The sequence below is a fragment of the Peromyscus californicus genome, unplaced genomic scaffold (assembly GCF_007827085.1).
Source record: "Peromyscus californicus insignis strain IS unplaced genomic scaffold, ASM782708v3 Scaffold_1__1_contigs__length_55948999, whole genome shotgun sequence".
Taxonomy (NCBI): Eukaryota; Metazoa; Chordata; class Mammalia; order Rodentia; family Cricetidae; genus Peromyscus; species Peromyscus californicus.
Window position 1 is genome coordinate 7353679 of NW_026294492.1, and position 288358 is coordinate 7642036.

Genomic DNA, 288358 nt, shown 5'->3' on the forward strand with positions numbered 1-288358 from the left:
TGGAGGTCCAAGGCTGATGTCAAGTGTCTTCCTCGATTGCTCTCTACCTTATCCACTGAGGCAGGGTCTCTCGTTTAGACTGGAGATCATGGGTTCCCTAGCACAGCTAACCAGCTTGCTCCAGGGAGCCTCTGCCTCTGCTTTCCAAGGGCACGGATCTGAGGAGGGCTCCACACTTACCTGCCGTTCACAAAGGTGCTGTGGAGCTGAAGTCTGATCGTCACACTTGAATACCGACTGCTTTCCCCACCGAGTTGTCTTCCCAGCCCCCGTTTCATTGACATTCTAAATCAGCACAGGTTAGCACCCCTCAACTGTTATGTGATAGGCAACTGCCATGTGATAAGCACGCGGTAAGCATGGGGTGCTTACGAAGACATCCACGCCACCCTGATCATCCCCAGGCAGCCTCCAGAGACCTCGGCTTTCCCTGGATTTCTAACAGGGCTGGAGGTCGCGTGACTGTTCACAAAGTGTCCCCTGGGTCAATCTGACTTGAGATCGCCCTTCTCCATCATACTAGAACAGGCCATGACAGCAGGAAGGTATCTTCAGCATGCAGTGAGTTTCTTCAGATGAATTAGAACCTCCCTAGGGTACCCCAGGGCAAGGAGGCAATGGTACACAAGTGACTGACAGTTCCCATAAGAGACAAATGTCTCAGTTGGCTGCAGGGGAGGTGTCCTGGGGAGGACCAACAACCTGAAGCCAGAGACCACCAAAGGGCACTGAGTTCAGGACAGGAGACCCTCCCCCGCAGCAGACCTTCCCAGGGCTCCCAAACTGAGTCCTGGTTAGTGCCTGGGCAGGTAGCAAAGTTCCAGCAACCAGGTGCCTGCAGCCCTGGATTCTAGTCTTAGCTCAGCCCCTTACCAGCTGGTGACCTGGGCCATGCTTGTGTGTCTTTACAATAAAAACAGAGAAAGGGGTGGGATGCAAAGATCCAGGGATGGCACCCAGCGCTTCAGTGGCATTCCAGGACTGTGCCCGGGTCCCAGTGCTCCGGCCACCACTTCTGAGAGGGGCTGGAGGGACTCGGGGCATGTGCACAGTGTGCCTGCAGGAAGCTGTGAGGGCATGGTGGAAGTTAAAAGTCTAGCAGTGAGCTTGGGGGGCAGGGGTTGAGGGGAGGCTGAGGGCTATACAGAGACAAGGGAGCTGCCAGCACCTGGCCAGGGAACCACAGCCCAGGCTAGCTGGAGTCTCACCTGCTGTGGTGGTGTGAATGAGAATGGTCCCCATAGGCTCATATATTTGAATACTTGGTCTCCATTACTGGAACTGTCCCGGAAGGATTAAGAGGTGTGGCTTTGTTAGAGGAGGTGTGTCACGGCGCAGGAGGGGGTGGGGAGGAGGGGGTGCGGGGTCGGGGGGGGGGGGGGGGGGCTTTGAGGTTTCAAAAGCCCATGCCAGGCCCAATCTCACACACTCTCTGCCTGCAACTTGCAGATTAGATGTGAGCTCTCAGCTACTGCTCCAGCACCACACCTGCCCGCCTGCCTGCCTGCCTGCCATGGTTCCCTGCCATATGTTAATGGACTCACCCTCTGAAACTGTAAGCAAGCTCCCAATGAAATGCTTCCTTTTAAAAGTTTTCTTGGTCATGGTGTCTCGTCACAACAATAGAACAGTAACTATGACCTCTGCGGTCACCTGGAGCCGCAGAGTGGAAGCTGCCAGTGCACAGGCCTGGTGGCTGGCAGTATAGGAACACGAGATATTATATGATGTGTGGGCTTCCAGCCCCAGCAGCGTGTATAGCAGAATGCTGAGCCACCCCCCCCCCAAAAAAAAGATATCCACACCTCGTCCCTAGAAGCTGCGCATGTGCTCGGATGTGTGGCAAAGGAGACTGAGTTGCAGTCTAATCGCCTGACTTTAAAATAGAAGCTCGTCCAGGGCTCCATGGAGGCCAGCATCTTTAAAGGTGAGCGAGGAGGCTGTAGATCATAGCTCAGTGTGGAGAGGGAGGCTTTAATGTGCAGGAAGCCCTGGTTCGTTCCCCGGGCTGCACAAAACCTGGCAGAAGCTTAAGCTGGCCTCGGAGTCATTATGTAGCCCAGGCTGGCCTCAGACTTGCAATCTGTCTCAGCCACTTCAGTGCCCAGCGATGGACCGTTATCATGTCCTAAGAGGACGGGTCCATCAGACACCGCCTACATTTTGTAACACCACAGAGCCCTGTGTGTCAGCCCTAACGTGACACTAGCAAACACCGTTGCTCCAGGAGTGGACAGGATGCTCCAGTCAGACCACGTGAGACAACATGGTCACTACCGAGTCAACCTCGGCTCCACGGCCTTCCCCGATTTGTAAGCGAATATAAATTTTAAGCACTGGGATATGTGTAAAGAACTGAATACTCTATACGTTACTTGAAGGGCATTTCTCTAGGATGGCTCAGCCTGGAGCAGGAATAGAAGCCCTGGGCAGTGCCAACACCCGGGTGTGGCCATCGCCAACTCTGTAGAATATTTGATATCTTCAATACAATTGACACATGGTCCTGCCTGTGACCATGGCCACCCACGGCCACAACGGCAGACAGCCATCACCCCAGTGTCCTGCCCTTATTACCACTCCCCAGTCTCACCCCTGCCCGAGGCCCCCAGCCAGACTCCCCAGTCTCACCTCTACCCAGGGGTGGGGTGTGGGGGGGCCTAGGCAGTTGCTCATCTACTTTCTGTCAGATCAGCAGCTTCTTGTGAGTGACTCTGATGAGTCTCTGGGGACAGTCTGTTCCCACCCTTCTTTGTAAGGAATGGCACCACTAAGCTCTTGGGGACAAGGCAGCCTCCTCACCATGGTCAACTGTGTGTGGCTAGCCAAGCCCTAATCAAGGAACCCCCAGGAAGGTCCTTTTTCATCCCTTCTCGGTGCAACGTGCGCTAAACAGACAGGAGCAAACAGCAAGCGGCTGGGCTCCTCCAGCTGCCACTAGACGGGCATCCAATGTCCAGCCAGCGTCCACTTGATCCGCATCGCTGGCTCCGGGTTAGGTGGATAACCCTGGAGCACTAATTAAAGGCTGATACTAATCAGCCTGCCTGTGAGGCTCCGGTTTGATCTCCTGACATCCGAGACAGTGAGTAGGGGAGGGGAGCACTTCTCTAGACCTTGGAGCTGTGGCTGGGGGGACACTAAGATGTCTCGTGGGACTCCCCTGGGTCTCCTGAGCCCAGGTAAGGGTGGGCAACATGCACTCTGACCCTGGCTTGGCATCTTGAGTTTGTACTGACCATGTCTCCTTCCTCCTCCTCCTTCTGCCTTGGACACCTGCGTGGTCCCTGGCTCACCTGCTCTGCAGTCCTAGGAATCGAATGAAATAACTTGCCACCAGCATCCCATGACTGAAAGGCAAGCCGGACCGGATACTGCCCCCTCCTGAAGCGGCCACACACCACAGTCACTCCTCACTATGGGTGACTTTGTTTACATGTGTGAATGGCACTCTAGAAAATCCTCTCCTGCTTGACTCATCCCGGGTGTTGGTGAGTCACAACTGTGCAGGGACAGCGGGTGACCTGAGACCAGCATGGTGTCAGCCAGCAGGCTTGGGACAAGCCGGCTTGACCTCAACGTGAGCTGTCCTTTTGTACACATACAAAAGGAGCCTTTGTGGCCAGGAAGGAAAGACAAGCATGCATGCACATCCACACACACTCACACACTCAAACACAAACATACTCACACACACTCACACACACATACACACTCACACACATACACACAAACACACTCACATACACTCAAACACATTCATATACACAGGCACATACACATTCAAACACACATATAACACACACACAGCTCAAACACATACACACACAGCTCAAACACACTCACACACACACACACAGGCATATACACATTCAAACACACATATACCACACATACACACACACACACACACACAGGCATATACACATTCAAACACACATATACCAAACATACACACACACACACACACCTCAAACACTCGCACACACAAACAAATTGAGAGCTAAACATCATGACACATGAGTGAACTACTCACTAATGCTGGCACAGGAACAGAAAAATAGCCCAAATCTGATTTGTTTTCCCAGACTTGAGAATAAACAGTTAATAAACTGGAAAACAAACCTCGCTGCAGCAAACATCCCATCAATTAAAAGCCTGGGACTCTTTTCCTCGGTTCGAAAGCTTGGAGGCTGTCTTACGAAGGAGGGTGTTCAAATGTAATTTTTCAAGACAATTAAGTAGGAACAAAGTGATTGTTTTCCATTATTTTTTCCAAGCTTCGAGGGTTGCCAGATGGCATCTGCAACCATCCTTGACCCTTGTAAAAGAAAGTGGATTACAAGTGTCGGTGAGGATCCTGGCTCAGAAACGCCAGCTCTCCACCAGTCACGGAAACAGGTGGTGCTGGCAGAGAGAAAGGAAATGAATGAGGCAGGAAAGGACCCAGGAACAGATCTCTAGAAGACGGACTTGGCAGCTCCCAGAGACGATATTTCCAATCAATGAGGAGAAGACAGATGAACCAACAAATGGCATTGTTAGGATGCGCTGTCATGTAGAAGGAAATTAAGATGGCTCACACGACATGGATTCTGGAGGCATCCGATGTCTGAACATATGCCTCTAGATCTGAAAGGAAATCTAATGATCTTTTAAAAAGGAAAGAAACCAAACCCCAGGTGCCCACTACCGCCACGCCTGTGTCGCCTAGGTGCCTCGAGCAGTTTTCCCTTGGGCGCTCACACTTTCAAGGCAGTTAGAACATTCTGGTTCTTTCCTCATGTCCCACCTCGCAGCCACCCACACTGAGCCAAATGTCAAGACAGAGTGGGAAAACAAATGTCTGAAGCCTCTGAGCTGACCGGAAGGAAGGAGTCCTCTCTGCAACCTGTGCTTCCCCAGAGAGTCCGTGCCTGTCTGCTCTTTGAAACATCTCAATAGATTCTGGAGGAAGCAGAGTAAAGTTGACCCCAAATGAGAAAACATCCCAGACGTGTCTGAGGGGCAGCAGCTTAGGATACAGGTTAGTTAAACAGAAATAATGAAGGCCGCGGATTACAGAGGCTTCGAGGGAGACGGGATCACATCAACTGAGCAGCAAAGGACAGACAAAGAAAGGGAAACTCGCAATTGGAAGGTAGACAGAAAGGGTGTGAGGGGAGTCAAGGGCTTTTTATTGAGAGAGGGAGGAAGGGGGAGAGAGGGGAAAGAAAGAAGGGAAGGAGGGAGGGAGAGAGAGGGGGAAGGAGGGAGGGAGAAGGCAGGGAGGGAGAGAGGGAGGGAGGGAGAGAGGGAGGGAGGGGGGAGAGAGAGAGAGAGAGAGAGAGAGAGAGAGAGAGAGAGAGAGAGAGAGAGAGAGAGAGAGAGAAACAGCCTCAGTCCAGAACAAGGAAAAAAAATGGGATTCAAGAGGGCATTAAGGTCTGCCTGAGTTTCCTTTCTGTCTCTACGATGAAACACCCTGACTGGAAGTAACTTAGAGAGGAAAGGGTTTGTTTGGCTCACAGGTCCAGGTTAAGGTGCATTATCGATGGGAAATAAGGCAGGAAATTAGAAAACCGCATCCACAGTCAAGAGCAGAGAGAGATGAACACAGCCATGCTGCCTGCTTGCTCCCATCCAGCCTTCTGCCCTGTGTAGTTCAGGAAGCCCTCCCTAGGAATGGTACCCGCCATGGGCTGGGTCTTGCTACACCAGTTAACCAATAAGCCAATCTCCCACGGGCCATGCCCTTAGACCGTTGTGATCAGGACAATTACATACTTGAGGCTCTCCTCCCGGGTGGTTCTAAGTTGTGGCAAGCTGACAATAAAGACTACTGATCATGAGGAGTCTGTTTCCGTGGATGAACAAGTACTTCATGGCATCCATATGCTTCCATGCCCCGTGAGCCTCCCCAGCCTCTGTACAAACCGCTGCCTCTGCTGCCTACAGAGGGGGCCAGCCAGTGACCAAAAAGCTGAAGGGACCGACTGGTCCATGGCCCCATCGTGGACAGGTGAGCTGGGACAGACTTGAACCAGCTCCTTCTCAGTATCTCCCTGTTCAAAATTAAAACCAAGAAAAAAAGGAGTCATATCCTGGACAAAGCTGTGCCTTTGAAGAGAGGGGCCAAGAGGGACTTCAAAATTCACCCAACATTCACGGTGGTCAAACCAAACTGAGTGATGGGAAACAGGTCCTTCAAAGCAAATTACCATCGATTGGCGGGCATGCATTCTATTTTTCTGCCTCCAGAGTTGTAATTAAAGCGTGCGCCCAGTGAACTTCACGACTGTGGTCCAGCTGCCCAGGGAGCACATCCACCCACTGCTGGTCCTGCTCCCATGCCCTCCAGGGGCAGCCATGTGCCTCTCTCTCCCAAGCTAGCAACAGGATTCTAATGAGAGCCTTTCACAATCAGGAGCTTCACGTTAATTTTTAGAGGACTTAAAAACACTGTGTCCCAGGGGTCAATGGTATGGCTCAGCCAATGAAGGCTCATGTTGTTCCAGGACTGGGACCTGAGTCCAACTCCTGGAACTCACCTAATGGAGAAGGAGAGAATCATCTCCACAGTGCTGTCCCCGCACCCCGACACACATACATCATGTACACATACAACAGTGATAAATGAAAACTGTAAATGGTATTTCCCGAACTGGTTTGTTTCTTTTCTCTCCTCTCTCCCTTTAAAAAAAAAGTTTATTTTATTTACTAATTTTTTTGGAGGGTACAGCACACACAGTCACAGGTCAGAGGACAGCTTTGGGGGTCAGTTCTCTCCTCCTACCAACTGAGTTCCAGAGATCAAACTCAGATCATTAAGCTTGTGGTGAGTGCCTCTCCTCTCCAGCCTTGTCAACAGCTCCCTGTCTCCCTTTGTGAGGCACTGTCTTGCTGTGTGACCCCAAGCCAGCTTCAAAGCTTTTACGCATAAGTGATTCTCCTGCCTCAACCTCTCAAGTGTGGGGATTCCAAGAGTGTGTCACCATGCCCCACTTACTGTTTCTTCTGACACACGGCCCAAGATCACCACTGAAAATCAGGAGGACTCTGGGAGAAGCAGCTTGGCCGCCAGCCCTGCAGGGCCTAAGCCTACTTGCTAGTGGTGAGAGATGGGCCGGGTTCCATCTGCACTAGGGACAGTCCGACCGACCCCCAACCCAGTCAGCTCCTCCACCCCATACGTTGGGAAATAATATCAGCAAAGTCTGTAGCCCACAGCTAAGAAGCTGCGTGGGGTCACCACGAGGCTGCTCTGTCCACCTCACTCCCAAAAGCCTCAGGTTGGTGGGCTCGTTGGGGGAGGTCCCCCCACCTTTGAAGACTTTAATGCCCCTTGTAATGCTTTTACCGCCCAGCAAGGCTCACTCTTTGTTCATTTCTCAAATACCTACTGATCCCTTACTCTGGGGGGTCTTGGAAAGAATCGTCAACAAATGATGCTCCCCCTTCAGGCCCACAAAAGAAACAAATTCACCGCAGAAGAAGCCAGCCAGCTGCACACCATCACCTCCCCACATCAAGAGAGGGAGAAAGGGGAGCCAGGGGAATTCGTGGGAAGGTGTAGGAGAGAGAAGGGAGCATTTCTCCAAGCAGCAGGGAGAAAGACCAACGGCCACCATGTTTCTCTAGGATGGTAGCCAAGACCGATAAGCAAAAGCCCAGAATCTCCAGGAAAGACCGTCTTGCCTCAATGCGAGACATGCCACAGTGCCTCAGAGACCCGTGGCTGCTTCCCTGCCAAGCGAGCGGGGAGCTCACTGCCAACTTCTTGAGTGGTTTGTTAAGCCAGTCAGTGAACACTTTCTCTGGAGAGGAGATAGGGCCAGAAGTGGAGCCCTCGAAGGGACAGACACGTCACAGACAACCTATCACACTCCCTGCCTTCTGCCTCCCTCTTCGGAAAGGAGGCCAGGCCCATTCCTGAGGTGTAAGAATTCTGATATGGCAAAGGCTGATGGGAGGAAGGCAGGGAAGCTCAGAGAGGGGGTCCTTGCAACCCCGGCAGAAGACACAGTAGCCTACCTTCTGTGACTGGCGTAGACTCATCTTCTATGAGAGGTAACAGCTAGGCACTCTCCCTCAGGCCCCTGATGCGACCTCAGGATCTGGAGAGCCAAGGACTCTGAATCAAAGTTATCTCCAGCAAGTAAGAGGAGAGCAGGGATGGACGTGAGCAGGCTAAGGGGGCATCAGGTGAATGAGGACTGGCTTGGGCTTTGATAGAACCTATCCCAACTCAAAGGAAAGTGAGACATCTCCAAGAAATTCCCAGAATCTCTGAGAGGATGTGGCTCCAGGTAGCTGAATCTGGAAAGACCTGCAGACAGACAACGCTCCCAGCAAAAAGGCAGCTTGAGTCCGGGCATAGTTCACGCAACAGACTGGCTGAGTGCCCAGGAGGGGTTTGGTGATGGATCAACACTAGCTGCTATAGTAACGGGACTCTCAGCCTCCTCTAGGTGGAGATAACTAGAGTCCATCGGGATGGGGACAACCAGGGGTCACAATGAAAGGAGATGAGGGGTTCCAGGTATGCCAGATAGTTTTAGGTCAACAGAACTCAAACTGAAGTCATCTGAGAGGAGGGAAACAACTGAGAACATGCCTCTATGAGATCACACTGTATGCACGCCTGCCTGGCGTTTTCTTAATTAGTGATTGATGGAGGAGGGCCCAGTCCCTTGTAGGTGGTGCCATGCCTGGGCTGGTGGTCCTGGGTTCTATAAGAAAGCAGGCTGAGCAAGCCATGGGGAGCAAGCCAGTAAGCAGCACCCCTCCATGGCCTCTGCATCAGCTCCTGTCTCCAGGTTCCTGCCCTGTTTGAGTTCCTGTCCTGACTTCCTTAGATGATGAATGGTGATGTGAAGCATAAACCAAACTGTAGCTGGCCTTTCCTTTGAGGCACCGGCTCACAAATAATGAAATGGAGACTTATTATTAGTTATGAAAGCTTGGCCTTAGCTTAGGCTTGTCCCACTAGCTCTTAGAACTCAAATTAATCTACGTTCTGCCATGTGGCTTGGTCACCTCTCCCCTGTACCGTATGTCCGACTTCTTCAGTGTCTCGCTGGCGTCTCCTGCCATGCGCCAGATTCATCGCCCATTCCTCTCCCTCCACTGGAAGTCCCGCCTATTGTCTCTTGCCTAGCCATTGGCCATTCAGCTCTTTATTAAACCAAACACAGTGACCCATCTTCACACAGGGTAAATGATTACTCCACAACACCAAATAAACCCTTTCTTCCCCAAGTTGCTTTGGTCATGGTGTTTCATCACAACAAGGGTAACGCCACCTAAGACACCAGGAAACGGGACCTCTGACATGACAACAATAGAAGCAGGATGGAGCCACATATCACAAACCTATGAACGAAGCTTCTGTGAGACCTCAGCCCTCAAGCAGAGCGGTCACAGCACTGGCCAAGAGAAGCCAGGCCGCTCTGCAAACCAATGGACACAATTTTTTGTTGATTTTCCGGGGTAGGGTAAAAGTTGGTAATTTAGTATCCAAAGATGGTTTTCTTCTCTCTCAGACCTGTGGCCAACCTGTCACAGAAACCTGTGAGTTCCTCTGGTACTGGAGCCACCGTCCTGGGCAAACATCTCATGTGTGGTTCAGTATGGGCAACTTAAGGGCATTAAATGTGTGAGGTGCTTCAGGGGTAAAAGATTAAGGTACGAGGCTATTGAGGTCGTTTGCTGGGTAAAGGCATTTGCCGGTTGTATTTGTCAGGGTTCTCTAGAGTCCCAGAACTTGTGGAATGAGTCTCTCTCTCTCTCTCTCTCTCTCTCTCTCTCTCTGTGTGTGTGTGTGTGTGTGTGTGTGTGTGTGTGTGTGTGTGTGTGTGTGTGTGTGTGTGTACACAGAGAGAGAGATGGAATTTATTAGAATAAGTTGAATTTACAGGCTGCAATCCAACTAATCCAACAGTGACTAGCTATGAACAAAAAGTCCAAGAATCCAGTAGCTGCTCAGTCTCACGAGGCTGGATCTTCTGTAGATGCTGGAATTCCAAAGAACTGGGCTCCACTGCCAGTGAAGGAACGGATGTGTCAGGAAGATGAGGGCCAGCAAGGCAAAGAGCAAAAGCTCCCTTCTTCTGTACCTTATCCAGACTTCCAGTTGAAGTGTGGCCTTTATTACAGGTGTGTCTTGCTGCCTCAAGATACAGATCAAAGATGTATGTCTTCCCGCCTCAAGATCCCATCTCTAAGATCCTGACTGGAAGTGGATTCAGCCACTTCAAACCAAGCAGAGCATCTCTCTCCCACAGGTGTGCCCTCCATTTCTGGACTGCAGTTCATTCCAGATATAGTCAAGTTGACAACCAAGAATAGCCATCCCACCAGTCCAGCTACCAAGTTTGGCGGCCTGAGTTCCATCCCCGGGCCACACAAGGTGGGAGAAGAGAGCCAATGTCACAAGTCGTCATATGACTCCCATCCCCCACTCAAACACACACACACACACACACACACACACACACACACACACACACACACACACGCAAATAAATGTTTGAAAAGTAAAAGAGCACACACAGAAAGAAAACAGACATCAGCTTCAATGGGCAATCAGCGTTCTATAAGCAGGGCCCAGCAGAATCTGACCCACAGGTTAACTCAGCTAAGCAGAGTGACACAAAATGAAGGCCAAAATGCCAAGCCTGCTCCTCCATTCCAGTCACCTATGGGGCACCCGTAGGTCAAACACAGAGTCAGTGTGCACAGCCAAGTGGCCTTAGGGTCCCCAAAAGAACCCTGACAACTGCAGTCAGAACCTACCCAGCAGAAGCACACTCACAGCACAGCTAGTGGAAGACCGGATGTATTGCCCCGCGCTATGGCCTCCGAAACAGAGCCCTTTGTGTCAAACAGGGACGAGAGAAGCTGCAGGACCCTTTAGGTCCCTTTTGGTGACACAGGAGCCCAAGAGTCTGAGTTCATAGCAGACTATGGAGGCTTCAGCACAGAAGAGAGAAATGTGCAGAGAGGCGGGAAGTACTGTGAATGCCGTGGGGATTTATCACTGTTTGGCCTAGGCTTCTGCGGCTGTCATGAAACACCATGACCCAAAGGAACTTGGGGGTTCGTGGTGGGGAGTTTATTTGGCTTACATATCCCAGGTCAGAGTTCACTGAGGGAAGCCAAGGCAGGAACCTGGAGGCAGGGATTGAAGCAGGGGCCACTGAGGAGTGCTGCTTACTGGCTTGCTCCCCATGGCTTGCTCAGCCCGCTTTCCTATAGAACCCAGAACCAGCAACCCAGGGATGACACCACCCACCATGGGTTGGGCCGTCCCTCATTGATCATTATGAAAACGCCCCATCGTAGACCCATCTGGTAGAGGCATTTCCTCCGCTGACATTTCCTCTTCCCAGATGACTCCAGTTTGAGTCACATCGACAAAACACTGACACTGACACCACCACCACCACCACCACCACCACCACCACCCGCCCCCGACTCCACATTTCTCCCTTGTTGAGCCCCGGGGCAGCCTGCTCGGGCCTATGTGCTGACAGTTTGGGCAAGAGGAACGAAGCCGCTTAAATTACTGCTCCAACAGGCTGGAGGTGACAGCAAATGAATGGTCCAAAGAGGAGGAGGGGGGAGGGAGGGGACAAATGGGGTAGAAAGCAGTGGCTGCCCAAATGACAGCAAGGGTGGAGAGTGTGACACAGGGCAGCCAGTGTGCCACGAGCTTCCCATCCCTCAGCTCATCCAGCCTTCAGAGTGCCATGGTCAAGGGGCCAAGCAGGGGTGAATGTCCGCATGTGGACGGAGACTAAGACACAAGGAGGTGACTCACCAGAGCTACACAGAGCTGTGACTCAAAACACCCATCCCCTCCTCTCTGTCCTGGGCCATTCTCTGCTAATAAGTGAATGTGGCAGGCACCGGACATGTCACACCAAACGACACACGGGTCCTCGGAATCAATCAAGACGTTCCTTCCCTCGGGGAAATGGTATCTATACATTTAAATTGGTGTCTTCGTCATCAGATGAAGGGCATTTTATTTTAATGTTAACAGCTGAGAGGCAAAATCAGGTCCCGTTTCAAGTACCACTAAAATCTGCTGTGTGGGTAGCTCTCAATGTGGAAATGAGGCACCCTTAACAGCCGCCCACACAGCCGCCTAATCTTCACTCAAGAGGCGCTATTGAAAAAAAAAAAAAGGTGACTCAAAACCACCAGAAACTTTGAATTTAACTCCTAAAACCTTCAGCTGATGGGGCGGGAAAGGAGCCAAGAAAAGGAGCCAAGGCCACAACATGGTGGAACTGGACTCCAGCCTTGTCCACAAGACATCTGTCACCATGTGCAGGGACAGCCACGTGTTGAGCCCACATGAACACCTGACTCCCTCATGACAGCCTGTCACCATGCCACTCCTGGGACAGCCCGAGGGGTCCTGGAAAGGAGAAGCGATGTTCTGTGTTGTTCACAGATTGGGAGGGAGTTGATACTTGCTGCTTCTACCCCAGTACACATGTCTGTCTACCCTGTGGCCTCCTGCTGGATCACTGGGACATTTGCAGTCTAGCCTTCTGCTTCAAGATGTCCCTGCCAAACTCCACTGCCCTGGGGTATTGTAGTCTCCGGAACAAGAGTTGGGCATTGGGGGCTCCCTTTATCATAGTTCCAGGACCCTGTGGGGTGTCCTTCATGGCCTTGGTCCCTCTCCTTCCTAAGACAGCCCATCTCAGGTACCTCTGCCTCCCCTCCATAGAGGCCTCACAATATCCTGGAGAAAGACCCACGGACAGGCTCTATCAGCGTCCAAGGCTGATCTATTTGGGGAGAGGGGGGTTTGAGATAGGGTTTCTCTACGAAGCCCTGACTGTCCTGCAATTTGCTCTGTAGACCAGGCTGGCCTCAAACTCAGAGATTCACTTGCCTCTGCCTTCAGAGTGCTGGGATCAAAGGCGTGCGCCACCGTCGCCGCCGCCGCCACCACCACCACCACCAGGAAGGCTGATCTATCTTACAGCTTACGATCTGCTGAACCAGGACCACCTTCCCTGTAGCTCTGTCAATGTGTAGCCGTATTCCACATCTCCTCTGCCCTGTGAGCTGACTATGGAAAGGAAGATTCTAGAAAAGGCCACAAGGATACAGACATGCTCATGTGCAAGCCAGAGTGCCGCCCTCAAAGACATAAAACACACTCTGAGCACGGAGCCACAGAGGTAGAAGACATTTCTGGACCCAGGATTTTTCACATGAGCCGTCAACAGGGCAGAAGGGACATTCTGACACCTTCTTTGGGATCACGGAGTCATCTGAAGGGCCCTTGGCTGAAACACCTGCCATATCCCCCCTCAGCCACTCTGTTCACACATCTCCAGCTTCAAGAGGCCAGGTTTTGAGAAGGACCAGCTGCTTTTTATTTTTTAACAGTCACAAGGGGTTGACTATGTGAGGGGAAGAGGGAAGGGAGGAGAGTGGGGTGGGATGAACAGAGGGAGGGAGGGCGGGCAGATTACACATGGTTTTGAAAAGCTTCGGCAATCAAGGGTGAGATGGCATGCGTAGTCGTGTGTGGTTTGTGTGTGCACGAGCCCATGCAGGCGTGCAGACGCCGGATGTTGCTGTCCGCAGTTTTCCATTGCTCTGCACCTCCTTTGTTGTCCAGAGTTTCTCACTGAACCTGAACTTACCAGTTCAGACAGACTGGCTGGCTAGCTCCAGGGCTCTGCCAATCTCTACCTCCCAAATGCTAGGCTACAGACTTGCCCCACTCCTGGCTTTTTTGGGGGGATGGGGATACAAGCTCAGGTCCTTGTGCATACAGGACAAGCACTTTAACCACAGAACCATCCCCCCAACCCCAGAGTGGTATTTTTAGAATTCCATGTCTCTCACCTTACTCCCCTCCCCCATCCTCCAGCCGCAGGCAGTCCCCAAAGTCTGTTCCCTAGAATTGTGCCTCTACTTGGCCATTGAGCCCTAGACACCAGAAAACGGAACACCGAACTCACACCATCTCCTTTCTTTTCTTCTAAGAGCTTTTTTTTTTTAGTTACAATTGTTTGTGTTTACTTTATTTAACATCTTTGAGACCTCTTGATTCTTGCCCCCATAGACTCTGCAAAATATCTCTTTCCCATTACACAAGATAAAGGAACTCTCTCCCCACCCCTGCAAACCCCTGCCCTCTCCCCAGCCACCCCCTCTACCATGACTCTGCATTTGTCAGGACTCAGAACTCTGTTTTGCTTCCAGAACTCATGTTAATTAAATCCCAAATTAACAGCCTAATTGCCCGAAGATTAATTTTTAAAATGAAAGCCGATAGAGTTTGTAGGATCATTATGTAAGCATCTTTTCCTGTAAAGCATTGCAATTTGCTCCATGGGGAAGAACACATAATTCCATGTTATTAGCAGCTTCCCCCTAAACAAGTGGGGGACAGAGCCGGGCGGGGACTTCTGCCACCCCACATTTCAAGTTTGCGGTCTCCTAGTGCTTGTGTGGGTCTCTATCCACCTTCTGAAAAGAATCAGGGAACTTACAAGGCGGGGGGAATCTGACTTTTAAGAGCCCTTACTCTGCCATGGCAGCTGACAGTTTTGTGTTGATCTCTGAACCCTCTCAGGACTGAAAGCCACATTTCAACGTTCTGGATTTCATCGTGTGCGATGTTGGGGACAGTTTTGTGCTCTCAGGAGACCCACCTTCGGCAGCAGTTCCTCTGCTTCCTCTAACTCCTGCTTTGTGTGCGTATATACACGTTCATGTTTGGGGGGGAGGCACATGAATGTGCATGTATATGGAGGCCAGAGGTCAGCCTCGGGTGTCTCTCCTCTTCCAGCACTGTTGGGAGGGATGAAGGGCCATACTCAAGACCTAGCTTCCAGAAGTGACTCTCAGAACCACGTCGACAAGGTAGCTGTTCTAGACAACAGAGGATTCTGGGGGAGACAAACACCAGCCCTGACTCTTGGTCTCAGAGGCCATCTAGGGGCAGAGGATGCTGCCCCTCCTCTGTGGGTCACAGGTCTTGGCTATCGCATGCACAGTTTGGATGAGATGGCCCATCCCAACATTTCATATACTAGGGCCCAAACAGGTTCAGCCGCCAGTCGCCCAGAGCAAACCTTACTCAGCCACAGTTCTGTAATGGTCAGATTTGTACATTTTTTCTTTTTCCCCTCTTCTGGCAATGTTGGGAATTGAACACAGGGCCTCACAAAAACTATACAAACGATCTATCTTTACCATACACACTTAGCCATTGTTTCTTTTAGACAGGTGCCCAAAACAGCCTTGAATTTACTCTGCAGTTCAAGCTGGCCTTGAATGTGGAAATCCTCCTGCGGTAGCCTTCTGAGTAACCAGGCCAAGCAGGTTTATAACTAAAAATGACATTCTGCTGTGTGTCTTCCGTGAGTGACACACTCTTCTTCAATTTAGACCAATCCACACTCAGCTCAGTGAATTCACAGCAGGCCATGGTGCATATAGTGTCCCACTGCATAGACATGTCACCATTTATTAACCCATTCCTTCGTCAGCCAACTTGAGGTTTTTCCATGATTTTTTAAAATCACACCCTGTCGCTGTGGATATTTCCTATTTCACGGTGTTCGTGTATAAGACTTTTATCCTTTGAGGTAGAATTGCTGAATCTTCTGGACGATTAAGCAGTGTTGTTTTTCTCTAATCCAGCTGGGCCATTCTCTGTCCCCTCGGTGTCTAGACGAGTTTCCCCACCATCCACATCCTCACTAACATCACGTCTCCCCAGACTTCTTTTTTTTTTTCTTTTTTTTTTTCAAGACAGGGTCTCTCTGTAGCTTTAGAGTCTGTCCTGAAACTCTCTCTGTAGACCAGGCCGGCCTCAAACTCATAGAGATCTGCTTGTCTCTGCCTCCCGAGTGCTGGGATCAAAGGTATGCACCACCACCGCCCGGCTACTCTCCTCAGACTTCCACTTGTGGTCGGTGGGTGGAGTGTGAAGAGCTGCCCCACAAGGGACCGGGTTTGCATTGCTTTCTTTGCTAATATGGTTGCACACTTCCCTCTCCATAAATTAAAACCGTTTCTAATTTTCCTATGACTTATTTGCCTTCTGCATTTTTTATTCTGTTGGGTAGTTTATTTTTGTCCTTTCAGATTTTTTTTAAAAAAGGTATTCTAGATCTTTGTCAGCTACGTGTTTAAAATGCTTTCTGCAGTTTGTGACTTGCCTTTGTGTGCAAGTGTGCAGGTACACATCTGTGTGTCTCTGCATGTATGTGGAGGCCAGAAAATGACCTCAAGTGTCATCCCTCAGGAGTCATCCACCTGCTTTGTTTTGACAGGGTCTTTCCCTGGCCCAGGGCTGAATGACTCAGCTAGACTGGCTGGCCAGGGAACCCCGGGGAACCACCTGGCCACCTTCCCTGCCCCAGGATCACAAGCACATATCACCACACTCAACTGTTTACATGGGGGCCCGGGGATCAAACTCACATCCTCATGCTTGCATAGCAAGGACTTGATTGGCTGAGCCGTCATCTCCACGCCCTGGGCTATTCTGAGACTATGTTCTCCCATGGACTAAGCTTAGAATCATTCTGTTTAGTGGGGAAAGTAATTCCTCTGCTGTTTATAAAACTGGAATCACATGAAGCCCAGGGATCATCTGTTAGTCTGGCTGTTGTAGCTTGCTTTTTCCTTTACATAGGGTCTCATGTAGCCCAGACGGGCTTTCAGATCAATATGTACCTGAGGGTGACCTTGGATTTGTGATCCTCCTGCCTCTGCTTCCCCAGTTCAAAGATTAAAAGCATGCACCACCACACCCAGTTTTTGCAGGGCTGGGGGTTAAACCCGGGTCTCGGTGCATGTCAGGCAAGCCTCCTACCCATTGAACTCCAGCCCCACCCCCCAATGGATCACTTTTTAGGGAATCTACATCTTCATGATATTGTCTTTCTATCCATAAATGGGACATACATCTAAGGTTTTCTTTTAACGTTAATCCATAAATTTTACCATTTTCTACACTGAAGTCTTACACACATTGATTATTTCTAAGTAGCTAAGTTGTTTTTTGCTAGTTTGGTAACTGTTATACATGATAATTTTTGTTTGTTTGAAACATGGTCTCACTCTGTAGACCAGGCTAGCCTGGAACTTACAGCAACATCCCTGCCCTAGGCAAAATCTCCCAAGTGCTGTGATTATAGGCATGAGACACTATGCCTGGATGGTACGAAATTTCAAATGGCATTTCATAGTTGATGAATAGCATCCGGGAATGCGATTTTAATTTAAAAACTGGCCTCTTGCCGTGTTATCTTATTAGATAATCATTCTCCTCATCTCTTGAATTTTCTAGATATGTCATCTTATCTGAAAAAAAAAATGACACTTTTATCTCTTCTTTCTCAATCCATAAAATTTCTACTTGCTATTTTTACTCCCCTGGGTAGAACTTTTTGTTCCACGCTAAATTATATTGTGAACATGGGACCATTAACTTTTTTTTCTGGGTTTTAACAGAAATTAATTTAATCCCTTGCCATTAAGTACAATGATACCTGTAGAGGTTTTTTTTTAATATTCTTTATTACATTAAAGAAGTTTGCTTATAGTTCTGTGTTCTAAGTTTCTTTTGTAAGACATTGTTAAGTGGATTTAAACTTTAGCAAAAGCTTGGAGCATTTCCTTTGAGGCTCCTGGATTCACTCTGCTAATATGCTCGATTACATTAATAGCATTTTACCCAGGGAACAATAAATTAAAGTTTTTTTTAATTAAGATAGATATCGTCATCAGAACCCAGGCTTTGATTCCAGGGTTCACTGGCTGCCTGGATTGCTTGTCAGCCTAACAACACAAGCATCACTTGTCTCGTACCTGTCTGTTACTGTTTCCTAAACAATATAGTACAATGACTGTGTGCCCAGCATTCCCATTGGGTTGGGTGTCATAAATAATCTGGAGATGATTTAAGTACATGGGAAGACATGTTAGTTTCTGTGCAGTGCATTTCATATAGGAAGGTGAGCATCTGTAGACTTGGGTATGACCAGAGGACCCTGGAGCCAATCAATTCTCTATGGCCACTAAGGAACAACTGTCAAGAGTATGACAGTTGGGTCACATGGACAAACCCATAATAGCCTGATGGCTCCACTTCCCTGACAAAGAAAAAAAGACATTGCTCAAAATGTGTGGGTCTGGTAGGAAAGTCAGAGTCCCCAGCCCACAACAGCATATGCTGCTCAGAGGAAAATATCTCGGGCTCTTAATAAATTTTGGTCAAATTAACTATCTAAGTGATAAGTGTTGACCGCTTGGGTTGACAACAACAAATCCTTCTACGCCTTGGCCATAAGGCCTGCAAACGTCAAGAAGAGGAAATTCCAGGAGGACATCAGCAGGAATGACAGAGTCACGGCCTCAAATGTCTGCTCCTTCTTAAGGCCAATCACTCCAAAAAATTCCCTGGTATCTTAGACATCTGGAAGCTAAGCGAAGGCTTGCAAGAGTGTGGAGGGGTGGCTCAATGGTGGAAGAACTGGAAACTCAGGGGACCAGCATCTACCTCGAGACCCCGTCTGTCTACGCAGAGACCCCCGTCTGTCTGTCTACCCAGAGACCCCTGTCTGTTTGTCTACCCAGAGACCCCCCGTCTGTCTGTCTACCCAGAGACCCCCGTCTGTCTGTCTACCCAGAGACCCCTGTCTGTCTGTCTATCCAGAGACCCCTGTCTGTCTGTCTACCCAGAGACCCCTGTCTGTCTATCCAGAGACCCCTGTCTGTCTGTCTACCCAGAGACCCCTGTCTGTCTGTCTACCCAGAGTCCCCTGTCTGTCTGTCTACCCAGAGACCCCTGTCTGTAACAATCACAGCAGCAGCCTTTAACAGGAATGCCAATGGGCTCAGTAAGGAAGCAGCCAAGACACTTAAAAAGAGAAGCTGAGCAGTGTACTGGGGCTTAGGGAAACCCCATCATAGTTCTAGGAGCCTAGAACAACTCATCCATGGGGGAAACCACCTCATGCCCAGGAAAAACTTGAAGAGGTCATGAGTTCTCACCTGTGGCCAACCTTGATGATGGTCAGGGTACACAGCAAATGAAGAATGAGCGTTAGCATCTGCCTGGCTGGGGCTCGGGGATGAGAACACAAGCAACAGAATTAGACATGGGAAGCACATTGAGATGCCACCTCACACCCACTGGGATGGCCATGACGGGAAGCATTGGTAAAAACCTGCAGAAGACAGGACCCTCAGACATTGCTGGGTGGGAATGTCAATGGTCCAGCACTCCTGCTAACAGTCTGGAGGCTTCCTGAACATGTAAATGTGAACTCACCATATGACCCAACGATTCCGTCTATAAATACATGCAGGAAAACACATGCTGTATAAAAACTTACATACAAATGTTTACAGCAATTTAATTATGATAGCCAACAGAGTAAAAACTAAGTCCCATCAGCTGGCACATGAGAAAACAAAGGGTCTTACATTCATAGGATGGGATATTACTCATCCATGAAATGAAATGTGCACATTCACACTCTAGCTGGACCTTGAAAGCATGATGCCACGTAAAAATGGCTGACACGAAAGGACATGGCTGGAGGGCTCCATGTGCATGAACTGTTCAGCACAGGCTCATCCGCAGAGGCAGGAAGTAGTGAGCAGTATTCAGTGGGGGAGGGTCGACAGAAGAAAGAACGGTTGTCACAGGAGTGAAGAGTTTCTCTGAGGGTCAATGAACGTGTTTAGGTGGCGCTGTTGGTGTCCTGACACACTCACACATATTGGACACTTCAATAAATAAAGTCCCTTACCTCAGTTTATACCTCAGTAAAAAGTGGAATCACTGTTTTCAAAGTTCAGCCAGCATGTTGCCAGGGTTAGGCCAACTCAGATCATAACTTTTTGATAAACTGACATAACTGACCTAACCTACAATTTCTTCTAGAATTTTCTCCCACAGAAGAAATTGCCATGACCTGTATTCCCCCAGCAGCTGGGTTCGTTCTCTCTCTCTCTCTCTCTCTCTCTCTCTCTCTCTCTCTCTCTCTCTCTCTCCTCCTCATGACCTCTGGTTGCTCTGTCATCGCTCTGGGGTGACAGCTGTGCTTCCTTGAGAGTGATCCCTGCTTGCCTCTCTTACCTCTGTTTCTCACTGTGTGGTCATTTGCTTTCAAATGTGCAGCAAGGTCTAGTGTTTTACATTTTTAAAAGCAAGCCTCGGCTGAGTAATGTAAATCCTTGACAAGAAGTGCCTCCTCTCTCCTGTGTGTCTCTGCTTCCCGGGGTGCCCGGGGTGCCCGGGGAACTGGATGGACAAGCATTGGGCCACAGCACAGGGACGTGGTCTTTGCTCGAGTCTAGAGTGAGTAGCTGCCAGTTAGATGGCGCCCCACCCTGGGGCTTCCGAGTTCTAACAGAACTCAGAGTACCACAACTTCCTGGTGGGCTGCTCGCCTTCTCATTGGGTCAACATGGTGACTGGCATCAGTGCTGTGAGTACCTCCCACCTCCCCTTCCCTTCCCTTCCCCAGCTTTGGAAGAAAAGAAGTAACTGTGGTGATATATTGTGTACCCCAATAAACTTGCTTGAGAATCAGAGGACAGAGCCAACCACAACGTGTGGATGGCTCTCTGAAAAAAAAAAAAAAATTTAAGGACAGAACAAATGAATCAATGTTACTATTACCTTCGGATTTTAAGAGCAGATCTGAAAAAAAAAATTGACAAACACCTTCCTCTCTTTCCTTGTTTGAAAACTGAATAGGGAGTATTTTAATTATGGAAAACTGATTGTTTTCTTATCTTCATCCCACAGTGCTATCCCACAAGCTCAGCCCTGCTGAGAAATAATTGCCACAGAATCCATGCTATGTCACTCAAGCATTAACCTTGCCGGGGGACCGCATTCCCCTCTGGAGTTGGAAGCTGTTTTTCAGGCCAAGAAAAGTCTTTCAGATACCAAGTGTCCTCCTCCCAGACTGAGAAAATGAAGGCCAAGGTTCCAAGTACATAACGAGAAACGTTAAAAATGGCACCAGAAACTCCCCAGGGCTTTACTTATGCATATTAAACAAACCTGTTATGATGCTGACTTGGCCACATGGCAAACCAAACTTGCTAATTCCTACAACCACTGTATCCCCCAACTACCTGCGTTCCATGCTGGGGTGGGGGCATGTCTTCTATTTGTCTTACACTGGATGTTCTAAACAGTCTGGGCTCCACACCCAACCATGAAAGAGGAGGAAGCTCCCACACCGGTGGTCCAGCACCTCAGCTCCTAGCTCCGGCCCACCACACGGGCAGCACAATCTGCCTCAGCCACATCCACAGAAGACGCCAGGCGTGCATCAGCAATGCCGAGTCCCACATGCCGTGAGCACGGGTTCTTCTCTGCATACTAAGTCCGTCACACCCTCCCTGCCAGAGTTGCCATGCCAAGCCTGCATCTCAGGACCCTGGGAGGTGGCCCCGGCTCCCAGTTCTCTGGTCGACTGTCTACAAAGACAATCACCGAGCAGTCACTCTTTGAGATTTGAATCTGGGCATCGCTCCTTCCGCACGGCTACCTTTCCATACTCCACTCAAATGCTAGAGTCTAGCTATGTTACTGGCCATCCTTTTTCCCAAACAGGAAGTCCCGCCCTCCTGCTAGCCACATCGACCAGCAGGAATAGCTGTGGGCCTGTTGGCCACCTGCCTAGATACGCTAACAGAGTTAGCATGCCTGGCCACGCTCTTCAACAGTAGCTCGGCATTCACTCTTTCTTCGTGTGCCTGCCCCATAGCAGAGAGCTCTGAGAGCTGAGGCTTCAGAGATCTGCCCAGGGCTGGAAAGTGAGCTGAGTTTCCTAGGTGGCCTTGTTAGGATGGGTCTAGAGTCATAGTTCTCAAACTTCCTGATGCTATGAACCCAACCATAAATTCATTTCTGGTATGAGGCCCTGTGGGGGTCGAGACCCACAGGTTGAGAACCACTGGTCTGGATCGAGGGTGAGCTGTGGCTTTCTGTCCCGTTTCTGTTTGTGGATGCTGGGGAAGGGCTAAGCAAGCAGAGTCAATAGACAGCTGCCAGAAGCCAGGGCCGGACCAGCCAGCACCTTGGTCTTGGACTCCAGTCTCCAGAGCCATAGACAGCAGCCTTGTCTGCTTATGAAACCAGCAGGCAGAGCCCACACAGCTAGCCCTGTGTGTGGTCAAGGGTGATGCTGAGACTCACCCCAGAAGATCGCACCTCCTCTATGGGCCAGACATTGAGAGAGAAGGACGTAAAGGACAAAAGGCCTCTCAAGTTTGTCCTAACGGCGTGCCCTCTCCTGCCTTACAGTCTCGTGTTCCGTCAAGATTACGTTTCCATCTTAAAAAACATCATCATCCCCCAGTATTTTAACAGACCTTTAAAATGGCCAGTAGGATGGCTTGGCAGGTAAAGAGCAACCCTAATGGTCCAAGTTTGTCCCTGGACCCATGGTAGGAAGAGGGAATGGTTTCCTGAAAGTTGTCCTCCGACTTAAACACACGTGCATGACATGCATGTGCCTGTGAGGGTACATACCTGTACATATCTACACACACACACACAAATAGATTGGGGAGGCAGTGAGTAGCTGGAGGTGTGTGTTTTAGCTTGAGTACTGCTTTAGACCCAAGAGGGTCATGGGACCTGTTGACTGTTTCCCAGCCTCCGTCCCCCATAGAACCTCACCTATGACGAGGACTTCCCCAAGCAGGTCCACTGTCTGTGTTGGAATGTACCTGCTGCCCTGGGATCAATGCTATCTGTGTCCTCTGCACTTTTGTCCCCAAGGTGATTTCTGGCCTGACTTTATGGGTGTGGTTGTGTCCCGAGTCGGGTGACACCCTAAAGCATAACCAAACATAACCCAAAAGCAAAGCCCAATGCAGATGTGAGGGATTGCCAACCTGGCTTCCTGCACACATGTCCAGGAGGCAGAAGACACGCACACAGAGGGATCAGTCTCAGCCACACCTGCAGCGCAGGATGCTAAGGTCTCGGACAATCATCTTAAGTGTGAGTAAATGACACAAGGGAGGCCTGGCCCAACACAGCATGGGATGAACGAAGGGGTCCAGGCTTCTAGACCCTTCTAGGCAGGATGAACTGCAGGGAGCTGGCAGGACCATCAGCAACATCATTGTGGGTACAAGGCATGTGTCCTGGTGTGGTATAAGTATCTGGTGCCTAGATACTAACCAGGGAGAAAGAGGGGGACCCCAAGGTGACCAAATTTAAGCTCTCTGCCACTAGAGAGGGACGGCAAGTCTAAATATAAACCGAGTGACTTGCAGGCAGGCATCTGCTCCACAGGCAGGCTTTGCTCGGGTGTGACAGATTTATATGCTAAGCTGCTATTGTGCAAAGGAGAAAACTGAGGTGAAAGAGAGAGCTCTCAGCACCGGCACATGCGCACGGGTGCCTCTCCCGCCAGGAGCTGGCCCGGAACCAAGATCCTAGACTCATGAGAGGCTTCATCTCTAGAATAACCATAGAAATGTGTTCGGTGGGCGGAAGACCCACTGCCACTTCCTGGCTGCCTCCCCATGCACAGGACCCCATGTGCAGGGCCGTGGGCAGCCTTAGGATGGGCACCATGGGCACAGGACCTCCAGCAGAGTCTGCTGTCTCCATCTCCTGCCAACAAGTGCCACCCTTGCCTCCTGCCCCCCCCCCCCAAACTATCTGTTCCTGTCTCCATGGGCAGATAAGCTGTTCACACAGTTGGGCAGAAAGTCCACCTTTGCTGAATGTGATTGACATTGGAATAGGAAAGGACGCCACAGAATAGCAGGAGGTGGGGATACAAACGCTTAAAAGGAAGAGTTTGAAAACACTGTTCACTGGACACGGCGATCCATGGTCTGCCACCTCGTGAACCTGGGGATAGGGTTTTTATTGTTGCTCTCAGATTCACACCATACCCCCAGCCAAGGCGTGGTACTTGCAATCTGTAGCTGAAGCAGTACATCCAGGAAGGATTAGTGACTTTCCCAAAGCCACTCGGCTAGGAACCGAAAAGATTTGACTCCAACTCCGTCTTACTCTAAAATCTGTGCTGTCTCTCCTGATGCGCAGCCAGCTGTCCGTGAACGCTACCTGGTACCACACTGGCTCTCATCGGCTTGGCCCACGGCACGTTTGCAGAGTACCTGCCTGTGTGAGGCGGGGTGCCCGCTGCTGTGGAAAACCAGCCCGGCCCAGAGCTGACCCTCCTGAGGCAGCGGGTAGGAGCAGACAGATTCAAAGCACACATCTTAGACAAGAGGAAACTCTCAAGGAGGAGCTCATTCAATTAACGTAGAAGTCAATTAGCAATTAGCAGCTGTCCAGTCACAGCCCAGGCCCTGTTTCAACAGCCATCAAGACATTTCTTTTTTTTAATGTTTAATTCCACTTAGATTGCTCCAAATGGAAAATCCAGTTGCCCCTGCTTGGTTAGAGGTGTTTTTCAGAGAAAAGCATTAAAGGTGCCAGAGGGTGCCTTCCCCAACTCCACCACACGATGATCAAACACACCCATGGCTCCACGGGCGTGGTGGGGTGCACTCCTGTGCAAACGCATTCGGTATTTGCTGAGTTACCAGAAGAAGGCAGGCTAGCTCGCCATGTGGCTGGGGAGATTCCACAGTGTGCATTAGAGGCTTAAATGAATTAGCACAATACTCTCCCAGGCTATTAAATGATGAGCGCTTTAATTAAATACGTAATAGTGACCATCCATCACTCCTTATCAGAAAACGGCAACACACTGTCTGTAGCGTTCAACGTCTTAAAGATCTTGAAATTCCTGAACTTCAAAATGAGAACTCAAGAGGCAGGCAGTAAGTGGCACCTAGTAGGGCAAGGAAGAGGAAAGATGGAGAGGAAGTAGGAAAGAGGGGGAGGAAGAGAGGGAGGAGGAAAGAAGGGACGAGGGGGAAGATGGAGGAGAGCATCCTCTGATGGTCATTCCCGAGATCTTTCCTCTGATGCCACCCCCAGCATTCTCCTATAGTCATTCCCCCAACCCCTCTCCAATGGATGCTCCTGGGGCCCCTCTCTTTAGCGGGCGTCCCTCTCTTTAGTGCGTGTCCCTCTCTTTAGCAGGCACCCCTCTCTTTAGCGGGCGTCCCTCTCTTTAGCGGATGTCCCTCTCTTTAGTGGATGTCCCTCTCTTTAGCGGGCGTCCCTCTCTTTAGTGGATGTCCCTCTCTTTAGCGGGCGCCCCTCTCTTTAGCGGGCGCCCCTCTCTTTAGTGGGCTGTCTAGCATCCCTCTCAGGTGTATTTCTAGCACCTTCTAACAGTATACTCTCAGGACCCCTCTCTCTACTACATACATACATATATATACATACACATCACATAGACTGCGGTGATCTTTTGTTTGTGCTCTAACAAATAAAGCTTGCCTGGAGATCAGAGTGCAGAGCTAGCCACTGGTTCACCACAGAGGCCAGGCGGTGGTGGCACACGCCTTTGATCCCAGCATTAGGGAGGAGGAAACAGGAAGTGATATGGCTGGGCAGAGAAAGGACTATAAGGCAGATGGAGACAGGAGCTTGGCCCCTTTCCGTCTGAGGATTCCTAGAGGTAAGAAGTCTCTCTAGTGGCTGCTCCTTTCCTTCTCTGATCTTCCAGCATTTACCCCAATATCTGACTCCAGGTTTTTATTAAGACCAATTAGAATTCATGCTACATTAGACAGTGTGTGTAGATATAGATTCTCATTCTCTCCCCCGAACCCGTGTGTGTGTGTCTGTGTGTGTCTGTGTGTGTGTTCATGCTGGGGAACTGAACCCAGGGCCTTGTACATGCCACATGCCAGACATGGTCTGTCCCACTCAACTACATCCCAAGCTGCAGGATCTCATTTTCAGGTTCCTAGTGGCTTACCCAGCAGGTCTGCATAGAGAGGATGATTAGGACCACGGGCCTGAGTGCAGGTGCCTGGGATGGTCTGCACTTGGCTGTGCTGGGGGGAGGTCTTTTGCTCCACCCCTTGGCATTTCTATAACTACCTTAGGGCAGAGACAGTCAGGGCTTGTTGAAATAGGTTCCAGGCCCTCTCAAGGCTATCCTGTATTTTTTATCTGTTTATCTCCACGATCTAAATCCTTCTATCTCATATTTCCTGCTGCTCGCACTCAAGGAAACTCTGGGGAACTGTGGGGTTGGTGGGTAAACGCCCTGCACCAAGCCCCAGGATCCCTGTATCTGATGACATATCCCCAGGACCCTCCTCTGTGTGTTCCCAACCTCTCCCGCTCTGATAGGCATCTTCCAGACCCCTCTGTCTGATGAGTCATCCCAGGATTCTCTCTTTTAATGTCACGTCCCGGCATCTCCTCCTGTCCGTTTCCAGTGTCCCCCCCCCCATGCTGCCATCCCTGTGTGTACCCCATCTCCTCCTGTCTCTGTTTCCAGTGTCCCCCCCATGCTGCCATCCCTGTGTGTACCCCATCTCCTCCTGTCTCTGTTTCCAGTGTCCCCCCCATGCTGCCATCCCTGTGTGTACCCCATTTCCTCCTGGTGACTATCCTCTTCCCCACGGTGAGTACAGGGAAAAGATAGACACAGAAAGATGCACGCATTCCTGTAAAACAGAGAAAGAGTCCGTGGTGTCCCCAGAGCAAGCTTTTGGCCATCACGTCTGTCGATACGCATTAATTTGTTAAAGTCCTGCTCCTCTGCCTGACAGTTTCCCTCTACCTGCTTCTTCCCAGAGGCTCCGGACACCTCATTCAAGCAAGTGAAGGGTATCTTGCTCCATTCATCCTTTCCAACAGAGGAGACCTGGGAAAAGAGGCAGCCCAGGGACAGAGATGTCCCTCCTGTGATGAATTCCATAGCATACCTACCTATCTCCTCCTCAGGTTTCAGATAACCTATCCAAGAACAAAGCCAGCCACATACTCTGCCCACGCAGAGAATACACAGACCCATTCCAGAGCTCTGACACCTCCCCTCCCCCCGACAGAACCCTGACTGATGTCCACGTGCTTTTGTTAAGGCCAAAACACTGAGTGAAGGAAGACAGAAGAAATGTGAGTTTAAAACATACAAAATCCTTGGTATTTCAGACCAAAGTCCCCGCTAGCACCACGGCACCCTTTCAAGGCCTTGATTCATCTGTGAAATTAAAATACAAGCCCATGTCTGGCAAGTGGGCTAGATTACAGCAGAATCCCCTCACTACTCCAGTCACTTACTCAAAGCCCATTGACTGAGCCCTCATCACACAGCAACGCCTGGGCAAGGGCCCTTAGCACAGGATTCTGACAGACCCAGGTACTCAGTGACAAACACAAATGTGATTTTACAAACTGGGATGAACTCAGTGAGGAAAAAGACCAGGGTGGGTCTATGATAGGGTGGGGCTGGTGTGGGGGCTTCACAGCCCCTGGCCCTGGATTTTGCCTGTTATAAATTCCCAATAAATTGTTAAACAGCTGGATTTCATTCTGAGCTCTGAAACATGGGGGAACTAACCAGAGTAGTGTGGAGGAAACAGGGAGAAGAGAGGGCCAGGGAAAGACCACGTCCCCCACAGCTGTCCTGAGGTGGGAGACTATTCAAGACTGAGAAAGATGGGTGGTGGGCAGAGAGCCAGAGCAGACAGCAGCGGGCCACAGTGAGGAGCCACGATGGCCACAAGACTTACTCTTGCTTCCAGAACCAAGCACTGGTCACGAACGCTTACAGTTCACCTCACATTGGTCAACTCCAATAACACGTCTTTAACCCTCAAACAGGTGCCGGATACTGAGAAATCCCAGAGCCAGACCTGCCTCAAGGTTTTATCTCCTTACAAAATGCAGCCTTCTTCAAAATGGGTGGTGAGTAGAAAGTACGCAGTGTTTGCTACCTCTCACCAGGTTGTCACTAAATTATACTGTGACAAGAAGTGACTTCAGGAAGGAAAGATCGGTTTGGGATCACGGTTTTAAGACAGGATGGAACCAGCTTGGACTGTATGGTGGGACGCTGCACAGCTTACTCACATCTCCACAGACCAGGACCTCTCTCTCCACAGAGGAGGATCTGGACCGGGAGTGGGTCTAAGCCACGACCTTCTAGCCTCATCGCTATGGCCCTTGTCTACCACTAAGACCTCATATCAAAAACATGTCACAACCTTCCAAAACAGTGCCAGCAGATTTGGAGAGGGGGGGGACATTAAAAGCTATCAACTTGTGGGGGACATTTCTCATTGAGACTGTGACATGAGGTCCCAGTGAGGGTGACTATTGCTGTGACGAAATGCCACGGCCAAAGCAACTTGGGGAGGAAACAGTTTATTTGGCTTACACTTCCATATCGCTATTCATCACTGAAGTCAGTCAGGACAGGAACTCAAGCAGGGTAGGAACCTGGAGGCAGGAGCTGATGCAGAGGCCATGGAGGGGTGCTGCTTACTAGCTTGCTCCTTATGGTGCTCAACCTGCTTTCTTAGAGAACCCAGGACCACCAGACCAAGGGTGGTACCACTCATAATGGGCTAATTAATCACTAATTAAGAAAATGTCCTATAGGCTTGTATACAGCCAGATCTTATGGAAGCATTTTTTCAATTGAGGCTCCCTCCTCTCAGGTGACTTTAGCTTGTGTCCAGTTGACATAAACCCAGGGAGCACAACTGACCCCTTGTCGACTTGACACACATCATTGTCAAGACACAACTTTTCCTTTCTTCTTTATCCCCAATGTCACACATTAATATCAACATCAAAATATAAAACATTTTACAAATTTAAAAAAGTTCCACAGTCTTTACAAATTCAAACACCTTAAAACCCAGTCTCTTTAGAAATTCAAAGTCCCCTTTAAAATCCAGACTCTCTTTAAAAATCCAAAGTCTCTCAACCAGGGACTCCTGTAAAATCAGAAATACTTTCTTACTTCGAGAGGGAAGAACCGGGACATGATCACAATCTGAACAAGGCAAAACCACACTCCACCAGTGTCAATAACTCAATAGCCAATGTCTGGGATTCACTCACCGTCTTCCGGGCTCCTGCAAGGGCTCGGGTCACTTCTCCAGCTCCACCCTCTGCAGCACACACAGCTTGTCTTCGAGGCTCCAGCTGGCTCTGCTCCACAGCTGCTGCTGCTCTTGGTGGTCATCCCATGGTCCTGCCATCTCCAAAATGCTGGGGTCAACTAGGCCGGACTTTCACCAATAGCCTTTCTTGGCTCTCTCCATGGTGCCAAGCCTCAACTCTGCATGACCCCTTCAGTCCTGGGCCTTCAACTGCTACTGAGGCTGCACCTTCACCAATGGCCTCTCCTGGCCTCTCACAGTGCCAAGCCTCAGCTGCTCTCCATGATGCCTTCATGCCTCCAAAACCAGTACCACCTGGGTGACTCTTACACTACCAAGTTCAGCTGCCAGCACGAGGTACAACCTTGGCCGCCTCTGAAACACACCTTCTGTGTGCTGACCCTGAGGAAACACTTCCCGGAAGATTTCACCTCAGTGATGCTGGTCTCTTTCTTATCACCGATAATCTCTCAGCTCCGGCTGACCAGCATCCATTGTAAAGCAAAGGTTTTACTTTAGTGTTTCTAGTATCTTGTTAATCACAGCTGATTCTTCAGCCCCAGTTAACCGGCACAGATTCTCAACTCAAAATAGTAAACAGCCCTGAAAGAGTCTTTAAGTGTCTTTCAAACTTCCTTCTGGAACTTCACAAGCCAGGCCTCCACCATCTACATTCTTATCTTCCAACTTCTTACAGAATAGCTCACCAAGCTTCGAACACTCAATGGCTTTTACAGTCCAAAGTTCCAAAGTCCTTCCGCAATCTTCCCGAAAACAACATGGTCAGGTCTGTCACAGCAATACCCCATGATCCTGGTACCAATTTCTGTCCTAATTGGGGTTACTATTTCTGTGAAGAAACACCATGACCAAGGCAACTTGTGGAGGAAAGGACTTGTTTGGCTCACACTTACTGTCCATCACTGAAGGAAGTCAGGACAGGAACTCACACAGGGCAGGAACCTGGAGGCAGGAGCTGATGCAGAGGCCATGGAGGGGCGCAGCTTACTGGCTTGCTCCCCATGGCTTTGTTCAATCTGCTTTCTTACAGAACCCAGGATGGCACCAGCCCAGGGATGGCCCCACCCACAATGGGCTGGGCCCTCCCCCATCAGTCACTAATTTAGAAAATGCCCTACAGATGCATATGGCCAGATCTTACGGAGACATTTTCTCAGCTGAGGCTCCCTCCTCTCAGATGACTTTAGTTTGAGTCATGTTGACATAAAACTATGCAGCACACCTGTGTGTACCTCAGGGGCACTGCTATACTACATGCCCAAACACCACCCATGGGACTCAGACCCCACTCTGCATGCACCTGTGGTTTCCATGGTGATTTCATGGCTGCGGTTCCATGGATCCCCACACACTTTTCAGCCCTGCAGAGTTCCTCCCGTGAACACTACCTTAAGCTCCTAAATGACAGAGATTAAAATGAAGGGTTAGCCCAGGTCCAAGGGGGCTACGCCAGCCCCCTCCATTGGCGCAGAAATAAGAGAAAAATCCTGTCTCCCTGGGACAGATGGCAGGCAATGCAGATGTCATCCAGGTTGGCAGAGGTGGAGTGAAGGGTTCTAGGGCCACCAACTGGAAGAGTCAAGGATAATGCCAGGCCAACCTCAGTGTCTACAAAAAGGAAAAAATAAATGAGGCCCAAAGGCCATCACACGTCCTTCACCAGCTCACTCGGTGTCACAGAACACAGAGTTCCATGGTTGGACTCCTGAGCCCAGGGCTCTGACTGACTCTACTGTGAAGAGCATCTGTGTGGACAGAGCCTCAGTGCATCAGGCTAGAGACTGAGATCACTCAGGTGCCCTCATTTCTCCACAACCTGATGGTATTGCTGTGTGCACAAATATCCAAGAAGAGAGATGAGGAAGGTTTAGAGAACATCATGTCCCTCTCGGGAGAAGGACAATGTCAGTGTGGGGAAGGAAAACGTGCCACTTGCTCCATAAAAACTTCCAGGATAAGATGGATCTAGGACCCACTAACCCAGTGACATAGCGACATCTTCCAGGACCTTGATTCTCCCACTTGTTTTCCTTGGTCCTCTCAGCAGTTAGGACCTGGCATTAGGCCAGCTCACTTCATGACTGCAGTGTGGCTGGAGGTCTCCTGACCAAGTTGTTCTCATACTGAATCTAAACCAATCAAGTTAAAGAGGGTGAAGCCAGAGTGACTTCATAGACCACTCCTGAGCCCTGGGGGTGCTGGGGGGTGGGGGTGGGGGTGCTTCCAGATGACGTCAGCCAGGAGGAAGGATCCACAGACTTGGAATTAAGGAGCTGACCACTGGCTTGTTCCTAAGCATTTCTCCTTTTCTTAAGTTTATTTTTATTTGTGTGTGTGTGTATGTGTTCTTACTGTGTGGGCAGTGTACGTGTGTGTGTGTGTGTGTGTGTGTGTGTGTGTATGTATGTCTGTGTGTATGTCTGTGTGTCTGTGTGTGTCTCTGTGTGTGTCTCTCTGTGTGTGTGTGTGTGTGTGTGTGTGTATGCACATGGGTAAATGTGTGTGTGTATGTGTGTCTGTGTGTGTCTGTGTGCATGTGGAAGCCCGAAGTCAGCCTCAGCTGTGATTCCTCAGCAGTGTCCACCTTGTTGTTTTTTGTTGGTGGTGGGTTTTTTTGTTGTTTTGAGACAGAGCTTCTCATGGGCTCAGTTTACCCCCAATCCATCCAGACAGTCTGGCTGTGAGCCCCCAGGATCGCCTGTCTCTCCCTCCCCAGTTCTGGGGTTATGAGCGTGCACCACCGCGCCCGGTGTTTAAAGGTGGGTTCTGGGGATCGAACGCAGGTCCTTGTGCTAGGCAAGTCCTTTACCGACTAAGCTGTCTCCCCAACCCCAGGCATCCCTTGTCACCCTACTACACCGTTTCGTTTTCCATCGCTGGAAATGAGGACTTGAATGCAAACAGCAACGGTCGTCCCAGAAGGCAGTCGGCCCCTCCATGACTACACAACTGGCCTGTCCTGTGCAGCGGATTACGCCACAGTGAAATCCCACTTTGTTTCATTTGGTGGAAAAATCATATTCAAAACTTCATTACGCTCTCCCCCACCCCCGGGGGGCTATGCTGTTCTGATTCATCTCACAACGGGCCCTCCGATGAGCTTGTCACACAGCATAAATGAAAAGGAGACGGGGGAAGATTGCTATTTGTTCTTCGTACCCTGGGGCAGAACCTGGATTGACTTATCCAGAACAACATCACGGCTTGCAAAGCCTGACAGAAGCTCCGGGTGCTATTAAAAAAAAAAAAAAAAAAAAAAAAAACAGCGAATAAACTGAACTCTTGAAAAACAGAATTCCACAGAGACTGGAGATTTCTTTGCTTGCCCTCTACAAATAAAATTAAATGTGAGGGTTCTAACTTGCAGGGGAGGGATGGGTTCTGTCTCTGTGCCATGGAGTAGGATCCTGTCTCCGGAACCTTGCATGTAAAAATGTCACTAGGGAACAACACTTTATATGTACATGAACATGTGCCCCAACCAAGGACACTGGCCACTCGTATTTGGTCCGAGTCTTTTAATCTGTGGGAAAAGCTTCCAGTTCCGATCCCTGAAGATCACAAAGCACAGATACCATTTCTGGCTTCCAGAGTTCTCATCCTTCCTCAGCCTCATCCTACCCACATCTGGCGGTCCAGCTGTGCTCCGCTGTCTCCGTGCTCTGGTCCTCCTCTGCATCCTAAATGGTCACTCTCGTCATGACCACGCCCCTCTGCCTGGTCCACTCCATTTCTCCCTGAAGCCCTCCTCCAAACACAGATGATTATCTGTAGAATCCATAACCCTCGGCCCAACTACCTTTGCCTGTATGAAGAAGCCTGTGAGGGGACCCCATGCCATGGGTGACCTCTCAGTGTGCCCACACTACCATATAGTCAGCTTTGCCCTTACATGCTTCCCTGGGCCCCAGATCACATCCCTTATAGCTGGGGTGGGGGTAGGGGAAGTGAACACATGTCTAGGAGACCTGCCCAGGCCCCAGCCCTTTCTGGACCACACCTCAGGTTGCCACTTAGTATCTTCAGTCAGCTGTAGGTGCTGTGCGCTAGGGTCCACCCCCAACTCTACCTCTTAAAAGGGACATAGGCCGGTATGTGTCCAAGGAGGCACATGTGAGCGCTCTCCCCAGCAGGTACAGGGCTCTCATTCTGTCAGAAGAGCACCAAGCAGGCCCAGGTTCCAGTGGCAGGGACCTGCAGGCATGGCGTGGCCACCTTTCCCCTGGGTTCCGGGGGAGGTAGGGACCTGCAAGCATGCCATGGCCACCTTTCCCCTGGGTTCCAGTGGAGGCAGGGATCTGCAGGCATGGCGTGGCTACCTTTCCCCTGGGTTCCAGTGGAGGCAGGGATCTGCAGGCATGGCGTGGCTACCTTTCCCCTGGGTCCCAGGGGAGGCAGGGACCTGCAGGCATGGCATAGCCGCCTTTCCACAGAAAGCCCCAGAGTCTCTGAGAATCCTGAATCTGAGCCTGGTCCCCAGGGCCACCTGCTCAGGCAGAAGGGACATGAATGGGTTAGCAGTTTGTGGGTTTGGCTAGAACCCTTCTGCATGTAGGCAGACGGTCATGTGCCTGCTTGTGGCACATCCCACTCACGCTAGGCCGGCGCATTGGTGTGACATCTGTCCTGTGATGCTCCATCTGAACTTAGATCCCTGAGAGGGTATAGTGTGGGTCATGGAGACATTTCCCTGGGATAGACACTCCCTCTACAGAGCGGTTGGTAGCGATCTTACAGGGCTGCCTGCCAGTCCAGCTGCTTTTTGACATAGCTGCTGTATTATTATTATTTTTCCCTCAGCTCTTTGACAAGAGTCTCCGCCATGTAGCTCAAGCTGGCTTTGAACTTGCAATCCTGCTATTTGCCTGCCTGCTAAATGCTGGAATTACAGGCATGTGCTGCCACACCTGGCTATATAAACAAGTTCTGTTAGAAAATCAGCTCTTCAAAATACTGGTATTTCTCTTTTCCAAATGGTAATCAGATGCTTGTTAATAAGATCCAGGAGCACTTCCTCACAGTGCTGTGGGGACAGGGCGGGACTGGCCATCTTTACTGAGTGCACATCCTGAGCATCGGCTCTGTGCCAGTTAGAATGCCACGCTGCCGTTGCTCTCGACGACGCTAAGAGGCAGCGGGAACCACTGTGGAGGGGGCAGGGTATTATCCCAAACCACAGATGGGCACAGATTTCAATTCAGTAGACAATCACCACGCGCCAAGCTCTGTGCCGAGGGCTTTTACATGCGGCTGTGTCTGCCACCCGGCTGGCTGTGTTGTGAGACAGGAACGTGTCCTCTTCTTCCCAGTAGATGAGAACGTTGGGCACAAGGAGGTGGGTGATTTGCTCAAGTGCCCAGGGTAAGCTGAGGGGGGACCTGAATCGAGGGCATCTGACTTTAAGCCTCTGGGAGCCCTTGCCAGGCTGGCCGGAGCCACGGTTCTAAGCTCAGAGGGCTTGGCTCGGCCTCCTCGGAGCACTCAGTGTGCCCGGGGTCAGTGGAGTGGCTGTGCATTTACCACAGTCCCTAAAAACGCTGATGAGTGTGCAGATAGACTCAGGTGTCCCATCAGCCACGGGATTGGGGCTGGCGGAGAGAGCCCAAGGCATTTCTAAAGATGTTAGTCTCTAAGTAATAATAGGCAATTATCAGAGGGGGGAAAAAAACCCGCTCCCGCTCCATTAACTGCGGTGCTGCTTAACGCAGGGTCATAAAAAGCTTTTACAGCTTCAGAGAGAACACACAAGTTTTCCCTTTGAAGAAAGAATCCCCCACCAAGTGTTCAGCTCTCAGAACAGTCCCCAAAGATTTTTTTTAACCATTAATGCTTTAGATATAAATGCATCTGCTTGTTTTCCGTAGTTTCTTCAAGAAAACTGGTACATGAAGACCGTCTGTTCAAAGACAACTTTAGAAATGAAATCTGCCGTGGGGATTGCTTAGCTCCACCCCTCTAAATGGCCTCTGTTTCTGGTGGAAAGAACTCAGAGGTGCCCACCTTCCTTCTTGTCTCATCTGCTCCCAAGTGCTAAAACTTCAGGAGACCCGGGGTCCTGCCTGGCTGGGGGTGGGGGCAAGAACACCCCAGTCTGCAAATCTTTTTCACTCTGCCTGCTCAACACCTAAAACAGCTCTCCATCCCTAACTAAAATGAAGTGGGGGATGGAAGCAAATAGGAACAGAGAAAAATGGCGTATATGTATGAAAATGCCATAATGAAATCCAGTATTTTATATACTAACTTAAGATGGTTTTAAAAAGAAAAAGATTAGCTGGGGCCGGGGAGGGGGAGGGAGAGGGAGGGGGACTCCATGGATAAAGGCACTTGCCGCCAAGCCTGCCAACCTAAGTTCGATTCCCCAAACCTGCATGATGGAAATCGAGAAACTTCTCTTGTAAATTGTCCTCTGAGCTCCACACTCACATTATGCATGAACACACATGCATGCATCCACAGCTAGCTCTGCTGCCAGCTGCATGCATCCACTGCTAGCTCTGCCAAGCTACCAGCTGCATGCATCCACGGCTAACTAACTCTGCTGCCAGCTGCATGCATCCATGGCTAACTCTGCTACCAGCTGCATGCATCCATGGCTAGCTCTGCTGCCAGCTGCATGCATCCACAGCTACCTCTGCTGCCAGCTGCATGCATCCACAGCTACCTCTGCTGCCAGCTGCATGCATCCACAGCTACCTCTGCTGCCAGCTGCCAGCCAGTACCTCCTTCCTTTGTTTTCTCTTGGTTGGTTGAATGGCTTTCTTAACAATGCCTCCAAATCCTGCCACGTGGGGTATGCATACCCGTAATCCCAGCACTTGAGAGGCTGAGGCAGAGTGCTGCAGAGTCAAGGCTAGCCTGGGCTACATAGTGAGAGCCTGTCCAGAAGCCAATCACAAAAAGCCAACTGTATTGTTACTTTAGGACATGACCGGGCAACTTAGGCAAGAGGGAGTTTATTTTGGTTTGTAGGGCCAGAGGGTAAGAGTCCACCGTGGTGAGGAGGGCTGGCAGTTAGCACCGGACACGGCACCGGGAAACCGAAGCTGACAGATCCCGTCTTCAATCACAAACACAAACCAGAGAGAGCGAACTGAAAGTGACGTGAGATTTAAGTCTCAAAGCCTGTCCCCTAGTGATGTCCCCTAGTGATCATGTCCCCTAGTGATGTCCACTAGTGATCATGTCCCCTAGTGATGGTGTTCCCTAGTGATGGTGTCCCTTAATGATCATGTCCCCTAGTGATCATGTCCCCTAGTGATGACGTCCCTAGTGATCATGTCCCCTAGTGATGACGTCCCCCCTCTGGCAAGGCTGCGCTGCCCAAACCTCCCCAAACAGCATCACCAACTTGGGACCAAGCGTTCAAATAGCTGAGCCTGTGGGAACATTTCTCACTCAAACCACCGCACAAACAACAAGAACGTAATAGCTCAAAGTCCAGAAGCAACAAAGAAAGTGACGGAAGAGTAATTCCAGTGCATAAAAAGTTAAAGCTTTTACACATGAAAAAAAATTAAAAAATCAGCTGGCTCAGGCCTGTGATCCTCGTACCCGGCAGGCGGAGGTAGGAGGAACAGGAGTTCAAAGTCAGCCTCATCTATAGAAAGTTCAAAGCCAGCCTGGGTTTCTTGAAAGCCTGTCTAAAGTAAATAAGTAAACACACACACATAAACAAATAAATAAATCTGAGGGATAGGTTCTCCCTCAAAGGCAAGACAGACACCCAACATCATCACTATTGTGCTGTCACAGTAGGAGACTGGAAGAGACTCAAACTCTGATTGAATGAAATGTGTGGCCCGTATGCATGCATATCCCACAGACTGCTGCCCAGCTGCGACACGCAATAGCATGACCTCTGCACCCTACCTGTGGGCAATTGCAGCAGCTGCTGTTAATAAGCAAGGTAACCATTAAGAGAGGAAAGTGGGTGTGTATTTAATCATGCATATGTGTGCACGTGTCTGTGACTCTGCGTGTATTGATGTGTGTGCGTGCGCGTGTGTGTGTGTGTGTGTGCGTGTGTGTGTGTGTGTGTGTGTGTGTGTGTGTGCCCAAGCCCAATCCCTTGGAGCTTGAGTTACAGATGTTTGTGAGTCACCTGATATGAGTGCTGGCATCCAAACTCCAGTCCACAGGATTTAGCAGCAAGCTTTCGTAACCGCAGCCATCCCTCCAGCCCCCTGTACTTACGTTGGTTTTTTCAAACTAAAGGATAAGTAATAAAATATTGACTATTGTTACTTACAGGAGAACTGTGGAGGCGAGAACAAGGTATATATTTGTATAAATATTTTACATACTTTAAAGTAACAGAAGACTTCACAAAGAGCATTCCCCTCAAATCGAAAGCAAAATGAAACCCACAAATCTCACTGTGTCCCGGGGTGTGGCTTCTCCTGAGGCCAGGCAGTAATCCACCCGGCTTTAAAGAGCAGTCCTTGGGTCTTGGCTACCCACCTAGCAGGGTGGAACCTCTGAACAAAGGAGCCAGCTGCTCCTCTGAACAAAAAAGTCTGAATCTGCTTTGGCTTTCCATACTGTTGGCAGTAAGTACGCGGCGTTATTACAGAACCACTGTGCGGGGGTTTGCAGGATAAGGGGTGAGTATGATTAAGATGGAGTTAGTGAGACTGGAATTCTCCAGAACAGACTGAGGAGGGGCAGGTGTGAGATCCACGAGCTCAACAAAAACCGTGCGGGTCTGTAATTTGCCAGCTCTCCCCACTGAACGCCCCTGAAAATAATGACTAATCCTGAACTAATAAGTATCCCAACACAAAATTGTGGGCCTAAGTACTAATTCCCTTCGAAGTGAGTCAGGGCCCCTCAGAGAATGCTTCCCAGTCAGGAAGCGATAGGGAAGCCTGGAGCATCTCGCCATGCCAGAGGCCAGGAAGCTATCAGGGAAACTTGGGGCCAGGGGGGAGAAGAGCCGTGGAGCGAGCCTGAAGAGACGCCTATTGGCCAATGATGAGCTTGAACATCCATGTGATTCCTAATTTCAAAGGCTTAAAGCACATCAGATAGGTTTGAGTCAGTAGATTATAATGGTGCTAAGAGGAAAAAAAAAACAAAAAACATTGGAACCTGTCCCAACCTACACAGTGATCAATCACTCCAGCAATCTGTCCCACAAAGTTGAGCTTTTAGGGGAAGGCTGGGAAGGTAAGTGTAGTGAATGATAATCAAGTTCAGTTCTTAGCTCAAAACAACCATCTGTCTACCACGCAGGTAAGTGAGGACATACCCCCGGAGTGCCTTGTACACCACCTGCAGAGCCGGGGTAGACAGAGGGACCCGGTCCTATGAAGAGAAGAATCCGATCCTTAGCACAGAGACAGAACAGTAAAAGCGAGCCTGTGGGGCTGGAGGGATGGCTCGGCAGCTAAGAGTACTGGCTGCTCCTTGAAGGGGACCCAAGTTCGGTTCCCAGTACCCACAGAGTGGCTTACAACCACCTGTCACCCTCGCTCCAAGGGACTTGTTATCTCCGGCCTCTGAGGGCACAGGCACTCACATGTACATACCCACACGTATGCACACTTTGGTTTTTATTTTTTTATTATTGATTGGTTGGTTGGTTGATTGGTTTTTCAAGACAGGGTTTCTCTCTGTGTAGCCCTGGCTGTCCTAGAACTCTCTTTTTAGACCAGGCTGGCCTCTTTGTAGACTCAGAAATTTGCTTGCCTCTGCCTCCCAAGTGCTGGAATTAAAGATGTGTGCCACCACCATCCATCTTGGTTTTTGATTTTTAACTAACCTCCTAGGAAGGAGAGAATATGACCTCTAGAATTGTCACCCATTATAAGACTCAAATACCCAGTCTATAACCAAAACCATCACAAGACATACAGAGAAATAAGAGTATGACATATTCAAAGGACACAGATAAATAGAAACGGCCTCTGAAGAAGACCTGATGGCCCCTTGAAACTCAGGGAATATGATGGGAGAGAGCATGGGAAGAGCGTAGGAGCTGGAGGGTGGGGAGGAGGGCTTGGGAAAGCTAGGGACACCCATGACCACCACACTCACGAGCTCACAGCAGCTGCGGCTTCCTGTACAAGACCCACACAAGATCGAGCTCGTCAGAACTCCAGTAGACAGGGGAGTGGCTCACGAGGCCCTCCTCCCGCAAGGAGCTAGTGGCTGATGATGGCTGCTAGAGCCATTTTTCCTCAACTGGTAAGTTACCCAAACGCCAAGAGCTAGCCCTATATGCATACACATATACAAGCGGCCATCATTCAACTAAGTGGGTCAGTAAAAATTAAAAAAAGAAGACATGGAAAACAGCAGGGGGTGTGTGGAGAAGAGGGGGATTAGAGGGTTGAAAATGAACAAGCACGTGACATATACGTGTGAAACTGCCAAGGAATAAGTATTTTTTAAGTTATTATTTCGCACAGGGAAAAATAAAGTTAAAAACTGTTTCCAGGACTGGAGAAGCGGTTCAGAGGGTAAAGAGGGCAGCTGCCACACACGACGACCTGAGGTGGGGGGCTCATGAGTGGCATCCAACGTGGTGGCAAGAGTTTCCACCTAAAACCTGAGTACAAAGATTCTAAAAAGGAGCTAAAAACAGTTCCTAGTTGTCTCTTTCAAGCTAGTGGCAGCCTGTATGTTTGAGCTACTATGGCGGGTTCCTGGCGTGCATGCTCGACCTGCAGTATGGCGGGAATGAGGCCTCTGCAAGTAGCACATTAAGCTGTGTGGTGGATTTAGCCTTTGCTAGTACAAAACAAAAAAAAGTTTTATGGGCTACACGCTGCTTTGATAGAAGCATAGACCCACTATTTCTGAGAGTTGATGGCTCCCAGAGCTGGCGGAAAACGTACCACCGCATGTTGGGAAGCTGAAGTGGGCAGAGCCAGCAGCCACAGCACCAGCGCCGTTTCAGGCTTAGAAGGCTGCAGTTTAAAGCAATAGGCTCAAGCTAATATAAAAAAATAAGCCACGTAAAGATGCCTACCACACAGAGAATCTGGATTATGTTCTCTTTGATATTCATAACTGAAGAAAAACATTTGATTGCAAAAGCTGTTAAGTTATGCCAAAACGTATATTTTAAAGGTACCTTGACTTCAAAATTTGGATGTAAGGATATGTTGCTTTGGAAAGGAGGCTCTGCTTTTGTTTCCACAGAAAGCAAGAGGCTATGGATTTGTACCAGATTAAGATACATCAGGTTTGACCAGCCAAGACCACCTGAAAGGTCTCCAATGACACCATGGCCCAGATGATCCAACATCCAGAACCGTTTCAAGGCAACTGGCTCAAACGATACACCCTCATGGACTACTCCATAATCCTAAAATATTCTTTGTGTCCCCAGAAGATACAGCGCCCCCGTCCAGCAGGAAGTAGTAAGAGAAGCTACGCCCAAATTCCCAAATATACCAAGCTGACTTTGGAGATGTGTAAAGGTTAAAACCTTCCTTTTTGAAAAAAAAAAGGGGGGGGGAGGGCTGTGGGATGTTCTGTATGGCAAATGTGTTGCTGATTAGTCAATAAATAAAACACTGATTGGCCATTGGCTAGGCAGGAAGTATAGGCAGGACAAGGAGGAGAAGAATTCTGGGAAGTGGAAGGCTGAGAGGGGGACACTGGCAGCCGCCATGATCACAAACAGCATGTGAAGATGCCGGTAAGCCACGAGCCATGTGGCAAGGTATAGATTTATAGAAATGGATTAATTTAAACTGTAAGAACAGTTAGCAAGAAGCCTGCCATGGCCATACAGTTTGTAACCAATATAAGTCTCTGTGTTTACTTGGTTGGGTCTGAGTAGCTGTGGGACTGGCAGGTGAGAGAGATTTGTCCTGACTATGGGCCAGGCAGAAAAACTCCAGCAACACATGAGCCCTTAGCCTTTCACCGTTCAGTGGGACTTTAAGATACTTCTCTGGAATGCCTTATCTAGGGACATTTATCTACATATCTACAAGCACCCCGTCAAACAATTATTTAATCTTGTAAATTCTTTTGAGATCAGCTTTGTCTCCTTGAGTCTATTAGTGTGGTAAATTACACTAATTTATTCCAAATGTCCAGTCAGCTTTACATTCCTGGGATAAATTGCATGTAACCACGCTGCATTATTCTATTAATGTATCACCGGATTCAATTTGCTAATATCTCGTTGATGGTTTTGTTATGTTGGTAATGGAAGGTGTTCATTGCCAGTGTTATATCATTTAATGACTTTGTCATAACGGTAAAGGTGGCCAAATAAAACAAGTGGAAGATGTTCCTTCCTTATACATGTCTGTAAGAGATAAATAGAATTGACTTCATGACACTTCAAATGTTGGCTAGAATTTGTCAATAAAACCATGTGATCCTTTAACTATAACTTTACCTTTAAGTTTCTTTAATAAATGTAGGTTCTTAGAGTATATGAAAGTAGCATATTTCTTCTCGAATACTTTTTTCAAATTTATCTATTTTATGTGTATGGGGGTTTTGCCTGCATGTATGTCTTTGCATCATGTGTGTGTAGTACCCACAGAGACTGGAAGAGGACGCTGGATCCCCTGGAACTGGAGTTACAGATGTTATTCGACACCATTTGGGTTCTGGAAATCCATCCCAGGTCCTCTGGAAGAGCAGCCAGTGTTCTTAGCCACTGAGCCATCTCTATGGACCTCTCGAATGACTTTTGATAGATTTTGTCTTCCAAAGAACTGGTCAATTTTATGTAAGTTATCAAAGTCACCCCGCAGACTTGACATCGGAATCCCTAAATGTCTATAGGGTCTGCAGTTATGCCTTTTGTCTTCATTACTGGTTTTAGAAGTTTGCATAATTTAAAAGATTTCTTTAACTGATAAAAATAAAGCATTTATGGTATTCAGTGTTTTGCCATGTGGAATTGTCTAAAACCACTAAACCAAGGTGAGTAGCATATTTATTGTTTCATGTGCTTTTCTCTTTCTCAGGGAAAACATTGAGAATATATATTCTGAGCGAGCTCATTGACTCTTAATTGCTACGTGAAACTGTACATCTCTTTTGTTTCCAGCTTGGTGAGCATGGCTAGAGGCTTATCCGTATTACCCATCCTTCCAACATCAGGCGTCACTGGTTATGCGCCACCATTTTTCATCTTTGTTTTCATTGATTTGTCCTGGTTTGTCCTGGTGTCTTTACTTGTTCTATCCATCTGCTTTGATTTACTCTGCTCTTTCCCTAATCCCTAAGGCTTAGACTGTTGCTTCAAGCCAATTTCTCTTTTCTAATACGAGCCTACAATGCCATAAAATGCTTCTTACGCCTTATGCCTCACTTTAACCTCAGCCCAGAAACTTAGTTTTAGCTTCCTTTCCCAACCTGCCTGGTAGGTTTTAACTGTTCAGGCTGTGGAGAATATGGAGTGAGGTGAAGATCACCCTAGGCAGTTTAGTAAGACGATGTCTCACAATAAAAGGTAAAAAGAGGAATGGGCTGTAAGTCAGTGGTGGAAGGTCTCCTAGCATGTGCAACGTCTCAGGTTCATCCCCAGCACTGCAGGAAAAAATATCAATAGCAACTAAGAGGTGGCCACATCACCAGAGGAAAGGACTCCATTATCAAGTATTATCCCCTCTGTCCTGTCCTTCCCGAGGGGCTGGCAGCCATTCACACAGGTGACCGCACACCGGGCAAAGGACAATGAGCAGACATCCCCAGGGCTCTGGACATGGGATCTGTGTTGGCTCTGGTTATCAGCAGTGCCTCTGCTGGAGCGGGGTGTGTTGTAGTTTGAATGTGAAATGTCCCTCACAGGCTCATGTGTTTGGACATGTGGTCTCCAGCTGGTGGCGCTGTTTGAGAAAGTGGTGTGACTTTCAGGAGATGGAGTCACTGGAGGAAGCTGGTCACTGTATGGGACTTGGGGTTTTTTCATCACATGCCACTGCCTGCTTCTCTCTCTCTCTCTGTCTCTCTCTCTCTCTCGCTCTCTCTCTCTCCTGACTATGAGTACATTGTGACCACCTACAGCACCTCTTGCCACACCATCCCTGCTAAGATGAGCTGTGTCCCCTGAAACTTCAAGCCAAAGCAATTCCTTTGTTCTCTAAGTCACTCGTGGTCAGGCACTTTGGTCACAGCTAAGAGATACATCACTAACACAGGACCCTGAGTCCTGACAAGTCTGTGTTCAGTCCTCCCGGGGCCCCAAGTTCACCTGATGTTTCTCTGTGTGTACAGTTGGAACTGACAGCTGCTACCTCTGCCTTCCGAGCGCTGAGATTAAAGCGAGTGCCAGTACACCCGGCCAGCAACATCCTGAGGTTTGGAAATGGGTGGTAACAATGTGTATCAGTGAACAGTCATGTTTGTGTCCAGAAGGGGCTGTGGGGGGGGGGGGATGGGACGGGGGGGGGGGGAGGTAAAGCTTTTTTTTTTTTTTGGTATTGCACCAAAAGCCCGGAGGCAGTTTCAGGGATGAGTGTGACAGAAGACGGAGACAGTGGAGTCTGGTTTTGTGGCACTGCTGGTGCCAAGTGCCACTCTGCTCTTCAACCCCACCCCCCTCACTTTCCTCAAGCAGGAAGAACACAGGAGATGCAGAGCAGAAAAGGCACTGGTCACCCACGCACAGATGTGGCGGGTCCCTTTGTGTTTTTTGGACTTTGCAGGGGCTCACGCTTATGGCTGTCCTGCCTGCTCTGATCAGGGGCCAGCTCTCCCTCCCCCTCCACCAGGGCCAGTGCAGATAAAACCCCACGTGGCCCTAAGAATGAATGGGTGTCGGTGGCCAGGGAGATGGTTCTGCTGGCTCAGCCCAGCGTCCAAGGGCAGGGTTTAGTCTGCGGGGGTCAGGGAGTCCTACCCTGTCTCTAAATACCCCTCACCAGTCTGACGTCTGCAGCCCACAGCCACAGTGTGGCCACTCTGTCTACATCTCCTGAGACCCACAATTTGAGTCCTCTGCTGGAGATATGGCAAGTGGTCTCTCTTCCTCCTGTGTCCTCCACCCAGGGACCCACCTGTGAGGCCACAAAAGGCTGTCTCCTTGCTTAGTGGGTACTGGGGCTTTGGGGAGAGGCAAGAACCTTGGTCTTGCTTTTATCTCTGGCCCCTAGTCTCCCTCACCCCCAAACACTCACAGATTCAGCCCATGCACCTCTCAAGAACCCCCAACTCATGTTCAGCATCCACAGCCCAACCAAAGAACACCGTGTTATCCTGACATACACGTAGGCAGGACCTCCACGCCCCTCTGGATATGGCCACACGCAGACAGAAGATGCTTCGAAAGGCTGTAGCATGAGTGGTGTGTCTAAGAAAACAGGAGCAGCTCTGGACTGGGGGCGACAGCTCAACTGATAAAATGTGCATCCAGTGAACACGAAGACCCGAGTTCAAGCCCCAGAACCCACGCAAAGAAGCCAGGCGTGGTGGCACACGCTTTCAATTCCTGCACAGGGGAGGTAGAGATAGGGGCTCACTGGCCAGCTAGTCCAGCCTAATATGTGCACCCCAAGCCAGTGAGAGATCTGATCTCAAGGTAACCGTGGACAACATCTGAGGATTAATACCTAAAGTTGACCTCCAGCTTTTATATGCATGCACACACACACACACACACCACGGTCTCACTATGCCCCCTCATCGTGGGGGCCCTTCCCACACCCCACTCAGGGACTTTTCAATTCAGACATAGTATCTGCCGTTCTTTGAGGGTGGAAGAACCCAGAAGGCAGGGGGAAAGGATCAGTAACCAACAACCAAGCACATCCACTGCTCCCGGAGCCTCAGTTCCCTCATTTGTCAAGACAAGGAGCCTTTGGTCCTTCTCAGGGTCAGTGTTGAGTGACTGCCTGGACCCGACTGAAGCGGCCAGCGCCAGGATCAGTCACCTGTCACTCAGCACGAAAAGCTGAAGTTCGCAGAGGGAAGCGAGCACTCAGTGGTGATTCTCAGCCCTGCATGTCGCTGGGGATCTTGATTAGCTGAACCATTGTCGGCTCCGCTGTCCCCATGGCAACAGACTTAGGTGCTCCTCTGAAAGTAACAGCAGCCTTTGCCGAATCTGAATCTCGTCAGCATCTTGGGTCTTGCCTGGCACGTCTCCAACACAGGGCCAGCTTGCTCTTGCTTCCTGCCCCTCGTCTTGCCCAGAGCCTTGTCCTGCCAGTCTCTCGGCATCCCCTGGGCTGACAGAGATGGGGTCAAAGTGGACAGAGAGCAATGAAACCTCCTACCCAGAGACGCTCCTGTACCAGAGACCTCAGCTTCCACCAGCCCTGAGGTTACAGCCAACAGTGGCTGCCTGGTGTCTCTAAACCCAGCTTGGTGGAATGTATGTGCCATGAAATATCACACCGTTAGGGGGAAAAAAAGAACACAATTTTAATATATGACGGACCTTGGAACTACAACTGTTTGTGAAGCAAGTACTTGACAGATGCCAAGGGCTTCCAAGGACATGACATAGGGAAGTCAGGGGAGTCCGTCAAGGCAGAAAGGAAAATGGCAGATCCCAGCTGGGGGAATTACTGTGGAATGAGTGTAGAGTTAATGTTGGAAATGGTGGAGCATTCTCGGGTCCAGGCAGGAAGGACTGTTATGTGACACTGAGAATGTCCTTAGTGGCACTGAAGTTGATACTCATGAGGGATTACAATGATAAATATTACTATCTTTTCCTGGGGAGACATCACCCTAGACACTGATAATGAGCAAAAAAATAAATAAATAAAATATTCTACCCAGATCCAGCTGGGTAGGTGAATGGGTTTGTTGGGCTCACTTATAGGACTGTGGATGTCTTAGTGCTCTGATGCTGTGAAGAGACACCATGACCACGGCAACTCTTAGAAAGGAAAACATTTAGTTGGGGGCTGGCTTACAGTTCAGAGGCTTAGTCCATTATCATCATGGCAGGAAGCATGGTGGCATGCAGGCAGACATGGTGCTGGAGAAGGAGATGAGAGTTCTACATCTAGATTGGCAAGCAGCAGGAAGAGAGAGAGACACTGGGCCTGGTTTGAGCTCCTGAAACCTCAAAGCCTGCCCCTAGTGACACACTTCCTTCAACAAGACCACCTCTACTCCAACAAGGCCACACTTCTTAATTGCACCGTTCCCTAGGAGCCTATAGAGAACATTTTCATTCAAACCACCACCGTGGGTGACCCTGAACAGGTTCATCACCGAAAACTTGCACCCTAGCATGGATGGTGACCTCCCTGAAGCTGCAGAAATGGAGCACCCCCACTTTACCTAGCCTTCTACTTTCTACATACTCTAGCACCCTGCCAAACCATGGGCAGCCTGGGAAGAAATGGATGCAGGTGGGGTTGTGGGCAGGGAGAGCAAGTGACTGGAATCTCAGGCCGCCTGCTGACGTTCCCCTAATCCTTCCACCAGGGACCATTAATGGGCCCGATCTTGCAAGGGTCTTCCACAGGTAATCATAGCTCCTCTAACGTCAAGACGGCCAGAACTGTGTCATACCTAAAGACAACATCCCCCAACAATTACGTTATATTTTCATTATAGTTTTGTGCGTGCCTGTGTGTATGCATGTGTGGGATGCACACATGCCACAACATGCCCATGGAAGTCGGACGACAGCACGGGGGAGTCAGTTCTCTCCTTCCACCACGTGGGTCCCGGCGATCAAACTCTGGTTCTCAGGTTTGGCAGCAAGCACCTCTATCTGCTGAGCCATCTCACCAGCCCACAGTCTCTCTCTATTTTAATCCCTAAATAAAAACAACAGCCCATAGCCTAGGAGGCCACACAAGAAGTGACTGGCTGATCACATTCCACCAGAAATGAAAAGATCTCGGGGGCGGGGGTTTGAGGACACTCGGAGAAGCCACCCCACTGGGATCTGCTGTCTACCAACCCTGACCTCAGGGGGTCCCCGGCTCCCCTGATGGAGCCGTCTTCAGCTGAGCAGGCAGATGAATGGCCCCAGCCTGCTCCTCCGCCACTAGTAGAGATAGATGACTGTTATTAAGAAGGAAGGCATGGTCCATTTGTCATCTTGGACATCTTCAGTACAGTGTGTCTTGGTGACCACAGAGCTCCCTCCCCATGGGAGGTGACAGGCTGCTTAGAAAGCCACCACAGGACCTCTTACTGTCACTCCATTTACATGGAGCAAGCACAGCTTGGGGCAGTGAAGCCATACCATTTCAACCCTTAATGACTTGGCTTCCTCGTTGACAAGACAGCTGTGGCGGATGCAATCTGTCACCTCATTAGGCAATCAATACTGGCAGGGGGCACACAGCTCAGCTCCACCTGCAGCTTCCTACAGACTGGCTGGCGCAGCAGGCAGCACACACAGCGGAACCCCTCCCTGTCCTCTGCAGTCACACAAAGCCACATGTTCCTGTTGCACTGGCCACTATACCATCTCTGACGCAGAGATACACCAGACATGCCCATGGACTGCCATGCCCAACTCCAACTTGTAGGTGGGGAGATACTCAGTTGATGGATCGCTTCCTCACCGTGTGTCTCAATCCGGGTTGTTATTGTTGTGATGAAACACCATGACCAAAAGCAACCAGCGGGTGTCATTGGGCTTACATTTCCACACTAGTCCATCATCAAAGGAAATCAGGACGGGAGCTCAAACAGGGCAGGATCCTGGAGGCAGGAGCTGATGCAGAGGCCATGGAGGGGTGCTGCTCACTGGCTTGCTCCCCATGGCTTGCTCAGCCTGCTTTCTCATAGAACCCAGGACCACCAGCCCAGGGATGGCACCACCCACAATGTGAAGCAATACAGTTTTAACAATCTTTAATTAAGCAATCAATCTCTAATTAACAAAATGCCCTACAAGCTTTCCTACAGCTGGATCATATGGAGACATTTTCTCATTTGGGGTTCCCTCCTCTCAGATGACTCTGGCTTATGTCAAGTTGAGATAAAACTAACCAGCACACCTTAGAAGCATGAGTTGCTGTGTTTGAGCCTTCAAACCTCCATTTAAAAAAAAAAAAAAAAAAAAAAGCCGGGCATGGTGGCATGTGCTTGTAATCCCAGCACTAGGGAGGCAGGCTTAAGCAGATCTCGGAGGCTCACCCACCAGAACCTACTTGGCAGTCTCCAGGCCAGTGAAAGACCCTGTCTCCAAAAACAAAGTGAATGGCACCCGAGGAACGGCATGCAAGACTGACCTCTGGCATACACACGTCTGTAAACTTGCACACATGAGCGCGTGCGCGCGCACACACACACACACACACACACACACACACACACACACACACACACACACACACGACCTTTAGCATCTTTCCTAAAGATAACATGAAATGCCTCTGACAGGGGCTCTAAAGGTCCAGCCTGCTCTGATTCCTGAAGACCTGCTGGGTCCTCTCCTCCTTCTGCCCCAGGATCCCTTTGGCAGGGCACACCACACCCTCGCCTCCTGTGCCCTTGCCTTGGTCTCTTCTCACAGAGCTGGTCATCCACCTCTGCCCTCCCTGCATCCCAACAGTGGTACCAAGCAGAACAGGAAGCATGGATTTCTCCAGTGGGCTCCATGGTATCCGGAGCCAGCTCTCCAACTCAATGAAACCCAAAGATGTGACCTAGACACTTCTACATCAAACTGACCATCAAAATCAGTCACCACAGACAGACCCAAATGATGACATCTTCTGAGGAAACTCAGACGTTGTCTAATCGAGAATCCTCTTATTCCGTGTAGTCTCTGCCTGCCATTTCATTCAAGCCATTCTGTAGTTCTGCGGGGCATACACAATGCCAACAGTACAAACAGACCTGGCCCACAGATGTGCAAACGAAACCTCCCAGGCCGAAGGACAGTTCATTCCCTTCCTCTCTTCCCCTGTGAAAAGATAAACAAGTTACAAGGAGATCAAGCTTATTTATTCATTTATTTCTTGAAACAATCTCGCCTAGCCCAAGCTGGCCTCAAACCCACTATACAGCTATGCATGTACTTTCAATATCTGAACCCTTTGCCTCTATCTCCTGAGTTTTGTGCCACTCTGCCCAGTTTTATAAAGTACTGGGGATCGAACCCAGGGCCTCGGGCATGTTAGGCAATCACTCTGCCGGCTGAGCTACATCCCCAGCCGGTACCTTCTCTGGTCGCCTTCTTTATTTCCCTGTGTGTGCTTGGTTCTGGGTTCTCCCTCTCACTGTTCTTAACTCTCACCAGTTCCCTGATTGTTTGACGAGTTAAGTAAGATCTCTGACATATGTTCACTCTATATTTCCGTGACAGTTCACATCACAAGCGCTTTAGAACACACACCAGGAAGTTTTGACTCAATTGCTGAAAGCTCTGACTCAAACGGTTCCAGGGGGAGCAGGATTTATTACCCAGCATTATCAATCAGCGCAAAGGAGGCTGCTCTGGGCACCTAAGGCGTGGAGAGCCAAGGTTCAGCCTGTACCCTGTCCCTTGCTCGGAGTGGCTCGGAGTGTGGGCGTGGCCTGGTTCACAGTGTGGGCGTGGCCTGGTTCACAGTGTGGGCGTGGCTTCTCCCTGGAGATTAGGCCACTGCTGCAGCCTGACAGCTTAAATAGGGATGAAGTCAAGGGCAAGGGCAAGAAAAGCCTGTCTTCTCAGGTGTCTTCGTTCCTTTTTATTGCCGTGATAAGACATCGCGGCCAAGGCAACAAATAAGAGAAAGTGCTTCATTTGGGGGCTTACAGTTTCACAGCGTTAGAGTTCATGACCATCATGGCGGGAAGCATGGTGGCAGGCAGGCATGGTGCTGGCGCTTACATTTAGATTTTTTTTTTTTTTTTTTTTTTGAGACAGGGTTTCTCTGTGTAGCTTTGCGCCTTTCCTGGAACTCACTTGGTAGTCCAGGCTGGCCTCGAACTCACAGAGATCCGCCTGGCTCTGCCTCCCGAGTGCTGGGATTAAAGGCGACATCTAGATTTGTAAGCACGAGGCAGAGAGAACTAACTGGGAACAGCATGGGCTTTTGAAACCTCAAAACCCACCCCCTGGTGACACACTTCCTTCAACAAAGCCACACCTCTTAATCCTTCCCAAACAGTTCCATGAACTGAAGACCAAGCATTCCAATATATGAATGAGCCTATAGGGCTATCTCATTCAAACCCCCCACCACACACACATACCAGGCATCTCTCTTTATGGACAATATCTCCCTCGCCCCTCCTTGACAACTGCCATGAGGGGTCTGACTCAACTCACTGCTCTTAGGGGCTGACATTGGAATAGCAGGTTCAGTAAGGCACATGGCTGTGCCACAAAGAGGGTCAGCCTGCACAAACCATGCATTGGTCGGAGAGCACAGTTAGTAGTCACTCACAATTCTGGAAATAGCTCTTCTTCGGCCCTTCACCTTCAAACACAGGCCCTGGACCAGGTCAGGTGCCCTCCTATCTCAGATCTCTCCTCCTTTTCCCATGGGGCATAGGCCCTTCCTATGACCTAGTAACACACAGAGCCACCGTCTACACACCAGTCTGTGCATACAGCTTTAGAGGCTCCTGAGAGAGGCCTGTGGGTACTGAGGAGGCGGAGAAGGACGCAAGAGTGGGCGGTGCTCAGTTTGGGGAACACCTGCTCTTTTGTACCCATTTCACTTCGGTGGGCCAGAACCTCCCTTCCCCTGCCTGACACCCGGTCCCAGGCAGGCTACCTCCTGCCTTCTCACGCCTCTGGCTCTATCTGTCCCCAGGCTGCCCTTCGCCCACTCACCTCACCAGAGAAGCTGGCTTGTCTCTTTCATCTAGGCATCCCCACAGCAGGGGGCAGAGGTCTGACAGATGTGGGACTTTCCAGATGGGAGGCTGGGGTGCAGCTACTGAGAACAGGCAAGGCATCATCTCTCCCCTGCTTCAGCACATACACAAACCAGCAGGGCATGGACCAGCTTTCGAGCGGGATTGAGAGAGTAACTTAAAAGCACATATCACAAAGCAGTGCAGCCAGTGACGCCTGGTGGGAAGCTCCTGGGTGGAGGACAGACGGGCATCTTACCGACCAAGGCAAACTTGATTCACAGAGCAGGGTCCAGGGGCTCCGGGTCAGGCAGCTCTCGGAAGAGCCCAGCTCCGTGTCGAGTGAGTTACAAACCCATCCGCACACTTGAACGCTGGTTTTCCACAGAAGCCGAGAGCCGGACATCAACACTCTGCCAACAGCTTTCCAGTCAAGCGGCCTGTGTGTCAGCCTGACTCTGCGTCTACAGCAGCTCCAGGGACAGGAGCAAAAAGACACAAGGGAAGAAGGACTACCCAGCCCGTTCCTCACGGGAGTGGGGAGAGCAGGAGGTGGAGCTCTCCAGAAGCTGCATTCCCCCCTCCAGACTCTGCAAGGCCGGGAAGTTGCTTGCACAGCAATGCGTCAGTCAGTAACCTCTGACTTCAGTTCTTCCAAACCAGTCGTCTGCAGAAAGTTGGACACATTCAAGAACTCCTCCTCCTCCTCCTCCTCATCCTCATCACCATCATCAGGCTTCTTAAATAGCTCCAGCATGCATGCATACTCTATATTATCAGTCTTCAACCGCTTTAAAACAATGATGCATGGGGGTTGCCTGCAATGTGTGTCTGGGTATCTCATGACAGCCTGGTGCCTACAGAGGACAGAAAAGGACATCAGATCCTCTGCATCCTCAAGAAGTAATAACACACTTCGAACTGTGTGTATGTATGGATACATGTCCGTGTGTGTACACATGCATAGATGTGCATATGGAAGCCAGAGGCTAACCCCAGGTGTCATCCCCAATCATCCTCCATCCTATTCCTTGAGACAGGGTCTCTCACTGATTCAACAACCTGGACAGCAGACCCCCGTGAGCTTCCTGTCTCTGCCCTGCTCCCAAGCACGGGCTGTTGCATCCATTTTGTTTGTTTGTTTGGTTTGGTTTGGTTTTTCGAGACAGGGTTTCTCTGTGTAGCTTTGGTGCCTGTCCTGGATCTCGCTCTGTAGACCAGGCTGGCCTCAAAATCACAGAGATCTGCTTGGCTCTGCCTCCCAAGTGCTGGGATTAAAGGTGTGTGCCACCACCACCTGGCTGCATCCATTTTTTATATGGGTGCTGGAGATGGAAACCAGGTCCTCACACTTGTTTAGAAAATACATTATTGACTGAGCCACCTTTTTGTCTTGTTTTTTTAAGACAGGGTATCTCTGTGTAGCCCTGGCTGTCTTGGAACTCATTTTGTAGACCAGGCTGGCCTTGAACCCAGAGATTCACTTGCCTCTGCCTCCCAAGTACTGGGATTAAAGGCTTGATGGACCCATTTTGCTAAATAATATAGCTAATAAAAATATTGGCCAATATTTTGGTTAAGAAGGAAACAGATGCCAGGCGTGGTGGCGCACACCTTTAATCCCAGTACTTGGGAGGCAGAGGCATGCAGATCTCTATGAGTTCGAGGCCAGGCTGGTGTACAAAGTGAGTTCTGGGACAGCCAGGGTTGTTACACAGAGAAACCCTGTCTTGAAAATCTTGAAAAACCTAAAAGGAGGAGGAGGAGGAGGAAACAGACTCAGAAGTCTGTAAAGTAATCGCCTGAGAGTCTACAGCTGGTGACGGGCAAAGTTTACCTTTAAGCACATGGGATTGTGAAATCAGGCTCCTCCAGCACCTCCAGGCTGCCATCCCCTCAAAACCTCCCATCACCAGGCCTTACAGTGCATGCCTGTGGCTCAAGAGAATGCGGCAGGGAGGTCAGTTGACACCGTGCATTTGAGACCAGCCTAGGCCGTGGGATAGACTCCCCTCCACCCTAGTTTTGCTTCTGATACTGCGATAAAAAAATACCCTGATAAGAATTGCATCTCAGAGAAATGGTTTATTTTCATTTAAAATTCCAGGTTACAGTCCATCACCACATGACGTCATAGCAACAGGCGCTTGAAGCAGCTGGTCACATCACACCCATCGTCAAGAGCAGAGAGAAACGAATGGATGATGCTAATTCACTTGCATGTGCTCAGCCCAATGTTTCCTCTCTTTACACAGCTCTGGAACCCCCATGGGCAGGGTCCTTTCTACCTCAACTAACTTAGTAAGTTCATCCCCTACAGACATGCCCACAGGCCAATACAAGGGGACAATTCCTTGCTGAGACTCTCTTCCTCAGTTCTAGGTTGTATCAAACTGACAATTGAAGATGAGCATCAGGGGCTAGACGGATGGCTCTGTGGGTAAAGGCGTGCATTGCCCTTCCAGAAGACTTGAGTTCGGTTCCCAGCACCCATGGATGGAGTTCTGTATCTCCAGGGGATCAAACACCCTCTTCTGTGGGTACATACACAGAGACACACACATAGACACATGGACACATAAATAAAAATAAATATTAAATAAGTAAAAATAAAGCTGACTATCACACCTTCTCGAAACACAAACGAAACTTCCCATCACCCTCCCTGGACTTTCTCTGACCCTGTCCACATTTCAAAGGACAAATCTGAGTGTTTACAGAAGTGCAGAACAACACCCAGAATAAAGTACTGCACTGACTCACCCTCACTAGTTAGCAGTTCCCAGAATTCCTGAGACATCACATTTTCTGATGAAAAAGCACAAGCAGCTTTTGGATTAATCACTCTTCTGCCTGATTCAAAATTTCACTTAATTGGTCGCTGCTGTGACAAGCGGTACTCTTATGTACCTGCCTGGACACCACCCACGTGTGTATTCCTTGCTTCTCTCACTGCTGTAGCCAAATTCCCCACAAGAGGCAACTGAAGGAAGTGGGAGGGGCTTGTTTGGGCTCACAGTTCGAAGGAAGACAGTTCATCACGGTGCAGAAAGTATGGAGGCAGGGGCGTGTGGGGGCTGGTCACATGACATCTGTAGTCAGGAAGCCGAGAGAAGGCAGGGCATGGGGCTAGGCTGAGAAACCTCGAGAGCCAGCCCCAGTGATCCACTCCTTCCAGCTCGGTCCCACTTCAAGTCACACTGTTCACTGGAGATCAAATGGTCCCTCCCCGTCTCTCCCTCCCCTTCTCTCCCTCTCTCCCCCTCTCCCCCTCTCCCACTCTCCTTTTTGTGCGTGAAATGTGATCAGATGCTTTCTGACTTCCAGGCTGGAGCCAAAGTAAAATCTCTTTTTGTAGAATCTTTTACTGCATCAGTGGAAAGGTAACTAATACAGGTGTCCATCAAAACAACACAGTGGCGACATGTTAAGAAGGGAGAGAGGTACATTTTCGGAAGAGCTGTGGATCTAGATTTTTCTGTGGCTGACCGTTGAGATGTCCCGGGTGTGGCTGGAGATGGCTGTGTCTTGTCTGTGGGTGTCCACACTTACCACGATCAACGTTGGGGGGCTCTTGGATGGTCTTGGCTAAGCATGCACTCTCAGATGGAAGTTGGAGCGTGCTTTAATCCCAAAGCATTTCCCCCAAGGAATCCCAGCTCTGCTGAGGCACGCCTAGCCCGAGAACATTGTCTAAATGCAGCTTGAAATGCATTTTCTCAAGATACTCTTCAGCTCTCCTAATGAAGTCACAAAAATCTTAACCTTGATTGCAGTTAGCCTGCTCAAAACCCAGAACTTCGTACAGAAGAAAGTGCTCAGTGACCAAGAGGAAGAGGAAGAATATTGAGTGTGAATTAAGGCTACCGCCTGCTCTGTGCAACTTCCATAAAGTATTCAAAGGACGGGAAGGGTTGCGGTGAAGATTTCTATTTTTTCCCGATTACTCTAAAGAAGTTATAGATTCTGTGATCTTTGGGGATCACATTTATTTCATTTATTTATTTACTTGTGTGTGTGTGTTTGTTCATCCATGTGTGTGGAGGTGCAGGTGCGCCACGCTGCAGGTGTGACAGTCACAGGGCAACTCTATGGAGTCTCTGCTTCCACATTCACGTGGATCCTGGGGGCTCAGTTCAGGCTGCCAGTCTTACAGGAGTCTTTACCTGTTGGGCCATCTCACCAACCTTTTGTTAGCTGTTTGAAAGGTTCTCACACTGGTACCTCAGGCTAGCCTACAGCTTACTTAATGTAATCCAGGCTAGCCTTGAACTCATTTGATTTCCCCCACGGCCTTAGACTGCCCAGGGCTGGAATTACAGGCATGAGTCACCATGCTAGGCTCCACAATCTTAAAATCTGTACCTCTCTACATCATGGGCCCCCAGAATGGGATGCGTAGAAGCAGCCGTGAGGCTGATGTAGAAGCAGCCGTGAGGCTGGTGTAGAAGCAGCCGTGAGGCTGGTGTAGAAGCAGCCGTGAGGCTGGTGTAGAAGCAGCCGTGAGGCTGGTGTAGAAGCAGCCGTGAGGCTGATGTAGAAGCAGCCGTGAGGCTGATGTAGAAGCAGCCGTGAGGCTGGTGTAGAAGCAGCCGTGAGGCTGGTGCTCCCACAGGGGTTAATTTGGTTCTCTTGTGTTATCTCTCCAGCTCTCCTCTGGATCATTAAAACTGACTGACCTCACCCAGCACATCTCTCATCATTACCCCAGCACAATTTCTTTTTAAACAAACTGTCCAGACAAGGAAGAAACCCTCAGACGGGTAATGAAGGAAATTAAAAACATGTATTTTTTCTTTCAGTAATAGACTTCCACATCTGCGGGAGGATAAGGCAATCACTATAATATGTTCAACATTCCCAGGGCATCATTTCAACCATTAGCACAAAAATGAATCCAATTTTCAAACACTCTCCCCGGAGCTGGGCGGGAGGGAGGGGTGCTGCTGCCCAAACCCTGCCCCCCCCCCAAGCATCTCCGGCACAGCTGGGCATGCTACAGAGAGTGAGATGCTGTTTTTAGGGAAGCAAGATAGAATTATTCTGCGATAACCGGCTTGAACGGACCATCCTCCATACCCTGTGCCAGGACTTCTCGCTGAGGAAAAAAATGCAGTGCTGTCCCCGACAACTAAGCCAGAGAGCATCTTCACGTTAGAAACCACCAGAAAGCAAGATTTCAGCATGACTCCCTTCCTACCTCTCCCCAGATAAAATTAGTAATTGTCTGGCCCAATTAAAACAAAATAGATAATCCTGTAAATTCCATCTCGTTCAATATCACAGGCAAGGATTCGTCTTGCCTGGCTGGTAGAAAGCCAGCTTTTTGCCAGTCTTGTGGTGTGTGTGTATGTCTGTCTGTGGAATACCCGTGTGTGTACATATGAGTGTGAGTATACATGCATGCACGAGTGTTTGTGTGTGTGCACACGCATGTTCAAGTGTGGAGGCCAGAGGTTGATGCCTCAGATGCATTTCTCTATCACTCTCCACCTTATTTTTTGAGACTGGGTCTCGCCCTGACCCCAGAGCTCACCAATTCACCTAGACTCATTGGCCAGTAAACCTGGAACATCTTTCCATCTCTGTCTCCCCAGTGCGGGGATTACGGGTTGCATCACCATGCCCGGTATTTTACGTGGATGCTCAGATCTTCGTGTTGACCTGGGAAGCACTTTCCTGGCTGAACCCTTACCAGTCTTTTTGAATTTTAGGTCCCTGATCACAAAGGTCTACATCATGCTAATCCATGTTACATTTATTCATAAATTCATGTGTCCTGGTACATGTTTGTCTCTTAATATGTTGGAAAATTAAAATGTGAATTTCCTGCTAGGTAGATGTGATGCATAGCTTGGTGCATGCAAATCAAGCTTATTAGTATGCCAATCAACGTTTCTGGTATCAGTGATGCTCAGTCTCGATTTTCAACTTGATGGGACTTAGAATCACCTAGGAGACACACCTCTGGATGTGTCTGTGAGCATGCTTCCAAAGAGGCTCAACAGAGAAAGGATGGCCTGCCCTAAGCGTGGGTACTACCATCCCACAGGCTGAGGGCCCAGATTGAAGAGCTGGTTAAAAGGTGCAGGGGGCCGGAGAGATGGCTCAGGGGATAAGAGCACCAGCTCCTCTTCCAGAGGACCTACGTTTGATTCCCAGCACCCACATGACAGCTCGGAACTGTTTGCAACTGCAACCTCCTGAGGCCCCAGGCATGCATATGGCGCACAGACATATGTGCAGGCAAAATACCCATACTCATAAAAATAAACGAATTTTTTAAATAGGAAGCCTTGGAAACACCACCTGTCTTCATTTCTGGCTGCTAGTTGTTCGGCCAAGACGGGAGAAAGTAGCCTCCCATTGCTATCCCTTCCCTGCGGTGATGGACTGTGTCCTTTCCAGCTCCTCTCCAGTTCTTCCTGTCGAGTATTACATCCCAGCCATGAGAAAAGTAACTAACACGGGACACTGATACCAAGAAGTGGGATCGTTGCTATGGGAAACCTGCCCATGTGAGTTTAAGCTTTTGAAACTAGTTTGCAGAAGGAATGAGGAAGAGTTTAGAGCTCCAGGCCAGGGAAACCCTAGACTGGTGTAAACAGAGCTTGACAAGGCATTCTCAAACCACAAACATTGCGTCATCACAGGGCCAACGATTCTACCCTCCAAAATTAAACTTAGGTCTGAGAAGGGCAAGGTAGCACATGCCTGGAATCCCAAGACTTGAGAAGGGCAAGCAGAAGGATCAGAAGCTCAAGGTCATCCTCCACTACACAATGAGCTCATTAGCTCGGGGGGTTTCTTCTGCTCTGAAGTTAAACAGTGGTGCCAACCACGGTCTTTGTGAATCTCCCACCAGCCACTGAGTCGGACACTTCAAATGGATGGGTTTGTGGCTCATATTATTATGGCTCCTTTTCCCCTGGAAGCCAATATTAGTGCCCTCCATCAGCCCCATGCCTATGTGCATAGACTGGGCATCTCCCACAGTGAGTATAGCCCAGAAAAAGGAGAATTCAGATGTGATGGACCACGAGCTGCAGGCAGACAAGAACCAGCATCTCCAATCCCTGTCTGGGAGAAAGGATGAAGAGCAGGGAGAGGACAGCACCCGGTAGCAACCCCAGCAGGTGGCAATGTGTCTCGCGAGTCCGAGAGAGGACAGAGAGAGCGCACAGCACCCACCCAGCAGCGCCCAGGGAAACTGCCAGGCATGTCCAGGTGGTGTACCATACCCTGTGCAATGAGAGATCTCCTGCCCGCCTCCCCCCAAAGAATCCACAATTCAACTGCATCCTGCTTGGGATGAGCTCAGAAGAGCCCACTCCTAAAAGGAAGCCTGCAGTGGAGGACCGTTCCAAAATCAGTCATCCTGGGTTTGTTTTTTTTTTTTTTTTTTTTTTTTCATTATCCTAGTGTTTTTTAGTCCACTCACCGCTTCCTGGTTTAGTCATCTGAATCAATTAGCAGTTGGTAATGGTGTGCTGAGTGCCAGACACCACATCGCCTCATCCATCCACTCAATATTCCTCTCCCTAGGGTCCAATAAGGAGGCCTTCCACGGGCTGGGGTACACAGGAATTCCAAGCAGGCAAATACAGGCCCCAAAGTATGTAGGTCACTGTCGAGGGTTTACTCTTTCCCTCAGGAGTGATGTTTCAATTCCCCTCTCCCATCACACACCAAGACGGAAAAGACAGGTATATTTTGTCCTTGTCATGGCCAATCTGGTCCCTGAGTGAGGAATGCCAGCCCCCTCCAGAAGGCATGGGTGGGTTGGATCAGATGTCAAATCAGGGATAAAGCCAACCCTTTGGGACTCTCACCGAGGACCAATGGGCCATGCTGGAGTCTGTGGCCAAGCTTCTCTGGCTTTGTGCTCTAAGATATGGTTCCAAAAGCTCCCCAGACGGCACAGAGGGAGACTCAGTCCCCCAGAGCACATGCACCTTACCTCCCGTACCAAGCAAACCTCTAGGCACGAGCACCAGCAGAGTCTCAGCCAAGGAACAGGATGCATGCAGGAAGCTTGAGGGTGAGGACAGTTTGTTCCTGAGTGACAGGACATCAGGGTGTGGGGCTGGGAACAGGTCCTGGCTCCAGGAGTCGGGACTTTAGATTTTTCCCAGCGTGGCATCCATCAGCTGGTCATCTCTGGGTGTAGCCCTGGCTTTGGCAGATCCTTATCACCATCTGGGACTCAGCCACAGCCACTTCACGAAGAGCACAAGCAAGGTGCTGCTGGCCCGTAATCCCAGCACTTGGGAGGTAGAGTCAGGAAGCATTAAGTTCAAGGGCATCTTCAGCTACCTGGAGAGTTCAAGGCCAGCCTGGGCTATGTGAGATTCAGTTTCAAACAAAAATTTTAAAGCCCATTTCTCTCCTCTCGTGCGGTTTCTGTTGAAGACGGTCTTGGATAGCAAAGATGGGATTCTTCAGATAGTTCTAAGCTCTTAGTGTGAGCAATCTTCTTAGTGGAAATGGGACAGACTACCTCATGCCTGTGAGTTCAATACTGCATCCCCCAGATGCTGACTGTGGCCACCCCGCCTGGGATGAGGCCACGGTAGTCCCTGTTTTAAGACTCTGGTGGCCACTGAGGCATGAGAACACTGGCCTTACTCCCTCACTCATGGGGTTCTGGAGCTGAACAAGCTGAATACGGCTCCATGAGGGGGCTGCTCCCAATGTGACTATTACTACCAAGCACTTACTGATGTCTGGGGACACAGAAGTCAGGAGACAGGATGTGGCTCCATGTGGCTCCATGCTGGGGATCCTCCAGATTGCCTGTCCGCTCACCTCAAATCCCTCTGTTGGATTAGCCACAGAGATGGAGTCCCAACACCCCTTGAGTTGAGGAGTTTGGGCCCATATGGCCTATTCTCTTTCAGCAATGCCAGTTTCTCCCATTCAGTAATCAAGAAAGCACAAAATCCATGGGCTGGCTAGCCATGCCAAGTCAGAGCAGGGCAGTGTTTTGGGATTGTTCCCAGCACTGAGCTTAAGGAGATAGCAGATAAAACATGCTTCTAAGTGTGAATTTCAAAGACAGAGAGTGAAATGCGCTTACTAACCTCTCTGGAAACAAGAGTCATGCCTGCACTAATTATGTATTGAGTGGATAGGTTCACCCAGTCCATGGGTGCCAGGGGATGATACCAGCCTCTCTTACAGTTGGGAGAGATCATTTGGCTCTGGGAAGTAGGGGACACCCTAGGCTATCATCCAAGGGCATCACAGCTCCCTTTGAACCCTACCTACACCAAGGATCTTAAGACTCTGCCTGTCCCTCGGTCCCTCACAGGTTAAGCCTTGAGAACTGTTCCCTAGCAGCGACTTAACGTTGAGGCAGAGGTCTAGAATTAAAACGCCTCTCGCTTTCTTTAGCCACATGGGAACGCTAATTATAGCACTCAGCCTCCAATGCATATTTATTTTGTTCATCGCTAGCCTCGGCTTGTAATGAAGAGTTGTTACGTCCAAGTTATTCCAGGGTGTTCTGGGGCTGTCGCTGATGAGGGCAGGTGGCTGGGGAAATGAAAGGTATCCTCTGTTTCTATAATTATGTCATCATGTTACAGTTAATGTGCATAGCCAGGAACCATGGAACTCACACAGAACACAGTCCAGACCCTAGGGGGAAGGTTCTTGTACAAAAGTATGTGGTGTAGTATATAGCACAGAAGGGGAGCAGCCCTAGCCAGATGTTGACCCCAGGTAAGCCACTTCACTTGTGGCTGGGTGGGGGCACGGTGGCTCATTGTACCTCTTTTGGGGGGGGGGGGTGTTGAGACAGGGTTTCTCCATGCAGTTTTGGTTCCTGTCCTGGATCTCACTCTGTATACCAGACTGGCCTCGAACTCACAGAGATCCGCCTGGCTCTGCCTCCCGAGTGCTGGGATTAAAGGCGTGCGCCACCACTGCCCGGCTCATGGTACCTCTTTTGTGAGCTGTTATCAGCCCTTCCAGCTTGGCAGCACTTGCCAAGTGAACGAAGTGTGCAGGGTAGATGAGTGGATGAAGACACCTGGGTCCACTTCTGAGTTGTCTTTCCTAATAGCCTTGGGCTTACGGTAATAACATACCATAATAACAGGGTGCTCACATCCCGGGTGGAGAGGCCAAGGACTTGAATTTCTCTGCCTTCATCGGAGGTCCAGCTGTAGGGCCTGAAGCAAGCTGGCCTCCGTTGGCCTCCCTGTCAAATGCCATGTGATAACGCCCACTGTCTGTGACCACTGTGGGATCAGAGATGTAACCGGCAAAGATCGTGTGTTTTGGGTTTCTCCAACACCCTTCCCATTCTGCATCCAACCAATCAGACACAGGGTCTTTTCAAAGCCATGAACACCAACACTGGTGTTGGCCCTTTCTGCTACTTCAAGGCACATAGAGACCGGCTTGCCACTGTCTTAACATATCGGCTTTATTTCTTCTCCAGGAATATCTACTGCTCCTCAACTAATACTTGGTCAGGAATGGCAATAGCTCCATTGGTCCAGTGCCCCATAATGGCAGCTTTGTACTGAGCCTTCTCCCATCCTGCCCCTTCTCTCCACGTGCTCAGTGACAGCCCTCCTTTACAGGGCTCTGAGGGAAAATCCAGAAAACCCTCATCTAAGGTGGAGGAGAATCTCTCCAGGCACCAGGAAAGCCCAGAACGACTCAAAATCATGTGTCTCTCTTTTGCAAGGCACAGAGGTCCTCTCTGTGATGGTCCTGAAGCCAGTGGTCCTCACAGGACACCTTCCCACGTGCAGATACAGTGCTGGGCATTCATTGTTCTCTGCCGCCCTTGAGAAGAGCCCCCGGGGCTCAGGGGGATGGGATAGACCTTCCCATGTACCATCCTGGAAGCTCGAAAGACTGGAGTCTTTACCTTTCCACTCCCTCCCTCTAACCATAATCTCACTCACACGTAGGGTTCTTCCAAAGAATGCCTCGCCCTGCCCCGACACCAGCATCTGTAGGCAAAAATGACTATGGGAGTGAAGAACGTTCTGGCCAGATGCCCAGATTCCATCTCCACCTGAGTTTTACACCCAAATTATCTGGCCTGTCACACTCATGACAATAACAGCATCGGGGATGTGCTCGCCTGCCTGTCCATAGCCATGGCGAAACAACCAAGGGAAACAAACTGAAATAGGAAGAATGGTGTAGTGGAGCTGCAGTTTCAGGGGTGTCAATCAGCGGTCACTTGGCTCTGCTGTTTCTATGGAGAGGTAGATGGTAGACCATCATGACAGGAATGGGGGATGGAACAAAATCCCAGAAGGCAGGGGGAGGACAGGAAGGACTCGGGGACAAGAGATACCCTCTAAGGGCATGTCCCCAAGGACCCACTTTCTCCAACCCTGCCCCAGGTCTCTCTGTAGCCCATGAAGTATGAACTCATGAATGGACTGATTGCAGGACTCAGAGCCCCCTGGATTCTATCACCTCTCAATAGCGCCACCTACTGGGTAGGAAGCCCTTGACACAAGAGCTTTTGTTAGGGGAGACTTGAAGGCGATAACTAAAGTCATTTGGAGTGTCACAAAAATATCTAGAACAGTGTTTCTCGATGTGCTTCCCAAGGCTCCCATAGGTGGCATGTTGGTGTACCTAGAATTCTCTGGGAGAGCATCAAAATGTGTTTTCGTTTGAGGCTGGAAATACCAGCGCATACAGACAGCCTCTGGGTTACCCAGTGACCTGAAGGCGGCTTCCATTTTCATACCTGTGCTTCCTAGATGAACTCCCTGGTACCAAGGGTAGATCAACAGACAGCAGGCTGTGGCCTCAAGGAATTCCTGGCCTTGGGGATACAGAAATAATGATGGAAGATCGTAAAGTCATCACTGGTGGTAGGGCTGGGTGAAATCCAGCCTTAAAGGGGGGAAGCTTAGGAGAGAGATTCTCTACAGCAGAAGAAAGCCATGAACCTTCTGGTCATATGGCTGGTGAGGAAAGGAGAGGAGAGAGGCAGGTGGTACATGTAGGGAGCTATGGCAACCACCTCCTTCCAAGTCCGCAGAGCTTAGAAAGTTGAAAGCAGAGGCGAGAACCTGTCGTGAATCTTATTTCAGACTCTTGAAAAGGCCACCTGCCCTTCCCACCTCTGGTTCCCACACCCCATATCCTGGCTCTCCATCACCACTAGGACCCTGGCATTCAGGAAACATGGTAGGTTGGTGATTGCTCCTTGGACAAAAATGATGGGCTCCTCAGGACATGGAGGTACCCCTAGGTAGAGCCAGGAATGAGAACCAGTGGAGAGCTTAACATGGGTCCCTACTAAAGAAAGCCATATTCAGCCGGGCAGTGGCAGCACACACCTTTAATCCCAGCACTCGGGAGGCAGAGGCAGGCGGATGTCTGTGAGTTCGAGGCCAGCCTGGTCCACAGAGTGAGATCCAGGACAGGCACTAAAACTACACAGAGAAACCCTGTCTCGAAAAACCAAAAAAAAGGAAAGTCATTTTCCAAGAACACCATCCACGAGGCCTTTGGAGTGAGGGACCAATAGAAGTACCATCTGGACCTCAGGGCATCTACATGGCAGCCAAGACACCAGCCAAAATGGATGGCTGGACTCACAAACTCCGGATACCCGAGACAAGAAAAAAACAGACCAACCACCTCAACCGCTAGCATCTAGGACCGCCAAGGGCGTGGAGACTAGAGTCCTTCCCCTGTCATTCCCCATCTATGCCAGAGAATGGGTGACACTGACTTCACACAGTATCATCAAGAGACTGTGCCATCCAAGATAGGGGTGGCAATGGGCACCTCTAATTCCAACACTCAAAAGGCAGAGTTAGGTGGGTGTCTGTGAGGTCGAGGCCAGTTTATTTTCCATAGAGAGTTCCAGAACAGCCGGGGTTACATAGGCCCTTTTGGTCGGGGGAGATCCATCCGAAGAAACATCGGGAAGACAGAGGCTCGTGAAGAAATTTAAGTGACATGCAGGAACAATGTGAAAGTTGTGGCCTCAGACCATGAGCAGACACTCAAATGAGATGAAGAATCCAAAAGATTGGCACCATAGGTCAGTTATGCCCTCTCCCTACATCAAAATCCATCTCTGACTCCAGAGTCTGTAGAAGAAAGGAGCAGAAAGAACATGCTCTCTGGAGTCCTTTGCATAGGGAAAAAAAACTCTAGGGACCAAGGATGGGACATATCTGTGAGCAGGAGATGCTGAGGAGGGTGGGTCAGATGAAGGAGCGAGGGTGTGATTGGTTAATGTTGACTGTCAACTTGACAGGGTGTACAATGTCATAGCAGCAAGCCTCTAGCTATCTCTGTCAAGGATTGTCTACACTGTGTTCACTGAAGTGGGAAGATCCAGACTAACTGGGGAGTACCATTTCATGCCACGGAGAGCACAGGCTGGGGCAGAGGCCACCTTGCCATGTCTATGTCATCCTGTACCTGGCAGGGGATATGGGGTCCCAGCAGACACCAGTGTGTGGTCCTATAATGACCCGTTTTAATTCAGTGAATGCCTCACATCCCTTCTGACACAAACCATCTGACTCCTCAGTGTCATCTGATGGTATCTGAAGGACCCACAAGTAAGTGGCTATGTGTCAATGAGTTTTGATAGGAGATTTTCGCTCAGACGACCTAGAGCCATATACTTCTTCCACGGTGTCTCTTCAGGCCCGTGGGAAGCTACAGCTCTGGAAAGCAATAGCCACTCCTGCAGAAACATGATCTAAGTGTTGGTGTCTGCTACAGCTTCTTTCACCTTCACAGATACCAGGTCAAGACAGAGGGTTGGAGAGATGGCTCAGTGGTTAAGAGCACTGGCTGCTCTTCCAGAGGACCTGGGTTCAATTCCCAGCACCCACATGTCAGATAATCATCCATAACCCCAGTTCCAGGGGATCTTGCACCCTCTTCTGGCCTCTGTGGGCACTGCACACATGTGGTGCACATGCTTACATGCACACAAATGCTCATACACATAAAAACTAAGCTAAAAGACTTGAATACATCTTTTTACAGGGATATAATCTAACCTCTAACTATCCCCCTTCCTGAGTTAGCCCCGCATCCAATGACATTGTGTTAGTCTTCTCTTTCCTGTGACAAAATTCTAAAGGAAACGAGGATTGGGCAAGTGAGACAGTTCTACAGGTAAAGTGATTGCTGTGCAAACCTAGCAACCTGAGTTCAACCCCCAGAACCCTCACATGTCAGTGTGAGAGAGAGGACTGCCTCAAACCAAGATGGTGGGCAGGAGAACGCTGCAGCTGCAGCATCAGCGAAGGAGGAAGCTTCCAGAAGAGCACACGGCAGCTGCTCCTGGTGACTTGCAATGGACAGAAAGATCTGTGCAGCTGGGGCAAAGGGGAGACAGAGTGGCATGTTAGTCTCTTTTCTGGGAAACATTTAAACAATCATGTTTACTGGGCTGGCAGCTGTGGAGGTCACGAAGGTCAGGGTGGGGACATAGCTTCTTGTCACCTCTATAATGTAGTGGGAGGCAAGAGAACACACAAGAGAACAGGACCGAGGCAGACTCACTCCATGACAAGTCCACTCTCAGAATAATGCTGCCGATCGATTCCTGAGGACACAGGCCTGCTGACTGAACCCCCGATTCCAGCTCCCACACCAAGGAGCTAGCCTAGGAAAAGTAAAGCCAATTTCCTACCCAGCGCCAGCTACAGACTGTCAATCACGTCCCTCACACTTGGAATTCGGCACCAGAGCCTCTCACAGTTGTCTACATTCCCAACCAACACACGAGAAGAAACGTTTGTGTGCTTTGGTCTCTGTACGGCCAGCATTTGTGACTGTCACCCGAGCTCCCTGGCAAACGAACCCAGGGGACGAATGGGACTGGCTGGGTGTGGGGTGAGGCAGGGGGGTTGGAGAAACGTCTCTGCAGCCTCCACAGCCAGCAGTGACAATCCATGGGAGGCAAGAAGATGACTTGGTTCAACATGACCAAGTAGCTGGTGTGGGTTCAAACTTGGGAAGTCTGACCCCCGAGGAGTTTATTTTCGGCATGTTTAAGCACAGCACCACGATTGGGTGAAAACTTATTCTGGTGATAATTACCTCAGTCCTGCGTGCACAATTAAGGCATACATAAACCTCTTCCAGAGACAAAGTAAGCTAAATAAAGATCGGACGTGACTACAGCGAAACTCTTTGTAAAGTACATATGACACCTTCCACAAAAATGGGTCCTATATAGATTGACTGACAAAAATAAGCTTATGGTGAAGGTCTGGGGGAGGGTCCAGTGTGGTCTCCAGCCACAGACGCCACACAGGTCACCGGGCTAGAATGCACATCTGCTCCCAGCCTTCTAGGGAGATAGCAGGGGTCGCATTCCTTCCCTTGAAAAAACAACATTGTGTGCTAACATTCTAGGTTCCCCTAGTGCTCATCCGTGGGCACACGGACCTCCGTGCCTCCCACGGAAAGGGCAGCCCTCCTGGTTTTCCATAGCAGCAGCTGCTTCATTAGTCGGTCCAGCTGTCCCTGCCCTCCGTACTCAGTGTTATAAAATCACTCTTAGGCTAAACCTGAAAAAGTGGGAAAGAGGCTTAACTCTGAGACTGCAGTGGGGACCATCAGGAACCACCCTCAGCTACCTCTAAGGAGACCTCACTTGGAGACGAGTCAGATCTCTGGCTGACTGACCTTGGCCCTTCATATGTAGCCTTGAGTGTTGCCTGTTTTCATTGCAGGAATGATAATAACTCAGAATGACTGGACTCCAGGAGCAAATTGCATTCACATGTATACATACACACAAACACATCATAGAAAAATAATCAAAAATAAACCTTTTTCAGGGTCAGGAGAGGTGGCTCAGCAGTTAAGAGCACTGGCTGTTCTTCCAGAGGACCCAGTTCAATTCCCAGCACCCACATGGCAGCTCACAACTGCCTGTAACTCCAGTTCCAGGGGATCTGACATCCTCACACAGACATACGTGCAGGCAAAACACCAATGTACATAAAATAAAAATAAATAAATCATTTAAAAAAATAAACCTTTTTTAAAAGTTTGATGCTTGCATACACAAATATCAAATGAATTATAATTAAAATCTACAAGTTACAAGACTATTTGGAGACTTCTGTCCCCTCCCTTATAGGCCATAGGCCAATGTTTGATTCTGTGGGTGGCTGAGGAGTTAAATCGCTTTCAGAACCCCTTCCCCCACCATGGAGACTCCGCCTGACTCTACATAACTCCACACAGAAGGCTTATTTTTGGAATTAGATCATTTCTTTACCTTCAGCAGCTGATCAGCACTGCTGATATTGCTTCTGGGAGCTATAAATTGTCCAGTCAGGTCTCACATCACAGGAACTGAAACCCCCTAACAAGAGAAGGGTGAGACCTTCCGGGATACTTCCTGTAATTTTACATTTTCAGAGCCAAACAACTCCGAGTGTGAGGGAAACCAAGGGGCATTGCTGCTTGCCAAAAGCAAGACCACAGAGGGGCTGGAGAGGTGGCTGAAGGGTTGAGAGCATGGAGAAGACCAGAGTTCAGTTCCCAGAACCCAGGCCGGGCAGCACACAATCCCCGTAACTCCAGCCCCGGGAGATACACCACCTCTGGTCCCCGAGGGCACCTACGGTTCTGTGCGTACACCCTCCCACACATGCGTGTGCACGCGCGCACACACACTCCACCCACCCACACATATAATTAAAAATAAAAATAGGTCTTTAAAAAGAGGAACACAGAAGACGTGAAGATATCTGAAAAGGCTAGTTAAATATGAAGACAGGAAATGGTGCTCCTATTCCCAAGAGGAGGGGAAAGGTAAATTCTAGAAACAAACTGCCGAGACTTGACCCATTTCGGGGAAAATGCCAGCATGGAATGTTTGTTTTTGTTGTTGTTTAAGATTGTTTTTTCTTATGCTTATGGATATTTTGCTTGCATGTATGTCTGTGCATCACGTGCATGGCTGGTGGCCCTGGAGGCCAGACGAGGGCACGGGATCCCCCGAGACTGAAGTTACAGATGCTGGTGAGCCACCATAGTTCCAAGCTAGCCAGAGCTACAAAGAGAGACTTTGTCTCGAAACAAAAGTACATTTAAAAAGCTTCTGTAGCCGGGCGGTGGTGGCGCACGCCTTTAATCCCAGCACTCGGGAGGCAGAGCCAGGCGGATCTCTGTGAGTTTGAGGCCAGCCTGGGCTACCAAGTGAGTTCCAGGAAAGGCGCAAAGCTACACAGAGAAACCCTGTCTCGAAAAACCAAAAAATAAAATAAAATAAAATAAAAAGCTTCTGTAAAGGTTAGGAGTTACACTAATTTTTCCTACACGATAAAAAAGATTTTAAAAAGTAATGATAATACGGCTGGAGAGATGGCTCAGCCACTCCTTTGCCAGTATTTGCCTTGTTTCGATTACATCAAGGGTCGATAGCTGTTTTTCCTCAGACACGTTGGTTCTACAAACCGGTAGGCAATCTGTCAATCAGGAGGGGTCCCCACATACTCCACCAATCAGCCTTGCTCGGAGAGGTGCTCTTGCAGAGGACCCACACTCCATTCCCAGCACACGTAACAGGCAACTGACAACCGCCTGTAACTCCACTTCCGGGATCCAACACCTCCTAGACTGTCAGCACCTGCACTCACACGGGATTTTTTTTTTAATCTTCTTAAATAATAATAAATGATGCCCCAGGCTCTGACAGCCATGGTGGTTTGAGTGTAAAATGTTGCCCACGGGCTCATGTGTTTAGACACTTGGTCCGCAGTTGGCAGTGCTGTTTGGGGAGGTCGTGGGACTTTTAGAGGTGGAGCCTGGGGACCGGCTGTGAGGTCTAGAGCCTAGCTTGCTTCCCATGCTTGTTGACCACGACCAAAACCACAGTGTGACCAGCTGCTTCATACACCACGTCTTCTCCGTGCTGGACTGTGGCCCTCCGAACTGTAAGCCCAAAATACACCCTTCCTCCCCTAAACTGCTTCTTGTTAACCAAGAAAGTAACTAACACCACAGCTAAGATCTGTGGGGAGCTGAGAAAGTCGCCATTAGCCTCGCTGCCGGCCAAGAGACAGCAAGGTTTCCTGTGGAACATGCAGACAATGCAACAGTGGAGCACAGAATCCACAGAAGCCTACACTGGAGCCACAGACATGACGGAGACTCCCTCTTGAGATTCACTCACTCCAGGCCACCTCTGGCCTGAAGGTCCTGGGGAGGTACCTTCTTTCCAGTAGCAGAGACCAAGTATCCCCACTGCTAGGGGCTGCTGTGTGCCTGGGACCATCTGTTAGGGGCTGCTGTGTGCCTGGGACCACCATCTGCTAGGGACTGTTGTGTGCCTGAGACCATCTATTAGGGGATGCTCTGTTCCTGGGGCCATCATCTGCTAGGGGCTGCTGTGTGCCTGGGGCCACCATCTGTTAGGGGATGCTGTGTGCCTGGGGTCATCTGTTAGGGACTGCTGTGTACCTGGGGCCATCATCTGTTAGGGGATGCTGTGTGCCTGGGGCCACCATCTGCTAGGGGCTGCTGTGTGCCTGGTGTCATCTGTTAGGGATGCTGTGTGCCTGGGGCCATCATCTGCTAGGGGCTGCTGTGTGCCTGGAGCCATCATCTGCTATGGGCTGCTGTGTGCCTGGGGCCATCATCTGCTAGGGGCTGCTGTGTGCCTGAGTTCATGTGTTAGGGGTTGGATTTCCATTCTCACCACAGACTGAGCCAGGGTTAGTCCTGTGAGATGGCACACACTGTACGAAGAATATCACACATAATCTAACATGGCCACATTTTGGCCACAAACCTTTTGGGGGTAACTGCTAATGTCCACCTCTTCTTGAGGTACTAGGCTCTACAAGAACCAGATCCACTCCACAGTGACGCTGGGACCCCCAGGCTGCCCACACTCCTGCAGAACCCAGGTATAGTGCTTGTCCGGCCTGAAAAACTACCTTCTGTGTTTTGGGTATTCATGCCTGACCTCCCTCCCACCCCCACACTGCTTGTTCTTAGACACTGGATTTTCTCTGCGGAGCTCATCCTAAGGGAATTTAAGCCCCCAACCACAGAATACACAAAGAATATTCCCAGGAGAATGGCTGGGATTCCCCTAAATACAAACACGTGCTCATTCCCACTGAGCAAAACAACCGTTGTGGGAGCAGGGACTCATAATTAAAAGATGATTAGCCGAGAATTCTAGGGCAAAGCTCTTCCCTCCGCTGAGCACCTGCACCCCAAGAGCAGGGCTGGTTTTGTTTGTGGAGTCTCAGGGGATCCCTTCCTGATTGACAAGATTCCCCACCAGTTTGTAGAACCAACAAATATCTGAAGAAGCCGCAATCAACGCCCCTCACAGTCATCAAAACAAGGCAAATACTGGCAACGTAATGAGCGCGACTGTGAGTGTTCCATCAGCAGATGAAGGATTTCCTCAGCCAACGTGGGCTTGCAGCCCCCAGGCTCTCTTGTATCCCCGGCCATTTGTTCCCAAACCCACTTCCTCCTCCAAATCGGTGTCTTGGTTAGAGTTACTAATGCTGTGAGGAAACACCATAAGCAAACATTCTTATCTCCCGGGCTCCTTACAAAACAGTCCACTGAGCTCTCAACACTCCGTGGCTTTTCTAGCTCAAATTTCCAAAGCTCTTCCCCAATCCCCACAAAAACAACATGGTCAAGTCTGTCACAGCAAAACCCCAGTAGCCTGCTACCAACTTGTCATAGTTAGCATTACGGTTACTATGACCATGACCAAAACTACTTGGGGAGGAAAGGGTTTATTTTACTCACCGTTTCATATCACAGCTCATCATCAAAAGCAGTCAGGACAGGAACTCAAGCAGGGCAGGAACCTGGAGGCAGGAGCTGATGCAGAGGCCGTGGAGGGGAGCTGCTTACTGGCTTGCTCCCCATGGCTTGCTCAGCCTGCTTTCTTATAGAACCCAGGACCACCAGCCCAGGGATGGCACCACCCACCGTGGGCTGGGCCCTTCCCCAACAATCACTAATTGAGAAAATGGCCTACAGCTGGACTTGTGGAGACATTTTTTTCTCAACTGAGGTTCCCTCCTTTCAGATAACTCTAGCTTGTGTCAAGTTGACATAAAACTAGCCAGCCCAGCAAGGCTTCCTGCCTCCTGTGGTTAGGAAAGAAGAGAAACTCCGCCTTCTGAAAGAGAGCAAAGGGTGGGAGAAGAGACATCAGCCCTTGAGCCCTGAAGCCAGCTTGACTCCAAGCAGCACAACTTTCTAGCCAAGGCTGTAGACTTGGTGCTTCTGCTGAGCCCTTTTTCTCCATCTGTAAACTGGGGTGTGATAGCGTGTACCCCACAGGTTTACAGTGAAGTCCAGCGGGCCTCAGCATGCAGGCTGGAAAGGGCCTTGACCAGCACAGGCCTTAGGCTCCAGCCTCCCTGTCCCCTGAACCTTGAGAAAGTGAGCTTGTGTTCCCAAAACTATGGCAACTCTGAAAACCAAGTGTGCCCCCTTTTCTGAGCTCTTCCTCCCCCAGTTCCCCGTCACCATCCTTGAAAGTGACATCGTTCATGGTGGCTTTTCGGCACTGGCTCCTCTTGATTCTGAAAGAGCAGAGCTTAGCAGTTCACTGGGAGATGACCATGGCAGAGAGCTACCCCAGACCTGCCAGAGGACAGAATGTTTTCCCAGCACGGAGGATTCCCTGGGCTCAGGATGGTGGGGTGGGGGGCGGGGGGGCAATAAGGAATTGGCTCAAGCGATCATGGAGACTGAGAAACCCTCGCCCCAGATCCAAGGCCAGCAATCCCGAGGCCCGAGAAGGTCGGCGTGCCGCTCTAGTCTGAGTCATGGCAAGCTCAGTGTGGATGTGAACTGTGGGACGGCCCCATCTCCGCCTGTCCTACCGGAAGACCCAGGCAGGACCCTCGCATTACGCCCGCTAGCTCTCCCAGGGGTTAGCTCATCCCATGCTGGGGGCAAACCGGAATGGATCGGTCCTGAGAATTGGGCAGGGGCTCATTCATTCCCTTGGCCTGGAGCCAAAGTCACACACTCTCATCAGCAATCCCATGAGCCACCGGGAACCAGAATGTGCACTAGAAGGAATCCTGCCAGCACCCAGTGCAGGCACCCACAGCCCTCACCCAGGCGTTTGGCCTCTAAGTATCAGTTCGGGTGTTAAAATCTTGACACCCCTCCATGCCAACTGATGAACAGCTGCCACCCAGCCCGGCCCCTCGAGCCCTCCTCACTCAGCACGTGACGCTCCGACATCCATCCCTTCAGGGTGGTAGCTGGGCCTACCTGCTGGCAAGTGTTTAGAATGCCTACTGATGCCCTGACAGCGAGGGCAATCTGTGACCCCCTGTACCCTCAGGTTCACCGCTGGCTCCATGTCCCCAGCCCTTCCCAGACACCTTCTCTGAACATTAAACCTGTTTTCTGTCTTGGATCAGAAAAGGCCACAGTGGAATGAGAGAAAACAGTAATTGCTCAAGGCCCCAGGGAGAATACAAAGCCACCGGGCGCCCCCTGCTGCCCAAGGGATGAATTGCAACCACTGCCTACTCAGCCATTCCCACTACCCCTCTGAAGGTCAGAAACGTAATTTTGGGGAAATTAAAGAATAAAGGAAATGATGATGGTGATGATCGAGATTTTTTTCCCAATGCGTAAAATGCCCTCAGTTCTTACTAATAAAGTAAAACTGCGGGTGCTCTTTCTCATCCGAGACAGGGACAAAGACGTGTGGATCTTGGCGACATCTTCCTTACCTGGGGTACCAAGTTAGCGTGTGGTCTTCTGACCCCCAATGTCGACCCCTAAATGCCTATGTAACCAGCTGAACTTCACAAAGCAGTTAGCACACTTTAGTGAGAAACACTAGTGAACACTTCCAACCTAGAGTATATTAAAACTGTTTTTTGTTTTGTTGTTTGTTTTGTTTTTGGGGGACAGGGTTTCTCTGTGTAGCACTGACTATGCTGGAACTCGTTCTGTAGACCAGGCTGGGATTCTCCTGCCTCTGCCTCCCGAGTGCTGGGATTAAAGGCCTGCGCCACCACCGTCCAGCAACCCTGAACTTCTGATCCTCAGTCTCTGCCTCCCACGTGCTAAGTTTGCTGAATCGGGCCACCATACACAGTTTATACAATGGGGACAGACCCTGGACTTCATCCACAGCTCTACCAACTGAGCTGTAGGCCCAGCTTGCAACTGTTATTTTAACGTCAATAGCTGTCGGTGAATTTTTTTAACCATCTCCCAGAAGTTTAATTGGAATGAACTTGTACAATGTCCACTTGCTAAGTATGATCTGGGAGGTTCCTGGGGGACATGGGGAGCAGGGGAGTGTCAGCCAGCCGTACCCCAACCCTGCAGCCTGAAAGAAGCGGAGGCCTTCTGAGTCAGTGAGAGTGGGTAGGTGAGCTCTTCTTAGGTCTATCCCTCACCACCTACACCTGGGACAAGCCACTCGCAGTGATGTTTCTTCCTCCTCCTTGAAGGCTGAAGCTGACACACGTCAAATGCCTGGGCACCGTGGGAGCTGGTGACGAGATGGTTTTGGTTTAGTTTGTTTTGATTTTGAGATGGTAGCCATCGATAGTCCAAGCGGGCTTAGAATCCACAATCCTCCTTCCTCAGCCTCTCCTAGGGACTGGGATGAAATCTGAATCATAGCAGAGTAAGAGATGGTCAGATTTATAACGGATCTCAGAAGTCTGACCTGGAAAGCAGGACAGCGCGTGGGATTCTGTTACAGCAGGCTAGCAAATGGATTCATAATCCAAGAGAGATTTTAAGGGGCTCTGTCTGCTATCCAGTAGTCCTTCACAACGGGCCTGACGGTTGTAGCCAAACCTAGGCTAACCCAACTTTATGGACTCACAATACCATGCTCTCTCTTCTACCCATGAGGACCATTTTTTAGAAGTTAATTAAGATCCTCATGAAGAGTTTAGCTTTAACTCATATAGAGAAAAAGACATCACAGTAGTTGGGTGAGAGGATTCATGCATGGGGGAGGGGTGTGCTGAGGCAGGGGGATCATGAATTGGAGGCCATCCTGAGGTGTATAGCAAAAGCCTAAAAGAATAACATTAAAACTTGATTAAAATGTGTTGCTCCAAATCAGTTGTACTGGGAAGGAAAAACACAAGAGCGTATTTTGAATTATTAAATAATGTATGTTTTGAAAAAATATTTGCATGCCTCACAGAAATAGTGAAGGAATTGAGAGTTCTCCCACAATCCCAGTCCCTAGGGATACTCTCCAGACAAAGGCGGTCACAGATAAAGGCGGTCATCGCTCCCTGTACACTCAACACACATGTAACAGAAACAAGCACACATGTCAACAGAGACAGAGACACGGGAGCTGAAGAGGACCATTTTAATAAGTGAATGGAGCGTGTGGGTTGATTTTCTTTCTTACGATGTTTTCATGTGCATGCGTGAGTGCCTAAATGAGTTTATGCATACCACGTGTGTGTACAGGTACCCCAGGGGACCAAAAGAAGGTTCAGATACCCCGGAACTGGAGCTACAGGGTCTGTGGGTTGCCTGATGTAAGTCTTGGGGACCAAACCTGAATCCTCTACAAGAACAGCAAACGCTCTTGACTGCTAAGCTGCCTCTCTGGCCCCTGCTTCCTTTTCTGGATTACTAATACAAATAATGTTGCATAGAATGGTCGAAATAGCTGCACATCTGAATGAGTTTTTCTACAGAATGAATGCTTGAAAATACTAACAGAGACAGCATCACTTGCCTGTGCTGGTTTTAAGGTATGTCTACAACTTACTTCACACTTGTCCCATCACAGGTGGATTGTCAACATTATTAACTCTTCCTTGAATATTATGGTGGTTTGAATGAAAATGGTCCCCACATGCACATAAGGAGTGGAACTATTAGAAGGCATGGCCTTACTGCAGGATGTGGGTCACTGGGGGGTGGGCTTGGACGTTTCAGAAGCTCAAGCCAGGCCCACTGGCTCACAGTCTCTTCCTGCTGCCTACAGATACAGATGCAGAACTCTCAACTCCTTCTCCAGCACCACATCTGCCCGCATGCTGCCATGTCCCACCATGATGATAATGGACTAAACCTCTGAAACTGTAAGCCAGCCTCAATTAAATGTTTTCCTTTATGAGAGTAGCTGTGGTCATGGAGTCTCTTCACAGAAATAGAAACCCTACCTGAGACAATTATGGTCAAGAGTACTGGTTTCCAAGGTATACAAGATGGTAGAAATGACCCACGATGGCTTTTGTAGTTTAGTTAGAAAGGGTATATGTCTCCAGCTTGGCTCTTTCCTCCTCAAGTACTTGATGTCTTAATTATCAACTTGACAGGTTCTGAGGTCACCCAGGAGAGACACCTCTGGCATTGTTTGTGAGGGCATTTCCCGAGAGGTTCTGGAGGGCAATGAGGAAGACACTGGTGTACTGAGCACAGCTCCCAGCAGCATGCTTAGTGCTGGCCTCCTCAGAACTCCATGAGTTCCCTTCAATCACTGCACTTGGGAGGCACAGGCAGGGAATCCCTGTGAGTTCCAGGCCAGCCTGGTCTACAGAGGGAGCGCCAGGATAGCCAGGATTGTTACACAGAGAAAACCTGTCTCAAAACAAACAAACAACTCCCTGATTTGTTATTTACAAATGACATGGATGGAACCGGAAGACACCCTGCTCAATGAGAGATGCCAGGCATAAGAGACTGACACCACAGGATTTCACTTGTTTGTGGCACCTAAACCAATGGAATTCAGAGAAGCAGAGAGCAAGAGTTGCCAGAGGCTCAGGATGGGGAAAGTTGGGTGACATCAAAGGTGCCGAGGTTATTAGACAAAAAGAATTAGTGTTGTTTGTGCGATCTATTACGTAACACGGGAAATAGCAAAATGTGGACTGTACATTTCAGAGTTGCAAACGAAGTAATTTCCAATGGTCTCACCACCAAAAAAACGATGTGCTTGAAGCTCTGCTATGATTCCTCATACCGACTGTGGCATGTGCGTGCTTACATCCCAAACAAATAAATAATAAAGAAATATAAACTTAACAAAGAGCACCACTTGAGAACAGACATGTTAATGTGTTCCCCATCCATGTAGAAGGCTTCAAGCCAGCTCTGGCCTGGCCCCGGCCCAGGCTCCCAGGAAGCTGTGGGTGTTTGCTCAGAGCTAATAAGCGTACATCTGGGAACTCTTCCAATAGACTTTAGAAACAGCTAAAACTCCCAAGTTGGGTTCGTTCTGTGTGTCTTAGAGGAGACTCTAGTGAGCCCTCTTCACCTGGCCTTTGACTCTTACTAACATGACCCTAGGATGAATTTTCCACAGCTGGCACTGGGCATCTCAGGGCAAGTGGCCTCCCGACTCCTCAGATCTTACCATGTCCAGAGCTAATCACAGAAGACACAGTGCCCTTGGGTTCCATGGGGCCACAATCAGCCATCAGGAAGCCAGGAACACAGCAATTCCACTCAAAAAGCAATCATGTTGAAAGCAAAGGAATTGAACAGTAAAACAGCTGGTGTCTCACTTCACACCTCAGTGATCAGCTCAGAGGAGAACCCATTAGCTGGCTTAAGAGTGTATTCCTTGCCAGGCGGTGGTGGCGCACACCTTTAATCCCAGCACTGGGGAGGCAGAGGCAGGCAGATCTCTGTGAGTTCGAGGCCAGCCTGGTTTCCAAAGCAAGTTCCAGGAAAGGCGCAAAGCTACACAGAGAAACCCTGTCTCGAAAAACCAAAAAAAAAAGTGTATTCCTTGGCTTTAAACGCTATCTTTAAACAACCAACTTCCATGGAAATATTCAGCCTCCATACTCACTAGCAACCTGGCCGTGAGAGCGAGTCTAAATGTCTGACCAGCCACTTTAGTGTGAACTGCTGCACTTCCTGTCACTAGAGAACATGGCGAAGGGACCAGGGCTGAAGCATCCGAGCAAATTCGCTGCCCTAACTGCTGAGTGCCATGGCCCACGTCAGCCTAAGGACTTCCCTCCGCACACAGAGAGGACCTTCTGGGGAGCAACAGCTTCCATTCTCTCCAAGAAAGAAAAAAAATCCTCTGTCTCCGAGTTTGAGGCCAGCCTGGGATACAGAAGAAGTTCCAGGACAGCCAGGGCTACGCAGAAAAACCTTGTCTCCAAAGAAAGAATGAAAGAAAGAAAGGAAGGAAGAAAGAAGCTCCCGGGCTGCAAGGAAGTCGAGCCGCTGTGGAACATGCGGTTCCCAGATGCACTCTGACATCTAACATGGTGAGGACCCATCCTCACAACACTATGTAAGGACACAGCTGCCACCCTAGACTCAAAGCATCCACGGAAACCTGTGCAGTTACTGGAGCAAAGACAAACGGCAGGAGGAAGTGTCACAACTCATCACTCCACTTTTTTTTTTAAGATGTATTTATTATCTATACAGTGTTCTGCCTGCACATATCCCTGCAGGCCAGAAGAGGGCACCAGATCTCATTACAGATGGTTGTGAGCCACCATGTGGTTGCTGGGAATTGAACTCAGGACCTCTGGAAAAACAGCCAGTGCTCTTAACCTCTGAGCCATCTCTCCAGCCCCCACATCACTCCATTTAAACTCATGTGTAAACGTCACAACTCTGAGAGGAAAGGGATCCTGGCGGTCCGGAGCCAAGAAATACCACAAAGCCACACCGCACAACAAACCTCACACAAGGTTTATTGGGAAAAACACCGGGCGGTGGGGGGTGGAGGTGGCTGCCTCTGCTCAGGAGAGAAGCAGTAGAGAACTGAGTGGGAGGCAGGTTTATACAGGGTTTCTTCAGGGAGAATTTTTTCCAGGGTGGAGATTTCCAGGGTAGGAATTGGTAGGATTTCAAATCCTGAGCTTGAGGTGAGTTAGGGGATTGGTTGGATTTTGAGCTCAGGAATTGGTGGGATTTCAAGCCCCAGAACTGAGCTCAGGCTTTTTACCCTACACCGTGCTCCCCAGAACACCACACTCACCTCAGTCCCTTCCTCATGCCAACACCAAAAGATGATGTGTAAGATCCTTCCCGAAAGGAAAAGTACAACCCAGGACCCCCAAGACCACATTCTCAGCACAAAGATTTATTTGCCCCAAAGGGACAGAGGGCAGGGATAAGGGACAGAGACAAGAGATAGAGGATGAGGGCAAACAGAAAGGGAACAAGGGACAGTGGGGAGGGATATTTGTCCCGGTGGGACAAAGGACTGCCTCTGGATAGAGAGGAGACAGATGTGGCCCGTAGGAAAATGGCAGTTGATAAGGGGGAAGGGGACATCCAGTGTTAGGATGAGGTGTCCAATTTTAATTGAGCGTGTTAGTTAGGTGAGCCAACGGAGAGCTTCTGATTGCTGGACCTCAATAGTCTGACAGCTGACGTTGATAGTCAGCCCCAGGAGGAAGCAGCCAAACAGGGAATCTAAGAGATTTTAGCAAGGCAGAGGGTATCGGGGAGAAGGACAAGGCCTGCCAGAGCCATGTTTGCCTGGCCCCGGTTGGCTGGAGTCCTTCACTTCCTGCCCTGGCCCACTGGGCCTCCCCTACATTGATCTCAGCCAGAGCCCACCACGGCTTCAGCGCCACCCTTCCGAGGGGTCACAGCGATGACAGCCTCACTTGTCTCTTGTCCCTGTCCTGGCGGTTCCAACTCTGCATTCACTTTGATGCTTACAACTCATCAGCACCCCCTCTGTGCAGAATAAACTCCAAAACATCCCTGTATGTGGCTGGATCCGCATCCGACCTCCAGGTCCGGACTGTGCCTCCTCCTCTCTCTTCTCTCGCTTGTCTCTAAGATTTTACACTCCCCAGTTTGGTTATGGGCAAAATTCTTCTCATCTGTGAAGACCAAACCCTAGCTACCTCTTTCATAACGAACTTTTCCCGGGGAGATGCAACACACTTGTCTTAGGGTTTCTAGTGCTGTGAAGAGACACCATGACCACAGCAACTCTTCCAAAGGAAAACATTTAATTGGGTGACTTACAGTTTCAGAGGTTCCATCCATTATCATCATGGTGGGACATGGCAGCGTGCAGGCAGACGTGGTGCTGGAGAAGGAGCTGAGAGTCCTAGGTCCTGCAGGCAACAGGAAGCAGACTGTGACACTGGGCATAGCTTGAGCATAGGAGACCTCAGAGCCCACCCCCACCACAACCAACCTCCTCCAACAAGGCCACGCCTCCTAATAGCACCACTCCCTATGCGTTTACGGTGGCCGATGACATTCAAACTACCGCAACACGTCTGTTCACCCCAGACTGGAAGCCCACAACAGACCAAAGTATGGATACCATTAAAAGCCTAACTAGGTGAACCGCTGAGTTTTAGTGGGGTTATTTAAGGGGACATGGGTGAGGGGTTACTCACAGAGAGAGTGATTCAAAGACAGCTGCATCACCGAAGCCCACCCCAGCACAAATGACAGCTCGCAAAAGCTGGGAGCCTGCAGCCCACCGCACAGCCTGCAGGCAGCTCAGCAGGTTGGAGAGTGTGTATTCCAGGTGGCTCGGTTGGTCCGTGCCTCTTTCAGGCAGCTCTGGTGGCCTCTGGTTCCTTCCAGGCCACTTGACTGGTCTCAGAGTCTCCTTTGCAGCTTGGCTCCTCTGAGAGTGGATCCTCTCAGCACCCGCTACTGTTTACTGTTGGGAAAGGCGGAGCCTAGTGAATCTGGTCAGTCTCAGGGACTTCCTGGAGCTATTTTGAGTTGTTTACTTTCTGTCTTAAGGAGCTTGCCGACCCTAGAAGAAGCTGCTCCACAGCATCCGAGCTGAAGCTAGGAGAGTCATCCAGGCGCCACCTCTTGGCTGAGCCCCAGGCACCAAAGCATCCCTCCACTTCGGCACCTCTGTTTACACTTGGTTGTTTCTGTTCTCTCCAGGCGGTGCAAGGAAGGAGCACCTTGCCTAGCAGGAGTCAGGCACGGAGTATCAGGGAAGGAATGAGGGGTCTATCAACAAACCCTTCCAGGAAGCACCATGGCGGTGAGGAAGAAGGGCACCATGCCTGGACCAGAAGTGATGGAAGTGTCTGAGTGTGGCTGAGTTGGAAAAAAAAGCTACTGATGCCACTGAGGAAGCTGGACTTCTTGGGGTAAGAGGAGAAACTGAAGCGGGATCCACACCAGGACTCCTACCCTTAAGTCCTCAGTGTTCCTTTTATGACGAGCTAAACTCAAGGCCACCTGGACCATCGCTGTTGGATTCTTACCTGCAGACTGGGCTTTGGAAAGCCTTCCTTCTGGACTGGAGTGTGACTCAGTGGTAGAGCATATGCCTACAAATGCTGCCCCAGGGTGGTTGGCCAGATCAATGACAGGGCTCTGTGGGCTCTCTGGGCTTTCAGGAGGAACATACACTGGTGTCCTGGCTAGTTTTATGTCAATTTGACACAAGCTAGAGTCATCTGAAAGGAGGGAACCTCTAATGAGAAAAATGCCTCCATAAGATCCAGCTGTAGGGCATTTTCTTAATCAGTGATTGATGAGGGAGGGCCCAGCCCATGGTGGGTGGTGCCAGCCCTGGGCTGCTGGTCCTGGGTTCTATAAGAAAGAAGGCTGAGCAAGCCCCTCTCCATGGCCTCTGCATCAGCTCCTATCCTGACTTCCTTCAGTGATGGACTAGAATGTGGACGTGTAAGCCAAATAAACCCTTTCCTCCTCAAGTTACTTTGGATATGGTGTTTAATCGCAGCAATAGAAATCCTAACTAAGACAATTGATAAGATGTCTCCCTGCCCCCTCGCCTCACCTCCCTTGGCCTGTCAGTCAAGGGGCCGCCTCCCCTGGGAGCCTGCGGTGTCCACCAGGAGGCAGCACAGGATCGTGCTCCCGCTCACCTGCCCACGCAGCTCTCCGGAGCACTGCCTACTGGGGACCCAGCGACACTGTCCCGCCCTCCGGTTCAGGGGAGGAGCTTGGCAAAGCACAAGACAGTCAACACCCCACCGAGGGGCTCAGATGTCCTCAGCAAGCACTCAGCGGGGTCCGCCCCTTCCCGTGTGCACTCGGGAGCCGCCTGTTCCCTGGGCGACAGTCAACAACAGGCAGGACCGGAAAACACAGCTGGGCGCAGATGCTGCCCCAGCCTGGAGAGTTTCTGTCCCTTCAGTCACTCTGAGCTCTGGATCCGGTCGGGGACGATGTAGAGGGACCTTGTGCAGGCTTTCCTGGGTTAAGACGAGAGTCTCCATCAGTCTCTCTCTTTTCTCTCTTCTTTCCCTCTCCTGCCCTTTCCAGTCCCCCATGGACAGCCAACACGCTGGGCTCCCCAAAACCACATCATCCGGGTACCGATTGCCCCCTACCAGGCCTCTTACCTCAGTTTCCAGGGCCCAAGATGGCCTCGCAGCAAGCAGGGGTCTTGCTGGTGGTTGCCAGGGTACCGCAGTCCTGGGTGTGCAGCAGGACCAACTGTGGAGGGAGCTTGTGGAAGCTGAGGAGCGAGGCCAGCGGCGTTGGTGAGTGTCCTGCCCCTGCCTCCCTTCTCCCCTAGGCTTCCCACACCCCCCACCTGCCTTGGAGTCTGGGAAGGTGCTGGGCAAAGGGAGAATCAGGCCCAGACTGGGTCTGAAGCAGCTACATGACCCCAGGGCCTCAGTCCCAGCAGGGGGCTGGGAATATAGACAGAGAGAGGGCTCTGGTCCCACCTCCCATCAATCTCTCCAGCTGGACGTGGCAGGCTAGATGGAAGAGATGCTGGCCTGGGGGTGGGGGTGGGGAGGCCTCCTTCATGCCTTCATTCAAGAAAGGATACCCATGAGCCTTTGTGGGCTGCCAGGGGAAGCTGGGTAGGTTTGGCCAGGGTTCAAGGGGGCCTCCTTTCCAGGACTCCAAGAGAAGCAGGTAAGCTACGCAAGGACAGCCTCTGAGCTGTATGCCCAGTGTGAGTTTGTAAGACAAAACGGAGGTATGCGGAGTGGCTGGAGCACAGAAGGGAGGAAGATGGCTGAGAACGAGCACCCGAGCAGCTGTGAAAGTCTAGATGAAGGTTTTCCAAAGGCACGCGCTGTCCTGAGCTTTGCACAGGGTCGCTCTCCAGTTTCTCTTCTCCCCTCTTTTAGTCTCGCCGGCAAACTCAAGGCTTTGTATAGGATGCAGGCACTCCGCCGCAGAATTCGTCCACATAAGCAAATGTCAGAATTCCCTTCTTCGAGGCAGAGCCATATTCTATTGCATGGATATACCACATTTTTAAAAATCCATTTCACCTCTCACCGTTTCCACATTTTGACTGCTGTTACGTGCGTCACAGCGAACACGGGAGAGCAGATTTCTCTTCAAGATCTGACTTCCCACCTTTCAGATAAATATTCAGAAGTGGAATCAGAAACCAGCTCTATTTTTGTCTATAGGGACTATCACACTGTTTTTCATAATGGCGGCACCACTTTGCATTTCCATTAACAGTGTGCCAGGATTCCAGGTTCTCCACAGCCCTGCTGATGCTCCTTGGTTGTTTTTGGTGCCTCCCTGCACCCCCCATTGGGTGGTCAGAAGCACAAGCCTAGGCTGGCAACTGGCAATAGTATTGGAGTAGCACCCCCAAACTGTACAATCTGCCGCTGTCTCTAGGGAGATAGAAATGGGGTTGGAGCGTGCTCAACTGTGCCTGACGTTATAGAGTTATAGAATTGCTTTCAGGCTACCGGGGGTTTCCCTGTGACTACCTGACATCACCTGTCTTCTGCATTGGTTGTGGTGTGGGAGCAGAGAAGAAGCACAGATACAGACCATTCACCTCCCCACCCCCCCTCAACATGGCTGGAAAACAGGAAGTGGGGTAAAAGTCTGCATGGAGCAGGCAACTTGGAAAAAAAAACACTCCCCACCCCTCTGAACCCCCCAAAAATGGCTTCATTAAAATATGTGTAGACTTAGCTGGGCAGTGTGATGCACAACTTTAATCCCAGAACTCGGGAGGCAGAGGCAAGCAGATCTCTGAGTTCAAAGACAGCCTGGTCTACAGAGCATGTTCCAGGACAGCCAGGGCCACACAGAGAAACCCTGTCTTGAAAAACCAAAAATGAATAAATAAAAAGAAAAGAAAGAAAAACAAAAATAAAAAAAAAATTAAAACAAAAGACGAAAGTAAACTTGATACTGCAGAGATGCCTCAGTGGTTAGGATCACTTGTTCTTCTTGCAGAAGACCCAGGTTCAGTTCCCTAGCACCCCACCTAGCATCTCACAACTGCCTGTAACTCCAGTTCTAAGGAATCTGGCGCCCTCCTCTGACCTCTGTAGGTACTGCACACATACATGTTACACATACAGACAATGGTACACATTACACATAAATTCTTTACAAACTCTTAATATGTAAAATTGAGGCCTAGCACAGTGTTTTAGTTACCTTTCTATTGCTGTGATAAAACACCATGACTGTGGCTGGAGAGATGGCTCAGTGGTGAAGAGCACTGACTGCTCTTCCAGAGGTCCTGAGTTCAATTCCTGGGACCCACGTGGTGACTCACAACAACCTGTAATGAGCTCTGGTGCCCTCTTCTGGCCTGCAAGGACACGTGCAGGCAGAACACTGTATACCCAATAAATAAATCAATCTTTAAAAACAAAACAAAACGCCATGACTAAGGCAGCTTATAAAAGAGTGTTTGATTTGGGGCTCTTGGCTCCAGAGGGCTAGAGTCTGTGACCATCCTAACAGAGAGCATGGCACCAGGCAGGCAGACATGGCATTGGAGCAGTAGCTGAGAGCTTCACATCCGTATTCAAAAGCCAACTGGGAATGGCATGGGCTTTTTAAGCCTCAAAGCCTGACCCACTGACACACCTCCTCCAACCAGTCCATATGTCCTAATCCTTTCTAAACAGTTCTACCAACTAGGAATCAGGTATTCAAATACATAGACCCGTAGGGCCATCCTCATTCAGACCATCACAAATGGTGATGGCTCAAGCCTGTAATCCCAGCGTTGGCAAGGTAGAGACAGGAGGATCAGAAGTTCAAGGTTGCCAAGGGTGGCAGTGTGCAGCTTTAATCCCAGCACTCAGAGGCAAAGGCAGGCAGATCTCTGTGAGTTCAAAGCCAGCCTGGTCTACATAGAAAGTTCCAGGCCAAGGCAAGGTCATCCTCAGCTACATAATGAGTTCTAAACTAACCTGGACTAAAACAGACGAATGAATAAATAAACTGTAACCTTGAAGTGTTACACACATTTACGGTAAGAAGAATTTGTGGAAATTACAAGAACAAGATAGAAAAATCCACTGGTCGCTCTGTGGGCTGCTCCATAAATACAGCATGGGCACTTGGCATTTATCATGGTTACACAGCATTTGAACTCCTCCATGGCGATATAAAGACTTAAAGATATGGTGAAAGTCAATCTTCAGAATATTCCAGAAAAAAAAAAAGAAAAAAAACTCACTCACATTCCTATGTTTTCCTTTCCAGGGCTGAGAACTGGGGTTTCCTGAAAGACTACGACCCTTTGGTAAGGCAGCATCCGCCCTCCAGAAAACTGCTTGCAGCATGAATATCCGGTCTTTCTTCATTTAACTGAATTTATTGAGTACCTACTCTTTGCTCTGTGCTGGAGTGAGGAATAGAACAGTATTGTTTAAGTAATTCAAGGTCTAATGGAAAAGAAAATATTTATATAGAACATTAAGAAAATATTTATATAGAACATTTAGAAAAAAATTACCCAGTTGGTGGATTTTATTAAAGATATCACACACACACTCACACACACACACACACACACACACACACACACACACACACACACACACACACTTTTTTGGTATGTCTGTGTGAGTGTATTTCTGTGTGTGTGTTTGTATATGCAGTTGTAGGAGAGAAAGGGGAAGCTGGGGGGATGATTGTTCATGATGTGGGTGCTGAGAACTGAACGCTTGATGTTTAGAGGCTAAGCCACCTCTCCAGCCCTCCGAGTTTCACTGAAAATAAACCAGGAGCCGGTACCTGCACACATGTACTCCCAGCACTCTGGAGTATTGTCCGGACCAGCCTGCTCCTTACAGCAGGTAGTAGGCCAGCCAGGGCTGCCGAGTGAGGCCTTGTCTCAAAAACAAAACAACAAACCAAGTGGCTCATTTGCCGCTGAGACTTCTTGCCTAGTTGAGTCTGCTCAACTCGGAGGAATGTGTGCCGCAAGTCCCCTAAGGAGAATGGACTTGAGTAAACGCTCTGAGTCTGCATCTCCAGTCGACCCTCCACCCTGCCCGAAGTGGATGTTGTCAAGACCCTTTCTAGCTCCCATTCTGGGTTCCAGCTCCAAACCTGGATGTGAGCATCCAAAGAACACCTCAAACATAGTGCACAGGTTCTTCATTTTCCCACAGCGCCCATGACCTGAAATGTCTCCTCTCCTTAGGGAAATAAGAAGGAGCCTAAGGAGCTGCCTGCCCATGTGCCCTTCTTCTCAGACACACTCCCCAGCTCCACGAGCCGGGAGGTGGGCAGCAGGGTGGACACGCCCCTGGGGAGAGCCCTCACGCACATGGACTTCTTCTTCATGGAAGGCACGCGGAAGAAGAAGCCGGAGGATGAACTGCAGCCCATGTAGAGATCTCAGGGTGGACCGCAGCAGGTGGGTATGGACTGGACCAAGCCCAGGCAGCCCTTGGAGCGTGGGTACTCTTGGCTCAGTCCCACATGGCACAGGAGGAGGATTCCAGAAACATTCCAGGACCACAGAACCTCAGCCCTTCCAGCTCAGGACCCAGGGATTCTGGAAAGAGAACCCAGTATTAAGGCCAGAGCATGTCTGACGGGTTCCATCTAACCTTATAACCATGAGGTTGCTCACAGCTTCTGCCCCTGTCATCTGTCTGTCTGTCTGTCTGGGGCATCTCGGCCTGACTTCATGCATTGGGAGGAAGCAAGGTGAGCTGGTAGCACCCAGCCTTGGGATCTGACCGGAAGGCTACAGCCTTCTTTCTGGGAGTCTAAGGTCAAAGCGGGGTGTCCTGACCAATCCGAGATCACAGAGCTAGGCGCAAAGGTCACCAGTGAGTGCAGTCAGGCGTCAAGGTCATACTGTGGCCGTATCGCATGACCTTGAGTTGGACGGGTAGAGAAGGAACTATTAGGGGCTCAGTACAGGTGCAGCCTGTGTTTCTGGTGTGAGCATGCTATATGTCACTCTACCCATCACCACCACCACCTCCAGAGAGCTATTTCTGTCCGAGTGAGAGTCTAGGAGCGAGAAAGAGAAGTCAAGACTCGGGCTGGAGAGATGGCTCAGCCGCTAAAAGCACTCGCAGAGGACTTAGGTTCCACGCCCAGCACCCACGTGGCCACCTGGAACTCTAGCTCCAAGGAATCCAATGCCCTCTCTGGTCTCCTGAATGCACCTGAATGCACAGATATCTATGCAGACACATACACATAATTAAAACTAAAAAAACCAAAAACTAAGACCAAGTAGAGCTGCAGGTGGCTTCACTTGTGCACACTGGAGAGACTCATAAGACTTCTGTAACCGGTCTCCTGGGACATGGGACCGGGGGGCCCTGAACTGGTCCCCAAGCCTACAAGCACAGCCACTTATGGACGGTGCAGCGTTGAAGCCCATCTCACCCTGTTCGTGGGTATTTTCCTCGCTATCCAAGAAGCCTGAATGCCAAGGCAAACAGTTGGGGTAGCCTGGTCAATTCCCTGTGATGTCTGGCTCAGGGCAGCGATACCTCTCCAGGCCTCCATCTCCACAGTTAGAGGATGGTCAGGAAAGGGGAGGAGACAGATCTCAAGGCTATCATGGGGGGGGGGGGGCTGTTCTCCAGAGCGCATTGATCAGCAGGGACCATAAAGTACCAGAGTGCATTGGTCAGCAGGGACTATACAATACACCTCACCGACTCCTTTCCCATCCACAGACCTTGGCTGGAACACCACACTGGGAAAAGATCTTGTCTGCATATCTCTCAGTTTTTTTTTTTGTTTTGTTTTTTTTTTTTTTTTTTTTTTTTTGGTTCTTGGAGACAGGGTTTCTCTGTGTAGCTTTGCGCCTTTTCCTGGAACTCACTTGGTAGCCCAGGCTGGCCTCGAACTCACAGAGATCCACCTGGCTCTGCCTCCCGAGTGCTGGGATTAAAGGCGTGCGCCACCACCGCCCGGCCTCAGTTTTTTTTTTTTTTGGACCAACAGGTTCCCGGGCCACAGGGTTCCCTCTGCTCGTCTCCAGAGTGCCAAGGCCAGCTGAACCAAGAAAGCCTGAAGGAGAGTATGGCATGCCACGTCTGCACGATTCTGAAGGTCACAGCCAGTCCCTCGTACCCTCCACCCCACATACCACTCCTCCGTCCCGGTCACATCTTCAGGCTCTTTAGGAAGGTCCCTGCTTTGGACCATCACCGTCTCCCCCACGGGCTGAGGAAATGGAGATGGAGGATCCAGCCACCAGCGTCTTCTCTCTTTGGGACCGGAACATAGAAGGCTGGATGAGCCAGGCAGCCTCCAGACCTAGGCATGGAGCCGTGGCACCACTCCATGGCATCACCAGAACACCTTAGGGAGCTTTGTCTAGACAGTCAACCCGGGCAGCTCAGAGCCTAGAGTCATCTGGGCAGCACCAGGGGTCCAGAAGGGACGAGGCTGGGGAGCTGAGGACCACAGAAGGGCAGAAGGAGCCCTTCACCCCCGACCACTGCATCTCTGAGCGTCTCTGCCTCCATCTGCTCCGTGGTAGAAGCCACCTCTGCTTCCAGTGACAAGAATGACCGCCAGCCGTGGAGGCACGGAGTGACCATTGGGCATCTTCCTATACTAGGCATGATGAGGTCATGTACAGGGGACACATGAGCCAGCCTGAGAGGTGCCAGTCCACCAAACAATGTGGACACCAAAATGAAGGAGAACAGAAGGCCAACCCCGGCTACACCCCTGACTCACATGCACACACACACACACACACACACACACACACACACGCATTATTAAAAATAATTACATTTTTTTAAAGTACTGAACTCTTGAGGATTGTAGAATAAAGAACAGAAATATTGTCATTTTAGGCCTAACACTCATAGCTAATTTAGGTGTGAATTAATAAAGGCCATAGAAACCTTTAGTTAGAGATTCATAGTGAGCCTCATCAGTAGAAGGGCTGCTGACATGATGCACCTCCCAAAATGACAGTCTGGAGACACGAGCTGTGTCACCAAGGACAGAGACACATTCTTGTCACTCTATGAAAGACAAAGGGAGCTGAGGCCGGGACCCAGGTTAAAGGCAGTACAGTCCAAAACCTCGGCCCATTCCTGGGTCTATAGGGGACACTATGGGGAGTAAACGCAGATGACAGACGGACAGGGAGCTGCATTGGTGTCATAACCTGTCAATCACACTGTGCTGGCGTAGAACCCAGCTTCTGAAACTGAGCTGGGGTCAGGTAACTGCGTGAGGGGGGGTCTGCAAAAACTTGGTCACAGTAAGTGTTTTGGACATGCGGGGACCAAAAATTAATTCAAAGTCCAACACATAATGGACTCCAGATGTTCCTGGCAGTGCTGGCCAGTTGTTGTATCATGTGACTTCACCATGGCTGTGGCTCTGAACATACAGTGTGTGTGATTTGTACTGAGCAGGCTGTCACACCACACGACTTTAAGAGACCCACGGGCCCATGCACACATGTGTGCACACACATGCACACACACACAAACACACACACACACACACACACAATTGCTGCTCTATTGACTCAAGTTTCATTAAAAAAAAAAAGGTGCCGGGCGGTGGTGGCGCACGCCTTTAATCCCAGCACTCGGGAGGCAGAGCCAGGCGGATCTCTGTGAGTTCGAGGCCAGCCTGGTCTCCAAAGCGAGTTCCAGGAAAGGCGCAAAGCTACACAGAGAAACCCTGTCTCGAAAAACCAAAAAAAAAAAAAAAAAAAAAAAAAGGTATTTGGCTTATGGTTAGAAAGTTTCCAACAATTTCTAAAATAGCCTTAAACAGACTGTGCCGTTTGGTGTTAGTTATTTCTGTAAAGGGCAGTCTCTGTTTTGGCAGTTATAAAATCAAAGTACCAGAGGGCTGCAGGGAGGGCTGAGAGGTAAAGGGTACTGGTTGCTCTCCCAAAGGACGGGGGTTTGCTCCCTGGCACTCACATGGCAGCTCCTGATTGTAATTCCAGTTCCAGGGGATCCAACGTCCTCTTCTGGCCTCCCGGGCATCAGGCATGTTTGTGGTACACAGACATACATGCAGGCAAAATACACACATAAAATAAAAGTAGAATTTTTTTAAAAATTTAAAAATTAAATAAAAATATCAGTCAACTCTGAAAAATGTTGAAAATGTTCTACTTTCTGTCCTGTCAAATATTCAGCCAAGATTTAATTCTTTGTATAAAAATAAACACAACCACCTCAGTATGTGAATTGACTTTCATTTTTTTTTTTTTTTTTTTTTTTTTTTTTTTGGTTTTTCGAGACAGGGTTTCTCTGTGTAGCTTTGCGCCTCTCCTGGAACTCACTTGGTAGCCCAGGCTGGTCTCGAACTCACAGAGATCCGCCTGGCTCTGCCTCCCGAGTGCTGGGATTAAAGGCGTGCGCCACCACCGCCCGGCGACTTTCATTTTTAATAAATTCTAAAATTATGTGTAAACCAAAGAATTGTTTTAAAATAAATTTATTTGATTTGCAATCAGCTGGTGTTCGATTTATAGTTTTTTTTTTTAAGTTCAAGGATGTTTTTTATTAGAGTTTGAGAAAAGCAGAGAACAGGCAAACTGTAAATCTTGGAAAAAAGGAACCATGTCCTTTATTTAGTAAGTAGCCGCTTGGCTGCCAAGCAGCCAGTGTGGTGCAAAAAGTGGGGGAGGGGAGTGTCTGGGAAAGGGAGGGAACCAGTGTCTGGGGAAGCTGCTTCAGAAGGAGACAGAGGAGGAGACCCCAGTGTCTGGGAAAGCATGCGTCAGAAGTCAGAGGAGGAGAACCCAGTGTCTGGGAAAGTGTTCTTCAGAAGGAGACAGAGGAGGAGAAGACAAAGGGAAGCTGCCCAGGCTAGCTCTGCATGTGAACGCGGCTGCCTGATCACACACTGTATGTACATCCTCATCCAGGGTCACAGAGAGCTAGCTGTCTCAGGTGAGAGGGGGCGGGAGTGGAAGGAATTTAAGAAGCCCTGATGTAGACACTTCTGTTCCCAGGATCCACGCTGACCGGCTTAGCCATGTGGCATGATGTCCACAGCACACTGGCCACATTATGTGTAGGACATAAATAAGCCACATGCAGATGGAAATGTCAGCTATTCCTTAGCCTATGGGACACCCCTGCAAGCTTAGGCGGTTGTTTACCTGTATGGCATTTGGAGTCCTTTTGTCTTAGAGTTCACGCTCAAAATGGAACAAACTGCTACTTTGTAAAATGGAGTTACTCAGGGTAAGGTCGAGCTAGGAGGCTGTTTGCTTTACACAATATGGAGTAACTCAGAGAAGAGCTGGCTGGATCGGATCTCCATCCTCCACTACTTTTCTTAGGAGCAGAGTTGTCTACTGATCAGCAACATAGTGGACACACGGACACACACACACACACACACACACACACACACACACACACACACACACACACACCCTTCAAAGATCTCTCTCTTGGGAGAGAAGCCAGAGAGCTTTTTGGCTTCTTACACTGGAAGGGTGAGGGTTTGGGTGAGGACTGAGGCAAGGCAGGTGTGCTGGTGTGTGGCTTACAGCACAGAATTACCATGGACTGGCTGTGTGTGTGCACATGTGTGTGAGTGTGTGTGTTCACTATTATAGCCTAGCAATCTCCAGAGGAGGGAAAATGATCCCCTCTTCCAATCGTGTACCTAAAGGGCAGTATCCAGGTTTCCTCCCGTTATGTTTCCTCCTGTTATATACAGGGAGGCACCAACTCACCTCAGGCAGGGCTCTGACAGAGTAGAAATCTACCCCATCCAGGTCCACCCTGGTCAGCCAGTGAGTTTACTGGGATTGCTTACAGGAGCATAACTGAGGCGGGCACCACCTGCCCCAGTAACATGGGTCCTCCACACAACACAAGACAACTGCATCACTCGCTGGACTCAGGTTGTCCCTGCTCCCCCCATGAAACTTAGAGACAGCTACTGTTTACAGTTTATAAACACTGGAGAGGAGGGGGTCCTTGTAACACCTCCCAAGGGACATCTCCAGCAGGTGATCTCAGTAGCCCTCACTCCAGAGAGCAGGGATCCAGTCTGGAGGAAACAGCATGCACCACAACACCCCACTTCTCAATGGTTACCTATTAACTCTTTGGAGGACCCAAGTTAGATCCCAGAACCCACCTAAATAAGTTGGCCATGTGTGTTTGCATTCTCAGCGGTGGGGAGGCTGGAAAAAAAGAGGATTCTCTGGGGTCTCCTGGCCAGTTGGCCTAGCCTGTTTGGTGAGTTCCAAGCCAGTGAGGGTGGACAGTACCCGAGGACTGACAGGTGAGGCTGTCCATTGGGCTTGGTTGCCCAAGCGCAGGTTCAAGCGCGTGCTCACGCGCACACAACGACAACAAAGCCCTAAGAATAAAAATAAAAATAGGAGGGAAGGAAGGAAAGAGCGGGCTCTCAGATGGAACAAGCTTGTAATCCCATCGTTCGCCAAAAGGCGGAGAAAACAAAACGAAACGAGAAGTTCAAAGCCAGTCTAGGTCACGTGACCCCGCCACAACCCACACACTATTAAGTCCTGGTGCAGAGGCACACACTTGCAATCCTAGCCCTTGGAAAGCGGAAGCCGGAGGATCCGAAGTTGAAAGCTGGCTTAGGCTACACACTGAGTTCAAGACCAGTCAGTCAGCATTGTATAAGACCTTGTTTCAACAAAACAAAACAGGAAAACCAGCCTCCGGGTTTAGGGAGCAAGCTCACTAAAGAGATTAGCCTCCGCTGTGGATGTCTTTCGCCAACAGAAGGCTGGCTTCGTGTGGCTGGGTTTCAGGGGCCTCAGCGTTCTCTGGCTTCTTCAGGCCTGTAAGACGGGGAGGATGCTGACGGGGTTGGACCAAAGGCTTTAAAAGTTTTCATCGCTGAGAGGTTCAGAGCAAAGAGATAACTTGTGGAGAGTGGAAAACACACAGAATGGCCTATGGCCTGAGAAGTAGTCCCTGTGCCCACCCAACCCCTGGGGAGGCTGGTTTGTCCGGGCGTTTGCATTCCGCTAGGAAGAGCATCGGTGGGTGGAACCCGGAGAGTGAATCAGCAGCTGGCAGAACCCAGCAGGGCAGGGCAGAGCCACCACCCCGGGGACGGGAGCACCCGGAGCAGAGCAGACACGGGGCAGGGTGCACCCAGAGTGGAGCAGACACCGGGCGGGGAGCATCCTGAGCCGGGGCGGGCAACGGGCGGAGTGCACCCGGAGTGGAGCAGACTCAGGGCAGGGTGCACCCGGATGGGAGCAGACCCGGGGCGGGAGTGTTTCCAGAGCTTAGCAAACCAAGGGCCGGGCGGGGCACACCCAGAGCAGAGCCGACTCTGGGCGGGGAGCATCCTGAGTCCAGCCGACATGGGCGGGGCGCCCTCGAGCGCAGCAGCTCGGGGCGTGGTCGGGGCGTGGCCCGGCCGGCGGGAAGGCGGAAGGACTCTTTGGATCGTAAGCTCCTGGTTCTCACCTACAAGATCTCTCAATCCCCTGAACCCCGGTACACCCCGGGACTGCAGCATGGAGGCCGGGCTGCTGTGGTTCTGCAACTGGAGCACGCTGGCCGTGTGCGCCGCACTCAAGCTGCCGCAGATCTACGCGCAGCTGGCGGCGCGCAGCGCGCGAGGCATCAGCCTCCCTAGTTTACTTTTGGAGCTGGCGGGGTAAGGCCCCGGGAGGCCTGCGAGTCCGGGAGGCCAAGGGTTAACTCGGGGGACGCGGGGCTGGGAGGCGCTTTCCCGGGCGCTCCCACACACCTCCCTTGCTTCTTCTCCCCAAATCCCGGGAGATACGAATTGCATGTGCACGCCCATCTTAGAGATGCAGCGGAGCCACCCCGTCTTTATAGACAACCTTCAGGGCGCGGGCAAAGCGATTTGCACCTGCAGCCCCTTAATGTCCCTAACATCACCCGGCACACCCCCCCTTTTTTTTTCCAGCCCCGAGACCCCTGCCAGTAAACCAGTGGTTGGGCTGAGATCTGAGTTACAAGATTTGATGATTCCATGTGGGGGAGGAGGAGGGGGAACTTGGGTCCGCGCTTGAAAGTTGGGCTGGGGTCCAGCACGCAGGATTGGGAAGCGACTGTTGCAGGAGCCAAGTTCTCGGTGCCCTTGGCTAAGTAGTTAAGAGTCAGAGGTAAAGTTGTGAAACTTCGGTTGGGGAAAACAAATTAAATGGGGAACACGTCCCTGAGTCGCGCGATCTTGCGCCAGGCAGAGCCCTCTCGGTTTGTCACCAGCCCCACCCCGCTGGCACCCTCCGGGAGGAGCGCGCCCATCTGATGGGAGTGGGCTTCAAGGTGCACCTTTCCAGAGAGGCTCGGTGGGGCGGGCGGGCGGGAGGGTCCCTGGTCCGATGGCCGCATAGAAACTAGAGTATGTGTATTTCAGAGAGGGAGAGAGAGGCTGGCAGGGTGAGGGGTGAGGCATGAGACAGAAGGATGCCAACAGAAATGACAACCTGGCTGCGGCCGAGGATGATGCGGGTGTTTGAAGTCAGGAGAGCAATTTTGGCCTCTCCGGCTTGCGAAGTCCTTCGCGAGCATGGGGCGGAGGCTTCAGGGTGCAGACTGAAGAGCAAGCTCACGGACGCCTACAGAGCGCCAAGCCACATTTCCTAACCTGCCTGTAGCTCCCTCTTTGCAGCCCGGCTTTGAACACGCAAACCCAATCAGGAATCTTCTCAACCCCAACAGCTGACTCCAGCAAAACACAGCTCTCTCCGGTCATGGAATGTTCCCGGGGACCCGGATGGGTCTTGCAGTCTTATCGCGATACAGATAAAGTAGGCTCTTTCTGGAAGTCTCAACCGCCTCTCTCCCTTCGGGGCAGTGGGCGGGCAGCCACGGCAGGTTTCTGGAATTAGGTTTGGCGGGGTTAAGACCAGCTCTGAGGCCAGAAGGCGCGGGTATGCTCCACCACTGAAATCCAATAGTTATTTATCCCTACTTCCTCCAGCCAGCAGCTGATTACAATAGTTCCCAGTTCGTGAGAACTTTCCGAAGGTCCTCCCGGGGCCCTACACGCATTGCTTCTTTAATCCTCACTGCAGCTTTAGGTGGGAGTTGTTTTAATCCTGAGGTAGGAACAATAGGAATAGGAGAGCAACCCTGCCTGATCCCCGCTGTTTACATTCTGGCTCCTCCCCCCGCCCTCCTCCCGCTCCCTTCTCCCTCCTCCCCCCGGCATGGATAGGGTGGTCACTCCAATTCTGCTTCCCTCTGGGCCTTGCCTGGCTGCCTGCCTGACCCTCACCAGTCAGATAAGCTCTGAGGTATCAGGAAGACCCTAAAGGCTGCCACCCTCAGGCAGCCTGCATGCTCCAGGGACTGGACTCCTGCCTTGGAGGCATGGACCCTCCTTGGCTTTCGATCTGAGAGCTCAAACTCTAAAATTCTGGCGTGAGGGAATTGGATCTTGGCCAGAGCCTATTTTAATGACACCAGAGATTCCATGCCTGGTTGATGACTGCTGTATACAGAATCCTGAGGCAGAGCCAGGAGGATCTCTCTGTGAGTTCGAGGCCAGCCTGGTCTACAGAGCAAGATCCAAGACAGGCACCAAAATTACAGAGAAACCCTGTCTCGGAAAACAAAAACAAAAAAGAAAGAAAGAAAAAGAAAAGAAAAAAGAAAAGCACTCACGCATCATCCTCATGGCACAGGATGTGTGGGATGTTTGGGTCCCCCTAAAATCATAGAAGCCAGAGCTAGGGCAACACCTCAGGGTGAGACCCTCCCTCTTATCCTTGAGTTCTCACGGGGGTCTTGTCTTCTTTGGATCTTAGTTACCCCGAGTGACCTTTACGATGTGACAGGCAGTGTAGGTGACCCCTGAGGGTGTTTAGCAAAGTGCTGACGCTCAGGGTCTCTTGGACCTGCCACACGGGTCTCTGACAACATTCCTGAAGGTCTGTCCTCAGGTCCGTCACGAGTATGGTGAAGACCCCATGCTCTAGTGTTGGGTACATGTATCTGGGGTCTGGCGGGTCGCAGGGTGGGTTGTGAATATCTACATGTCCTTTCTCCAGGTTCCTGGTCTTCTTCCGCTACCAGTGTTACTATGGGAACCCACTGCTCACGTACCTGGAATACCCCATTCTCATCGCACAAGGTAACCGACACCCCCCTCCCCCCACCCCATCCCCAGCCTGCCTCCCTACTGCCCTGCCCATCTCAGACTCTCCTTTCAGACATCCTCCTCCTGTTATTCGTCTTTCACTTCAATGGGAACGTGAAGCAGGCCTTGCCCTACGCCGCCGTGTATCCTTCCTGCATCTGAGCTGGAGATGGAGGTAGAGGGGCCAAGGAAGGGGTGCTCGCTCGGTGGTGGCATGCAAGACGCTCTGGACTGCCCTCAGCACCAAAAAGGGGGTGGGGGTGGGGTCTGGGGTGTTATTTGCCAATATTATGCCTTGTGAAGCAGGGTCATATTTTTTATTTTTACCTAAACAAGGATCATAAAGTGCATAAATACATAAAATACACAAATCATAGGTTAGTGGCTGCGGCCAGTGGCATCCCTGTAACAGGGTGCCCCACTGACCTCCAAGACCACGCGGGGTATAGATTGGCTGTGCCCCCGCCGAACGTGTGAGGTGTGCAGTCACCCTGCTAAGAACAACACGCTCCCCCTGGGCTTATCTCAGGCTCTCCTTCCTTCCTTCCGTGAGCATGTCCCCAGAGGATTAATAACATGAGAGTGGCTGGCACCAAGTCCCAGGCAGGATGCACCTGGCAGGTGCCTGGCTGTAGGCATGGGCCGGATGGGGGCAGTTTTCCGCTAATCACACCCCTATGCAAAACTGTAATTTAGAGGCTGAGCCTTGACTAGGTGGCAGAGGTGGTTTGGAGGCTTAAGGTGCAGAATGGTCTGTAGTGGTATTTGCTCCGCTCATGACCTTGGGCTATATGGCCCCAAAGGAGGTGGTGCTTCCTGCCATTGTGTGTGACCTCTTTTATAAGGAAAGGGAGAGAAGGGTCACGTGACCCTTCTCCCTGCTCCTGCCTTCAAGGTGGATTCGCCCCCAGTCAGATCAGAGGACAACTTCAGCTGTCTACTCTGTTCTGTAATCGCGAGTGTATTTCCTCAATTTATATCTTAATAAATCCTGTTACCCATTTAATAGACTCACGTGGATTGATTGTAATAATGGTCAGCCCTCAGACTGCTCCATTCGGTGGCATCTTCTATGCAGAGGGTGAGGTTTCACGGCAGCCTTTTCCCTACGGTCTCGGTGTCCCTTTTCTTAAACTTCATGTGTCTTAAAAGGCCAAGAGAGTGTTTGCACGGAGGTAGCAGTCAGTTAATCCTGCTGCCTCCGTGACATGGCCACACACCCTTTTTACAGTGAGAGGCCCAAGGGTTTGGGTAAGTCTGGACCACACCGTCTCCGATTGCTGTTAGCATCCTGGCTCAGGTTCCCCTCTCCATAGGAAGAGGGAGAGCATAGCTGTGTTGGCCTTCACCTCCCCGTGTAGCCGAGGATGACTTGAACTTCGGACCCTCCGGCCTCCACCTCCCAAATGCCAAGATGGCAGGCATGCAACACTACACTTGGCGTAGAGAACGCTTTAGTAACAGTTTGGTGCAGCTGGATGCCAGCCATGGCTGTGGCCCACACTGTGTTCGGTTCTGCAGCCTCCTGGCATGGGCCATCTCTAGTTTAATCCCTTCACCTAGTTAACGTAACCATTGTTTTCGGCCAGCTTCGGGGTTCTTCTGTATGCTGGTAGCATGTGGGAGGTAGACAGAGCAGGGAAATGGCACCCAAGGCAAAGCAGTGGGAAGTGACTTGTTCCTGCCAGCCGCTCCCACCCTGACTATGGCTCCCCTCGGCCCTCATGGCTTGATCTTTCTGCCCTGGTTGGGCTCTTTCATTTCAAGTAGTCAGTCACTGAGCCCCTGAGTCCCTGCACAAGATAGATGGAAAATGGTTCCTCCTTGCCTATCATCGCACACCCCAACTACTGTGCTTTTACAACAGAATTAGGGGAAAGGGATGTGGATTCTAAAAAGTTCACACACAGCACACGAGTCTTGCAGAGCATCTCTCCTTGAACCTTTCTTGTAAGTGCTTAATTTTTGATGCATTAGAGATGTCTGCTTGGGTCAGGAAAGCAGCATGTAGCTACAGCTGTATGACTATCCCCAGCCTCAGGTTACAGTCCGGGAACACGGATCTGTACGCTTTCTTCCACAATTTGCTTCCGTTCTTCTGAGCTCAGAGCAGATATTCATTCACACGCAATCCCTAGCATCTTTTCCAAGCTGGACGTTGTCCAGAACAGTCCCCCCTTCCACTGTGGCTTCTGTGTCACCCTCTGAGGTCTGGCTTGGTTTGCACAGAACAAGAAGGGAGGGGTGGGTGGGGCTGCCAGTGACTCACTGCCGAGTCCCTTAGCACGCGTCCAGATTTGTGTCTTCTTGGTTCATCCTCAGCCTGCAGAAATGGATCATCGACCTGGCCATGGTGAGTGGTGCCCCTAATGGAGAGAGACTGAAAAAATGGATACCTTCCTTTTGTGCCTACATCGCTTTAGAGCAGTGATTTTTCAACCTTCCTAACGCTGCGACCCTTTAACAGTTCCTCACGTTGTGGTGACCTTCAATCATAAAATTATTTTCATTGCTACTTCGTAACTGTCACTTTGCTACTATTACGAATTGTAAACATCTGTATTTTCTGATGGTCTTAGGTGACCCCTGTGAAAGGGTCACTAGACACCCCCAAAGGGGTCTAGACCCACAGGCTGAGAACCGCTGCTTTAGAGCATGGGGTTTCATCCACCCTTTGCAGCCGTACTGAGGATGAAAAGGCAATACAGGCCAAATATCAAGACGTTATTCTTGAAAGGTTTGGGGCTCAAAGGGAACACGAAGATGGACTCCCCCTCTTCTGTGTATGGGGGCGGGGAATCCACACAGGGACTTGTGATAGTCATCTCCTTCCATCTTGTGGGTTTCAGGGATTGAACTCGGGTCATCAGACCCCCAGCAATCTTCCCCACCCGGCGATCCCTTGCCATCCCCCACCTTGCCATCCCCCACAGTGTAACTTTTCTTTTTTTTTTTTTTTTTTTTTTTTTTTGGTTTTTCGAGACAGGGATACTTTTCAAATGTTAACTTTCCCGTTTCCCTCCCACTCTGCGTCTCCTCCTCAGTCTCCCTACAAGCGCTCACTGTGCACCTGCTCTCTGGCAGACTTGGGGACGGACTGGTACTTTTCATGCCCACATTCAGCTCCTTCACATCTCTGCTTGCCAGTCCCCTGCCTGCACTGGACCGTTTCGTGAGCTAACAGGATGCTCTCCCTTGAGTGTGTGTTGACACTACTGGAGTTCTCTAATGGCCTGGTCCCAGACTACCCCTTGATCTCAAAGTTGGCTTTTTCTGGAAAAGGAAACACGCTAGTAACTTGTCCGCTTGGGCTATGCTGTAACCCACTTTTGGCGTTTCCCCCCCCCCCTTTTGGGCCCCTCCCCACCACACTAAGCTGACCCTGCCACCTTCCTTTGCTTTATCCAGCGCCCCAATTTCTCAAGAGCTTCTTTTCCCACCGGTTTCCTTGCTTGGGCTCAGCCTTCCTACAGGCCATCTGTGCTTGACTTTTGTCTGTTTAAGCCATGGCACTGCTCCGTCCTCTGCCCAGACACACTCCCCGACACCCCTCTCTCCAGGACTCTTCCCTGTGGAGCCCCATCTCTCACCCACAAGGACTTCTGGTGGCCAGCCAGGTGCCCATGCCAGCCAGGTCCTGTTGCTGCAGCAGGAAGCAGAGCTTGTCAAGGGCCCCGTGACTGTCACTGATTGGAAAGCCAGCTGTCAGTCCCCATGCCACTCATCTCTGAAGTTTCACTATAGATCAGGATCTCGGTACCACACACTTGCTTCCCAAGCCTGACTTCCAAACACACCACTCTCTGTGGTCCTTTCTAACTTCATCTCCCCGACCATGCCCTCCTGCTCAGCCTAGCTGACTGTAGTAGTCTCCCTCTGGTCTGAGCTTAGCAGCCGCTGGGGAGATAGAGCCTGACGGGTTGATAGCCAATTTGCAAGGCTTTCTTGTCTGAGAGATAAGAGAGGACAGTGCTCAGGATGAGGAATAGTTTGGAAGTTGATCAATTTAGTGACAGGCCAGGATACACCGTCCCTATTCTGGGGAGAGAGCAGAACACAGGGTGGGTCTGCAGCCAGGCCCTGGACTAGGTCTGTCTGGCCAGTTCACTCTCTACCACAGAGGCAGCCGAGGGTCATTCTTCACCAAACTGAAGTTTCAAACCTTGGCAGGTTGGAGACTGTTAAGACTTGGAACATTTGGCTTAAAAAGCACCGAATCTGGGCTGACGCAACGACTCAGTGGTTAATGGTGCTGGCTGCCCAGCCTGATGGCCTGAGTTCAACCCCAGAACCACACAGTAGAAGGAGAACTAGCTCTCACAGTTGTGCGAGCTCTCCAGAGAATAAAACAGACAAGAAAAAAAAAGCTCTGTCTCCAGTCCTCTGTCTTTTCAGACTGACTCTCTTTTTCCACCCCAGAACTTGTGCACCGTGATCAGTGCAGCCAGTAAGTTCGCCCAGCTCCAGTATCTGTGGAAGCTAAAGGACTCGGAAGCCGTGAGCGCACTGACCTGGGGCCTCTCTGCCTACACCTGTGCAAGTAAGGCCACCTCGCTCCAGGGACCGGGTTCCATCAATGTCAGGGTCTTCTCTTGCACACTACTACGTTTGTAATGAACTGCTCAACAGAACCTGCTAAGGGAGGGAACCCCTGTGTACGAGGGGTTGTAATGCAGACTGTGGCTTCAGCTGTTGCCCGGGGTCCTTTCACTACAGAGGGCTGTTAACTGAGAAAGGGGCTAAACAACAGAACTAACTCTAGTTAGACAGGAAGAGCGTGTCTTCTCCTTGCCAGTGTGGTGGCGCACGCCTTTGATCCCAGTGCTCAGTAAACAGAGGCAGGTGGATCGCTGGGATTTCAAGGTCAGCTAGTGATACACAGTAAGACCCTGCCTCAAAAACATGTAATTTTTAAAACATGATTTTTGTTTAATTTTATGTATATGGGTATCTTACCTAAATTTATGTATGTGCACCGCATGCATGCCTGGTGCCCTCAGATGCCAAAAGAGGGGTCAGACTCTCTGGGACTAGAGTTATATGCTCCCAAACAGGTGCTGGGAAGTGATCCCAGGTCCTTGGAAGAGCAGCCAGGGCTCTTAACCACTGAACCATCTCTCTAGTCTGTCTACACCCACCCACACACACACACACACACACACACATTTTAATTAGTGGGAGCCTTTCTTCAACTAAAATATCTGGAAGCTCAATATGCAAATGAGACTTAGGATTTTTGTTTTTAAGGGTGAGCACAGGGAGGGATGGAAGCCCTCCCCGGCAGTGCTGAGCTACTGTTAGAAATCACTTTTGCTTTCTTGAGCAGCTCCTGCATGACTGGGCCAGGGTCAGGGTGCATGACTGCTCATTCGATGGTTACACACTACAGTATTAACAAAGGTCCCCTATCAAGGTCATCCAGGAAGTTAGCATATATTACTACAGTAAAATGGAAAGGCATGAGCTAAATCGAAGTATCAAAAAAATGTGTGAGAAGTTATTTATTCTATGAATTTTCTTTTCCAGCAAGGATAATAACAACTCTAATGACCACCAATGATCTGACAAGTAAGCAAAAACTTCTTTTTGACTTCCTGTGTGTGGGTTTGTTTTCTGTTGTTTGTTTGTTTTTGTGGGACTTGGGTCTAACATGGAACCCATCATAAGGCTTAACAGATTCATTTAGTTCGATTGGGCTACGGATTCACAGGACAAAAGAATGTAATTTAGTCTTCAACAGTGACAATCTCTATTTAGCATCCACTCCCTGCAGTCCATGGGGAGAAATATGCCCAAGGGAGCCCATTCTCACCCTGGAGTCCCTGCGTCAACAAGGAGATTGGACAGGAATGCCACTATTTACTGTTGAAATGTGCCGTGAGATGGGTTTTCAGTGCAGGGCAGCAGGGTGTGGTAGCAGGCACCTATAATCCCGTATACTTAAGCAGTTAAGGCAAAAGAACCAGTACAGTCTGGGAGACCAGCAGGGTGGGTAGCTGAGGAACCCTGCCTACTCTGTGGGAGCGGAGAGAGTAATCTGCAAAGTGAGGTCTTAAAAGCTGAGTAAAGATTTGATCAGAGGAGCAACCCACATGACCAGGAGCAAAGGCGGCACCAGGACTGGCCACACTGAGGAGTGCAGGTCACTGGAGGCAGGAGGCTGGGGGAGAGGGAAGTGGAGGAGGGAAGTGAGGCCGGCAGGGACCAGAAGCCAGAACTGTAGACATGTCTTTGAGTACAAAGACATCTCCAACTGTGTTTTAAAGCACGGGCTCAGGTAGCGCCATCTGCTACATGCTCACACCGGAAGGTAGGCAGGGTGTGTGTGTGTAGCGCACATGAAGCTGAGAGAAGAAAATACTTTGGTCGACTGAACGAGAATTCATCCCTTACACTGCTTTCAACACAGCATCTTTGGTTTTTTTTTTTTGGTTTTTCGAGACAGGGTTTCTCTGTGTAGCTTTGCGCCTTTCCTGGAACTCACTTGGTAGTCCAGGCTGGCCTCGAACTCACAGAGATCCGCCTGGCTCTGCCTCCCGAGTGCTGGGATTAAAGGCGTGCGCCACCACCGCCCGGCAACACAGCATCTTTGGAAAGTGAAGAAACAGAAACCTATCCAATGACAATTAGCACACGTCCTCAACACTAGACCTTCCACTGAGAAAGCAAGCTTCAGGAGAGTCAAGTCCCTTTCGGGAGGTTGTATTTTTGTCAGCTCTGACTTTAGTGATGGGATGGAAAAGGAGACAGACCTAGCTCTCCTCCCTGGGAGTTGCGTTCACAGGAGGGAAAGGAATGTAATTAAACAGCAAAGAGCCCACATACAAAAAGCTTGTATTTAAAAGATCAAAACTGTTCCTATTGCAGGGTTTCTTCTCTGTCACCACTGCTGTGAGTGACTGACTAGCTTTTAAAAACAGTGTGCCCAGCCAGGTGTGGTGGCGCACGCCTGTAATCCCAGCACTCAAGAGGCAGAGGCAGGCGGATCTCTGTGAGTCTGAGGCCAGCCTGATTACACAAAAAGTTCCAGGTCAGCCAAAGCTACATAAAGAGGAGAACCTGTCCAAAATGAAGTGTGGGTAGTATGCTGGAGGTGTTTGACCACCACAAAGACATCTCAGAAGTCAGGTGGGACTGCAGTTCATGTGGTAAAGTGGCTTACCATGCATGTGAGGAGAGCTGGCTGTAAGCCTCAACACTCCCGAAACTGTAATCCCAGCACTTCGGAGGCCGAAGCAGGAGCATCAGGAGTTTAAAGTCACCCTCAGCTACACCGAGTGGGCCAGTGAGACCCTGTCATAAAATGAGCCTTCATGTCTTAAAGGGCAAGTTAGGCTGCTGTTCTCCTGGCCTACCGGTCACATCTTTTCATGGTCACTTTATGATACAACACGTACTGACACAGGGCTGATTGCTCAGAAATACTTTGGTGGGATGTGGAGTCTCTGCTGTGCCGCCCAGGTTGGCTTTTCCCTTGGGCCTCAAGCAGTCCTCCTGCCTCAGCCTTTCTCATGGGTCCACAGGCAGAGTCCACCACACTTGACCACAAGTCTTCATAGAAAGCAGCATTCTGAGACACCCAGGTCCTGAGACGTAAGCGGAAGGGTCTTAGCTGCACCTCTTAGCCAGAGCCACGTCACTTCAGTGATGCTTGAGGATGCATGGCCAAGCTTCTACAGGGAAGTCCTTTCCCAGGAAATGTCTGAAAGCAAGGCTGCTCTGGGTCTCATGATCTTGTTTTGTTTGGAGCTGGAGGTGAAATCTCACGTAGGCTTCTACTAAAAGCAGGATAGTGTCCAGCTTTTTAATGTTGGAACTTTGTTTATTTCAGTTCTTACCCGTTTTGTGATCATGCTGGCTTTAAATATATGGGTAACAGCAACAGTCCTGCACTACCGGAAGCCTGCCACCAAAGCGGAATGATGGATGTTATTCTTTCTACACACAGTGAACTTCAAATGATGGAACCAGGGGATGCACCATTGCTTCCCATTGCTACATTTAAAGTCTTTTCCTAGTCAATCATTTCAGAAACTACAGATCAGGTTTGTTAGACTTGAAAAGCCTCTTAGCTGGATATGGAGGTGCAAACCTACACCTCCAGCACTTGGGAGTCTGAGGTAGCCTGGGCTACACAGCCGACTCAGAGAAGGAAAAAGCCACTTGTTTAAAATTGCCCACTTCCTTCCCCCACTCCCATAGGTTGTGGTAGGGCCTTATACACTAGGGGTTTTTTGGTGTGTGTGTGTGTGTGTGTGTGTGTGTGTGTGTGTGTGTGTGAGAGAGAGAGAGAGAGAGAGAGAGAGAGAGAGAGAGAGACAGACAGAGACAGAGACAGAGAGAGAGAGAGAGAGAGTCTCACTATGCAGCCCAAGCTATCCTTCTGCTTGTGGTCCTCCTTCCTCAGCCTTCTGGACACTGGGAGTGCTGGACTAGAGCACACCACCACACCAGCCTTGACTCCTGCAACAATGGGAGCTGCCCAAGGAACCATTTGACCCTTCAAGTCAGACTGCGTCCTCTCTGAAGGGCCAGCTGTGTCTATACTGCAGCTTTCAGAACCTTTAGTAGTCTTCCCACCAGGAGTGGGTGGGGTCTGCTCAGTCACGCCCCGGGCAGGTTAACCCTTCCATGACCAAGGGCTTGTATGTCACGGTGCAGCACAGCATCTGCTCAGGGCTGTCAGGAGTGCACACAGACGCTGCTGGGTCTACAACACAGTAAGCAGTGCTCCAACCCTTCACAGTATGCCTTACGGAGTTCCTAACTGAACCCTCCTCTGTTTAGATGAGGGATTACCAACAGCCTTCCCAACTGAAGCACAACGCAGACTTTTTAAAAAAGGGCCGTACCTCAGTTACGCTGCTGGGACTCAGTGTAGGTTTTAGCTGCTGGAAGGTGTGCAGTCAAGAGTATTGCTAAGTCCCACCCAACTCCTGGGGGTTTTAGTCTTACTAAGTAACACATCCTAAGCATTGTCCACAGTACTTCCTCTGATGTTTTACAACCCTAACACTTCAAAGCACACTTGCTTCTTCTATGTGCATGCTATTATTCTGACATATTGTAAGGAATAAATGATGTTTACTGGAAAATGTTTAGTTTCCTATGTAAAATAAACTGTCGTTTGCTGAACTCCACTGGGTCTTAACTGTCATGGATTTTCAGTTATGTAAGTACAGCTCCTTAGCAAGCTAGCTAATCTTGTCAGGATTGCCCTGGACCCAGAGGAGAGAAATGCTCCATCTAAACATAACCCATTCTATGGTTATTTTAACCAGTGCCAGAAAACAAAACCCAAGTTCATCTTTCCTCACGTACACTGACAACCAGACCATTAGTTTAATATAAGTTGTGCTCTTTTTCCCAACAAGTGTTTTAGATATATTCCATCAGGACTTTTATTTTACCACTGCTTAGAGCGCTTCTTTGAGATAGAAAACTTCCCCTTTTGTAGCCCAAGCTGGCCTCAAACTCCTCCTCTGCCTCCACCTCTTCAGCCAGTTCTACCAGCATGCCTCACCACAACCGGCCATTCCCCCTTCTGGAGGGAACATCTGGGTTACTGCCGCCACCACACATGCACTACCCAATTTAAAACAACAGTCCCTGAAAGGCAGACACAGTCTCTACTTTACAGATGAATGTATTCAGAGAATACACCAACCCAAGACCAGAGGATGGCCACTGCTTACCAGGAAAGCACCTTCCAGAAGATGCCCATCACACTGTTTTTCAGACAGAAAGGCACTCTGTCCTCTACCCTGCCCACCTGGAACCAGATGTGTAAGTCTGCAAGCCCCGAGTGACTTGGAGGCAGACTCCAGAAGCTAAGGCACAAGGGTCTCTCTGTGATGACGTCACCCCACCTTCTACCCGCACCCTTTAGGGAGACGGGTCAAGAAGCCGCAGCACTGCACAAGTACTTCACGGGAAAAGATGCCGACAGCTTAGGTTCTTTTATTTCTTTTTCTTAGACAAAAAGCAGGCATAAAAATACAATTACATTACTACAAAGATGCAACAAAATAAAAATCAATCAAGAGGGTATGATTTCTTTTGTTCAGGGGGACAGCTGATCCAGGATGACTCTCTAAATCATGCAGTTTATAACTTATTACGTTTCCAAACAAAAGTCACCACAAGGGAGGGAACAAGGCGAGGCCCCAGGGCACAACCCTCAACACTGTCACACAGTGCTGTCAAAGTGCTTTAATGTGGCTGTGGCACCTCCACAGCCAGGGGAGCTGAAGCCACCTTCAGGCGGGACAGGAGAATCAGTAGCAGTCAAAGGGCCTGAGAAGCTCGGAAGCTACTTGCTCTACTTGGGGTTTCAGCATGCTGCTCAAAGCGCCTCTGTAAGGTTAATTAGTGTCTGGGTTTCTCCACGTCACCCTGGGAACCCTAACAGACTGACAGCAGCAGCATGGACATGAGCACTGTAGATCTACACAGGAGCTGATGCAAAGCCTCCTCTAGGGTCCATGGCCTCTCAAAGGCTGGCCAGAAACACCAGCCTTTCCTGGGGATTACTAGCTCACTTATCCTTTAGCTAGCTAGGGCATGTGAAACTTTCAACTCAACTTTTTTTAAATCTTGCTTTTCTAAAAGCAACACTTAAAAGTTAATTTTACATTAACTTTCATCAGAATACCGGAACTTAGTTTTTCTTTTACTTCTGTCTTTTTTATTTCCACAAAGCAAAAGTATCCAACTAAGGAAACCCGGCATTCCTTTCTTTTAGGTCCCAATTGGAGGTATTTATGGCTCTGGGACAAACTGAATAAAGGAAGCAACATTTGCTCTGATAATCATTTCTCGGAAGGTTGGGGGTGAGAAAAGGTGAAACTGGCGCAGATCAGGTTGCTCTTGTGACGACTGCTGGGTGGGAAGTGACGGCAGGTGTGTGCATCACGGACAAGCAGATGACGGGAGAAGCAAATACTTCCCTAAGGTCACAGTTTTCTACTCGAAATTCTGTTAGTTGGACAAATGACCTTATAAATCCCTGTTAAACCGTATGTGAAGAAGCTCCATGAGAGATTTTTCACCCCTCAGAATGTTTTATTCCCCTGAATCCTTCACATTAGTTGCCTCGTACAGTTGCAACACACCATGATTCTCCAAACTCTAATACATATATACACGCACAGCATCCAAAATTTAAACTTTTGCCTTTTTTACTCAAATACTTCAATTATTCATGTGTAAACTTGACATTATTTCACCTTAATAAAATTTATTAAAAATATATATATATATATACTCTCCAATTCAGAATAGGATAGAACCTTCCATAGTGTAACAAAATCTTTATATAAAATATTAATTCAGTCTCCTTTTAAACAACTCTAATGAATGGAAATAGTTCTTCTATATAAATTTTATATATTTTCATTTTTAAATCTGAAGGAAGGAAGGAGGGAGGGAAGGAAGGAAGGAAGCAAGCTGTGTTCTGAAGCAGAGCTACACAGCACAGCTGCTTCCAGGGAAATGGCATGCACATCTAGTCTTAACAGACGAAATGAAAGATGCAGCCAGGCCATCTGAAGGTCATAGGATTGGGACTTAGTATACCAGTAGGCCAAAGGCCACTATTTCCACAATAGAATCTCTAATGAGGATCAAACTTTGTACAACATCTCTACACTGACCCCAGAGGGAAGCAATGAAAAACGTCTCCTGGCTTCACTGAAATACTAGGCAAACACTTCAGCATCATATTAAACTTTGCATATGTACAGAGCCTGATGCTGCCCACTGCTGCACTCCACTGTGGGGTAGAACACACTTACCCAGGCCGAAGCATGACAGGATAGGTCCCGCCCATTCTCTAACCTCGGCAGCATTTAACAATGAGAATCAAAGTAAGCGCTTTTGAGGCTGCCTCTTCCCAGATATCAAAGCTGATATACCACCATACAGTTGTTTGTTTCAGGATCACATTTAAATATTAAAATATATCTACAGTACGTTAGTTTTCTTTATATTTGAGACAATTTTTTAATCTTGAATGAAAAATGTGAAAAATTGCCTTTATCATAAATAAAAACACACCTAGGGTAACCAGCAAGTTCAAAGCAAAGGAAACGTTTTGTAGTTACAGACCAGCTGACGTCTGTAAAAAGGGCTGAAAAACTAACAGATGTCCATCACACACACTGGCTTCAATACAATCGTTACTGTTCGATGGACCAATACATTACAGCCGTCCTACACCAGACAGGCTATCACTGACCCATGCTGCAGGTCAAGAGCACACTACTTTCCCACAAAGCGAGCTGCATCCTAAGAGCTGGTAAACACTTGCTCTTTCTCTTCTTAAATACAGAAAAGGGTTGAGATTTGGGGGGAAAGAAAATTAAATTAAGGCATTCAAAATGGGTAAAGTTGTCTACCACAAGCATTGGGAACTGGAATAATTAACTGCAAACTTCTTGTTACAGTTCCTGTTTACACAAACATGCATCTCCTATCAGGTACATGAATGAAGGATATAAGCGCCAACACATGGCTTTATACAAGTGCATAGTTGCAACTGAAGTAATGATATCTGATTCATGTGTATAAAAATAAAACGGTAAGTTAAAAATACCTTCTTGCAGTATTACAGTACACTGTGTTCTTATGTGTGGTGTGTGTGTATATATATGAGGCTCAACTCCTATGTACAGACATACATGGATACAACATCATGGTCACTTTTAAAGATGTAGTCAGCATCACTGCAGTGGAACCCACTCCCCGTTCTTCTGGCTAATGTGCAGGTAGAAACCCACTGTTGAAACCCAAATGTGATCTCTTTAAACTCTTCTCAGTCCTTCTGGTCAATGTAGTGTGACCGCCAAGGGCTCTAGGAAGGAAGTCTTGAAGAGTCGTACGACACCTTTACTCACCGATCACCGCTGTCCAACTTGTTTCAAAGCAGCCCAGAAAAATTCTCCATGATTTAAAATTATTTCAGGGGAAAGGAAACGTGTGTGTGTGTATGTGTATCAGTCTCTCAGTAGAATACAGCTTTTTAGTTAAGTTTTGAAACATCATATTTCAGTCTTGTGGCTGAAGAATAACTGCTTTCACAGAAGGCAGTTAGCTAAAAAGGAAGGAGAATAATGTTAGTCGATACAGTCAAGTAAGAGACTGTTATATTCCCTGAAAAAGCATTTTACTTACTTTTATCATTAAACTACATTTCCTCTGTATTTCTAGCACTCAGTTCATGCATTAACATACTCAATTGTATTACTTTTCTTAGTTTTAGGTACATGCAATTACATTCTTTCTAAATACAACAATGGACTTTCTAAGTCCCAGACTGGCCAAAAACATTTAACGCAGTTAATCAGCTATATTAGGGTTAAATGATGTGGTAAAGCAGTGGTTCTCAACCTGTGGGTAATGACCCCTTTGGTAAACCTCTATCTCCAAAAATATTTACATTACTATTCATAACAGTAGCAAAACTACAGTTATGAAGTAGCCAGGAAAAGAACTTTATGGTTGGGGTCACCACAGCATGAGGAACTATATTAAGGGCTGCATCATGAGAAGGTTGAGAACCACTGGGCTACAGGGGCTTTCTTGAGCACTAATCTACTAGCTGCCTTATGTAGCCAAAACAGCAGGATTAGTGGCCAGGCTTTATGTAGCCATAGGACCTCAAGCCACGTTTTTCATATCTATAAAATAGGAATAAAAGACTAGACTCTAGCCACTAGAGTATAGCTCAAGGCCCTGGGTTCCATCCTCCCTTACCATAAAACAAGACAAAGACACTAAAAGAGAAATAAACACGTTGTAGCGCACATATATATATGTAAAGACAGTCACAGCCTGTATAGAGGTCACGGTGTCACATGATACAAGTGCACGATGTCACAACATGCTCAGTTGATACAGATTACTTAAGTGTCTCCATGAAGATTTAAAGTTGTGAGGCTTAACTGTCATTCAATCTTGTTACTAAGCAAACCATACTACACTCTTTTCTGTCCTCTGAGGCAGGGGTCTCACTACCCAGTCTGCACTGGTATGGACCTCACAAGCCTTGTCTCAGCCTGTTGAGTGGGAACTGTAGCCTTGCATGTTGCAATGAAAAGGTCTCATGTAGCCTAGACTAGCCTCAAATTCACTATGGAGCTGGAAGATGACCTTGAACTCTCCATTTCTCTATGCCTTCCACCTCTCAAGTCCTGGGATTACAAGTATGCCACAAAGCCTGGCTTTACATTTCTTAAAAGCACAGAACTGTTCATAGCATGTCACTCATATTCTTTCTAGCAAGGGTAGCATTAAATTATTGCAAAATTTCACCGCATCACAGAAACAAATCAGAAAGATACTTCACTTAACTTAATAGATTTATAAAGTTTTTATGGCTTTAATTCTTGCAAGTTAGAAAGAAGGAAGGACAAAGAATAGAGGGAGAAAGAAATCCATGCTATGTTCACAAACTAGTCTGAGACTGAAAACGCTTAAGTTTTAATTCTCTGTATACAGCTTCTCTGGAATGGATCAAAAGTACCAGAGTTTTTTCCTTTTCTTACTTCTACATGTTTAATTTCTAAGATAAAATATTTTAATTTCAACAACACTTAAAATTGATAGCCAATAAAGAATCTGAACATAGCATTTTACTTTTACATTTGCCACGGAAATTCTAGTTAGAAGTATTCTGAAAACTACTCTTTAAACACGTCCTATTAAAAACATTATAAAATTTCAAAACTAGTCCAAAAAAGAGAAAAGAAAGTCCAAGTGCAAACCACATGCACTACATGGAAGAACTAAAAACTCATTCATTTTTTGATTTACCCATTTATTTCTTCAGAAATCAAAAACATCGTCATCATCATCACCATCAACATCATCAAATGACCAATCCCAGTCTTTAAAAGCCAAATCAAGCAATCTGTAACAGGAGGTTGGCAAGTTTATATGCTCTGTTCTTTATAGACTGCAGAATGTAGAGACAGCACTGTGGCTGGAATGTGCTGAGTGCTGTTACCCTTGATCCCAGCACTTGAGAGGCAGAGGCAGGTGGATCTCTGTGAGTTCGAGACCAGCTTAGTCTATAGAGTGAGTTCCAGGACAGCCAGGGCTACACAGGGAAACCCTGTCTCGGGTGGGGATGGAGTGGGGGTTCCCTTCAGGAGCAGCAACAGAAGCACCCAGTGAAGTTTCTCGGGTATGTGCAGGTGTGACCACGCTGGCTGGATACAATGCAGAAGGGCTCTCTGGGGAACCCAAGACAGATGCTATCTGGGCTAGGAACATCATTTGCTCCTCACACTCATTCCTACTGTCCAGATAAAGATTTACCTACCCTGATTTTCAGTTTGAGAAGTACAAAAAGAACTACAGTATCAGTTTACAATTGTTTGTTGTTGTTGTTAATAAATAACACCATAAAAGATACACTTTGAAGGAAGCAACAAGAGGAACCCAGATTTCTTAGTTTTTTTTTTTAGCATGAGACTCTTTTTTTTAAATTTATTTATTATTCTTTTATATACATTGGTGTTTTCCCTGCATGTATGTCTGTGTTAGGGTGTCAGATCTTAGAATTACAGACAGTTGTTGGCTGCCATGTGGGTGCTGGGAATTGAACTCAGGACCCCTGAAGAGCAGCTAGTGTTTAGTGCTCTTAACCACTGAGTCATCTCTCCAGCCCCGATTTCTCAGTTCTTGAATGACCGGCTCGATAACAGCTATGTTCTAACATGGGAACTAGGTACAAGAGAAAGCATAGACGAGCGAGGCGTTGTCAATTTAACTGTCTAAATGAACTGAACATAAAACTGGAGGATGAATTACTTTTGTTCATTAACAATTTTAATTAATACACTAGAGTCTCTTCAGATTGTATAAACCTTTGGCTTTTTTAACATTACAGTCATTTATTTATTGCATGTGTGCACACACACGTGACATGGAAGCTGCCTGAAGGTCAGAGGACAAGTGTGGCAGTAATTCCTCTCCTTCCACCACGTGAGTCCGAGGGATGGTGCCTTTACACACTATCTCACCACCCCGATCTGTTCCTTCCTATTAAACAACCTATATTGTAACACTGCAATCACCTTTAGAAAGGGAGGGAGCCTTTAATTATTCACAACTGTGATGCTCATGAATTTCTGCCACGGAACTTCATGGTCCCCAAGGTTGTAACTGTGAATACCATGTCAGTGGCTTTGAACTTTCGTGTGTACAATTTACCTAGTAAAGTACCTCAGACCTCAATCTGAGATCTGGATATGACTGGCCAAAGTAGGAAGGTCCCATTATTTGCATGTTTAAGTAACCTGAAAATTTATTTGAAATAATTTATTTATTTTTATTTTATTTGCATTGGTGCTTTTGCCTGCATGTATGTCTATGTGAAGGTGTCAGATCTTGGAGTTACAGACAGTTGTCAGCTGCCATGTGGGTGCTGGGAATTGAACCCGTGTCCTCTGGAAGAGCAGTCAGTGCTCTTAACTGCTGAGCCATCTCTCCAGCCCCGAATAATTATTTATTTTGTTTTTGTTTTTCAGACAAAGTCTTACATAGCTTAGGCTGGCATCAAGCTTACTGTCACAGACCAGGGTGAGCCTTGAACTCCGGATCCTCTTGCCTCTGCTTCACAAGTCCTAGGATTATGGGCACGCACCACCATACCCAGTTTTACTTGGTACTCACGCTTGTACAAGTGCTCTTACCCACTGGGCCATTTCCCTAGTCCCCCAGTGTGGCAAACTTCTATTTAAAACTATAGACACTAGGTTATTAATGCAAATATTCAAGACTTCCCTTCCCTTAAAATGTCTCCCTCATCCTCTTCCATTCAGTCACCTAATTCTAGTTATTTCAACTTAAAAAAATCTTTCTGAATTAAGTTTTTTTCTTCTCCACATTGTTTACTGTCAGTACTCAGTTTATACGTTGGTAAGTCATTGAGAAACTGGAATCAAAGTTCTTTATAACATCTACCTATTCTTAGTTGGCTTCAGGCTTCCTCTCCAGCACCACATTGCCATTGTCTACTAGCTGTCACTCTGCCTCTCCCAGTCTCAGCACAGCCCAACACCACACATGCAAAGTGCACCTTTAATGTAACTTCCATTAAACTCAGTAAGGCCAAGCCTTTGTTTGTTTGTTTGTTTGTTTGATAAAGACAGAGTCTCACTATGCAGCCCTCAAACTTAAGAGATCTGCCTGCCTCTGCCTCCCAAGTGCTGGAATTAAAAATGTGTGCCTCCTGACCAGGAAAACACTCTAAAAGCAGCACTTCCAAACCCATCTTTAAACTGTCAATTTCTGCTTACATCATTGTCAAACAGTGGAATTTACAGCTAAGAGTGCAGATCCCGAAACTAGATCACTTGGACCTAAACACCTGGTCCTCTGTGCACTTAGGAGGCAGAAACAAGCAGATCTCTCTCTGGATCTGACCCCTAGATTTACTTGTTAGAAATCGAACCCCAGGTGGCAATGTTGAAGACCCTCAGGAGATAATTTCAGTCATTTCAGAGATGAGTGAGTTCCTTGGGGGTAGTTCTATATACAAGCAAGCTTTCTTGGGCAAGCTTACTGTGTCTTAGCACAGAAAGCCTTCTGCCAAGGTATGGTGCAAGAAGCCTTCACTGGATGCTAGTGCCATGCTGTTTAGATGTCCTAGCCTCAAAGGCCAGGTGGTGGTGGTGGTGCATGCTTTTAATGCCAGAACTTGGGAGGCAGAGGCAGGTAGATCTCTGTGAGTTCGAGGCCAGCCTGGTCTACAGAGTGAGTTCTGGGACAGTGAAGGCTGTAACACAGAGAAACCCTGTCTCAATAATAAAAAAAAAAAAGCTCCAAACACATAGATGTCCTAGCTTCCAGAACCATGAACTAAATAAACCTATACTTTTTAGTGATACCTAATCTGAGGTACAGACTATGAGCCACAGAAGACAGAGATCAAGTATTGAAACAGCATTTATGCATTAACAGTTGTACAATATTGATAATAGAAACTTAATTTTCAGACAATTTGCACAAGGCACACACAAAATGGCCTTCGGTGTTTGTCTCTCAATTAAGACTTTTTAAAAGATTCATTTATTATTTTTAAATGTGTGTGTGTGTATGTATTTTGTACATGTGAGTGCAGTTGTGCAAGTCCAGAAGAGGGTGTTGGATACCCTGGGCTAAGGTTACATGCAGTTGTAAGCCATCTGAAGCAGGTGCTACAGACTGACTTCATCCTCTCCAAGAGGAGTAGTCGTAGTTGGTTTCAATGCTGAGCAACCTCTCCACCCTCCTTCGAAGACATTTTTTGGCCTCTTGTAATTGTTGTTACCTAACCTCCCCAACTCTGTGTCTGTATTCATATTCCTAATTCCAACCTGCTCAGTACATACCTTTTGAGAGCCTTTAGCTTAATTATTATCATGTAGTCACTATTTTACATTAATTTTACTATATTTCTTTTGTTTTGAGACAAGATCTCACTATATAGCTCTGGCTGTCCTGGAACTCACTATATAGATTAGGCTGGCCTCGAACTCAGAGATCTGCCTGCCTCTGCCTCCCTAGTGCTGGGATTAAAGGCATGCACCACCACACCCGGCTACTTTTATCATATTTTGCACACATAAAATATCCAACTATTTTGGTACTAAAACACCAAGTCTACCTTTGTCATTTTAAATTATTTCCTGAGATATTACTTCCAGAAAGTTTCATATGATAAGTTTGTTGTCTGGTAACACAGGCAAAGCAGATTATCACTCTGGCCTAACCATCAGCTAACCAAACCTTCACATTCAATGAAAAACAATGTTTATAAGTGTCTAGCACTTACTAAGCCAAGAAATGGCTCTTCGGAATCCAAATATATAATGAAATGATGTCACTGAAGCCAAATGACATGGCTTCAGCATTTCTCTCTATCAAGATCACGCCTGACACTTCAATTCCAAGCAACGCTCACGTCACTCAGCATGTTCACCTCAAGCTGAACTGTACTGCTCTTTCAATCACAAACAATGTTTTGCACTTATCGATGTAAATGAAAACTGAAGTTGCTTTCAGTTCTGCCTCTCAGATCACCTAACTAAAAGAAGTTTGCAACATGTGTTTGCACTTGACACGTGAACATCTGTGTGTAATCTTAATGCCACCATCTTTCAAATCACTAATTAGTCCATGTGCTTATTAAAGATGAAAATAGTATGACTATATACAAAAGTAATAAAATAATATCACTTTTAAATTTGGGTTGAATTTCGTATCTGTAACTTCTAAAATGTATTTTTTTACCCACACCAGAGAGTAAGACTTGCATACTGTAAGTTCAAAATATTCGGTTTCCAATGACTCATTAAAATATCAAGCAAAGGAAAATTATAATTATCCAAGTTTTTAGTCTAAATATAAAGCAACTTTTAAGAAAGCAGCTTCAGTTTTTTTTGTTTGTTTACCATATTTTATTTATTACCTTGGTTTGTTTGGAGCAAGCTGTCTACTGGGCCGCCGGATGGACTGGTTTTGTTGTATTTTCATTGAGGTCCTAGGAGATGATCGGGCAAAAGGGTCCGGAGCTGGAGGCTTCTTAGGTATCTTTTTCACCAACCTACTAACCCACTTCTGCTGTTCTTCTGTTGAATTTGCTAATAACAATAGATTCTTTGCCGATGATATATCATAATAAACTACAAAAAGAATGATTTGAAATGAATTAACGTGCTTAAAATGCCCAAGCCCAAGTAACAGCACAGCGAGCACGAGCACTTCTCTACTCACCTTTGCAAGGTGCTATGATCTCTTCCTTCTTGTCCATGTGATCTTTATGACACTTAATGTGGCACCGACGACACTCTAGAGCAGGAGGAGGTTTAAACATGTGCCACAATGGCTTCATACAGGCCTCACAGTTAGTTGGGAAGTGATAGAGAGTAGGAATAAACTCATGTCCTTTGTGGCAAATATAATTAGATTTTTCTCCCACAGGCTCCACCGGAAATTCTGGTTCCTTCTTACTTTCTCCTTCATTGGCATACAGAATCTATAAACACCAAGAGGACAGGAGTGAATGCTGCACACTTTTTAAGGATTTATTTTATGAATATTTTGCCTACATGTATGTATGTGCACTGTATGCATGCCTGGTACTTTCAGAGGTCAGAAGACGGCATCAAATCCCCTAGAACTGGAATACAGATGGTTGTGAGCACCGCGTGGGTGCTGGGAACTAAACCCAGGTCTTGTTCTTAACTTTTGACTCATTTCTCCAAGTCCTGCATTATGCTATTTTTATATAGAAACACTTCTGGTAAATTACTCTTGCTTCACACTAAAAAGAACTGATCTGTTTAAACAGGACCTCCTTATTTTTGCTTTAGTATCTTATTTTGCTATAGCAAAACTAACATAACAGACCAACAAAAGGCAAATTTACACTTCATTAGGTGGGTTTTTTCCTTTCCTCTTCTGGGAGGGACATTTAGGGCTAAGAAGTACAGTTCAGTGGAAGCTCAAAGCTCTGCGTTCAGTCTCCAGTGTCCCTCCTACCCAAACAACGGAAGTCCAATATGACACCTACAGTAATTGCTTACATTTCTCAATAATACGAAAGTGGGTGAACTATATGCACATTTTCATTTTGAAAAGATATTTGGAGAGCTGAGGGATAAAAGAAAAGATATGCAAATAAATGCCCAAATAAAACAGCATAAGCCCTCAGGGAAAAAAACAAAACAAAACAAAATTCCCCTACAGTGGATCAGGCACAATGGTTTTTATAGAGAGCTTTAACACTTTTTTTTAAAGGTGAGTGTGTGTTTGTGTGTGTGTACATGCGCCCACATCAGAGGGGGGCAGTGGGTCCCATGGGGCTGGGGTAACAGGTGTCTGTGAGCTGTCTGCTGTGAATGCTGTCCTCTGATGGAGCTGTAAGAGTTCTGAACCACCAAGCCATCTCTCCAGTCACCCCTTACAGTTTAAAAGCTTTTCAAATGGAAGCAGTAAAAGTAATGCTTGCCTTTATTTTAAATAAAAATGTCAAAGTGCTACAGCTTTCAACTTGATAGTGACTTTGTAAGTTCACGCTCTAAAAGACAAGCACCACCACTGATTTGTCTTTCGATAGGGCCAACAAAGCCCAGCAGCATAGCAGCCATCAACAAACACAACCCCAGGGCGGAGCTGCCCTTAAACAGAACCAGCACACTGTAAGAGCCAACTGTCTCCACCGCAGCAGAGACACAAGGCGAGCGTGAAGCAGTCCTAGGCCAGGGAAGAAAGGGATCTAAAACATCATGTCACAAAAAGAACCTCTAAGGGTAGAAAACAAACATTATGCTTACCTGGAATATCCTTGGAATTTCTTTAGCATCTGCTCTGTATACATCTGTCTGGGTAACAGGTCGGACATGAAACAGCTTGCTATAGAAGATTTTTAAATAAAAGAATAAATAAAATATTACCCGAGGGTTATATTACATTGGTCATCTTATACCAGGAGTTAAAAATCAAGCTATTTTATTGGCTCATGTTAGAAGCTCATAGACTAGCTTGGTTTTTGGTGGTGGTGGTGGCTTGTTTTCGTTTTATTGAGACATGGTCAGTCTCCCCATGGCTGTCCTGAACTCACTACTGTAGACCAGGCTGCCCTCGGAGATCCTCCTGCCTCTGCCCTTCAGGTGCCAGGAGTAAAGGTGTGCCCCTAGTTGACTAGTTTGTTTTATTGTTTCAACAATTTTTAAGATAGAGAAATTCCCAAGTTAAACTTTCTTCAGAAAACAGTGTATTAAGGAGCCATGAAACACAGATGTCTTCCACAGCACACACTGCCAACTTTCATTTCTAGGAAGGAAATCGGAGGGAAGTTGTTACACTGGGGAGAGTGCTCCACTGTGGCTGGTGTGAGGGACAAGTCCTATTGCTCTCCTCAGACTTCAGCGTCAGACACTTACTCTATATCGAGAACCATGTAAGGGTTAGACTGCTCTTTATCTTGTTCGCTGTCGTAGAAGAGGATCTTCTTACTGCTTACAATCACATACTGTCAAAAATAGGAAAGGAAGAAACTGATCAAATTACTATGCACTAAATTTTCTTTTATAAGAAATTCTGTATTTATGATAGCTATATGCTATGAAAGTAAATAAAAAGCAGTAATGCAGCATTAGGGATGTTTTCCATAAGGTAACAACAGATCTCCCCATAGATTTTTTTTTTTTTTTTTGGTTTTTCGAGACAGGCTTTCTCTGTGTAGCTTTGCGCCTCTCCTAGAACTCACTTGGTAGCCCAGGCTGGCCTCGAACTCACAGAGATCCGCCTGCCTCTGCCTCCCGAGTGCTGGGATTAAAGGCATGCGCCACCACCGCCCGGCCCCCCATAGATTTTTATTTTTCTGTTTGTAGATATTTTAACTAAGTAAATGAGGGGAAGAAACAAATGAAACTGAAAGCAGATCTATTTTAGACTTTGGATCTACACACAGAATAAACGTGCATCACCATGATCAAAATCAACAGCCATGGTAACACAAGTGTCAAGGGTCTTCTGTCACATCTGGAGTACACAAACACAGGACACAAACACACCGGAGGAGCAGGCCTCTACTTAATGACCTCAGAACCCGTTTTAGTAACGACCAGAGGGTAAAAATCTTCCACACAGATAACAAGTCATATCAGTCCACTACCCAGAAAGCATAAGCAGGTTTTATGTGTCCACACGTGCAGGCATGCCCACCCTACAACTCCAGAATGAAAATGGCTACAGTTAAACCACATTCAAAAGCACTTATTACCTTTTTAACCCATCCAAACTTTTTAGTGTTGTTCCGCACAGGCAACGACAACCATCCTTCCAATCTTGATTCTGTAAGTAATCATAATATATGCATATAAATAAAATAATTCTCCCCCGACCACAGAGAATTTAATGTGGAAGTCACAAACCAATCAAATCTGCCCTTTAGAATTTAGACCATCCAGTACCTGGGCTACTAAAATAATACATAATCAGTAGAAGCACATTCCACAATGCAAAATAAAAATCAAGTTCACATCACATCAGAAATAAATACTCCAAATTATAATACCCCATTGATTAAATTCATGCACTGGCAAAATTCAGGAGAAAGCCACACCAGAGCCCCTGAGCTCTTTCCACGGCACGTCTACATCAAGCCTTCCTTCTTCCTGTGGAGAGTGAGCTGACTAGAGGTGTGATGTGCACTGGTGAGTAGAAAGCACTTTAGATGAGTATGTGTTCAGAAAACAGAGACTTTGAGAACGGCTATTCTGTGTACAATAAGATCAAACCTGTCTACCATGCAACAATATAATCAGGATTTCTAGGCTCTAAAATATTAAAATCAATGAAACAATCAACAAAGTATCTTAAGCCCTTGGACTCTTCTTATAAATTTGGTCAGATTTTTCAAATGAAATTAGCAAGGGGGATGGCATTCTAAGGGAATATTCCAATAATACAAGTTGTGACAGATTTTAACTATTACGCACCAACTGTAGAGGCTTCTAGTACATAAGTTCTCTATCTCCTCACTATTCCACATAACAGAACTCTATCCCTCATGTAGATAAGGAGACTGGAGTCTAGAGAAATCAGTGAGAACTTCTGTGAGTTTAAAAGATGCTCCTGGATTCTTCATTTCACCTGTGAGGCTTTTCAGCGTAAGACCAAGGCCAGATTGTTTCATGTGCTCTTTTAAGGCTTAGCACACTATGAACATGTATGTACTAGGTGCAAACCTGAACACAGTCTCTGAAACAGGTCTCGTGATTCTGTTCTTTTCTGTACTGTCACTCTTGATACAGAACTACAGAAAAGTCTGAAAACAGATGAAGCCATGCACTTTCAAGGATATAGAACACACTCTTCTGTTTCCAGAAAGTTGGCAAAAGTCAAACGATCTAGCAAACACAATCACAAGCTATTTGAAAAATGCCTTAAAATCGAGTTATAGTTCATGCAGCAATTCATTTCTTACTGCATCTACACAGCATGTTGGAGTGAGTGGATGTTAGTTAATGTTATAAAAAGTTTTTTTCAAAAGGTAAAATTAAGTAGCTGGGAAAACCCCAAAGACAAAGATTTTCAGGATGTCACCTGCACCATTAGGGTCCGACGAAAGGGGTAAGTAAGGCAAAGAATCATCTTCAGAATCAGAGTCAAGAAGCGTGTGAGAACTGGAGGGCTTAGTGGCAATATTGAGAGAAGTAGAGGAGCGCTGGTAGGTGAAGGACATGGACTCCAGAGTGTGTGACTGGGTGATATGGACTAAAGGCCCACAAGTCAGGAGCAAGGCAGAGTGGAAAGAGAAAAAGGAAAGCTTAAAAGACAGACAGCTACTATACAACATAAGAGTTCAACACTTAAACATTTAGAATTTATGTGTCTGTTTTTAATGAAACAAGTCCAAAATGTCATGTGAATCTCCACTCCAAAAAGTAGGCTTTCCCTCAAAGAAATGCCCAATATTTTTCTCAAGAGCAAAGTCAGTCATGGACCTGAAAGCACGCAGCTGACTGACATTTCAGGCAAATAAATACAAGGTTGACCAAAAATGTGTACCTGGATAACCATCGTCGGGCTCAACTTCTCCTGGTCCACTGCCTATACTGGAACTGTCCATACCAATATGTAGGGCCTGGAGCTGGGACCGCAGCTGCTCAATGTCACTGTCTTTACTGTCCAGGGTCATCTGGAGTTCAATTCGAATCTGGCTCTCTTCGGCTATTTGCTGTAGGAGAACATATTAACAGATGAGTTGGACACTGTAACTGCGAGTCGTGGTTCAGTAATAATTAGAATAGAAATCTGCAACAACACAGACAAGGAAATAATTCTGTTTTTAAGAAAGGTTTTCAGTGTAAAAGAGTATTCTTACAGCCTGCATTTCATTCAGTTCTTTCTGGTACTTGATCATCTGCTGCGTCAACTTTTCACGTTCAGACTTAAGCTCCATATGGAGTTTCCTGTTCTCCTTCTCTTTCCTTCGTACATCTGTGTCACTGCCACGCTTGACAGGTTCTTTGCGATTCATGATCTCCGCCAACTTATTCACAGCCTTAAAAAATAAGCATATAATAAATAATTATGTTGATGTCTTCTCCTCAGAAACTCACCTATTACAAGCTCCATGATCACCAGCAATTCCTCTCCTACAGACAGGGCTAAGAAGACACTCTTTGGAGCTTGGGCAGAGGCTAAGTCAGCAAAGTGTCCACTGTACAAGCAGAGGGACCTGAGTTCAGATCCTGACACCCATGTGTAAAGCCAGGCACAGTGGTGCTTGCTCTAACCGCAGTGCTGGGGAGGTAGAGACAGAAGGATCCCTCAGATTCAGCTAGTCCTGCCCAATCTGTGAGCTCCAGACTTGGGGGGAGATCTTGTCTCAAAATATACAGTGGAAAGGGGCTGGAGAGACGGCTCAATGGTTCAAATGCTGTCCAGTTTCCGGTGGGACTGAGTTCAGTTCCCAGCACCCACGTCAGGCACTTACAACCACTTATAACTCCAGCTCCACTGGACCCAACACCCTCTTCTGCTTCCATGGGCACAAGCACATAAACAAATGAAGGTAAGTCCTTTTTTTTAAAGGGGGTGGGGGGAAGCAGATAGTAATAGAGGAAGACACCAGAAGCAGTATCTGGTCTCCACATGCCACACACATATGCACACACTTCACATGTACACACATATGCACGTGCACACACCTATACAAGCACACACAAAACTTTTACTTTAAATAATGCACTTCTTTTTACTAATATTCATCCTGTATTCTAAATAGTTTTTTATTCTCATGATTTTTGAGAATGATAATTTAACGTGTTTGAAGGGCTGTGAGTATAGGTTGGGTAGAATGCTTGCCTAGCGTACGCCAGGCCCTGGATGTGTTCCCCACTAAATTACACGCTTGATCTGGTGTCATTTTCTACTAATTCAACTTTTATTATAAGAGAGATTTTAATAGGCAATTGTCCTCTTCCTCCCACAACAGAGAACAGCACTAGCATCCACATGTGCTGGTACAAATCCAGCTGTAGGAGCTGGCAGAGGGTGTCAATAGTCACATATGCCCTTTCAGAGCACCTGACTCTTCTCAGGCTATTAGCATATACGAAAAAGCTGCAAGAGAATGTGGGCCATACGAAGTTTCTTCTAACTGGACAGAAGTAAACCAGGAAACTGTCTAAACACTGGTATTGCAATGAGCACAGCTACTGCCCTGGAGAGCCAGAGGTGACAGGTGACAGTGATGAGAACAAAGTTCAAAGGTGCATTTGCCCTCTGGTGCCGAACCTGGGTCTTGAGTGTTCTCTCGGTCAACAGCTGCTTCTCAAACTGAGCTTTAATCGATGCTGCGCTGATCTCTTCATCTTTCAACTTGGAGAGTTCTGAAAAGAGAGAGACCAATTACACCAACAGCTCCAGCCCCAGGTGTGTTCACAGCAAGCCCCTCCTGCTCATACGCACGCTCTTGAGTGTCTTTCAGCTTGTTGTTCAGCTCTTCCTTCTCGTTTGCAAGATTCGCAACATCACTAGTTAGTGTCCTATTGGTTTCTTCGAGCTAAGAAACAAGGGGGGGGACGACCATGTATCAAATTACACAACTTTAGCTGTCAAACAGTAATCCAAATTGAGACCCCCCAGAACACTTCTCACCTCCTCACTTGCCCTTGTGTTACCACACAGACTTGCCCTTGATAAAACTGCTGCTCCCTCAAAACTTCTTACATATTTCAAAAAGCAAAAACTTTGCCCTTGTTTCACAACTCCTTAGCATTTTTTAAATGAGAAAACTATTCAATAAATCAAGAAAAGGGAAAACAAAGGATGGTGTTCCAATCATGCAGATTAAGTTTAAAAACTGTACTATTTCCCTCACAATGTTACTTTAAAATGAAAAATTAGATTTTACTGAAAAAGCTGACATCCTTTTTCTATATTTCTTTGAGATTATATTCCTATCCTTCCTTCCTCAAGTTTTATTATAATTTATACATTCAACTTTCCCACCAAATACTTCAAATTTCCATTATGAACACATGAAATAATATATGTGATTTTTAAAATTATGACTCACTTAATACATTATGGTAGGGCACACTCTTCACCCTAGCACTCAGTGAACAAATGCAGGAGGATGCCTATGAATTCAAGGCCAGTCCGGCCTACAGAGTGAGGCCCAGGCAGCCAGAGATAGTGAGAATTAAGATACTATGTGGGAATGGCAGATAACTTTTCTAATCCCAGCACTTAGGAGGGTGAGGCAGGAAGAGGATTGTGAATTCTGGGCCATCTTGAGATCAAAATAAAGAACAACAAAATGTATTACTCCAACTTCTGTTCACTTCCATTTTCTACCATACTTAATGTACCTCCCTCAGTTTTGTTTGCTGAGACAGGGGTGCATGTACTCTAGTCCTCCATCTTGCTGTATGACCAAGGGTGTTCTTCAACTTCTGGCCCTCTTGCCTTCACATCCCAAATGTTGGGATTACAGCCATGTACTACCACATCTGTTACTTTTAATTTTAATTTAATGTATATAAGTCTTTTGCCTGAATGTATGCTTCTGTAGCATGTGTATGCAGTGCCCTCAGAGGCCAGAAAGGGGTGTCAGACACCCTGGAACTAGAGAGCTGTTATGACAAGTGTGAGCTGCCATGTGGGTGATGGGAATCCAATCCTGGTGGGTCCTCTGGAAAAGTAGCCAGTGCTTTTAAGCACTGAGTCCTCTCTCTGGCCTCCACACCTCCACTCTCCTTACCTGTTTACCGATAGAGATGTGAGGGTTTGCTATTATAAGCATTTATGTGGCTCTAAGCACTGTGCTAGTTTCTTGAGAATAGATATCTTAGTGTGGACTTTTCTTGGGTGTTACCATACACCTAAAATTTACTAGAATATGTCATATTATATTAACTAAATTACAGGTATTATATTGAACTGAACTCTCCATGTATTGTAAAGTAAAATGCCATTTTCCAGACCCTTGAAGGTGTCAGCTTATCTCAGTCATGTAAAGGTGTGCAATGGTTTCAACCGACAGCATTCATCGACCTGCTGGAGAATAGTATCCACTTATGTATATCTGAGCTGTCTCTTTTGGCCAATTTTCTTCTAAATTGTTTCATCTACTTTATTAAATTATAGGAGTTACGTAAGTATTCTAAAGAGTAATCCTGTTTAATATACACAAGCATCTTTTCTTTTCTTTGTTATTTAGGCTGTCTTCTATCACATACATGTTTTAGGTTCTAATTGCTTAAAATTTTTATTTTTCACATTTGGTCCTTAAGCTAGGTACAATTTACTTAGTAAGGATCTAACTTTATTCCTTTCACACAAAAATCCATCATTCCAAAACCACTGATTGACCGAGTCCCTTCCTGCTGGCTTTATTACTATTTGCACAAACATCAAGGTCTCGTGTATGCACCTCCCTCTGTCGGCTATCCACTCCCCTTCCTGTGGCATTTAGTCGGTCCAAAAACTCTGAGGTGTTCCTTTAGTTAGACTCAGTCACACCTGACACAGCCCCAGATGTTTCTGAGACTTGCTGACACAACCATGGAACTACAAACCCAGAGCACACGACTTACAGACGCAATTGTGGCATCCTTCTCAGTGAGTTCTTGTTTGTGTCTAGCCATCATTTCTTTTATCTCCAGCTCTTTCATGATCTTCTCTTTTTCCAAATCAGAATACTGTTCCTCAGCAATGGAACGAGCCAGCTGCTCAGAATCTGCTTTGGTCAGGGTGATCTCCAGCTGGGCAGCCAAAGAGTCTCTGTATTTGAGAGATATGTCATAAAAATGGAAGCATACCGTAATGGGATTGAACCCAAGGCCTCATGTATTCTAAGCACACGGTCTACCTAAGCTGAGTCCCAGATCCCTTGGAGATGGCTTTTTTTAAAAAAAAAAAAAAAAAAAAAAAAAGATTTATTTATTATGTATACAGAAGAGGGTGCCAGGTCTCATTACAGATGGTTGTGAGCCACCATGTGGGTGCTGGGAATTGAACTCAGGACCTCCGGAAGAGCAGTCGGTGCTCTTAACCTCTGAGCCATCTCCCCAGCCCTTTTTTGTTTTTGTTTTTTAAGACAAGGTTTCTCTGTTTAGCTTTGGTGCCTGTCCTGGAACTCACTCTGTAGACCAAGCTGGCCTCAAACTCACAGAGATCCACCGGCCTCTGCTTCCCGAGTGCTGGGATTAAAGGCCTGAGCCACCACCACCCGTGGAGATGGCTTTTTAATGATCAATTTTCATTAGGAAGTCAAAAGTCTTTTTCCACTTGATTCCCCATCAGATTTTTTACTTGGTGGAAAGGAGGCTGAGAACAGGGCACGTGGCACGTATCCATGGACAAGGGACCAGGTCCCGCCCTTACCTTTCATCCTGTAAATCCTGCTTCTTCTGCTGTAATTCTTTACAAAGCTTAGTCTTCTCTTCACTTTCTTCCTTAAGTTCTCTAACTTGTGTCTTATAGAGGGTCTAAGCAGCAAAACAGAAATGTGTCCATTATCACGAAGAATATGACTTACATTCAAAACCTAGCCAGACAAAAACCTCAATATATACGAATATTTACTTAATGTTGAGTAATTTGGGGCTCCTGAGATATCAACAGTTTTGTGGGTTTTCCCATTTTCCAGTCACCAATTAATAAACAAATATTTGGCTAGTAGCCAAAGTGCACTGTAGATTATGTATCCTATATTCAGTTCCTAGCATACTCAACCCCTAAAAAAGCCAGTGAACAATGTATATAGTATGACTTTCAACTGAATATTACAGCAATAATTCCAATTAAATGTACAGGCTGGCAGTATAAATGAAGAGGTAATGAAAACCATATTGCTAGGCAGTGGTGGCGGACACCTTTAATTCTGGCACGGCAGAGGCAGAGGCAGAGGCAGATGGATCTCTGAGATCGAGGCCAGCCTGGTCTACCGAATGAGTTCCAGGACAGCCAGGGCTACACAGAGAAACCCTGTCTGGAAAAACCGAAAAAGCAGAAAGGGAGGGAGGGGAAATACTTCGTATTTTTAAAGTGGTCTCAAAAAACCCCACAAACATCAAAATGACAATTTTATTCCTTTCATTACAAAAGCATAATTCCCAAAAGGTGATGCTTTTAAGCAGCTTCACAGATTGGCAATAGTTTATGCCTAGGATTATGTTCTAGTAACAACAGCCGATTTGTTGTTTTAAGACAGCTGTCTTCCCTTCGGTTGCCCAGATTGGCTTCAACGTTGTGGGATCAAGTAATCTTCCCACCTCAGCCTGCCTGGTAGTTGCAACTGTAGTCATATACCAACAAGGCAGTCTGATAAAGGATTCCTGGAAAACAAGCCATAGTCTTTTGCCCAGCACTTTTTTTTTCTTTTTTGTGATATAGTGGGTATTGAACTCAGGACCTCCTCCATGCTAGGCAAGTATTTTACCACTGTGCGACATCCCCAATCCCTGTCTGTTTTTTATGAGTTGTGTAAGACTCCACCCAAATCGCTGTCTGGTATGATGGTAAACTACTATAATCCCAGTACTCAGGAGGTGAAACTCTGCACATTGGAGCCCAGCCTGGGATATACAGCAGGACTGTTTAAAAAACTAAAACCGAAGTAAGCCAAGGCAAAGAAACCAACGTTGTGTTTCTACCCTCTTCTGACCTCCCAGGGTACCAGGCATGCACACAGTACACATGCATGCCTACACCCAAAATACAGAAACACATCAAGTGAAACAAATATGTGTTTCAATCAAGAGACAATCATTCTCTGGTTGTGCAGGAAGTGCCTTACTGAGAAATACTGCTCCGCTTCAAGCTGGTCTTGCAACTCCTTCATCTGCCCGTCTGCATCCTGCCGCTCTCTGTGAACAAGAAGAGACCAAGTCTTTAGTAAGGTATACACATTTAAACTCAGCTACCCTGCAAAGAATCCCTGCAATCAAGTCACTTTCATGCTAGCACCAACTTCACCACTGCCTCCTTCCAAACTCTCGTCCCTGCAGGCCTGGTGGCAGGGTCTGTAATTCCAGCAACTGGGAGGCTGCGGCAGGAAGGACTGTGAGTTCAAAGCCAGCCTGGAGAATTTCATGAGACCATGTATCAAAAAACAAAACAAGAATCCAAACAACTGAAAGTCAGATGTGGTGACTGGTATGTGGAGTCCTAGTACTCTGGAGGCCGGGGAAGGAAAATCCCTGGGAGGCTGTGGCCAGCCAGGGCTACACAGTGAGACTATAAAAACAGTTACAACAACAAAACACCAAAAACAACCCAAGAAACCACACACACAAAAAGAAAACCAATTCCTTCAGTACTGTGCACAGGCTTTTCCTGAGACTATACGTCATATCATGATGTCATTAATCCCACAGCTAATGCCTGCATTTCAAGTTTTATTTTACTTTCATATTTCTATATAAGTTGGCTCTGGAATTCCAATCTGTTTCATACTCGCAAGTGTTGGGATTATAGAAATTATCACCTCTGGTTTTCATTTTAAATAAATACCATTATATATGTAACACACAAAACCTCTCAGAAGTCATCAATCAAACTGTCTGAACCAATTAACTTACTTTCGAAGTTCAGCATTTTGCTTTTCCAAGTTCATTTTCATTTCCATGAGATGATTATTTTCCTGCTTTATCTGCTTTTCTGACATTTTTAGGGTGTTGACTTGCTGGGTCTGCATCTTCAGGTCATTTTGCATAAGGCAACGCTTCTGAGTTTCCTGCTCTATTTTTAATGTCAAATTTCTAACCTAAAAAGGTAAATTGTATACTCTGTATTTAAGTAAATTATTTTGATTTTTCTCAAGAATAATGCTTTTCTTACTCATATCACATTAAAATATAGATAATATTTCTAATATTTTTAAAGAAAATATAATCTTTAAGGTATAAGTAACTTAAAATTATTCAGTTATGACTGACTTACTCTATCACCAAAATCCATTCAACCCAACAGATTCTACAGACTATTACAAGAAGTTTAATAATGCCGTCACCATTCGATGTCCCCAATAAAGCCAGTTTCTTATTGGCTCATTAACTTTCACTTAGTATAATTCACACTCACATCCTCACTTAGCACATCTTTCTGCTCCAGCAGCTCGCTGAGTTTCTGCTGTGACTGTTTGAGATCACAGTCCAATAGAGAGCATCTTTTCTCAGCTTCCAGAAGCAGGTTCTCCACCTTCTGCTTTAAAGACCTTTCTTCCAACAGCTTCTTCTCCATTTCTAGTACAATGAAAGTGGACACAACTATGAGTCTGAAATGGAAGTATTTTAATTAAGAGCAAGTGGTACTGTCCTATATTGTTACTTGTTTCTAATTGAACATTTTTTTTATCACTTCAAATATATTTGGAATATTGTGAATTTTAGGCTACTTGTGATACTACATCTATTCTAGTGGAAAAAAGATAACCCTGTCTTTGTGCTTCTGTAAGACACTGGCATCTTTCAATAAAACAGTGTGACTATTTTTACCCGAAAGCATTCCAGGCAGATTCTATCACTTCTCTTTCCATAGTAATATATTATTACATAGGGGCTGAAATTATGTTTGGGGAGACAGACTCAGGAACCAAACTTTCTGACCTTAAATCTTGGCTCTGCTGCTTACTAATTATTTGAGTAGGTAAATTAACTTCTTTGGCCTTAACTTCCTCCCATCTAGGAGGGTAATGGTATTTAATCTCCAGCATATGGCAAGGAAATTTTTAGGTTAATACACATATGTGACTTAAAATACTGTCAGGCATATGGCAGGCATTAGCAAATAAATGTTCATAAACACTTATAATGTGTTTTTTTTTTTAAATTAGTAAAATGGTAGGAGAAAATGGAGTAAATCTACGAAGTATTATGCTTACTTAGTAGGAATGCAGGTAATCTTTGCTTTTTTAAGCTATACTTTCCTTCATTTTTCTAAATGATTTGCAATAAACCTAACATCAATCAGAAAAACAATCCTTTAAAAGCATTTTTTTCATCTTAAGGTGATCAGCGAAGTGTATCCCTAACCAAGTAAGTTCAATTTTAAACCTAAGTTTTAGTTAATCTTTTGATTAGTATTTCAGTTCATTTCCAAGGTGGATTCCTCTGCCCTCTCATACCTAATGTTTAACATCCAACCATCATTTACAAAGTTCCATTAGGTAAGAATGAACTACATTAATTTTCAGGTCTTTTTCAAGTGTACATGTGTTCACATGTATATAGAGGCTTAAAGCTGATGTCTGTATTTTCCTTGTTTGCTCTCCACTATATACTGTGGCAGGGCCTCTTGGTGAGTGAACATGGAAGCTACTAATTCTGGCTTCTCTAGCTAGTGAGCTTGCCCCAGGGATATCATCCTCCCCCCAACCCCCCATTTCCTGAGTGCTAGGATTCCAGGTGGCTGCTATGCCTGCCTGGATTTTGTAAGTGTCCATCCATGTACAACAAGTACTTTATCCATCAAACCATCTCCCTCCCTGACCAGAACTGAAAATATTTAATGAAGGGTCTTCAAAACTGTGCAGATAGATGAAACATTCTCTACATGCTACCAAGTAGAAAGTATTTCTAATTATTTTGTATGTACAATTGCATTTGATTTTCACAACCTAACAACACCACATTATCCCTTTTACTGAGAACTAGACACAGTCATACTGGCAATAGTTACTTGTTCAAGCCAAATTCTTAATCTATGGAGGGGATAACGTGAAGAACAAAGAGCAAGAATTTAGATCTAGGCTTGAAAGATATCTATAGTATTTACTGTCTGCCTATGCGTAAAATATAAGGAAGCCATCACATATCACGTATTAGTGTTCCAAGTAACTACTGGAAACAATTAAAAGTTATACTGAATTATTTCACTTTTGTCAGTTTGGAAAATAATCAAAAAATAAATGCATTTGTTTACGCAATAAATAAATTAAAGTATTTATTTAAAAAACCACATCATATTGGTGTAGAGAACAGAAAGAACCACAAGAAAACTTCCTGAGGTGGTAGACATATTCTACAAACTTGCTTTGGTGATAGCTATATGATTGTAACACAAACATCGAAACTATTCAGCTTTACTGCATATAAATTATACCTCAAAACAACTTAACTCTCTTCTAGGCCACAGACAAGGAAATACACAGTCCATTAACTTCATCTCTTCAGATTAGACCTTTCTAACTAAAGTACCTGCTTCAGTTCTCTCTCTCTCTCTCCCCCTCTCCCTCTCTCCCTCTCTCTTTTTGAGACAGGGTCTCACTGTGTAGCCCCAGCTGAGACCTACCTGCTTCGTCCTCCTCTGTGCTGGGATTAAAGGCATGTGCCATCATTCATGACTTGTCATGAATGACATCATTTCTTATCACCCTGAATTACTGCTTTAAACTAAGTTGGCTGTGATAAGAAAATCTAAATGTTAATTATATTTAAAGAGTGAAAGGCTACTTCTTCTAAGCTATTCATAATAGTCTGCCTCAATAAGTAGTGAAATTTCTGACCCAGAGTTTTAAGACTTGGACAAAAATATTTTTAAGTACTGATTATTTCTGAAATTTCAAGTCTATTTTAATAAGAAATCAGAAACAAACTATGCTAAGATAACTCTAATGCAAAGATTGGTGGTCTGTGGAAGCTAACTTTGAGATATATTAGTATGATATGGCTTTAATAAAATCTGACTGGCATCTTTAGTATGTCAGAGTCCAAAATACTCAGTGAGCTGAATAGTTGAGCTCACTGGTTCTCAATCTGAGGGTCATGACACTTTGGGATCAAATAACCCTTTCACATGGGTCACCTAAGACCATAGGAAAACAGATATTTACATTATGATTCACCATAGTAGCAAAATTACAGTTATGAAGTAGCAATGAAAATAATGTTATGGTTGGGGTCACCACAACCTGAGGGACTGTATTAAAGGGTCACAGCATCAGGAAGTTTGAGAACTACTGCTCTAGCTGGACTAACTATTATGCAAGTTTGGGTCTTACATAACTATTAATACTTTTGTAACACAGCTAGGGAAATCTCAAAGTACAGTAAATATTATGTCAAAGGATGTATTTCCCAAATATCAGTACAGAGCACCACATTATACACCTTATGCCATCGATGCCACTGATGGATGGGAAATAATTTTGTATTCGGGCTTTAGTTTCTTAGAAACTGTTGTAATGATACAAAGGTTTTTAAAATATATCAAGTTTCCCTGGTACTTTTTTTCCTTTTAGCTCTCAATACTTGGCAATATAAATACATATTTTATTTTGTAAAAGCAAAGACTGACTCTAGAATCAACTCTTGGACAATGTTGCTAGGAGCACACCTCACAATGCATACCTTTCATGGAGAGTGTTGCTGACAGCACACCTCACAGTGCATACCTTTCATGGAGAGTGTTGCTGGGAGCACACCTCACAGTGCATACCTTTCATGGTGAGTGTTACTGGGAGCACACCTCACAGTGCATACCTTTCAAGGACAGTGTTGCTGGGATCACACCTCACAATGCATACCTTTTATGGAGAGTGTTACTGGGAGCACACCTCACAATGCATACCTTTCATGGTGAGTGTTGCTGGGAGCACACCTCACAATGCATACCTTTCATGGTGAGTGTTGCTGGGAGCACACCTCACAGTGCATACCTTTCATGGAGAATATTACTGGGAGCACACCTTACAATGCATACCTTTCATGGACAGTGTGACTGACAGCACACCTCACAGTGCATACCTTTCATGGAGAGTATTACTGGGAGCACACCTCACAGTGAATACCTTTCATGGTGAGTGTTACTGGGAGCACACCTCACAGTGCATACCTTTCAAGGACAGTGTTGCTGGGAGCACACCTCACAATGCATACCTTTCATGGACAGTGTTACTGGGAGCACACCTCACAGTGCATACCTTTCATGGACAGTGTTACTGGGAGCACACCTCACAATGCATACCTTTCATGGCTTCTGATTTAGCTTCTTCAATGGATTCATAGATCTTGTTTTTATCCGCTAGACGTGCTTTTGTGGTCTTGTGTTCAGCTTCTTCTTGCTCTAAACTCTGCTGTATCACTTTCAGTTGATAGGTCATATCTATTTCCATGTTGCTCTTTTCCTATGAAACATCATCAATGGTGATTATTAACAGAATTTCAAAAACTTTTAAAATGACTTTTAAAGCAGTCTCAGTAAGAATGTTCAGTATCTTCCTTCCCTTCTTCATCTAAGTTTCTTGGGACATAATGACTGGCCTCTGCCACTCATCCACTGTTCTGAGACTGGAACTGAGCCTGTCTGAAGTGACTAGAGTGCCATTCTCACCATACAATACTACTGGGCTCTGCTGGTCTGTTTCTCTACCTGCAGCCCTGACACTGCCCACTGATGACAGTGTATACCCTGGCTCTCCCGAACCAGCTCTCACATTTCCTGTGACTCTGAAGGTTCCCCAGCTGCCTCTCAAATGCTAGTTTTATTTTTTTACAATTATCTATTTTATTTTAAATGTGTGTGTGCATGCTTTGCTTCTGTATATGTATGTTTACCACACGTGTGCCTGGTGCCCATGTAAGTCAGAAGAAGGTGACAGATCCCCTAGAATTGGAATTACAGATAGTTATGAGCCACCTTGTGAGTGCTGGGAACCAAACTTGGGTCCTCTGCAAAAAGAACAAGTGCTCTTAACTGCTGAACCATCTCTCCAGCTGCAGGACTCTGGTATTCTTTAGATACAAGGTCTCTCTTCCTAAAGCACTATTTTTCAAACTTCAAAGATGTTATCTAGGAGCCACGCATGGTGGTCAGACCTTTAATCCCAGCACTCGGGAGATTAAGGCAGGCAGATCTTTCAAGTTTGAAGCCAGCCTGGTCTACATAGTGAGACTCTGTCTCAAACAAACAAAAGAAGCTATGTTTGCTGGTTGCGGGTGGTGGCACACACCTTTGATCCCAGCACTCAGGAGGGAGAGGCAGGTGGATCTCTGTGAGTTTGAGACCAGCCTGGTCTACAGAGTGAGTTCCAAACAGTTCCAGGTTTCTCAGTTACACAGAGAAACCCTGTCTCAGAATAATAAAAAACAAAAGCACAGACATGTTCTAAGTTTGAAAGTCTTGAATAATAGAAGTCAGTCTACTTTCTACATATGCCCCGGGATTTGCAACACAGAGTATATGGCCAACACAATCTGAAGTATGCTGTGGGATGTTCTGTATGGCAAATGTGTTGCTGATTAGTCAATAAATAAAACACTGATTGGCCATTGGCTAGGCAGGAAGTGTAGGCGGGACAAGGAGGAGAATAAAGCTGGGAAGTGGAAGGCTGAGTCAGAGAGACACTGCCAGCCGCCATGATGACAAGCCGCATGTGAAGATGCCGGTAAGCCACAAGCCATGTGGCAAGGTATAGATTAATGGAAATGGATTAATTTAAGCTGTAAGAACAGTTAGCAAGAAGTCTGCCACGGCCATACAGTTTGCAACCAATATAAGTCTCTGTGTTTACTTGGTCGGGTCTGATGGCTGTGGGACTGGCAGGTGAGAGAGATTTGTCCTGACTGTGGGCCAGGCAGGAAATCTCTAGCTACAGAAGTATATACTATCTTACCCTTAAAGGATGAGCTTGATGACTGACAGTCATGATGACATGACTCCAGAAATACCGACTAACCAAGCAAACCATACCGTAAGTTACTTTACCCTATCCTATCTATCCTACAGCTAGAGTCTGCCTCTTTACCTGCCCAGCTCTGACACAGCATGTCAGGGCTCATTTTCTACACCCGAAAGGCATACTACGTCCAAACAGCTAGCATTTTGTTTGCATACAAAGCATTAGAATTATCTAGGGTTCTCAACCTTCCTAATGCTGTGACCCTTTAGTACAGTTCCTCATGATGTGGTGACCCCCAACCATACAATTATTTTCACTGCTACTTCCTAACTGTAATTTTGCCACTCTTATGAATCATAATGTAAATATCTGTGTTTCAGATGGTCTTAGGTATGTGAAAATGTCATCTGACCTCCCAAATGGGTTGTAACAAACAGATTGAGAACCACTGACTTAGGGGCTTTATTACTACTTTTATTTATTTATTTGGAGCCTGGGACTCACCAGGTAGCCTTGAGCTCAAAGAGATCCACCTGCCTCTGTTTCCCCAGGGCTGGTATCAAAGGTTTGTATCATCATGACCAGCTTATTATCACTTTTAAAATTATCTATCAAACTGTGATATAATTAAAAGCAACACTGCATCTTAATCTTTCCTAAAGAAAACATTAAATACTCAGATCAATGAATAAACAAATGAAAATAAAATATTAACTAGAAATAATCTCTGGCTCCATAGTATTTTTTTTTTTCCCAAGAATCTCTGAAGTCAGAAGTCATATATTTCCCCTTGGGCTTTTCAGAACAGGGTTTCTCTGTTTAACAGTCCTGGCTGACCTGAAACTCGCTTCGTAGACCAGGCTGGCCTTAACTCAAGAGATCTACCTGCCCCTGCCTCCCATGTGCTGGAATTAAAGGTGTGTGCCACCACTGTCCAGCACAAGTCATATTTTAATTTTGTTATTATATTAATTTTAATATATCCCAGTCAAAATTTGAATGTTCCTACATTGTATGAGATTCTCAAAGATTAAAATATTTATCTTAAAAAGTCTGAATTTCCGGGGCTGGAGAGATAGCTCAGGAGTTAAGAGCATTGGCTGCTCTTTAGAGGACCTGAGTTCAATTCCCAGCACCCACAGAGTAGCTCACAACCACGTATAAGAGGATCTGATGCCCTCTTCTGGCATGTAGGTATACATGCAGAACACTTATGCATAAAATATAATAGATAAAAAATTTTAAAAAGTCTGAATTTCCTGTGGGTCTCTAAAAGAATCATCATTATATACACTGAGTCCCTTCCTTCATATAATCTGGCATACCAAGGGCTGCCTGTATGGTATTAAAGCTACAGTCCTTGCTCACACAGTCACGTCCAAATAGAAAAGTGCATGCATATGTGACAATACTCTACCTACCACCTAGTGACTAATGACTCATGACTCCTCATTTTGGTCCTTTTCCTTAGTAAAATCACACTGTCCTTGTCTCACACAAAGGGCAGTGTGCCATGGTTACCTTCTCCAAGTCAGTGAGCTTCTCCTGCAGCTGTCTCTTCTCCAGCTCTACCTTTGCCAGTAAGACTTTCCCAGTCTTCAAGTCTTCTTCCAGCCCAGATAGTCTACCTGAGGATTGAAACATTGTTTAAAACAACATACTCTGCATGCATTCAATTAAGAATTATCTACCTCAAATTTTGGAGTCGTTATTTGTGAGCAAGAGTTTTATAACTTGTCAGAAGAGTACTTTAAAAGTTAATTTAGCTAGAACTCAATTGACCACCTAAACCTAATAAGTAAATACTGTTTGAAAGTCTATCTTTTATTCACAAATTCTTTATCAATGTACTTGTAATGTTGTAGTTTTATTTTGTGATTTTTATTTTAATGATGTGTATGTGTGTTTGTGTCTGAGGATGGGTTTGTGCATATGAGTGCAGTGTCCAAAGAGGCCAGAAGAGGGCACTGGAATCCCTGAAGCGGGAGTTGGAGCTAGTTGTGAGCCTCCTGGTAGAAGTGCTAAGAACTGAACTTCAAGCAATATGTACTCTCAAAGAGCTAAGCGGTCTCTCTAGGCCCAGGCTCTAACTTTACTAACAGAATACTATGTTAAAAAATGAAACAAACTGGGAGTAATGGCCCACGTCTTTAACCCCAGGTAGAGGCATGCAGATCTCTGAGTTCAAGGGCAGCCTGGTCTACATAACAAGTTCTAGGACATCTGGGTCTACACAGAGAAATTCTGTCTTGAAAAACAAACAATAAGACAAACAAACAAACAAAAAAACCCAGGTTACTGTAAAGCATTATTGTTATTTCAAAATCATGAATTATCAAAAATCAAATCAAATGCAACCATTTTTATACCTTGTAAATCATGAATTATCTCTGATCCATGAGTCCGGTCCCTCCTTTCAGATTCTAGAGCTGATTGAAGATTGATAAATTCCTTTTCAAGCTTTAACTTGGCAGTCTCAAGTAGGCAGTTCTTATCTTGTAGATCTCTATTGTTAGATTCCAGCTGCTGAATCTGTTTGGAACTTTCTGCCTGTGTTTTTCTTAACCGTGCTGCAGTATCAGACTCTGTTCGCAGCAAAGCATTAGCTTCATCCAGCTGTTACCCAAGCAAGCAGATAACCACAGATGTAACAGGATGAATAACACAGTACATCAATCTATTATCTTGTTACAAAGTACTTAAATAAAAAACTCAAGGTATCATCCCCTTGAGTATTAGAACCAAGGGCTTAGCAACACTGCAATCAGCAGGAACAGGCATGGATAAACTCAGCACTTTACACACAGATCAACCTACTTGTTTCTGGAGCTGATTGACCTTCTCAGTGGATATCTGAGAGCTCTGGTTCCTCTTCTTCAAATCTTCAAGTTGATCTTTTAAGCTGTTAACTACGAAACAAAGCATTTTAGCAGTAGGCTTCAATACAACACACACATTCAAAGTTTTTCTTAAACGTGTATTGTTTTCTATCACAAACCATCATTTTCTAGATTCCGTTTCTTGTCAGCTTCATGATCAGCTTTCCGTTGATACTCTGCATTTTTGTGCTGAAGAAGGGCCTTTTCTCTTTCCAACTGTCTCAGTGCTGATTCCACATTTTTCCTAAAAGTAATCTGAAATAACAATTAACATTATCAAAAGGAAATCGGCAGAGAAATCAGATCCAAACCCATAAGTAATCTCAAACACATTAAAAAGAGACCTAAAAAGCTATTGTTTTGTTAAAATGATAATGCTCCCCATGTCTGCAAAGCAGCACACTACAATGAAATAATCAAGACCTGTGTACTGGCTGGTTTTGTGTCAACTCGACACAAGCTAGAGTCATCAGAGGAAGGAGCCTGAGTTGAGGAAACACCTCAGTGTGCTCCAGCTGTAAGGCATTTTCTCAAGTATTGATCAATGGGGGAGAGCTTAGTCCACTGTGGGTGGAGCCATCCTAGGCTGCTGGTTCTGGGTTCTGTAAGAAAGTGGGCTGAGCAAGCCAGGAGGAACAAGCCAGTAACCAGCACCCCTCCATGGCTGGCCTCTGCATCAGCTCCTGCTTCCGGAACTACTCTGAGTTCCTGTCCTGACTTCCTTCAGTGATGAGCAGCAATGCTGAAGAGTAACCCTTTCTTCCGCAACTTGCTTTCTGGTAGTGATGTTTTCATCACAGCAATAGAAACCCTAAGATAACCCTGAATATTTAATTTATTATACTATTAGCAGTCAAGCTCTCTGAAACTTTCTACAACTAATGAACCATCACTATTTAATCCCATGGACCTAAAATGTTACTAATATCAACACTTTTTTTTTTTTTTTTTTTTCAAGACAGGGTTTCTCTGTGTAGCTTTGTGCCTTTCCTGGAACTCACTTGGTAGCCCAGGCTGGCCTCGAACTCACAGAGATCCACCTGCCTCTGCCTCCCGAGTGCTGGGATTAAAGGCGTGCGCCACCACCGCCCGGCTAATATCAACACTTTTTAAAAATGAATTACATCCTGTTTTTAAAGCATACCAGCCATTTTAATAGTCATATAAAAGCAAGTTTCTTAAATTAATTAATTTAGTATACAAAGTAATAGTTTCATTATGACAATTACATACATATATACTATCATACTTTTTTAAAAAAATTTGAAATGCCTACACAGGATTAACTCAAATTGGCAAGGCAAGCCTAGGTAATAGAAGTCACCCTGAAGTGATTTCCATCTTATTCATTATGACACAGGTAGGCTTTACTAATCTGTATTGCATGGCACTCTAAGAACTCTGTAGCTAAGAGGTATCAAAGATTTCTAGTCACAGAAATGTTAATAAAGCATAGGAAATGTTTACCTCTTCTTCTAGCTCCTTTGCCGTTTTCTCTAGGCGAGTGTTGATAGATCTAAGGGTTGTAGAAAGACACAGTACATGAAGTAACTCTAGTTTACAGCACAAGCACAGTCTGTCCACGAGAAAGCAAGCACGTATGTAAAGCTCCAATGGAAATGCACTGCCCGGCACATACTTGCACTTCTGCTCCAGCTCCTCCTTGGCCTGCAGCTCACTGCTCAGGTGTTCTTCTAGTGCAGATATCTTTTTCTGAATCTGCCAAAAAATTATAGGAAATTATCAGTTTGGGTCACAGAGATGAGCGAGCAGCATAAGACAACAATGGTCCCTATTTGGCCTTCCCTTACAGACCCTCTGTTGGAGTACAGGATTGGCACTGCTCATGGGGCTGACTTAGAGGGAAAGGGCCCTCGCCTCCTGCTCTCTCCTACAGCACACATACAGGCGTGAACACATTTACGAGAATAAATAAACTCTTCTGTCATCCTACACAGTGAGAGGAACACCACTATGAAGAAGGATTTAATCAATCTTGAGTAAATGATAGCTAATTCTACTTCAAATCCTCTTGTTTTTATTAGTTGTTTTAAAGCAAGTTAAAATGATAAAAAAAAAACTAAATAGCACATTTGAAATAATCCTTTAAAATATTTACTATTATTATCTTTTTACATATATGCGTGCGCCTACATGAATTTAAGTGTACCACATCTGTGCAAGAGCTCTTGGGAGGCCAGAAGAGGGCATCGCATCCCTTCCAACTGAAGCCACCATGTGGGTGCTGGGAATGGAACAAAGGTCCTCTATAAGAGCAATAAGCACTCTTAACTAACGAGTCATCTTCTAGCTCCAAAGAGTTTTTTTCTTCATTTTTGTGAGACAGGATCTCACTGTATAGCCCTGAGTAGCCTGGAACTGCTATGCAGCCAACCTGGCCTTCAACTCACAGATCCACCTGCTTCTGCTTCTGAGTGATAGAATTAAAGGTATGTCCATCCATGTCTTCCTTCTGTTTTTTGTTTTGTTTACAGGACTTAACTTTTTGAGATCCTATGGTGCCTTGGGTGCAATATCAGGCACTTTATAAGTGTTGTCTCATTAACAGGAACAAAATACATACGACAATGTCTCCCCAAGTGTGGTGGCACATGTCTTTAAACTACTTAGGAGGCAAAGGAAGGAGCACTTCTGAGAGTTCAAGGCTAGCCTACTCTACATACTGAGTTCCAGGCCTCAAAATAACAACAACAATGGTAGTGGTATTATATCCACTTGATTAACTGAAATTTAAAAAAGGTGAATACTCAGGCCAAGGCAGAAATGATACGCCTAAGCCAAGGTTCTAATGAGTATGTTCCCTGGAGGTTTCTCAAATATTCCATTCATCTTAAAAACAACAACAAACAATCAAGCAACTCCTCTATTGTACCCAAACAAGTGCAGGCTAAGAGCTGGGGAGCTGGCTCAGCCAGTAAGGTGCTTATTGCACAAGCATGAGGATCTGAGTCTGGATCTCTACCATACACATCAAAGTCAAGGCATGTTAGTCCCAGCACTGGAGAGGTTGAGGCAGGCACAGGCCAACCTGGTCTAGAGGGTGAGCTCCAGGTCAGCCAAGGCTACAAAGTGAGACTCATTTCCAAAACAAAACAATAACAAAATCAAGTCATGGAGGCTTGAGTCTCTAACTCCGGTACTGAAGGAGGAGGAGTTTGGGAAACTGTGACGGGACAGGCAGGTCTCTGGGGTTTGCTGGCCAGTCTGGCTTAATCTCTGAGCTCGAGGAAAGCTGAGACCCTCTTATAAACAAACAAACAAACAAACAAACAAACAAATAAATAGAAATAAAAAGTGTGGAGACTATTGAGGAAGAAACTGACTACTGGCCTCCACACAAGTGTATACATATAAACACATCCAATCATGTTCACACACACTAAGCATGTAAGTAAAGTCAACTATCTTTATCCTCTTCAGTACATATACACCAAACCACTTTCCAAACAACTTTTTTTTTTTTTTTTAAAGAAAATACAGCTAATGATTGAGTCAAGATAAGTACTTTTGGCTGCTGTAATACTCTAAACATACTATTACATGTCCTTGATAAATAAAAACAAAAAATTATATAACTCATTTTAAACAAAGATTTGTAAGAAAAATAATAAAAGGGTACTTGGTAGAAAAAAGGATGGGAAGCCTCTTGGGTAGATGCAGTACTCCAAATGGGAAGCAGACTATGACTAGAGTAAAACATGTATTTTTCTCCTTTTCAGAGTATTGGACAACGTACCTCCTGACTTTCCTATTCAGAAAAAAAAAAGAGAGAAAGAAAACATTCAGTGCTTGTTATATTTTATAAAAGTCCTACAATGTATATCATTCCAAAATTATCCCACAGGCTTTTCTACCTTTCATTAAGTTTGAAGAAAAAATAGCATTGTAACTTGTATTTGTATGATTTAGTTTTGTATCCAGTTACACATTAATAAACAGGAAGTCAGAATCTGAATCACTCCCTTACCTCTATACCCCACTGTATGTATGTATACTCTTTCACAGTACTAAGAGCATAACATCTTCTAACTGTATTAGAGCTATTTATAAATCTATCACTCTTGCTACTGAATGAAGCTGAAAGCAGATTCACATTAATGAATTACTTCAAAGTTGTGCTGCATACAGCACTTTACAAAGAATGGTATCTCATGATTCATAACAGAATAGCAAGTGAACTTTAAAAAATCAGTGGTATGATGGGGCTAGAGAGATGGTCTACTAGAGTACTAGCTACTCTGCAGAGGATCTGAATTCAGAACCCACTTGTTAGAACTCTAACTCCAATCTTAGGGGCTCCAACCCCCTCTTCTGGTCTCCACTAACATTGTATACATGTAGTGAACAGACATAAACAGGCAAAACACTCATATACAAAAAACAGAAATAAATGTTTTTAAAAAAATCAGTGGTATGAGTATTTGAACCTAACTTAAGTAAATAGGACAGTAAAAATGAACACATACTTCACTTTTCCTTGTTTGTATTGCATCATTTTCTCTACAAGATGGAGAGTCACTTAATAACCTGGAAAGACAGAAGACAAGGTTTTTTGCATTCCACCTGAATCCATTTTGTCTTCTACAGTCAGATCTCACTTGAACATTCTAGGTGAAGCACTTATTCCACTTCTGGGCAGTCACGCCTCTCTACTCTGTATGACTTTGTTAGGACTAGAGGCACAACACGGACCTCTTCACCCCACTTGCATTTCTACAATGATTATATTCTATCTCTTCTTTTAGAAAGCAACATCTCTTCTTTTTTGCAAAGATAACAGAAGTGCTTCATGTTGTAACTTACACATCATCTTTTAAAAAACAACTTGTCACACTCATTTATTGTGTGTGTTCATGTACACAAATGCCAGGAAACGCACTGGGAGGTCAGAGGACAGTTTGTGGGAGTCGGTTCTCTCTCCACCGAGGGGTGTCGTCAGGCTTGGCAGCACGTCTCGCCTACTGAGCCCTCATCGTTCAGTTGTGTCCTTCCCACCACCTCTAAACATGGCTAAGTCTCTGGTATCCCGGACACTCTTTTTTTAAAACATGTCTTCTTTAATTCTGTGTGTAAGTGTTTTGCCTGAATGTTTGTCTGTGTACCACACGTGTGCCTGGTGCCCACAGAGGCCAGAGGAGGGCATTGGATCCCCTGGAACTGTAATTACAGATGGTGGTGAGCTGCCCTGTGGATACTCAGAATCAAACCCAGGTCCTCTGGAAGAGCAGTCAGTGCTCTTAACTACTGAGCCATCCCTCCAGTCCAACACCCTTATTTTGTTCAGAACTTTAAAAAGTTTTAAAACATTACCAGGAAGGTGACCGACTCATCTTCCCTGGCCTGAGCTTTTCCTAGCTTTGTTATTTCATCCTAGGAAACACCTCGAACTTGAGCAAACTGTGACAGCTGTCACTCTCCTCATTACATGTGGGGGTATCAAGAAGTCTTTCAAACACTTTTAACATTTGATTCCAGTTTTCAGTGACTCCTCCTTGCTTACCAGTCAAAAATTCCTCAGCAGAACATCCACTGGGATAATGTTTTTAAAGGTAAATATCACATTCTACCTTTCTTTACAATTCTGTGATTCTCATATCCTTCATGAGAAAATAAACTCCATCAAAATCAAGTATTTGTTCTTACTGCATATCTTCAAAAGAATATAGGATAGTGCCTTTCAATCATTTATAAATGAATAAAATGTAACATTCAAACATCAAATGATGAAATAAAGTTAAAAATAGTTTAGACAGTCCATTAGGCAAAAGCCTGACAGCTAGGCTATGATAATAAATTTTAATAAATAAATCACATACAAATTTTCTCTAAAGTAGGTAAATCCTATAAAAGGCAGCTGATTTCCCACAAAAGCTTTAGGGATGGGGAAGGTCTCTACATCTCCTTTGTCGTCCTCAATGTCATCAAAGTTGCTGCTGTCTATGTCACTGCTGAGCTCAGGCACCACTGGAGCTGCCGCTGGGGGGAAAGAAAATATTATTTCACTCACAGCCAAAAGGGAAGATCAACTAATTTTTTATAATAGATATTTTATACAAAAATCTAGCAATATATCTTCCATCTGACATTTCATAGAAGTAACACACTGTAAGTAATTTATTACTCTATTAGATCAGCTGTAAATATAGTCTAATACATCAAACAAGGAAAGTCTATTATATTATTCTAGGAGCTAAAAATTACAAGTAGCAATAACATAAATATACTGTAGAGGATCCTCAGTTTCCATGAATTTACCAACATAAGTACTCAAGTTAAAGGATACACCCATGACTGAGATCCACAAAACTGCCAAATTAGGAAATGTTATAGTGTTTATTACAAAAAGAACTGGGAAATGTCGCTTAAAAAAAAGCACACTAGTTTACTAGAAGAGTGAGGAACTATTTAGTTACAAATTTTGCCACAGAAAAAGATGATCTCTCAATTTAAAACTGAGTTATCACACACTCTATCAAACATGTGCTATTTCAGAAGAGGAAATCAATTCATAAGATTCAAACTGTGATAAAATGGAAGACATGGATTGACTGACTTACTCTCTCTTATATTTTCCCAATTCCACTGATCATTCTTAAAGAAAGGATGCTGTTTGATTTCTTCTACCCCATTTCTTCCAAGTCGTACCTCCCTAAACAATGCAGTTAAAGATCATATTATGAAAAATAAGAATATTAATTTTTTACATTTTCACCAAAGGGTCATAAATTGAAATATTTTTACTAAGTTTGAGCTTAAATGCTTCCCAAAAATAAGCTATGTGTCTGCTCTGGACAGTTAAAGAGGCATAATGATGAGTAGCGCACAGTCAACTCTACGGGAAATCAACTCCAACTCCACTAGCAGTCTGCTGTAAGTCAAAAGTACATAAAAACAGTTAAAAATTCCCTCTGCACATGCCGAACAGCTCATGACGACTTTGGGCACAGCATTACTCCAGGCTGCTCTCAGAGAAGCAGCAAGCTTTCCTCTTAAAAAGAACTATCCATAATTACTACTAGAAGCACTCCCTCTCCATCACTATTAAAATCATCATTCTGAATAAAATCGAAAAGGTTGTTAAGAATTTCTTTAACTCCCTTGAAGCATTCCTGAAAACTGGATGGAAAGAGAAATCATCAAATGTGAGTGTGTTTCCAGTGAATGTCCAGTTTGCACCCCATGTCATAATGAAATCCTTCCCAACCCCAGCAAACATTATTCAGGTTATATTTTATTTTATCAACATTGGTTGTTCATCAATCATATAACTAACAAAACCTATAGTTCTTTTCAACAAATGATTAGAGAGACCAAGGGAAAATCAAAAAGCTTCCTCACTCTTTCTAAGGAAGCTTTCACATCTTTGTTCATCTATTTGTTTTTTTTTAATCATAGAATTTCCAGCACAGATTTGGTCATATACAAATGCCAACTAAAGAGTCGGAAGGAAGCACTTCCATACTAAACAAACAGTTCTTTTTGTGGATGGGAGAGATACAGGGTCTCACTATGCAGCCCTGGCTGTTCTGAAACTCACTATGTAGACCATTATGGCCTTGAACTCAGAGATCTGCCTGCCTGTGAATGCTGGGATTAAAGGCATGCACAACCACAACTACCTTTAAACAAACAGTTCTTAAGATTATATACTACCAAATATTTATCTATAGAAACGGCTATCCTCTCAAAGTTATACAATCAAGAGTAATACGGATTACTACATAAGAGGGTAAAATGTGAATGACAAATTGTATTCATTTACTAAATCATTTATGCATCTTTATAGACACAAGGATTAAGATATAAATTAAACAATAACTAGGTTGTATTAACAAAATGATGAAGGTAACCCAACACTAGGCGTAAGGTGGGGGTGTGTGTGTGCTAAACTGGAATGAAATGCAACCAGGGTAACAACAACAGAGGCTGACTTCAAAAGTATAGAAAGCAAGCACACTTTCACTTCTGCAAATTGTAAAAGTAAAATGGTTTCTATACAAAGAAATACTGCATATATTACCTGTCTGTTAAGAAGGCACAGATGAGATTCTTTGCATGTTTAGAAATTTCTGTATCTTCAGGGAAACACAGTGAATTTTTATGATCCATAATTTTGCTGTAGGTTCCTACAAGTGAATCTGCATAAAATGGAGTGTCCCCTAATTTTTAAAGAAAGACAGCAATGAATGGAATAAAGAATTCAGGTTAAATACTTTTCATTTAATATGTAAGGAGCTTAAGTTTAAGTCCATCTTCTTGTATGGAAGAACAAATGGCCTATATGCCAAGAATCACAATGGAAATGAACAGACATATACAAATACATTTAAAATGTAACCATACCAATGACCTTCTACCCTTGAAAAAAATAAATTTGCCCCTGAGTTTCCTCTAATTGAAATACTATATCTTGAGATCAGGCATAGTGGCACACACCTTTATTCCTGGCACTTGGGAGGCAGAAGCAGGCAGATCTCTGTGAGTTTCAGGACAGCCAGGGCTACATAGTAGACCCTGTCTAAAAAAAACAAACAAAACCAAAACAAACAAAAAAAATTATATATTAACAACCTAACTGAAAATAATTTTGTAATTCATCACACTGTGATAAATTAATCACATAGTGATTACAGACACCTTTAATCCCAGCACTCCAGAGGAAGAGGCAGGTGGATGGATCTTTTATGAATTCCAGACCAGCCTGGTCTACATGAAAGTGTGTCTCAAAAGAGAAAAGAAGAAGGAAGAGAAGGAAGAGGAGGAAGAAGAGGAGGAAGGAGAGGAGAAAGAAGAAGAATATGTATTTGTTTATGTACTGAGTTCCAGGGCAGCCAAAGCTACATAGAGAGATGGTTTCTCTAACAAACAAAAACCTGAAAACTTATACAAATAGTAAATAAAATACATTTTGCTATTCAATGTCATAACAAGATTACATGAACTAAAGAATGCTTTTAGTTCTCTGTAACTATTGGAACAAATACTAAAATTTAAACATTTAAAATACTTATAACAAAAGGATTAGTAAGACATCTTAGGGCTAGCAAGATGGCTTAAGTGGTTAAGAGCATGCAATGCTCTTGCAAAAGGCCCAAATTCAGTTCCCAGCCAACTCAATGCCCTTTTGTGTTCTCTTTAACCATTTGTGACACACACACACACACACACACACACACACACACACACACACACACACACACACACGGTAAATAAATCTTCACAAACAACATCCCTGTAAACTACTGGGGTTGGAGCCATGGCATGGCAGTTAAGAGCATTTGCTTGCTGCTAACTCTTTCCCGAGTTTGGTTCCCAGCACGCACACCACAGTTGCCCAGAACCCCAGCTCCAGGGGATGCGATTAAAAGACTAGTGGAGGCAGGCCTACAAAAGCTGTAAATTTGTTCTTGCTCTAATATGCTTTAATTTAAATAAGATCTAGTAATGTGTTGTGGCTCATCTGTAATTCCAGCATACAAGAGACTGAGGCAGCAGATTTTGAGTTTGAGGTCAGCATCAGCTACGCAAAAAGACTTTACAAAAATACAAAAAAAGGATCTGCTGGAGAAACCTTCCTACCAACATACAGCATACTTCTAATGCCTTTCCACAGTGGACTTTTTTTCAATCACTCTGCCAATCCTGTATCAGAGTCTACTTCCTTTACTTATTTACTGGCATGTGCACAAGTAAGCATGCGCATATATGAACACATCATTCACAGGTACTGGTTCTCTTCTACCCAACCTGAGTCCTAGAGATTACACGCAGATCGGCAGGCTCAGCAGCCCGTGATTTTACCCCTTAAGCCATCCCACCTGCTCTACATCAGGTTGTAATTCAGGTTTCAGAAATTCTAATCCCTTCCTTGAGCAACACACTTCCTTTACATTCTCCAATTCTTGACTGAACTATAAGGTGTTAATATTGACTTACCCACTAGCATCTCAAAAAGGAAAACACCTACAGACCACCAATCACACTCTCGTCCATAGTATCCATCACCACCTTGTGATTTCAGAACCTCAGGTGATATGTAATCAGGAGTTCCAACTGCTGTATCGCAATGCACCATGCCTGTCTGGGTAAATAGCACAATTAAAACAGAAAGCTAGACAACCAGCTAAAGATGAATACACACAGACAACTGATTTATTATCAGACAGTGACACTTATCACTTCCAACAGAACATCACTGTGGACCTGGCTTCAGGACTCAGGAGATAAATACACCACCTAATACATAGAAATGTCTCGATGAGGGAGACCAGAGATGAGTTTTCATACATAGAAAAAGGGAAAGGCAGTGGGCTCTCAAAACGATAGAAACCGACAATTTTGGTTTTTTATTACATTAAAGTAGGGGGTGCAACATGTGATCTTAATGACACAACCTGGGGAAAACAAAGAATCATTAGGAAAAAAGCAGCTAAGCCCTTATGATGGCAAAGCGCCTCTCAGGTTGGACGTGGGGTTAAGAGGTGGTTCACAGTTATCAAGAGCAGACTGAAGAAACATATTAAACATTTAAACTAAAAGACCATAAAGGTTTGGTGATTCTTAGCTTTATTTCTAACTGTGTAGCTGTGTCATCAACATATTTGGCAAATTGATTTAACACCTTTACCTGTGTTTGTTTTGTTGGCAGTAAGATACTTTTGGTTGAGTGCCTTCTTTTTTGTGCATGTATATAATGTGTACATGCTCATATTTGTGTGCTTGTGTGTGTGGAAGCCAGAGGCCAATGCTGGGCACCTTCCTCTGTCATCCTTATTGAGAGTCTCCCACTGAACCTTAGTCGCTGGCTAGACTAGAGCCAGCAGAGTCGGGGATCCTTCTACCTCTGGGCCTCCAGCACTGGTGCTATAGGTATGTGCCACCACGTTTGGCCTTTTGTGGGAGCTGGGGATCTGAACTCAGATCCTCATGCTTGAGAAGTGAGTATCTTATCCACTGTGCCATCTCCCTAGTTGCTCAGGCATTTTTTTTTTTGACAAAGATAAGAATCATAAGGGAGAGTTGAGTTTGAATCTCAGCGACTCCTTACAAAATAAATACTTTTGTGGGACTATGATGAATGGCATTCTCCCTTTGAAAATCATGGCTCTTATCCACAATTTTTGGCTGGCATACTGTTTTCTTTAAAAATAAACATTTGAAAAGGGTACTTAGTATTTTTAAACTGTCTGATGGAGAAGTATTCAATTAAGTGGATATAGAACCAACATTTATAACAAGTCTCTGGCTTTGTTTAAAGAACTACTAAAAGGTAAATTAGAAATCAAAAAAATTGACTCACCTTTAGGGAGAAATGGGAAGAGGGTGATAGGGATAGGAAGCAAGCTACCCTGCCTTGACCATACACTTCACATAGTTAGAGCTCTTAAAAGCAGAAAACTTCACATACAAAAAAGTGAAAAATTGACTCCCCCACTCTACAACCACAGTGAAATTAGTCCAAGGAGCTTTGGAAAACTAGTTATCTTAGCAGGAATCTTCAAGTCAAAAAGCAATGTTAGCAAATCTATTCATTTCCGTAGTGGGGTCTAGCAAAACCATTTTAAATGTACGCTAGGGTTAAACAAGTAAAAAAAAAAAAAAAAAACAAAAAGCCTCTAACTACTAGTAAGAGCCAGAGTTTTACAAGGGAAGAGGGAGACTATCGCTGTGGTGTTAGACTTCAAGCAGATATCAATGTGGCACTTGATATACTATCTATACAACAGAGACAGAGATTCAGTTGTAAACATGTGGCTTAATGCTGGGTGTCTATGACCCTAACCCTCCCAGCCCTCCACGAAAGCCATGACACTTCAAGAGCAATGAGTCCATCTAGCACCCACAGGTAAGTACCACTCTCTAATAAAAGGAATCAGAGCTTCTTGGAGTGGCTCTGGGGCTAAGGGGAAAAAAAAATCTAAACCAAACAAACCCCAAACCAAACAAACAAAAACCAGGCAAGTTTTTAATAGTCTGTATGTCAAAATCAAAGCAAGTAAACCAAAAGGGGGCTGCTGAAAGGATATGGAGCCAACCTCAGGAGCCTTCATAAAGTAGCCATCTTTGAGCCAAGTTTCCATGTGTAAACAGAAAATGGCCTGGGTCCAGCATATATAAAGCACATGAATCATTAAATAACATAAAAACCACACAACTTTGGAGTTCCAAAGAACTGACAGGTGACACAAGAAGAGTGTCTTAAGAGGTTTCGTATCACAAGCTAAGGAGCTTGAACTTCAGCCAATCTGCTGCATTTACTGAAGAGGTCTGGGTTGGAGAACAAGGTTACCAGGCATTCATTTTCAAAAGGTTACTCAAAAGTACTCTGATTGGGGGCTGGGGAGGTGGGTAAAAGTGATTGGTGTGCATAAGTGAAGACCTGGATTTGGATTCCTAGCAACCAAGTCAAAAGCCAGGCACAGCAGTACAAGCCTGAAAGGCCATACTGAAGGAGGGAAGTAGAGTGGAGGAGACAGGAAGACCCCAGGGACTTACTGGCCAGCCAGTCTTTCCAAAAACAGTGAGCACCAAGTATAGTGAGAGACCCTGTTCCAAAAACTGAAACAACATGGAAGGCTAGGGAGACAGCTCCATGGGTAGGAGTACTTGTTGAGCAAGTATAATGACCTAAGTTCAAATCTTCAACATTAACCAAAAAAACAAACAAACAAAAAAACAACAACAACAACAACAACCGGCTAGGTATGGCTATATATGCTTACAATCTCAGCAACTGGGGGTGGGGGCAGATCCTGGGAGCTCACTGGCCAACCAACCTAGCTGAAATGATAAACTTCCAGTTTAGTGAGAGACCCTGTCTCAAGATAATAAAGTAGTGAGTGAGAGAAGACACCTGACCTCCACCACTGGGCTCCTCACACAAGTGCACAGGTGTGCACACACATAGATGCATACACACATAGATGCATACACACTTAGATGCATACACACATATGCGCGCACGTGCACACACACACACACACACACACACACACACACACACACACACACACATCTAAATAAAATAAAATAGTGCAGAGAGATAGAGGAAGACACCTGACATCCACCTCCAGCTTCCACACGCCCTCATGGGCAAGTATACTGCACACACATGCATATGCCACACATACACGCAAAAGTTACTTAAATGTATTAAATTAGCCGGGCGGTGGTGGCGCACGCCTTTAATCCCAGCACTCGGGAGGCAGAGCCAGGCGGATCTCTGTGAGTTCGAGGCCAGCCTGGGCTACCAAGTGAGTTCCAGGAAAGGCGCAAAGCTACACAGAGAAACCCTGTCTCAAAAAACCAAAAAAAAAAAAAAAAAAAAATGTATTAAATTAAATATTTTCTAAATATATTTGATGTTTTGTCACTGACAAAATAAAGATCAAGAGAGTTTACTGAAAACTTAAAATTGATCAATCAGAAGTCTTGGGGTTGGTCTTTTATTCAGAATGCCTCTTATGAAGGTAGAAAACATTTAAACAAAACTCTTCAATTTTAACAGTATTAAAGGCCCTAGACTGACTTAAATAGGCAGCAGGCCTTCCAGTCCCTTTTGAGAATTTCACTGAGCACCGTGCCCCTGCAAAGGGGCACCTACCTTTCCTGAGGCTCTTGGCCAGCACTGCACAGGTGTTACCCCATCCCTGTGTTCCCACTACACAGTCCACGTGTTCAGACTCAAGCCTTCGTCTGCCCCTAACTGCACAAACCTGTCTGGCTGGATTCCCTTAGTTATCCCTTAGGAACTACCTATTTCCTAATAGTTACATAGGTTCTTTCTCTCTGTCACCTTTATTATTGACTAACTGACTGATGAGGGGGTGGGAGGTACACACACAAGCAGACAACTTGCAGGAGTTGGTTTTCTCCTTTCACCATGTGAGTCTCAAGTAATGACCTCAGGTGCCTTCTTCACCCACCGAGCCATCCCACTGGCCCACGCTATGCAGGTTCTTAACGACACACTGGCATTGCTCCTAGAATGCAGCAGGTAACACCATTTTCATTTTTAAATGGACAATTGTGAGAAAAAGAGATCTTTTAAAAAAACACACACGGGCTGCAGAGATGGCTCAGCGGTTAAGAGCACTGTCTGCTCTTCCGCAGGTCCTGAGTTCAGTTCCCAGCAACCACATGGTGGCTCACAAACATCCATAATTCAATCCGGTGCCCTCTTCTGGCCTGTAAGCATACATGCAGACAGAATACTGTATACACAATAAATAAATAAATATTACACACACACACACACACACACACACACACACACACACACACACACACACACACACACACACACACACACACACACACACACGAAGAAACATCAGATAATAACAATGGAAGCCAGCTCTTCCAGAGGGTTCCATTTCCAGCACCCACATGATGGATCACAACCATTTTCCACCTTGAGAGGATTCAGTGCCTTCTTCTGGCCTCTGCAGGCACCTGACTTTCTCTCATAAATGTCAATGATTTTAGCATCTCTGTCTATACTGTTGACAGACTATAAGAACATGAAGGGGTACACAGTCTTAAACAATCTCTGAAATAAAAGTCACTCTTTCAGATGCACACCACCAAGCCAGAAGCTAGATCTGGCCACTGAGCTCTATTCTGTCTCCAATGGAGGAAAAATAACAAAGGAAAGGCCAATGTGATGGAACTCAAACCTGCAGCCCATTATTTATCTAACAATGACTAAGACATTAAAAGTTCTGTGTAATTAAAAAAACGTGTGCCTGAGGACACAGAAGTGTCTGCGTGCACGCAAGGTGGTGGTGCCTGAGGACACATGAGTGTTTGCGTTCGTGCATGGAGGTGGTGATGGTAGGCATTCTGGAAGGTCATGAAAACCTTATCAAAGGTGTGAGTCATTCTCCTAGAAGAACAGATTGTATAAATAGCTTGTAAATACAAGCCATCTTCTAGACAACCCTGCTCCATCAGGAATTAACAGTACAGACAGGGAAGGACAAAATGTAAAATTACATAATCAAAACAAACTGGTATCATAATGAACTATGAAGTTAATGTTACTAAGTCAATTAATTATAAACTATCTAACAGTAAAATACCACATTAAATGATGACTCCCTATTTACCCTATATAGAAGAGGTAGGTGGGAAGCAGTGACTCATTTTTTTCCTTATTTTATATCACCTCCTTTCTCAAAAGAAAAAATACAGAAATAATGATGGTAGAAATACCCCTGAATTTTGTGACCCAATTCTACACACTTACACCATTACTAATTGGCTTTGATTCGTAACAGACTCTTGTCAACATTCTATGAAGAAGATAAATGAACTGAGGAATGATTTTCTCAAGCATTCAGCCAGCCACTAATAAAGTATTTTACACCTAAAGAATGATTTTGTCTTGAAGTTGTTACACCATTATCAAAACTAAATTTATTTTTACTCAAAACCCCAAAATCCTGATTTGCATTTATTTGTTTCTTAAACACACGGGTGGGGGTGTGTGTGGACAGACAGAGACAGAGACAGAGAGACAAGAGAGAGAGCCAAAAACAGGAAGGCTCACCAGGTAAAGGTGCTTGCTGCACAAGCCTGGTGATGTGAGCTCATCTCCAGAAGCCATGTAATGGTGGAAGGAGAGAACTGACTCCACAGGTACACCATTGCATGTGCATGCACATTCTCTCTCTTTCATACACACAAATACAATAAATATGAAAAAAATTTAAAAACTAGCATTTTGTTTCCTGGCTTACTTACTTCATCCATTTTCATACATGTGCCAAAATCTGCTAATTTTAGATGTCCATGTTTATCCAAGAGCATGTTATCAGGCTTCACGTCCCTGTGTATTAAGCCCATGGAGTGTATTGCATCCAGTGCAAGTACTACTTCAGCAGTATAAAACTTGGCCCATTTTTCAGGCACATCGTAATTACTCATAAGGTTCACAAGGTCTCCACCTGGCATGTACTCCATCACCATGTACAGGTACCTGTCATCTTGAAAGGCACAAAAGAGCTGGAAAGGGGAAGGAATAAAATTACACTACAAACAAAGCCACGAACAAAACAAAACCCCCAAATTATTCTGACTATTTTATAACTAAAACAGAGTTAAAATTTATGACATCTTTTACTTCTGGGTCAGGCCCATTTAATGAGAAAACAGCCACAGACCAATATGACATGGGTACTTTTCTAGGCATACTATAAAATACGCATAAATGAACGTTTTCCTCTCATGGAAAACAGAATGTAAGAAACTAAAAAAACATTTTTTTTAAAGACATAAATAATAAGAACAAAGAAGATAATAGCTCCCTGAAATCTAAACAAACTATGTCTCATCCCTGACACAGAAGAGAGCTGGAGGTAGGGGCAGCTTAGAAACATCTAACAGATACCAATTTAATAGACAGAGAAGAAATAAGGTCCATTTCAATGAAATGATGAGTTAATCAGTAGCCACACTTGGAAGAGAACTAAGTCCTCTTTTCTAGTCTCCATCCTCTTGTTCACGATAAGCAGCAAATTGCATTGTCATCTGCTCCCAGGCTACAGTGTGTTGGTTCTAGAACCCAGAAAGATAGCATAACACAACTACCAAGAAAGGGTGTCTGTACAGCAGCACCTCCCCGGAAGAAAGCAAACAGAAAAAGCAGCATCCAGAGATTATTTCAATAATCAAGAGCTCCTTTCTTCCTCAGGAAGAATCTGCTCGGCAGAATTAGAGATCCAAAGATACCAACAGACGGAACGGTTAACTAGAAAATGGCAATGAACACACTAACAGGGAAGCAATTTAGATTTAAAGGTGACAATGGGACACTTCAGTGCTTTCCTCTTTTCCCTTCTGTTTGAGACAAGGTTTCCTTATGTAGATCAAATAGAACTCAAACTTAGAAAGAATCTTCTTGTGCAGCCTCCCAAGTGCTGGGATAACAGCTGAGTCCACCACAACAGCATTACTATCATTCTTTACTCAAGCAAATTATCAAGGCTCAAAATTAAACAAAAAAAAACCCCACACTGCCTCTTTCAAGCAAGGTATGAAACTGCAGCTCATTTAAGCTCTTTAGAGCACACACTGGTATGTGGGTAATCTTACTCATCATCCTTGCTCAAAATCGTTTGTAGATTTGAATGCTGGAGTTCAACATAACAAAAAAGGAAGCAAATATCAAGTCAATTCTCTAATCCATAGTTCTGAGGTGGAATCAGAAGTACTAATACCATTGTGTATTACAGAAAAATAGATAAAGGACTGTGAAATGTTTAAGATGTTTACTGTAGAAAGCTTTTCTCTCATTTAAGATAGGCTGAGAATGTCATGTGAGGTCTAACTAACTTCAGTATGTACAAACCCATCCAATGGCAGGATGCATTATGCTCCTATTGTGTGAATCTCAAGGAAAGGGTAGTAGAGACCGCCATATTGGCTGATCAAGTCAAATCTTCATATCAAGCAATTAAGAAGAAAATAGTTTCCAGTAATAGTTTTGATAACCAACTTAAGTAATCACTGCATGACACTACTCTGCAGATACACCACCAATGAACATTCAACAAGCATACTCAACAAGATCTAATAAAAAATTATTGCATTTTTACTATGTGAACAAAGCACAAGATGTTTAACACACAAAACACTCTTCTGAATAGACAGTAAAAAGAAAAAGTTAGCATGCTTACCTGAACCACCCAGGGACTATTTGCAAAAGCCATAATATCTCTTTCTTCCCAGAAAAAAGCAGAGTCTGATCGTTTTATCATTTCAAACTTACTAAGAAGCTTCATTGCATAAACCTTCTGTGATGCCTTATGACGAACCTGTGGATTTTATAAAGCCGAAAATGAGCAATATTTTAATTGATAATGTTAACATTGACTAGCTGCAGAACAAACTAACCCGTAGCCAAGTAAATGCATGTAAACCCTGTCTCAAAAACCAGTCCCGATAGCCGGGCGGTGGTGGCGCACGCCTTTAATCCCAGCACTCGGGAGGCAGAGCCAGGCGGATCTCTGTGAGTTCGAGGCCAGCCTGGACTACCAAGTGAGTTCCAGGAAAGGCGCAAAGCTACACAGAGAAACCCTGTCTCGAAAAACCAAAAAAAAAAAAAAAACAAAAAAAAACAAAAAAAACAAAAAAAACAACCAGTCCCAAGCCAGGCGGTGGTGGCGCACGCCTTTAATCCCAGCACTCGGGAGGCAGAGCCAGGCGGATCTCTGTGAGTTCGAGGCCAGCCTGGGCTACCAAGTGAGTCCCAGGAAAGGCGCAAAGCTACACAGAGAAACCCTGTCTCGAAAAACCAAAAAAAAAAAAAAAAAAAAAAAAAAAAAAACCAGTCCCGAAAGCAGAAGTGTAACACTTATGAGCAAGAACATTTATAAGAGCCAAATATTTCAGGAAATATACGTTTTAAATCTAGTCAATTAAGCAACTATTTCATTTCAGCTAAATAATGCTTAATCCATAAAGCTCCATTCCCTCAGATTAATTAACTTAACCATTAAAAAAAAAAGATACTATTTAACAGGTAGTTTCCAAGAAATGTTTACTGAAGGGAAAAATATTTCTTTTAGTCTGAAACATCAGAGAGAGAGAGAGAGAGAGAGAGAGAGAGAGAGAGAGAGAGAGAGAGAGAGAGTGTATGTCGTGCACATACACATCACTCATTAACTGAACATTAATAATCTATTAGATTAGTTTGTAACCTGATTTTAAGAACTCATTCTCATTTTTTCTAAGTATCCTATTTAAGATTAATTTCCAAGAAAAAAAGCAACCAACAATATAGTTATTTAATCAATTCCCATTTTGCTTAATAAATTTCTTCAGAGTAAGAATGGCATTTATTTATAACCACTATTAATTCTCAGAACATATAAAGTATCACAAAGCCAAGCAATACACAGTCCAAAATGTAAGAGCTAACACATAACTAGAAAATAACATAACTAGAAAATAACGTCTATAAAACTGAAATGCCCAAGGTTTATTCTTCTATCTATGTCTTTCCTACTGCAGTTCTCAAGTTGGTAAATGGCTGTTCCATCATTGAAGCTGCTGAGGCTAACAATCCCTTTGTCAGAAAATCACACAGTGCTGCCTCTCTCTAACCTGTCTCTCCATCCAGCCATGTCTACTTACTCCCTTAATGGCTACCAAGTCCAGCGTCTTTTACTTCAATTGCCAGCAAAATCTCAGCAAGCTTTTCTCTTCTCCATTCACTCAGTCTAACAAGTCACATAAACCAATTCTGGTCACTCCTCAGCTTGTCTCTTCTGTATGTGTTACTCTCTGGAAAGTCCTTTCCCCTGAGTTCAGTTCCTGACTTCCTTCAGACTCCAGGTCAAACACCGCCTTCTCAGCAACACCTACTCTGACCAACGTGCTTTAACTCTGCCTCCCTCTCCGCTAGGATGTCCCTAATTCACTCTCTCTTCCTCGCTTTTGCTAATCTTACATCTGTTAAAAAACATAACTTGCCAGGAGGTGGTGGCGCACACCTTTAATCCCAGAACTCGGGAGGCAGAGGCAGGCAGATTTCTGTGAGTTCAAGGCCACTCTGGTCTACAGAGAGAGTTCCCAAACAGCCAGGGCTGTTACACAGAGAAACTATGTCTCAAAGAAGAAAAGCAAAAAGACACTATTTGCCGGGCGGTGGTGGCGCACGCCTTTAATCCCAGCACTCGGGAGGCAGAGGCAGGCGGATCTCTGTGAGTTCGAGGCCAGCCTGGGCTACCAAGTGAGTTCCAGGAGAGGCGCAAAGCTACACAGAGAAACCCTGTCTCGAAAAACCAAAAAAAAAAAAAAAAAAAAAAAAAAAAGACACTATTTGTCCTCTATCTCTCAGCACCAGAGTTTAATCCAATAAAGATACTATTACAGAGTATGTGCCATGCAGTCTGTACTTTGATACATTACCTTAATCTTTGCTAAGGTCCTAGTGGGACATCCTTTCTGTGTCGGAATGACAACTATAAGGCAGAGGATTCAACCTGCCTGCGGACTACAGAGACGGCAAGTGGAGACTGAATGCACCCTGCTTCCCGCGTCTACACGGTTTACACCTGCAGTCCTGCCTGCGGACTACAGAGACGGCAAGTGGAGACTGAATGCACCCTGCTTCCCGCGTCTACACGGTTTACACCTGCAGTCCTGCCTGCGGACTACACAGACAGCAAGTGGAGACTGAATGCACCCTGCTTCCCACGTCTACACGGTTTACACCTGCAGTCCTGCCTGCGGACTACACAGACAGCAAGTGGAGACTGAATGCACCCTGCTTCCCGCGTCTACACGGTTTACCTCTGCAAACCTGCAGTTGGCATCACCCACTTCAAAGAGGTGGCTTCAAGACTTCACGCCCCCAGCACCCCAGTCCGCCTGCAGTTCTTTCCCTCGGAAGCTCACCAGCTTCCGTCTTAGGGCTGGAGGAAGACGCTAAGCAGAGATGAAGCTCTTGACCATAGTGCTGACGAGCCTGGGGCATCTTTACAATTCAAACCTTGTCCTTTGTTCTTGTTCATTCTTTAAGCACAATCATCGTCTTTTAGTTCCTCTAATAGAACAATCAACCTTTCTTCTTTATGTATTTTCATTAGAAAACCCATCACAGTCCCTGACTCCACCACTCACCCAAGGACACTAGCTTCTTTTCCACTCAGCTGAAACAGCAAACTCCTCAAAGAGGGCTCTCTCTGACGACCCAATCAAATTAAGATCCTTGACGAAGGTCGGTAGTAAGTATTTTCTTAAAAACTGTAAAGGACCTGCGTGCTTCCTCACACCTCCATGTGCTCTCTTCCTACAATCTGGGATTGTGGATGTCTGTCCTTACTGCCAGCTCCCAGAGGACAACGGAAACTCAGTAGGATAGAGATTCTTCTGCCTGTTTTGTCCCCTTCTAGTCCCCAGGGACAAGTTCAGTGCCAGTGCTGGCAAAAATAAAACAGATATTCATCAGATACCTGAGGAGTGGATATATAAAAACTAACTTTAGGACTGACTGACTGAATTTTCAGGATTTTTTTGAGACAAAGTCTCACTATACAGCCCTGGCTGGCCTGGTACTTGCTATGTAGACCAGGCTAATCTTGGACTTGGAGATCCGCCTGCCTCTGCCTCATGGAGTGCTGGGATTAAAGGTGGGGCCACCACATTTGCCAGCTGAATTTCCACTTTTAAGAAAGATTCAATAGCAATATTCTAGTTAACTCTTACCAAATATTATCTACATCTAAAATCATACTTTTATTGATTAAAAATAAAGTAAATCCAAAAAATGCTCACATCTTTCCCAGAGGAAACTGGGAAGGAAAGAGAATAATTTGTAATAAATACTATATAAATATAATAAAAATTTAGAAATCATAAAAATGTTCTATTTAATACAGCAGGTTTTTCTCCTAACAAAACCAAGTAATTTTGAGTGATTTTAACAAATCTCTCATAAAAAACAGACAATTCCTAGCACAATCAATATAAATCATCATCATCACTTAGAATCCTATCCTTCTAGTTCTGATGGCACAACAGGAACCAGCTAGCCCTGCCACTGTAAACACCATCAAACAGTATAAAGCGACCATTCCCACAGAAGCTCTACAGAGTGAGGAGCACATGACTAACTCATCAGCTGACTCCATAAGGGCCTAAAACAGTCTACAAACATCTCAAGCGGTGCCCAGCAGGACTTTCCTAAGCAGGGCACAGTGATACTGCTGAAAGGGGGGGGTGGCGTGCGGGTTGGGGGGCACCGCACCAAGATTAGAATTCAGAAGAAATGAGGTATGGGTTCTGCTGCACAGGTAAACTACAGAAGTCACCTGAGAGAAATACTCCAGGCTTACTGGAGCAACTATGCCAGGGTGGACAGCAGGACAGAAGCACTGAAGGACAGACACCTTGCCGATTTCCAGGGCACGCAGCTGACACATCTTAGAGGACAAAATAACACAGTGGTTCTCAACCTTCCTAATGCTGTGACCTTTAATATAGCCCCCACATTGTGGTGACCCCCAAGTGTAACGTTATTGTCGTTACTACTTCGTAACGGTAATTTCTGCTCCTGTTAGGAGTCACAATGTAAATATGTGCTATGTGATCCCTGTGAGAGGGTTGTCCAACTCCCAAAGGGTCGCAACCTACAGGTTGAGAACTACTAGTCTACAGGCCTGCTCTACTACTACTTAACAAAACCTAAGTGCAAACTAACTGTCAAAAGGAGCAGTTTAGCTACAGGCTGAGCCCTCCGAAGGTAAAGGACTTGATGGCAATACTTGCTCTTTGCACACACACTCTGACAAAGTGTAAAACAGCCTACACAAATTAAGGATTACCAACCAGTAAGTCACTCAACAGACCATCAGAATGAAGACCAACATTCTTCAAAAAGAAACTCGACTCCATATCCATAAGATCTGGCCAAACACTTAAAACTTACTGAAGAAGTAAAAAGGAAACCAGGACTTATCATTAAGGAAAGAGTAGCCAAAAGAAATGACTCCCAAAGGTGTTAGGTTTAGCCTTAAGTTTTTCTGACAAATAAGTAAAAAAAAAAAAATAAAGTAAAAATAGCTTTTAGAAGTATGTTTAAATAAAAGAACACATGCAATGGCAGTAAAAATCAATTAGAAATTCTATAACTGAAAAATAAATACAGTAACAAATGAAAATTCAGAAGAGTTTAACAGAACACTGATTTAAAAATGATAAATTCAAGCCAGGCAGTGGTGGCACACTTGAGATCCCAAAACTTGAGAAGCAGAGGCAAGCAGATCTTTGTGAGTTTAAGCCTAGCCTGGTCTACAGATTGAGATCCAGGACAGTCAGGGCTTCACAGAGAAACCCTGTCTCAAAAAATTAGAAAGAGAGAAAAAGGAGAGAAGGGGAGAGAGGAAGAGGGGGAGAGAGAGGGGGAGGGAGGGAGGGGGGAGAGAGAGAGAGAGAGAGGGAGGGAAGGAGGGAGGGAGGGAGGGAGGGAGGGAGGGAGGGAGGGAGGGAGGGAGAGAGAGAGAAATTGAGTGTTTCTGAACACAAATGAATTTGAAAAATAAAGACAAAATAAAAGACATCAGACTTAGTGGCCTCCAAGGTAATTTCAAGCTGTCTAAAATATGTGTAAATATAAAGGACTAAATATACCCATTAATGAATTACCAAACAATTAAAAAGCAAGACATACACTGATGTGGTTTAGCTATAAATCAGACAGGCTGAAGAGTAAAGGAAAGGCAAACATAGGTGCCCTGGAAAACAGCAAGGGTCAAGTTATAACAGGAATGTAAAGAGTAAAACAGACTTACAGCAAAGATAGTCTTTTGTCTGAATAAAAGCGACAACACATCAGGGCACAAGAGAGCCAGGAGGAGTAGCAGGATGCACCTTTAAGCCCCAGCACTCTAGAAGCAGAGTGATCTTTATGAGTTGCAGGTCGCCCTGCACTACATACATTGAGTCCTACACTATTGGAAGGAGAGGGACATAATTCTAAATATGTGCATCTTAAATAAATGAATTTGAAAATTCAAGAAGTAAACACTAACAGAATTAGAGAAAGAAAACTACAAATCTCTATTTTCAGCTGAAAAACTTAATAATACTCCATGTCAGTAATTTGATAGAATACATAAAATATTACTATATCATTTCTCCTTTTATAATGTTTTGAAATTTGAAGTATTTTGAAATGTTGTAACATTAAATAAAAAATGGTAACTGCAAAGAGCCAAGTATGTGATAACAAGAACTGTAGCTTATATCCATCTTCCGTATCACATTTCTAGGCTGTAATAATAATTCCTTACTAAATCTGCATAGTCTTATAAAATTTACAGAACACTGAAAATAAATGCACCAGAAAGAACTATGAAAACACAGGGCAGAAGTCAGGGATAACGAATGACAGCTGTAAAGCTAGAAAACTCTACCACAGCAGACATAGCTTTTTAACTGGCCTGTGTTCACTAACCAGATTATCTCAAGTAAATAAGCATAAAAGCTAGGAACAAGACACTCTCTGCCATGCACACTTACACCATTCTTCACGCTTTCACTTCCTCTAAAAACAAACTGAATTTTGAATGTTCTCTAAACTTCATTAGAGAAAGCAGCACACAGAACATTAAGAGTCAATTAATTTGCTATTATTTTTATTATTTATACTTAAGACCATGACACAGACAGTTCACTGTATAGCGGAGCTAAGAACGGAGGTTAAAAGGTATCGACTGGTGGAAAGCCGATAATCATTCATCTGAATAACAAGTATACACTGTAGCCCTAAGATGACTTCTGAACGGGAAAATGTTGACTGACTTCACCTTTGATGGTGCAGCTGCTCTCCAGTCTATAGTCCCATGTGCTCTGATGCTCTCACAGATGTGCTGCTTGCTCCTTTCAACAGAATCATGATTACACTGTGAGCTGCCCACTGCATGGCACAATGCTAAACTATCTAATTCAACAAATTCAACACATTGCTATCGCTATCCATGCAGTATCTACAAGACGTTGAATGAACACATTAAGAATATTTTGGAGACAAGCCGGGCGGTGGTGGCGCACGCCTTTAATCCCAGCACTCGGGAGGCAGAGCCAGGCGGATCTCTGTGAGTTCGAGGCCAGCCTGGTCTCCAAAGCGAGTTCCAGGAAAGGCGCAAAGCTACACAGAGAAACCCTGTCTCAAAAAAACAAAAACAAACAAACAAACAAAAAAAAGAATATTTTAGTGATAAAGCTGAATTTCATTTAAACTCTTGAGTAGGACAGTTGCTGGCTCACAGCACAAGATGGGAACCACTAGCTTCTCGTGGTTTTCTGATATAACTCACAGACATTAGTCTTATTCATGCCAAATGTCTACAGCATACCTTTACAATTCATTAGCAGTCATGTGACCAAGTCGCACCCTAAAGTGCGGCTACTTTAAGAAAGCTGGTTCCACTCATCTTCCCCTGAGGCTGTCTCTGAGTTACTCTACCATAGTCTCCCTCAGCATCTCTGGGGTCCCTTATTCTCCAGCTCCTTCTCCTCTAGTCAACACAGATGGACAGACAGACACAGTGAACAGTCAGACACAGTGAACAGAGGGATGTTTAAAAACATGGATTAAAAAAATATGGCCGGGCGGTGGTGGCGCACGCCTTTAATCCCAGCACTCGGGAGGCAGAGCCAGGCGGATCTCTGTGAGTTCGAGGCCAACCTGGGCTACCAAGTGAGTCCCAGGAAAGGCGCAAAGCTACACAGAGAAACCCTGTCTCGAAAAACCAAAAAAAAAAAAAAAAATATGAACTAGATGGCCAATTTACTCATTTCCTCTCAATTTCAAAGCAAAGACAAAATGAAAGATAATGACTATGAATTTAACATACACAATACAGTCAATAAAAGCATTAGTTAACTCTACCACAGACCAATGGAATAAAGCTCATCCTACCTTGAAGTGATCCATGTGTCCCATTACTAGTCTTAGTACTTAAAGGACAAAAATCATGTCTAACAGTTCTATTTGTTACAGAAAAGACTGTCAAATTCCTCATTTTTAATTTTAAAAATACTTGAGTACAAAACACCATCCAACTGAGTGCATATGTATGCAGGAGGAACAAACACACACACACACACACACACACACACACACACACACACACACACACACACACACACACTCCAAAACAAGAAAGGGAGGGAGGGCCCAAACACTAACCATGGTTATACCCTAGCTGATGGAATTTTAGAAATCCCTTCTTTCCTCCCCTCTTATACTTTCTATAGTTAAGATATATTTCTTTTTAAGTGAGAAAGACAGACTTAAATGCTTGAGACATTCCTAAACAAAGCATGCTTAGGATATTCTTGGAACCCTGTGAACAACTTTGAAAATCATTCTACCTAGGACATATCATTTGAGGCTTTCAAATTTATTTTTTACAAATAAAATCATATTGTGATTATGTGTATATCAGACTAATCTGGAGTAATGTCTGGTGTTAATGAAGCCTCCACTAAGGTCTAAGCTAAGTAAAACAATGTCCTCATGCTTTCTGTTACAGCAGTCAAGACTGAATAACAGACACAAGAATTATGAAAACATCAGAGGGAGAGACATAATTTTTGCAGCTCAGAAATAACCTTATAAACAGTAAAGATCTAACTTTACATTAAAAGAAAATCAAGAATCTCAGTTTACATAAACAGTATTAGAAAATCAGACACACACACATACTTGTGGATTATTACTTTAAGGTGTGCTACATTTTATGCTGTGGAACATTTCGTTAATGATGCAAAGATGTGTTGCATTCTTTTATGTTACATTAGTTTAACTCTGTGAAGCTGTGTTACTTTGCCTGTCTACAACACCTGATGGTCTAATAAAGAACTGAATGGCCCATAACAAGGCAGGAGAAAGGATAGGCAGGGCTGGTAGGCAGAGAGAATAAATAGAAGGAGAAAAAGAGGGATCAGGAAGCAAGAGAAGATCAAGGAGCAAGAAAAGAAGGGGCCAGCCACCCAGCCACACAACCAGACACGGAATAAGAAGCAAAGAAAAGATATAATAGAGAAAGGTAAAAGGCCAGAGGCAAAATATAGACAGGATAGTTAAACTGGCTAGAAATTAGACAAGTTAAGGCTGGGCATACATAAGAAAGAATAAGGCTCCATGAATATTTATTTGGGAGCTGGGTGGCGGGCCCTCAAAGAAACAAGAGTAGAAACAACCAACAGCACATACCCACACACACAATGCAAGAATGAACTGACAAGGGCTATATGGTAAGGGTTGTTCTGTTCTCTCTGCTTCTCTTCTCTGTCTTCCTAGGCTGTGTACTTTACTAAAGAAGTCAATATCCCCAGCTGTGGATGAATATTTTGAGATGAAGAGCTATCAATTACTGGCAAGAAGGTCAAAATATTTGAAAGGCATAGTTCTTAAATAAATAAATAAATAAATAAATAAATAAATAAATAAATAAATAAATAAATAAATGAATGAATGAATGAATGAATGAATGAATGAATGAATGAATGAATGAATGATATACTGTAAGGAATCAAAATATCAACATACCAACTACAACCTAAGATATAATATGATAAATAAAGCAACATCAATTAAAGACACAGAGGAGAAATTTCACCCTGATAGAAGGTTAAAACAAAAGAAATGGTAACTACCTAAGTTCTCTTTTAAAAAAGTGAGCACTGAGACACAGAGTCAAACTGCAGGACTAAAAGGCATACAGGAAAACAGAGCATGCTCTGAGCAGCTGGCCTAGAATGAACAGCTAAGAAAGGAGGCATTTAAAGGAGCTTCTTTTTCCTGATCTCTGTGTATAAAGAGGGGTGGATGTGACTGCAGTGCCTCCAGAGGTCAGAAGAGAGCATCTTGGAGCTGGAGTGACAGGTGCTTGTGAGTCAACAGGCATCCTCAACTTCACACATTCCACACTCTTACCTGCTAAGCCATCTCTCCAGCCCCATGAAAGCCGACATTTCAAGAGATCCCAGCAGGCCACAATAAAGGAGTCATACTAATTTAGTCAACTAAGCAGTGAGGGGCCCATTTAGAAGCATCTGTATTAGTTATATCAGATCTAAAATTGTCTTTCCTCAACACAGGGAGAGGCAGAAATAATGCAAACCAAACTTGTAAGATATAAAAGCCCCTAAGCTTACTCAACGTGCCCACATCAGGAGTGGAAGTAGACGTGGTACTTGAGAATATAAGGATATAAAAGTATGAGGATGTCCGCCAAAAAGTAACATCAATCCAGTTGAGCATGCACAGAAGGAATAAACAGAGCATTTACTAAGCATAGTCTTGATGTCTCTCCATGAGCACTTCACAACTTGAGACCATTACTTCAGTGAAACACTGAGCAGAAGTGGAATAGACAGCAGTTATTCATATATGACTAAGTCGTGGAAAAGCAACTTCAATGAAAGTAAAGGCAATGAACACTGGAAAAAGAAAAAAATGTACAGACTAAAGTGATATGAAGGCAGAAACTGTACGAACTTCTCAAGAAATTAAACATAAAGGATGAACGAAAAGAGACGTTAATTATGACTCTGTGTCTTGAGAAACCTGGGACGAAGGGAAACAAGTGCCATCTCTCCGGTCACTATTTTGTTTTAAATATTATTACTCAGTGTGTGTGCATGCACACATGATGTGTATGGGGAGTGTGCCAGAGCACACATGCAGAGATAAGAAGGCAACTTTATGGAGTAGCCTCTGTTTCCACCTTTATGCAAGTTCAAAGGACTGAATTTAGGTTACCAGCTTTACCTACTGAGCCATCTTGCAAGCCAGGGAAGTTTTGTTTTGTTTTGTCGAGACAGTTTCTCTGTGTAGCCTTGGCTGTCCTGGACATAATCTATAAACCAGACTGGCCTCGAACTCAAGAAATCTGCTTGCCTCTGCCTCCCAAGAGATGAGATTAAAGGTGTGTACCACAACTGCCAGGAAGATTTTTAACTGACACTTTTGCAATAGTGTTTTTAATCATCAAAATAAAAAGGAAACCAATAAACTGGTTCCCAAACTTCACAAGAACTGGTTGGTATGAAAAGAAATTTCTGTTGTTTTTTTCATGAAGCCTGGTATTGCCATGGTGGCCCCATACAAGTAACATACCTATGCACATCTATGGTGATATTTTTTTTGTGCTGAAATGTGATTTTATTTGTAGAGTTGCCTGGGGATCAGAGCTAATAGCAAGCCATTTAGCAGAAGTCTGGCAGTGGTAGCACACGCCCTTAATCCGATCACATGGCAGGCAGAGTCTGTGTGTTCAAGGACATAGCCAGCTTGGTGACACATGCCTTTAATCCAAGTACCAATCATAGAGACCTGGAGGTCTGTATACACAGGCAGTGACAAAGAAGTTAAAATACAGACAGACACACAGGAAGTAGGTCTCTTTCTCAGGGGAAGGACGGCAGCGGCTGGTAAGCTAAAGGCTATTCGCTAGTGCTCTGACCTCTTGGGCTTTTAACTCTTTGGCTCTGTGTTTCTTATTTAATAAGACTGTTTAGAATCACATCTACACACATCTAAAAATCAGATAAGACCTGATTATTCCAAAGTAAAACCCACTTAAATACCTGACAAGAAACCTGGCAATCATCCCACTACTCAGAACCAGAACCACACTAAGAGACAGATATGTGCCATCCAAGTTAGTACTCACAAAAATGTTCTAAAGTTAAGTTGTTACTAATGCTACTCCACGATAAGCGAGCTTTAGCCTGGGTGACAGGAAACCAATGTCTTGTAGGCTAGACACAGAAGCAGTCAACACTGATTCTTCTTCCACACTATCAGAAATTATACACAAAAAAATGTCTATTAAAGTTTTATTACTGAGGTCAAAGGTCTTAGTGCAGAAGCTACTGCTTTTTACTGTTTATTCTTTTTTAACTATAATGATTAAATTTTTATGTGTATGAGTGTTTTGCCTGCATGTATGTCTGTGTATCACATGCATTCAGTGCCCACAGAAGCCAGAAAAGAGTGTCAGATCCCTAGAAACTAGAGTTACGGACAGTGTGAGCCACCTTAAGTGTTGGGAATCAAACCTGTGTCCTCTGGAAGAGCAGCCAATGCTCTTACTCACTGAGCTATTTCTCCAGCCTCCCCTCCCCTCCCCCAATGTTTTTTAAAATTGACTTTTATCTATTTTACATATATGAGTGTTTTGCCTGCATGTATGTAATGTGAACCATGTGTATGCAATGCCTGTGGAGGGCAGAAGAGGGCACTGGATTCCCTGGAACTGAAGTTACAGACAGTCATCACACACACACACACCCATGCAATGCTGGAAAGTGAACCTGAGAGCTCTGGAAGAGCAGCAAGTGATCCTAACTACTGAGCCATCTCTCCAGCCCCACAATGCTGCTGACTCCAGAACCAATGCTCTTATATGCTATGGCATATCAGTGATATACCAAAGTTACCCTTAGAATGAAACTTTATTTGTAGAAATTGGTTAACATTGTCCTTTGTGGTAACCTAACCTCTACTTTCAACTTAACCACAAAAAGATTTCATATGGAAAGAAAATATTGTGCTATTATTAAACTTCCTTCAATTAACTTGGAAAAACAAAATATCATAAAGATGTGTTAAATTGGAATATTCTCCCCCTATACTCACCATACTACTTTAGTATACACAAATCAATCTTCAAAACAGATGGAAGAAACACATGGATGTTTCCTTTACAATCCTTTCCTTTTAAAGAACCCCTGTCTAAGGTAATAGAGGAAAAGCCAAAGCAAGTAAGACACACGCTCTTATGTCAGGCACCAGATTCAAAGAATGTTAAGATGTTTTTCATTTTTTAAAATACATGATTTTGGTTAACAGCAACAACAAAAATAAAATTTTATACCTACATATTTTCTTCCATTCCTCTGACATACTTCACTATAATGACCACATTAGCAGGGAACAGTAACTACTCTGACATTAAAACATGGAAAGCTGGGTTAAGGCATGGTGCCACAGACCCTTTAATCCCATTACTCAGGAGTCACAGGCAGGCAGATCTCTTTGAGTTGGGAGGCCAGCCTAGTCTACACAGGGACACCCTGTCTCAAAACAAAACAAAACACGACCAGTTTGACTGGGCTGTAGCTCAGCTGGTAAGTGTGCTTGCCTAGCATATGTGAAGAAGCTCTGGGCTAGGTCCCCAACAGAGCATGAGGAAGAATGCCTGTAATTCCAGCACTTGGGAAGTGGAAGCAAGAGGATCATAAATTCAAGGTCATCCTCAACTACATACTGAATTCCAGGCCAGCCTAGAATGTAGGAGTTTCTGTCTTTAAAAAAAAAAAAAAGAAACCAAAAAGCAAACAACTAAAAAAAAAAAAAACAAGGATAAGTCAAGATCTATTCAAAATCCAACTCCAAATTCTAGTATCTCTTCAATAATTAGAATAAATCATAAGTATGCAGAAAACAATATATTTGTATGAAATGTGTGATTTGGCTCTATATATCAAATAAGCAGTAAAAATAATGAACCAGTTAACCCTTAGGGAGTACTCTAACTAGCATGACTTATCTTATTAATCCACTTACGCATCATCCTCCACAGTGACCCTCACAAAGCACTGTCTCTATTCTTCAGGTCAGAACTTGGAGAAGAATTTACACTTAAAGTGATCACTGTTTCTCACTGTCATCAAGAGGACAAATCACTGTAGACTCAAAGAACAGAACTGGATTCTAAGAACAAATATTGGTGCCTCATGCTTAGGTATTAAAAACAGGAAAACCATAATAATGCCTCATTTAAAATATATACAATTTAATGTTAAGTTAAAATATTTACACTTTCACCTGCAAAGATAAAAGTTTTTTCATTGTGATATATGTGTGTGTGTGTGTGTGTGTGTGTGTGTGTATATGATATACAAGTGTGTGTACACATACAAAGACACACACACACACACACACACACACATACATCATAACTCACAAATCAGAGATTGGCCTGCCTTAATATCCTGAATGCTGGAATTAAAGGTATTTGACATCATGCCCAGCTTCAGTCTGATCTTTCTTAATGAAAATCCAGCTCTCATACAGTGTAATGCCAGAGTATAATATTGTATTAACTTCTAGCCAAATCACATGTAAAACCAAACTGGCATTATTCCAAATCACTGTTTTAAAGCTGGAATACTATTAGTGACAGGTTACCCCTTTTTAAAGATGGGAACACTGAGGCTCTCAGAGATAGAATGACTTCATCAAAGACATAAAACCAACTCCTCGAATGACTGAGAACAGAATTTAGAACTATTCAGCTGCTATGAAGAAAAAAAAAAGGTAGTAAGAACCAAACAAATCCTTTCTTACCAACTGAACTTCACCAAAAGCACCTCTTCCAATAACTTTTACAACATCGTAGTCTTCTGCTTTCATCTGTAAACCTCTAATTTTTTTCACAATTTTCTCATCTATAATAAAAAGATTACCATACTTTTAATAGCAATCATATATTAGAAATATTAAAAAATAGTCACCATATTTGTAAAAATTTTTAAATTCCTCTTAATCTTTAAAGGATCCTATTTTAAAACTTTAAAATGTGGGAATGGGTATAGTACAGTGACAGACTGCTTACTTAACACGAGAGGTCCTAGATTCCAGCCCCAGCACCGAAATAAACAAACACTCTAAGATACAGGGTATCTTCGCATCAAGGAACCAAAGCTGTCATTCGGTGGCACATGTCCCCGAAGATCACTAACTGCCAAAGCAGTGTCAAAGCATTCTCACTCCTCCCTGTGCAAGTGACATCAACGACCCAGGCAACCCTGATGCTTTATCAATCATGGCAGAAAGCAGTCACAAAGCTAGCTGTGTAACCAGGACCAGTAGGCTAAACACAAGGACTATACATTTTAAGCCAGCATTACATCATTAGGCCATATTGCTAGACGTTATCTCAAAAGAGAAGAGGAAGAGATGAAATTACTTGTAATTCCAAATTTAGTAACGAAGCTTAACCTACTTCTTTAAAGGCAGCAATCACATTTTAAATATATCAACTACTATAGTAATTATTAAAGGAAAAATACCCTAGCACTGACAATTCCAAAATAAAGGATTTGGCTGTGGGGATAAAGAGGATGCATTAATCATTCTGAAACTTCCTTTCCCCCTTTTGTAAGACATTTTTAGAATTTTAAGTTTTCTGTATTATGTGTTTTAAGAGTGTGGGTTTGTGTGAGTGTGGTGCCCTCAGAAACCAGATGAGGGCATCAGATTTCCCAGGAGTTAGTAACAGGTGGCTGTGAGCTGCCTCACATGGGTGCTGGGAACTGAACTCAGGTCCTCTGCAAGAACAGTATGTGTTCTTAACAGCTGAGTCACCTCTAGGTCCCTGGGATTAACTTTTCTTTTTCTATTTTTGGAGATTGTCTTGCTTTGTAGCCCAGGCTAGCCTTAAATCTGTAATAGTCCTCCTGCCTCAGCCTCCTGGATTGCTACATACAAGCACAATTCACCATGCCCAACTCACTTTGAGAATATATTTTCAGAATCCACTTACTCCAACATAATGCTGACAAACATTAAGGATAATCATAGACACAGTATTAACTGCTATCAGATCATTTTTCCTTAACAAGACAATGTACATAAATTACTGAAACAAAGCTTATTAAAGTCTACTGGGTAAATAAAAGCAAAGTCATAGAGTTACAATATTAACTTAAAATTTTGCTTAGATCAGCCATAACAAGAGTTATATGGTCTTAATTCATATACATTTTATCTACTTTACATAGTCTAACTTAGTTCAGCAAAGTTATTTTGAAAATACAAACTGTTTTTAAATGAAACAAATAGCACACACTAAGAGCAAGTTTAATAAATTAATAGGTTGTGGTGGTCTAAGTAAGAACGGTCCCATAGCTCATATATTTGAATGCTTAGTCACCAGGGAGTGACGTTATTTGAAAGGATTAGAGGGATTGGGAGGTGTGGCCTTGCTGGAGGAAGTACATCACTCTGGGAGGTGGGCTTTGGGTTTCAAAAGCCCATGCCAAGCCCACCGTCCCTCTTTTGACCCGCAGGCAGATCAGGATGTCGCTCTCAGCCACTACTCCAGCATCAGGTGTGTCACCTTGCCTCCTGCCATGATGACAATGGACTAAAAAATCTCTGAAACTGTAATCAAGAGTCCTCTTGGTCACAGTGTCTCTTCACAGCAGTAGAACAGTGGCTAGGTCATAGGTTAACAAAGCTAACAGATTTAAGTACCAAAAAGTTAGCCAAACACATCTCATTTAAAGCGCAGCTATGTGTCCAAACATGAATAGTAAAAATAAATATACTTACATCTATTTAAGAAATTATCTATATTTTTATTTTTCCTCAAAGCAGGAAAATCCAAGTCAAGGACCAAGGAATTTAAGCCATCCTGTTAAAAAAAATAAAGAATAAAAAGCAAGTTTGTAAAATTCTGAAGCCTTCAAAAATCTTTAAATATTATATATGCTGTTCCCACTGAGTAACTACGAACCCACATTGATATATTGTGGAGACTCTCCAGGCCCAACAGCTTGAACAAGTTTCCTAACCTGAGAATGTTAGCTGAGAAGCTGAGAGTATACACAAGGCCAGAGTTTGGTACCCAGGAAAACAAAGAAAGACAAATGCAGCTTACAAGTTTTCATTCATTTAAAAATCATTAATTTTGTGTCTATGCATATGGAAGAAGGGAGGGAAGTACCAAACGTAAGTTACATGACATTCTTCTCCAGGTAAATGGATAGAACCAAAAAGAATCATACTGAGTAAGGTAATCCAGACCCAGGCTGACCAACACTACATGTTCTCTCATTGGCAGCTGCTAGCCCCAAATCTTCAGATGTGAGCACATATCCTGGAACAAATACAGATGATTTAAGAGGCCAGCCTAGGCTTATATTGTCTCAAAAAAGGTGTCTTCTATTTCACCCAGGAAAATCATGTTAACTGACCTGTTATCCTTTATCACTAAGAGCCGAACATAAGCTATTTACAATACTGTATGGTTTGTAGGTACTGGAAGATTTTTAAACCCAATTATATGACAGACTAACTTTATCCCCTCTTCAACAACAAGAGTTTTATTACCTAGTAAAAGAGATGTTTGCCTGAAGAAGACAAGATTGACCAAGGAATATAAGAAATAAGAATAAATTAAAAGTTTACCAGCTGGGGCTGCTGGAATGGCTCAGCAGGTAAAGCACTCACCAGCCTGATGACCTCAACTTGACGCCAGAACCTACCCAGGGTAAAAAGCCTGACAGAGAAGAAATTTCCTGGAATCCCTAGCCTGTGTACTTAAAACAGAGGAAACAAGAGATCTTGCCTCAACAAGGTGGAAGGGGAGAACCAACTCCGGAAAGGTGTATGACCTCTACACAAACACCGTGGTACACATATGCCTGCACTCACACACATACATCATCTAAACCTACTAATAATAATAGGTAAATAAAATAAACAACTTTAAGGTGAAAATGAATCATATATTTTGCCACATGGATTAACGTGATAAAAGCCTGAGGCACTGACTCAACAGAGCATAAAAACAGCCTTCCTATTTCCTCTTATGAACTCTTACCTACAACTACAGAAAAACCATCTCTTGAGATCCCCCAAAGATGCCTTTAATCCTGGAACTCAGGACGTAGAGGCAGGTGGATCTTTAAGAGTTCAAAGCCACCCTAGTCTACATAGTGAGTTCCAGATAAACTAGAGCTATATAGAGAGACCCTGTATTGGGGTGGGGGGGGGGATATTCCCTGATGCCTTAGAATGCAAGGAGTACACTGAGGAAATAGTAGGTATCTTCCACACTTAGGGCACTGAAAGAGTGATCGATTGTATGCACTCTCAACTGTGAGGAGGTATAGGCTCCTGAGTGAGGAACACACATCCAGCTGGTCTCAATGTTGTGCCCTTCATCTGCTCTTCTCTGGAAGGAGGCACTCTTCCTCTCATCTGTCTGGACCTTATTTAGTTTCCACACAGGCTTTAGAGACCTTTCTCAGTTCTTGGACTACAAGTCTCTTTTCTGAACTACCCCAGAAAAGTATTTTCATTTTCCCCTACATAGGGTTTCTCTGTGTAGCTCTGGCTGTTCTGGAACTTGCTCTGTAGAAAAGGCAGGCCTCGAACTCAAGAGTCCCACCTGCCTCTGGAGTCCTGGGACTAAAGGCATGCGCCACCATGCCTGGATTCTGTACAGTTTTATATCCATTTTTAATATTACATTAAAAATACTTACTTTCATTACTGTGGGGTGTGGATACCTTCTTAAATTTTGTGCCTAGTGCCAAATGCCTCAATGGCTCTACCCCAGCTCTGGCCCTGAGAGACTGACTGCTGTTGTATATTTTGTTTGTGATATAACGAATAAAGCTTGCCTGGAGATCAGAGGGCGGAGCTAGCCACTAGTCAACCATAGAGGCCAGGCAGTGGTGGTACACACCTTTAATCCCAGCACTCAGAAGGCAGAGGCAGATCTCTGAGTTCAAGGCCAGTATGATCTATGAAGTAAGTTCTGGGTCAGCCAGGGCTAACCATCAAGACCTTTATTTTTCCTTTTTCTATCTTACATAAAAAGTCACAGAAGGAGGTTGGAGAGATGGCCAAGTAAATACTTTGAGGGTCAAATAAATCAAATATATGCCTTATCTTCTTTTAATACATGTGGATTTGTACACGTGAGTATAGTACCCTCAGTGTGTCAGATCTCCAGAACCTGAGAGCTAGAGATGGTTATGAATAACCTGCTGGAACCAAACCTGGGTCCTCTACAATACCAATATGTGCTCTTAACCACTGAGCCATCTCTCCAGCTCCAAGTCACTTTTCAATTTAATTTTTTTTGTTTTGTTTTGTTTTTCGAGACAGGGTTTCTCTGTGTAGCTTTGCGCCTTTCCTGGAACTCACTTGGTAGTCCAGGCTGACCTCGAACTCACAGAGATCCGCCTGCCTCTGCCTCCCGAGTGCTGGGATTAAAGGCGTGCGCCACCACCGCCCGGCTAATTTTTATTAAAAGAAAAAACAAAAACAAAAACAGAAACACCCCACCCTGGAAAAGGAATAACTGAAACAAGCAGCGTTCTCTGTCTCGGGATATCAGAAAGCAGCTGGCAGCAGCTGCTCTAAAACATGAGCTTTTTTTTTTTGGTCTTTTCTCCTTCTAATTTTGTATGTAAATATGAGCTACAACAGCCTGCCTCATTTTAATGAAAAAGTAAAAACATACTTTCTTTTTAAAGATTACTTCCATTCTTTTAAATTATGTGTATGCATGTGTCTACATGTGGCTATGAGCATTTGAGCACAGGTGTCCCCAGAACTCAGAAGAGAAGAGCAGATCCCCTGGAGTTAGAGAAAGTTAAGGTGGTTTGAGCCACTTCATGTGGGTGCTGGGAACTGAACTCAGGCCATCGGGAAGAGCAGTAGACAGACATTCCTAACTTTCTTTGGCCACTAAACCATCTCGCCAGGCCCCCAAATCTTCTCAACAGAAGCTTCAGACGCAAAAGCAACACAAAAGCCAATTACTATGTACAAATGTAGCTTTTAAAGTACAGTTTGTAGCCATTACCACCTAGAACTCCTGTTTCCTGTTCCTTCATTTCTGGCACTACCTTGAGCAGGACTAAGAATTTCTTGTCCATCAAGTACATATTAGCAACTCCTTAAACAAAACAGAACTATTCCTGCCAGGCAGCAGTGGCAACACCTTTAATCCCAACATTTGGGAGGCAGAGGCAGGACAATCTCTTTGACTTCCAGGCCAGTCTGCTCTATAGAGTGAGTTTCAGGACAGCCAGAGCTCCACAGAGAAATCCTGTCTCAAAACACCAAAACCAAGACTAAAATAAAAACAAATAAAAAAAACAAACTATTCAAAAGACATTGAACCTCAATTTTCCTTTAATTTTAACCCACAAATAGCCACAATCTTTCTTTCATTTCACAATCATTCATTTCATTTCATTTAAATCTTTCAACAAAATACATGCGTGAATGAACTTTGTCTCTGAATTATCTTCTAGGCTTGAAAAATGATTTCTGTAAGTCACACTGCAGCCCAGATTTATTTCCAGGCATTCACCAGATGGCCAACAGCCCCGACAATCTCCTAAATTGGAAACATGCACTCCATAGGATGTACAAAATGATCTGCTGAGCCATAGGAATGAGAGGTTTGGTTGTTACAGTGTTACTGTTGTAGCTGCTAGTGATAAAGCGTAGGGCCACCGTAAGCTCAGGTAAGTGCTCTGTCACAGAGCTACAGCCACACAAGGTAAAATTTAACACAATAGTCTTCAGGAAAGTTTCATTCTTGGCAACATTTAACTAACTGCGATATAATGCAATATACATGTTTTTATCATGATTATTCTTGAATTTTGTCTACTAATTTTTAAACTCCTTACCTAACCTCAGATTACAATTGCGTCATTTTAGAGAACAGACATGTCAAAATGTAGTAAACTACAAAATTTCAATATACATAGTGGCCTTTATACTGAAACTATTTAAAAATTGATGTACAAGCCGGGCGGTGGTGGCGCACGCCTTTAATCCCAGCACTCGGGAGGCAGAGCCAGGCGGATCTCTGTGAGTTCGAGGCCAGCCTGGGCTACCAAGTGAGTCCCAGGAAAGGCGCAAAGCTGCACAGAGAAACCCTGTCTCGAAAAACCAAAAAAAAAAAAAAAAAAAAAAAAAAAAAAAAAAAAAAATAAAAATTGATGTACACATCACAGGTGTAAATTAAAACGAAATGCAAGTAGTAACAGCAAAAAGGAAAATGGCACAGTTGGCCTTCACCTCTTCCACATATTAAGCTCTTATAACAAAAAATATGAGGCAAAAAAGAACGAGGCTGTAGTAACATTGACCCTCAATAACGCTCAAGATCACCGAGAGCCTATCTGAAACAGAGACTGAGTTCACAATTTCTAACGATGAAACCTTCAATAAAGGAAGGAACTAACAATTAAGTGAACATAATTTCCTCTAGTATGTTGATGTTTTTAAATGATGATGAGCAAGTTTTCTCAAATTAAAGAGAAAGTTTTACTGATATTATACAGAGCATTAAGGAAAAAGCCAGAAGCCAGGCAGAAATACCTTCCTAAAGCACAGAGACTCCTAGGCCCTCTACTACTGCTCCTGTTCAAGACATCACACTGTCTCCAAGAAAAAAAAACTCAAGCCTTAGAGATTTAACCAAGGCTACAGGTGCAGACATGTCTGTCTGTGATGTTGGGCACAACTACCAAGAGACTTACAATGATCACAATTTTATTTTAATCACTACAAATTTTCTTACTCTTTTGGTTAAAAGTCTGATCCTATTCTAATTTCTCTAATATTCAAGAACACATACTTGGGGGCTGGCAGGACAGCCAGACGGGTAAAGGTATCTACCAGCAAGCCTCACAACCTGGTTCAATCTCTAAGCCCCACTTGGTAGGAGCGAGAATTTCCAAGTTGTTCTCTGACTTCCTCTTGTGCACCCACATTAAAAACAGATCATCCTCCAAGAAGCCGTTTAAGACCGAGACAACGATATTACTGTCCTGAACTGAATCAAGCACTGAACTAATTAAATATAGTTATAATGATTTGGAAAATCTCTTTAGCTTTTCTGTTTTGTTCCAGTTCGTTCGTTCGTTCTTTCTTTCTCTCTTTCTCTCTTTCTCTCTCTCTTTCTTTCTTTCTTTCTTTCTTTCTTTCTTTCTTTCTCTCTTTCTCTCTCTCTTTCTTTCTTTTTTTTGTTCCATTTCTTTAATATCAAAGGATCTACTCTAAAAATCCTGACACTATCAGGAAACATTAGTTCTCCCTGTATTTTGCTTTGTTGTGACTGACATATACCAGAAACAATTGGTGAAAATGCAGTTTTCTTGACAGCATATGCCTTGGAAGGCATTGAAGAATAAGAAACAAATCAGAGAAGTGTAAGGAAGCTGTGCAGTGAGAGACTTACTGGACCCCTGGAAAGACGTAGTCCCATGTTCTAATTTATCTGTTAAGTACATGCTGGACACTGCTGTAACAGAAACAACCTAAGAAGACAAATGTATCCTCAGTATCAAATTACTTCAACACTAATGCTAAAGAAAGCTTTTCTGACGGTCACCAGGGGCAGAGGTGACGCTATGGCTGAAACACAAAACTCTTGAACTCCACATACTTTTAAGATCTGTCCTCTATCAGAGAACACAGAAACTTACAGACGGTGTTACACACATTCAAAGAGCAAGCTTTTACAACTAAGGGCACAGAGCACTGTAAGACATCATCTCGCCAACATTAAATTTTGTAAAAATAAGAGTGTGAAAGTTTAAGAAAATATTTTCAATCCTTTGTGGTGAGATGAAAAACTACCATGAAAGCTTCTAGTTTTATACAAAAGTTTTCTGGGTAATCTTTCACAACATACATTTCAAAAAGTCATTGAGCTTACAGATGAATTATATATTCGTCTATAAAAAGCTAAATTGCTCTAAACTTACTGGTTTTTTTTTTTTTTTTTTTTTTTTTTTTGGTTTTTCGAGACAGGGTTTCTCTGTGTAGCTTTGCGCCTTTCCTGGAACTCACTCTGTAGCCCAGGCTGGCCTCGAACTCACAGAGATCTGCCTGGCTCTGCCTCCCGAGTGCTGGGATTAAAGGCGTGCGCCACCACCGCCCGGCTAAACTTACTGTTTTTGCCTCACTATAGCAAGTTATTAACAACAGTATCCTGGTGAATACTTTAGGAAAAAGCCTAAGTAAGGACAATAGTAAATGACAAAAAACAATGTTTAATGTTTTGAAAGAAATTATTGCTATAGAAGAAATATTTTGAAAAGAGATGTCTGGAAATGTCACCAGGCATATGTGAGTACTACTGAGTAACATGCTTTGCATCTTGGGATGAATAAACTATGTTAACTTGCATGCTTAAAACCTTTGAACTAAGCCGGGCGGTGGTGGCGCACGCCTTTAATCCCAGCACTCGGGAGGCAGAGCCAGGCGGATCTCTGTGAGTTCGAGGCCAGCCTGGGCTATCAAATGAGTTCTAGGAAAGGCGCAAAGCTACACAGAGAAACCCTGTCTCGAAAAACCAAAAAAAAAAAAAAAAAAAAAAAAAAAAACCTTTGAACTATATTCTGAGGCTGAGAGATGGCTCAGCAGCTGAGAGCACTGGCTACTCTTCCAGAGGACCCGGGTTCAATTCCCAGCACCCACACAGCAGCACACAGCTGTCTGTAGCTCCTGTTCCAGGGGATCTGATGACCTAACACAGACATACATGGAGGCAAAACACCAATGCATATGAAATAAAAATTAAAATTAAAAAAAACCCTTCAAACTATATGCTAAGCCAGCTAAGACTAAAAGTAGTTGCATGTGTTTCTGCTACTCTACTCTGCCAAATCACTGCTGCTGCTTACTGTTAGGTCCACGTACATGAACTACGGCTAAACCGCTTCAGAGCTCTAAGTGGCACCTTCATGTAGTAATGTCTCTCTTTATCTCTGATGGGAACGTTCTGCTGTGCACTGTGCCTAATGTTAATAAAGCCCCTCTAGTCTTTTACAGAACATACATATGCACAAAGACACCTCACCTTGAGGTCAAAGAGTACCAGCTAGCTCCCTAGCTCCATAACTAATCATTCTTTCTCCTCCCTTCCTGAGAACTCAGCTTTGCATCAGATCACCTGTGACTCACTACCACTTCTTAAGTCACCTGCTACCCCCTAGGCTCACTAATCTCAGTCTCTATAAGGCCTTGGCTCATTGTACACTGTTACACTCTCCAAGACTAATCTCACCAAAATTAAACACTCATGCCTGTGGTAACATCACCAATAACTGCAACACCTCCATAATTTCAATTTTAAATACTTTGTACTTTAAGCACCATCTTATCTTTCCAGCTTACTCTAATGCAACGGTTCTCAACATGTGGGTCGCAACTCCTTTCAAGGTTGAATGACCCTTTCATAAGGGTCACATATCAGATACCCTGCATATCAGATATTTACATTATGACTCATAACAGTAGTAAAATTACAGTTATGAAGTAGCAATAAAAAAATTTATAGTTTGGGGTCAGCACACATGAGGAACCGTATTAAAAGGTCACAGCCTTAATTGAGAACAACTGCTCTAATGCCTCTGACTTAGTTAGGGTTTCTATTGTTGTGAAGAGATACCATGACCATGGTAACTCTTATAAGGAAAACACTGGGGTGGCTGGCTGGCTTACAGTTTCAGAAGTTCAGTCCATTATCATAATGGTGGGAAGCATGGCGGTGTGCAGGCAGACATGGTGCTGGCTACATCTTGATCAGGCCACAGGAAATGACTGTGACACTGAGTGAAGCTTAAGCAAAAGAGACCTCAAAGCCTGTCCCCACAGTGACACACTTCCTTCAACAAGGCCACATCGACTTCAACAAGGTCACAATTCCAATATTCCTTTGATCCAACAGCAACCTTCAATCCAGATTCTATCTTTTCCCACTCTGCTTCATCTCCTTCCTTCCCATACTCTTCATAGAACTTAAATTCCACAGTCAGTCACCACAATCACACCCTTCCACTTATGTCCAGCTGGTCCCCCAATCCTACTGCTCTGACTGACAACCTTGATAGCCCTATTCTTTCTCTACTCAACTCTCATTCCCATTCATTCATACACTTATTCTCTCTCTCTTTTGCCCCTCTCTTTATTATTAAAATACATTATTCCTTTTACAGTAGGTAAACAAAGGCTCTTGAAACCACTTCCCACACAGTCATCATTCCCTTTTATAAGAAAATTCTTTGAAAAAATATTTATAATACCTGTCTAATAGTTTTGGTGCTCCCATTAATGTTAGACCTCAATCCAATGAGTTCTACCACCACCTCCTACAATAACAAAATAGTTCAAGCTCATCAATGACCTACACATCATCCAATGACCAAATCTGTTCCCACTGGGGACGTCTTTCTGTATGCTGTGAATGTGTTACTCTGATTGATTGATAAATAAAACACTGATTGGCCAGTAGCCAGGGAGGAAGTATAGTATAGGCGGGATAAACAGAGGGGAGAATTCTGGGAAGTGGAAGGCTGAGTCAGGAGACGCTGCCAGTCACCGCCATGAGAAGCAAAATGTACAGATACCGGTAAGCCATGAACCACCTGGCAAGGTATAGATTTATAAATATGGGTTAATTTAATATATGAAAACTAGATAGCAAGAGGCCTGCCACGGCCATACAGTTTATAAGTAATATTAAGTCTCTGTGTGTTTACTTGGGTCACAGTGGCAGCGGGACAGAGCGGGATGGAGCGGGACTAAAGAAAACTCCAACTACAGTTCCCATCTGTGGGCAGTCTCTATATATATTCTTGATTCTCTCTAAAGATTCTTGAGAATCTTTCTTCAGTTGGCTTTGGTGAATATATATGGTTTTCCAGTATCTTCCTGAGTGTCTCATCTGTCTCCTTCACTGGCTATTTCCTGTGTTGGCCTCTTGCATTTTAAACTCACTTGCTCTATAGGATTCATTCTGTTTCATGTCTGTAAATGCCATCTGTGTGCTGATGGGTTCTACATTCATTATGTCTTTCCCAACAACAGCAACAATAAAAAACAAGCCTCAAATCCAAGACAAGTCTCTCAAACAACATCCAAAGCTGTGCCCTATCCCTTCTCACTACAACCACATCTACTTCAGTCTTCCACATCTCAGTTAATAGCAATCCCACCCTTCCCAATACTCAGACCAATCATTTGGGTATCCAGCTGGACCTCTCTCTTAAGCTCAAATTCAACACACACAAATCCTGTTTGCATGGCTTTCAAAGTGAATCTAGAGTCCCTGAGTTTTCCCACCCCTACAAGTCACCATCACTTTGCAAGCTTGAGTTTCTGTAAATGCCTACTACCAGGTTTTCTTGTTTGTGGTCTTACCCTCCCCTTCCTTTCAGATTACTTAACAGAATGCCAAGGATGCTTCTGTTACTCTGCTACTCAGAATATCCAATAGCTTCCTATTTCATTGAGAGTAAAACACAAACTCCCAGTTATGAATTAACTTCATCTCCTATTACTTTGACTCATTCTGCTGCAGCCACACTTGACCTGTTTAAAGTTTTAAAGTCACCAAAGGAGCCTCGTACATGGGGTGAGTAAAACTGGAATAGGTAGGTAGGTAGGTAGGTAGGTCAGACAGACAGACATACGTATCAATAGCAACTAGGGCCTTAACAAGAAGGGACATCTGAGCAGCACCCACAGCCCTGTGGGGTTAGGAGACTGGCCCCACAGAGAGAAACCAGACAAATTAGTTAACCATAAAATAACAGGAGTCTACCTCACGTCATCAGCAGAAGCACAAACTCGGAAGAAGGAGCTGGAATAAAGAACAGTGCTGGAGTGAAACAGGGAATCAATGTGATTAATTTAGATCTCAAGATCTAAAGACAGACATGGAAATATGAACCCAGTTGTTTGTGGAGGCCTGCCTCCTCTCTCCCTCCTCATCCCCCGGATCTATATCCTTTCCCTGGATTTGGCTTTTTGAAGCAAATGTTCTCAACCTGTGGGTCGCAACCCTTTGGAGGTTGAACAACCAACCGTTCCACAGCAGTCACCTAACACCATTTGGCATCTCAGATGCTTACAATGTGATTCATAACAGTATCAAAATTGAAGTTATGAAGTACCAACAAAAAATAATTTTATATCTGGGGGGTCACCACAAGAACTGTATTAAAAGGTCACAGCATTAGGAAGGTTGACAACCACTGGTTTAAAGGGTGTTGGTACAGAGATACTCCAAAAGTCACGTGCCCACTTAGCACCCATCTTGGCTTTGAAATACTACTCCCAACAAGAAGGAGAAAGTCCTTAGGGAAAAGGCTGATTCCAAGGCTGAAGCAAGAAAATGACAAGATGATCCCATGGAATCTTACCAAAAAGAAAAGTCTCTTATACTTTTTTTAATATGTCATAAAATGGCATTATCTACTCACATGCGCTGTATCATAGTCCTGCTTTTAAAATCCAATATAGTTATATAAAATTAAGGGCATTCGAGTGAAGAACACATAAGACCCTTCCTTACTATTTCTGTAAGCTGAGACTTCAAAATTATTTGAAGTTTTTTTTTGGGGGGAGCGGCGGGGAGACAGAGTTTCGCTATTGTAAGAGCCCTCCCTAGCTGTCTTGGAAATCATGCTGTAAACCATGCTGGCCTCAAACTCACAGAGATCTGCCTGCCTCTGCTTCCCAAATGCCAGGATTAAAGGCATGAGCCATCACCGCCCAGCTTACGTGAAGCATTTTTGAAAATGTTTTTAATTTAAATAAAATGACATCACTTTCTTCTCTCTAGCCCCTCCAGTTAGCTCTCCCAGCCAGATTTCTACTTTTCAAGAAGACTTTACTCTCTAAACTTTAAACACTGTGGTTCTTGTCCTTTTTCTTCTTTCCTCTTACTTTATATACTAACTACTATCATATGGCTCCCACTAAAATGTAAATTGGCATGAAGGGAATGCTGATGTTTTGGTCACTGCTACATCTCCAAGACCTAATTCTACAGCTAAGCTGGGGTTAGAAGGAATAAATAGGAACTCATATTCTTGGGATATAAAATTAACACACAATCGCCGGGCGGTGGTGGCGCACGCCTTTAATCCCAGCACTCGGGAGGCAGAGGCAGGCGGATCTCTGTGAGTTCGAGGCCAGCCTGGGCTACAGCGCAAGATCCAGGAAAGGCGCAAAGCTACACAGAGAAACCCTGTCTCGAAAAACCAAAAAAAAAAAAAAAAAAATTAACACACAATCACAAAAATAGGCTCACTTTCTCAATAAATGTAATGAAATATGAAACAGGTAAACTAAACCCACTGACACTCAGAGATCTTCAGAAGGGGATGAATGACCTAATAATATTCTCACTCCAAGGAGCTTAGTGAGCAAACCTACTTCCATCTGAAAGCTAGTACTGAAACCAGCTAACACAGCAAGAGAATATCAGTATCACGTGAACGCTCAGTATTAAAACACTAGGCATGGTAGTTAGTACATTCCAACTACAAGTAGGTTGAGGGAAAAATTAATGAGCTCTTGAATGAAAATAAAGTTTTAAAAAGGAAACAGGGTATGGTAGTACACCCTGTAATACTGGAAGTAGAGGCCAGAGTATTCAGGGTCAGCCTAGGCTACATAGGGAGTTTCAAGGCTGGACTGGGCTACATGAAAGCCTATCCAAAAACAAATGAGTAGCGCAGAGAATGTAGCTCTGTGGCTTGGCTGGCATGTATGAATCCCTGGGTTCAATTCCCAGCACTAAAAAAAATAAAATAAACAAGAATTAATTACATCAGACTTGATTAGAAAATACAAGTACAAGCAGGTAGAAATTCCTCGACAGAGAACAGGATGACATGAAATCTGCTATGATATGAAACTGGTGTGAACCAAGAAATACTTAGAAATAAGATTTTTACATTTCATTATCATATTACCTGGAAAAGCTACCAAGGTTAATTTAAATAACCACAATGGTTTCCATTAGTTTTAGTATTATAACTAAACAATCTGCATTTAACGGGGAGTGGATCCAAAAATGGGAAAATGCTATGGCTTCTAAACAAAAGTAAAGTGTTCAAATCAATAGCACTTCGTTTCACAAATGCTCATTTCTCATGATCTGCCAGGTAATAATGTGTGCCTTCATTTGCACAACTGTCAGAATCATAATAGAAAAAAAATATATAAGTCAGGTAAGGTGGTGCACACCTGTAGACCTAGTCACCCAAAAATCTGAGACAGAAGAATCCATTTAGCACATGAGTTCAAGGCCAGCTTGGGCAGCAGCACAATAAAATGGGGATGCAGGGATAACAACACTAAAGCAAAACAACTTTTTAAAATACAAAAGCTCTGTACTTTTAAAAGTATAAGAATCTGAAAACCAAATAACACGTCTAGAGGAGTCAGTAAAATAAAAAAGATGTATAATAAGCAAAACCATAGCGGGATAAAAATAATCATAAATAAATACTCCCAAGCACAATAACGAAAGAAATTCTCTCTCTCTCTCTCTCTCTCTCTCTCTCACACACACACACACACACACACACACACACACACACACCACAGAACCAACTTTTAAAAAGTAAATTCTAAAATGTTAAGTTAAAACCCCAATAATTAGATGTGTTATGAATAGAAAAAGTAACCAGTTAAAATAAGAGCAAACATCAAACAAAGCAAACTTTAAGGAAATGAATAAAAGAAAATCACAATACAATGACTCTACATTTGAAGATGCTAAATACAGCTCCTTAATACACACAAGCAGAACTGACAGAAGCAAAGAGAAACAAACTAACAAAAAAAAACACCTAAGGAATGACAGACAAACATAATAAGCCTTTCCTGGCCAAAGAAACAGTAGACTAAAGGAGCAAAGAAAGACAAGTAAAAATCATCAAGACCAGGTGGTGGTGTCGCACGCCTTTAATCCCAGCATTCAGGAGGCAGAGGCAGGCAGATCTCTGGGAGTTCTAGGCCCGCCTGGGCTATAGAGTAAGTTCCAGGAAAGGTGCAAAGCTACACAGAGAAACCGTCTGGAAAAACAAAACAAAACAAAACAAAATTCATCAACAATCTGATGAGACTTGATCTGACTGAGACAACGGTGCTACAAAAACTGTTAAACATATTTTAAGATTTATTTTTATTTTCTTATTTACGAGTGTGTATGCTTGTGTATGCTGGGTACATGGCACCTGTGTGGGGGTGCCTACAAAAAGGCCAGAGGGCGGCATGGGAGCCCCTGAAGCACATTACAGGTGGTTGTGAGACCCTCACATTGGTGCTAGGATCTGAAAAGTGCTCTTAACCAATGAACCATCTCTCCAGACAAAATGTATTGGTTTTCGTTGTTGTTGTTGTTTTGTTTTTTGAGACAGTCTCACTATTTAGCCATGGCCTGTAGACCAGAGTGGCCTTATCCTCAGAGATCTGTCTGTCTCTACCTCTGTACAGGGAGTAAAAGTACTGAGATTACTGAGCAACAGCCACCATACCTATGCCTTCCAGGCATATCTTTTTTTTTTTAAAGATTTCACAGAACATGTACAAAATTGACTGGAGAAATGGCTCAGTGGTTAACAGAACTTGCTGCTCTTGCAGAGGACCTGATTTCGGTTCTCAGCCTCTGTGTCCGCCAGTTTCATAACCCCCTGTAACTCCAGCTCCAAGGGATCCCACATGCTCCTCTAGTGTCAGAGGGTATGCGTATGTGTACACACACACACACACACACACACACACACACACACACAAACACATACACACACACAAACACACAGAGAGATAATCTTTTTTTTTAAAGAAAGAACATGTACAGAAAATGATCATATACGGAGCCATAAGTTTCAAATTTTAAAGGACTAGACACATGAGTTTCCTTATAAAAGCAAAATGGAGCAAAAACAGTAGTGAAGAGCTGACTTTCTTACCTACTCCATGTACTTTTACAAACAGCACAACCCCAAGTTCAATGCTCTGTAACACAACGCATTCATCTGCATTATTCTTTTAACACACTGGGAACCAATGACAGGCAGTTTTGGCTGCTACTGTCCCCAAGGTTAATAACACCATGTCTTCTGCAGAATTGATAAAATACTTCACTTACTTCTTATCCCCTGCACAAGTCTGACAAACAAATCCAACAATATGAATCAATTGTAAAAAAAAAAAAATATATATGCAAAATAAGATACACAAAAATATACGCTTTTATAATACAGGATTTATTTCTTTAATCCTAAGAAATTCTAGAAGAAAACACTTTACTACGACAGAAAAGACTAAGCTGTCAGAGGACATGGGAGGCTGGACTGATAGTAAAAGAAAATCAGGAAAACTTTAGAGTGAGACAAGCATTGCATATCGTGGTTGTGATGGTTAACTGATACATTAATTAATAGAAAAATGGTAGATTGTTGAATGAATAAAGCATTATGACACATACACCAACAAAAATGGCCATAAAAGCCTTTGCATTTCACAACAGTGAATGTCTCTCATTTGATATCTCCTTACAGTAACTGTGAATAATCTACACGCTGTCTACATGTCCTATAAAGAAGGTGATTCCAACTTTGCATGTACTACCTTTCCCGTTAGCATTATTCACTCATTTTTTATTATTCACTCAAACATAATACTTATTAAATGCACTGAAAATACCATTATGAATGGTTTAAATTTTCATATACTGGAAATTACACTTGTGGGAACCAACACATTATAACTTCCAACATACCACATACCATACTTAAATGTGTAAGTGAAGTCTAATATCTACCATACTTTACATATCATCAAATTTAGTAAGTTTAGAAAAAAATTCAAGCTGTAAATATCATTCATTTTTCCTTCCAAGGCTCCTAATAACAAATCACTGCTGAAATAAGCAGAATTCAGTCAACCCATAAACATCACTGTGAGCCAAGGAGTGGGAAATGAACACACACTGAACAGAGTGGTCCAGGATGAAAGTGGTGGGGAAATAAGACAGCACAAACAATGATTAAGGACAGTAAAGGTATAGCTGTATTCCTTACATACAGGGGATACGGAACAAGAAGAGGAACCCAAGTGGTGGTGCACACCCTTAACCCCAGCACTCGGGAGACAGAAGCAGGCGACGCTCTGAGTTCGAGGCCAGTCTGTTCTACAGAGAGTTCCAGGACAGCCAGGGCTGTTACACAGAGAAACCCTGTCTCAAGAAACAAACAAAAAGAGTAATATAAATGGATATAATACTCGAAATAAACTAGACACAAAGGCAAACACTGAATGATTCCATGGGAACAATTTGCAGAGAAGTATAGCAAAGGTTACAGTGCAGACAGGGAACTGTTGCTCAAGAGGTATTTATTTCTATTTTAGGTAATGAAGTTTTAAAAATAGATCATGCTGATGGTTGCAGATACTATGAATGTGTGTTGTGCCACTGAATTGCACATTTAAAATGACAAAAATGGAGGCCGGGCGGTGGTGGCGCACGCCTTTAATCCCAGCACTCGGGAGGCAGAGCCAGGCGGATCTCTGTGAGTTCGAGGCCAGCCTGGACTACCAAGTGAGTTCCAGGAAAGGCGCAAAGCTACACAGAGAAACCCTGTCTCGAAAAACCAAAAAAAAAAAAAAAAAAAAAAAGACAAAAATGGAAAATTCTGTTATGTGTATCAACCACAATACTTTTTTTTTTAAGTTCAAGAAACACTTAGAATGTTCAATAGAAACATGTAATACAGGGTAGAGGGCACAGATAAAAATTTTAGAGAAAAACACCATGTGTGAGACACACGGTACACTAGAGGTGACTAATAGAAGACTAGAGACTGGAGAAGACAACAAGGGAACCTGACACAGAGCAACAAACACCATGAAACAGAGCGGAAGCACCATCTTTCAGGAATATGCCAATCTGATCACCACAAAGGAAGAGAGTGGCATCTGCTGCTTGTTCTCCACACCTTTTAGAAAAGGTAATTTTCTTTTGGTACACTCACACAAATCTACAAAAGGGGGAGGGGGGCACTGGAGACCCAAGAATAGGCATTGTTCAAAAAAGAATGCTGAAAAATGGTATGGCAAAACCAGAAATTACTTGCATGCTTATGCGAACCTAACAAGCTTAGGGAATACCCTTTCCAAGAAAAGTAATGTTCACATCAAGCATAGTAAGCCCTCCAAGAGCTGACAGCTAAGTATGAAGGAAAATGATTAGAAAAGAGAAGAAGCAAGATACAGGAACCACGCTGGGCGGTGGTGGCACATGCCTTTAATCCCAGCACTCCAGGATTAACCCCGTCACAAACAAACAAACACAATACAAGAACCTGGATCTACTTGAAGTGCCAGCCTGCTCTGGCCAAAGAAACACACTTAACTTTCCCTAAATGAGTGGGATGGGAAATTCATCATTTAAGTATTTTAGGTTAAGACTTGCATTTTAGAACAAGTACTTTATCTGGTGAATAGAAAACTGAAGGACTATAAACATTGGAGAAAAGACCACTGGAGAAGAAAATGCCGTGCTGACACAGAAATAAGAGGATGGTCATTTGAGTAGGAGAGGAGCAAGCAGGGCAGCAGGAGAGAGAGACAGACGACTAGGCTTAGGAGGTGCACTAGCAGGACTGGCCCAGGGGAAATGAGAGGGGAGATAATCACTGAGTCTAAGACTAAAGCGAAGCAGATTTGCAAGTGGAGGGGAAGGAATACTTCTGTGATCTCATCTCTGGGAGACTCTAGTGGACCAAGTAGAAATGCCGACAGATAAATGCATCTCAGTCTAAAGCACCAACACAAATGTGCAGGTGGATAAAACAGAAGTCATCAACACATAGATGCTCCTGGAAATACACAGATCTGAAAGACAAGCTATAGCAGTAATTGAGATTTCTTTCTAAGGGCATTTGGTTACTTATTTTGTTTGTGAGACATTTGGACATCATTGGCGAAATCAGAAACAAGAATTAAGAGAAATTAAAGTCAATGAGTTTATTAGCTAGAAAGAAAGAGAAATCCAAAGCACAGCTGAGGAATCTTTCTGATAAGCAGAGCATCGGGCAAAACAGAAGGAAAGGAAGAACGAACAGTACTAAGATTAACCGGTGTGTCAAGTGACAGGAAATTTAAGGGCTCTCCTTTTCGATGACTTCTATTTTCCAGGAAACAGGAACACCATCTGTGGAGGAGACTTTGTTTCTAAGTCTAAAGAAATGAAAGCCCTAAGGAGAAGGAAAGAATTACCCTACAGCCTTGACAGTCTCAGGGACTGGAGTCCAGGAGTCTCAGTGTTGCTAATCCAGTTAGTTGCCTCACTGTCCTCCATCACTACTCAACAAACACCTTTTGTGTACACCTGAGAGACAAACCAAGCTGGAACCTAGACTGTGCCAGATACATCTAGTAGAGATTCAATGGTGCAAGGAAACAAGAGTTGTAGCAAGAGATTTGAATTGACTGACACTGCACTCTTGCCTTCTAGCGAAGGAAGCATTAGGGATGCTCAGCGCCTTACATCTCAGAAGTCGAGTGAAAGAAGAAGCTTAGAGCAGGACCAGGAGCGTGATCTAAAGAGCAAAGTGGATCTCAGGTAATGGTGAGATCCAGAAAGTTCCATGGGATTCAGTGTGTGGTGATGGAAATTAGGAGACAAAACTAAGTACTCTGTCCACATAAACAGTAAAGAGCAGTGCCAAACTTGTGGAAAAGCCTGTGGGCCAGATGCCTAAACCTTCAACAAATAAAATACAGACAAGAAGGTCACCAACAAGTGATAAACATGAGGAGAGGTACCAGATGTATGACCCAGGTACATGAGACCAAGTAGGAATTCTAAGAGAATGGTACCACGGCTACTGCAATGAAACACGGAAAGAAGGACCTATACACACACTGGGAGCAGGAGCTGAAGTTCTGCAAGAGGGCTCTCCCCTAAGAGAAACAGAGGTGCTTATAGCAATGGGAACGGTAATATTTGGGAAAGAATCTGAAGATGAAAGCAAGTATGTCAACCCCAGAGAAAAGGAGAAAAGGAAGGGAAGTAGAAAGAAGAACAGCAAGGGAAAAGCCTGACCACAGAAGTGTCCTACTGTCAGACAGAAAGAGGCAGCTAGGAAATGAGGCTGGTGGTTCAGACAACAGGTCCCAAGAGCTCTCTGGAAGAGAAGATACCAGGCATCTCAGCAATCAGCCAGTGCCTCGAACAATTGCAATTAGGAAAGAGTCTGTCTGTTTCTAGTGTGAAAAGAAAAGGAAAAAAAAATCAGGCCTCTCTGTAAAGAGTCAAATTAAATTTGGATGAATTCCGTTGGCTAATGAATATGTGCTGGCAGGGATGGAGAGATGGCTCAATGGTTGCTCTTCCAGAGGATCAGGATTAGATTCCCAGAACCCACACAGTGGCTCACAACCATCTGTAACTCCAGTACCAAAGGACCCAATGCTTTCTTCTGGCCTTCATGGGCACCAGGTAGGCACAAGATTCAGACATACATAAAAGCAAAACATCTACACATATAAAATAAAGGCAGAAATAAAAAGAGGCCAACAAGTTCAGAGTCAATTCCCACACTTCCTTCCTATCCAGAGGGCCCCAGACTTTAACTGTGTAAACTAGAGTGTTTCAAATATTAATAAATTTACACAATAAATGGCGATTTTAAAGAGGCTGTTCTGAGGCTGGTGGGATGGCTCAGAAAGTAACAGTCCTTGTGCCACACAAAGCCTGACAACCCCAGTTCAACCCAGAGGGTGGAAAGAAAAACGGACTCTCACAAGTTGTTCTCTGGACTTCAAACACATGCTATAGCTCATGTGAACCTTCAAGCATACACGTGCACACACACACAAACACACCAAGTTAATAAACGCTCTTAAAAAAAAAACTACATGCTGAGACTATCTGGGAAAGCAATCATCATTTTATATGCATGAGATCAAAAGGAAAATAATGCCTTATGCTATTAAATGCAAACAGCAAGAGGGATGGGCTGGCATCACAGGTTGTTGCCTCATTAACACAGGCCAAAGAGAAAAGACTGGGGGCTTATATAGTACATCACTTATAATTTTTAAAATACGCATTGTGGGAGTTTGAATGTAATTGGCCCCCATAATCCCAAAGGTAGTGGCACTATTAGAAGGTGTGGCCTTGAGGAATAGGTGTGGTCTTGTTGGAGAAAGTGTGTCACTGTGGAGGTGGGTTTTGAGGTCTTATATATGCTCAAGATACTGCCCAGTCTTACAGGCCACTTCCTGTTGCCTTCTGATCAAGATGTAACCAGTACTATGTCTGCCTCCATGCCACCATGCTCCCGCCATGATGACAATAGTCAAATCTCTGAACTGTCAGCCTCCACCTCAATTAAATGTTTTCCTTCATAAGAGCTGCCATGGTCATGGTGGTGTGTCTCCACAGCAACAGAAACCCTAATTAAGACTGGCATGTACTACTTTTGTGATTTTTTTAAAATGTTATTTATATTGCTTTTGAGGTTGTGCTGAATCAAACTGAATAAGTCTGTCCCTAAGAACATTAGAACACTGTGCCAAGGGGCTGGCATACAGCATCTCAGCATCTTGAGAGACAAAACTTCCAACAACTCTTCCCCCCGCACCTCCCACTCAAAAAAGAGGTAATTTCTTAAAATTATAATATTCTATAACTTTTCTCAGAAAAAAAGACTATCATAAATCAATTTTGAGCTGGTTTTTCTTAGCTCTAAATTTGGTTTTATTTTTATTATCTGCTCTCCTATTATGGAAATGTCTTAAATATGGAAAACAACTTGTTTTCCAGAAGTCTCCAAACTTCATGGCTTTACAGTCTTTTTTTTTTAAATCATATTTTTCTTTATTCTATTTTATTTTATTAATTTACTTTTGAGACAGGTCTTACTATGTAGTCCTAGCTAACCTAAAACTCTATAGACCAGGCTATAAAAATGAAAGAAATAGTTAAATATTTAGGGCTTTATTACTTGTTTTGTCTTTTGAGACAGCATCTCATACAGTCCAATCTGACCTCAAACTTGCTACACAGCCAAGAATAACTTTGAACTTCTCATCTTCCTACCTCTGCTGAGGTTTACCACCCTCTGCTGATTTTATGTGGTGTGGGGGTTTAAGCCCAGGGCATGCTACACAAACACTCTACCAAGTCAGCTGCATCCTCTGCACCAACCGTTAGGACTCTAAAGATTCCTTTACTATGCCACCTCAGCATTTCATAAATACTAATTACACACTAAAAACAGCAGTGTTTGCAGTTTTATTCGCCATGATAACTCAAATATTAAAGAAAAAATCATGCTGCAATTCTACAACTTATATAATTAGTATCTCAAAAATCAATAAACACAGGCTGGAGATGGCTCAACTATTAAGAGTACTGACTATTCTTTCATAGGACCCAGGTTTGATGTCCAGAACCTACATGGTAGCTCAGAGCCACCTGTAACTCTTGTTCCAGGGGATGCTATATCCTCTACTGAACTCCAAGGGCAGCAGGCACACAAATGATACACAGACATATTTGCATACAAAACACTCATACACATGTGAAAAAAATCAATAAACACAATTTTACAAATTTCTATAATTTTTCAAATTTCTGCAAGACAATATATACACATTCCTTAATAACCAAAAACTATAGAATCACCCAGCAAAAAACCTGATATTAGAAGCACTTTGAAGAGCTAGATGGTGGTGGTGCACGCTTTTAATCCCAGCACTCGGGAAGCAGAGGCAGGCAGATCTCTGGGAGTTCGAGGCCAGCTTGGTCTATAGAGTCAGTTCCAGGACAGCCATGACTGTTACAGAGAATCTCTGTCTCAAAAAACTACACACATACAAAAAGTACTTGAAAGAATAGAAAACATGGGCTTCAGATCAGCTACTGATGAACTGTTTATTTTCTATGGAGAAAATCATTTATTTGTTTGTTTGTTTGTTTGTTTATTTATTTATTTATTTGGGGTTTTGGTTTGGGGGATAGGGCTTCTCTGTACAGCCCTGGCTGTCCTAGAACTTGCTTTGTAGATGGAGATAGCCTCCAACTCATAGAGAGCTGCTTGCCTCTGCCTCCCAAGTGCTGGGATTAAAGACATGAGCCACTATGCCTGGCTGAGAAAATAATTTCAAACATACATTTAAAATTCTAAAGAGTACTCTCAATATTGCTTGTCATAACCAATAACTTGAAAGCTGCTTTGTATGTAAATTTTCAAAATTGTTTTAAAAATAAGGATTGTATTTACACTTTATTTTTGTTTTCTTTTTGTTGTTGTTTTTTGGTTTTTTTTGGGTTTTTTTGAGACAGGTTTTCTTTGTGTAGTCCTGGCTCTCCTGGAACATGCTCTGTAGATCAGGCTGGCCTGAATTCAGAGATCTGCCTGCCTCTGTGCCACCACAAAAGAATGTTTGAATGCTTCTGCTTTTTAAACACAGGCATGATCACAGGATAGACACAGAACACCTTGCATCAGGAGCTATAATCTGAAGGAACATACATTCAACTTTAATTTTCTAGTTAAGTTTTTTCCTCATGAATTAAGCTGACTCCAAAACTGTGACTACCACTATTTTTCACTTTCCTATTCATTAAATGTGAAATGTCAAAATTACGTATTTTGGGCTGAGACTGTGTGGTCCAGTTAGTAGAACACTCGCTTCACAAACACAGAGCCCTAGCTTCAATCTCTAGGACTGCATATATGGGGCACGATGGCACAGGTCTATAACCCCAAGGCCTGAGGAAGGCAGAGGTGAGAAGAACAAAAGTTCAAGGTCACCCTTTGCTACACTGCAAGTTTAGGCTAGCCTGGGGTATATGAAATTTTGTCTCAAAAGGAAAAAATATAATGTTTAAAAAAAAAAACCTTCAAGGCCATTCTCTATCACAAAGCCAAATTATACATTTGAGGCCAGTGAGCTGGTTTATCCAGTGAAGGCACTGGCCACCAACCTGAAGACCTGAGTTCCATCCCTGGGACTCACACAGTGGAAAGAAGACAACCAACTCCCAAAAGTTGTGCTCTGACTTCCACAAATGCACTGTGGCATGTATGTACCTACACAGGTGTATACACACACACACACACACACACACACACACACACACACACACACACTAATGTAAGTTTCTACCTTACTACAAATAAGTTGTTATACACGCTATCTTTAACCTAGGGTAAGGTGCAATGTTAATTTTTTTCATGTATACTTTATCATAATATATTTCTTTTTCTTTTTACATGTACTCTCCCTTTAGGAGTGCAGCAAATTAAGGGAGAGAAGGAGACATAGAGAAGGCAGAGAAGCTGGCTAGCCTTAATTAATCCAATTTGTATGGAGTCCTCAAAGAGAAAATGTGACGGTCCTGGCATCCTTAGATATGTCAGCCTTTTCTACCTACATACACAATTCTGTTTTCTGAAAAAATCTTAAGCATCTGGGTCTGATTTTTTCACTTAGTGCAAGAAAAAATATATCCACAGTGCCTCTCATCTTCTTCCTGAAGACTACTTGCATCACTATTTCAGAAATGCTCCTTTAATGCAAAGCCCTGGCTACCTCAGTCCACCTACTTGAGGAGACCTGACAGGGGAATCTCTACAGGAGGATCTCCACAGAAGGATCCCCAACAGGGGGATATTCACAGAACGATTCCTACAAGAGTATCACCTCAATTAATACTTTAAGAGCTTTTGTAAGAATTTCAACATACGTAAGGTGGTATCTCAGAGTTGTTTTGATTTGCATTTCCCTGATAATTAGGGAAAACAATGACATCATGAGGTTTGCAGGCAAATGGATGGATCTATTTGCCATCCGAAAAAATCATCCTGAGTGAGGTAACCCAGACTCAGGAAGACAAACATGGTATGTACTCACTCATAGGAGGATACTAGATGTGGAACAAGGATGACTGGACTGCTACTCACATCACCAGGGAGGCTACCTGGAAAACAGGACCCCAAGAAAGACACGGGGATCACCCAATGATGGAGAAATGGATGAGATCTTCATGAACGGCCTGGACATAAGTGGGGGTAATGAAGGGCGAAGGTCGAGGGAAAGAGAGCTTGGGGGAGCGGGAGATCCCAGCTGGATCAACAACAGAGAGGGAGAACAAGGAATAGGAGACCATGGTAAATGAAGACCACATGAGAATAGGAAGAAGCAAAGTGCTAGAGAGGCCCACAGAAATCCACAAAGATACCCACACAACAGACTGCTGGCAGTGGTCGAGAGACAGCCCGAACTGACCTACTCTGGTGATGGGATGGCCAAACACCCTAATTGTCGTGCTAGAAACCTCATCCAATGACTGAGGGATCTGGATGCAGAGATCCACGGCTAGGCCCCGGGTGGAGCTCCGGGAGTCCAATTAGCGAGAAAGAGGAGGGTTTATATGAGCGAGAATTGTTGAGACCAAGGTTGGATAAAGCACAGGGACAGCCGGGCGGTGGTGGCGCACGCCTTTAATCCCAGCACTCGGGAGGCAGAGCCAGGCGGATCTCTGTGAGTTCGAGGTCAGCCTGGTCTCCAAAGCGAGTTCCAGGAAAGGCGCAAAGCTACACAGAGAAACCCTGTCTCAAAAAAACCATAAAAAAAAAAAAGAAAAAAAAAAAAAAAAGCACAGGGACAAACAGCCAAACGAATGGAAACACATGAACTATGAACCAATGGCTGAGGGGCCCCCAACTGGATCAGGCCCTCTGAATAGGTGAGACAGTTGATTGGCTTGATCTGTTTGGGAGGCATCCAGGCAGTGGGACCCGGTCCTGTGCTCATTGCATGAGTTGGCTGTTTGAAACCTGGGGCCTATGCAGGGTCGCTTGGCTCGGCCCGGGAGGAGGGGACTGGACCTACCTGGACTGAGTCTACCTGGTTGATCTCAGTCCTCGGGGGAGGCTTTGCCCTGGAGGAGGTGGGAATGGAGGGTGGGCTGGGGGGAAGGGGAGGAGGGCGGGAGGGGGGAGAACAAGGGAATCCGTGGCTGATATGTAGAACTGAATTGTATTGTAAAATAAAAAAATAAAAAAAAAGAATTTCAACATACCAAAATTCATTTTCAGTAGCTCTTGAAAGAATTAGTTTGCCGGGCAGTGGTGGCGCATGCCTTTAATCCCAGCACTTGGGAGGCAAAGGCAGGAGGATCTCCATGAGTTTGAGGCCAGCCTGGGCTACAGAGTGAGTTTCAGGAAAGGCGCAAAGCTACACAGAGAAACCCTGTCTCGAAAAAAACAAAAAAAAAAAAAAGAATTAGTTCAAGACAACTATGCTTATAAGACAAATCGCTAAACGGTCTTATTAATTTAAAAAAACCTGGAGCCAAATATTGGGGTAAAAACCAAGAGATCAGAAAAGCAGAAAGAAGCCAGCCATGTTCTTATCACTTGGAAATCCTCAGCCAAGGAAAACTACTTCCTGTATATCCACGCCCATATACCTTTCTGTTCTGCATCTCACTTCCTCTCTCCGCCCAGCTATATCACTTCCTGTCTGTCTGTACAGACCTCCAGATCTCTATGGTTAGTGATGGGATTAAAGAAATGTGTCACCATGCCTGGCTCTGTTCCTGGTGTGGCCTTGAACTCACAGAAATCTAGATGGATCTCTACCTCCTGAATGCTAGGATTAAAGGCATGTGCTACCATTGCCTGACTTCTATGATTAATATAGTGTCTGGCTTTTTCCTCTGATCTTCAGATAAGTTTTATTAGGGTGCACAATATATTGGGAACACAATATATCACCACGTATGCTACTGTATTTTATATATTTAAGATATTATACCTCCCACACGCACACACACAAACCAAGGTAGTATAATGGCACAGTCCTTTAAATACAGCACTTGGGAGGCAGAGGATATCTGAGTAGTAGTCGTCTCCCAAAAAAAAAAAAAAAAAAAAAAAAAAAACTACAACCAAAAATAATTTTAATTTATCTTTAACATAAATTTAACATGAAAGAAAAATCTAAATAAAGAATTCTTTGCTAAAATTTCCCTCTGGTTCTTAAAAAAGCCAAGGGTTATATTTAATGAAAACGTGAAACAATTACAATCATCTAAGCTAAAGCTAAAAGGGTAAACTGGAATTTCAATAAATGCTAAGTGTGGCTTCTAGATAAGAAATGCTTAATACTAATGCAAAATACTAATGTCCTATGCAGATAGAGAATCCTCAAATAAGGCAGTATCTGAGAAAAACCCTCTATCCTGAAAAGACCCCAAAATGTGCAGATGCTATAACCCCACAAATCAGCATACAATGCCACCTGCAAACAAGAAGAACTGTGTAATCTGTAGACTAATTTGCACAGTCTTCAATGATAAAGACAAAGACAATGAACAGTTACGTCCCGGCAGGTGCCATTCTACAGGAGACTAGTTACTAAAGTAACACAAGAATTGTTTCGATCTTTACGTAGAAAACAAAGGTACGGCACTCTACCTGGGTCAATACGACAGAATGTGTATCGTCTTATTCCTAACACAGTTTAAATAAAATTAAAAAGTGAACCCGAAACAGAATCAAATGAGTGGAAAGGTCATGCTTATCCCAAGTTCTCAACATGTGTTGTTTAAAAATAACTAAATAAACTATGTTGGTACGGGCCTGTAATCCTAGCCCAGGGGAGGCTAAGGCAGAAGGAAAGACAATTTGGGGCAAGCCTGGGCTACAACATGAAACCCTGTCTCAAAAAAGAGAGAGAGAAAGAGAGAAGAGAATGGGAAAGAGTCCAACCAGTTGGGTCTACCTTTTGAGTACTTGAATTTACACAGTTCAAAAAGACTTGTTCATTACTCGGAAGTAAAAAGTTCTATAACAAAGTTGATTAAAAACAAAAAAAACGGACTGGAGAGGTGGCTCAGGGGTTAAGAGCACTGACTGCTCTTCCAGAGGACCCGAGTTCAATTCCCAGCACCCACATGGCAGCTCATACCTGTCTGTAACTTCAGATTCAGAGGACACCAATAAAAAAAATGGAAAAAAAAAAAACTTTCTTCATTATTTGATTAGCATCTCCTTCCATAAAAACAACTTAAATATATTGATTCAAACTAGACCACATTCACAGCACACTAGTAAAATTCAGAAGAAAAAGCAAGCGAGACATGGTAGAGCATGCCTGTTGTCCTGGCTGTACCGGGGCTGAGGCCAGAGGATAACTTGAGCCCAGGAGTTCATAGGCAACAGAGTAAGAAACTTTTTTTCTTTTTAAAGAAAGAACACAACTGAAATTCACTTGTTACTAGTAAAGTGTACTGCAAGTACTATCATTTACTGATGGAAAGAATGTGAAATTGCATAGCCATTCTAGAAAATACTGGCAGTTTCTCAAAATTAAGCATAAGCTACCACATGACTCTACAATCTCACTCTTTGGAATCTATCCAAGAGAAATAAAAACATGTCCTCACATATTATAAATCCATAAACAAAATGTAATATATAGTTCATGCAATAACATTCAGCAATAATAAAGAACAAAATACTAACACATGCTACAATACAAATGAACCTCATAACATTATGCTGGGGAAAGAAGCCAGATGCAATGACAGCATATGTGTGCAGTGGTTTAAAAGAGAAGTGTCCCTCACAAGTGTGGGTATTTGTACAACCCCAGGTGGTAGTGCTGTTTGGGGAAGCTGTAAACCTTTAGGAGGTGCAGCCTTGCTGGAGGAAGTATGTTACTGGAGTAGGCTTTGAGAGTAAAAGGCATCCCTCACTTCCAGTTTGCTGATACTACCTGCTTGCGGTTGAGGAGATGAGCTCTCTCGCCTTCCTGTCTCTGCTTCCACTCCTGCCGCTTACTGCTACACACCTCGCCATGATGGGCTCTTATTCCCTGGGACTGTAAGCCAAAATAAACTTTCTTCTACAAGGTGCCTTGGCTGTAGCGTTTTATCACGGCGACAGAAAAGTAACTAATAGACTATATGATACCATTTATGTAGAACTTACAAAAAAGATAAACTTATAGAAGCAGATCTGGAGATGGGACTGGAGTCAGGAGTGACTGAGAACCTACACAATACAGTTTTACGGGTAATGAGAACATGCTGTGGTGACAGTTTAATTAAATTACAAACTTAAAATGTATTAATTTATAGGATATAAAGTATACCTCAATGAAGCTGATGAGCCAGGTGTAGTAACATACTCTTTTATTCCCAGCACTCAGGAGGCACAGGCAGGTGGGTTGAGTTCAAGGCCAGTCTGGTCTATATAGCAAGTGCCAGGACAGCCAGAGTTACATAATAGAGACCCTGTCCCAAACAAAACAAAACAAAAAAGCTTGATGAAAATAAAAAGCTAGTAAACAATCAGCCAGAGTCTGGTTTCAGACCTAGTCTAAGAACAGTAAGACATAGAAGCATGCACACTGTCTATACCTGCAAATTATATTTATATATCTAACCAATTATTAGGAAGGATTTATAAGCAAATACAGTATATCATTCCCTTTCTCTAACTGCACACCACCAGTACATATATAATAACTCCAACTCAAAATTTATTTCTGTAACTACTGTAAATACAGCATACGCATTTACATTTATTAGAAAAAGAAATATTATAAACATTAGTTAAAAGCCAAATAAAAACGTTAGTAATCATGGAGTTGGCAAAATGGTTCAGTATGTGAAAGTACTGCTGCCATGTCTGATACCCTGAGTTGAATCCCTTAGGAGGAGGAGAGACTCCCACAAATTGTCCTCTGACTTCCTAATGGCATGTACATACCCACAAACACACACACATACACACAAATAAATGTAACATGTAATAAAAGTTGTTCTAAAATAATAATAAACAGATTGCTGTCTTAAAGTTTTTATTGTAAGGACATCTGAATTTTTTTTTCCCCGTTTTTTTCAAGATAAGTCCTCTCTGTGTAGCCCTAGCTACAGAGATCTGTCTCTCTACCTCCCGAGTGCTGGGAGACATCTGGTTTCTTGATCAAAATCTTTCATGCCCTTTGAGACTTTTTTTTTCAATTTTGTTAATAAGCAAATATCGCTTTATTACTAAGAGCCAATATGCTCTTTAAAGGGTTAACCTGAAAGACACCACCAGCATCTCACCTGTTCTTAAACATGAACGCTGACTTAACCCAGGAATCACCTGACTCCACAGGGAACTAGATGTGATTAACTAGAAGCTAGTGCAGGGAACAGATGACAAATGATTCAAGGCTGTTCAGACCACATGGTGTCTTTACTTCACGTAGAACACAGAATAGGATTAGTTTTTATTTCTCTAGACACAGTTTCAGTACAACCTAGAAAATGCCTACATGACTATTTTCCTACAAGACCAACAGTTCCACCTGACCAAACCTGGATCCTCTCAGCATACAGATGTTTGCCTACCTTCCTTCTTATGGATAGACCAGAGCCAAATGACAGGAACATATCAAAATGTTTACTTGGGGTCACTTCTAGAGGGAATACACCTCTAAAGACATCACTTCTATTACTTAAAACTGAATTACTGTTTAATTCAACAAATAGCTAAAGAACATAACAGGAAGACAAAAGCATCTATATACCCTAATAGTTTACATTCTATGCATTAAATAAAAATAAACTCACAAGCAAAGTGTCATCCCCTATGCCCATAGCCCCAAGCACTCAAGAGGCTGAGGCAGGAGGTTCATGAGTTCAGGGACAGCCTGGGCTAAAAAGGGAGTTCTAGACTAGTCAGCTACATGGTGAGCTCTTGTGTTCAACAACAACAATAATAACTACAAAGGCCAGGAAGTATAAAAAAAACACTTTAATACTGTAAGAATTCCTCAGCAAAATGACCCAAGCATTAAAGTACGCTTGCTTCTATCAAAAGAAGATAATAAACCTCAATAATGAAGTATTAGAAACTAGTTCCCAATTTATAATCCCTTAAATTTTCTATCACTTATATTGTAACTAAAACTGCTCAAAAATCTTTTGCAAAATAAAGTAAACTAGGGTATTAAATATAAAATGATCAATTGTAAAGCACTTCTGGTACCTGGAAAACAAGCCATAAAGTCCCCTTGAACTTAGAAATATTCTTCAAGAGTTAACACCAAGGAACCAAAAAGCAATCCTAACATCCCAGAGAAAGAAAAAGAGAATAAATATGAGAATGGGAAGAACAGAACATTTTCCAAAAAGGTAAATGAAGGTCATTTATAACAAGCCAACTGCAGACCTGCCCAAGAACATCTACATAATGCAATCATACCTTGAAGAAGCTGGAAAGCACAGCAAGGAGAGCAGCTCCCAGCAAGGGTACAGGATAAAGACAGGCAGCCACCGTGACTCGATTCTAATTTGCATATTAAGCTCCATATAATAAACAAGCTCAGTAATGGTAAGTGTCCTTTTGCGGATTGTGGGTTTTGTTTTTTTACACTTACTGTATATATGCCACAGTGCACAGGTAGAGATCAGAAGACAACTTGTGGGAGTCGATTCCTTTTTGTCTACCATGTGGGTTCCAGTGATCAAACTCAAGGTCACCAGGCTTGGCAGCAAGGACCAACTGAGGCACCCCATCAACCCTCTGGATTTTCCATGACATGTCATCCTAGGCCAACAACTTGATCTTCCCCAATAAACCTCATCACAAACAGCAAGTACAGAATAATTTTAAGTATAAGATGCTTCCTGTCTTACCAGCCATTTCCAGAGAAAAACTAAAAAGAAACGCGTTTTAAACAAAGCATGGTTAAACAACATAACCATGACTAAGGACTTGAAGATGATTATTAAGAAAACACAAAAGTCTATTAGTAAACTGATTTTTAGCAAAGATGATAAAGCAACTCAGCAAAAAAGGAAAAACAATTTTCTCAAAAAAAAATGCTGAGTAGTCTGAGGTAACTAGATAGTTCTGTGAAGGAAAAGAAAATCAGCTTCAATTCCTAACGTGCACCACACACTAAACATGGTGAAATGTACCATAGGCCTATATATAAATGTTAAATCATACAGTTTCTAGAATAAAAACAAAAGAGTATTTCCATGCCATAAGGCTAGGTAACAATTACTTGGACAGAAAAAGCAGTAACCTTTTTGAACTGGTTAAAAACATACATACCACAGACTGAGAAAAAAACATTCACAAAACAAATTTCACAGCATTCCCTTTATACACAAAATCATTTCTATGTCTAGCACATAAAAATGTGTATGATGACAGCCCAACTTTTCAAAAGGGCAGATGATACACACACACACACACACACACACAAATAGCCAGCATGTATGGTAGTCATCAGGGATATGCACATTACGATACAATGAGCTACCACTACCCACCAAAGGATTTTTTTTTTTTTTTTTGGTTTTTTTTTTTTTTTGAGACAGGGTTTCTCTGTGCAGCTTTGCGCCTTTCCTGGGACTCACTTGGTAGCCCAGGCTGGCCTCGAACTCACAGAGATCCGCCTGGCTCTGCCTCCCGAGTGCTGGGATTAAAGGCGTGCGCCACCACCGCCCGGCTGGGATTTTTTTTTTTAATGTTAGGGAATATGCAGAACAACTGGAATCCTCCCTCGTATGTTGTTGGCACAAGTGTAAAATAATGTAACCATTTAAAAAAAATCTGGCCATTTCCTAAATAGCAAATATACATATACCCTGAGACACAGCAATTCTACCTCAATATCAACCCAAGAGAAATAAAAAATAAACCTTACAAAGGCTTAGCACTAATCGAAATTTTTATTTTATTTTATTATTACTACTTTGTTTTGTTTTGTTTTTCAAGACAGGGTCTCTCTGTGTAACAGTCCTGGCTGTCCTGTAACTCACTCTGTAGACCAGGCTGGCCTTGAACTCACAGATTTCCACCTGTCTCTGCCCCCCCCCCCCCAGTGCTGGGATTAAAGGTGTGTGCCACTACCACCCGGCCTCACAATTTTTTTTAAAAGGCAGGCTCTCACTATGTAGCTGTGGTTTGCCTGGAACTCAATGTTTAGACCAGGCTGGCCTCGAACTCACAGAGATCTCCCAGCCTCTACCTCCCGAGTGCTGGGATTAAAGGCATGCACCACCATGCCCCAGCTTATAACATTTATTAAATTCTTTTAGAATATATTATAAATTCATAATATTTATATCACAATATTATTAAATTTAAAATCTGTTTTAATGTTTGTATTATTGACTATTATAATATATTAATAAATTTTAATGTTATATAAATCTTATAAATGTAAATTTACAATATTATGTTTATGTAATATATATAAATTTATAATATTTATTAAAAACCAAACTAGAAGTAGACATGGTAGACCATACTTGTAACCCTAGCATTCAGGTAGCCGAGGCAGGAGAATCACAAATTTGAGCCCTGCCTAGGCTAATTAGCTAGACTCTTTCTCAACAAAACTAACAGCCCTATTAGTTAACAAAAAATAGCTGAATGATTGTGATTTATATATATAACAAATTTTAATCTGCAATAAAGAGATATCGTGCTAGTACACAAAATACCATGCATTAATCTCAAAACATCTGCTAAGGTAAAGAAGCCAGATAAAGCCAGGAAAGCATGTACTATACAATCTCATTTGTATCAAGTACTAGAAAAGATAAAAGTAACATTTAGTTCAAAAACAAAATATATCACGTTCAAGAACAAAAGATATTACACAAACAGAGGGAGGGGATGGATGTGAAGTTGGTTGAAAAGGTACTTGGGTTGGTAATAATGCTCTGTATTTTTAAAGATTTGAATCACAGTACATTTTTTTCAAAATCATTTATGTATATTTAAGACTTGTGCATTTCACTTTGTGCAAATTTAATCTTTTTTTTCCTCCTTATTTTGGTTTTGTAGGTAGCTCAGGCTGGCCCTTCTCACCATGTAGCTGTTGTCAGCCTTGAACTCATAACAGTCCTCCTGCTTCATCCTCTGACCAGCTGAATTCTGACCTAACAAAATACATGCTGAAATATAAGGACCTACATTAAGCCTCTAACTTAAAGTGGACCAAAACCAAGAGCTGTAGTGGTAAATGGGTAAAGAGATAATTGAGAAGATTTGGTAAAGGAGGAATTGAGAAGATTCGGGAAAGTGGTACATGGCTGTCCATTGTCAATGTTTACAACTCCATTCCCAATACAAGTTTGTGGAAACTCTTCGAATGAGTTCCAGGAACCCATAACAGCAAAACATACAAAACTACCCAAATATCCTTCAAATAGGGTGGTGCTGTGGAACAATCTTTGTACACTGTAAATATGTATTACTCTCATTGGTTAATAAAAGAGCTGACTGGCCTATAGCTGGGCAGGAAGAGATTAGGCAGGAGAGCCAGACTAGGTGGATGCTGGGAAGAAGGGCAGAGTCTCCAGAGTCTAGAGCAAGAGGCAGAGGAAGCAAGAGATGTACATGATGTACTGAGATAAGGTACCAGGCCATGTGGTAGAACACAGATTAAAAATAAGGATTAATTTAAGTTGTAAGATCTGGTTAGTAACAAGACTAAGCTATTGGCTGATCATTTATAATTAATATTAAGTGTCTGTGTGGTTATTTGGGAGTGACTTGCAGTCCCAATGGAAAAACTCCATCTACAGAGTGGAGCTACACTTTAACTTATTATGGCAATGAAAATGAATTAAACCACAGGTGAGACAGCTCTCAGAATCACACAACTGAAAACCAGAGTCAGAATGAGAACATACAGGCTGAGGATAGCTCAGTGTAGACACCTTGCCCAGCATGTGTGATGTCCTAACTTCAACCCCCAACACTCACCATAAAGCAAAAATGAAAATATAGAAATGGTAACATAAGTTTAGAAGACAGGCAAAACTAAGCAGTATTATTTAGAGATACCCATAAAGTAGTAATCTAAAAGGTGGAGCACGGAACAATCAAGCTCAAGAACTGTGGAAAAGAAGAAACAAGGGCTGAATCCACCAACAACACTGCTGGAAGTGACTATGATGTAAGATGCTTCAAAATTCACATTTTCATGCTATATTTTTTAATATTGACCAATTCAATAGGGAAAGTAACATTCAGCAAGAATAAAATATTCAGGCCTTAACAATGATCGTTCTTTTGTATTTGTTTGTGTCAGGGTCATAACATGTATACCTAGCTGACCTGGCACTTGTTATATAACCCAGGCTGGCCTCAAACTCACTACAATCCTCCTGCCCTCAGCCACCAGAATGCTGGGATTTCAAGCATGCACCATCTCATCCAGGTTTGCACTATTCTTTGGAACTATTGAAGGGCACACACACGTACGCAGTTACGTTTCCTTAGTTTGTGTACACTACTAGCCTTACTCTGGGGCCAAGATTCTTCAAACTACAGATTTTTTTTTTTTTTAACTTTAAATGGTAATACAGTACACATGCTGTAAATTCCCTAGAACCTTCTTGGGGATATGACAGCATCCTGAAACCAAGGTACTAATAGTTCTCCAGTGAAATCCATCATTATTTACAAAAGAGCAGTGCACAGACTGCAAACCCTCTAAAAAAGGATCGGCTCAGAAGCTGCTGCCATTAAATAAGTAAGTTTTAGTAAGAATTTATTTTCAGAGCTGTTTATGTACCAAAATTATAGTTAAAGGATTATGGACCTAATCCTAAAAAGAGGTTCAACTTGGTTTAAACAGTAAATTTCACATACCACTAAAAGCCAGTTCATTTTCTCGACGGTTTGCAAGTTTTAGACAGTGAAATGGCCCAGTAAGCAGGAAAAATCACACTGCCTAGCCTAACAAACCTGAGTTAGATCTCAACACTCAAACAGTAGGAGAGAACCAACTCCTCAAGAGTTTTCCTCAGTTCTCCACACTACTCACCAAAAAAATAAATAAATGTTAAAAACAACAAAAATGTAAGTTTTAAATTAATCTGTATATTCTAAATGTCCACCTCTACTTCATAAATGAACATGTACAAAATAATTTTTCATCTTTTATTCTATTTAATTTTTAATCACATCTTTAAAATAGTTTCAGTCATTACTTGTAGGGAGGGGTGAACACATGTAATTGTATTTTAATTGTGTGAAGGGCCAGCACTAAATGGAATGATCCTAAGCACTGTGATACGTATTTTCATGGAGCTGGAGCCATAGTCCAGAGGCAGACACTCACCTAGCATGTGTAAGGCTTTGAGGTCAATACTCAGAACTACCAAAAATAAAATTTCGGTACAGTAGCATTTTCATATCGTTGGCAGGTACCAGTTCTAATTAGGTGTTTGGGGCCAGCCAGATGGCTCAGCAGTTACAGGCACTTGCTGCCAAGCCTGACAGTTTTAGTTTGATTACTGGAATCCCCATGGTGGCAGGAGAGAACTGACTCCTACAAACCGTCCTCTGACCTCCATACCTGTGCCATGACACACAACACCCCACCCAAAAAACACAATCAATAAATAAAATGTAAAGTTAAACAGTTTCAATGGGTATTTTGTTTTTCAACCCACTGCAATTGTAAATAAATATCTGATCACCTTTACCCATTCACAAAAACCTAGGTACTACAGGTTACTATGACTTCATACTCTGAAAGAACAAAATAAAATCCCAAAGCACAAACCTTAAGACCTTTCTCCAGTACATCTGTTAGTTAACTAAAACACAGCTGGAAAGTGAGGATTCCCGACAGCACAACACACATATTCTCCCAAAGGTTTCAAACACTACAAAAGGGTTATCACCTAAGGTCCTCCCTTAAAAATATTTCAACACTGACCTTCAAAAGAGGCTCCATGAATAAAGGTACTCCCCATCAAGCCTGACAATCCCATAACCTGAGTTTGGTCCCTAGAACCCACATGATAGGAAGTGAGAACTGACTCCAACAAGTTGTCCTCTGACCTCCACACGGGTGCCATGGCAGGGCACACACCCTCAAACACACACAAAATAAATGTTTTGTTTTTTAAATTACAGAAGCAAATCTCTCTAAAAACTATTTTTATATAATACCAAGCAGCTCACAATCTGCAGCTTCAAAAGAGCTGCTGATTTTAGAGCCAAATAAAGCAACTAGCCTCTGAAAGAAACAAGATAATTTAGTCTGTACCCTGATAGTGTCCCGGAATCCAGCCCTATAGATGCACAGCAGTGATTAGTACTCATGATGTCAAACTCAAAATGATAATGGCAGGCAACTGGAACATTACAAAAAATTCTAGTATACTTTATCATCTCTTGCCATTTTTAGCAATATAAAGCTTTCAATGGTACTTTCTAGGGTTCTGAATATAGTAACCAAATTCCATACTGTGTTTGTATCAGACTATTAAAAATATTTTTTCTAGGCTGGGCAGTGGTGGCGCCTGCCTTTAACCCCAGCACATGGGAGGCAGAGTCAGGCCTATCTCTGTGAGTTCAAAACCAGCCTGGTGTACTGAGCAAGTTCCAGGACACCAAAGCTACACAACAAAAGCCTGTCTCAAAACACACACACACAAAGATATATTTTCTAGAATAAAACCAAAAGAAAAGCAATGTTAAGAAAAGCAATGATTAATTGTGAAATAAAGCTCATAGTACTATTTCAAATCTTCAAAGCGGTAACAGCTATTATTTCATGAGCATTTTTTTATAATACTGGCTTAAAGACTAATTTACAGAGGTACAATGTGGAGGGATGAAAAGGCTGTGAGGACGAACGAAAGTGATGGCTGGCACAAGTGAATGTACTTAACATCACCCAACTGTGTACCTAAACATGGTTTAAGTAGCAAATTTTATGTATACTGCTACCACAATTAAAACGTTACTTTGTCTTAGTCAGAGTTACCACTGCTGTGATGAAACACCATGATGATAGCAACTTGGGAAGGAAAGGGTTTATTTGGCTTACACTTCCATACACTGTTCATCATCAAAGGAAGTCAGGACAGGAACTCACACAGGGCAGGAGCTGATGCAGAGGCCGTGGAGGGGTGCTGCTTACTGGCTTGCTCCCCATGGCTTGTTCAGCCTGCTTTCTTATACAACCCAGGACCACCAGCCCAGGGATGGCACCACCTACAATGGGCTGGGCCTCCCCCATCAGTCACTAACTAAGAAAATGCCTTACAGCTGGATCTTATGGTGACATTTTTCTCAGTTGAGGTTCCCTCCTTTCAGATGACTCTAGCTTGTGCCAAGATGACATAAAACTAGGCAGCACATAACTCACTCTGGTATTTCATGATAAAATATATGTAACAGATACAATTACTGTAACTTTAATGATGTTTCAGACTTCTATGAGTGTACAAGAGAGGCACCAGGAACCTCACTCCTAAGGTATAAAGGGCACATTTTGACTTAGTAACATTTGCTGCACTCCAGAGTCATACCTGTACTGATTCTCAATGACATGTCATCAACTAAAAGCAGCAGTGAGCTTGCTGTCACATCAGCACCTGGTGTCAACCCTCCTAACAGTGGTATGTCACCTTAACAAATGTGGTCTTGACTGCATTAAACACTCAAGGAAGGAACTAAACTGTTCCTGACCACGTGCAACAATTCAGGAAATATTTTAATAAAACAATATGGTCATGTCAACAGGTATAAACAGCTTAGTTCCAAGCTCAGAATAACTCTTATAATAATGAGTAACATCACTAACAAGAAACGAATGTGAAATGTGAAACATTTCTATGTGGGATTGAGGATGAACCTGGTGAATCCTTGAGACTTACAGACACTATTTTTAATCGAACTTTCTGGCCTAGGATCAAAGTTTTGCTAGCAAAATACCCAAGTGAAAATGCTGGCAGTGATGCCCGAGAAGCTTTGCTTTATCTACGGAAAGGCTATGACCTCCAGGCAATTAATCCTACTCTGAACTAAAGAATTCCAAAAACTGTCCCACAAGAACACACGAACCCACTACCAAGCAAAAAAAAAAAAAAATACCCCCTAGAGCCAAAATCTCTACACTCTACATATCTGATAGAAAGATATCCATCCACTCTCTAGTCGGTTCCTGCACTGTGGCCAAACAGGACTGAGTCACTGCAAATGATTCCAGAAACCTCAAAGGACAACCAACGGCCTCAGAAAAGTTAGTCAGTGGAAAGGGAGGAGGCAGTTTTTCTCAGAGTCAATAGGCTTCTCCTAGCAGGGCCCAGAACTGGCACGCTTTTTGGCACAGAATGCCTGATCACCCACCCTAAATCTAGCCCTCCAGAGCTAATAGCCAGAGTATCATCTTCGACTTCTCCTCCTCAGGATACATGTCCACACCACTTTTTTCCCATAAATGCATCTCTAGCTGCACACTAACCAAATGTGTTTGCCAAACATAATTGCTTCCCCCAAGACCAGAAATATGCCAGCGTTCTATGAGGCGTTTATTGTAAAACATGTTCTTTTCTTAATCAAGCTCCGGTCTTAACCAATCTAGCAGCCTTCCCGAGACTGTTAGTTTAGATGTTGGAATGCTATGGGAAAGACAAGATGAAGGGGAGAGATTTATCCCATTCTACAATTCAGACTCGTTTCTTGGCTTCGGAGCAACAATCTCCGGAAATTTAATTTACATAAATTCAAATGCACTAAATAGCTACTATGGAATGTCCAAGAGCAACTGGAAACAGCAAACTTGAGCTGTGCCTTCCCAGATTCCTGACGAGGAGGACCGAGGGCGGGCAGCTCTTTGTCATGGACCCCAGGTGGCAACTCCCAACAGGGAGAGCATCGGGTTTCTTTCTCCCTCGATTTCACCCTAGCTCCCACGCCGCGTGACACTCTCCAACGGGCTAGTCTGGGGGGTAGGAAGCACAGCCAACCCTCCACCTTTCCGCCCTAAACCGACCGGGTAGGCGGGAAGGAGCCCAGGGGTGTTTCCTCCCGGCGCGCTCCAAGAAAGGGGGCGGCCGGGATGACACCCGCTCCCGTGGGAGGTGGACCGGAGGAATCCCAGGTGGGGTCTCCACTCCGGAACCTGACGCTCCAGCCCCCCGAGCAGCCGGAAGCTGGGCGGGTGGGCCAAGGGAGAGGGGGGCGGGGGACCAGGCAGGGCGGGGAGCTCCCTCCTTAGCCGGCACCTACCAGCAAGCTCTCCACGTTGATGGGCGAGCGAGGGTCTCGGATGAGCGCCTCCAGCTTCCTCTGGCGGCTCGCGCCCGCCCCGTCCCCCGGCGCGGCCTCAGGGGCGCCGGGCATTTTCCCCGTCGGCGGGGGCCGGCTCATGCCTCTTCGCGGGGCCTAGCGCCGCCCGCGGAAACCTTCCGCCCGGGGCCCGCCGCCCGCCGCGCGCCGCTGTCTACCAGGAGCCGCCCGGCCCGGCCCGGCCCGGCCCGGCGGGGAGCAGCGAGAGGCACACGGCGTCCCCGCCCCTCCGCCGCACGCGCGCCGCCCGGCCCGTCGCGAGCTCGCCAGGACCCGGCGGGCGGGCGGGAGCGGGGAAGGGGCGCCCGCGCCGCGCCGCGCCGCGCTGCCCCGCCCTCGGGGCTCGGGCCGCTAGGGCCGCCGCCCGGCCGCCCGCATGTCGCCGCCGGCCGCCTCGCGCGCCCACAAGCCCGCTCCCCCTCACACACACACACGGTCCGCGCCGCGGCCCTCCTCGGCCGCGCGCCGCCGCTACCCACAAGCCCCTCCGCCCGCGGCGCGCCGCGCGCGCGCGCGTCCACCCCTCCGCCCCGCCCACCCCGGCGCGTCCCCGCGGCTCGCCCCGCCCACCCTGGCCTCCCGCCCCGCCCCTCCCGCCCCTCCCTCCCTCCGCCGAGCTGAGCTGCGCTGCGGTGCAGAGAGCTTCGTTTCCGCTCCCCCTCGCCCCGGCCGGTCTCGTTTCCTCGTCTGCCCCGTTTCCCCGGGCCGTGAGGCGGGACCGGTCGCAGCGCCTTCCGACCCCCGACCCCCGTAGTCCCCGCCGCGTATCCCGCGTCTCCCGGCCGGACCCCGCGGCCTAGCTGACGTCCTCGCCCCCCGCCCGCCGGGTCCCGCTGACTCAGCGCGCAGCTATGCAAGCCGCGCCGAACTCCAGCGCCCCGGGGCCGTGGCCTGGGGCTTCAGGGGGCGGAGAGGCCGCGCCCCTAGCCTGAGTTTAGTGTCTGGGTCTCGCTCGTATCTGAGTCCCCCCCGGGCAGGGAGACCTGGAGGAGTTGCTCCCGCCTCCGGGGCACTAATCCTGGGCTCTCCGAAACCTTTTGAGTCCTTCCCTGACCGCGGTGTCCGCCTGGCCTTAGACCTTAGACACTGGCCGGGCGGAGGGAACGGGAGGGCAATGGGGAAGCGCTTCTGCATTCATGGGGGCCTTGCTTTGGGAGTGAAAGAGGGGCTGCTGCTTCTCCGCATTCCTGCCTTCTCGCTGCCCCCGAGCCATTGGTCAGATCCTCTCAGGGCGCAATCTGAAAACTATGTGCCAAGAGCCATAAAACTGTTCACCGAGCCCCTTTGACCCAGTAAGCCCATTTAAGGAAGTCCAAGTGTAAGGAAATGATCCAAAGAGGGGAGGACTTTGCGTGAAGATGTTTACAGCTGGGCTATTCAAAATGTCCGTAATGACCAAAGTCCTGGGAGTGGACTCAGTCGTCCTGCAACTAAATAATCCAAACAAGCTCTGTCACATTCAGGGAAGAGTCCTGAAGGTATTGCAGGCCGGTTAAGAAGATGGGAAAATGCAAAGGGGATGGTGAATACTCTGAAATGAGCAGCTAAACAAATGAAAATGCACTTGTTCTTCAGTGGGATTTTTTTTCCCTTTCTAAAGATGCTAAGGAGGGCGGTGGTGGCGCACGCCTTTAATCCCAGCACTCAGGGGGCAGAGGCGAGCGGATCTCTTGAGTTCGAGGCCAGCTTGGTCTACAGAACAAGTTCCAGGACAGCCAGGGTCACATAGAGAAACCCTGTCTCGAAAAAAAAAAACCAAAAAGATGTTAAGAAGCGTATTGAATTTCAAAACTTGAAAAACTATACTTATTGATGGGTCGCTCTAAGAGAAGCTCCAAGTGGAATACCCCTAAATAGTGAGACTGCCAGGCTCTAGTGGGTGTCAATGCTCTGTTTGCAGATAGGCTCCAGCCCTGGCGTTGTCAAAACCGCACCTCACCCAGCATGCGTTCTAGGAACGTCTCTCCACTGTTTGTAAAGTCACTCTGACTTGGACTAAGGCAGGAAGAGGCCCTGGATGACTCAAGAGAGCCCTTTCTATTGCAGATAATAGAACTGCCCTCTGGTCAAAAGAGTAGAACTTCAAGCCTGTAGGTGAATTTACTCCTTTGTACCTCCACAGACCCAAAGCAGGGAGGGTAGAGCCGGCTAGCCACTCCTCCCACTAATGCACCGGAGCAAAATAATTAGATATGCATGATTACAGATCTTATAGGTCCTTTTCCTGGTGATGATAGTATCGTAGGCTCCCAAAAGGAACGCTGTGATCTTTAGGTTACAGATTAATTTTTGAAATGACCGGCTGTATGTTTTTATGGACTCTGGTGGAGTGGCCATGGTCGCCAGCCTTGGGAACCTTGTTTTAAGAGAACAGCAGTCCCCAGACGTGGTGGTGCACATCTGTAATCCCAGCACTCAGGAGGTAAAGGCAAGAGGATCAGGAGGTAAAGGCTATCTTTAGCTACACATCAAGTCCGAGGTCATCTGGGACTACGGGAGATCCTATCTCAAACAAAACAAAATAAACCTAAAATAGGAAGCTGAGGCAATGGCTCGATGAGTAAAGGGCTTATCTCGCGAGCTTGAGGACCTGAGTTCAAGCCCCAGACCCCTGTAAAAAGTCTGCCGCATAGCCATAGTCTCAGTTCTGGGAAGGTAGACACAGCAAGATCCCTGAGGCTTGCTGCCCCGCCAGCCTAGCCAAGTGAGAGACCCTGTCTCAGATAAATGAATAAATAAGGTGTAAAGCAATTAAGAAAGACACACAATGTCAATCTCTGACCTCCACACGTACCAGCACACACACACACACACACACACACACTCATATATGTGCACCTGAATATATGCACACACACGAAACACAAAAAAGTAGAGAAACAAAGGAACACCAGTGATCAACAAGATGAGCGTGCTTTTATGGACAGTCATTCGGTTTAGAAGGCTTGGGGGCCGTTGTGATGTCTCAGCAGGTAAAGATGCTTACCGCGCCAGCCTAGTGATTTGAGTTCCATCTCAGGAACCCACTTAAAGGTGGAAGGGGGGAACCAGCCCCACAAAGTTGTCCTCTGACTTCTACACACGCACCCACACCCAGATACCATGCACAGACACACACAATTTATTTAAAGATATTTACACAAGACCCACACCGCTGCCCGCCTGGAAGAAAAGACTTGTCTCATGATTAAGTATTAAAAAACCACCCTCCTCTGTCTGTTTCTCTTCCAATTCATTTTTGGTCAGCAGGATCATTCCTATTCACAAAAGGAATGCACGCATGAATTCTAGTTGAAAGTTCAAACAAGCCAGAAGTATATAGAAGATAGCCTGAAATTGTCTTTCAGTGCTTACCCTCACACTCCTTTACATTTTTATTTTATTTTATTTATTTATTTTTAGACAGGATGTCACTTAGAAATCCAGGCTGTCGAGGAACTTACTATGTAGTCCAGGATAGCCTCTAACTCATGGCCATTCCCTACCTAACATCTACCACCCAGGAGTGCCTTCTAGACCTTCTGACACTTTGTGGTACAAATTAAGGGTCCAGGGGTCCCCTTTTTTTTAATCTATTGGAGAACATGTCCTCATTTCCAGTTGTTTTATTTTTTATTTTAAAAAAATTGATACAATATATTTTGATTATGTTTTTCCTTTCCCCTCGTTTCTAGTTTTTAACCTGAAGGATGTCTCTCCCCCAGGAATAAATCCTCCTGCCTCAGCCTCCCAAATGCTGGTTTTACAGATGTGAACCATATGTCTGGTGCTGGCTCTTCTTTCACATGCATTATTTTATCACTCAAGGTTGTTAGACATTCTCATAGATAATTATCTGCATGTATATCCTACATATACATAGAATGGTACCATATCATAGTATTCTGCAACTTTATAATCCATACCCCATTATTGTGTCCTGGAATATGCCCACGTGTGTAGACAGAGAAATCTTCATTTTCTTTTTTTTTTTTTTTTTTTTTTTTGGTTTTTCGAGAGTTTCTCTGTGTAGCTTTGCGCCTTTTCCTGGAACTCACTTGGTAGCCCAGGCTGGCCTCGAACTCACAGAGATCCGCCTGGCTCTGCCTCCCGAGTGCTGGGATTAAAGGCGTGCGCCACCACCGCCCGGCAGAAATCTTCATTTTCTAACTGCTGTACTCTAGCCTACAATATGAGAATACCATACTAGATTTACTGTGTTCAGTAACGTAACAGTCGAGGACGGACCGTGGGGGACAACTGCCTGAGCTACCTGCCACTATGTATGACATGCTCTCCTTTGCACCTGCTCCTCTCTAGGGGACTCTGCTTCCTGTTGTACCCCAACTGCTCCACCCTGACCCCTTTTTAAGACCGAGTTCCGGGTGTCCTGACAAAGATACTTGTTCTCAGGAAGAACAATGGGGAAATAAAGACAGGCCTGGAGTGGCTAGGGCTTTATAATTCACTCCTCCAAGACATTAAAGCCCCACCCCAATTCTGTCCTCTGTCTCCCCCATTTCTGCCCACTTTAAGTGGTCTGTGCCAATTTAATTATCCTGCCAATCTTTCTGACATTTTATGCTCTAAAGTGAGCATCTAGGACTCTCCTCTTGTTTACTGAAGGGCCATGTCCTTGTTTTTTAATTTGAAAGATCTGTCTATGCCCCAGGAATTAACTCCCTTTCAACTGCAACTTTGCCTTGTCCATCCTACAAAGGGCTGTTCAAGGACTCATTTGTGTGTGTGTGTGTTGATATGTCTCTTGTAATTACTTGTTTAATGATAATAATTACCTAAAGGGTTTACCATGTGTTAGACAGTGTGCTTCATAGAAATTATCTTAATTTCCAGAACAGCCTTTGCCAATGGTAATATCACTCTGCCTGTTTTACAGGTGATGTCATAGAGACTGAGATGTGTGTTACTGGAATGAGCTACCGAGTGATGGATGGATGGGTAGGTAGATGAAAACAATGAACTATGAGTGGTCCAGGCATTGCCCATAAAACACACAACTTTTCCCATCTTGCTTCATAGGGAAGGCTTCAAGCTGGACGGTTGTACTGAGGTGGGGATGCTTATGACCCTCCTAAGCCAGACTTAATAACAGAACAAAGGCGTGAGCTCTCAGTGCAAAGGGGTCATTATTTTTGTAAACTCCACTACTATAAAGGGTACAGGTTTAAAGGTTTATGAAGTCCAGTTTCACCCTGAGTCTCATTCATGGTTCTGGTAATAACTCCCATCATGAATGAGAAAATCGCCAGAGCCCTGTGTGAGTCAGTGTCCTCATCCACGAAGCCGGGATAATGAAGCATGGCTGTTATTAAGGCTCCTTAAGATCTCTAGATGAAAGACACAGTGCTCATCCAAGACAGCTTCTTCCCCAGTGGACTGTGAAATCACTCCCAGGGGAGAAGGGTCTGCTCCGGGCTCACATCTATCCTTCAAGGGAAATGGCAGGTCACTCTGAAAACACAGACCTGTAGTGTTTGAGAATTAATCATGGTGTCAAGGAGTGGCTGGGGTCCTGGGATGCTCAGCTTGCTGAAGAGTCCAGCCTTGCCTGATTGGCAGCAGATCTTGATGTCATTGCTGACAATCCCTTTGTCCCCATTAGTGAGATAGCCAGGGGTCCAGGATGTTTCGAGTGAGTTCACTGCCCCCAACCTAATGTTGGGTTGGCTGGGATCACAGAGGAAATCTTCAGCCTGGACTTGGTGCTTCCTGCCAGGAGTCACGACCTTTCACGTTTCCCCTAGTCTCCTTAGTTTTTCCTCAAAATGGAACATATTTGCTTCTTCCCTCTCTGGTGAAGCTGATTCCCATAGACAACAGAGGGCAGCTCCTTCTGTTCTTGTGTCACCTGTCAAGCCCTTAGGGCCCCTCCCCACACACACGCCAAACTCCCCCCTCCCCACCTGGCCCCGGCTCCTCCTCCACTAACACCTCCTGTTCTTCAGATGAAGGACTTGGCTTTACTGGGTCCTCAAGTTCTCATCCCCCTGTAGCTTTTAAGAGGATACTCAAGCAGGTGCTCGGGTTCACATGTGAGTCCACAGAGTGCCCTTTCGTCTAAGCAGATGCCAGAGTGTCCTGGGTATCTACCGGGATTTCCAGGGTCTTGTGCCCCAGAACAAGAAATTAGATTGGGAAACCTGAATAATAAAAGAAGCAGGGACATTTTTTGTCTGTTTGTTTTGGTTTTGGTTTTTTGAGACAGGGTTTCTCTGTGTAGCCCTGGCTGTCCTGGAACTCCCTCTGTAGACCAGGCTGGTCTCAAACTCACAGAGATCCCATCTGTCTCTGCCTCCTGAAAGTGCTGGGATTAAAGGCGTGGGCCACCACCACTTGACTTCAGGGACAGTTTCTTAAGGAGTGCACTGCCAAGGGGAAAGATGATCAATGACACCTGTGCAGGCCCTGTGGCGTGGGACACACGGGTCACTTGTACAGCATGTACTTTTTCTGCTTGTGTTCTTACATGACGGTCGTGGGGAGGAGTTCAGGGTATGAGGGGGAGACTTGGGGAGTGCTCTAATCTTTATCTCTTCAAACTGGGTCTTTCATATGCTAATTTAAAAAAAACCAATATTTCTGTGTGTCTGAGTGTTTAGCCTAAACACATCTGTGTGTCGTGTGTGTGCAGTGCTCTTAGAGGCCAGAAGAGGGCGTTAGATTCCCCTGAAACTGGTGCCGCAGACAGTTGTGAGCCACCATGTAGGTGCTGGGAATGGAACCCTGGTTCTCTAGAAGAGCAGCCCGTGCTCTTACCTGTGGAACCATTGCTCCAGCCTTCATGTGCCCAGTTTGACCTGACCTTCTACCCTGTTCTCTAGTCTCACCTGTTTGCAGCTTTGCTGATGCTGTTCTTCCTGTGTTCCCTCTCCAGCCAGGTCCTTCCCAGGCTTCAGGATAGAGATGGGAAAGTAGGAAGTGAATAAAAGGAAACATAATATAATTTTTATTTAAAAAAAAAAAATTCAGCCGGGCAGTGGTGGCACACGCCTTTAATCCCAGCACTCCGGAGGCAGAGGCAGGCGGATCTCTGTGAGTTCAAGGCCAGCCTGGGCTACAGAGTGAGTTCCAGGAAAGGCGCAAAGCTACACAGAGAAACCCTGTCTCGAAAAACCAAAATATATATAATAAAGGTAATGACTAGTGAGAGCAGTTTGCTATTGGTTAGAGGGTAAATGGAAAGGAGTCCAAAAACATCTTGAAGCTGTCTTGGGGTCAGGGAAGTCCTACTGATGCCATGCAGATCTCTCCGGCTACACCTCCCACTGACCCTTACCTCTGTCTGCAGGAAGAGTCCTGGACATGACTGGATATACAACGTGGGAATGGATCCTCAGAAGTAGGGCGTCAGGGCAAGGCGGAAGGAGTCAGTTAAGGAAGAGTTTACTAATACACAGACTACCGTTCACAGTGAAGTGGTTTGGAGCGTGATCAATTAAAAGCCTACAAAGCATGCAAAGGGGGGAAGGCCCGGTCGGTGAAGTAGAGGCTCCTGATTGACTACACAGGGATGTACACAGGAAAGCCTGTCCTGTTATGCAACAAGGAGCCACTTCATACTTCTGATCTTCAGAGCGACACTTTGATGGCCGAGGCTGCCCTTGTGATAGTCCATCGACTGCTTTGGCCTCCGAGGAGTGAGCATTGAAGAAGCCAGGCTGCTGGTAACCCAGCCCTGCTGGTGAGGGCATGGCCAGGCCACTTCTCTAGCAGGAGGGGTGAAGGTCCTTTCGGTAGAATCACAGAAACTTCCTTTCAGACTCCGCTTGGGCCCTTGCTGCCTGTGTCAGCTGACCCACTTCTGTGATCTCTCTCTCTCTCTCTCTCTCTCTCTCTCTCTCTCTCCCTCTGCCGCCCCCCCCCCAAGGATGTTCGTGGAGGACACACAGGAGAAAGTTCATACGACATTCAGTGTGCTGAGTCCAAGCTCAGTGAAGACAAGCTCGTACCTCGCAAAAATATTGCAAAAATATAAATCCAAAAAAATTTAGTTGTTATTTCATTTTTAGTGTGTTGGATTTTTTTTTTCCAACTTGACACAAGCTAGAGTTATCTGTGAGGAAGAACTGCAATTGAGAAAATGCCTCCGTGCCTGGCATGGTGGCACATGCGTTGAATCCTAGTACTTGAGGGGCAGAGATAGGTGGATGTTTGTGAGTTTGAGGCCAGCCTGGTCTACATAGTGAGTTCCAGGACAGCCAGGGCTACATAGCTACATAGTGAGATTCTGTCTCAAAAGAGAGGATGAAGAAAGAAAGAGAGAAAACACCTCTCTGCCAGATCGTCAGCAAGTCTGTAGTGCATTTTTTTGTTTGGTTTTTCAAGACAGGGTTTCTCTGTGTAGTTTTGGTGCCTGTCCTGGATCTCGCTCTGTAGAACAGGCTGGCCTCGAACTCAGAGAGATCCCCTGCCTCTGCCTTTCAAGTACTAGGATCAAAGGCGTGAGCCACTCCGCCTGGCAGTAGTGCACTTTTTGGATTGATGAGTGATATGGTTGGCCCTAACCCACAGGTTAGTGCCATTTCTGTTCAGGTGGTCATGAGGTTTATAAGAAAGCATACTGAGCAAGTCATGGGGAGCAAGCCAGCAAGCAGCCCCCCAGGTTCCTCCCTTGAGTTCCTGCCCTGACTTCCCTTGGTGAGAGAGTGTGACCTGAGAGTTGTAAGCTGAAACAAACCCTTTCCTCTCCAAGTTGCTTTTGGTCATGGTGTATATTACAGCAATGGAAACCCTAACCAGGACATAGTATGTATGTGTAGACTGGGGAGGAGGCGTGATGCATGCCACAGTGCACATGAAGAGGTCAGGTGACAACTGGTAGGAGTTAGTTCTCTCCTTCAACCATGTGGGACCTGGAGACTGAACTCAGGTCATTAGATTTGGCAAGTGCCCTTCTCCACTGAACCATCTCACCAGAAAATGTGTTAATTGGCCTTGAACAAGAACAATAATTCTGGTGGGTCTCAGGCCGGGAAGTCAGAAGCACAGAGATAAAGAGGTAAAACATTAATGGTAAGAATAGCAAAGCAGGGCTGGAGAGACGGCTCAGCGGTTAAGAGGTGGCTGCTCTTCCGGAAGACCCGGGTTCAATTCTCAGCATCCACATGGTAGCTCACAACTGTCTGTAACTCCAGTTCCAGGGGATCCAACTGCTGTGGAATAATACTTTTGTACACTGGTTTACTAAAACGCTGATTGGCCAGTAGCCAGGCAGGAAGTATAGGCGGGATAAGCAAACAAGGAGAATTCTGGGAAAAGGAAGGCTGAGTCAGGAGACGCCAGCTTGCCATCCAGGGAGCAGCATGTAATGGCACACAGGTAAAGGCACAGAATACATGGTGACATATAGATTAACAAAAATGGGCTGAGTTTAAATGTAAGAGCTAGTCAGAGGTAGGCCTGAGCTAACGGCTGAACAGTTTTAATTAATATAAACCTCTGTGTGTTTACTTGGGTCCAAGCAGCTGTGGGACTGGTGGGTGAGAGAGATTCATCCTGATTGTGGGCCAGGCTGGGACACAGGAAAACTTTCAGCAACATCTGACACCCTCACACAGACACACTTGCACACAAAACACATAAAATAATAAAAATAAAATCATTAGGGGGGAAAAAAAAGAATAGCAATGCAAACCACTGTGAGATCCACAGAGTTATTTGACAGAGATGTAGCTCATAATGTGAGCTTAGCCATGACCCTTCTTAGGCCTCAGTTTCCTCGTATGTCAAATAATGGAGTCAGTCCATTCAGTGGCCTTCCAGGACCACAGCGCCTGTTTCACAGCTCCTCACCCTTGTTGAGAACAACATTCCTGAGAGGCCACAGGGAACTTGACCTCTTTGGGTTTGGCTCCTTTGATCTCTGTCCCCCAGTCAGGCTTCTTGGAGTCCAGAGAGGCTGGGGAACTGAGGCAGCTGCTCCAAGCTGGCACTTTGACTGCCTTTGGCCTGAGATGAAAGACCCAGTGCCCGCTGTAAGCTGTACTGTGGCAGGCCTCCTGGTTAGAGGTCGTTTGAGCCTGTGCCAGCCTTGAATTGTCACTCTGATGGACAGGACCTGAGGGAGTGGACCTGTCCTCCAGCCCTGAAACGCTACTGTATACCACATCCTGTCCCTCAGAAATGCTGTTCTCAGAGACACTCAAACTCTGAGCTCCTCCTCGAACAAAAGGATGGCCACTTGAACTCTGGAGAAAGCAACTCCTGTCCCAGTACCGGCTTGTGTCCCAGAGCACCAAGAAACCCTGCAGTAGAAAAGCCTTCAGGGTTTTGCTCAGGCATTTTTCTTTTGAACCCACTTCTCACAAACCGGTAATACATTAGGAAGAGCCATGGAAAGTACGGAGTCATGAGCAGGGCAACCACCAGAGACCACAGGAGGCCGAACCAAAGCAAAAACAAACAAACAAACAAACAAACAAACCAACAAGCAAACCAAAACGCTCACAGGAGAGCATTGAGTGAAGGGGCCACAGTCCTCTGAGCTACCCCCATCTCAACTCCTGAAGACATTGCTCCATTGTGGTCCAGCATGGGTATGCAAAAATGTCCCCAGACTTCAGAAAATGTTTACTTTCTGCCATATATCCATCTTCGAAACAACCCAGTGCACAGCAGTTCTTTGGGAGGACTTGTTTTTTAAAACTGAGTGATCACAAGGTTCAAATGGCCCAGAACATACATCTTCATGATCAATGTCTCTTGTTGGAAAGTCTAGGCTCAAATGCCAACTTAAATCACAGCACCCCCATACTGCCAGCACCCTATGGTGCCCTTCTTATGGTATTTTTTGTGTGTGTGCCTCACCAATTGTCACCTGATATATTATTTAGTGTTTGATTTTTTGTCCATGTCTCCGCTGCTCAAAAATGTAAACTTTATGAGGGGAAGGTTTTGTCTGTGTATTTTATTCACTGATACGTGGTTGGGAATCTATGCTCTGGGCACTTGTAAACTTTTATTATTAAGTGATGGGATTGATGAAAACATTTAGTTATGAGCAAGACACGTAAGCTTTTAAAGTCAGCCTATGGAAATACTGACTACATGATGAAAACCCAGGATTGTTGTTGTCTAGTGTTGGGGATCAAACGCATGTTCTTAGGCATGGTAGGCACTCACCGGATCACTGAACTAAATTCTCAGCCCAAAAAGACCTGTATGAGAAATCTTTGGTTGGCGCTTTCGTTTTGTTTTGTTTGAGATAGGGTTTCACATAGCTCAGGCTGATGGCCAAGGGTGACCTTGGACTTCTCTTTCTTCTGCCTCTGCTGCCTAAGTGCTAGGATTATCAACATGCACCAGCAGCAGTACGAAAATATTTTCATAAGCCATACCAATTTATTAGCAAATATCTACCAAGGTCATAGTCTGTTCAGAGACTGTTTGGGGGGATTTGCTAATTTTGTTCACATTTGCAGAGTGTGTGTGTGTGTGTGTGTGTGTGTGTGTGTGTGTGTGTGTGTGTGTGTATGAGTGTGTGAGTGTGTGTGTGTGTGTGTGTGTGTGTGTGTGTGTGTGTGTGCCACTACACAGATATGGAGGTCAGAGAATGATCCTGGGAGTCAGTCCTCACTGACCATCGTGTGTGTGTGTGTGTGTGTGTGTGTGTGTGTGTGTGTGTGTGTGTGTATGTGTGTGTGTGTGTTTGCTGTATAATCATCTCTATGCACATATGCACGTGTGTATGCAAGTGCACACACAGAGTGTACCCTGTCTTATCACTCTCTGACTTAACTCTTAAAGCAGAGTCTCTCCCTGCACCCAGAGCTTGCCTTCTTTCTCAGCTAAGGTGGCTGGCTATGAAGATCCGGGGATCCTCCTGTCTCCCCTGCTCCAGACTCTCCTGGAGTTAGAGATGTGTAGGCACTCCCAACTCTTTACACGAATGCTGGGGATCCGAACTCGTGTCTTCCAGTGCCTACAAAGCCATCTCCCCATCCCCACGCTCAAAGTTTTTGAAAGCCCTGAAGCACCAAGTATTTCATGTGCAGTTGCAGACACACCTTACATGCGCACACTCAGACATGACGTTCAGGTTCCTCCTCGTAATCTGTTTCGGATCTTATCAGCTCTCTTACGTAAAGGTTTGACAAGTCTGGTCTACTCCTCTTTCAGAAAGTTCTTAGAAGTAGGAAACGATGATGCTGATTAGAAATGCTAAGTGTTTTTCCACGAGTGAGCCTAGAATCGATATTTAACCACCGTTCATTGTGATACCAGAGGCAGATATTGCATCCTGGAAAGTGTGAGAGATGCCAAGCCAGAAAGCATGAATCCTACCGGAACCTAGGGACTCTGATATGTGACACCACAAGTAGCTAGTTTGGACGTCTTTTTTTTTTTTCAAAATGCTGTCAACTCTAAACCGCTACATTTTTCATTTTTTGTTTTCCTTGTTTGTTTATTTGTTTCCTTGCCATGCTTAGGAACGGAACCCAGGGTCTTACGCCTGCTGTCATTGAACCAACTCTCCAGGCCAATGCTTTACAGTTTTAAATCGCCAACCTTATTTTGTTGAGAAACAAAAAGTACATTATGTCACACCAGGAATAGGAACGAGATCTTGATGACTCACAGCTCTCGAAAGGCACGAGTATCAATCTTGATAGCTCAGCTCTACTGTTATGTAACTGACTGTGTGACCTTCTCAAGGGGGACCTCAGTTTCATCTCATACAAAAACCAAAACCAAACAAACAAACAAAAAAGCCCTCCCTTGTTCTGGTGTGCTGAGATGATTTTTCTGACTGTGATCCAGACTTCCAGGGTCTGTGGGTCTGTAGCAGTCAATCAGGACAGGCGGCAATCCGTCTTGAAGCCTTACCAAGTATGTCTCTAAGTGTGGAAATGTAACTGTCCATGCGTACATTTATTCATTAAATACAGGGAAGGGACAGAGGGCAGACTGCAGACAGGGTTCGCACATGGAAGAAAACACGGTCTCAGGACCACCAGCGATAAGGTGCAGGGGCTCCCTGGAGGGAAGCCTGCCTCTGTCTAGGAGAGACACGCTCAGCTTCATCGAGATAACTAACTTTTCAGAAGGACTTTGGGGCGAGGTTGAAGAAACCAGGCAGGGACAGGAGCCAGGTATGAGATGAAGGATAGAAAGGATGTGGGAAGGCTTGGAACCATTTTCCCTTGGCCAGAGTGTAAGCAGGTTTTTTGTTTGTTTGTTTGGTTGGTTGGTTTTGTGCAACTATTATGGGCTAGACATTGCAGGTGAAAAGGTGTGCCCATTCAATGGGTAGAATCCAATAGGGAGATGTTGGTGAGGGTTAATTACACGCACTGGGATGCAGTGGTCTGAATTCTGTTGTGTGAGCATCAACAATAGTTAAAGGCAGAGGCATGTGGAACTGTGGCATGACCCCTCTGTATAAAATTATATACCCTCAGCCTGGTGGTGGCGGCCCTCGCCTTTAATCCCAGCACTCAGGAGGCAGAGGCAGGCGGATCTCTGTGAGCTCTTTGTAGGCCAACCTGGGCTACAGAGTGAGTTCCAGGACAGCCAGGCTGTTACACAGAGAAACCCTGTCTTGACAAACTAAAGAGAAAGCTAGACCTTCACCGTTCAGACAGCTGACAAATAGTGATGAGTGCTAATGTACACTAACCACTGGGATAGAGTGCCCTCTGGGGAGGGCCCTGTCCCTGAGCAAAACATGCCAGCGATGCAGAGCAAAGGCTGTGATTCCAGAGTCCCGAGGAGAAGAAACTGAATCTGGGGGTAGGGTGCTCAAAGGAAAGCTTCCCAGGCAAGGGACATTATAAGCTGATTCTGGCATCCATAGGAGCTGCCCAGGTGCCTGGGACATGAACTACTTTAAGCAAAAGCACCTGTGAAGACCTGGAAGGCTTCCATGCCACTGTGGTGTGGTGCGTAAGAGAATAAAGGAGGATATGGACAGAGCTCTTCAGGTCTGAGCCTGTGGGAAAGGGCTTGGGATTCATCTCAAGGGACCGCACTGGTGAGTTATACAGGGAGTCAAGAAGAGTAACTTGGTACTTTTTTATATACATACACCTCACACACACACACACACACACACACACACACACACCCCTAACTTTTTCAGCTACTCTTCCTTAACACTCATATCATAGCCCAGGAGCCCCCCACCCACCCACCCAGGGTAGAAGAGTTCATCTGACGCTGAAGTATATAGCTTAGAGTGACAGCACGAGGTCCTAGGTTCAACTCCCGGTACTGATGTGTGGAGGTCCTGGTCTGCAAATCAGCAATGGGTGTCCTTGCTGCCACCTCTAAACACCATGAGCTTGGCTGTGCCCTTTGCAGCCGGCCTCCTGCATAGACAGCCAGCTTCTGCTAGCTCTTTCCAGGACGGTGGCAGCATTGCTGGTCCTAGGGCCGGGGCAGAGACGATCTGGGCAGAGAGAAGAAACACCGAGTTTCTTCTTTCTAAATCATGAAAGCATCTCAGGGACCCTCTAGCTGCCTCACAGTTGCTAGGACAGGCCTATAACACCATTGTCATCTCAAAGGAAGAGTGAGGTGCCTCCATCCTGAGCCACCTTCCGATGAAGATCTCCTGCAGCCATGAGGCTACAACCGTGGCAGCTAGTGGCCACCCTTCAGTCACACAGAAGCGGTGGGTGTTTATCAAAACATACAGCTAAGACGTTGTGTGGTCACCACAGGCACTCTACGGTCGGCCACAGACTCTGCCCGGCAGTCTCCTCTGACCTCTGTGTGGAGACGTGCCCTCCACTTGTTCAGGGCCAGTCTTTTGTTGTTGTTGTTGTTGTTTTGTTTGTTTTTCGAGGCAGGGTTTTTCTATGTAGCTTTGCACCTTGCCTGGATCTCGCTCTGTAGACTAGGCTGGCCTCGAACTCACAGAGATCCGCCTGGCTCTGCCTCCCGAGTGCTGGGATTAAAGGCGTGCGCCACCACTGCCCGGCTCAGGGCCAGTCTTAATTCTTTCACAGTTGTCCCAGGGGCTCACTGTTTCAGAGGCTAGTGGTCACTGTAAACACTCATGCCTCATCATTGCATTGTGGTGAGCCGATGGTCTCAGTGGTTCCCTCCACAAGAACCACACTGCTCTGCACGAGGCAGGTGCTGGATCCGCCTCTTCCTCCCTAAGACCAACCTTATTTCCTGTCTAGGATCTTTCACCTTTTAGAAGAAGCAGGATGGAAACATGGCTTCCTTTAAGGGTGCAGGCCCCCCCCCCACAAACCTCAACAGCAGAATGATATTGCCACAGGGTAAGTGGGTACGCACACACAGAGGAAGGTCTGTGGGACCGTTTGCCCCGGTTTTAACAGCAGCCTCTCTGGTACTCGGGGATTAGATCTTCACCACTGAACTTTAGTATAGTATCTGGGGCTTTATTTTGTTTCCTTTTCTCACCGTGACTGTGTGCTGTGCGTCAGGAAAAGAATTTAAACCCTGGAATCAGACAGCCTTGACTTGTCACACAGCCTTTATGAACCAAATTATCAATACACTTGTTTATAAAAGCAGGGAGAAGGGGATAGTTCACAAGGGTGTTGAGAAGTATCCAAAACCATTGCTTTTTTCTAGGATTTTCATTACTAGTAACTGACATAATTTCTCACACACATACACAGTATGTCTTGTGTGGCCCTTTGTGTGAGAGCCCTTTTTCCTCTGCCTCTGTTTTGACCCCTCTCCCTCAGTCTGGCCTTCTGACAGCACAGCTTCCTGCCAGAACCAGACAAACAATGTGTCTCAGACAGCCACAGCGGCAACTAGACTGTAACATCCACACTTTCCGCAACAGCAACACAACCAGAGAAGCGAACTGGTGTGGATCTTTAAGCGCAGACTCGTAGATACATGGAGACTGCCAGTCATTTTAAAAAGTGGTTTTTTTTAATGCATTCTGGATTGGTGGGTTTTTGCTATTATTTGGAAAGCGGCTATTCTCACTACTGTACTACCACGGCTGTATCTATTATTTTGTTGTTTGCTTGTTTGTTTTTTGAGACAGGGTCTCTTTCTACACAGCTCCGACTGTCCTGGAACTCACTATACAGAAAGAACCGCACCTGCCTCCACCTCCCAAATGTCAGGAGTAAAGACGTGTGCCACCACGCCTGGCCGGCTGCACCAATGGCTGTTGTTTGGTTTGGGGGTTTGTTTGCTTGTTTGTCGTCTGTTGTTTTTGAGACAGAGTCTCGTGAGGCTGGCTTCCAACCTGAACTTCTGGTCTTCCTGCCTACAGCTCCAGAGCACTGAGGCGTGTGCCACCATGCCCAGTTTAGGCAGAGCTGGAGGCCAAACCGAGGGCCTGGTGCGTGATAAACACTCTGCCAGCTGAACTACATCCTTAGCCCCATCCTGACTTTCTTAACAATTTTGAACCCCATCCCAGTCCCCTAACAAGCTTGATTTTCATGACTACATAATATTTCAGAATTGGGAAATAATGTGATATATTCATCTGCTCCCACATGTATTCTAGGTTTTTTGCCCATGGTGACAAATACCAGAAATAATATGGAATGCACACACACGCACACAACCCCTTGGTCATACTGGTGATTGTCTTTGCAACAGATCTTCTGAAGCGGGACGTGAGTGTGGGACAGGTACAGGCGGTTAGCAATGTGCCTTTTCTTCACCCACTGCGTGCTGAACTACCTTGCAGTCTTTCTGATGTGTGCTGAGTGCTTGGCGTCTGCTGTGTGACAGCTGCTCAGTAAAGCGTTATCTGCTATCATCCTCATTACCAGCCAGGGAGCAATATTTGGGGAACACTGGGTGGTTTATTAGAGACCTATTTAGATAAGCTAATGTACCCTAAGGACCCAGGTTATCTGCAATAACAGGACAGCGACTGTCCTCTCCCTGTGTATACAAAGTCAGAAGGAAACGGACTTCAGAGGAAAATGAAAATAGACACAGAAGTCAGCATCCTCACTTCCTCCTCGCCCTTGTAAATCCATTTCCTCTCCTAAGCAGGGACTCACCAGCCAAAGGCTTTGCCGGTACCACCAAAGTTTGTTTTGTGTCTTAAACATTGTTATCAGCTTCTTTGCATATCTGATTTGAAAACCCAAACGCTCATTAAAGACGTTTTCTGTCGTGGAGAAGGAGCCCTTTGCAGCCTTTCTAGAGAGGGGCTCCTGTGTCCGCATCCGCCCTGTCTGGGATGAAGCTTCTCCTTGTTTTCCTCGGTGACTCTCAGTGACAGATGCTGAAGTTGTAGCTTATGCAGAAAGGGCTGTTTTGCAAAACGCAGCCTCGGCAGATTGTGGACACGATCTGAGCAGTTTGACCCAAACGTCAAAGCCTGAGGAAAGTCTAACCCCTGAGGGAACTGGAATCTTGCGAGTTGGCCAGGGCTCAGATGCTGGACGCTGCCATGAACCCCAAATGGGAAGGGTGTTTGGAGGGAAAAGACACTCCACACACATAATGGTGAGGAAACAGGAAATCGAAATCTCACAGCCGATTCTTCTTCTCTTGTCTTGTCACCAGTGAGCTCGGGCAAACCGGGGACGTCTAAGGCGGGTCATTCCCTCCAAGAGCTCTCAGTATGAATACTGCATTAGTGAGGCCCATGTCAGGCTGCCCAGACATTCCTGGCTGCCCTTACGGTTCCTCCTGCTCTCTGTCCCCTGAGAATCTCAGAGAAGGTCTAACTCTCACCTTCTGGCTCCAACGCTCTGGGTGCCCTAAGACCCTTAGACAGGGTTCTGCTTTCCAGTTTGACCTTTGACCCATATTACCCCTAATCCAGCCTTTGTTTACATGCTGGGGATTTTCCCATTGTGACCAACTCCAGTCCTGCCCACACGGGCTCAGGCCATGCTCTGGGTAGGGAATGCAGTACTGTAGTGGCTGGGCCCAGGCTTGGTCTACAAGGTAAAGTCCTATAGAGAACTCAGTTCAGAGTCAAGCTGATTCACATTTTAGTGCTGTTTTTTTTTTTTTTTTTTTTCTTGGCTTGCTCTATATCATGGGTTCTCTACTTGTGGGTTGCAACCCGTTGGTGGTCGAATGGCCCTTTCACAGGGGTCGTATATCATATATCCTTCCTATTAGATAATAAGACTATCGGAAAACACAGGTGCTTACATTATGATTCATAACAGCAGCAAAATTACAGTTATGAAGTAGCAACAAAAATAATTGTATGATTGGGGTCACCACAACATGAGGGACTGTACAAAGGGTTGCAGCATTAGGAAGGTTGAGAACCACTGCTCTATATCCATTGCATCTTGTCTTCAAGAAGTTCTATCAGGCATGTCAATCTACATGGACCTCGTGTAGCCAAGGAGACCTATGAATGCAGCCCAACACAAAACCATAAACTTCCTGAAAATGTTACAAGTTTCTTTTGTGAGTCTTTCCTGGTTGTTCTCATGCATGAACTTTGTAGATGACAACATGGTGTCCTGTTGTCAAAGGGTTAGACACGTACCTGTGAGCATGATCATTGTTGATAGAAGATCTGCTATAATGAATGCCACAGCTAGAGTTCCCCGTGGTAGAGGGTAAGAATGGCATGACCTTGGGGCATTAGGTAGAATCCACATCTCCTAGGAGCCCTACGTCTGGATTTGGATACCCAGGAGCTCTAAGTTTGGATTTGGATACCCATATGTTCAGGAGAGAAATGTTTCCTTTCAACATTTGCTGGGCTAGTGCCCAAAGCAGGGAAGGAGGACAGGATCTAAGAATTCAGCAGAAGGGGACCTCCATCCCAAAGCTTGACTCGGAGAGGATGTTTGATTCTGGCACACCTAAGAGAGACAGGAAACAAAGGGAGCAACTGTGACCACGTCCCTACCGTGTGTCAGTGTTAGTAGATAAGTCCTCACTCATTGCCCAGGGTGACTGTTAGGACTAGGGTGGGAAAAGAGAAGGAAAGGGTGTGGTCTGAAGGTTTTTCTCCAGTGGGTACCACTTGTAGTCAGAAGTTTTCCTGTGTCCCACCCAGTCCCGCAGCTGCTCAGACCCAAGTAAACACACAAAAGCTTATATTATTTACAAACTGGATGGTCTATGGCTCAAGCTTCTTGCTAGCTAAGCTCTTATATCTTAAATTAACCCATTTCTATTAACCTATGTTTTGCCACATGTTCCATGGCATTACTGGTCTGCTGGCATGTTGTTCCTTGGGCAGCAGGCTGGCGTCTCTCCTGCCTCTCCTTTCTTCTTTCTGTCTCTCTCCCTCTCTAGGATTTCCTGCCTGGCTATAACCTGACTCGCCACAGGCCAGAGCAGCTTCTTTATTAACCAATCATAGCAACACATATTCATAGCATACAGAAAGATAGCCCACAGCAAAAGGGAGCATGTAGAGCAGAGAAGTGGTATATTTATAGTATTTACGTGATTGGTAGAATCTGAATTGTGGCTGCATCTATTCAAGTTGGAGGCTTGTGAGCCAAGCATGGTGGTGCATACCTGTAATACTAGTACTTGTTAGATAGAGGCAGGAGGATCAGAAACAGGGACCAACCTCAACGATATAGTGAATTTAAGGCTGACCAAGGATACATGAGACTCTCTTTATTTAAAAAAAAAATTAGATGCCTGTGTAGACAAAATACATTTTTCTCCACAAAGGAACAGATATGATATGTGTGTCTTGTACAACTAAGGAACAGGCTTAGAGGGCTTTCTCCCCAGCTACAACGAGCCCTCTTCAAACACCTGACAGGCTGAGAGTACTTTGAAAGTTACGCAGTAGGAAGTTTGCCAATCTCACTTCCTAGCCACAGGCTTGAGATCGTGGGTGATTCTGCGGCTCATTGAAAAGTCTCATTTTTCATCCTGTGTCTAAGAGGAGTGACAAGTTATGGCAGGGGAGAATGCTTTTCCTTCGCTTTTCTCTCTTTCAATCTGTGTGTATGTGCATATGATGTGTGTGTGTGTGTGTGTGTGTGTGTGTGTGTGTGTGTGTGTGTGTGTTTCTCTCAGGCCATGGCATATATGTGAAGATTAGAGGACCACAAAAAACGTCATGCCAAGTAAAAGACGAAGGAGGTGCCGGGCTAGAAACAGCACCCAGAAGGCCTGGTTGAAAGGTGATGGTTTAGGGGAGACCTAAGCAGTGAGAGGGCCTGCACTGGCACCATGGGCACAAGGGTACATCACGAGGCCCATCAGAACTTGTGTAACGAAGATAAGAGAATGCCCCAGTCCCAGGGTTGTCCTGGAGCTGAATTGTTTAACGTATGTAAGTCATCTGGCTCAGTGCCTGGTGCAGAGTAGAGACACTAAACAAATGTTCACTTAGTCTCATCGTGGGACCCTCCCAGTCCTGCGTCCCAGATTTCCGCCTTTCTCTGACTTTGACCCCAGGGAACTCCACCCTGGCAGGGAGTGCCAACTGTGGCTTCTCTGGCTCCCTGGACAAGCAGACAGTTGAGAGCAGGGACCTTCCTGACTCTCCTAAGACATGCTGTGGTGGTGCCTGCAGCCTGGCGTCATTGTCTCAGGAGTGACAGGAACAGCTTTCCTGAGCTGGAGACATTGGGCCTCTGGGATCCCTGAAACCCGTGGTGCTCAACCTGTGCGCTGTGACCCCTTTGGGGGTCACACGACCCTTTCACGGGGGTTGCCTAAGACCCTCGGAAAACACAGAAACTTACATTACGATTCCTAACAGCCGCAGAATTGGTTATGAAGTAGCGATGAAAATAATTTCATGGTTGGGAGTCACCACAACCTGAGGGACAGCGTTAAGGAGTTGCAGCGTTAGGAAGGTTGAGAACCACTGCCTTAAACAGAGCATACAGACTCACAGCTGTGCGTTTTCTTCCCACCCACCAAACCTCGTGACCCACAGGGACAGGTACCAAACCACTTGATGGCCATCCAGCTGGGACTGTGCACGCAGAAGGTCACATCACAGGCATGGTTTTCTTCTCCTCACGATGTACCGTGTGCTCCAGAGAGGGCAGAGGATGCATGTGGATAGGGCTCTCTCTCTCTCTCTCTCTCTCTCTCTCTCTCTCTCTCTCTCTCTCTCTCTCTCTCTCTCTGTGTGTGTGTGTGTGTGTGTGTGTGTGTGTGTGTGTCTGTCTCTGTCTGTGTGTGTGTGTGTGTTTTCACTTTCAAGGGTGAATTTCACTTGGTATGTGTCGTCCTCTGCCAACGACTGCGCTGAGCCCGGGAGGCAACACTCCACTGGCCTCTTCTAAGGCCCCCAGAGGCAGAGAGATGTCACAGGAGAGCTCGGGTGTTCCTGGCCACAGAGTCTGAGTCTGGGCATTCCTGGCTCCAGAGGCAGTGCCAGGAATGAGGTCATACAGTTAATCTTTGGAACATAATCTGATCCACTACCTGCCAGTCTGCCAAGGGGACAGCCGAACCAGAGGCTCAGCTTCCTCCTTTTTTTTGGCCCAAAGGTGCACACAAGAGATAGAAGCGAGCTGGCACCAAGCCTGTCATAGTGGAGCCATTCCTGTGCGTTCTCTCTCTCTCTCTCTCTCTCTCTCTCTCTCCCTCCCCCCCTCTCTCTCCTCTCTCTTCTTTTCTGCTGTCATCTCTGGGGCATTTCTTACTTTTCCTCTTCTGTGCCTAGCTAAGTGCTGAGTATGTGTCACCTGCAGAAAGAAGGTTCCAAAAGGCTACTGCTTGGTACGCTGTGCCAATGCCAGCCCCTGTAGCCACAGGCTTCTGGAAACTTCAGCTCCCACAGTTCAGCGAAGTGTCCCTGGATCTTCCAAGCACCCCTCTCTTTGCTGGTGGTTCTTCCTCCTCTGGCCAAGCTGAGTTCTCTATTCGGCCTCCCGGTCCCGCTGGGCTACCGCGGCCTCCCTTCCTGTCCTCCGTATCCCCTGTGTTCTTGTCATTGGCACTGGCTCCTAGTACCATATGGAACCACGTAAGAAGCTCTCCTTCATCTGTTTCCCCGTGGAACCATGTCATACTCTCCACTGTAGCCGCAGCCTGGAGCCCAGTGCTTGCATGGAGTAGGTCCTCACTGATACTTCACTGGTGAACAAGAGTGTGTGAGATTGCCCTCCCATACCTGCAGACACACCTTCACGCAGACCTCTGTGAACCCCGTACCTCACTGCAAGGCTCTGCAGGAATCCTCAGTTCACACCTCCTTCGACTTCTCCATGTCCACTTTCTGTCCCGGGCACGGCTGATACTTCAACTTCAGTGATGTGTTCTTCCCGGGTCCTGCTCCTCGACTCCATCTCTGTCTTCGTGTGATGACCGCGATGTGGGTCAGATGTCTGGACCTGCGAGACATTGACTCGCGGTTGGGGTGACCTCCCAAGTGCCGGTGGGGATTTGCCGACAGCTATCTACACACCTTCCCGTTCTTGGAGAATTTCAAAGGCAAAAGCATCAGTCCTTATCGTCCCGAGTGCAGCTCCAGGGTCTGGAAAACACAACCGGTACAAAAGACAATTCAAGAATGACTTCCAGGGGCCTGAGAGATGGCTCAGAAGGTAAGGGCACTTCCTGACAAGCCTGGTGATATGAGTGAGCTTGATTCTCAGGACCCGCGTTGTGGAAGGAGAGAGACATTCCTAGAAGTTGTCCTCTGACCTCCACACAGGCGCTGTGGCGGAAACATGTCCATACTTGTGGGTGGACACACACACACAGACACACACAGACACACACAGACACGCACAAACACAGAAATGGGATAATAATGGTTAAAAGAATGAACTCCAGCAGCAGTGCATACCTTTACTAAATATCTCCTACACACGTACTCGGTGCTCATTGGTCACCATCTTCCATTTGATAGTGACCTTGTAGTGTGTGAACCTTTGAATCGTCTTATAGACTGTGAAATTAAAACAAATGAGCTGTCCTATACATGAGAGAATAGAGAGTTCTAATATGGGGCTTTGTCTCATATGGGGCTCAGCCTCACTGAAGTTAGCCTTGAACTCCTGATCCTCCTGCCTCTACTCCCCAAGAGCTGGGATTCTAGGCATGCATCACCAGACCTGGCTTGGGATCAGAATTTGAAACTGGACTTTACCACAGAATGTCTACACCTTTGTCTTTACCGTGATGTCGGTTGGGAGCTGCCATCCTAAGTATCTGTGTTCTTTTCCTCCTGGTGCTGACTTCTCTAGTGCCCCCAGACAGTGGATCCAGTGGCACAGGCCCCTCAGTGACATTACTCCGCAGTGAGGGTTGCTGAGAATTTAAACGTTGACGCAGATGTCCCATCCCTGAAATAGGTGACATAGGCCCACACAAGCTCCCTTCTTGGACCTCCTGACAGATGCCTAAATTCATTGTCTGTGATTGACAGGACACAAAGCAACTGTAATAATGGGAAGCGCTCTCTCCCACCTCAGCCTCATGCCCAAAGGACATCAGCCCCCACAAACCAGCACGGAGATTAAGTGAAAAATACAATTTACTGAGACTAAGTGAAAGGGCAGCCCGTGCGTGTGTGCGTGAGTGCTTACGTTATCCAAACCGGGGCGAGCTTACCTGAGGAGATGTCCTTCGGCTTTCTCAAACCAAAAGAGGTCTCATAGAAATGCTAGTCAGGGGTCAAGTGTGTGTCCACTGGTTTGATCCCCAGCATTACAAAATGTAAAACAAAGTGGCGTGGGCTTTCTGTTCTTTTCTATTTATTCATTGTGTGTATGCACATGTGGACGTCAGAGAACAGTTTTTGGAATTGGTTTTCTCCCTCTATTCTGTGGGGCCCAGGGATTGAACTCAGGTTGTCTGGCTTCGTGGAAAACAACCGTACCCACTGAGCCATCCTGCCTACCCATGATTCCTCTGTATTCGTGTGTGTGTGTGTGTGTGTGTGTGTGTGTGTGTGTGTGTGCGCGTGCGCGTGCGCACGCACGCGCATGTGTTTATGCACAAGTGCAGGTATATACAGATTCTTCAGGGACTATCCACCTTATCTTTTTTGAGGCAAAGTCTCTCATTGTCCTGAAGATCTCCAATTAGGTTGACTCTGTGTCTCCATCTCCCCAGTGCTGGATTCCAAGATACACCACCAAGTGTGGCTTTTTTTTTTTTTTTTATGTGGGTTCTATGGGATCAAAGTCGTTCCTCACGATTGCAAAGCAAACACTTGACCAATGAGCTATCCCTGCAGCGTGAATAGCAGAGGCGTTCTGTGTGACCAGTGACAGCCCCGAACTCGGGACTGGGAAGGTAGCTGGAAGGCGAGGACTCACACAGCATATGTGAGGCTCTGGGTTCTGCCCCCAACTCCACCATTTGAAAACAAAGGATGTCAGTCCGTCTGGAGATCAATGGCTGTACCCCCAGTGGACTCCCCTACAGCTGCAAGCCTGCAAAGGGCGTCTTTCCCCACTGAGTAAACAAGCAGGACTCCACTCTTGATAGAACTGGGTGGAGAATGTTTGAAAATGATTTGGTTTAAAGTTAATCCCGCCACTTCCTCCCCGCGCCCCTCCCCGCCCCGGGATCTTTGACCAACACAAAGTCTGTTGGAGTTCACTCAGATGCCATAGTGTGGTAACATTCCACCAATTTCAACCGAAGAAGATGCCATGGAGTGGAAAACTGGCCTGGGTGAGAAGCCAGCCCTGCCCTGCGCCACCCCACCCCACCCCACCCCCAGGGGTCCTCTGAGAACAAGGCCTGGCCCTCCCCTCACCCTGGTGGCCCCTGGCCCTGGGGCCTGGGCCCCTTCCTGCAGATCTCTCGCTGAAGTGCTTCCTCTAGCAGACAGGCTGAGGGCTCTGTGGCATTTCTGGAATGTCCTTCCTCCCTGCTCTGCTCTGCTCTCTCTCTAACAGGAAGGCTGGGAAATAAAGAGGCCCATTTAAACCTCCCAGGGCCAAGAGAGCACATCTCATAGCTGAGTATTTATGACTGTTACTGTTGCAGAGACGGGACCTGTGAATTGCCTGGCACCCCTCCATGGTGTGGAAGTGGAGTTGGCACCCTCTGCACTTGGCTGGAGGGCACGGAGCTGCCCTGGGCAAGGCTGTGCAGAGCTCATATCTCCTCCTGCAGCTATTGGGGCTTCTGAGGGGGCTCCAGAGGTAATCAGCCCTCAAGATCCCCAGGGGGTCCGAGTGCAACTAGTCTTTTCTGGAACAGAGAGGTGGGTGTTACTATGGGAATGCCAAAGCACAGCCACAGCTTGTGTGGAAGGCGGCAGACCTTTCTAGACAACAGGGGCTCGTCCGCCTCCCTGCCCCATTGCCCTCACTTTTGTGTGTATGCATTTGTCCACAGGTAGAGGCCAGAGGACAACCTCAGCTCTTGTTTCTCAAGCACTGTCCACCTTTTTGTTTGTCTGTATCAGACAGGCTCTCATCGGCCTGGAGCTTGCCAAGTAGGCTAGGCTTACCAGCCAGCCCACAGACTCTGGGAGCCTTCCTGTCTCTGCCTCTCCAGAATTGTGATTACAAGCATGCCATGCCCTGCCTACATGATTATTTGTTTATTTTACTATTTATTTATTGTAGATTCTGGGGTATTGAACTCAGGCCTTCATGCTTGTATGGCAAGTACATTACCAGCTGAGCTATCTATCTTCCCAGCCCCTATCCCCTTTATTCAAAACTAGCTCCATCCACAGCTCAGGCCTGCCGCGGGACTCCCCCTCCCCCACTTGAGCAAACTGGACCAGAGAGGGAGCCATGCTCACTAATCAGACACTTGTGACTGACTTTTGACATGTGTTTTGTCTCTCTACTTCTTCCAGGCCCCCTGAGAGGAGAAGCTGGTCAAGCCAGACAGGGCCAGCTGAGTCGGCCAGATGTTGACCAAGGCCCAGAAGCCTGTCTGCAGAGCACACAATGACCGCCTCCCCTATCCGCCCCCCTCCCCAAGATCCCAGAGAAGTTCTGACAGCTTCTCTGTTTCTTGTTCTAGTCACTCTTGAGGCCCTTGGGTCCCTGATATGTGTTCTGCTATCTTTTTGAAACAGAATGTTCTCTTGGGGCCTAAATTTATGTAACATCATAATACCCTATTAGAATTCTAAAAAGGAAAAAAAAAAACTAATGGGAATTTCTAGCAACAGCTGTGTGGAGAAACAAAGAAAGGTCACTGTGGGCCAGACCCTGAGTAGCCTCACTGTGACAGTGAACACAAGCAAACCTTGACTTGTCCAGCCAACCTCCACCTCCACCCCTGGTGGTCTGCAGAGCTTTGGGAATAGACAGTCCATTTGCAGAGTGGCCCAAAGATCTCTGAGAGGGAAGGGTTCCCTATTGCAGCCCACCCCCACCCCCTAATATTAAGAGCCAGGAACAGCTATTGAGGACCAACTTGCCCAAACCAATGTCAGAGAAAGCCAGGCAGGACAGTTGTATCCCACAGAGAGACAGTGGACTAGCGATGATGCTTCATGCGAGCTTCTAGGAGCTTCCAGGAACACTGTGGGTATCTGTATATGTAGGTGAGGACAGTGAGCTGAACGTCTCTTCTGCCCATACCAGCACACACAGCTTTTGGGACTAGAAGAGGAAACCGCTCCTTTCCACAAAGCAGACTTTGCCTCCCAGGATCTGCCTTCAAGCTCTAAAGTGAACTCCCCAGTTCCACTCCCAGCAGTAACCCCCTTGTTTGCTTAAACTACTGCCTCCCTGCCCTGTTCCCTTCAATGTGAGGCATTGTGGCTGTGACCAAGGGAACTGTGTTGAAAATGCTGGGGCATGCCGAGTCTGCGTTCAGAACTGTCTCACTCAAAATACACCGAGTGCAGAGGACATTCAACTTTCTGCCCACTCCTACAGACCTGCCTTTAAGGAGACAGCTCGCCAGGACTGGGAATGGCATAGCCCCGTCCTCCCCCCACCCCCGCCCCCGGGATCTGGCATCAATATCCAGGGAGTGTGGAAGAAAAAGCGATCCCTGTTGGAATTCTGAATCTGCTCCACTGTGAGAGTTCCCTGGCACCTTTGAGACCCCACCCCCCAGCCCCCAAAAATCTCCGCAGCTGTGGCCCCGACTGGCTGAAAACTCTCTGTGTAGCTGAGGACCGAAAGGGTAAAAAAAGAAAGGCCAAGTGGGTACCTTTCGGACTCGGCCAAGGCATGCCACTCAGCAAACACGCCACGCGCAACAGAGCTCGTGCAAGAGGTTTATTCGGAGTGGGGACAGACAGACAGAGATGCAGGTGGACAGACAGATAGACAGAGAGGCAGGGAGAACAGGGACAAGAGGAAGAAGAGAGGCAAGAGCAGTAAGAGAGCGAGCTGTGCCTGGCGGACACTTTTAAGGGGTGCCCATGTCACATAGCGGACACTGGAAAGGCACCTGGCGACAGGTGATGGCATAACCACCTCAGCCGGCAGCTGAGGCAGGCTGCTGCCACGGCAGGAACTGACATTCCTCCCTTTTGTTTGTTATAACAAAAGGTGGCAGCGCCCGCACGCCTTTCATCCCAGCACTCCGGAGGCAGAGGCAGGCGGATCTCTGTGAGTTCGAGGCCAGCCTGGTCTACAGAGCAAGATCCAGGACAGGCTCCAAAACTACACAGAGAAACCCTGTCTTGAAAACAACAACAAACCCAAACAAACAAGCAAAAAGGTGAGAGAATAGGAAGGAGTAGCTGGTAATGCAGGAACGGGGGCCTCCAGGAATGGAGTGTCTTATTCTCTAGACTGCTTCCTGTTGTCTGGGGCTGTCGGCATCTTTGGGGGGGGACCTGAGAAAGTTGGGATGCTGGCTGTTTCGCTCGCTGTCTTGAATTTCTGATCCTCCTGCCTCCATCTCCCAAATGCTAGGGTTATAGGCCCTCCGTCAAGCCAGGTTTGTAAGGCGCTGGGCTTTGCCAAAGCTCGGCAGGTGCTTTTCCAGCTCCATTATACAGAGCCTCCGCAGCGGTGGCACTTTAAAGCAGACACCCACGTCCTTGCCACCAGCTGCTGATGGGGACCTTGGCCCCTGTCTTTATAAAACAGGAAACCTTCCTAGTGCTGACCTGCCGCGGAATCAGCTGTTTCCGTCTGAGAGATGGTTCGGGAAGGGGTGTGGTGGCGAGGGACTGCTGAATAGGTATGGGATTTCTTTATAGGGTAATGAAAATATTCTGGCATTATGGGCTGGGCAGATGACTCAGTGGGCAATGTGCTTGCTGTACAAGAAATGAGGACCCAGTTTGGATCCCCAGGACCCACATAAAAGGTGGGTGTGACGGTGTGCACTGAGGGAATCAGGGTAGAGAGGCAGATCCCAGAGGGCTGGCTGGCCTGGACCCTGTCTAAACTAAAACTAGGGTGGAGAGCAATAGAAGATGCCTGAAGTTGACCTCTGACCTCCACACACGACAGCTCAGGTGAGCACACGAGCATGTAGGTGCATACACGCACAGACACACACACATCACCACCACCACCACCACCACCACCACCACACTCTGGCATTAAACAGGTAGTTAAACTCTGTGACTACCTGCACACCACTCAACTGAACACCTGAAGAGGGTAGACCTTATCCTACGTGTGTTTCATTTTGCATATTACTTATGAAAAAAAGAAAAAACTAGACAAACAACCGTGCCGAAATGGAAAAGGAAAACCAGCAGACCTCAGTAGAATGTGCTTTATCTCAGAAACTCGGGCTCTGGGCAGGAAGAAGGCTTTCCTTTGTCCTGAATCTCAGGGTCTCTCCATTCAAGGGCCTCAGGAAGCTGGGAAGGCTGTGAGTCGGAAGTGATTTGCAAAGGAAAGGAAAGATCAAAGCAGGTACCGATGTCAGAGACAGAGATGGGGGGATGCGGGGGGGGGGGGGGGGGGGGTGGAGGGGGTGGGAGGGGGGGTGGGCAGGGGTGAGGTGGGGAGTGGGGATGAGGGGGTGTTTGCTCTTGCCTCCATCTGTGGGACCCCCCAATCCATAGGACTCCCCCCCCATTCCTGCCGTCCTTACTTTGAGCTACCTTACAATTTCCTCAGGAGCGAGGTCACTGAGGAGAATCAGGACCTTGCATGTCTCTAGAGTGCCAACTGTAGTTGGCTGCTCATGGCAGGTCATTGATCTTAGAAGGTCATGTTTTTAAAAAACCCTTTGGAAAAATAGTCCCATCTCTGAGACTTTATATTCCCAACAACTGGCATAGCACCCTGGGATGGGAGGTGGCGGGGGTTGGGGGGCGATTGACAGCTTCAGAGCCTCACCTGATCCAGGAATTCCTTCTGACATTTCAGGCTTTCCTCTCTCCTTGATCCCTTTGGCCAAAGCTCTGTAATAGTCTTTGAATGTGCCATTTTTGCCCACACTTTGAATTGTTAGTGACCGGGAGAACACCGAAGGAAATGAGAGCATTTGGTGAGGTATGAAAACTGCAGCCCTGTTGAAAGGCACATTCATTTTCTGGTGGGTGAGGCGCCTCACCACCAACCGCCCTGGAGAACTGTATGTACCCCTGCTCTGCTGCTGCGTCACCAACATGACCCATTTAAACTGTGCTCAGGGTCGGAAGCCAGAGAGGCTTTCTGCCTGTGTAGGAGTCATCTCCGGGGTCAGGGGTTGGATGTGTCATGTGCTGAAATGTCCCCCACCCTCCCCCTTATTATCATTATTTTGCCTGTTAAATGGACAGAATTCATCAAAGAGCAAAACTCTGCAGGAGTTTCTGGGTCTGGTGATAAAACACAAATATTTCTCTTTCCAACACCTCCTGAACTCTCGGTCATATATCTATGGCTGTCATTCTACTCACAAAAATAAACCCGAGCTGTGTTAGGCTGCCCTTCTTCCCTTGGCTTGTTCAAGTCTGTGTCTGAAATAGCTGTGTTTGTTGTGGCAGCACGTGGTTACGTTGTCTGCTGTGACAGATGGGCCCCTTCCCCCCAAAACGGCCACTGCACCTTGTGAGAATGTCATCCTCAGTCCCCTAATGGGGAAGAGTCTCTGTGGCCTAGGAGAGGGGGGTCCAGGCTATTCTGAACAATAGGACTGGGGGAAGGTTGTAAAATCTGACTGACTTCAATAGATCTACCTGTTAGCCACCCAGCCCTGGGCGAGCTGTGTATCTCTTGGCTTAAGTTTTTGGGATGAAGACTAAGATGATATATGATCGGCCCTTTAATTAATGGTGACTCATTGTTATAAGCCTCTTTGTCTTGGCAGGCAGCTACGTGGTTCTTGCCTACGCTCAAGGCCTGCTCTCTCTCACCTGCCGCTACCTCCTGCCATGACCTCATAGATGGGCTTGCAGACGGAAGTCCAGGGTGGTGGACCCATCCCATATCCCTCCTGAGTATACTTCCTGAACCAGGTCCGTGGACTCCTCCTATCACCCTCTGTTCAATAAATGGTGCATAAGTCCGTGCTCAGCCACAGGGCTTCGTGACACTGTGGGAATATGAAAACAAAAAGACACACCAGGGCTGCGGAAATGCTCTGCCAGTATAGGAGATGCTCAGTCAGTCAGGGCTTTTCGTGTAAGCTTGAGGACCCGAGTTCGGATTCTAAGGACCCATGTAAGAAAGCTGGATGCCTTAGCGTGCACCTAGAATCTCAGAACTGGGATAACTAAAAGGCAAGAGGATCCCTGAGCCTCTCTGGCCGGCCAGCCTAGCACAGTGGGCTCCAGGTTCAGTGAGAGACCATACCTCAAAAAATAATGTGTAGAGTGGTTGAAGAAGTGTTGACTGTGTTGACCTCTGGCCTCTATACGCAATCAATCGTGTACACATGTACTCCCTAACCCCAAAGACATATTCTTTGTCTTCATATACATAATCTCCACAGGATGTGAGACCCGACAGATCTATGTATTCTATGAGTTTCATAATACCATGGATTAGAGGGAATGTCTGAAAAAGTTCTACATGAGGGAAGTTCTCTAGAGGTAGACCAGTTGTCTACATGGATGGCCAGTTTTCACCATGCTGGAGGCTAACTGGGACTGGCCTCTGTGAGAGAAGAGAGGCACAAGATGGAGGCTGGAAGATGCCCTCCTAAGGTGGAGTCCCTAGGCTGTGAGGATTTAGGGACTGTCACGAGAAGAGCACCATGTGTAGAGAACAACAAAAAGACCAAGTGGGAAATGACATCTGCTTCCCAGGCAGCTATGCTGTAGGTTGGGAAGCTCCAACTTCGTTCCTATTTTGGTCTACGCTGGTACCAGGTAGCACAAGCCTAAGGTTACACGGTGGAATGGACAGGAGAGTCACAGCAGCCACAATGCAGAGGGAGACCCTTGGGAATCGACTGAGAGAGGCCTTTCCAAGGAAGCAGGAAGAGTGAACACCTGAGAAAGCCAGCTTTGATTTCTCCATAGGTATAGACGAGGGTCATGTGCTCTGAGAAGGGCCTTTGACTCTGACATTTTAGAGCCCTGTTATCCTAGCAAGTGATTATTCTAAAGAGATCTCAAGTTTGGGTCTGCATTTCCTGGCAGCTAAGAAGAAGAGAGGGACACATTGAGTTACATACTTTTCTCTTTTTTTTTTTCTGACGAAAGAATGCATACAAATGGATTCACAAGAGCTCTGGCATTTTCCTGGAATGAGGCTCCTGCCAAAGCTTCCTCTGAGTGTCCCTGTAAAAAGGACACTGGGTAACGGAACGGCCCGTGGCTTCCATCACAGGATTGCAAAAGAGTCACAGACGCGCACTGTCCAAATAGGCGATGCTGTTTGGCATTTGCAAAGAGGCAGAGGCCACTGGGAAGATCGCAACTCAAGAGCAGCGTTCCTGCTTGTGTTTTCACTGGACGGTGAAAACAAGCACAGAAGAGACCAGACAAAGCACGGCTCCGCCCACACGGCGGGACCTCAGCAGAGTCCATCAATGACCCGACGATGGCTTGTGTTTTATTTTAAGAAGACAATCAACTATACATATGTATATACCTATACATATAAATATATATATATATATGCACATGCATACGGGTTTATGTGCTGTATATGGACATACGCATATATTTGGGTTCCAGGGGTTGAACTCAGGTGGGCAGACTTATGTGGCACGAACTTTTACCCACTGAGCCATCTTGCTGGCCAATTTTTATTTTATTTTTATTTTTATTTATTTATTTGTTTGTTTGTTTTTCGAGACAGGGTTTCTCTGTGTAGTTTTGGTGCCTGTCCTGGATCTCGCTCTGTAGACCAGGCTGGCCTTGAACTCACAGAGATCCGCCTGCTTCTGCCTCTGGAGTGCTGGGATTAAAGGCATGCGCCACCACCGCCTGGCTCTGGCCAATTTTTATGACTAAAGCAGTTCAGTGTTGTAGAAAATCTGAAGTACAGAATAATTGGGGGGGGTGCGGATGAAGACTCATGGGGGGGGGTGATACACCCGAATACGAGCAGCAGCATCTCGTGGGCCAGGGCCCAGATGGAGAAAAAGGGAAGAGAGAAGGCCAGGCAGCATCTGCATCCCCCTTTCTCTGATTCCTATCCCCTTGTGATGTCATTGGAACTTCTCTGCTGTGTTTTCCCAGCGCAGTGAGCTGAAGTCTCTGAAACGTGAGCCAAAATAGCTTTTCCTCCTTTAAAGGCTTCTGTCAGTGTTGTGGTCACAGCCATGGGAAAGGAATAGATACAATGTGATATTTTTACAGTAAAAGGAATGGATATAATGTGATATTTTTACAGTAAAAGGAATGGATACAATGTGATGTTTTTACATTTATATATTTGAGTGTGTCCATACATTCATTTTCTATCTTCCTTCTCTACCTGCCCTTTCTCTCTTTCTTTTTGTTTTGTGTGTGTGTGTGTGTGTGTGTGTGTGTGTGTGTGTGTGATGATCAGACAACTTTATGGGAGTGTGTTCTCACCTTCCCCCTTGTTGGAGAAAGGTCCCTCCTCCTGGCTCTCAGAAGGAGCCAACCTGCTGGTACTGAGGATCACTGTAGACTTTCTGCCCCCATAAGGAAGGACATTTCTGGTTTTGTATGTGTTTGTTTCGTGTTTTGTTTTTCTGGGAGAGGTTCTCATGTATCCTAGGTCAGCCCTATAGCTGAGAATGCCCCGGAACATCTGGTCCTCCTGCTTCTACCTCCTGAATGCAGGGATGGCAGATGTATATTGCTATATCCAGTTTATGAGGTGCTGGTGACGGAGCCCAGAGTTTCACGGATGCTAGACAAGCATTCTACCAATGAGCTGCAGCCGCAGTTTATAAACCTTCTGTCATGAAAACACCCCAATTTGTGGGATTTGGGTAAAAGCAGACTTCATTACCTCCACTCTGCTTTTTCACTTAAAAATGTAAAGTAAGATTTATTTTACTTTTATTCATGTATATTCTTTGTATCTGCCACGTGTGTGCAATTGCCCTGGGAGGCCATGATAGGACATGGGAGCCTCTGGAGTTGGAGTTGTAAGTTGCTATCAGCTGCTTGACATGGGTGCTGGGAACTGAACATGGGTCCTTTGCAAGAAAAGCTAATGCTCTCAACCAATGAGCTATCTGCCCAGGCCCCAAAATGTATTTTATAACTCTGTGTGTGTGTGTGTGTGTGTGTGTGTGTGTGTGTGTGTGTGTGCGTGCGTGCGCATGCCTGCCTGCCTGCCTGCCTGTCTGTGTGCCTATGGAGGGCAAAAAAAAGGCATCCACTATTTTGGAGCTGGAAATGCAGGCAATTGTGAGCCACCCAACTTGAGTGTGGGTGCTGGGAACCAAACATGGATATGTACTGGGTACTGAACCCAGATTCTTTGGAAGAGCAGCATGTGCTCTTAACTGCTGATCTCTCTCTCCAGCCCCTGCCTTTTCACTTTTGATCCCCCATCCCCCATACATCTCTCCTCATCATGTGGAAATCTGTAAGAGCCTGGGTCAGTGAGGTAGAACACACGCTTGCTGTTTGAGCTGGCGCTGCTTGTGAGCACGGCCAACTGTGTTCTTCCAGCTCGCAGTTTAAAAAGAGTTCAGGCCGGTGAGGCTGGACGTGGTGGCTCTTGCCTGTATTCCCAATCCTGAGGAGGCAAGTGCAGGACAATCAGAAGACTGAGGGCTTGGGCTACCCAGGGAGCTCCAGGCTAGCCTAGGCTATAAGACTGTCTCTCACAAACCACCAGGGACAAAGAGATGGCTCATCAGACACAGACATCTGCTGCCAAGCCTGATGACCTGAGTTTGATCACCAAATCCCACATGGTGGAAGGAGAGAACCAACTCCTGCAAGCTGTCCTCTAACCAGGGACATGACTGTCCAGCATCTCCAGAGAGCTGAGATCACAGGCAAGAACCACCACGTCCACCTTCACTGTTCTGAAGTCTTTTAAAACAGCGAGCTAGAAGAAAAAACACACACACACACACACACACACACACACACACACACACACACACACACAAATGCTTTTAAAAAAGAAGAGAAGCCGGGCGGTGGTGGCGCACGCCTTTAATCCCAGCACTCAGGAGGCAGAGCCAGGCGGATCTCTGTGAGTTCGAGGCTAGCCTGGTCTCCAAAGCGAGTTCCAGGAAAGGCGCAAAGCTACACAGAGAAACCCTGTCTCGAAAAACCAAAAAATAAAAAATAAAAAAAAAAGAAGAGAAAAAGCCCTCCTCCTAACACAAACAAATGAGCAAACAAAAACCTTGAAAAAGCAAAAAAAAAAAAAAAAAAAGCACTAATTAGCAATAATTAAATAAATAAAACAAAACAAATTAGTGCTGTGGGCTGAGTCCTCAATCATCCACAGATGGTCTGTGCAGCCTTGACAAGCTATAGACCCTCTCTGGCCTGCAGTTTCCTGCCTGAGCTGTGGAACAGGACTGTGGCTTGGAATCTTCCAGCAATTCTGTTTATAACAGCGTTTTTAGGTTACCAGGAATAAAAATATTCTGTTTCCTCCCACTTTCGGCAAACTTGGGTGGCAAAGATGACTTTAATTCTCCCAATTATGAGAGCTGCTAGGGGCTGGTCTTGCCCTCAAGATGGCTTTGATTGTGTTTCTCTCTGTCTGTCTCTGTCTCTGTCTCTGTCTCTGTCTCTGTCTCTCTCTCTCTCTCACACACACACACACACACACACACACACACACACACACACACACACACTGTATGTATGTGTGTGTACATGTGTGGCCAGGATCATTTGGAATGACTGAGTCTAGACAGACCTTAGCAAGATCTGAACTAGAGCCCATTATAGTGTATTCCCATCTTCCTACCAAGAGACCAAGACCCACTGCACATGGAGCTCCTGCGGTTCTGGGCTTGGTGTCTGGCCTTTTTAGGCCATAACAGAGTTAATGGCCCTCTGGTCAGAACAATAACTTTTACAGAATCCACTGTGTTGACATTCTCTGAATCCTGCTTCTCGGTCAAGGACAGTGCTAGTTATGTGTTAACTTTTCAGGGCCTCTCGATGTAGCTCTGGCTGTCCTAGAACTCACTATGTAGACCAGGCTGGCCTCAAACTCACAGAGATCCACCTGCCTCTGCCTCCTGAGTTAAAGGCGCGTGCACCACCACCACCTAGCTAGGCTTTTTAATGTCTAGACTAGCATTCTTGCTTGAGTTTCTGTTTTGGTTTATTTACTTTGCTTCAATGTCACCAAGGCAATTTCAGAGACCGTCTTACCCTGAACTCTTAGTTCTCTGAACGCTGGATCACCCCGCCCTTGCACAAAAGAGCAGGACCTGCCCCTGTGTCCAAATGCCAGATCACCTGAGGACAGGCTTGGCAGCTGGGCAAAGAGCTTAATGCCACACTGGGCTCAGAGCATTAAAAGACAAATGTGGGCACCTCGAACGTTTAAAGACTTTATGAGAGCCTTCAGTCATCTGCACATGGCGGCAGCGCCCAGCGGCAGGTGCTCCGCCCAGGGGTGTGGGCAAAACTTTTTATAAGTTATTTGCAAAAGCAAGACAAAGCGGAGATATGATTGGTTCAGCTGAGAAGGGGAGGTTGGCTGGTGCTCTCTGATTGGTGGGGCTTAAGTGACATTATTATCCTCTGCTTGGAGCTGGGTTTCTTTGTTTCCATGGGAATGAGTCCCCGCGGCCGCCTCAGCCTGATGAACTCCCATCTATGATTTTTAACAAGAGGGCGAGTGGCCGAGTTCCAGCACTGACTACTCTGCTCAGCCTTCGGCTTCCTGCTGCTCCCTGTGACTGACTTGTGCTCTGCTTTCTTAGGGGGAACCTTGGGGGACGTTCTTGCTTCCCAAGCTACTGAGAGGTCTGTTGACCCTTTCAGGGTTTGCTTCAGAGGCAACTAGCTTGCTAGTCCAAAGCCATAATGTCTTGGGGGTAACCGGCACTCACGATGGGGAAGGTTAAATGGTGTGTGGCCAGCGGACTAAACAATGTGAAGGTCATCTCAGCTCCTGGCCACCTCTTGTTGGGTCTCAATGTGCTCGGTCTTGCTTCCACCATGCTACTCCCCAAGGTAGTTCCCTGGCTCTAATAAGCATCTTGTCTGTTAACTAACAGTAGGAGCATCCATCTCCTCCTCCCCCACCCCCACACCCCCAGGATACAGCCCTTTAGAGTCTGGAAAAGTGGCCTTGCACCCCTAGGCTCTCTCATCCGCAAGCCACTCCGCCGTTGGCGTGGCTCTGGCTTTTGAGTGTACTGCTACCTTGGTCCTCCTTCTTTCTCCCTATGGCTTCTGAATCACAGCCCTGGGGCTGGTGAGGATGGACGATTGGTGCTGATGGATGGGCCATCACGTTGATGCTTCGGACTGTCCATCAAGCAGCTCCCAGCACTTAAAGGATGCACAGGAACTTCTTCGATCTAAAAACCTCACCACATAGGCAGTATGATGAGTTCATGGCTCTAGCTTCCCAAGGGTAGCTTGCACCTGAAGCGAGTGGATGGAGTCCTGAGTGAATGAGTATTGGTGACATGGCTTAGGGGTTGACCAAACTGGAGTGGTGACGACGTGAAAGGCACACACACAGAAAAGTTGGCTTTGGATGGGCCATGGTCTTGGATGGAGACACATCGTCAGTAGCCTGGAAACTGAGGAACCTCAGCACGTTTTTGTATACATCTGAATCTGAATTGAGGAGGAGGGACATTGTATATAGCTGAACAAGGAGGCAGGCCTGACTAATCTCATTGTGTGTGTGTGTGTGTGTGTGTGTGTGTGTGTGTGTGTGTGTGTGTGTGTAGGGATGCCTTTGCAGGGGAGCAAAGCCAGGTTGTAGTTATCCAAGAGGAGGAAGCTGCGGTCTTTAGCTTTGTACACACTGTCAATATCCACATATGGACCAGGGGAGGGCTTCGCCATTTTCATGGATCCGAGCCACTGGGATCCTTGACACGACCATGCCCGTATGGACAATACGCATTCACTCAGAACTTCATCTGCTCACCACACGTGCCTCAAGGGGTGTGAGCTCACCTGGCATCACAGCTCAGGACAAACTAGACGTAGTTGTTGGGATTCCTGAAAACTGGTCTTGTCTGCCTTAGCGGAAGTGCTTCTGTTGAGGAGACCTGAGAAGAGGTAAGGTCCTGCTGATGCTTTTGCTCAGCTGTGGGGAGTGGCTATGTAAACTGCACTTCTTCAAGGGAGCCCAGCATTTTTCCTGCCCTGGCTCTGCCTCTGGGCTGAAAGGAAGTACATCTCGGTTAGGACTCTAACGGGTCTCTGTCCTGCTATTTATTTATTTAATACCTGGTGTCCTGTAGCCTAGGCTGGTTTTGAATTCACGATGTAGCCGAGGATGACCCTGAAGACCCTGAGTTCATGATCTTGCTTCTTTCACTTCTCAAGCACGGGTATTATAGGTGTCAAGCATCTTGTCTGAGAATGGGATACCGGAGATCAAACAGGGTTTTGTGCACATTCCTCAATCGTTCTACGGACTGATCTATACGCCTCTGTCCTGGAATTCTGCATCTGGGTATCATCAGTGAGCACGTCTATGTGTGCTCTGGTCTTATTCTGCTTCTGTGACAAACACCAGGACCAAAAGCAACCTGGGAAGGGACAGGTTTTTTTCCACTTACAACTCCAGGTCACAGTCCATGATTGAAGGATGTTAGGCCAGGAGCTCAGGCAGAAACTTGAAGCAGAAACCACGGAAGAAGGCTGCTTACTGACTCACTCAGTCACAGGCTCATGCTTAGTTTGCTGGCTTTTTTTTTAAAAAAGATTTATTTATTTATTATATATATATAATTAGTATTCTATCTGCATGCATGCCTACATGCCAGAGAGGGCATCAGATCTCATTACAGATGGTTGTGAGCCACTATGTGGTTGCTGGGAATTGAACTCAGGACCTCTGAAAGAACAGGTAGTGCTCTTAACCTCTGAGCCATCTATCCACCCACCCCCCCTTCTAAAAAATATATAGCCTAGGATCATTCTGCATCAATTAATAATCAAGATAATCCCCCATAGACAATGCCCACAGACTGGCTTTAACCTCACAGAGGTCTTCCTACCTCTGCTTCTGGATTGCTAGGACTAAAGATGATGTAGAAATACATACATATATATTATCATATGTATTATATGTTATCATACCATCATATCAATAACATATAATATTATCATAATAATATATTATCAGCCATCTATATTATCTCTTATATGCACAAATCTGTGGAGAAATAGTATCATAAGAAATTTATTTATCGGGCTGGGTGGTGGTGGCTCACATCTTTAATCCCAGTACTTGGGAGACAAGACAGGTGGATCTCTGAGTTTGAGACCAGTCTGGTCTACAGAGCGAGTTCCAGGACAGTCAGTGTTACACAGGGAAACCTTGTCTCAAAAGAAACAAAAAACAACAACAAAAAGAAATGTATATATCAGAGAAGTAAAGCCCGCTGCTGGAACACAGCAGAATTTAGGACTGGATTCTAAGCTTTCATCTGAAAGCCGCTTGTCTTCTCAGGGTAAAAGCTGCTTGTCTTTTCAGGGTGACGCCTTACTTTCTAAGCAACATAGATGGTAGAACAAAGCTATAATGATTCATATATGGTAGGATCTAGGAAGGCCATGAGAGGCTCATAACGGCCAAGTCACTCAGGAACAAAGGCAGCCCAGATTGTGGCCCAAACTGATAATCAGTAGTTGATGGGTTGGGAGACATCACCGGATAAATTCACTCCCCCGTTACTGTACTTACTTACCTCATGAATGGCTACTCCTGTGAACCTGAGGCTTAGGGTGCAAACCACAGGTAGTGTGGGGGAAGGAGCAGGTGTAGAAGCTCTGCTTTGGGGTCTCTGAGGGTTAAGGTACGGAAACAAAGGCATCCCAGTCAGGTGGGCAAAACCACAGCGTGAGGATCATGGGTGTGTTGCAAGAAGAACGTCGAGAGCCTGAGAGGTGGCTCAGTGGTTAAGAGCACTAGCTGCTCTTCCGGAGGACCCAAGTCAGATTTCCAGCACCTACATGGTGGCTCACAACTGTTTGTAACTCCAGTTCCTAGGGACTGGCATACATGTGGTAAACAGACATTCATGCAGGCGAAACATTCATACATATAAAATTAAATTAATTTTAAAAAGGAGGGGGAGGAGAAGGAGGAGGAGAAGAGGAAGAGAAGGACGAGGAAGACCAAGAAGATTGGATTTTCAGTCCCAGGGCTTGGCTTCCAGGCCCGACACCAGATCTGGACCAGCAAGACTCGGGAAGATCCACTTGGCCCCTGCCCCCCAGCCTCCTTGTGTCTTGCATGGTTTCATAAAATCTGATTTGTTCCCCTCCATGTCGCAACAGTAATAGAAATTGTCGTGTGATAGTCATAGGGACTGAGCAATAACAACGCTCTACCGTGGCTGCCACATACCCAATTTTGTGGTGACATTTCTCACAATCCAACCCAACTGCTTCCATTACTAGGCCCGTTGTATAGATGAGAAACCAAAGACTGAAATAATGTGCCCCGAATAGTCTTTCTGATCCCAGAGCCCAGACAGAACAGAACGCTGTCCCTCTATCCCAGGAGCATGTGTCTTGACTGCCACATGGTCTTCGTGGTGAAGGAGCTGGGATGGGGGAGGGAATCTCCTGAGCCCAGCTGCTTCTACCTTCCCACTGTTGCCAAGGAAACCACCACTCCTGTGTAGTTGCCATGGAAATGATCCAACCTCTCTCTTCTTCTCACCTTCACCATGGAGACAGCCAACCTGGAAACCCAGTCCTTGAGTGGGAGGAGGCGGAGCCTCCTAGGCCTCCTGGGTGCTGGAAATTCCCACCCGGCAGAGGAATGCAGCCCCATTCCTGGGGCCGCTCAGAAGTGCCTTGTCAAAGGCAGGATGTCCCCAGGAATGCAGGTTGGAATTATTTTCAGAATCCATCCTTAAAGTCAGCCATTGTCTACACCAAGGGAAATCCCCAGATGCCCTGTGTCTCACAAACGCTGAAGGTGCAGCAGGCGGGGCTTCTTTTCATGGGGCACTGTGTCCAGCTGGCCGGGATGACAATGGGTTACCCCTCCCCTCTCCCCCTTAAGCATCCCCTACTTTGAATGGGCTGCCCAAGCGGCTCTCAGGCCTCCAGGCGTCACAGCTACTGAAGTCTGTGAAGAAAACATTGGGTTCTATCTATCTTATTTATTCTTCTTTAAGACAGGGTCTCACGTAGCCCAAGCTGGCCTTGAACTCACCATGAAGCAAAAGGCCTTGAACTTGCGATCCTTCTGCCCTTATTTCCTGAATGCTGGGATCACAGCCTGCGCCATCATGCCTGGTGTTTGCAGTGCTCGGGGTGGAACCCAGAGCATACGCGGCAAGCCCTTCAGCTCCATCTCCAGCCCCGCCTCACCCCCACTTTTAGTCTACCGCAGCAGGATGACGGGATGGTGAAGAGCATGCCTGATGAAATCAGGCTGGCTGGGTTCAAGTCCTGACTCAGGACACGAGACTATGGGGACAGGGGCATACTGGCTATCCATCCCTAAGCCAGATCTTTCAGAAGCAAAATTGGGTTAACGATAGTGTCTATCTCTTAAGGTTCTTACAGCGCTTAAATGAGAAACACTGCACCGTGCCCATCCAGCACATGGCAACACCCAAGAACTGTGGGCCACTATGATCACGGTCTTCATGATTTCCTGAAAGAGGGAGATTTTAACAACATCAGCGAAACCAGATACAACCTTAGCCAAGATGGCAACTCCCAGGTTGTATACACTTCACTTGTGGGAAAAAAAGCTGCTTTAATATCCCCATTGACATGCTTTTTAAATTCTTCTTTTTATTTAACCTGTCTGTATATTTAATTATTTTCACTTTATTTTATGTGTATGGGTGTTTTGCCTACACGTATGTCTGTACACCTTGTATACGCCATGGAGGCCAGGAGAGGACTTCGGATCCCCTGGAACTGGAGTTACAGGTGGTTGACTGTGAATCCGCATCGTTGGTCTTCTGGAAGAGCAACATGTACTCTTAACCACGGAGCCATCTTTCCAGCCCCTTGTCCACATTTTCTTATCTTTTTTCTTTTCTTTTCTTTTTTTTTTTTTTTTTTTTTGGTTTTTCGAGACTGGTTTTCTCTGTGTAGTTTTGCGCCTTTCCTGGATCTCGCTCTGTAGCCCAGGCTGGCCTCGAACTCACAGAGATCCACCTGCCTCTGCCTCCCAAGTGCTGGGATTAAAGGTATGTGCCACCACCGCCCGGCCCCTTGTCCACGTTTTCACGTTTTTTGTCCTTGTCAATACTTTACCAGAGTCAACCTTTAAGAGTCACACCCTCCAGTGACATTTAGGTCCTCCTTGCTCTCAGATGATTTTACTTTCATACTTTAAAAATATATTTTGTGTGGTGGATTAGGGACTGAATCTGTGGGCTTGCACAGGAAAGGCAACGCCTCTGTGATTCTCAAGAGCCCCGATTAGCAAAAGGAGTGTCCATAGGCCCAAGGCCAAAGATGAGTGGTCAGTCAGGCCCCTTGGCAGCAACCCTGAACCTGGGTGTGGTCCTGGCTATACACAGCTCAGCCATTTCTTTGCAAAGCTGGGCTGTTCCAGGAGCCCGGAAGTACAGACACGAAATCCTTCCGCAGTCTGCCCTTGCTCCTCTCGATCGTGTGGAAGCCACATCAGCGTCTCGAGGAGGTCCAGGGTCCTGGCCTGGGATGCAGCAGCCCTGGCCGCACCTGTCTCGCACTCTTGAGGAAGCTGGCTGTTTGCGTCACTTGGTTCCAGCTTGCATTTCTCTATCCCCACCTCCCTGTGTGGGCTGTAGCCGAGCTGGGTGCTCTTGGCAGAGGCCCACTCAGCGAGGCCTCTTTCTCGCGAGATCCCTTTTGGCTTTCTTTCCCTGTGGGAACTTGTGGAGTGGGAGTGAAAATCCAGAGACAATCCACTCTGCCTTCCAAAATCAGGAGCAGATCCAGGTTTAGTGGGGCCTGGAAGTTTAGTCACTACGGAGGCCCTTTAAGAGAAAGAAGAGACACCTTTTTTTTTTTTTTTTTTGGTTTTTGGTTTTTCAAGACAGAGTTTCTCTGTGTAACAGCTTTGGGAGTCCTGGAACTCTCCCTGAGCCACACTGGCCTGGAACTCACAGAGATCCGCCTGCCTCTGCCTCCCAAGTGCTGTCATCAAAGGTGTGCGCCACCACCGCCTAGCTTGGAAGAGACATATTTGTAATAGATTAAAGGAATTTGGTTGGGGGTGGAGTTGGGGGTGGAGAAATGGCTCGGCTTTTAAGAGCACTGGCTGCTCTTTCAGAGGACCCAGGTTCATTTCCCAGCACCCACATGGCAGCTCACAACTGTCTGTAACTCCAGTTCCAGTGGATCCGATTCCCTCACACAGATATGCAGGTCAAACACCAATGCACATAAAAATTAAAAAATGCTGGGCGGTGGTGGTGGTGGTGGTGGTGGTGGTGGTGGTGGCGGCGGCGGCGGCGGCGGCGGCGGCGCACGCTTTTAATCCCAGCACTTGGTAGGCAGAGGCTGGTGGATCTCTGTGAGTTCGAGGCCAGCCTGGTCAACAGAGAGAGCTCCAGGACAGGCATCAAAACTACACAGAGAAACCCTGTCTCGAAAAAAACAAAAAAATTTTAAAAAAATTAAAATTAAAAAATAATTTTAAAAAAGCCCATTAAAAACAGTGATTTGGTATTCTACCACTAGGCTACATAGCAATCCTGAAAGGAGTATTTACTTAGAGAATTCAACAACAAACTACAGTTACATCACAAAGAGAAAATCTGGGATCAGTGAGATGGCTCAGCAGGCAAGCCTGAGGACCTGAGTTCTATCCCAGGACCCCACAGAAAGTCAGATGCGGTGGCTCATGTCTATAATCTCTGCACTCCTATTGTGAGATTGGAAGAGCAGGCAGGAGAATCTCTTGGAAGCTCTCAGGTCAGCTATCCTGGATGACCCAGAGCGGCAGAAAGACTACTCAGAGAGATCCTCCCTCAGAAACAAAGTGCGAGGCGAGAACTGATTCCAGAAGGTTGATATCTGACCTCCATGAGCACTCTAATCTGACCTCTCTCACACAATAGTAAACACAAAATAATAAAAACAAAAAGCATTAAAAAATACTACAAATATCACAAAAATCTAAAATAAGCCGTGTTTATAGCCATCTTGCATGATTATTTTTTAAAATAACTTTCAGGTGATGATGATGATTATTATTGCTATTATTGAGATAAGATGTTATTATATAACCCTGACTAGTCTCAAATTTGCTATGTAGACTAGCCACAAACTCACAGAGATCCCCCTGATGCTGCCTCCTGAGTGCTGGGATCAAAGGTGTGTGCCAGGTTGTTATTATTATTATTATTATTTATTATTATTATTTTTTTTTTTTTTTTTTTTTTTTTTTTTTTTTTTTTTTTTTTTTTTTAAGATTTTTATTTATTATTTATACAATGTTCTGCTTGCATGTATGCCTGAAAGCCAGAAGAAGGCACCAGATCTCATTACAGGTGGTTGTGAGCCACCATGTGGTTGCTTGGAATTGAACTCAGGACCTCTGGAAGAGCAGCCAGTGCTCTTAACCTCTGAGCCATCTCTCCAGCCCTATTATTTATTATTTTTAGTGTGTGTATGCTCACTGTGTTTCAGTGCCTACAGAGGCCAGAAGAAGACACTAGATCCGCTGGAGCTGGCCTTACAGGCAGTCGTGAACCGCCCTGTGTGGGTGCCAGGAATTGAACCTGTGTCCTCTGAAAATGCAGCATGTAATTTTAACCTCTGAACCGTCTCTCCAGCGTCCTCACATTTTTGGTCGGATGCTCGTAACTGATAGGCTCTTCAAATGACAACGATAGGGTAAAATGTAGTTAAATTTTAGGTTAATTCAGTCTCTTCTTCAGTAAGGTTAGTTGAAATTTGTTTTTTTATTATCAATAGTGATGAGGGTTTTGGCTTGCTTGTGTGTTTATTTACTTACGTATTTAGAGACAAGGTCTCATGTATACTAGGCTGGCCTCAAAACCTTTAACCCTGAATCCACCTCATAAATCGTGGGATTACCGGCGCACACCGCCCTGCTCAGTTTATAACGTACTAGGAATTGAACCCAGGGCTTCATGCATGTTAGGCAAGCACTCTACCAGCTGAGCTCCATCCCAGACCTAGGGGCTTATGATTGTTTCCTTTGGTCTTGTTTTTGATTTTTATTTTTTTCCTGAGATAGGGTTTCCTTGTGTAGCCTTGGCTGTCCTGGAACTCTCTCTGTAAACCAGGCTGGCCTCAAACTCATGGAGATCCCCCTGTCTCTGCCTCCCGAGTGCTGGGATTAAAGGTGTGCACCACCACTGCTCAGCTTTCTTTTTGTTTTGGAGATATGGCTTTGGCTGGTTTGGCAAGTTGGTGGCTTTTTGTTTGTTTGTTTGTTTGTGTGTTGGTGCTGGAGATGGGAACCAGGGACCTGAAGATGCCAGGTATTCTGCCATTGAACCCCACGCCGCCCCCCATAGCTCTGAGAGTTTTCATTATGTGCATGAGAAACAAATTTCTCTGCATACAGTTTCAATCTGTCTTCATCATGGGAAGACTCTTTCCTGAACATCTGCCTTGTTGCTTCACTTTAGATCCCAATTTTGCCATTTCAGTGTGACGTTTAAGTCCTATGCTGTCCGTATGCCTGGCGAGAGGGTGTTTTAATCTGTGTATATATGTGTAAGTGTGCACAGGTGCTTGTGTAAGCCAACAGTGTCAGATCCCCCGGGAGCTGAGTTCCAAGCAGTTGCAAGCTGCCTGATGTGGGTGCTGGGAATGGAACTCAGGTTCTCTGGAAGAGCAGTAACGTGCTCTTAACCACTGAGCCATCCCTCCAGCCCGCGTTTCAGTCTTTAAAATAAACACTTGAAAGTCATCAGTCAAGTGAAGACACTGTTACATAATGTCCCATCCACCTACCTTGACACCCTGAAAGGCCAGATTCAAATTTAGAATTCTCGGAATCCTCAGAATTTCCTGCGAGGATGTGTCAGATGAGCGAGCCGGCTTCTCGCTGGGGCTGTCTGCTGCCTCCCTCTCTTGGCGCCCATACACTCTGGGTCTGAGATCTCGCCACAGTTCGCTCTCCAGCCCCGTTGTCGGGTCAAGGGGTTTGCACACCAGAATGTGAGCTAGTCTCTGGGACAAGATTGAGCAATGGCTCCCGTGGAACCTGTGAACAGCTGGCACTATTGATGTCACTGCTCAGGAATCCCAGGTCACGTGGACCGTGGTATCGTGTCATGGCCTTTGAGAAGCAGATGCTCAAGCAGAGGGAGGGCTGCAAGGGGGTTGGTTCCCTGGGGAGTAATATTTGTCAAGGGTGAAGAGGTCAGTAAAAGTCTCCACACAGCCAAGCTGCTGTGACACCTGCCAAGGGCCAAAGGCAGAGCGCAGAAATGGACGCAACAGTTCCCCATTGGGCAGGTCCTGTGAACTAACTCATGGTCAGCCCCGCGGGCAGTTGCAGAGCACAGACTGCCTGTCCGAAGAGTCCTGCAGGAGCAGAAGTGTCTCTCGGGCTCAGTCACTGCTGGACCGCTTGGACGCGGCTGCAGGGAACATCAGGGATCTCAGCTTCAGGCTCCCGACTGCTCCTTGTAGCAGAGCAGCAAGCTCTCAGTCCACCACGGTGGCATGAGCTTGGTGAGTGGAGGCGATGTGGTTCAGCCACCTCAGCTTCTGCTGCTGCAGCCACTGATTTGTGTGTTTGGTGCCGGATTGATTCCGGGCTCATTCCGCAGTTTACCTCCTTGGTTATTTAATAGCCTTTCATGATTAATGCTTCCTGCTTATTAACACAGGATACAAACACCTAGGTTCTCCGTGCCCATTTGCATAGACGTCAGCTAGGACTATGTCCCTTTCCCAGATCCACTTCCCACATCCTTCTGTCTTCTAGGCTGGCCAGTCTGCCAGGATATTTGCCACTACCATGTAGATATAATCTTCTCACTTCTGGTAAATGATTCCCTCTACACACACACACACACACACACACACACACACACACACACACACACACAGAGTACATGCCTAGGGACACTGCTTGAATGCCCACCAATTGGAGGACTTCTTACCAGGGTCATCAATGGCCCATCCAGGGGTGTTACTGTAAGGCAACTATCCTGCAGCTTCAGCTTGCAGCCACAGGCAAAGCTAACCCATTTGCCAATCAAATGCAGGTCCTTCCTCAGCCTTCAGCCAGTCAGTCTTCTGTGACTCCCCGCTCTTCTCCCGACTAATGGCTGGCCACAGAAACGCTGCCAGGGAGGCGTGCTGGCACAGCTGTGAGCATGTCGTGTCCTGTCGGTGACTTTGATCATGGTGGTAATAAAATACCCAAGACAGGCAATTTAAGGAAGGAAGGGTTTTCTTGGACGCACAGTTGGAGGATGTAGTCCATCATGGTGGGGAAGGCAACTGGTCACACTGCATCCTCCACAGTCAGGAAGCAGAGAGAGATGAATGATGTGCCAGCTCACTCTCTTCCTTTTATGCAGTCCGGGGCCCTCGCTCATAAAATGCTTCTGTCTACAATAGGTCTGCTCACCACAGCTGATGGAGTCCCCAAACCCCTTCATACACATGCCCAGAGGTTTTTTTTTTTTTTTTTAAATAATTTGTTTTATGTGCATTGGTGTTTTGCCTGCATGTATGTCTGTGTGAGGGTGCCAGACGCCCTGGAACTGGAGTTACAGACAGCTATGAGGTGCCCTGTGGGTGCTGGGAATTGAACCTGGGTCCTCTGGAAGAGCAGTCAGTATTCTTAGCCATCTCTCCAGCTCCTTGCCCAGATGTTTGTATTCTTAATGATTCCAGATGTTGTAGATCGGCAGGAGAGAGACCTTGGTGGGTTGGAGCCGGGGTACCCCACAGTGGGTGAGAAAGAGACACGCCATACAGACATACAGACGCAGCGTTCATGTGGAAAGTTTCATTATTAAAGGGGGAGGGGAGAGGGAAGAGAGAGAAAGAGGGGGAAAGAGAGAAAGCAGAAGTGGGGGAGAGAGAGAGAAAGAGAGAGAGAGAGAGAGAGGAAGGAAAAGGGAAAAGGGGGAGGGGGTTTCTCTTAAAGGGGATTTACATAAGATGACATCAGGATGCTGGGCAGGTCCCCAAGGGGCGGGCCAGAATGCTAACACTAGACTCCTTCAAGCTAATGGTATTAACTGTCACTTACGTGTTTTTGGACACCTGTTCAAACAGTTTTCCTGATGCATCTCTTTCAGCTTAGGTTTGACCTTGTACCTTTCCATCACCTGGATAAATACTCAGATCACGGGACATTCCATGGATAACTCTTCCCTTTCTGCCAGGGCCCAACAACACAGCAGGAGCTCTTTGGCAAAAGGCATGCATGCTCTCTATCACTAACACCTCCATTACTACACAGGATTGACTCATTTACACGGGCCAAGCAGGAGGCCTGCTCCACAGCCTGAATCTGCCACAGACCCTGCCTGCTCTGGGCACTCGAAGTTAGCAGCCTTCCATGATTCCTAGCTGTGGGGCCCAGGAGGCCTGAGGGACATCGTGATTCCCTGGTGATGGGAGCTGTAACACTCAGCGTTTCTGTCTTTCTTCTGCAGCATGCTCCTGGCCACTGCTCCCATCAGAACTTGATTGATATGCTGCTTTCTAAATCTTCAAGAGCAAACATACATTATCCAGTCCCCCAGGCTACACAGCCTTTTCTCATCCTGCCAAATTAGAAAGATCCATCCTTGCAATGGATCGGTGATATGTTGGGACCCACACCTGTCATCCCAGTACTTGGAAGGTGAACAGAAGGACTGTCTGTGTTTGAGGTCAGCCAGGGCTACACAGGGACTTCCAGGTCAGCCTGGACTGCACAGTGAGAGACCCTGTCTCAAAAACAAAAACAACGAACGAACCAATGAAACGGGTGAACACAATGCTCTGTGGTCCTTCTGATCCAGATTTCCCCACCTGTATTATGACAGATTAAGGGAGCCAGAGAGCCCCGGGGCGGAACTGTAAACGTGTATTATTGTCTATTCCATATGAATGCAAAAGTGTTTCTGATCCTTTCTGATTGGCATGAAAAAGAATGCACTCACTCATTAAACCAAAGGCCGCATGCCTGAGCCGTGACAGAGGTTCTCGCAAAGCCACTGTGGCTAAAGAGTTTGTGGTTACCCACAGTCTTTCTCCAGGTTCCTCTGGCTTCTGCAGGGACCAGATCAGACAGTTCACTAGAGATACAATAAATCACCCTTGTCTTCGTTAAGGGCACAAATGGAACATTCTTACCCCATCCCTGGGACGTGTGCTGCTTTTATTTTATACTCCCTTGGCTGAGGCGCAGGATGGAGACCGGATCAAAGGCTTTCTTGTTTTTTTTTTTTGTTTTTTCCTACTCCAATTGCTTTTACCCCGGAGGCCATCAACCTATTCAGGAATTTCTTCAAGGTCAGCCACATCACTGGGCACCTTTCTTCTTCTGTCCCCCACCCCCTGCTTTTTTTTTTTTTTTTTTGAAAGCCTGAGTTGTTGCCCTTCCTCTGTGTGTCCTCCCTCTCCAATACCCACAGCCACCATCCCACGCACCATCCCACCTTCATTACATTACAGAGGGATTCTCTGGAGGACTGAAAGAGAGCCTAGAGGGGTCCTATAGTACGGCAGGTCAGCACGACTTTGACCCCGTGACAAGACTCTAGATGACAACCAAGACACCTTGAGAGACGTTGAAGTGGGAATGCAAGCCGATGTTGACTCTACCCCATGGAAGCCCTGTGGACACTTAGCGTTCATGTTGTCGCTGACAAAACCACAGTGGGCGGAGGCCCTGAGTTGAATCCCCGGTACCACCCCAAACAACAAAACAAAAAACAAAAACCTTAATAGGTGAGTGGAGATAAGGTTTCTACCACTCGCCAATGTGGAGGTTCTATATAGAAACTAAAAGAAACTCTAGAAAAAAAAAAATAAGATTTCATTTTTTTCACGTGCCAGAGGTGGGCAGCTGAGATTCTGCAGCCCTGGCACCGGATGAGGGTAAAGGGGACGGGAAGCCACCGTGCAAACTCCCTGGTGTAATCTCTGCCATGACACGAGCTCGAGACAGATCATCGTTGGAGGCCTTCCACTTCCTGTGGTCTGCTCCGCACCGGCTCCTGGCTGTGGGAAGCTGACCTCATCCACTCCACGCCATTGGCTTCCAGTTGCTTTGGGCCAATGGGAGGCACCAACAGGAAGTGGGCGGGGTGAGAGGAAGGAAACCGCCGACTCTTGCCCTTCTCCTGGCACTCTCCCAGTGGTCCTGTCTTACGGGCAGAGCTCGAACAGTGAGTGGGTCCAGACCACTACCCTCTCTTCTGGCTCCTCCAGGCACACGGGTGGCAAGGGCTTTTTCCTGTTTCTTCTGGCTGGCCCAACCCTGTCCCGGCTTGGGTGCCCTTAACCCCAGCCACACTTTTTCATAAAGAGTTCTTTCACCCCTCTCCAGGAGGTGATGGTAATGGTGTTGGTGGTCGTCGTTTTGACAGTAGTGGGTATGCTGGCTGTGGTATGGATGCGGTGATGAATCTCCTCTTTATAGAGTGCCATGGCTGCCTGCTAGGATGCTCATGACGCAATCAGCCATCCCTAGCTCTACTTCTTTTGAAAATCCAGCCTGATTTTCCTGTGGCCTCCTATACAGCCAGCAACCCTTTTCTGAGCCTCAGTTTCTTCATCTGGCTTCAATGAAAACCCCAAGCTGTCCTATGTCAGGGGGACAGTGTGAAAATGAAATGAGTGAATATATATGAAAAAACTCTGAAAAAAAAAAAACTCGCACAATACTGACTGTACTACTAGTATTATTAAAAGCAACAACAATAATAAGATTCTCCCAGGCCCACAGATCCCTCAGCTCCACCCTCCATCCCCACCAGCAACATCACAGCAGTGACTCAGTCTTTGCTCATTGGCAAAACAATTATTTTTGTGTGTTTTTTTCTCCTGAAAAGTCCTACACCACTGTAAGAGGAAACTCTGTTATCAGACACAGCACAAAAATCCTCTAATACTGCTACCATGCTTTGATGAATGCCACAGAGGCATGTGTCTGTGCTCTAGCCCCTCAGAGTAGACTCTGTGCCATTCATGGGTTTTCTGCGCTGTTCACAGCACAGTTGAGAACCAGCCTGTAACCATGTGTGCTGTTTAGGGTTTTTTTTTTTAATTTTAATTTTAATTTTTTATTTTTAATCTATGTGTATGTCTTAGTTAGGGCTGCTATCGCTGTGATGAAACACCATGACCAAAAGCAACTTGGGGAGGAAAGGGTTTATTTGACTCACACTTACTGTTCATCACTGAAGGAAGTCAGGACAGGAACTCACACAGGACAGGAACCTGGAGGTAGGAACTGATGCAAAGACCACGGAGGGGTGCTGCTTACTGGCTTGCTCCTCATGGCTTGCTCAGCCTTTTTTCTTATAGTACCCAGGACCACCAGCCAGGGATGACACCACCCACAATGGGCTGGACCCTCCCCCATCAACCACTAATTAAGAAATGCCTTACAGCTGGATCTTACAGAGGCGTTTTCTTAATTGAGACTCCTTCCTCTTTGATGACTCTAGATTGTGTGGAGTTGACAGAAAACTGTCCAGCAGAGTGTATGTACATGAGTGCAGGTGCCTGAGGCATCCAGGAGAGGGTATCAGATGCCCTGCTGCTGGAGTTACAGCCAGTTGTAAGCTGCCTGAGATAGGTGCTGGGAACTGAACTTGGGTCCTCTGCAAGAACACTACATGCTCTTGACCGACGAGCCATCTCACCTGCCCCGAGTTTTAAATGTCAGCTCACCACAACCTGAAGTCACCTAGAAAGAAAGCCTCAAGGGAGGAACTGCCTAGATCAAGTCGACTTATGGGCATGTCTGTAAGGGATTGTTTTGATTGTTAATTGACATGGGAGGACCCAATCCATTGTGGGTGGCACCGTTTCCTGGGCAGGTGATCCTGAACTGTGTTAAGTGAGGAAAGCTTGCTGAGTATAAGTAAGTAAGCAAAGATCCATTTGTTTTTCTCTGCTCTTGACTGTGGGTGTGATGTGACTTAGCTGTTTGAGTTTTTATTTTGACTTGCCCTCAATGACGGACTGTAATCTGGAGTTGTAACTTTAACTTGAAATTGTAAGTCAAGTAAGCCCTTCCTCCTTCCTCTATGTTACTTTTGGTTATGATGTTTTTTAATTGAAGTGACGGAAAGGAAAATTAGAACTCCATTATGGAAGCCCCTGAGTGGCAGGTGGGTGGGGCTTAGCTTATAGAACTCCATTAGTGAAGCCCCTGAGTGGCAGGTGGGTGGGGCTTAGCTTAATAGCATCTGGTACAGAGACTCAAGTGCTCCAACCTTCTGGAATAAAAATGAGAATTGTTAATGGATTATTCATGGCCAGGGGAGGCTGGAATGACTCCAGAGCTGAAAAAGAGGACATTTGAGGACATTTTGAGTTTCCTGTGCCTATTTCAAAACATGGGAATGTCCTTTGAAGGCTTCTCTTTCTTAATCTAAGGAGGTTTTACATTGTCCTATCCCCTACCAAGCATGACCATGGAAGGACACAGGACTAATAAAGTCAATCAACAGCTTCCATATGACCAAGGTATTACGGGCTTCAAGTTTTGCGGCATAGTTGATCACACTCTGTGAAGATGTCTCTGTTTTACCTCACCTGCCTAAGGCACCTTCTGATCGGCTTAATAAAGAGCTGAATGGCCAGTAACTAGGCAGGAGAGGATAGGTGGGACTTCCAGGCAGAGATAGGAACTCTGGGGAGAATCTGAAAGGTGTGAGGGAGTGTGTGTGTGTTGGGGGTGGTGGTGGTGGAATTCACCAGCAGTACTTGGAAGAAGTTGGATGTAAGTATGGAGGAGAGGTAAGAAGCCACCTGGTAGAATGTAGATTAATCTAAATGGGTTAATTTAAGCTTTAAAAGTTAATTGGGAACAAGCCTAAGCAAAGGTCAATCTTTCATACTTAATAAGAAGTCTCCGTGTCATTATTTGGGATCTGGTGGTCCAAAGAAAGTCCGATTACACTCAAGAGTCATAGGAGGGGCTGGAGAGATGGCTCAGAGGATAAAGGCACTGACTGCTCTTCCAGGGGTCCTGAGTTCAATTCCCAGCAACCACATGGTGGCTCACAACCATCTGTAATGAGATGCCCTCTTCTGGACTGCTGTCATACATGCTGTATACATAATAAATAAATAAATCTTTTAAAAAAAAAAGTCATAGGAAAGACATCATGAGTCAGTTCAGGACTGCTTTGCTGTGTCAATTAGGAAGTAATGGTGGCTTATTCTTCATGTTCCTCTTTCCTTTTCTACTTAAAAAATTTTTTTTTTAATTTATTTAATTTTATTTTATGGGCATTGATGTTTTGTCTGCATGCACGTCTGTATAAGGGTGTCAGATCCCCTGGAACTGGAGTAATAGTCAGTTGTGAACTGCCATGTGGGTGCTGGGAATTGAACTGGAGTCTCCTGGAAGAGCATCCAATGCTCTTAACCGCTGAGCCATCTCTCCCGCCCTCCTTTCCTACTTATGAGGAGACCTGGACATTGGCAACCCGGGACTGTTGCAGATACTCAGGAATATGTGGCCTTTGCTTTCCTGGTGGCTCACCCCTGGCACCCACCAAGCATCAGGGATGGGAAGAAAGAGGCACTGAGAAAGAGGCATAAATTCAGCCAGGTCCATTCCTTTTGAAAAGCTCTCACAGGGGCACCACTAGCTCTTAGATACTGTGATGGTCAGTATTAATTATCGATTTGATAGAATCTTGGGCGACAGGTCTCTGGGAAGCTCTGTTAAGGATTTGCTTGATTATGCTAAGTGAGGTTGGAAGACCTTCCCAGGGTGGATGGCACCATTCTCTATGGGGTTCTGGCCGGCGTAAGTGGAGAACGGGAACTGAGCAGGAGCCGGCACTCATCACGCTCTGCTTCCTGTTGTGGGTGTGATGTGAACAGCTGCTTCACCATCCCGCTTTATATACTTCCCTGTGAGTCAGAAAGAAGCCCTTTCTCCCTTAGGTAGGTTTGTCAGAGTATTTTATCGCTGCGACAGGAAGGGAGACCGAGACAAACGTGTATGGTCTAGCTGAGAAATCTAACCCCTCATTAATGACAGGATACCTACGGGAAAGCCTCGAGACGCGGGTGACATGTTAAACGTGGGCCAGCTGCACCCTGGGAAATGCCTGAATCCACTCTAATCGACATGTCCGATCCAGCAGTGGGGCTAGCTCTTGGAAGCTGTGTGGGATTCGGAGTGGGGTGAGCAGAGGAAGGAAACGTAGGTGGAACAACTGTGTGGGAATGCTGGGAAAGCTCTGGAACTGCCTGACTGTTCGCGGTGGTCACCAGATGGGTCATAAATGAAAGCATCCCCGAAGCCTTCGCTCTTGAGAACCCCCGGGGCCGAGCTACACTTTCTGTCTCCCTCTCTTCTCTGGACTCCTGCCACCGAGTTAAGTGATGGGAAAAGGAGCACGGGGCTAAGGCCTTCCGGAAGCTTCCAAATTTAAACCAACCCCACAGACATGAGACAGAACTGCCTATAGAGAATCGTATCATAGCCAAGTGCCAGAGTATATATTTATCTGTGCCTGAGATCCTCATCTCTTTTTAAAGAAAAGTCACACACTGGGGGGGGGGGGGGAGCGGGGGGAAAAAATGTACTATTGAACAAATATTCAGGATGGTTGCTCAGAATGTATCTAATGATGAGCCAAGATGAATTCAAAACACAAAGAGCTGCTTGTGGTGATTCGTCAGCTGGCTATATTTGGGGGTCTAAATCCCGGGCCCCCGCCAACTGAGTTCACATAGTCTGACTGTTTTTCCATTTCTATTTATAATTCTGTACACATTCATACACAAAAAAATGCAGGGGACATTGGACTTAACTTTAAAATGACTAGAATGTTCTGAATGTATCAGGTTACAGCATGCCGGAGCCTTTTTGTGGCCTGCGATTAGCCTCCTTTACCGGAGAAGGGATTAATCACAAACGTAGGGGTGGGGTAACAGGATCCTTTGGGAATCTGGAAGTATGTAAACAACTTTTCTTTATTTCCTCTTTAAAATGTCACTCAGGGCTGGGGAGATGGATCATTCGGTGAAGTGTTCGCTATACAGTCATGAAGACCTGAGTTCAATACCAGAACCCACCTAAAAAGACTGGGCATGGTGCACAATGGTCATGGCAGAGACAGGGGGATCCCTAGGTTCACTGGGTAATCAGACTAGTCCAATCAGCAAGTTCCTGGCCAGTGAGAAACCCTGTCTCAAAAACCAAGACAGACAGTGCCTGAGGAACTTTTGTGGCTGACCTCTGGCCTCCACTTACATGAACATACATGTGCACTTGACCTCACCTTGCCACATCATGTACACACACACACACACACACACACACACACTCACAATGTGATTTACTGCAACAAAACTTGATTGAACAGCGGCCACATGAAGGTCCATTTGAAGCCTAGATATGATGACACAAGGCTCTGCTCCCAAGGGACTGACAGCCTCCTGAGTGAGGTACAGATACCAAAAATACCTCACAAGGATGATCAGGGTCTCCGTGGAGGAGCCGGCCAGTGCCGTCAGCACACGGAGAGGGAGTGGGCAAGATGCACCGGCGTTCAGCTGCCGAATCTCCACATCTGTCCAGCTGTGCCTGTTTCAGGGACCACTTGGTTCTAGAGAAGTAGGTTCTCCCTCCCAGCTGGCTTGGATATTCAGGGCACTCTGTCCCTTCTGAGCACAGCTGATTGATTCAAAAGTGACAATCTCTGCGAGTTCGAGGCCAGCCTGGTCTACAGAGCGAGATCCAGGACAGGCACCAAAACTACACAGAGAAACCCTGTCTCAAAAAACAACAACAGAAAAAAAAGAAAAGAAAGAAAGAAAATAAAAAGTGACTGCAGTTTCCAAGTGGAACCAATCAGAGGGAAGATCAAGGTCTCTGGGCTGTGTGTGTGTGTGTGTGTGTGTGTGTGTGTGTGTGTGTGTGTGTGGCGAGGGGGGGGAGCCATTTGTTAATCAGGCAAAACAGCCTTCCAGGGTGCTGACTGCAAACTGCAGAGAGTGTGAATGAAGACCTGGAAACTAGTCCCTGAACCATCCCACAGTTCCTTCCCTAACTCTTCTGATTCTTGTCCTTTTTGGGCCCCGAGTCACGAAATGGCCCTATTGGTTGAGTTGGTTTTTTCAATACTTCTAACCCAAAACATCTTGGTTCATGTGGACGGTTAACATGAACTTGACAGGATCCAGAATCACCAGGTTCTGGGTGTGCTTGGAAGGTAACTCCTGGATGGGGTTAGTGAGGTGGGAAGACCCACCCTATACGTGGGCGATGCCATTTTAGGGGCCGGGGGCCCAGACTGCATAAGAAAGAGAAGGCCAGCTTGGATGAGGTGAGGACCTGAACGCTCCTAGGTGCGGTTAAAGAGAAGGTTTTTGTTGTAGAGATGAGGGAGAGAGAGTACAGCCAGAGAGGCATCTGGAAGAGTCCGGAGCAGGGAGAGAAAGGAGTAGACCAAACATGGCCAGCAGGTTGAGGGGCCCGTGAGAGGAGGGGGAGGGGAGAGGGAGGGAGAGAGGAAGATAAGAGCGAGCAAAGAGGAGAGCCAGCCAGGAGAGGGGGCCGAGAGCCAAGAGCATGCATGGCCAAAAGGGCAGGGTGCTAGAGGGGCGGGAAGCTGGGGGAGGGGAAGCCCATGAGCTGGAGCTTAGGGTAGGAGCGGGGTGGGGGGGTGCGGGTGGGTTGGGGGGTGAGAGGAGCTGAGAGGAGCCAAGGCAGTGAGTGTGCCCAGGAGGCCAGCAGACACTTCGGTATGCTGATAGGCACCTCAGTTAGCCATTTGGTTTTTGGATCTGACACAGCTGAGCACCAGCATTCCTCTCTCTCTGTTTCCTGGCTGCGGACAGAGTGTGACCCAGTGGCCTCATGCTGCTCCGGCCTCCAGACTGTACCCTCCAACTCTAAGGCAAAACCAGCTCTCGCTGGCTTAAGTTGATTTTGTCAGGAATGTGGCAGCAGCCACGAGAAAGGTAACTGATACAGGACAGAGTCAAGTATACCTCCCGCAGAAGGTGGTGTGGTACCCAAAACTTGAAGATGAGTAGGATGTGGACCAGAGAAGTAAGGACAGGGATGTCCCTGGGGTTGAAGCTTATCTGGAAAGACTGGGCTGGCTCAGGTCAGGCTGAGTGGTGGAGATACCCAGGGAAGGTGGGAAGGAGTGTCTGTGGGGTGCAGTGGATGTGAGTGAGTGTCTGTGGGGTGCAGTGGATGTGAGTGAGTGTATGTGGGGTATAGTGAGTGTGAGTGAGTATATATGGGGTATAGTGAGTGTGAGTGTATGTGGGTGTACTGAGTGTTCACCCTTTTGCCTCAGTTCCCTCCTCAGGTCCCAGGAGTTCATTCTGTGTCAGTATTCTCTGTTCCGAGGTCTGTGGCTCAAGGTGTGGCTCAACTGTGAGACAAAGCAGGAGGAGGTTCCTGTGAGGATTAAGCTAGTGTTTGAGGACTGTCATAATAAATTACCACAAACTAGTTGGCTTAAAACAAACATTTATAGCCAGGCAGTGGTGGCACACGCCTTTAATCCCAGCACTTGGGGAGACAGACGAAGACAGGTCTCTGTGGGTTGGAGGCCAGCCTGGTCTACAGAGTGAACTCCAGGACAGCTGGGGCTACACAGAGAAACCCTGTCTGGAAAAACCAAAACAACAACAAAACCCCTCAAGTATTTCATTCTCTCACAGTTCTGGGAGCCCGATGTAGGAAATCATGGTGTGTGAGCAAGGCGAGCTTCCCTCACGGTGCTCAGAAGTCTGAGGCAGGAAGGTTCAGAGTACCAGGCTAGCCTGGACTACGTAGTGAGACTCTGTCTCAAAATAAAAATTTTGCCGGGCGGTGGTGGCGCACGCCTTTAATCCCAGCACTCGGGAGGCAGAGCCAGGCGGATCTCTGTGAGTTCAAGGCCAGCCTGGGCTACCAAGTGAGTCCCAGGAAAGGCGCAAAGCTACACAGAGAAACCCTGTCTCGAAAAACCAAAAAAAAAAAAATAAATAAATAAATAAAAAATAAAAATAAAAATTTTAAGAGGGTCGAGAATGTGTCAGTAGAAGCTCACTTGCCTAGTTTGTGTGAGGCCATTAACAGCACCCCAACATTAGAGAGGAACAATAGCTAACTGGTCTCCTACAATTTATACCAGTCCCCCACTGAGGCCTTCGATAGGCATTGGTTCACAGACACTCATTCTGCCTGTAAACCACACACAGCCCTGCCCTTTTTTGTATGTGTTCATGTGTCTGTGTGTTTGCCCATATGTGTGCACATTGTGTGGAGGCCAGAGGTTGATGTTGGGGGGTTCTTCCTCAGTCCCTCCTACCTTTAATTTTACGATTATTTTATTTGGATAGGTGTTTTGCCTGTATGTATATCTGTGTGCCAGGTACATGTCTGGTGTCTGAGGAGGCCAAAAGAGGGCATCACATCTCCTGAAACTGGAGTCACAGACGGTTGTGAGCTACCATATGGGTGCACAGAATGGAACCTGGGTTCTCTGAAAGAGCAGCCAGTGCTCTTAACTGCTGAACCATCTCTCCAGCCCCTCTACCTTATTTTTGGAGACATAGCCTCTTACTTAAACTGGAACTTCCCAATTGACCTGACTGGCTGGCCGGTGGTCTCCAGGGGCCCTCCTGCTGTATCTGGCTTTTATGTGGCTTCTCGGGATCTGAGAGCAGGTCATCATGCTTGCTGTGGAGCAGGTGCTCTACCCCCGGGACATCCCCACAGTCCTGAGACTCACCATCTTAATGATCGCCATAACTAACATACAGAGGACTTGGAGAGAAGTACTTGCTCAAAGTTTCTCCTTTCAGTCTGGGCTTTGAACCTGACCTTTGACTTGGTAAGTCTTTGGAAGTGAGGAAGATGAGGCACGGGGAAGAGAGGCTGGACTGCTTCTCTTTGTGGATACAGGTCAAAGTGAAGCAGGCTGCTTTGGGGAGATGGGGCAGAGCTGAGACACGGCGGGGCATTTTTTTTTTTTTTTAACACCAAGGAAAAAATATCAAAGACAGCATGAAAGTTCAGCAAGCCACCTTAGTTCCTGGCTAGATAAGGAAGCCAAGTTAAAAGCAGGGACAGAGAAACTTGCTGCACAGTAAGTCTGAAGCCCTAGAAAGACCCCTGAATTCACAAATTTCGCTTTCAACTATTTTTAGCAGTATAGTGTTGGGAAAGAGTTGAGCCAAAAGGAGCCTAGTGTGGTGCCTTCTGGGCATTTGTTTCTGGGGTGGGCAATGGCCTGGCAGTGGTGGGGCACATGAAAAGGCTTGGAAGGGAGACACGGTCCAATTTGTCAGTCTAAACAAATTAGTGACTGAGCTGTTGTTGACAAGGGCCCAGGAGAGAGCCTTTCAGGTGAGTCATCATAGATCATTCTCGAGTTGCAAATCCAGCTTTGCAGCCCAAAAGCCTGAACCGTGTTGGGACTTGATTTCTGTTCGAGATAGGCTTTTTAGCCCAGGCTAACACCTATCTCACTGTGTAGCTGTAGATAACTTTGGGCTTCTGATCCTCCTGCCTCTACCTCCCAAGAGCTGGGATGACAAACACCCCCGCCCCCATACCTGGTTTATGTAGTACTTGGGCATGAACCCAGGGTGCCAGCCAGACTGCCGACTGGGTTACATCTCCATGACCTTTTAAGGTTCTAGAAACTGCCCCAAATTGATTATCTCCCTCTCAAGTGATGATGCATTTGTGTCTGCTGCTCTGTGTGTATTCCTGGTGGTTGAATTACAAGAAAACTACATAATCGTTGGACCTTTTTCTTTTTCTTTTTCTTTGGTTTTTTTGAGACAGGGTTTCTCTGTAGTTTTGTGCCTTTCCTGGAACTCACTTTGTAGACCAGGCTGGCCTCGAACTCACAGAGATCCACCTGCCTCTGCCTCCCAAGTGCTGGGATTAAAGGTGTGCGCCACCACCGCCCGGCACCTTTTTCTTTTTTAAGATCTGTTTTTAATTCTTTTTCTCTCTGTGCCTCCGTGTGTGCATCCCCACAGAGGCCAGGAGATGTCATTGGATCCTCCAGAGTTACAGGTGGATGCTGGGAGTTGAACTGGGGTCCTCTGAAAGAGCAGCAAGCACTTCTAACTTCCGAGACATCTCTCCAGCCCCAGGAGATGGATCTGGATTCTTGTTTTAATCCAACCAGCTAGTGTGCCCCTTTTAATGGGAGTGCTTAGACTGGTGACATTTAGGGTTATTACTGAGAGTGCTTTGTTAATTCTTGTAATTTTGATAGTTGTTTCAGTCCATTAAAAAAAAATAGCTGTGAATCCTTGTACAAATGAGTTCTTTTGTGTGCAGAGCAGATAACAACTGTTGGGAGTTGACTCTCTCTTTCCATCATGGACGTCCTGGAGAATCAAACTCAGGTCAGCAAGCTTGGTGGCAAGCAGCTCCACCAACTGTGGTAGTTTGAATGTAACTGGCCCCCTAAGCTCAAAGGGAGTGGCATTATTAGGACGCCCGTGGTCTTATTGGAGGAAGTGTGTCACTGTAGGGGCGGGCTTTGAGGTCTCCTATGCTCGAGCTATGCCCAATGTCTCAGACCACTTCCTGTTTCCTTTGGATCAAGATGTACTACCTCCTTCTCCAGCACCAAGTCTGCCTGTGTGCTGCCATGACCCACCACGATGATAATGGACTAAACCTCTGAAACTGTAAGTCACCCAATTAGATGTTTTCTTTTATGAGAGTTGCCATGGTCATGGTGTCTCTTCCTATCAATAGAAACCCTAACTAGCCGGGCGGTGGTGGTGCACGCCTTTAATCCCAGCACTCGGGAGGCAGAGCCAGGCGGATCTCTGTGAGTTCAAGGCCAGCCTGGACTAACTAGTGAGTCCCAGTAAAGGCGCAAAGCTACACAGAGAAACGCTGTCTTGGGGAAAAAAAAAAAAAAAAAAAAAAAGAAAGAAACCCTAACTAAGATGCCAGCTGAGCCATCTCATTGGCCCTCCAAATGCCTAGATTCGTAGCTCAGGTTGGAAGAATGGAGCTTAGTGTGTTATGATGGGTCTTGGGGAAACAGGTTGTCCAGTGAGGGGAGCAGGGAAAGAGGTAAGCAAGCCCTAGAGCTAGTGTTGAGTGGGCCCTTGTCCCAGCATGGTTTCAGTATCACAACCTATATTTTCCTGCTCACCTATCAGTTGAAACAAAGGAGCCTCAGACCAAATGAGGACGCAGACTCAGTGGGCTAGGAAAGCAGTCCCAGGAGGTTTGGGAATGGATTTCATATGCTTTACAGTGTTAAAGGTTGGGAGATGCCCAACATTTCATAAGGACTCTGTGAAAACAAGAGAATGACTGTCTCTCACTGTCCATGGCTTAAACCAAAATGGCACACCTTTATCCATATGCAGGCCGCCCTTAAAATGCTGTGGGGGAGCTGAGCAGTAGTGGCACATGCCTTTAATCCCAACACTCGGGAGGCAGAGGCAGGCGGATCTCTGTGAGTTCGAGGCCAGCCTGGTCTACAGAGCAAGTTCCAGGACAGGCTCCAAAGCTACACAGAGAAACCCTGTCTGGAAAAACCAAAATAATAATAATAATAATAATAATAATAATAATAATAATAATAATAATAGTAATGCTGTGGGGAAGGGCTGGAGAGCCAGCGCAGGGGTTTAGAGCACCTGTTCTTGCAGAGGACCGAGGACTGATAACCAGCACCCACATGGAAGCTCATGAACACTTGTGACTCTAGTTCCAGGGAATCCTACCCCCTCTTCTGACCTCTGCAGGCACCAGGATTGCACATGGTGCACAGACATATGGGCAGGCAAAACATCCATAGACACAAAATAAATAAAAATCCACTGGAGAAGGATTCTAGAATCTTCCTTGGTGCTCAAGTTCTTTTTTTTGTTTTTTTGTTTTTTTGTTTTTTTGAGACAGGGTTTCTCTGTGTAGCTTTGTGCCTTTTCCTGGATCTCGCTCTGTAGACCAGGCTGGCCTCAAACTCACAAAGATCCACCTGCCTCTGCCTCCTGAGTGCTGGGATTAAAGGCATGCGCCACCACCGCCCGGCAAGTCTCTTTTACTAGGTGGCATAAGATTCACTTATACACCACGACCATTCTTCCATATACTTTACATCATGTCGTGGTTGTTTACAATCCCTAACACCTAACGTTATGTATTAAAGTTATTATGAGGTCTTTTCTAGGTTAATGACAAGAAAAAAAAATCTATACAGAGAGCACAGTCAACCCCCCCATCCCCTTACCCCCATTTACGCGTGCTTCCAATTTTCAATTCAAGACTGGTTGGATCCGTTGATGTGGACAACAGGGTAGCGGACATGCTCTTCTCCTTTTAACTGTACAGGTAGAATTTGCTTTCTTCCTGTCTCTACTCAGTTTCCTGTGAATCCTCTTCCTTTGCTGGCGGGGACACAGGGGACATGTATACTTTGGGAACCCACACAACCTTGATTTCCTGCATGTCTTCTGAGCTCATCATGCCCTGGGATTACATGTCAGCGTTTCATACTGGACTGACTTGCTCCTCTAATTCACCCCACTGATGAAATTCGTACTCCTGAGACTAAGCCCATTTTTTGACCGTCAGCCAGAAGATTTTGAGAGACGGTCATTCTAGAAACTAAGAAATGAGTTGCGGGTTTTCATCCAGGACTGGCTGTATTATTAACCTTGGTTTAGGAAATCCAAGGCTGTGAGTGGCCCGAGGGCATGTGTTCTCAAGGTGAATTTACTCACCTGGTCATTCCTTCCCTCCAGCATTTTCACTGGTGTAACAACAAGAGTAGTTTGCTCCTCTGTGATAAAGATCGTGACCAAATAAACCTGGGGAGGAGAGGGTTTATTTCAATTTGCAGGTTACAGTTTATCATTGAGGGAAGCTAAGGCAAGCACTCAAGTCAGGAACCTGGAGGCAGGAGCTGACGCAGAGGCCATGGAGGGGTGCTGCTTACTGGCTTGCTCTCCATGGTTTGCTTAGCCTGCTTTCTGATAGAACCCAGGACCTCCGTCCCAGGGACGGCCCCACCCGCCATGGGCTGGGCCCTCCCCCATGAGTCACTAATTAAGAAAATGCCCCACAGGCTTGCCTGCAGTCTGAACTTATGGAGGCATTTTCTTAATTGAGGTTCCCTCCTCACAAATAGCTTTAGCTTGAGTCAAGTTGACATGAAACTCTCCAGCACAGCAGAGTACAGGCAAGCTGCCCACCTCACAGTGGACCATAGTCTTCAAAATCTTGTCCCCAGGACCTCCTCCCCAAAGCAGTCTCTACCTCTTAAGTTCCTTCACTCCTCAACAACGCCATGAGATTATGAATTAATCTGTGGGTTAGTCTACTGATGAAATCAGAGTCCCTAGGATTCAATGACTTCCCAAAGTCCATCAGTTGACAGTGAAGCCTTCATCGCAGAGAGAGCCTCTGGGGGGGGGGGGGGGGGCAATTGTAGATTCAAGCCAGGACACCCAGCCCCAGCATGGTAAATAAAGGTCCAGGAGGACAATTTGTACTTTGTTTAGAATTTAGAGATCACTAAAGAGGACAGAACATTGTGCGGTGTGTGGTGCTCATTTGCATGAAGCAAAGTTCTGGGCTTCTCTCAGCAAGCCCACAGTTTCCATGTGGGGCTGAGAGCCGGTTTGTGCTCTTCCAGGAAGAGGCTTGATATTATTTCTTTAACATTTAAATAATTTGGAGCCACTACCTTGGCCATGTCCTTAGACAAGGTTGAAAGGGATGTTCACATCTGTACACGAAGAGAAAGTGGTCCCAGAGTAAGATTAAAGCCCTGTCTTATTCAGACTGCATAAACCCAATTTGATCACTTGAGATTTTGAGTTTAAGAATCATTGAATTCGAGGCATGGTGGTGCACGCCTTTAATCCCAGCACTGGGGAGGCAGAGGCAGGTAGATCTCTGTGAGTTCGAGGCCAGCCTGGTCTACAGAGTGAGTTCCAGGACAGCCAGGGCTACATAGTGAAACCCTGTCTCAAACAAACAAACAAACAAACAAAACTTTTGAATTTCTTTTTTATTTATTTATTTATTTATTTTTTAAAGATTTATTTTATTTTTATTATGTATACAGTGTTCTGCCTGCATGTGTCTTTGCAGGCCAGAAGAGGGCACCAGATCTAATTGCGGGTGGTTGTGAGCCACCATGTGGTTGCTGGGAATTGAACTCAGGACCTCTGGAAGAGCAGCCAGTGCTCTTAACCTCTGAGCCATCTCTCCAGCCCCTTGAATTTCTTAAGAGTAAGAAAACATCTTGGCTGATTATAAAATTCCGTGACCTCTTTACTCTACTCTACTTGAAGAAATAGCCATTTCTGGACTTGGGTTTGTTGAGGGGATCCAGACCAGAGGCTTGCCATCAACAACCCCTTTCACCCTTAAGTTGCTTTATCACAGCAGCAGGAAAGGAAACCAAGACACAGTGCATTCCCAGCATGAAAACATTTTAAAAAATGTGGGTCCTCTCTCCCTTGTGAGCTGTGTAGCCCTTTGCTAAAGTCACCACAGCTGAAACTGCCTAGACACAAGCCCTGTGGAAAGCCACGGGTGTCCTTGCTGTGGTCCATCTAAGAAATTCCGTATTGTCCCATTGCTGGTTTTTATTGTTGTTGTTCTGGTTTTTTTTCTTACATGTATTTATTTAGTGTGTGTGTGTGTGTGTGTGTGTGTGTGTGTGTGTGTGTGTGTGTGTATGAGTGCGTACTAGTACCATGTTGCACATGTTGAGGTCAGAGGATGTGGTGGTTTGAAAGAAAATGGCCCCTACAGGAGTGGCACTATTAGGAGGTGTGGCCTTGTTGGAGGAAGTGTGTCACTGTAGGGGCGGGCTTTGAGGTCTCCTATGCTCCAGCTATGCCCAGTGTCTCAGACCACTTCCTGTCGCCTTTGGATCCAGATGTAGAACTCTCAGCTCCTTCTCCAGCACCATGTCTGCCTGCACGCGGCCATGTCCCACTGTGTATAACGGGCTACACCTCCGAAACTGTAAGCCAGCCCCAATTAGATGTCTTCCTTTATTTGAGTTGCTGTGGTCATGGAGTCTCTTCACAGCAATAGAAACCCTGACTAAGACAGTGGACAGCATGGAGTTTCCCCCTTCTACCATGTGGGTTCTGGGGACCAAACTCAGTTTGTCAGGCTTGGCCGTGAACAGCTTCAACTGCTGAGCCGTCTCACTGGCCTGGCTTGCCCCGAGTTCTCTGTGCTAGTGTGTCAATGCATCCAATTCATCTGTCCGATAAACATCATGACAGACATGATGGTGAGGTGCAGTCTCTCCACAAGAGACATTGTTTTAGGCTTTCTAGATAAAACAAGAGAGCGAGGCAGACTGAGTCCTCATCTCCGAGAAGCTTGAGGAGCAGAGGCCATGGGGAAACAAAATGAGTCCAGTACAGGGCTGTCTCTCCAGTCCTATAAAAAGGAGTTTTAAAAAGTGATGAGGGCTGGGCGGTGGTGGCGCACGCCTTGAATCCCAGCACTTGGGAGGCAGAGGCAGGCAGATTTCTGTGAGTTCGAGGCCAGCCTGGTCTACAGAGTGAGTTCCAGGACAGGCTCCAAAGCTACCCAGAGAAAGCCTGTCTTGAAAAACCAAAAACCAATTTAAAAAAAAAAAGTGATGAGGTTGGGGAGTATCTCAGTAGATGAAGTGCTTTCTACACGAGTAGAAGGATTTGAGTTCAGTCCCTAACACCGTGCAGAAGCTAGGTGCAGTCTCCTCTTGTAATCGCACTGCTGTGGAGAGGGAGGACAGGGAGAGCACATCCGGGGCCTGAAAGCCCCAGCTCAGTGGGAGACTCTCTCAAAATACAAGGTGGAGAGCATCCTGAGGAACAATACTTGAGGTCTTCCTGTGGCTTCAACACAGATGCCCACACACAGGCATGTGGACTCATGTGACTGCCCGATACACTTGTGTGCATGCACAATAAAAGTGTGTGGTGTGTGTGTGTCCCAAAGTCATTAAAGGCAAAATAACATTGATTTTTAGAATTTTGCACTTGGTGTATTTAATATTTTCATTTGCACAGCCGCACAAAATGAAAACAGCAGACATTTTATGTAAAACAGAATTCAGCTCTACACTGGGGCCTTTTATTTTTCCTTTTATATGTTCGGCTCATCTATTTGAATGCTGATGGAAGGAATGTTGTCAATGTTTGTATAGCCCAGGTTGTGGTTACATCAGGGTGTAGCACATGACCCTCACAGGAAAGGGAGGGACCTTGGGAAACAGAAACTCCCCCTTTTGGATCTGTCCATTGTGTGTGGCGGGGATAGAAATTTCTAGAAGAGAGTTCTGCTATCCCTGCCAAGTTGTAGCTGCATAAACATATGTCAGACAAGCTGTTTTTCGGGAGTCAGCTCATCCCTTGGTGTCACTGTGCACAGTGAGCTACTAAAGATACCACAGGCTCAGGGCTGACGTCAAGCGGATATGAGCCGCTCCGCAGCTGATTGCTCCGAGTCCCAAATTGGAAACATGAGCTTGCCCACAGAAGATGGTCCAGCTCCTCTCGACAAGCGGATCCTCACATGCTCCTCACGGTCATTTGTTTGAAAAAGCTCAAGTGACTCTTCATTGTCCCAGCGGCTGTGTGAGGTAGTTTCTCAGAAGAGAACCCAAACCAAAAACAAGAACAAAGCCCGGCAACCTGACAAAGGGCAGAACCAAGAGGAGGAACCTTTCCCGATGGCGGCCCCAAAGGATCAAGTACAGAAGGGTCAAGCGGGTCCGAGGCTGACAAAGAGATGAGGTTCCCAAAGCAGCGGCCACATTTTCGGGAGAGTGGCCGTGCTGGGTTATTTTTAGAACAAAATGTAATGAATGACATATGCACAGGATGCCCTCTGGGACTCATGTTAATTCCTGCCCTTTTTTAGCCTTTGCCCCAGTTTCTCTAATTTTAAAAAAAAACAAAAACTGTATTGTGTATTTTCACAAAGTTCTGAGAATCCCAGATGCTGTGAGGTATTAATAAGTAAAAAACCACCATATTTCAAGCATTAATGAAGACTTTGCACATTTTTCTTTGTGGTGTTGGGGATTAAACCTAAGACCTCCCCGCCCCCACCCCATGGTAGTCTGAATGTAATTGGCCCCAGATAATCCCATAAACTCATAGGGAGTGACACTATTAGGAGGTGTGGCTTTGTTGGAGTGGGTGTGGCCTTGTTGGAGGAAGTGTGTCACTGTGGAGGCGGGCTTTGAGGTTTCATATACTCAGGATATCACCCAGTGTGTCAGTCAACTTCCTGTTGCCTCTGAGTCAAGACGTAAGGACTCTCAGCTCCAGCACCATGTCTACCTGCACGCCACCATGCTCCCCACCACAATGATAGACTGAACCTTTAAAACTGTAAGTGAGCCACCTCAATTAAATCTTTTCTTTATAAGAGTTGCCATGGTGAAGGTGTCTCTTCACAGCAATAGTAAACCCTAAGACACCCCTCCCCCGCAATGAGCTAAACCCTTGGCCCTGTGGTAGATTAGTTTCTGTGATTCACTTAAAATATGCAAATCAAATACCCCAGTTGAATATTAACACAAACATTTCTGATTCCTGAAATCAAGATGTAAAGCAGCAGTTCTCAACCTGTGGGTCATGACCACTGGAAAATACATATTTCCGATGGTCTTAGGAACTGAGATACCTCTCAGTAGCAGAACTACAGTTATGAAGTTGCAACAAAAATACATTTATGTTGGAGGTTCCTAAGACCATCAGAAATACATATTTTCTGATAGTCATGACCCATGGGTTGAGAACCACTGGTGTAAAGGGTTATTCCAGGAAGGCTGGAGAGATGATTCAGTAGTTAAGAGTGATTGCTGTACAATCATAAAGACTAGACTTTGGATCCCAGTCTCAGGACCAAGATAACCAGGTAGGTGTCTCACAAATGCCAAAGGGAGCAGAAGTGTGAGAAGTTCTGGGGCTTCTTGACTTCTAGCATTAGCAAGGAAAATGTGAACCCCAGGTTCAGGGAGAGATCCTGCCTCAAAGAAATGTGTGGACAGTGATGAGGACACCTGATGCCCTCTTCTGGCATCTTTGTATGCACACAGGCATGTGTGCATCTCTTCCACATGTGTACACACTCAGGTACACACACACACACACACACACACACACACACACACACACACACACAGCAAAATATCTTGCTGTTGAGATGATTCAGCTAGTAAAGGCTCCTGACCCCAAGGCTGACAAACTGAATTCCATCCCTAGAACCCAAATGGTAAAAAGAGAGAACCCACTCTCACAAATTGACCTCTGGCACATTTTACGCAACACGACACACACACACACACAAATAAACACATGGAAAATAGATCTCTCAAGAATTTTTCTACTGCCTATCATCTATCTATCCATCCATCCATCTATCATCTATCTACAAATTACATATCTGATCTTATTGAACAAACGCAGTCAGGCGTTTACAGATGCCATACAGTGACATTCAAAACCAGACTCAGAAACCAGCCCCGAGTTGAGGCGCACCTCTTCTTGTCATGGGTCCTCACCATCCTGTGTATATTCACACGTGCTTGCTAAAGGATGGAAGAAGTGGCCACTGGTCAGAGAAATGAGCTAGGCAGCACAGGTAGCCCAGTTAGAGAGAGAACGCTCATCTCAGCGCGTGAAGGACGTCCGAAAATCAAGGCTTCCTCTATGGTGTTAAGGCCTCAAATCACATAGCCTGGCCAGAGGTCACCTTTGTTTTCAAAGGCTGTGTGTGGGCTCATGGATCACACTGCCTGCTTGGAGGTCCACACTGTGGCCTTGTCTTCCCCTGCCATGGAGCCCTGGGCAACACCTTGTTCACACTCCAGAGCCTCGGCCTCTTCATTTCTATAATGAGGATGGTGGTACTTACCTGACAAAGTGGGAAGATGGAATCACGTCTGTTCGGTGGCTGCCACGGAAAAAGGCGCTGATCTGTGTGGGTGGCGATTTGTAAGTAGATATGGCTTTAAGAGCTGTGGAACGTAAGATGGTGTTGTAGCCTAAAACTGCCACAAGTACCTGCCCAAACAGGCTATGTTTACCTCAACCCAGCTTTCCAGGATATATTTACCTCCACCCAGCTTTCCTTCTCGTATCTTTTTCTGGTTCGGAAGATCGTACCCGCGGCCTCACGCGTGCTGAACAGGCACTGTCTCAACGAGCTACAACCTCAGCTCTAGGCTAACGTTTCTGCAGCAAATCTGGCTGTGCCTCAGCGAAGCAGTGTGACCAAGGCTTGATTCTAGATGATTATAAAGTTGTTTTGAAGACTGACAGATAGATTTTCGAAGTCAGCTGTGCGGTGGAGTCTGACTGCAGATAGCTGAGTGGTGTGAGCACATTTTTGGCTGATGGTAGGAGATCTGAGAGACGTTTGTCACGTCCTGGACACTGAATTTGGCTCCTTCAGGAAACTAGCAAGTGATGTCTTGCCTTGCTTTCAACATCCAGCTGGAGTCACGGCATTTCTTTTCATTCATTAGACTCTCATTGAATAAGCCATTCCATGGTTCGATGGAAACGCATTTAATGAGGCTTAGCAGAGCAGCGTTTTAATATTCCTTTGGAGACTGATTTTTTTTTTCCACCAGGAGCAAACAACTTTTCATTTAACCTAATATTATCACCTAACTCAACCAGAAGTTATTTAGGAAATAGCCAGGCCATATGTCACTTTATAAAATGGGGAAATTGAACGTCTGATGCTAAGTGCTGCCTGCCCCAACTGCTCTCCAGGGCTCTGACTTCCTGGCTCCCTGATCTTTCTCCGGTTAGAGAGAAGACAGAAGCAAATCCTCCTTTATGAAGGGAGTCTGAAGGCTTATTAATCACTCTCTGATCATCATATCCTGGTGCTCATCTGCCGGCACCCTGTAATCAGCAGTTAAACGAGTGTGAAGAAGAGCAGAGGGCCAGGCCTGGAAATGAAGGGATGTAGATGAGGGAGGTTGACTCTGAATGGTTTAACATGTTCATCTCCATAAATGATATCTTCCTCAGTGAGGTGGCCATGTGCAGTGGGGGAGAGGTCAATGCTGTGAAATAATCTTTTTTTTTTTTTTTTTTTCTTCCGAGACAAAGTTTCTCTGTGTAGCTTGGCGCCTTTCCGGAAACTCACTCTGTAGCCCAGGCTGGCCTGGAACTCACAGAGATCCACCTGCCTCTGCCTCTCGAGTGCTGGGATTAAACGGGTGTGCCACCACCTCCCAGCTCCTTTTCTACGCTATGAATATGTATTACTCTCATTGGTTAATAAAAAGCTGACAGGCCTGTAGTTAGGCAGGAAGTTAGGCAGGAAAGACAAACTGAGAATGCTGGGAAGAGGAAGGGCGGAGTCAGGAGTCGCCAGCCAGATGCAGAGGAAGCAAGATGAGAGTGCTGGACTGAGAAAAGGTACCAAGCCACATGACTAAGCATACACAGGAATTATGGGTTAATTTAAGCGTAAGAGCTAGTTAGCAGTAAGTCTGAGCTACTGGCTGAGCATTTATAAGCAATATTAAGCCTTTGAATCAATTATTTGGGAGGCAGCTCTGGATATTTGAGAGTGGCTGATGGGACAGAAACTTCTGTTTACAGGTCATGGGCTAGGCAGATAAAGGCAACGATTGTATTTATGCATGTGTGTATATATATTCACTATTGACTGATCACTTCTCCTCCTCCTCCTTTTTTTGAGACAGGATCTCATGTATCTTAGGCTGGGCTTGAACTAACCATGCATCCGAGGATGACTTTGAACTTTAGTAGGCGTGTGTAGTATGTTGGACGTGTGCGGTATGAGTGCAGGTATATGCACGGTGCCACGAGTCCATGAGTGGTGGTCAGATGACATCTTGGCCACAGGTTGGTCCTCACCTTCCCCCTGTTTGAGGCAGGATCTTCTGCTGCGCCCCTGTGTGTGCTGGGTCTGCTGGCCTGCAGTCTGCTGGGGCCTCTCCTGACTCTGGGTCTCATCTTGCAGTAGGCACACTCGGGTTATGGGTGTACATCACTGCATCCTCTCTATTACATGGATTCTGGGGATCTGAGCTCTGGCCACGTCCCTGGCCCATCCATCACATTTAGTCCTCTAGTCTTGACCTCCCACCTTCTGGGTTACAGGCAGCCCCCACCATGCCGTTTATGTGGTGCCAAGGATCAAACCTAGGGTGCTGGGCATATGAGGCAAGAGTTCAGTTGTGCTACAACCCTAGTGTCTTGAAAAATACTTTTTTTACACTGTTCCCTCCCCCCCTTCGGCTCTTTTTATGCTTTTACGTTGGAGGTACTTTACACTACCGACAAAATCCATCCAACTTATTTATTTATTTATTGTTGTGTCAGCCCTTACCACACATGTGCATTCCATGGTACATGTGTGGAGACCAGAGAACAACGTGTAAGAGTCGCTTCTCTCTTTCTACCATGTCGGGGCTGGGTATGGAACTCGGGTTGTCACACTTGGCAGTGAGTGACCTTCCCCACTGGACCATCTCTCCGGACCCCAGTTGTATTTAGTCAACTTGGAATAAATAGAAAAAAAAAGAACAGTTGCTATACAGGAAACTGATGGACATGGCTATTTTAAAAATCAACAATTACACACCAAGTTCTCGTGAGAGTAAGAAGAACACTGTCTTGAAGGGAGGTTTGAAGACCCACATGGCTGAGAACCTGGAAGAGGGTCTCATCAGAAATGAGGGAAACTGCTGGGTGATGTGACATACACACTCAGGAGGCAGAGCCAGGCGGATCTCTGTGAGTTCAAGGCCAGCCTGGTCTACAGAGTGAGTTCCAGGACAGCCAGGGCTACACAGAGAAACCATGTCTAGAAAAGCCAAAATAAGGGAAACCTTCAGTTTTTTTTTCTGTTTAAATCTTTTATTTTGTCGGAATTGTAGAGTCACAGGTAGTTTTGAGAGCTAATACAGAGAGATCCTGTGCACCCTCTACCAAATCTCCTCATCAGGAAACAGAAAATTCCAGTCCGGCCTCCCAGCCAGGATGCTGACGGTTTAGCAGCTGAAACACAGGATGTTCCCATCATCACGAAGGTCTGGCGATGCTCATCCAAAACCAGCCAATTTCCCATGCTCCCTCCTCTTGTCCCTGTACCCTGGCACAGCACAACAGTCTGCATTGTGAGTCCGTAATTCTGGTCTTTCGAAAATGTTATGTAGCCCAGCATAGAGGTTCATGCCTGTAATTTCAACAATTCGGAGGTTGAGGCAGGAGGATTGCCTTTTAGTTTAGGGCCAGGCTGGGCTACTTAGTTAGACCCTGTCTCAAAAAATATAAGGTGGTGTGGGAGCCCGTTTTCAGGTTCCTCGTGGCTTTCCCCAGCAGGTCCTCATAGAGAGGATGATTAGGACCACGGGCCTGAGTGCAGGTGTCTGGGATGGTCTGCACTTGGCTGTGCTGGGGAGGAGGTCTTTTGTTCCACCCCTTGGCATCTCTATAAATACCCTGGGGCAGAGACAGGGCTCGTTGGAAAAGGTTCCAGGCCCTGTCGAGGCTATCCTTTATTTTCTATCTGTTTATCTCCACAATCTAAATCCTTCTATCTAATATTTCCTGCTGCTCCCACTCAAGAAAACTCTGGGGGAACTGTGGGGTTGGTGGGTCAATGCCCCGCAAGGTGGGGCGGGATGGTTCAGCAGATAAAGGCGCTTGCTGCACGAGCCTGGAGACCTGAGTTCGATTCCTGAGGCCCACATAAAGGTGGCAGAAGAAAACCCCCCTCCTCAGAGTTGTCCCCTGACCCCCACACCCACCCATGCCCACATGCGCTCACCACCTCCCCTCACATACACAGTAATAAATAACCCAAGCGAGCCAACGAAACACGACATCACCACTGCGTTACTCATAACGTGTGAAGACATCGAAATGACGGAGCATGAAGACAACTTATGTGTGTACTGGGACCCGTTATGCACGAGGTGCATACCACAGAGCCCCGGCTTCTTCTCGCCGACCCTCATTCCCATCGTAGATGCCACTTTACTACATCCAGAACGCAATGCCACCTGGAGCAGAGCTCAGAAATCTGTACACTTTCTAACCTAAGAGGAACAGAGGCACACGAAAGGAGGCCGGCAAACTCCTGGGGAGAATAAACCCAGTAAAGAGTCCAGTGAGACCACCTTTGGGCATCCAACTCATTTCTCTTTATGCATAAAAGAGCTGTAAGCAACAACAGGCACTTAGAAGTAATTCCCCCACACCTCTGAGAAAACCTGAAATAATCCTCCCCTCCCCCCATCAATCGTGTATCCTTTAGATTTCCGCTTACTCGTTTAGCCCTCCAGTACAGAGTATCAGAATACTACTCTGACCTAGGGCAGATGCTGGCTCAGCTTCCACCTACACAGCGTGCTAGAGAGGTGCTGTGCTTCCTGACTGGAATGCTACAAAAATGCCCGGGCACACTTCCCTAACCGCACGGCCACTGCATTCGTGTGCACCGTGGTTCTGCGTCAAGGCACGTCCAGCTTAAAGACTGGTGGGGTTGCATTCTTGGCACAGAGCCCCGGGATAGTGTAAACAGCTGAAGTTGCCACCTCTGTAGACACCCCTGCCAGGAAGCCCGGTGTGCCGGCTAGGAGAGTGTGGTTGGAGGGCATGTGGGCATGCGTGCTGAGAGGAATTCAGAGAACAAGGTGACCCTGAAGATGAAGGAACCTTATACCGTGATCCCTGAGTCTTGTACCAATTGTCACAGAGGGGAATGAGATGAGGCAGGGGGCTGCGTTCCTGGAGAGAATGGTATGCATTTGTCAGTTCGAGTCGTGCAACCAAACACGCTATGGGCACAAAATCTCTGAGAAACAATTCATGTCTGTGTCAATTTGGACTCCGAAGTCAACTCAGAATTCCAGAATAAGAACTGCACAGGCATCCTATCATTTAAATCAATCATTTCTATTTGTAAGATGTGTCTGTGGCCGTGAGCCAAGGGCAGAGCCAGCTGGCCACTCCGTGGAGCCATCTTGAGTGGGAAGGGAATGCCAAATATTTTCTACTGGCTCCCAGGTCCAAGTTTACCCTTTTACTTCCTGACCGGTGGCCCTGGGACTGGGCCTCTGCAAACCACACCCCCTATGCTTCCCTTGCTGACTGCAGGCTGGGAGACTAGCTGGCAGTTGTAGATTGGAAGGCATGCGGTAGAACTCTTTCTAGTTCCTGCTCCCATCAGCCCTCCTATGGCAAGAGAAGATAATGACAGATCCTTTTCAGACTCTCCCGGTAGCTACAGTAGCAGCTATGGTATCCTTGGAAGTGCCAGAACTGACTCTGGTCCCCTTAGTGACGAGCACATTAGACATGTCAGAACCCATCAGAGACTAGAGTACCAACTATAGGAAGGAGTCTTTTTTCCCAGCAGAGGTCCAAGGTCTTATGTGGCTTCTATTCCTGGAGTTTAAGGGCCAGCGGGGTGGAGACTTTCCTTTGATCCCTGGATTATGATATTCTTTGCTGCGGCCACTTGTGAATTTATGAATGTGTTACCACAACGTCCCTTCTGGCTACCACAGCCTTCCAGCTTCTGAGTAATTCATTTCTTGCCTCAACTTGCCTCTGTGGTTTCCCGTGGAAGGATACTGTACTTGGTCCCAAGGATGGGTTCGTTTGTGACCCTGTAGCTCATCTATGTTTTACTGAGACATCTAAGTAAGACGATAGTTTCTGTTCAACAGGGCCAGTGTCATGGACTGATCAGACAAAGTCTGTGCAGGAGGTTGTGGAAGACAGAAAACTGCTCCTAGGCAGGAGGTGTCTTACTTTCTCATTGCTGTCATAAGATACCCCACACAAGCAACTTTAGGGAAAAAATGGTTTATTTTGGTTTAGTTTCCTGAGGGTTATGGTTGACAATGGTGGAACAGGCATGGTAGCAGGACCAGGAAGCTGGTTGGATACATTACAACCACGATCAGCAGACAGCATGACTATTGAGGCTGGGTATAAATCCCCAAGAGTCACTTTTAGTGACCAGTAACTTCTTTCCTGCAAGGCTCCGCCTCCCAGGTTCCACAACCTTCCCAAACAGTGCCACCAGCTGGGGGGAAGGTGCTCAAACAGTAGAGCCTATGGGAAACATTTCATAGTCAAACAACCACAGCAGTATGCTGCCTCCGTGTGTGTGTGTGTGTGTGTGTGTGTGTGTGTGTGTGTGTGTGTCTGTGTGTGTGTGTCTGTGTGTGTGTGTCTGTGTCTGTGTGTCTGTGTCTGTGTGTGTACTGTACACGTGTGTGTACTCATACATGCTCAGGTGTATGTGTGTCTGCAGGTACACATGTATGTGCATTGTGGAGGGCAGAGGTCAGCTCTGCGTGGCATGTCTCAAGCGCTGTTCACCTTATTTTTGAAATCAGGTCTTTAACTGGCTTAGAACCTGCTGGGCAATCCAAGCCTGCTAGCCAGCAGGCCCCAGGGATCCCCCATCTCCACCTCCCCAGCAAAAGAATTATGAATATTTACTACTGTATCAAGCCTTTTTATATGGACACTGGGGACCAAACAGGTCTTCATGCTTGCAAGAAGTTGAACTGTCTCATCAGCCTAGTGTCTGATGCTCACTCATATTCTCCCTCTTCCCTCTCTGTGTGTCTTGACCACATGTCACACCTCAGGAGCTGCCCACCTCGTTTTCTGGGACAGGCTCTCTCATTGGCCAGGGACTCACTGACTGATGAGTTCTGCTGGCTGGTTAGTGAGTCCTGGGGACCCCACCACAAGGCTTTTTACAGGGGTGCTGAGGATCAAATAGAAAGAGGTCCTATGCTTACTTGGCGAGTCTCTCGTTAACCAAACTGGTATCTGAAAATGCCTGTGGAAAATCCATGCTAAACTGGGCGTAGTGGTGCATTTCTTTAATCCCAGCACTTTGGAGGCAGAGGCAGGCGGATCTCTGAATTCAAGGCCAGCATGAGCTAGAGTCAGTTCCAGGGCAGCCAAGGCTACACAGAGAAACTGTTTCGAAAAACCAAAAAGAAAATCCATGCCATGTTATTTTCTAGCAGTATCCACGTAGGTAAAAGAAAACACTGTCTGAATAATTAATTCCTCACTAGATGGCAATCACCACACGGTCTTGTGTTGGATTCCATTCATACTCCCCGAGGGCAACTGGATTCAGTCGCATTTTATTGAATGACCGCGATTTCAACCCTCTTGAGCAGAAGCAACTGACAACAGTCCCAGGTTTGCCAAGGGATTCATGTAAACTCTGGTTTGATGAGGATGTTCTGACTGGATTCTTCTTTCCCTCTGGGCTGCAGAAAGTGCTACCCCCACCTGCATTCGTTAAGATGGGTTAGATTATATTGCAGCTAAAAATGTGACCCATTTTTACTGGCTGCGCCGGGCGGTGGTGGCGCATGCCTTTAATCCCAGCACTTGGGAGGCAGAGCCAGGCAGATCTTTGTGAGTTCAAGGCCAGCCTGGTCTACAGAGCGAGATCCAGGAAAGGCGCAAAGCTACACAGAGAAACCCTGTCTCGGAAAAAAAAAAGAGCACTGGCTGCTCTTCCAGAGAACCTGGGTTCAATTCCCAGCACCTACATGGCAGCTCACAATGGACCCAGGGAATCGGACACCCTCACACAGACATACATGCTGGCAAAACACCAATGGACATTAAATACAAATAAAATTTAAAAAGAAGATGTAATCAGTACCGTGTCTGACTGCATGCTACCATGCTCCCTACCGTGATAATGGACTGAACCTCTGAACTGGGAGCCACCTCAAATGTTTTCTTTATAAGAGCTGCCATGGTCCTGGTGTCTCTTCACAGCAATAAAAACCCTAACTGGGACAGGCCCGAGGAGCACTACCTCCTGTCTGCACCCTTCCTGTTGGCTAGTACGTGGAGTGGCAGGGTGTCCTTGGACTCTGAGGTGATCTTGGTAATGCAAGACAAGCATGGCATCCCCTGGGAGGGGCCCTGAAGGGAGTGAATTTCCAACTCTGGATTCCTACACACTTTAATCTGGTCTGAACCAGTTATTTGGAGATTTTTGTTGTTGGCAGCTGCATTTAGTCCTTACTAATAGTGTGGGGCTCCTGTGCAGTCTGCAATAGCCTTTCCCACTTCTCTTCCTCTTCCCGGTGCTGTGTCAACTGTTCAACACAGAAACCCGAGATGGGTCAAGATCTCATCACTGAGACAGGTGCGGTGGCCATACTTTTAATCCCAGCACTCGGGAAGCAGAGGCAGGTGGATCTCTGGGAGTTTAAGGCCAGCCTGGGCTACAGAGCAAATTCCAGGATAGCCAGGGCTCCGTAGAGAGACCCTGTCTCACACAAACCATCTCGTTACTGGTGGAGGTGACTGGGGATGTAAACTTCAGGCTGGGGGACATGTGGGCCTGACATGTCATCAGGGGATTGGACTGGGTACCTGCTTGTTATTGCTTTAACTTGGGCTTCTTGACGCAACCCCGCTGATGCACTGGACAGGGCAAATCTGCTGCCTAGGTCTATCACGTGACACCCCCGTCCTCTACTTCCGGATGTCAGCAGCACCCTAGTGATGCACCAAAAGCATTCTAGACTTTGCTGAACGTCCAAGTGTGTGTGCATTAACTCAACTACAGTTGCATGCCCCCTGCCCCCCACAATGGTTTTTTAAAATGTCCGCACGTGTTGTGTAGTGTATGTGAAGGCCAGAGGTTGACACTGGATGTTCCTCTTGGCCACATTCCATTTTTTTTTTTTTTTTTGAGACAGGGTTTCTCTGTGTAGTTTTGGTGCCTGTCCTGGATCTCGCTCTGTAGACCAGGCTGGCCTCGAACTCACAGAGATTCGCCTGGCTCTGCCTCCCGAGTGCAGGGATTAAAGGCGTGCGCCGCCGCCACTGCCGCCGCCGCCGCCGCCGCCGCCCGGCTCCCTTTTCCTTTTAGATGCAGCGTCTTTCTCTCAACTTGGAGCTCGATGGGACTGGGCTAGTTGGCCAATGAGCTCCAGGGATCTGTTCCTGCCTCCTCAGGGCTGCTGTGACTGGGATGTGGCACCATGCCCAGCATTTCAGGCAGGTGCCGATGACCCAAACCCAGGTCCTCATGGTTGTGCTGCAGGCACTTTACTGGCTAGCTCCTTTCCTCGAAACAACAATGTATATTTCCATAGGCAGGATGTTCTCGAAGAGTCGACCAAAGTGACAGGACCCTTTACCTCTGGTTCCCCTTTTTCTGACTGATAAGAGAAGTCAGACCCTTTTCTTGTGATGGTGTCTGACTCGAGGAGGCAAGAACACTACCAAACATTCTTCACGGAGACCCAACACTAGAATACACTCGTCCATCACTCCCTTCTTTGGCTACATGGTAGAGAGCCATTTCCCGAGGGCTGCGGTGAGCGCTTGCTTGGAAACTCTTTACAGAGAGCCCCAAGGAGGAAGAACAAAGCCACTGTTCCTCGTGGATAACTGGAGAAAGAAGGGAGCAGGTGTGGACACATGGACACTCAGCCACAGTGTCCTTAGGTCTAGACCCAGGAGCCCGCGGCAGCTCAGAGGGGGTGGCCCAGGCACTAGAAGCAGAGTCAGTAGCATACACACGGGGAGCAGCGGAGGCGAGGCCTGAACACTAGCCTGCAGGACCCCCATTTCATCAATGCTAAAAGAGGCCAAACAGCAGCAGAGGGCAGAGCGACAGGGACACTTCATTTAGACACATTTACAACTTGGAGAGGCTCTTGTCCACAGGATTTCATGTATGCCTAACCGCGTGCCGAGTGCATGCTGCGTGCCATGGCTCAGAAACCCCTGCCCGCCTTCGCTAACGCTTCCTTCCAACCCGGGACACCACCCGCAGCTTGCCTCCCCCCATTATTCTCCCGTCTGTGTTCTCCAGACCCACCCACTCCTGGGACCCTCCTCCCTGGTGATGCTCTCACCAGGTGAGCGCCTCCCCTCTCCCGGTTTTAACCGGGAACCATCTGCCCTCTACAAAGCTCAGCTCCTCCTCGACACACGGATGCCAGAACTTTCCCCTTCCTTCCAACGGGTCTACGGTGTAACTGTTCCCCGCTTGGCTGTTCCTCGTGCCTTCCCCGTCCTGTCGAATCATTTCCACTAACTCAGGAAACGGAGTAGCCTCTAAGCCAGCAGTTCTCAACCTGTGGGTCACGACCCCTTCGGGAGCCAAACAACCCTTTCACAGAGGGTGGGGGTGTCGCCTAAGACCATCGGAAAACACAGATATTTACATTTGCGATTCATCACAGTAGCACGAGTACAGCTATGAAGTAGCAATGAAAATAATTTTATAGTTGAGGGGTCACCACAACATGAAGAACTGTCTTAAAGGGTCGCAGCGTTAGGAAGGTTGAGAACCACTGTGCTAAATCCTTTCTTTGGCTAACTTCAAATGACCTTTTATACCTACAAAAGGAAGGGGCATCTGGAGGCCAGACATACTGATTACCAGTCGTTTCTGGGAGTCTTGAAGTACAGCAGCAGAGACTGTGAGTCAAAAGCACCAGGCAGTATTATTTTTTAATACTTTAATTTTGGATCCCTACTTTTCTTCTTGTATACACAGTCATTATTTCAAGTTGCTTCAAATCTTTTGTAAATCAAGAGAGGTTTAACATACTAACGATGTTCCGCACACTCCTGTACAACCAGCCGGGTTCCATCAGCCCCACGATGCACTCACCCACTCACTAGTTTGGAGACGTTTATTGGGCACTTGATATGGACTAGGTGTGGTGCAAGGTGCTGGGCACAGCTATGAAAAGGTTTCTCATGGGGCTCACAGTCTAGTGGTAAATTACTGAGTAAACTGAGGCACAGAGAGAGGCAAATGACTTACCCACTGAGGTAGAAAGAGCTAGGCGCTAGGGAAGGCGGGATGAGAGCTGGCGCATGGGCGGGACACAGGGCATGGGAGCACAGTGCATGGGAGCACAATGCATGGGAGGTAAGGCCCTCTGACCGAGGAGCGAGGCGGCACACAGAAACACATTATAAAATCTGCTCGCAAAAAGCGTGATAATGCTTTTAGTTTCACCAGGACCAAATTCGTTGCCAGAGGGCATTTCTGCATTGGCCCCCAATGCCTTGAGGCACACCTCCATTCTACTGGGACACCGTGACTCTGTAGACAGCTTAAGAATCAAGAAGTATCCGACTCCAATTGCAGCACTGGGGACCGTATTAAAATACTTTAAGTGAACCTAGATGTACAGTGGACCTGTGAAACTAATACATGTAAAACTTTAGAAAACTCCCCTCACCCCCGTCCGGAGGGTTCTAATAAGTTATTGATCCTGAAGCAGAGATCTGTTTGTCATTTTTCCTATATACAGTATTTTGGCTGTTCTAGGGTAGAAGTGTCACCCAGACATATTTCATAAGCAATCTAGACATGATACAGATATGTACAAAGGCGCCACATTCGGCCGTGTGTGTACACCTCACCGGCGCACAACACCTAACCGCCAGTGTGAGCCAGTGTAAGGCAATTCTTCCGAGAAGCAAACACCATCCATCGGGGAAGGGTCGAGTCCACGACCAGCTGGCCGGCTGGCTGCTCTCGTGGTATTCTTTGTGATGACATGATTTCAGGAGGCAAGAGGTCCGTCTCACTGACAAAAGGCAGTGAAGAATTATCGAAAGCTAATGTGAACGTGGAAACCATCCAGGGACCTACGCAGGAAGCTACTCAAGGACACTGCTGGCCTTCGATGCTGCTACAAACCTAGAACAAGCGCACTCCACGAAGACTTATTGCTGAGGATCACACCAGTACATGACACATCCACGCGGGATGCTCCAAAACCCTTCATCACTTTGTACTGCCACCAGCCGCTCACTGTGAATGGTTCTTCACCTCACTGAGGAGGCTTGTCTTCTGAAACGAGACACACAAAGAAACTCCGAGTGAAGGCTGGAACAGCAGCTGGGCATACGATCCAGCAATGTAAAGAAATGAAGTCCTCTGGTCAAGAACCCACTCTTTCACCAGTGGTCGAAAGGATCTCCTCAGGCTCACAGAACGGACGGCAACTCCAGCCGGTGGTTGGAAAGCACCGGCCAGCGAGAGCAGACACCTTTCTCTGGCCAGAGTTTACCAGCTGGTCCCCGCCCCCCCCAAATCGACTCTCATGCTCTTAGTCACAGAGTTTTGGGACAGGCTCTCACTGTGTAGCTGAGGCTGACCTGTAATTTGGATCTTGCTGCTTCAGCATTCCCAGCGGGGATCACGGGAGTGCATTACATCGGGCACAAAAATATCTTAAC

At 46.1% G+C, this 288358-nt stretch overlaps 4 protein-coding genes and 2 long non-coding RNA genes across 11 annotated transcripts in view; 2 read left to right on the forward strand and 4 right to left on the reverse strand.

Annotated features, from left to right (window-relative positions):
- Positions 1-47785: 47785 nt before the first annotated feature.
- On the reverse strand, positions 47786-52021 carry LOC128115136 (uncharacterized). Its single transcript, XR_008220018.1, has 2 exons — positions 50720-52021; positions 47786-48859 (listed from the first exon to the last, which is right to left on the reverse strand). It is a non-coding gene; the product is annotated as an uncharacterized LOC128115136 (long non-coding RNA).
- Positions 52022-80670: 28649 nt separating this feature from the next.
- Positions 80671-89087, forward strand: CUNH2orf50 (chromosome unknown C2orf50 homolog). 3 transcript variants are annotated; one of them, XR_008220020.1, is made up of 5 exons: positions 80671-81170; positions 84127-84166; positions 85073-85288; positions 86848-88426; positions 88602-89086. XR_008220020.1 is itself a non-coding variant. In XM_052745644.1 (4 exons), exons 1-3 carry the CDS (start codon positions 80671-80673, stop codon positions 85262-85264), a joined length of 732 nt encoding a protein of 243 aa, XP_052601604.1. In that variant the 3' UTR covers positions 85265-85288; positions 86848-89086. The 3 variants fall into 3 exon arrangements, 2 of the variants coding, with proteins under 2 accessions (XP_052601604.1, XP_052601605.1); XM_052745644.1 differs by having other exon boundaries at positions 86848-89086; XM_052745645.1 differs by lacking the exon at positions 84127-84166 and having other exon boundaries at positions 85073-85292; positions 86848-89087.
- Positions 89088-91942: 2855 nt separating this feature from the next.
- Positions 91943-105796, forward strand: Slc66a3 (solute carrier family 66 member 3). 2 transcript variants are annotated; one of them, XM_052745850.1, is made up of 7 exons: positions 91943-92505; positions 94874-94956; positions 95036-95105; positions 97258-97315; positions 99382-99502; positions 100489-100530; positions 104603-105796. In XM_052745850.1, the coding sequence occupies exons 1-7, from the start codon at positions 92093-92095 to the stop codon at positions 104794-104796; spliced, it is 981 nt and encodes a 326-aa protein (XP_052601810.1). In that variant the 5' UTR covers positions 91943-92092; the 3' UTR covers positions 104797-105796. The 2 variants fall into 2 exon arrangements, with proteins under 2 accessions (XP_052601810.1, XP_052601811.1); XM_052745851.1 differs by lacking the exon at positions 104603-105796 and adding an exon at positions 102794-104102 and having other exon boundaries at positions 92232-92505.
- Positions 104903-207906, reverse strand: Rock2 (Rho associated coiled-coil containing protein kinase 2). Of its 3 annotated transcripts, XM_052745847.1 has the most exons (33): positions 207682-207906; positions 169361-169442; positions 167372-167472; positions 153177-153314; positions 151243-151503; positions 145432-145576; positions 143516-143654; positions 142053-142144; positions 141312-141471; positions 139962-140022; positions 139232-139243; positions 137114-137193; positions 136942-136990; positions 135594-135729; positions 135413-135504; positions 134965-135211; positions 134117-134223; positions 130942-131101; positions 127060-127220; positions 126558-126742; positions 125774-125843; positions 124360-124463; positions 123570-123756; positions 121438-121531; positions 121264-121358; positions 119846-120025; positions 119530-119698; positions 117740-117810; positions 116898-116986; positions 116289-116367; positions 114727-114988; positions 114422-114635; positions 104903-108055 (listed from the first exon to the last, which is right to left on the reverse strand). In XM_052745847.1, the coding sequence occupies exons 1-33, from the start codon at positions 207820-207822 to the stop codon at positions 108052-108054; spliced, it is 4167 nt and encodes a 1388-aa protein (XP_052601807.1). In that variant the 5' UTR covers positions 207823-207906; the 3' UTR covers positions 104903-108051. The 3 variants fall into 3 exon arrangements, with proteins under 3 accessions (XP_052601807.1, XP_052601808.1, XP_052601809.1); XM_052745848.1 differs by lacking the exon at positions 139232-139243; XM_052745849.1 differs by lacking the exons at positions 167372-167472; positions 169361-169442.
- A 61440-nt stretch (positions 207907-269346) lies between these two features.
- LOC128115138 (uncharacterized) lies at positions 269347-276579 on the reverse strand. The gene is made up of 3 exons (XR_008220021.1): positions 275994-276579; positions 269831-269917; positions 269347-269494 (listed from the first exon to the last, which is right to left on the reverse strand). It is a non-coding gene; the product is annotated as an uncharacterized LOC128115138 (long non-coding RNA).
- A 10023-nt stretch (positions 276580-286602) lies between these two features.
- E2f6 (E2F transcription factor 6) overlaps positions 286603-288358 on the reverse strand; it is a 16439-nt gene continuing 14683 nt past the window's right edge. The window contains exon 7 of the mRNA XM_052745852.1: positions 286603-287969. Within this exon, the coding sequence (XP_052601812.1) occupies positions 287950-287969 (20 nt within the window). The 3' untranslated portion in view covers positions 286603-287949. The remainder of the gene's footprint in view (positions 287970-288358) is intronic.

Coding starts and splice junctions, on each gene's coding strand:
- CUNH2orf50 (XM_052745645.1), top strand. CDS start 80,671: ATGTCCTCAGCAAGCACTCAGCGGGGTCCGCCCCTTCCCGTGTGCACT. Junction 81,171..85,072: donor GAGCGAGGCCAGCGGCGTTG/GTGAGTGTCCTG, acceptor TCCTCTCCTTAG/GGAAATAAGAAGGAGCCTAA. Junction 85,293..86,847: donor GGGTGGACCGCAGCAGGTGG/GTATGGACTGGA, acceptor TTGGACCAACAG/GTTCCCGGGCCACAGGGTTC.
- Slc66a3 (XM_052745850.1), top strand. CDS start 92,093: ATGGGAGCAGACCCGGGGCGGGAGTGTTTCCAGAGCTTAGCAAACCAA. Junction 94,957..95,035: donor CCCCATTCTCATCGCACAAG/GTAACCGACACC, acceptor CTCTCCTTTCAG/ACATCCTCCTCCTGTTATTC. Junction 100,531..104,602: donor GACCACCAATGATCTGACAA/GTAAGCAAAAAC, acceptor TCTACTTTACAG/ATGAATGTATTCAGAGAATA.
- Rock2 (XM_052745847.1), bottom strand. CDS start 207,822: ATGAGCCGGCCCCCGCCGACGGGGAAAATGCCCGGCGCCCCTGAGGCC. Junction 141,472..142,052: donor TTGGGAAAATATAAGAGAGA/GTAAGTCAGTCA, acceptor CTTTCCCCCCAG/CGGCAGCTCCAGTGGTGCCT. Junction 114,636..114,726: donor GATCATAGCACCTTGCAAAG/GTGAGTAGAGAA, acceptor TTCTTTTTGTAG/TTTATTATGATATATCATCG.